This window comes from Podarcis pityusensis (assembly GCF_964106645.2).
Source record: "Podarcis pityusensis genome assembly, chromosome: 15".
Lineage (NCBI taxonomy): Eukaryota > Metazoa > Chordata > Lepidosauria > Squamata > Lacertidae > Podarcis > Podarcis pityusensis.
Genome location: NC_138040.1, coordinates 8,151,027 through 8,437,606, shown reverse-complemented (window position 1 = coordinate 8,437,606; position 286,580 = coordinate 8,151,027). Strand labels below are relative to the sequence as shown.

General features: G+C 44.6%; 7 protein-coding genes and 1 long non-coding RNA gene across 15 annotated transcripts in view; 3 read left to right on the top strand and 5 right to left on the bottom strand.

Annotated features, from left to right (window-relative positions):
- Positions 1–15,625: 15,625 nt before the first annotated feature.
- LOC308464221 lies at positions 15,626–19,219 on the bottom strand. Its single transcript, XR_013979947.1, has 3 exons — positions 18,743–19,219; positions 16,187–18,692; positions 15,626–16,142 (listed from the first exon to the last, which is right to left on the bottom strand). It is a non-coding gene; the product is annotated as an uncharacterized lncRNA (long non-coding RNA).
- A 5,249-nt stretch (positions 19,220–24,468) lies between these two features.
- Positions 24,469–49,096, bottom strand: WSB1 (WD repeat and SOCS box containing 1). Its single transcript, XM_080983134.1, has 9 exons — positions 48,933–49,096; positions 44,628–44,796; positions 42,557–42,825; positions 40,563–40,694; positions 39,001–39,101; positions 35,850–36,022; positions 34,633–34,746; positions 26,435–26,542; positions 24,469–25,609 (listed from the first exon to the last, which is right to left on the bottom strand). The coding sequence occupies exons 1-9, from the start codon at positions 48,970–48,972 to the stop codon at positions 25,450–25,452; spliced, it is 1,266 nt and encodes a 421-aa protein (XP_080839260.1). The 5' UTR covers positions 48,973–49,096; the 3' UTR covers positions 24,469–25,449.
- An 18,738-nt stretch (positions 49,097–67,834) lies between these two features.
- NF1 (neurofibromin 1) lies at positions 67,835–223,279 on the top strand. 3 transcript variants are annotated; one of them, XM_080983306.1, is made up of 59 exons: positions 67,835–68,129; positions 75,706–75,849; positions 77,869–77,952; positions 80,427–80,617; positions 83,565–83,671; positions 85,673–85,740; positions 86,363–86,438; positions 87,868–88,025; positions 89,125–89,298; positions 90,493–90,615; positions 91,532–91,606; positions 93,144–93,275; positions 99,464–99,598; positions 101,114–101,227; positions 101,642–101,721; positions 103,070–103,193; positions 103,476–103,631; positions 104,255–104,501; positions 105,088–105,161; positions 105,791–105,874; positions 106,686–107,126; positions 109,824–109,963; positions 110,735–110,857; positions 112,329–112,412; positions 113,226–113,342; positions 114,024–114,205; positions 114,294–114,505; positions 114,990–115,151; positions 115,772–115,875; positions 117,015–117,150; positions 122,263–122,325; positions 125,942–126,100; positions 126,747–126,844; positions 128,280–128,426; positions 129,774–129,920; positions 130,236–130,346; positions 182,272–182,704; positions 183,412–183,752; positions 186,086–186,288; positions 187,933–188,126; positions 189,393–189,533; positions 190,857–191,136; positions 193,315–193,529; positions 194,482–194,543; positions 194,712–194,826; positions 197,880–197,981; positions 199,182–199,322; positions 200,427–200,553; positions 202,800–202,931; positions 204,071–204,206; positions 204,948–205,105; positions 205,499–205,618; positions 205,924–206,051; positions 207,061–207,161; positions 208,140–208,282; positions 210,874–210,920; positions 211,587–211,803; positions 214,928–214,978; positions 222,920–223,279. In XM_080983306.1, the coding sequence occupies exons 1-59, from the start codon at positions 68,070–68,072 to the stop codon at positions 223,060–223,062; spliced, it is 8,562 nt and encodes a 2,853-aa protein (XP_080839432.1). In that variant the 5' UTR covers positions 67,835–68,069; the 3' UTR covers positions 223,063–223,279. The 3 variants fall into 3 exon arrangements, with proteins under 3 accessions (XP_080839432.1, XP_080839433.1, XP_080839434.1); XM_080983307.1 differs by lacking the exon at positions 214,928–214,978 and having other exon boundaries at positions 67,836–68,129; XM_080983308.1 differs by lacking the exons at positions 122,263–122,325; positions 214,928–214,978 and having other exon boundaries at positions 67,836–68,129.
- EVI2A (ecotropic viral integration site 2A) lies at positions 133,832–179,808 on the bottom strand. Of its 2 annotated transcripts, XR_013979853.1 has the most exons (4): positions 179,452–179,808; positions 175,265–176,649; positions 137,124–137,655; positions 133,832–134,642 (listed from the first exon to the last, which is right to left on the bottom strand). XR_013979853.1 is itself a non-coding variant. In XM_080983214.1 (2 exons), the coding sequence occupies exon 2, from the start codon at positions 176,626–176,628 to the stop codon at positions 175,822–175,824; it is 807 nt and encodes a 268-aa protein (XP_080839340.1). In that variant the 5' UTR covers positions 176,629–176,649; positions 179,452–179,808; the 3' UTR covers positions 174,355–175,821. The 2 variants fall into 2 exon arrangements, 1 of the variants encoding a protein (XP_080839340.1); XM_080983214.1 differs by lacking the exons at positions 133,832–134,642; positions 137,124–137,655 and having other exon boundaries at positions 174,355–176,649.
- On the bottom strand, positions 145,008–149,511 carry LOC308464524 (uncharacterized protein). Its single transcript, XM_080983880.1, has 2 exons — positions 149,405–149,511; positions 145,008–148,255 (listed from the first exon to the last, which is right to left on the bottom strand). The coding sequence occupies exon 2, from the start codon at positions 148,238–148,240 to the stop codon at positions 147,512–147,514; it is 729 nt and encodes a 242-aa protein (XP_080840006.1). The 5' UTR covers positions 148,241–148,255; positions 149,405–149,511; the 3' UTR covers positions 145,008–147,511.
- On the bottom strand, positions 154,474–157,767 carry OMG (oligodendrocyte myelin glycoprotein). Of its 2 annotated transcripts, none has more exons than XM_080983128.1 (2): positions 157,164–157,767; positions 154,474–156,300 (listed from the first exon to the last, which is right to left on the bottom strand). In XM_080983128.1, exon 2 carries the CDS (start codon positions 156,292–156,294, stop codon positions 154,966–154,968), a length of 1,329 nt encoding a protein of 442 aa, XP_080839254.1. In that variant the 5' UTR covers positions 156,295–156,300; positions 157,164–157,767; the 3' UTR covers positions 154,474–154,965. The 2 variants fall into 2 exon arrangements, with proteins under 2 accessions (XP_080839254.1, XP_080839255.1); XM_080983129.1 differs by lacking the exon at positions 157,164–157,767 and adding an exon at positions 156,435–156,549.
- A 17,973-nt stretch (positions 223,280–241,252) lies between the features above and the next one.
- Positions 241,253–283,668, top strand: AKAP1 (A-kinase anchoring protein 1). Of its 4 annotated transcripts, none has more exons than XM_080982885.1 (12): positions 241,253–241,522; positions 243,108–243,235; positions 267,775–269,440; positions 271,575–271,708; positions 272,638–272,764; positions 273,996–274,123; positions 275,428–275,605; positions 277,830–277,980; positions 278,248–278,315; positions 279,637–279,710; positions 280,337–280,402; positions 281,194–283,668. In XM_080982885.1, the coding sequence occupies exons 3-12, from the start codon at positions 267,799–267,801 to the stop codon at positions 281,254–281,256; spliced, it is 2,631 nt and encodes an 876-aa protein (XP_080839011.1). In that variant the 5' UTR covers positions 241,253–241,522; positions 243,108–243,235; positions 267,775–267,798; the 3' UTR covers positions 281,257–283,668. The 4 variants fall into 4 exon arrangements, with proteins under 4 accessions (XP_080839011.1, XP_080839010.1, XP_080839009.1 ...); XM_080982884.1 differs by lacking the exons at positions 241,253–241,522; positions 243,108–243,235 and adding exons at positions 244,822–244,986; positions 245,944–246,045; XM_080982883.1 differs by lacking the exons at positions 241,253–241,522; positions 243,108–243,235 and adding an exon at positions 244,823–244,986.
- Positions 283,669–286,507: 2,839 nt separating this feature from the next.
- The window catches only part of MSI2 (musashi RNA binding protein 2), a 448,144-nt gene continuing 448,071 nt past the window's right edge, over positions 286,508–286,580 (top strand). The window contains exon 1 of the mRNA XM_080983060.1: positions 286,508–286,580. This exon is cut by the window's right edge and continues 342 nt beyond it. The gene's annotated coding sequence lies outside the window, so the exon portion shown is untranslated.

The window sequence follows — 286,580 nt, the reverse complement described above, 5'->3', positions numbered from 1 at the left end:
GCTGTACATGATTCCTCCTCCGGGGTTTGAGAACTTGAGGCAGGGTGTTGTGTGGAGATTGCACAAATCCATCTATGGATTACGTCAATCTGCTAGAAACTGGAACATGTGCCTGAAAGAAGCCTTAGAAGAGCTAGGTTTCAGAAGAAGTGTTGCTGATAGTTGCCTTTATTTGAGAGGACCAGGTGCAACACAAGAGTATTTGCAGATTTGGGTTGATGATTTGTTATACTTCTCAGAGACAGATAAACAGGCAGAGAAGTTTGCCAGAGAGCTAGGTAAACGGTTCAAGCTTAAGCAGCTTGGTGCTGTCAAAACCTATCTAGGTGTCAATGTTGAGCGTGCACAGGATGGAAGCTTCTTGCTCAGCCAGAAAGACAAAATTGAGCAATTGCTTCAGAAGTTCAGGATGAGTGATTGTGCAGGAGTGAGAAGTCCTATGGAGACTAGTTTTGTGAAGGACAGCCAGCAAGTAGAACGCGCTGCGTTCGAAAATGCTGAAGTGTTTCAGTCAGCCCTAGGGAGTTTGTTGTACCTGTCCCAGTGGAGCAGACCTGATATAGCGTTTGCTGTCAATCTGCTCAGCAGGGAAGCTTCAAACCCTAGTGTGCAAGCCTGGAATGGCATCAAGAGAGTTCTGAGGTATTTGCAGGAAACCAAAGACTTTTGTCTTAGGTTACCAGCACAAGGAGAAGTCAAACTGACTTGTTTTGTGGATTCGGATTGGGCTAATCTTGAGGATCGCAAGTCTGTGTCTGGCCTAGTGGTGAAGTTTGGAAACTCAGTAATTGGATGGAGGTCCAAGAACAAAGTCTTATAGCGCTCTCATCCACTGAGGCTGAGTTCAGTGCTCTTTCAGAGGTATGCAGAGAAGTAGAGTTCTATGCCCAGTTCTCTAATCTGTCAAGGTCGTTTTGAAGTGTGATCCTGTCCTCTGGGGTGTTAGCCACCCCTCCCAGTTTGGTGTCATCTGCAAATTTGATCAGGATGCCCTTGATCATCTGCAAATTTGATCAGGATGCCCTTGAGTCCATCATCCAAGTCGTTGATAAAGATGTGGACCGGGCCCAAGACAGAACCCTGTGGCACCCCACTAGTCACTCTTCTCCAGGATGAAGAGGAACCATTGATGAGCACCCTTTGGGTTCGGTCAGTCAGCCAGTTACAAATCCACTGAGTGGTAGCATAGTCAAGACCGCATTTTACCAGCTTCTTTACAAGAATATCATGAGGCACCTTGTCAAATGCCTTGCTGAAATCAAGGTAGGCTACATCCACTGCATTCCCTTCATCTACCAGGCTTGTAATTCTGTCAAAAAACGAGATCAGGTTAGTCTGACATGACTTATTTTTCAGAAATCCATGCTGACTATTGGTGATCACAGCATTCCTTTCGAGGTGCTCACAGACTGTTTGCTTAATGATCTGCTCCAGAATCTTCCCTGGTATTGATGTCAGACTGACTGGGCGGTAATTATTTGGGTCCTCTCTTTTCCCCTTTTTGAAAATAGGGACAACATTTGCCCTCCTCCAGTCTGCCGGGACTTCGCCTGTTCTCCAGGAATTCTCAAAGATGACTGCCAGTGGTTCTGAGATCACATCTGCCAGTTCTTTTAATACTCTTGGATGCAGTTCATCTGGCCCTGGAGACTTGAATACATCTAAACTAGCCAAGTATTCTTGTACTATCTCTTTAGTTATTCTGGGCTGTGTTTCCTCTGCTGAATCATTTGCTCCAAATTCTTCAAGTCAGGCATTGTTTTCTTTATCGGAGAAGACTGAGGCAAAGAAGGCATTGAGGAGTTCAGCCCTTTCTGTGTCCCCTGTTTGCATTTCACCATCTTCTCCTCTGAGTGACCCCACTGTTTCTTTGTTCTTCCTTTTTCTATGAACATACCCATAAAAGCCTTTTTTGTTGCTTTTAACCTCTCTAGCAAGCCTGAGTTCATTCTGTGCTTTAGCTTCTCTGACTTTGTGTCTACATGTGCTGGCTATTTGTTTGAATTCCTCTTTGGTGGTTTCCCCCCTTTTCCATTTTTTGTACACATCCTTTTTTAATCTTAACTCAGTTAAAAGTTATTTAGATAGCCACCCTGGCTTCTTTAGGCACCTTCCATGTTTCTGTCTCATTGGTATTGCCTGAAGTTGTGCTTTTACTATCTCCCTCTTAACAAACTCCCAGCCATCATGAACTCCCTTTCCTTTTAGTATTACTGACCATGGGATCTCACCCAGCACTTCCCTAAGTTTTATGAAGTCGGCTTTCTTAAAGTCAAGAAATTGAGTCCTAGTATGCTTGGCTGCTCCTTTCCGCTGTATAGTAAACTTCAGAAGAGCATGATCACTCGCGCCTAATGATCCTTCCACTTCTACCCCACTAACCAGGTCATCAACATTGGTTAGGACCAGATCTAAAATGGCTGTTCCTCTTGTTGCTTCTCCCACTTTCTGGACAATGAAGTTGTCTGCAAGGCCAGTGAGGAATCTGTTTGACCTTATGCTCTTGGCTGAGTTTGACATCCAACAAATATCCGGGTAATTGAAGTCCCCCATTACTACTATCTCCCTTCCTTTTGCATGCTTGGCCATCTGTTCCAGGAAGGCATCATCTATGTCCTCCGTTTGGCTTGGGGATCTATAGTAAACTCCCACAATGAGGTCACTGTTATTCTTCTCTCCCTTAATTTTGACCCAAATGCTCTCACTTTGGCTTTGAGGTTCTAAATCTTGGATCTCTTCACAGGTATACACATCCCTGACATATAACGCCACTCCTCCTCCTTTCTTGTCTGGTCTGTTTCTCTGAAATAGATTGTATCCCTCCATTATTACATTCCAATCGTGGAACTTATCCCACCAGGTTCAGTGATGCCTATTATGTCATATTTAGTTTGCTGTACCAAGAGCTCAAGCTCATCTTGTTTATTTCCCATGCTTTGCGCATTAGTGTACAGACATTGAAGTCCATTAATCATTCCCCCGCGACTCTTATTTAAGGATTTTTTCCTCCCACCACTAGGTCTGCGTGCTGTTTGTTCCATTTGCTCTATCTTTTGGATGATCATCTTCATCAATTGATAGACTCCTACCTTCAGGAGCACTGTCTCCCTCCCCCACATTAGTCAGTTTAAAGCCCTCCTGATGAGGTTTCTGAGATTTTTGGCAAAAACATTCCTCCCAACCATTGTGAGGTGCAGCCCATCGCTTGCCAGAAGTCCATCTTCAAGAAACTGCAGTCCGTGATCTAAGAATCCAAACCGTTCCTGTTTACACCATTTGCGAAGCCAGCTGTTCACTTCCACTATTTTCCCCTCTCTCCCTGGGCCACGTCGTTCAACTGGGAGGACAGATGAGATGACAATTTGTGCATTTAATTGCTTCAATTTCCTGCCCAGAGCCTCGTAGTCTCTTTTGATCTTCTGGAGGCTATTGCTTGCGGTGTCATTGGTTCCCACATGAACCAAGAGGAAGGGGTATTTGTCAGTGGGTTTTATGATTCCTTGCAGTCGTTCAGTTACATCTTGGATCTTAGCCCCAGGGAGACAGCACACTTCCCGAGACATCTTGTCAGGCCCACAGATCACTGCTTCTGTTCCCCTCAGTAGGGAATCCCCTATCACCACTACACGCCTCCTCTTAGGTTTGCTCGGGGTTCTTCCGTGAGCTGTCCGTTCCAAGGTCACCTGCACATTCCCTGAGGACTGACTTTGCTGCTTGTCTTCATATACCTGATCGACTGTAATGAGGGAGAGATCCTCAAATGGAGTCTGCTCTTCGTCTTCCATGCTAGGGGAGAGGACATCAAAGCGATTGTGTATTTCTAAACAATCAGAGCGAACCCTGGGCCTCCTACTTCTTTGAGTCACGTTTCTCCATATATCTGGCTCCTGTGCTGGTGAACTAGCCTCCTTCTCAGGGGAGTCCCCTGTCTCCTCCTTGGTGGAGACGGTGTGCTCTGTTGCTTCCAAGAAGAGCTCCAGCTCTCTAATTCTTTGGAGCGTAGCTACACGTTTCTCCAGTAGCTGGACTTTGTCTTCTAAGAGGGCAATCAACATGCAATTGCTGCAGGTAAAGCTCCCTGCAACCTTTGGCAAGATGGCAAACATTGCGCAGGAACCGCAGGCGATTGCAGCTGTTCCCTCCCCCTCCATCTTGAGAACGTGTCGTTGGAGGTGGCTACAGATGAATTTTAACAGGGAGAAATGTAAAGTATTGCACTTGGGCAAGAAAAATGAGAGGCACAAATACAAGATGGGGGACACCTGGCTTGAGAGCAGTACATGTGAAAAGGATTTAGGAGTCTTGGTTGACCACAAACTTGACATGAGCCAAGCAGCTAAAAAAGCCAATGCAATTCTGGGCTGCATCAATAGGAGTATAGTATCTAGATCAAGGGAAGTAATAGTGCCACTGTAGTCTGCTCTGGTCAGATCTCACCTGGAGTACTGTGTCCAGTTCTGGGCACCACAGTTCAAGAAGTACACTGACAAACTGGACCGTGTCCAGAGGAGGGCAACCAAAATGGTCCAAGGCCTGGAAACGATGCCTTATGAGGAACAGCTAAGGGAGCTGGGCATGTTTAGCCTGGAGAAGAGGAGGTTAAGGGGTGATATGATAGCTATGTTCAAATATATAAAAGGATGTCACATAGAGGAGGGAGAAAGGTTGTTTTCTGCTGCTCCAGAGAAACGGACACGGAGCAATGGATCCCAACTACAAGAAAGAAGATTCCACCTAAACATTAGGAAGAACTTCCTGACAGTAAGAGCTGTTCGACAGTGGAATTTGCTGCCAAGGAGTGTGGTGGAGTCTCCTTCTTTGGAGGTCTTTAAGCAGAGGCTTGACAACCATATGTCAGGAGTGCTCTGATGGTGTTTCCTGCTTGGCAGGGGGTTGGACTCGATGGCCCTTGTGGTCTCTTCCAACTCTATGATTCTATGATTCTATGATTCTAGCTTGCTTAGTGCAGGAACTCTGCGAAGTGGATTGTCTGCCGACACGTGTTTTCGAGGACAATCAACCATGCCTTCGTTTGGCCGAAACGGGTCAATTCAAGGCCAGAACTAAACACCTAGACATTTGCTTTCAGAATGTGTGCCAGAGTGTTCAGGAGGGATTAGTTGCGCTGAGGTACTGTCCCTCTGCCAAGAACCTAGCTGATGGGTTCACGAAGCCACTCTCCTTCCAAAGACATGGAGAGTTTTGCGAAGGTCTGGGTTTGGGACGACCAAGGGTCGATTCTCCCCTCAGGCGCGAGACAAGAGGGGGTGTTGGGTGTAGTGAAGGGTTAACCTTCTATGCCTCGAACCTGAGAGGTGGGGCTTACAAGGGAAGTAAGCCAGGACTTGACGAAAGCAGCTTTGTATGCTGTGAGCTGAGTGGAAATCGAAAGCAGTCTGTTCAGATGCTGCAAGCAGAGAAAGAAGATGCAGCTTAACTCGGATGGCTGTTGGAGATTGTAAATACGTTATTTTGTTCCAATAAAGAGATATTAGGACAGAAGCAACGTTTGGGACTGATTTACTGCTCTTTCGACACATGACCGCTGTGCAACTTTGCTAATTGCTAATTGCTTTACGACCTGCAGAGGCTCGCAGGGGGAAGCGTGCTGGACGCCGAACAATAAAGCAATAAACTATCCAATATAGCTTAAGGGTGCTGGGAATTGTAGCTCTGTGAGGGAGAAAGCACAGTTAAAACAAATCCACTTCTATAAACAACAATGGGCTTTTTGCAGTTTGGAAAGTTACAGGGAAAAGCATTGAAAAGTGCGGGGTGAGTAGTTGGCCCAACAAGAAGATGTGTAAATACCCCGTAAGTAAATCAGGCTGAATGCTTTCCATACTCTATAAATAAATCAGAATGGCTGCTGAATAAAAACCGGACATAGTCTCACCACTGTGTAAGCCTTGCACAAGCAAACCAGGATAAACACGGGCATAAGCAGGTGATATGGAGATGCCCTAAATTGCTTGTTGTCTTGCAGAACAGCTGCATTCGGGTTGAGTTGGGTGTTGCTGCTGAGATCTTGCTAAGTTCCTCCCTCCCAGTAATACATAATGTTCTTTGTGAAAAAGAAGGAAAGAAAGAAAGAAATCTATTTAGGAAATAACATGTGGCTTGAGTGCACTTTACGTGGAGCTCGGCAAAACACCCACGATACCTTTTAGCAGAGAGTTACCTTGTGGTGAAATCATAATATTTAACGTGCAATTACTCAACTTGATCTGTTTTAACACAGGTAACGGAAATGCTCCTTTGAGCAGCTTTAGAGCACCGGGATTTGGAGAGCTGGGACGCTAATTGTTTTCAGAGGAAGAAAGCTTTTTATTATCGATGATTTCCCCTCAAAGGCTGCCTCCCACACACCTACAGAGTGCCTTTTTTTCGGTCTGTGGTACATAATACCATGAGACAGAGCAGCAGGTCTGGTGCCGTGATGTGATTATATGGAGAAATTAGTTGTGAACGGAGATTTAATAATGGGATTTGAACCCAAACCTGCCCAGCCTAGCTGCTATGCCCCGGTGGGTCCCCAGCCTTATGCATGAGATGGACAAATATTTTCTTGGCTGCCTCTCCTGTGACTGCAACAGCAGCATTTTTATTTACTTTACCATGATAGTATCTACTATGCTAGAAAGCTGTGTTATGCCAAGTCAGGCCATTGGTGCATCTTGGTTTGCAGACCTTTTCCAATGCAGACCTTTACCAATGCAGGCCATTGGTACTGCCTGCACTGACTGGCAGCAGCTCTCCAGGGTTTCAGGCAAGGGCCTTATGTCCTCTGAAATGTGTTCATGGGAGTGGTGCTCCTGGATTGATTCTGTTTTATTATGTGTTTTGTGCTCTCATGTTGTATTTTTATGTCGTGAACCGCCCTCGGATCAAAGGCGGTACTGTAGTACCTTGGTTCTCAAACGTAATCTGTTCCGGAAGTCCGTTCCAAAACCAAGGCTCGCTTTCCTATAGAAAGTAATGCAAAATGGATTAATCCGTTCTAGACTTTTGAAAACAACCCCTAAAACAGCAATTTAACATGTGTTTTTTACTATCTAATAAACAATGTACTGCAGTCACACAATCAAATCAATCAGTAGCTGAACTGGGTTCCACACAGTCAAAACAAAAAGAGCTGCGAAAACAAAAACGCAAAATAAATAGCAAAAACAGACAGACCTCAGCGTAACACTCGAAACAGAAGCGTAACACTCAAAACAGAGCACATTAGGCTTCCGAGAAAAGGTCTGCAAACCAGAACACTTACTTCCGGGTTTGCAGTGCTTGCAGGTAAGTTGTTTGAGTACCAAGGTGTTTGAGAACCAAGGTGCCACTGTATACACATTTCATAAATAAAAATAAAACGGGCCACTGTCTTGACCCTTGTGTATAATCCCAGGCACAGAACAGGCGTTTTGGAGGATGAAGGGACACAGGCAGTTCGTTTCTCCATCTGTTTTTGGAAGCTCCAAAACCACCACAAAGGGCAGGGGAAGAAGCATGTTCTGCTCGGCGTCTGTTCCCGCAGTCTGGATTTCATGCTTCGTGTGCAATCTGGGCTTCCTTGGTACAGTACGGGGGGGGGGGGGGGAGAGATGCCTCATTAGAGCAAAATAGCTCATTTGCAGCCAACTAGACAGCCTACGTGGGCAGCAGCACTTTAAAGCCTTTTGTTCGCTCTGGATGGGGCGTGAGTAACTGGGATGGTCACATGGAGTTCCCCGCCACCATCTCCCCCTTCCTCCTCCTTCCCACCCGTTCTGCAAAAAGTTCTAGACAAGCTTTCAAGAAACAGCTGCCACCCAGTCACAGAGACTTTTGAACTCGTATTTGTTCGGAACATTTATACCTTGCTCTTCAGCCAGGAAAGGCTACCGCAGCACCTCACGCAGAGCCATAAAAGCTCAGTCTCTGCCCCTCGGGCTTTCAATAAAGAAGGGCAGGGAACAAAAGAGAAACGGGGCGAGGAAGGAAGAGAAGAGATGGGAAAGGCAAACTCAGACACCACATGATTGATGTCAAGGCCGGGTTTGGTACTCTTGAGGCATGCACGAGATCTCCTGGAAGCTGCAGGGAAAAGGGGAGCTGTGCACTTCTGTTTGGAATAATCTGGAGATTTTTAGCTTTTGTTGTTGTTGTTGTTTAGTCGTTTAGTTGTGCCCGACTCTTCGCGACTCCATGGACCAGAGCACGCCAGGCACTCCTGTCTTCCACTGCCTCCCGCAGCTTAGTCAAACTCATGCTGGTAGCTTCGAGAACACTGTCCAACCATCCCGTCCTCTGTCGTCCCCGTTTCCTTGTGCCCTCCATCTTTCCCAACAGCAGGGGCTTTTCCAGGGAGTCTTCTCTTCTCATGAGGTGGCCAAAGTATTGGAGCCTCAGCTTCAGGATCTGTCCTTCCAGTGAGCACTCAGGGCTGATTTCCTTCAGAATGGATCGGTTTGATCTTCTTGCAGTCCATGGGACTCTCAAGAGTCTCCTCCAGCACCATAATTCAAAAGCATCAATTCTTCGGCGATCAGCCTTCTTTATGGTCCATCTCTCACTTCCATACATCACTACTGGGAAAACCATAGCTTTAACTATACGGACCTTATTTTTTTAAACTTTTTTTTAGCTTTGCCTTCCTCTAAACCAGATGTGGCCGGACTCTGGTTCCCATCATCCGTGACCACTGCCCATGCCGACTGGAAGTGATGGGAACACCTGGAGGGCCACAGGGTTTGCCACCCTGGTTCTAAAGTGGTGTGCTCAGTAGTTTGGCAATAATACTGTTACAGAAGTTGGGTGCCACCTCCATTGTCTGCCGAGTGGTAGCAAGATTGCAAGGGGTTCCAGGTGGTGGGCAGTGAAAATTTTCGTAGGGGAACAGTTAGGGTCAGAGGCGCCAGCTTCCGAGTGTGATTGGGGGAGCCAACATTGCGATGCCTCTCCCTAACCCACCCCCTTGGCCATCCTCTGTCCAAGGGTTCCTCTGTTATGGGCCCTCAACACTTCTTGTCATGTTAACATCTCTTTCCCAGGTGAAGTCCTAGCTTTGAAAGGAAGCTTAGCCAGTATTTTTACACTGGCCTGCAATCTTCTCTTTAACATATTCCAAGGAAGGAAGGAAGGAAGGAAGGAAGGAAGGAAGGAAGGAAGATGTATTAAACAAGATTACATACAAAAATGTGTTAATTGAGGAAAAATTGCACTACAATGAGGATTGGTGGATTTTGTTTGTTTGTTTGTTTGTTTGTTTGTTTAATTACAAACTGGTGTGGAAACATGGAGAACTGAATTTAAGACTGGACAAATGAGAAACTGAAATGGATTTGCCTGTCTCTACGGACTGTCACAAGTTGGCAGGGCATTAAATGGTCATTTCATACCGACTCTTCCCACCCACCTAAAAAAGGAGGTTTTGATGACGAGGCAGGAGGGGATTTAAGCTGAGGGGAGATTACAATTGGCATTTCTTCCCAGTGTCCCCTTTAAGTGTATGCGGTAGCTAAACTTTGCTGAAATTTAAAGACTAAGTGTTCACCTAGGATTAAGAGGTCAGCTCCCCTGCCGTGCTTAAGCCACTTACAAGGGCCATGAACTTGCAGGTTAAAAAAGGCATGTTGGACAGACTGGAAGGTAGAAAGTGAGGAGATGATGAAAGGAAATAGATGCCTCTGGGGTCAGCCTAAGAGAAGCATTACGTCCCTGCTTTCAGCTTCAGTATCCTTGTGGAGAAAGAAAAGTACTTGCATTGATACTGTAAAAGACAGAGCTTTTCCCTCGCATTATTTTCAAGTTTTGTTATCAGTTTCACTTGTGCAGCAAAAGGCTAGATATGCTGAAAATCTGGTGGTGATATACACACTGAAGCACTAGAAGGGAAGAAGACACACAGGTTTCCAGTCAAAGTAATTGGGCACCCATGCTCCTACTCTCAGTCCCTCTTTGCACCTGCACAAGTTCCAGAGCAGACATTCTGCTGTGTTTTAAATCAATGTGTAGAATCATAGAATTGGAAGGAGCCACAAAAGGTCATTTAGTCCAACCGCTTCAATGCGGGAATCTTTTGTCCAACACAGGGCTCGAACCCACAACCCTGAGATCAAGAGTCTCATGCTCTACCAACTGAGCTATTGCAGCAGCTCCTGCAGCTTCCTGCTAAAACGCTGCAACGTTTCATGCATCAGATGGTGGGCTCTGCTTCGTTAGAGGTTTTTATATAGAGGTTGGATGGGCACCTGCCAATAATCAGTTAGCTATCATTCTTGCTGTCAGCCCCAGGGGGTTGGGCGAGATGACCCTTGGAGTCCCTTCCTGTCCTGTAGTTCTATGACTAGATGAAACATTCCACAGTTGGTTTTGTGTGGTGGTTGCAAAGGTGCGCATCTTTCAAAATGTGCACATTATCCAAATTTTGCAGTTCTCAAACCCAGTTTTGTGCATGCACCAGGGGAAAGTATTCCTATAAAAGTGAACAGTAAAAGATATAACGCAAACATGCATTGTATTAAGGGAAATTGCTTTGCAAAAATGGGTCTGTTAGGCAAGACTGTAGAGGAGGGTTAGAATGTCAGACTGGGGCCTGGGAAAACAGAGTTCCAATCCTCACTCTGCCCTGAAGCTCTCAACTGGGTGACCTTGGGCCAGTCACACTGCCTGCCAGCCTCACAGGGTTCTTGTGGGGGTTAAGCGCGTGGAGGATGACCATGTACGTGCCGTGTTGAGATCCTTGGAGGAAAAGGTGGAGACATACATGCAATAAATAAGTAGACAGATAAATACTAAAAAAAATTGCACCAAAATGCTGTTACATTTTCATGAGAGCCAGTGTGGTGTAGTGGTTAAGAGCGGTAGACTCGTAATCTGGTGAACCAGGTTCGATTCCCCGCTCCTCCACATGCAGCTGCTGGGTGACCTTGGGCCAGTTACACTTCTCTGAAGTCTCTCAGCCCCACTCACCTCACAGAGTGTTTGTTGTGGGGGAGGAAGGGAAAGGAGATTGTTAGCCGCTTTGAGACTCCTTCGGGTAGTGATAAAGCGGGATATCAAATCCAAACTTTTCTTCTTCTTCTTCATGAGGACTTAAAAAAAATAATACTGCAAGCTGATGTGGAAATGTGGAGAGAAGACCTTAAGAGTGGAACAATGGGAAAGTGAGAGAAAGCAAAGTTGGCAGATTCGCTCATCCCGAGCTGAACTGAACTCCCATCATCCCTGACTGTTGGGCCAAGCTGGGGGTGGCGAGAGTCTGTTCCCCAACCCTCGTCTGGGGCGGGAATACCCAGAAGCCACCTTTCCAAGAAGGCTAGCCAGGTGCTAGAGTTTCCCCTTTAACAAGGTGACAAGTTTATATTTCCTTTTCAATCTGATGCAGATTTTGTTGTGTCTCCCACTCTTGCTGCTGCTCCCTGATTTCCTTCTGGAATTAATTACAGTGCTTTGGGGTTGGGGGAGAGAGAGCATTGTCCGTCCCCTTCACGGCATGCTAGATATTTTTTTTCCCATGGGAAAGTTGAAAGTAGGATAAAACCTTTAAGGCTGAGCGACATTAAAAAACAACAGAAGATTCCACGGGATAAATTTCGATTATGCTGCAGCCGGCCTGGGCGGTTCTACCCTGAGGGCCTGCTCAGCCAGGCATTCCACAACCTTTTTTAGACATAATGGTCAGCAGGATTTTTCTTCTTTGGAGGCGGCTGTTGCTGCTGAAGGGAAGAAAGGTTTGTTCTTCTTCGAGCAAGGAGGGAGCCAGCCAGCTGAAGGCAACCCTGGTGGGGAAAGTGGGCCTGAAACGCAGCCCTGGCTTGCCCTGATGACCTGATCACCTGGCGCCATGCCATAAACCGCAGGCCAGTTTTGGCTCCTTTCCCGGACCAATCTCCTTGAGTTGGAGCTCCCGCTTCTGCCGGCGACAATGCAAAGCCTGTCATGAGAACAGAAGGAGAGCTCTGCAGGATGAGGCCAAAGGCCCATCTAGTCCAGCCCTCTGTGGTCAACCAGACGTCCATGTGAAACTCACAAGTGGGACATGGGAGCGACAACCGAATATCCACTTGTGGTTCAGCTGGTACAGAGCCACTGATAGCTCAAGGGGCAAAGACATTTGAGGACTTTATCTCACCCACTTCAGCCCTGAGAACAGAATTGTAGAGTTGGAAGGGACCCTGAGAGTCATCTAGTCCAACCCCCGCAATCCTGCCCACAGCCGTCCCTGGGAGGGTTCAAATCACCAACCTTCTAATTAAGAGCCTGATCCCTCCTGTTGCCCTTTCTCTTCCACAACCATTTCTGTTCCTCTTGCCCATTCACATGTGCCTCCAATTTCTCCTGCTGTCCCTCTTCTCCTGTCATTTCCACAGACACCGATTCCTCTTGCTCATGCAGGCAGACCTCTTTCATCTCCTCCTGCACCTTCTGGCACACAGGGAGTGAAGAGATCTCGAAGCAGCAGCTTTTCATCTCCATCCTTCGGTTTGTTTTCCTCTGAGGCACGTTCCTCATGCGCCCTGTCTTCCACAGTAGGCTCCCAGGGAGAGGGAAAATCAGTTGGCAGCAGCTCCTCAGTGCTTTTAGGAAACCCGCATTCCCCTCCCAGAGCTACAGTTTCTTTAGCGAAAGAACAATCAGTCCCTTTTCACAGGGAACTCTGGGAATTATAGCTCTGGAAGGAGAATAAGGATCTTCTAGCAGTGGTCTAAACTACAGAGCCTAGGGCTTGCTGATCAGAAGGTCGGCGGTTTGAATCTCCGCGACGGGGTGAGCTCCCATTGCTCGGTCCCAGCTCCTGCCAACCTAGCAGTTCGAAAGCACATCAAAGTGCAAGTAGATAAAAAGGAACCATTCCGGTGGGAAGGTAAACGGCGTTTCCGTGCGCTTAGTCATGCTGGCCACATGACCTGGAAGCTGTACGCCGGCTCCCTCAGCCAATAAAACGAGATGAGCGCCGCAACCCCAGAGTTGTCCACGACTGGACCTAATGGTCAGGGGCCCCTTTACCTTTACCTAGCAATACCCTTAACAAACTACGACGCACCCTACTGGCCCAGGTTTAGCCTTTCCATAAAATATGCAAAACACTTTGTACAAAATATTTGATTATGCTATTGGCAATGGCAGCCAGACTAAAAGTTGCACACCATTGGAGATCATCTCATACCAATTTTTCTCCGGCTGGATGCTAGAACAAGGTTGACAAATGGCAGTGGTTGAGAAACTTATAGAACGTAGCAGACAAATTGGGGGACTTAAATGTAAGCCATACTTTTCAGTCACATTTACGGAATTTGTCTTATGTCCACAAGGAGCCTCCCTCCCTCCTGAATCCCATCGTCCTTTGTGATCTGACATTTTTCCCAAACACGTTTGTCCTTTAGAATGAGCTTCTTAAACGCTTAGGTTCTAAGCCACTACCTAAACATCATTACTCGCCTCTTCCCTAAGGTGACACTTTACCTCCCTCCCTGAATCTTAGAATCATAGAACCATGGAATTGTACAGTTGGAAGAAACCACGGGGGGGGGGTCATTTAGTCCAATCCCCTACAATGCAGATTTTTTTGCCAAACATGAGGCTCAAACTCAGGACCCTGAGATTGAGTCTCATGGCTTACCGACTGAACTCTTTCCTTATCATGCCTATCAAGAAAAAGAAGCAGGCAACCTTCATTTATCCGTAGTTATTATTTTGCTCCATCCTGTTTAATTTCAATGGTGTAATGTTGGAAAGTGTCAATCACTTCTCCTACCTGGGCAGTTATTTTTCCACAAGGGCTGACACAGATGCCGAAATCCAGCATCGCCTGAGCTCTGCAAGTGCAGCTTTATCCCAATTGAAGTGCAAGATATTTGAGGACCGGGACATTCGCAGGGAAACCAAAATACTTGTTTACGAAGCTATTGTACTACCAACCTTTCTGTGTGCTTGTGAAACAGGAGTGCTTATAAACGCCATCTCCAACTCTTCGAAAGATTCCATCAACAGTGTCTCCAAAAAGGTTTACACATCACTGGGAAGACAAGTACCAGAGTACTGGAAGAAGCAAAGATCACCAGTGTTGAAGCAATGATTCTTCAACATCAACTTTGTTGGACTGATCATGTTATGCGGATGCCTGATTATCGTCTTCCAAAGCGACTACACTATTCCTAACTTAAAAATGGAAAGCGTAATGCTGGTGGTCAACAAAAGAGGTTCAAAGACTCTCTCAAGGCAAATCTGAAAAAATGTAGTATAAACACCGACAACTGGGAAACTGAAGACGCTCGAACTCAGGATGAAAGGGAGAAATGAACTAAGAGGAAGGCACGCTTGGCAAACCCTCACCATGATCAACTCCCATCCAGAAACCTATGTCCCCACTGTGGAAGGACATGTAGATCCAGAATTGGCCTCTAGAGTAAAGTCATTTACAGACTCACTGTTGAAACCATGTTCATGGAACATCTTACTCGGCTACAAGTGATCACCAAAAAAGAAGAAGAAGATTTTGCTCCATGCTGTTTAATATCCTCAAAAAAATTCTCAGTAAAAATTAAATAACAGAACAAACTATAACTCCCAGAACTCTTTGGGGGAAGCTGTGCCTGTTTAAAATGGTATCACGGTGCTTTAAACATATGGTGTGAATGTGGCTTAAATAAGCACTTACAGCAGGGTCTCCAGCTGGTTTTGGACTACAACTCCCATCATCCCTAGCTAGCAGGACCAGTGGTCAGGGATGATGGGAATTGTAGTCCAAAAACAGCTGGAGACCCAAGTCTGGGAAACCCTGATTTATATGATTGCAGTCAGGTTGCAAGGTGGCCTTTGCCGATCTGTTTCGGAGGGTGGCTTCCCACCAGCCCCAGCCAGGAGTTGTTGTCCTAAACATCTGGAAGGCACCAGCCTTGTGAGGGTTGCTTGTAGGGCTAGACTGGACCTGGAAGGAAATTCATTCTGATCCTCTGGCACCACCTACAGGCAGCAGTTTTTGGCAGAAGAGTCTTCATAAACAGGAGAGGCGGAACAGACACCCTTCTCTTGATAGCTTCGGGGCAGCCATTCCAGAGGCAGAGCTGTGTCACTGCCGGGACAGGAAATGAGCTGCTGTGTTCACTGAGAGGCAGCTCACAGCGGAACAGAAATCGGAGACAATGGCCGGAAATTGGGGTGGAAGGGGGTGGGTCAGTCTTGAAAGGAGGGCCCTTGCTATTGTCATCAAAGACCTGTTTCAAGCAAAGCAGGTCACATCATCCACTGTGCTTGCATACCCCCCAACATTCCTCAGGTGAAAATAGGGACATTTATCACTCCCCCCCAACTGACACTCCTCGACCTCCCATAACCCCCCCTCCCTGAAGCATTTCCTAACAGAAGAAGGGCGAGTGCCGCTGCTACTATACCAGCGGGACACAGCAAACATGCCCTCCACCATCTGGGGGAAAACCCAACAGTTCCAAGTTTAGTTTGTTGTTTGATACCTTTTACAAAAAGACCACACACACACACACACACACACATACACACACACCAATAAATAAATTTGAGAAAGGGGCAAGATTAGATGCAGACGCACAGAGTGATTTTTTAAAATCAAGACTCCTTTATTTTTATTTTTCAAATAAAGCTTTATTAAAACTTTTTGCATTACAATTCAAATAATAATAATAATAATAATAATAATAATAATAATAATAATAATAATACAGTGGTACCTCGGGTTAAGTACTTAATTCGTTCCGGAGGTCTGTTCTTAACCTGAAACTGTTCTTAACCTGAAGCACCACTTTAGCTAATGGGGCCTCTTGCTACCGCCATGCCACTGGAACACGATTTCTGTTCTTATCCTGAAGCAAAGTTCTTAACCTGAAGCACTATTTCTGGGTTAGCAGAGTCTGTAACCTGAAGCATATGTAACCCGAGGTACCACTGTAATAATAATAATAATAAACTAAAAATAAAAGAGAAAAGAAGAAAAGTGCTAAAATAAAACAGAGTCATCTCCTGCAATTATAGCCTAGGTTTTACAGAGGGATGGGTTACAGGTATACGGATGCATCGCATACAGAGAAGGATGTACTCTCCCATCTCTCACCTGAATTTGCCTCTTCTGCCAGCCTCTCACCCTGAGAGATCTCCGCTTCCCTGCCTCTCAGACAGGGTCTTTTTAATCAAGACTCCTTGCCCTCTGCTCTGCTCCCCCTTGCTTCCCACCCAGGGTGGCCTTGCCCTCTGCCTGCCCCTCAAAGCTGGTCCATTACACAGGGCTGGGCCTCAGTGGACAAGTGCTGGCTCATCCTCATCTCCGAGTTTGGCAGCAGCAGCGCTGGCAGGGGGGAAAGGGACATTGCGGGATCAAGTCAGAAGCCTCGGGTGGCTTTGGTAATTCCAGGACTGTCCTTGGAAAATAGGGATACTTTGAGGTTACATGTTTGGGTCTTCTTCCGGTGGACCTCCTGAAAGATAAATGTTGCAAGGCTGCGTTGCAATCATTAAACGCCAAACATCAGTGGTTCTTCATCCCTCCACCTCCCCCCAAAACTACCCAGATATAGAGCTGGTGTGGGGCAATGGTTAGAGTGTTGCACCAGAACCGGGGAGACCAGGGTTCGAATCTCTACTTGGCCAGGAAGCTCAGTCTGTGTCCACTGCCCCTCGGCCTAACCTGCCACATAGTGGGGGTTAAATGAGGAAAATCCACCTCCCTTCTTATCCTCCTTCCTCTCCAGGATCCAATGAGGCAAGGTGCCGGCCTACCCGTGAGGCAAGGTGAGTTTAATCGCCTCAGGTGGCAGGATACACTGGAGCAGCAGATCCCAATGTCAACCTCTCACACACATACCCCACTCCCTGTTCCTGAGGCAAATCTTCCCTCACCCTTTCTTCCATGGCACAATTTGGGGGTCCACTTCAAAATGTCTTGGGCTGGCCCTGACTGGGTGTCAAAAGTCAGCCTAGGGCCTGAAAGCACTGAGTACCTGCCACCTGCAATTCAGGGGCTTGCCACATAGGGGAGCATGCATATCTATGCCTGGGCACACTCAGACACAATGATCTTGTGGCGATTTTCTGCTGTCACAGTATTTCTAAATACATTATTACACCAATTAGTATTACACACTAAGGACAGAGCCAGTGTGGTGTAGTGGTTAGAGCAGCTTTTCTCAACCATGGGTCCCCAGATTTGGCTGGACTACAAATCCCATCATCCCTGGCTGTTGGGACTTTTCACTAGGAATGATGGGAGTTGTAGTCCAACAACGTTGGGCAATCCAAAATTGAGAAAGGCTCGGCTAGAGTGTTAGACTAGGACCTGGGAGACCACTGCGTACAAATCTCTGCTGGGCTATGAAACTTGCAGGTAGCTTGGGCCAGTCACAGCCTTTCAGTTGAATCTTCCTCACAGGACTTTTGTGAGATTGGAGAGAACCACCTTGAGTTCCTTGGATGAAAGAGGGGTCTCCTAACAACTCTCAGAGCCCTTAACAAACTTCAGGTCCCAGGATTATTTAGATGGAAGACACAGCTAGTTAAAGGGGCAGTGCAGATGGGGCTCTGGCAACTTTAGGAGCAGCAATAATAGTTTCGGTAGCTGGAATTGGGGCCCCTCCTTTGCCAGCCTGCTGGGAACAGGCCAGCAAAGCGGGGAACAGGTCTTGAAGGACTTGCTGGTGAGAGGGTCTCCGGCTGGGACCAATGGGAGTTGGAGTCCAGCAATACCCGGAGGTCCACAGATGGTCCCAATCCCTGTCCTGGTCATAATACTAAGCCAAACCTTAGCTTAGTTCTAGGTAGCACAGCAGCAGCAGGGCTGAGGGAAGCACCTGCATGGTTTGCTCACTTGCACTAAGCCATTTTTTTTACTTAGCACAGGTGTGGGAAACCCGATGTTGCTGAACTACAACTCCCATTGGCCATGCTTGCTGCAGTTGAAGAGAACTGTAGTTCGGCAACATCTGGAAGGCCCAATGGTTCCCCCACACCTGGCTTATCATTATGGGATGCCTGGGCCTTTGTAAATAACAAACTGCTACAATTATACTTTCTTTGCCAAGTAGCTTCAGGTAATATTTTGTCAACATAGGTTTACCTTTTTATAAAGAGGGGAAGGCTCTACCCAGCCAATGGTTGCACAACACACAGTTGTGGTTTTGATTGAGTAACTTCCAGTGGTGAATTTAGCAACAGCAAACCCACAGGGGGAGGGAGGATAATTTGCACATGGATGGGTTGTGTTGATTTCCTGCTTTTGCTTCCCTCGGTCCCACTAACGAGCTAACCACAAATTGACAAAAACATCCTGGGTTTTATTTTTGTTTGTTTATTTCGATCTCCCCCGGAAGTGTCCCAAATCCTCTCCAATTGGGACACAGCCCCTTTCTCTGCTCCACAGTTGGAGGCAGCAACACTGAATACCGGTCACTGCGAACCACAGGACAGGAGAGTGCTCTCATGCTCGGATCCTGCTTGCAGGTTTCTCACAAGCACTTTGTTGGCCATTGTGAGACCCGGATGCTGGGCTCTAGATGGGCCACTGGCCTGATCTAATGGCCTCGCCTTGTTTGGCACATTATTAAAACTGTGGAATTAACTGCCACAAGACGCAGCGACGGCAGCCGATTTGGGTGGCTTTAAAAGAGCATTCAACAAACTCACAGAGGCTCTTCTCATGCCCCTACATGTTTTGATAGGGTGGCTGGGACACCATAACCCACCAAACTCGGCCTGTCCTCTGACAGCTGCCTTGCTTGCCTTCATCTAGACCAGAGGGTGGCCCTACCTGGGTCAGTTTCCTTCTTTTCCCAAGTCTTGGCACTCTCCTCACAGACCTCAGCAGGGAGGAAGAAGATGGGGGGCAAACCAGAGTTCATAGAAACATAGGATGATAGAGTTGGAAGGGACCCGAGGGTCATCTAGTCCAACCCCCTGCAATGCGGGAATCGAACCCACGACCCTGAGATCAAGAGTCTCGTGCTCTACCTCCTGAGCTGTCCCAGGGGTTAGTTGGCTCCTCTTGTCATGGGCTCTGCCTCCTGTGTGGTCTTATTGACTTCTGCCACACCCTTCCCAATGGGTGCCAGCCACCGCAGGTCAAATGTGATAAAATGAAGCAGCAGAGCGGCTCGTGTTGGACCTCAAGACCAAAGTCCAGGGCTCCACAGCCAGCAGGGCCCAAGCAAGTGGCTACCCAGAGAGCAGCAGGTGCTGCAGACAGTTGCAAACAGGCCCCTTGTTAGCAGCCTCGATCATCAGGGATGTGCTGGTCTCCCAAAGCTATTGAGGCATCAGATCAAGACCTGTATTTTAAAATGAGCTTAAAAAATATATTTGTAAATGTTTGTATCTTTCATGCCAGGCAGAAACCAGCTGGCTAAGTACTTTAGCAGATGTTTATCTTCTTAAACAGGGCCCCTCTGATTTATAGCATTAGCAGGAGACGAGTACCTCAAAGTTGTAAAAGGAAATTACAGGCTGGGAGCAAAGGTTACAGTGACCCTACATATTACAGAATACAATCAAGCTGCAAAAACACTAATTAAGAGTTGGTAAATAGTAAGTTTTATTGTTTAACAGAAGACTCGAGCCATATTTTCCTAAGGTTAAAGGGCAAGAGCTAATGGGGAAAGCAGCTGGCTAGGAAAGGGAGTTGTAAATTGAAGAGGTTGCTTTTGAAACTGTTTTTACTAAGTTCCTTTTTTTCTAAAAATCTGTCTATGTTATGTATGAAATATATTGGCTTAATGTAATTATGCAAAGGATTTAGAAAGTAAGAAATGTTAGATTCTTATGTTAGATTCTTATTCCATTGATGGTGTGTGAGAATGTGAACCCAAGATCTCTGTTTAGACAAAATTTAATACCATGAGCCATCTGTTTTAGCCATTTGTTTTGGAATAAAGGGGCAGCAGGGGCCAAAGGTGATCTGGTTATTACGGTGCCTTGTCAAGGCAAATGTAAGGTATATGGCTACTTGTCTGCCATTTATGGATAGAAGGAAATATAGCTCTTTGTCTCCCATAAAAGGTAATAGGAAATGGGTGTATCTTTTATGATTGGTTCTAGCAAACAGCCAATAGGAATTTCAACCAGGCTGATTGGACAGAAGCAGCCAAAGGAGGAGCAAGGGGGCTGGGCTGAGGAAATATAAGTGCTGGCCATCAGGGCTGGAGTGGGCAGAGCTTTGGTAACCATATACCACTGTGTCTCTCATTTATTTGTCTGACAAATAAATTATTATTTTAATTTCTCTATTGCTGCGTTGAATATTTCATTCCAGCTAAGCGTTAACCACAAGCAGGGTGCTACACTATTGCTCATTTCCAGAGCATATTCCTGCCCCTCATTCCCTCTTTCTTTTCTGCACACCAGCAGCTTTTGAGGTGACCTTTTAAACCATAATAAATGCTGTTCATCACCTCGAAATGTTGATGTGGCAGGGGGAGAAGTAGGAATCTGTTAACAATGCAAATATGGCATTCTGCTCATGAGAAACTAATGCAGGCTAAGGCTTTCAGTGATGCATAGATGGACAGCTGTTGTGAGGGGAGGGGGATATCTGCCCTCTTAAACAAATGCCTCCAAACTTCCTCAGTTGTTCCCAGATTTCAAACTTCACACCAGCATTTCAAAATGGCCTCCGTTATCACCACTTACATTCCAGTGGTTAGACAAGGCCAGCCTTGCTGATAACATTTCCATGGCCTCTCAGTGAGGTCCTGATTACTTATCTAAAGGTAAATGTAAATGAGCCCGCCAGTCTGGGAGGTATAGGAAGACTGCCTAACTAAACCCACTGTCAAAACTATCTGCTGACGGGGTCTGCAGGGATTTAACCAGGATTCATGAGTGCAGGCTGGGACCTGGCATAGTAAGCTAGCAACCAGCAACTTTTGGCTTCTCTCCAATTTCCCATTTTTGCTATTCACTACAGCTTCTCCGAAATTAAAAATTGGTGTGTGCGAGCTTGCTTTTTTCCTCCTCTCTCCCAGCACGTTTTCCTTTTGTGTCATGTCTCTTAGATTATGAGCTTGAGGGCACAGCAATTTTTGGCTCCTCTCCATGCCTACTGTTCATTCCAGCTACCTCCTTGACTCTCATGATAAGCAAACTCATATATTGTGGGTTTGATCTGCTTCTCTCTGGGTACAGAATCTGGGTTGCTTTGCTGCATAAAGTTAACATCCTGCCCCTTTCTTCAAGTTTAGGCAGCCCTGATGATGATGACATCGCTCCTCAAGGAGTCATCCCAGGTCAAGTCACTTTAGGCTGTGTATACACCATATATTTAAAGTGCATTCCTTCCATCCACCCCAAGAATACTGGGAACTGTAGTTTAAGGGCGCCAGGGACTGTAGCTCTGGGTTTTATTTGGTTTTATTCAGAGCCGATGCACTGGAATTAATGCACCCAAGTTAATCCTGCCCATTGTTCACTATGGGTGTGATCTGAGTAGGACTAATATCGGGGGAACCCTTTGTAAGGTGTAAACTACAATTCCCAGGATTGTTTGTGCCAAGTGGTTCCTATCCTGTGCTTAATTTCTAAAGTGACAATCCCATTACTTTGGATGTCTAAGGGCTCCGTCTGTGGTGATCACTTGAGCTCTGTACATGGCCAGTGACAGTCTCACTTATTATCATTGTGCCACATGTTCCAGAGCTAAGCTTTGCTGGGGGGGGGGTAAATAAATCAAATCTGGCTTTTTAACTATGAAAAACCCTTGCCAGAGAGAACCTGCTTGTCAAAGAGAGCAGAAAGAGCAGGAAAGGAGGGGACATTAAACACGATGTCCCCAGATGCTCCTTTGCTAACTCCTTGTCATTCCTTTCAGAGCTGAATCAGATTTTATTTTCTCCCTCCTGATTTTTCCTTTTTTCCCTTTTTTATTGCATGTTTCCGCACACTTTGCAGATGGTAAAAATAACCCCACATTTGGAACATGGGTTTTGGCTAAGCTCAAAGGCACTCCCAGGACCACTCAGCACTGCAGAGGGCAAACAAACAAAAAGCCTGGCATATATTTTGCAGACTTAGCAATGCAGAGCCACTCCATGCAGAAACACACACAGGCAATTTCCACTCCGATCCGAATACACCAGCCGCTTCAGTCCAGTCCTCTGAGCAAAGCAAGATAAAAACCCAACATCTCCAAGGACAGCCTGAATTCTTCTTTGAGCTAGTTAACTCGGCTTCTTCAGAGTCTATTGTACTGGCACAGTGGGTTGCAATTGTTGCTCCAATAATAAATAATAATAATAATCAGTGCTTTTTTCTGGGGGCACTCAAGGGTACGTAGTACAGGCACCTCTTTTCTAAAAAGCGCTGGTAAGAGTCTAGGCCAGCCTTTCTCAACCTTGGGTACCCAGATTTTGTTGAACTACAACTCCCATCACCCCTAGCTAGCAAGGCCAGAGCTGAGGGATGATGGGAGTTGTAGTCCAACATCATCTGGGGACCCAAGGTTGAGAAAGGCTGGTCTAGGCCTTTTCCCCCAGGAGTCTATTCCATAGCTCTACCCTTGGGAAGTGAAATGGAGGGTGGGGGGCAACCCATTCTTCCCAGCAGGCTAACTTTCTATTGCATTTCAGCCTTCAGCAACCTGGTGCCCTCATGTTCTGGACTACAACTCCCATCATGCCCTAGTGCACATGCTCTTGCAGTGTGCTACTTGCCAACATGCTGCAGCCCTTCTTGCCTTACGCCATCTTAGGGTCCTGCTCACTTCCTATTGACAGCAAAGCTAGTCCCCCAGGCATCTGGGCACTGGCAAACCTGAAAAGCCTTGTGACCTTGTCACTCTCCCAGCACAAATGCAAAACTGGCTGTGCTCTAGTGCCCCCCACCCAGCCATTGCCTCTGAATCCAGTGTCTAGCTCCCAAATTAACTGCTTCATTAAACTTAACACCAGCTGCTTCGTAATGGGCACTGCGCCCCATGCATTTTGGAGGGAGTTTTGCAAGTAGGCCAGCTCATTGAAGTTTATAATCATTGTTTTGACTGCTTGTACTGCAACAGCTTCCAGCCACTGTTCTCAAGAAACTCGAGCAGTTGGGTCTCTTGATAGCTGGCAGGGATGCAAAGGGATAGAAATCTACCTCTACCTCCTCCCCGCCCCCCAAGCAAAGGATTGTTTTCACCCTCGCACTCAGGCTGCCATGGTTCTCCCTTCAGCGTGATTCGTGCTTCACAGCTCTGAAGTTCCCGTTTTGCAGCCAGTTCCTGTTAACCGGATGCAGCTGCTTCATCTCCTCTTCCACGAGAATAAAGGGAAGTAACAGGCAGATTGCAGAGACAATCCCAAGAGCTGGGCTCAAAGGCCTTCCTAGATATCACGGCACCCTCCCAGCTCACCAGCAATCTATTATACAGAACTTTGGCGAGATCATACTTTGAATAATGTTGTGTTGTATTCCATTGCTTCAACTAAAATGGCAGTGCAGAACTGGAAAAGGTGCCCGAAATGATAAAAGAGTTGGAGCTAAACATTTAGAAAGGCAAGTAAACTGAGATAGGATTATGGGGTGGTGAAATGGGGATATAGTGAGATGCTTTTCTTCCTTGCTCATACCTCTAGAATTTGGGGAGATCCAGTGAACCAGTGTTAGGAAGATTCACGCGACAAAAGAAATTCATGTCTACTAGCCATGATGCCGACTGTCTCCCCAGAGTGCAGCATGCTCTAGTTATCTCCCGCTTGGACTACTGCAATGCGCTCTACGTGGGGCTACCTTTGAAGGTGACCCGGAAACTGCAACTAACCCAGAATGTGGCAGCTACACTGGTGACTGGGGGCAGCCGCCGAGACCACACAACACCGGTCTTGAAAGACCTACATTGGCTCCCAATACGTTTCTGAGCACAATTCAAAGTGTTGGTGCTGACCTTTAAAGCCCTAAACAGCCTCAGCCCAGTATACCTGAAGGAGCGTCTCCACTCCCATCGTTCTGCCCGGACGCCGAGGTCCAGCGCTGAGGGCCTTCTGGCGGTTCCCTCATTGCGAGAAGCAAAGCTACAGGGAACCAGGCAGAGGGCCTTCTCGGTAATGGTGCCCACCCCATCAGATGTCAAAGAGATAAACAACTACCTGACATTCAGAAGACATCTTAAGGCAGCCCTGTTCAGGGAAGTTTTTAATGTGTGACATCTTAGTGTATTTTTGGTCTTTGTGGAAGCTGCCCAGAGTTGCTGGGGAAACCCAGCCAGATGGGCGGGGTACAAATAATAAATTATTATTATTATGACAGCTACTGTTTCTCTTCACTGTTGGGAGCCAGAAATGTTAGGCAACAGCCCTCCTAACATTTCAATGGCCAGTTGGGAGTTGTCGGTTCAGCAAAGGTTCCCCCACACCAGATTTAGATGGAAAAGGAAGTCAGCAAACATATTCCTTCGCTTTCTTCTCTGTCATTCCCATTTTCAAACTCAAGATGCAGCTCACACGAAACAAACAAACAAACAAACAAACAAACAAACAAACCAGCTTTTCAAAACTCTGTAGGGTGGTGTTTTTTTTTGTAACAACTTTTTAATACAAAAAAAAGAAGAAATATATATAATCAGGCATTTTATGCAATGCATACATTCTTTGTATCTGCAAGTCCAGATGAACAGAAGGCAAAAGCATATGAAAACAAGAATGGTTTCATGTCTTTGGTAGTTCACCCAGTTATCACCCCCTTTAAATGACAAAGGTTGACTGAAGTGTTGGGGGGGGGTGGAGGGTGGGAACCCTGAGCCTGTGAAGAAGTCACATCTGATAGAGAAGTTGCCAGGATTTAATACAGTAGCTGGATTTCAAAGGTTTAAGGACCCCCAAGCGATCCTGGACACTCACCATTCAATTTGTGGCAAAATTAAGGCCTCCCTGAAGATGACACGTGTCTGGTAAATCAAGCTTTCTTCCTCTCCCGTGCTGTGGGCCTCAAGGAAATTCACTCCTTCTGCTACACAAGATGTACACAACCCAGGGCCCCATTTTGAGAGCCCCCTGCCAAAAATGCACAACATACAGAAGCCACTAAATTTTGTTTTCCTATCCCTGAGCCACAAACACCACTCTATACACAGCACCAATACAGCTTGTGGCTCCAGAATCTATATATATATATCTGTGTGTGTTTGTGTGCACGCGTATATATGTATCATACACACACAAACACACATGCCTATATACATGCTATATTCTACATTAAAAAAGCAATCACAAATGATATACACGGGTAATACATAGCAGCTAACATCTAATTATTTACAGATTTTCACAGTTAGAATTTCTTTAGAAAAGTCTGGTGCTTTCAGAAACACCTCTACTGATCTTCTCTATAAATACCGTCTTTAAGGAAACTCCCCTTCTTTATTCTTAAGGAAAAATAACGACCGAAACATGTGAAGTGTTCAGCTCAAAAAGGCTTACAAAAAGCTTGAGGTTCTCTTTCGCCCACGTGCCAGACAGACTGCTCTCCTCCTCCCCTTTTCCAATTTACTTTCTAAATCCGGTAGGAAAGGAAAGCCACAATTGTGGGAGGGACAGGCAGATTCTGCACCTGGCTGGTGGGCATCACTCGCCGGATGGCCATGCGGCACAAGTGCTGGAGGCTGGCAACACGCCTGGGAGTGGCCCAGAAGTACACACTTCCGTCTTGCGTCCTGCAGGCAAAAGCAAAATAAAACATGGAAGTCGGTTAGGCTCCCCCAACGCCCCATGTGATTCAATCCTCATCATCCCTGGCTAGCAGGACAAGTGGTTAGAGATGAGGGAAACGGCAGTTCAAAAACAGCTGAAGTTTGGGAAACACTGGTCTAGAACCAGCCCTGCCAACCTGCTGACCCATGTCCAACAACATACGTAGGCAAACTAAGGCCCGGGGGCCGGATCCAGCCCAATTGCCTTCTGAATCCGGACCGTGGACGTTCCAGGAATCAGCGTGTTTTTACATGAGTAGAATGTGTGCTTTTATTTTAAAATGCATCCCTGGGTTATTTGTGGGGCATAGGAATTCATTCCCCCCAAAAAAAATATAGTCCGGCCCCCCACAAGGGAGAGTGGACCGGCCCCCTGCTGAAAAAGTTTGCTGGCCCCTGTCCAACAACATCTGGATGGTGTGCCAGATTGACAATAGCTGTAGACAATTTGAGTGGGGTCAAAAGGTTCTCTTCCTTCAACAGAAAAAAAAGCCCTTCCTTCAGAAGGAGGAAACTTTCCAGATCAAAACCATTTACTGCCATCAAAGGCTCACACATTTCTTTACTCGAGGATTATCTATCAAGCAGCATTGATGGCGACTGCTTTAAGTAGTTACTTCCAAGCAGCAACTAGAGAAACAGGCCCCAGTGCATATATTTATATATAAATAACACCAGAGAGGTTTTCTTTTAAAATATCCACTTGGCTTTTAAGAAACTGCCTTGCCAGTGGAGTATGCATGTTTTGCAGTTGTTATTATTATTATTATTACTTTGAGGTTTGCTTACCCAGCAGCTAGAACACTGCCATCAGTAGAAAAGGCACAGCAAAGCCCATTGTTCAGAGGTGCAACCTGGACAGGGTGGTCTTCGTCAATTCTCCAGAACCGCACCATCCTAAAAAGAGAGCAAACAGGTTAAGTTGACAGCCTCTATTTTATCATCACTGCTAAACTTTATGCTTAATTTGTTTTTGTTTTTTTAAAGCAATTTATTAAATTTTACAATAAAAATAAACATAATAAACAATGTAACATTGATCTTAACATATTTTCACATTTTCTTTGGACTTCCTCACATCTCCCGCTCCCACTTTCATCGTTGTAACATTTTGTCAGCAATTTATCATCTTATTTAAATTCTTATATCCCTTCTATATTTCATAATCTTATAATTCTCAGAAGGAGCTAAATTTCACAGTCTTACTTATTTTCTTAAAAAACTTCTAAATTTAGTGGTGCTCAGTTATTTTGATCTAGCATCTTGTTTAGCATTCACTCAAATTGCAATACTTTTGTAAATAGTTCTTAAATTTCTTCCAGTCCTCCTCAATCCTCTCTTCTCCCAGGTCACGGATTCTGCCGGTCATTTCAGCCAGTTCCATGTAGTCTATCAGTTGTATCTGCCATTCTTCCAGTGTGGGTAGATCTTGAGTTTTCCAATGTTTTGCGAGAAGTATCCTTGCTGCTGTTGTTGCATACATAAAGAATGTCTGGTCCTTCTTTGCCACCCCTTGGCCGACAATACCCAAAAGGAAGGCCTCTGGTTTCTTAGTGAAGGTATATTTAAATACCTTTTTCAGTTCATTATAAATCATTTCCCAGAACGCCTTCACTTTAGGGCAAGTCCACCAGAGGTGGAAGAACGTTCCCTCACACTCTTTGCATTTCCAACACTTATTATCAGACAGGTGGTAGATTTTGGCAAGTTTGACTGGGGTCATATACCATCTATAAATCATTTTCATTACATTTTCTTTCAGAGCGTTACATGCAGTAAATTTCAATCCATTGCTCCACAACCTCTCCCAGTCCTCAAACATGATATTATGCCCAATGTCCTGTGCCCACCTTCTCATAGCCGATTTAACCGTTTCATCTTGTGTATTCCATTTCAACAGCAAGTTATACATCCTTGAAAGTACCTTAATCTTTGGTTCTAACAATTCTGTTTCTAATTTCGATTTCTCCACCTGGAACCCTAGTTTCTTATCATTTTTAAAAACTTCTTTAATCTGAGCGTAATGTAACCAATCTCGCACTTTGTCTTTCATTTTCTCCAAACTCTGCAATTTCCAATTGTCTCCATCCTTTTCTAGTATTTCCCAATTTCCGGGGGCGGCGCGAACGGCAATGGCGGTCCTCTTCTGAACGGGAGAGGAGGCTCCGCAGGCAACGGGTCGTCCGCTACGGCGAAGCGGAGACCCACTCTGGAAAACCCCAGGCGGCAAGAGCCTGGGGTCTTGAGGCTCGGTGGGCGCCTTGAGCGACCCTCCAAGTGCAGAAGGAACCCCGTAAGGGGCTCCGGAGCGCGGAGGGGGGTTGCGGCGCTGTGAGCTGTTTCACAGCCTGAGGAGCGAAGCCGCGCTGCTACTGTCGGTGAGCGCTGATCCCTTTTCCTGCTAAATTACGGATTCGGATGAAAAAGCAACTAACTTGTGAGTAAAAGACTGAGTCACTTGAATTTGAGATTTTGAAAGAAAAACTTAAATTGGCTTGAACTTGGCTGAAAGCGGAGAGACGTGGAAGCAGGAAGTCCGTCTTCCGCAGCCATTGAACTTGAAAAAAGCAATCAGCTGGAGGAGTGGAGGCTGAAAGAAAGACTCTAAGTTTTACAGATCTAAGCATCTATTGAACTTGTATTTTAAAGTAAAGACTTTAAGCTAAAGATTTGGGATTTTTATTTGCACTTGACTTTCCTCCTTTTATTGGATTACAAATTAGAAGGTGAAACCCAGAGTCAGGAGCTGCCTGAGCACTAAGGGAGCTGTCAGCACTGCAGATTTGGATACTGTATATTGGAACTTGAAACAATCTGAGGGTATTGAGACCTTTTAAATTTGAAACATTCTTTTTGGAGATAAATAAGCACTGTCTGCAACAAAGTGACTATTTACAAACTCTGCTAAACAGTTGTATTTGAAGGTTCTTGGACATTAAATTAGACTCTGAAAGACAGATTAAGCTCCCTCTAGAGGATTGGATTAAAACAGTGACTTTACATGTACTTTTTACTTTCGATTCCCTTGCTGTTTGCTTGCTCTGGACCTTTCCATTCCCATGGGAATAACTCAGTGTGACCTTGACTGATAGATAACGTTGGAATGAGTGGCACAAGAAAAAGAGGGAGAGCTAAACAAACAACTTTAACAACTCTAACCTCAGCCTCACAGACACGTAGATCATCTGTGCCTACTTTGCCCTCAGAAGTGGAGGGAGAGGGTGAAGTAGAGCAGTTACAATTGGAAGATATGGCCTCAGGAGCATCTGTTTCTGTTCTAGACAAAATTTTTGAAAAATTGGAAGCTTTGGACAAGAAAGCAGATGCGCAATCAGCAAAGATTGATAAAAACACAGAATGTCTAAATAAATTAACCACACAAGTGGCACAGAATGCACTAGCAATTGGACAGTTAACGGAGGCCTCAGCAGAAAATCGGAAATTGACTGAGGACACCAGACAAAAATTTGAAAATTTAGAGCAAGAGGTAAGACCACTCACTAAACAAGTCGGGGAACACCAGATTTATATCTCTATGATAGAACTGCGAAACCGTGAGAACAACTTAAGGATTAGATCACTACAAGAGGCAGAAGAAGGACATCTAACTGAGTTTTTGACCAAAGAATTCTCCAAGTTCTGGAACTTGGAAGAAAAGGACTTTAAAATTGTGTCAGCTTTCAGACTTGGAAGATTTATAAAGAAGGAGAGGCCCAGAGACTGTTTGATAACATTGAGATCAAAGGAGGAAAGGGATAAGATTTTGGGACTACATTTTGTAAAATCACTGGAGGTTTTGGATAGAAGAATTGAAATTTATAAAGATATCCCAAGACTACTGCTTGATCTTAGAGCCGCCTATTCTGAACTTGTTAAACTACTAAGGAGCAACGCAATTCCATTCAGGTGGGAATTTCCCCAAGGAATATCTTTTACCTTTAGAGGGAGAAAGGTTAAAGTGAGAACACTGGAAGAGAGAGACAAATTCTTGTCTACATACGGAGAGGACCTTCAAAAAGGAATTGAACTACCTTCTGGGCCTGAGGCAACGCCAGTACCAACATCAGCATCTGTGGAACCTGAAGACCTTGAGAAGATACCACCCCTTGAAAAATAACCAGATAGTTCAGGATGTCTCTGCAACTGTTGAGCTGGAATATTAATGGTTGTAACATTCCGGAAAAAAGGAAGAAAATATTTCATATATTAAAAAAAGAACAATTGGACATTATTTGTTTACAAGAAACACATGTGACGAGGCTCCACAGAAAAGTGTTAATAAATAAAAGATTGGGCCAGGAATTTGCATCGTCCGACAAAGTTAAGAAGAGAGGTGTGGTGATATATGCAAAAGAGAGCCTGTCACCTAAATTCCTATTTAAAGATGAACATGGAAGAATTTTGGCTATTGAGATACAACATCAAGGAGAGAAACTGCTGATATTAGGAATCTATGCACCTAATGAAGGGAAATCGGAATTCTACAAGAAGTTGCAGGAGACAATGCTGGACTACCTAGACTATAACAACATCATAATGATGGGAGATATGAATGGGGTTGTATCAACTAACATGGACAAGTCACAAAGTCAAAATGTTACAAAAGACGGCAGACTACCTAAAACCTTTTTTGAAATGACTGACAATATGGATTTGATTGACATTTGGAGGACAAAGAACCCACTAGGAAGAGAGGGAACATTCTTTTCTGAAGCCCAACTGACCTGGACAAGAATCGACCAAATATGGATTTCCAGAGGCCTGGCACCTAAGGTCAGAAAAGTGGAAATCTGCCCAAAGACCTGCTCCGACCATAATGCAGTAAAGATGGATATGACATTATTACCAACTGGATCCTTTAGATGGAAGATGAATGACAATTTGTTTAGAGATCAGGAAATTACCAAGAAGGCCCAAAAAGTTCTGAAGGACTATTTTGAGATAAATATGAATAACATGGTGGAAAAAAGAATAATCTGGGACGCAAGTAAAGCTGTAATGAGGGGATTCTTGATACAACAGAATGCAGTAAAGAAAAGAACACAAAACGAGAAAAAAGATAAGATCTTGGAAAAAATAAAAGAATTAGAGAAGAAATTAAGAGTGAATCCGAAGTCACAGCCAACTCTGAGAGAAATTAAACTTTATCAAACACAATATTCTAAATTGATAAATCAGGAAATTGAATGGAAGGTTAAATTAATGAAACAAAAAACGTTTGAGTCGGCGAATAAATGTGGAAAACTGCTAGCTTGGCAGTTGAAGAGAAGACAAAGATTAAATACTGTTACAAACCTAGAGGTTGATGGAAAAAACATCCAGAATCCAGTGGACATTAGAAAGTGTTTCCAGAGATATTTCAAAAAATTATACACCCAAGGGCCGCAAGATGATGCTGAGATTAAACAATTTTTGGTAAAAAACGGACTATCTAAATTGTCACAAGAAAATAGGACAATCCTGAATTCTAAAATAACACGACAAGAGATCGAACAAGCTATCCAGAACATGCAACTTGGCAAATCTCCAGGACCAGATGGGCTGACCTCCAAGTACTATAAGACATTAAAAGACTATTTGATACAACCTTTGATGGAGGTCAGCAATGAAATTATGGAGGGGAAGAGGGCACCGGAGTCGTGGAAGGAAGCGTTTATCACATTAATACCAAAGTCGGAAGCTGAAAAGACACAACTTAAGAACTACCGTCCCATCTCTCTTTTAAATGTGGATTACAAAATATTTGCAGACATTCTGGCAATTAGATTTAAAAAAGTTTTAAATGAAGTAATTCATAAGGACCAGGCCGGCTTTCTCCCAGGAAGACATCTGTTTGCTAATACAAGGAACATTATTGATATCTTGGAACTTTTGCAAACAGACATAAATACAAAAGCAGTCCTAATTTTTATAGACGCGGAGAAGGCCTTTGACAATATCTCCTGGAAATTTATGATGGGAAATTTAAAAGAGATGGGAGTGGGACGGGGTTTTGAGAATGGGATTGGGGCGATATATTCAGAACAGAAAGCTAAACTGATAGTTAATAATGTGGTTACAGAAGAGTTTAAAATTGAAAAAGGGACACGACAAGGTTGCCCTATTTCCCCTTTGTTATTTATTTCGGTTCTGGAAGTGCTATTAAACATGATTAGAGAGGATCGGTTGGTGGAAGGAATTCAGGTCGGTCAGAAACAATATAAATTAAAAGCTTTTGCAGATGACCTGGTTTTGACCCTGCAGAAGCCAGAGCCCAGTACGAAAAGAGTATTACAACTGATTAATGATTTTGGTCGGGTGGCTGGATTTAAACTAAATAAACAGAAAACTAAGGTTTTGGGGAAAAATTTGACTGATACAGAGTCAGAACGGTTTCAGAATGAGACGGAACTTAATGTGGTTAAAAAAGTAAAATACCTAGGGGTAAACATAACAGCAAAAAATCTAAGTCTATTTAAGGACAATTATGAAAAATGCTGGACAGAAATTAAGAGAGACCTAGATAGTTGGTCAAAATTGAAACTTTCTTTGTTAGGCCGAATTGCTGCTATCAAGATGAATGTATTGCCAAGGATGTTGTTTTTATTTCAAACACTTCAGGTCTTGGACAAAACGGGGTGCTTTCAGAAGTGGCAGAGAGACATTTCTAAGTTTGTCTGGCAGGGCAAAAAGCCCAGAATTAAGTTTAAGATATTAACTGATGCAAAACAAAGAGGGGGCTTTGCCCTGCCAGACTTAAAGTTGTATTATGAAGCCGCAGCGTTCTGCTGGCTAAAAGACTGGCTACTTCTTGAAGACACTGATGTGCTAGATTTGGAAGGGTTTAACAATGCCTTTGGATGGCATGCATACTTATGGTATGACAAGGTTAAAGCAAATAAGGCCTTTAAGAACCATATTGTCAGAAAATCATTGTTTAATGTCTGGACAAAATATAAAGACTTGCTGGAAAATAAAACACCAAGGTGGCTTTCACCTTTGGAAGCCAAGGCCCGAAAAAGACCCAATATGGAGGCTAAACTTTATGCTTAATTTGAGCAACAGCTGGAAGCTGATGCAGCTCCGTTGGTTGCTGAAGACATCTAGGGAGGAAGGGAGGGACGATGAAGATGAGCAAATTAACAAAGCCGTCTCACTGCAGCGCCAGCAAGAGGAGCAGGGACTGGTGCGAGGCCTAAGGCGACATGCACATTCTAGCCGTTGGTCCAAAATAAATCCAGGGCATTCTGGACTGAAAACTGAAGGTCCTGGTGGTTTGCAAGTGCCGCAGCAAAGAGCTGATGCAGCACTGTTGGCTGACAGCCCGAGCAGTTAGCTGGGAACCGTACAGGCCCTTCAATCATATGTGATGCAGGCAATACAAAACTGGATCACTTTCCCCCACCTTTTTAATCTTTTAAATGGCGGGATTTTGATCTGGGAAAATGGGCGTTTCAAGTTTTCCTCTCCCCACTCCCAGTCCTCCTCCGGTTTTCTTGACCTCCTGTCAAGCTGCTGAAAGACCAGGAAAATATTGTGCCAATACTGGGGAGGAAGGGTGGGGGGTGCGTGCTGCAGCTTGGAGACCTAAAGCTTGAAATAGCAACAGGGAAGAGGTTAGACACCCCAGCCTCTGCACAACAGCTGGAATTGAAGTTGAAGCTGCCTGTAGTTTAAAGGGGGAGAAAATGCACTTGGGAGATCCAGCCAGGCCTCCCGCGTTGGGTGTGCTTGGACTCAACCCAAGCATGACCTCACTGGCAGGGCCTTAGGAAAGCCACAAAGTTTAGGATGCCTTCAATCCATTTCTAAGGAAGAATAGTTAATCCCTGGCCTAGGGGATGGATAAGCACCCCTGTATCCACCCAACCTGCTGATTTTGGCACCAGTGAGGAAAAGGAATGGGGGAGGTAAGATTTTCCTCCTCCTTGATCCTCACCAATTATGTGTGAAGAGGTGGGTTGGGGATGATGACACCCACCCCCTGGATCTGCATGGATCAGGTGAGGAAGAACTGTGTGTCCTGAGTGACTGAATCCACTGCAAGTGAGCAAGCCCATGGTTAATGTCATATAACGGAAGGCAATGTAGGGATCCCCTAAATGCAGTCTGAAATGGTATATACCACGATACAGCCCCGGTATTCTTCCTCCTCATTCTGCCACGTGTCAGAGCAATACTCTCCCTCCCCGTTGCTCAAGGAAATTCAGACCAAAGGTCTAAATACCTCAATGATAAAATGTGTCAGGTCTCCAGGAATGTTGCAGAAGGGTTTTAGAAGGAAGCTTTCTTGCGCAAGTGAGCCCACTCCTGCGTCTTGTGACAGGGCACGTTTCAGCAACCCCTCGACAAAGGTGCCAGAAAGCCACATGCCCAGCTGTCAGATTGTCTCCTATTGCATAATGACTGTTTACATAGGAGCAGGTTCTAACATGCCAGACTGTTCAATATTGAGAAACTGCTCAATTAACTTCAGATGAAGTCGTGACTCTAGCTTCTGCCCCAGTTTCTTTCTTGCTGCGGGCTTTATGTGGCTGAGCAAACAATCTGAGGTTCCATGGCTCTTATTTATCTGCCCACGAGTTATTACAGACACCACTCTACCCAATTTGTGACCTCCAGGTATTCTGAGCTGCTACTTCCATTACCCTGATCACTGGGCCAAGTCAGCTGAGGATTCTATAATCACCAGCAAGGCAACACCACCTAATCATTCTAATTTGAGTTTAAAGTTTCATCTTCTCTCCTGCTGACTGTGCTGTTTCATTGTGCAGCTCATCTGATTATTGCATTCAACTGCGTTTTAAAATTGTGTGCTTGTGGGGCGCTTTGAAGACCCTTGGGTTGCGTAGGTAAATAATTCTGGCCGATTTCCCCTTATCTGCCTAATTCAAGCGCCGGTCATCCGCGAGGGGGAAAGCTTCCCTCACCCTCAAGGACACTGCACAAAAGTTCATTTCCCAGCCAGCAAGAACCAGCGGAACCAAGTCGTGCTTTGCCATACTTACTTATCATCGGCAAGACTCGCAATATGCAGTCCGTCGTGGCTAAAAGATACAGATCTGACCCAGCGGTCATTTGCTCCCCCAGCAAATATTGGAGTCGGTGCGGGAAACAGATGCCTGAGGATGAAATTAAGAACTTTGGTTCACGGGACATTTGCTCTGCGTTTAATCATTAACCAAAAGCCACTCAACAGGGCTTGCCAGGACTAAGGCTGTGTACGCTCCACGTATTTAAGGCACAAAGAATTATGGGAATTGTAGTTGGCTAAGAGTGCTGGGAATTCTTACTCTGTGAGGGGATAAACTACAGCTCCCAGGATTCTTTGAGGGAAGCCATGCATTTGGAATGGAAGGCGGGCACACACAGCCTTCGTACATTAATGGATCTAAGTTTGAAGTTAACAGATCTAAGTTACTCATGTCCTTTAATTTCAATGTGTCTGCTCCCAAGAAAGTGCTCTGTTGGCCACAAACTGACCATAAGCTAGCTGACTGGGGTGGGTTTGAATATACAAACAAGCCATAGTTAAGCCAAGAGAACCATGGCTTGCGCATGCATACACACACACACACACACACACACACGGGCATGAAGGTATGTCAACTGCTTTGAGGAGTTAAAACACACACACAAAAACCAATCAAGCAGTGCGTAACTTTTATGAAATAAAAACAGTTACCAGCTTTACCCAACCTGGTGCCCTCTAGATGTTGCTGAACGTCCGACTCCCATCGTCCCTGATTTGTTGGTCATGCTGGCTGGGGCCGATGGGAGTCGAAGCGTCTGGTGGGCACCAGTTGGTGAATCTTCAGTGATTAGCCGTGGTCTCTGGGGCCTCCAAGCAGAAGAGTCTTTCAAGCCTTGTACCCCGCCTGACACTCCATTCTTAATGTGTGCCAGCAGAGCGTGTTCTCTACTAGTGAACTGGGGTCCCCAAGTTTCTATTTTGCTATTCACTAATCCCTATTTCACACCTGGAGAACTGGAGTCGCTTCTCTAAAGTAAGCCACTGAACGCATTTCTGGCTGAGGTGGGACCTGAACCCAGTCCTCCCTCCCAGCCGAGAGCTGTCCGATGAACAACACCGGCTCCTGGCTTCGTCCGATTCTTCTTAACCCGGTACAAATCTAAGCAGAGGCTACCCTTGTAAAATAAAGAATGCCAAAGGTGGGCAAGTTTTTAAGATTATTCCTGTGCCCACCCCACCCAACTCACTCACCCAAACTCCATCAGAACAGCTCCAGTGTGCGGGTCCCAGACACAAACGCGGGTGTCATGAGATGCCGTAGCCAGTAAAGCTCCGTCAGGAGAAAACTCGCAGGCTACAACATCGTTGTGGTGCCCTTCCAGTTTTCGGATGAGAGTGTACTTATCCATATCCCAAAGCAACACCTGCAATCAAAACAAGCTCATGTTATAGCGATGCCCAGGCACAGAGGGGACATTTCATCAACATGTTCCCACCACCCCGCTCCCTGCAAAACTACGTTTTCTGCTAGTTTTACTGAGGATTACAACTAAAGCCAAGCATTAAGAATTACTACAATTACGGAAAATGCTCAGTGCCATACTCAGAATTATTTAAATTAAAGCAAACATGCATATTAAGTGTTATTTATAAAAATAAGCCAAAAAATTAAAACGTTTACATCAACAGTGGTGGTTTTACTGAATCCCATGTTATTACTTTAACTGTTTTAAGTAAAAGAATATATAGATATGTATACAGTAGCTGGGTTAAGTACTAACATCCGCCCCCCCCCCCTTTCCAATTAACTAACAAAATTTTAAGAAATATACAGACAGAAAAAAAAGTAAGGTTAACATATGGTTACTCCCGTGGAATCCCCTGTGAGTTTAAGATCACTTGTTTACAATAGGCTTGGATCACCAACGTCAGCCTAGGAAGAGAAACAGATACTGCAAGCAAAAAAGGAATTGTCACAGCCAAACGACATGACTTTGGCAAAAAAACCCAGAAATTAAACCAAGTTTATTATATTACACATTTTAAGCTTAATTTTTTTTAAGAAAAAGAACAAAAATAAAAATCAAGCACTGCTATTTGCCAAGATATTTTTTTTTAAAAAAATAATAATTTAAAAAGGTCTCAGTAATTAGCAGTTTACACAAACAGGCACGGCTTAGCACACTTCACATGCAGTTGTATACTTAATAGTCAGTAAGTTTAAGCATGTGCAGGAAAATTTAGATCTTAAAATTGCACTACAAAGTTCAGTGTAATACAATCAACAAGCTAGCAAAGGTTTGTGGCTACAAAAACAGGTTGGCATATAATTTTTAGCCTTTTTACAGAATAGAATATTTTTTCGTTTTTTAAATAAATATATTATGTATGTATGCAAAATTGTTGAACCACCCTGAACTTTAGGAACAGGCAGAGATAATAAACATAAAACTGGTCCAGGGGGTGGGGAACTAAGGCAGGGTGTAAATAAATATATTAATTAGTGACGCCACTGCTGTACTGTACTGAAACTTCGTTACTAAGTCCGTCACAGTAAGCGACGAGGGACCGGCTCAGTTTTATTAAGAGACTCCGGAATTCCATAGGAATTGGAAATATCTATTGTTAAAATTTTAAGAGGAGCCAGAGGATCTCTTTACCAACGTTAAAATAAAATAAAAAGGAAAAGAAAGGGGGAGGGGGAAGCAGAAAGTGGACATCAACCAGCACCTGCGTACGTACAGTACACCCTGCAGTCGAATGCAAGGTTACTTCGTCCTATGGTAAAGTTCGCCTCCAGCCTGGTGGCCAGAGATGCCACTGTTTCTGCCCAGCTAACACCAATGTGCGCTTGTCTGAGTGGTGCCAGCTTACCCTCAATCACACCAATATTGCTGCCACCACCTGTGACAGGGAAAGCAAGAAGCTTATGGAAAACACACAGCCTAAAAAAAAGTTCAATGCATACATCTACATCTGTTCTATTTTAAAGGGCTTTACTGATAAGTCTTTCTTATCTAGGCTTCCTTTTTTAAAATAATAATAATAGTAATAATAATAATAATCACAATAGGCTTTTCTTTATATTTCTTTTTCAAATGACACTATCTCTCTGCTAACCTTCAAGCTGCTAACTTTGAAAGCCACAATTTTTACTAGCCCGGAGGATGGACAACTTGTTCGACCCCGAAGGCCGTCTCAGGGGTGGGTAGTTGATAAAGAGACGCAGCACCGGCATTTTAATCCATGTGACAAAACATTACAATTGGCAGCTGGTGAATTTATTCTGTGACATTTGATTTCGCAACTGGTGGCTCTGGGTTGTAATAAGTCAACTCAGGCCTAACTTCTGAAAAAAACGTAAATTTTATACTTTCAGAATTTCTGCCCAACATGTGGACTAGAAACTTAACTCCTAAAATGGGATTTAAGGGTTCCAGATTCTAACAAAACTCCAGTCCTCACACTTCAGGCAATACAAGTTGTCCACCCTTCTATTACCCCTACCTGGAGTTTTCTAATATTAAACTGAACAGAAGATACACAACTCAAATCCCAGCATGCTTATTCGAAAGTAATTCAGTGCAGGCTTGCTCTCAAATAAGCATGTCTTGGACTGCAACTTTATAGACTTAGCACTATTCTAGACTTTTATATCAGGGATGGGAACCTTCAGCCTCCCAAATGTTGTTGGGCTCTCGCCCTTAGCAGCATTGGCCATTCCTTATCCCCTCCCCCCCAAGACCAGTGGTTGGGGATGATGGGAGCTATAGCCCCACAACACCTGGGGGGGCGACAGGTGCCTTGTTCCTGCTTTATACAAAGAAGCAGCTCACTCTATGGTCTTTGACTGCCCTGTGTTGCATTTTGCAAGTACGGCAGCACAACGCAGTTTGATGCAAAACTCACTGCTCATCCTTTCCAAAGCACTGAGAGCTCAAGGGCAGTTTGTTGGAAACTGTCCAAGAATGACATTTTACTGTCAAGTAAGATCAGCAGCCCAGGCTTTGGAAAAGTAATCTTTCAAATGAGCGTGACAGCAGAATATCAGGAGTCACAAAGTATTACTCTAAAACTATTCCTTTCTTAAGCAAAAGGTTTGTGCCCTCTCTCTCTCTTTTAAGTCATGGAACAGATGGAGATATGCATGGCTACTTTGCAGGATTCCTCAACTTTATTGAGACTAAAAGCAATAAAAAGTTCAGCTCAGTAAATGATAACCGAACGAAAGCCTGGTGCCAATTGACTACAAATGTTTTTGTCATGCAATTCCTTAAATCATCATCATCATCATCATCATCAGCATGACACAGAGCACAAGCTGGCTATATTCTTAAGATTCAAGATAATTCTTTGCTCACAATCAAAGACAGGTTGAAGAACATGAAACTTTGATACTTACTGCTTTACTGGCCCCCACAGAGCAGAGAATGGAAGAATCTGGAGAGAAAGCACAGCTATAGACCCAGTTTGGGTGCCCTCTTAATACTTTCATCATATTTCCTGGAAAATGGAAGGGAAGGGAATAAAGCCAGTTTAGTATCAAACACTCATATTTCACTTGAAATAATTTGAGGTGCTTCCAAGAGCTACAGCCTCACAAAGCAAAGTACAAAGGAAGCCACTGGTCCATCAAGCTCAGTGTTGTCTACATTAACACGCCAACGTTTGAGGCTGGGGACACCCCCAGCCCTACCTGTAGATCGAGCCTTGGACATTCTGCACTCAAAGCAGATGCTCTAACCATGGTCCTTCCCCCAATAGGTACAGAAGGAAGTGCAGAAGGAAAAGAGTCACAGCAGAACACATGTACAGGTTAGTTTTGGAGATGCAAGCTTCTTTCGGAATCAGGGAAAGGCTGCCACAAAGAGGAAGATCTTCAAGGTCTGCCTAAATGCAAGAGCTGAAGACACAAGGCCACTGAAGGGAAGTCTACTGTTTTGGGAGCCACCACCAAGAAGGCTTGGTCTCTTATGCATGCCAGCCTAGCTGATCTGGCCCTTGCGGTAGAGCTAAGCTTGAAGGCAGGATTGGATGAAGGCTTCAGAGAACCTGCCAAAGCCCTAAACAGCTTGAGTCCATGATTTATCTGTGCTGCTGCTGTTGACATCTGTCTGTCTCAAGAGACAATGGAGGAGAGTGCCTTTGGGAGTGAAGTCAAAATGCTGGAGAGTATCTGTGCTCTATACATACACACACACACACACACACACACACACACACACTACTTAACAAAAATAAAAGCTGCTCTATCCAAAATGAGAAACTCTAAAACCCCAGCTAGAATTCTGGTTTGCAAACAAGGATCAAGGTGTGGTTCGCAAGCCTAATTTCTAGTCAAGAATTTAGATCTAATGTGTGCATGCTTATCTGCAAGGAGAATTTTGGAAGGCTGGCAGATATTATAGACAGACAAATCTGGGACACTGGGAACATCTCTACAAATACCATTTGAACTTGCTGTATATAAAGAAAACAATCTCAAAACATCAAAAAAAATTTTTTTACTAATGCATCATAGCTTTCCATTAAAGGTAAAGGTACCCCTGCCTGTACGGGCCAGTCTTGACAGACTCTAGGGTTGTGCGCTCATCTCATTCTAGAGGCCGGGAGCCAGCGCTGTCAGCAGACACTTCCGGGTCACGTGGCCAGCGTGACAAAGCTGTTCCGGCGAACCGGCACCAGAGCAGCACACGGAAACGCCGTTTACCTTCCCGCTATAAAGCGGTACCTATTTACCTACTTGCACTTAAGGGTGCTTTCGAACTGCTAGGTGGGCAGGAGCTGGGACCGAAAGACGGGAGCTCACCCCGCCGCGGGGATTCGAACCGCCGACCATGCGATCGGCAAGTCCTAGGCACTGAGGTTTTACCCACAGCGCCACCCGCGTCCCTTTCCATTGCTAGACAGTAAATCATGTCCCTGTTGTTTGTTACGCCACGCAAAACGTTCCTGATAACATACCATCATCCTTCAGGTCCCATACTCTTAGTGTTTTGTCTCGTGAAGCAGACACTAGTATCAGGCTGCCATCAGGGGCAAAGGTTAAGTCTCTGACAACTTCTGTATGGTCCATTAAATTAAGGAGGAGCTTTCCTGTTGGAATAAAATATTTTAAAATTAAACCTGGAAAGTCAGGAACAAAGGGAAAAAAGGCTTCTTTTCTTACTGCAACTCTTGGAGGAAAGGTCGGCATTCTTCCTTCTGTATTAACATTTTAAACACTTACTATTGTTAAAAACAAACAAAAGCCTTGATGTGTTACAAGGGCTACATACACAACACACATTTTTAAAAACCCACCCCCAAGAACCATGGGAACTGTAGTTTGTTAAGGACACTAGAAATTGCATATAGCACTTTGATGGGAAAACTACAGTTCCCAAGCCTTGGGGGGTGTGTGCTTTAAATGTGCAGGGTGTACTGCAGCAGATGTGTACTCTGCAAGTAACAGGGTGCTATTTTACATTTATTAACGTTTAGGGCTGTTGGGAAACAAATTACATGCAGGTAAGCAGGTTTAAACAAATCCACTTTGGAGTGGAAGGGCAGGATACATATCCTTTGATAAATCAAATATTGTGCCAGTCTTGTAAGTAACAGTTACCAGCCTGGAAGTATGTTTTTACTTGCTTGCTGGCAGAGGAAGGATGGTGTAATCCATCTCTTCTCCACCCACCCACAGGCCTTCTATCAAATTCCTTGTTGTCTATGGCTACCAGGCCAGTGCTTAAATGCAAGGCTGTCTTACACAGTACTTTTAATACGTTATTTGTTGATCCCAAACATATTTCAGTTAAACCAATATGCTTGCGTTATCTGTTGGATAAGCTTTTAGACTTCTTGCCAGGAAAGCTTATCTTCTAAGCAGTGCAAAGATTTACTTTGAAACTCAAGGAACTTAGCAGTCTGCTTGACATTTAAACACTGTCCTACGCAGTGCATCGTTACAATTTCCGTTCTAAAGGTACAGATTTTTCACCCAGACCAGAAGCTAACTGGGTGAAAACTGCCACTGTAAAGACAGTCTCCAGCGATCAGAGAAATTCATATAAAAGGGAACAGAGAGGACAACAACTAATAAAAAAGCAACCGCAACCACAAACCCCCAAATTATCTCGCTAATGACTGGTGCAAAATGTGTGCAACGTTAAGACAAAGAATTTGTCTAGCTCAACACTTAAGCCCGTCATTTTTCGACTCTATGGATCAGATAATTATCAAGACTTTGACAGCAGAATGGGGACACACCGAAATCAGGACTTCAAAGCACCTGCAAGGTGCTGCGAAAACAGTTTTCTTCCTCTGTTTTAGTTACTTTTGATGCAATCCATTTTTCATGGGATCCTGCCAAACTGAGCATGACTTATCCCCCCCCCCCCATCATCTGCTCAGTTGGGCTGTGCATCCATTCTCTGCTGGGGACAGGTGCACACAGCCAAGGCAGGATTTTGCCACATCCTCCCACTCATCAGATGATGGAACAGCATCGTGGGCTGTCAATTTGGATCCCCCAGCCGGCCAAGAGTGGCTTACGGGCCAATACTTCCCCAGCCTAATTCAAGGAAAGTTCAGAGTCATTGGGGATGAGCACAACCACAGACCTGTAGGCCAGTTGTGCCAGGCCACTCCATCAGTCCTGTGCCTTCTCCGCCTGTGTGGCTATTAGGCTAGGAGGGGGAAATCCTTCTGATGAAATCAAAAGGGAGGTTTTATGTCATCATGGCAGCAACCTGCCCCTTCATTTCTCAGATCCAGCATGACTCCAAACCCGGAAGTTCTATTTATCTGCCGCAACCCAAAGCTGTTGACAGATCCACGCTCCATGAATTTGGAAATTGTCCGCAGGGAAAACTGGAGCCCTTTCAGGCATCAGAATCACATTTTAAGGTACCCTTCCCTGGTTCTTAGAAAGAAAGCAAACTGAATTTATTTTCTACAACCAGGGTGCTCCTTACCTGTATAGACATCCCATATTTTGATACGACCATTGGATAAGCCCGTTGCCAGGAGAAGCTGGTCTTGGCCGAATTTGAACCGGTGCCATTCTATATTCACACACCGGCTCTGCTTTTCAGGCACGGAAGATCCAAAGGCCAAACTCCAGACAATGTCGCCGCAATCTATGACGTGCTCACTGGGCTTGTTTTTCTGGTCTCCATTGCTGTTCTGCCTCGAAAGTTTGGAATGGCTTAAATTGGTGAAAGTCTTTACGCCATGCAATGAACTGGGAGGGAAAAACAAACCAACCTTTTAGAAGGAAGAACTCTCCAAGCCATTGTAGACACAAACAGCAACGTTGATAAAATCAGTCGACATGCAGCACGCTTTCCCAAGCTAATGCTTTACAGATACTTTGGACTGCAACTTCCAGCATCCCTGACCATTGAGCTGACACCAGCTGTAGCTCAAACTATCGTTCGTGTGGGGGGGGGGGGCTATAGATAATATTCTTTCCATGCAGAGTAGGCCAACCTACTAATGAAAACTTGTTCAATATATGGGGGAAACTGACAAATTCCAACAGTAAAGGTTTTACTATTTCCCCATTAACTTTATGAATTAGGTCACTGCTACTGCAAGAACCAAAGCAGAGAGAGCACTGAACATGGAGGTGGAATGAACCCAGACCTCTGTCCACTAGACCACGTTAGCTTTTATGGAGCACAAATTGTGGAACTCCCTTCCACAGGAGGTAGTGCTGGCCACCAACTGGGTGGCTTTAAGACAAATTCATGGAGGAGGAGAGGGCTATCGATTGGCTACTAACCACGATGGCCATGCTCTCATGTTCTGCCTCAACACTGAGAGGCAGCAATGCTTCTGGATTCACAGAATCATAGAAGAGACCCCAGGGTCATCTAATCCAACCCCCACCCCCCTTACCATCAAATGAAGTATGGTTTGTACAGTCTCTACCATGGACACCTCCCTTCCTAAGGCTGGCATGGTATGCACATTTAGTGGCCTGAGAGTAGATCCCATGGAACTTAAGAGTTAATCTGCAAAGGACTGCTCTGAAAACATGGGTTTTTGAAATGACACGTGAAAAGCCTGCTTTTAAATTGTATACTGGCATGGAATATGCATTTGTCAGTGCATTTCCCCATAAAACACACACTTTGCACGTAAAATATTGCGCGTGCAACTTCTGAGTACAGAAACCGCACAGCAAAATCTGAAGATGTGCACAGTTCAACTGGGAGTTGCGTTCCAACTTGCAAGCAACTTAAATAGCACTGATTGGGTCGTTCCTCCTAAAAAGCAGACTGAACAAATTGTTTTGACACCTCTGGTTTGCATTCTATGCTTACACATGGCACGCTAAACCATGATTGAGTTGCAGCAAGCTTTAGGCTCATGCGCTCTGCCTATCCATCTGCACTGCTGAAATTACGCATCCAGAAGCTTCCACTTTTGGCCAGCTTCAGAAACCACAATTTGAAGCTGTCTGGTTGGAAATTAATCTGTTTGTTATATCCGATGGCATGACAAATCACGATTAAGGGAAAACAAAAGCTTTCTCCCAGTTGCATGAGCAGGGAGGGCATGTATACACATATCACACTAAGCCATGGCTTAGCACAGGGTAATCAACCTGTGGTTTTCTCGCTACTACACCCATCATCCTTGATGATCAGCTGTGCTAACTGGGTTCATGAGGGTTGGAGAGTTGAAATTCTACCTCCCCTGTTGGATAATGAATGTCTGTCCATTGCAATTGGAGAGGGTGCGGATGCTTTCAGGCTTCCCAGAGGGAGCTGGTTGGCCACTGTGAGAACAGCATGCTAGACTAGATGGGCAGTTGGCCTGATCTTGCAGGCTCTTTTCCTTATAGAGTTCAGCACCATCTGGAGGACCACAGACTTGCAAAACCAATTATTTTGAAATGACACAATTTGTTTTCGAGTAGGAAGACCGCCTGTTAACTTTAAAAATCTGCTTTCGACACAAACTGTTTTCAGAGATTTTTGTAAAGAACACACGACGAACAGAAACAAAGCTATTTTCAAAACAGGCTGTACTCACAAATTATTCAGGCACTGAGACCAAGGAACAAGTTTTACTATGCGATGGCCTTGTGACCAAGCGAAGTAGGAGCCATCTGGAGCAAAGGCAACCGTCCAGTTTTCACGCCCACACTTTTTGTCGAAAGGAGAAGCTGGGGCTAAAAGTTCTCCCACTGTCCGTGATCTTCCTAAAAAGAGAACGCACCATTTGTAAGCATGAACCAGAAATTCAACATGTTTCCAACTCCACTCTTTTGAACCCTTGCTACTGAATAATCGCATCAGTAGTCAACAGTGAATACGTTTTGATTTTTGATTTTTACTATTGATTGATCAACACAGCATTCATCTGAATGGAATTTAAGGATGACAGAGGGAGGTGACTTGTTAAAAGTCAGGAATGAAGTGCTGCTGGTTTAGTGAAAGGAAAAAAGTCAATTGAAATGAAAGGAATCATAGCATCCTAGGAGTGTGAAGGTAATCTAAACTAATCACAACTGTAGCATCTCTATAGAATAAGGATGGGAAATGTGCAGTCCTCTAGAAGTTGTTGAACTACAACTCCCATAATTCTTAACCCACTAGCCATGCTGGTGGGGGTTGATGGGAGTTGGAGTCCAACATCTGGAGAGCCACAGGTCTCCATTCCTGCTCTTGATCATACCAAGCCCCCACCCAGGAACACATTAGGACCCACACTTTGAGAAGTGGTGCTTTGTAAGAGAGTTCTTGCTGGTATTTTCGACACACACACACAAAATATCAAGTCTGTCTTGACGTAGCCTAGATTTTTAAAAAGCACTTCCTGTCTTTATATGCCTGCAGATGACAAATGGAGAAGCATGTGCAGAACCTGTGTCTACACACAAGCACAAACTTCACAATAGTATTTACTAAAGGAAGCCTAGCTCTGATTCAAGAGGGTTTACACCTGACCCTTTTCAGTAAACCAAAGAAAGGGTGGCTCCACTTACACCCACTTTAGTCTAAAAGCATTGAATTCTCTTACTATCCCTAAGCCTGAGTTTCTGTGCAGGCCAATCCTATAAACCTTTGCTCAGAAGTAATCCCCACTGTTCAAGTGAGGCTTCCTACAGCACTTGACTTTGGGGGGGATCACCCCCCCCCAGAGCACAAAACTGACTAGGTATCTATTTAGCATTCTTGAATTATGTCTAATCTGATTTACCATTCACTCATGCTATCCCATTTACAAATAGATTTGTTTCAGAGAGGGGCTGATAAATACTCAGCCGCTTGGGGAGGGGGAAAGCTAATTACAAAAATAGAAACTGCCTTCATCTGACTGGCATTTTACTTCTTTAAAGTATTTCTGCTGCCAAAAAAGGGGGGGGGGTCCCAAAGCAGGTTAGTTACATATGTCAATGAAAAGACTGACCTCCAGCTTACACATCTAAAAAAGACAAGAGGGGGAAAAGATTGGGAGTGAGGAGGAGAAAAGTAAACTCACGCTCTATTTCTTAGTTACAAGAAATAAAACAGAAAATCATAAATAAAATGTATATAGAATAAGAAATAACTTTTCCGGTTAACATCTTGTTTCCCAATTTTACAAAACAATGCATTTGCAGAAATGGAAGTCACCACTGGAAAAAACTGTAGTGGAATTATTCCCCTGCCTTACATCATTATCCAAGTATGCACAGCCTTCACTGGTTCCACAGACATTTTAAAAAGATGACACTAAAAGTAACCTATCATTTATTTTCCTCCACTAAATGTGTACTCCCCCTGTGGACACACAGAAGTTTCTTTCACTGCAACAAGGGAGGAGGAGCTTGAGAATCCAAGTTTGCTTCTCTTTCAACCCAAATACCGCACTACAAACAGAACATAAAACAGATGAGAATCAAGATAGAAGGGAGCTTGTTTTCAGTTAATACAGGGTCAGTAATCCCTTAGCGCAGGGTAAATGAACATTACAGGCAGGGTAACTCATTCCCCACTGAGCTCCACTTGCATATGTAAATGGAGGAGGGGGAGAGGGGGCTGTGTACATGAGAAACTCAGCATACATAATGGCAGCAGTGCTAGCCATGCCCAAAAAGGCAATATGCAAACAAACCCTAAAGCTGAAAACCTACCCTTATTTGGTGACCCGTAGGTCTCTTTAAAAAAAAGGAGGGAAAGACGACATGGTAAAAAAAATAATCCACATTTTAAGTGCATTGCAAATTAGCAAGTGAGATAATTTGGGTGTCTTGTATTACCAGCAAGAATTTCTCCTCCATTTCTTTCACTTATTTGGGATGAGTGAAGGGGTGGAAGGTTCCAGGCTGACACCCCACCCCCAAAAAAGGAGGGAAAAGCAGGGAAGGGAGAAGAAAAAATTCACCTGACACGCAGCAGTTCTGACTCAGTTCTGACTTGTAACACAACTTCCAATCAGAGTCACTCACACTGCAAGCCCGTGCAGATGTACAACTAACTGCAAAAGAATTTCAATGCGGAACAGACTTGTTCCTCTTTTGGGCATTGAAATACTCCCCTAACTCCTCGGTCAAACCAGAAGGAAATTGCATGCAAACAATTTACATTACAGTCCTGCTCTCTATGCTTTATTTAAAAAAATCATTTTGCAACTTTCTGTACTCTCACAACCACTGAAATCATTGAAGGAATTGTTTAAAATCTCTATAACCAGATTCCACCGCCCCCCCCAAGTCACCACTAGATCCTTCCTCAGTGTCTCACAAAAAAGCACCTCTCATTCTGAGGAAACAAGAGCTTCCTTGAGGTTATCCCACGAGCCAAAATGTGTGCGCTGTTTTATTCCTCGTTATCAGAGATGATTATCACAGGCTACACCCAGTATATCGTTTTATAATCTTCTGGAAAGTTTTGAGCAGTCTACACACAAAACATGCACCCGGATAAAACGCAATGGCATCTCCCTAAGCTGGAGACCTTACAATGTCTCTCCTGCACACCAGGAAGTGGGGAACCTGAAGCCCAACAAAAGGTGAGGGGCTCCCAACTCCCCTCAGCCCTAGAGATAAGAGAAGTTGGGGCTGGGCTACAGGATCCCCACTCCTGATTATAAATCTAGTCACTTGCCCACAGCCAGCTTTTGTCTCAGATTTAGCAACACTTGTTTTTCTATTTTGCCTGTCACCCTCCTGCTCTCCTAAAGTTCTTTAGGCTGCTCTATCACCACCACCCAGCCCCAACCACACCCAACCGGATCCACTTTATAATCTACTTCTCCAGTGCTATGTCAAATGCTTCTATGCTGCCTCCAAATGCAACAGCCATACCCACCACACAACTCTCAAATTACAGAGGAGTGAAAAGGTTGAGGGGAAACCCAGCACCCTTAAGCTACTGTTTTTAGAAGGCTGTAGGAAGGAGGTGGTCACAAGTAATTAAAATTGGAACATGCCACGGGGGGGGGGGGGGGCGCTGAGGCTTATGGATTTCATTGGGCTCTGTCCAATTCAGTTCTACTCAGAAGAGACCCATTGAAATCAAGTCAGTCATGCCCATTAACTTAAATGAGTCTACTCTTACGTAGGACTAACAAAGCAGCCTGCGAGAGCCTGCCCTGTAACTGTCTCCCCTATAATTTCGTTAATGGCATTCATAACTTGCTAAGCCCGTCCCAAAAGACACAACAAAAGCAAGGTGTGCGTAATTTAGCACACCAAATCACACTGCTATTAATAGCACACCGCCATGATTACGTACATCCCCAACAACCAAGATGCTCTCCTTCAACCCCACTTTTTTTTCCAGCAGCCCTCATTTCCTCCTATATTGGGCCTATTCCAAGCTTAAGCCACATATGCAAAACTGTACACGAGCGGGCATAAGCAACTTCCAACGAATTGTGCAGAAAGGCAACAGGAACGACGTGCTCGTTTTATTTTGTATAAGGAAAATCATTTGCTCGCAAGCCAGTTTTATGCATGTTCCCGTACCCTCCCTTTACTAATGTTTTACTTGATCCCTTGCAAACCTGGGATTGCAGCCAACGTTAGCCTTACTCGCCGCAGATCCCTCGAAACCAAGTGACCCGATTCTGACATGCCCATTCATTTCAATGGGTCTACTCCGAGTAAGGAATCGCGCTGGATGCAACCCACTTAAGAGCAGTCCTATAGCATCTTTCAAAGCAAGCCCTGCAATTCGGCTGCCAACGAGCGTTTTCACGACGCACGAGGCATAGCCAACGCCTCTGAGCCATCTTCCTCCCCTCCTTTGCCACCTTTTCGATCCTATTATTATTATGAGCATTATTAATAAACATAATCAGCAATAAGCAATCCCTTTTCCCTTCTCCGCGGAAGGGGGCGCCTCTCACCAATGAGCTTCTCGTTAACACTCGGGGGAAAGCTGGCCATCTACGGAGCCGCCCTTCAGACCGGCTCTGAACAAAGAATGAAAAAAGGAGCAAAGGCAACGAAAGACTCCGAATGCTTCCCAGTCACCTTCCGCTGCGCCGCAAGAGCTAAAGACTGAGACAAAATGGCCGCTGCGGGAAGGTTTATAAAGGAGGGGCGTGGCCTTGAAGGCCCCCGCGGCCACGCCCCTTACGTGAGAGTCGCGGATTGGGTGAGGGAAAGGGAGGGAATCCGTATTGAGGTCTGTTCTTCCGAAATAGAACGGGCCCGTCTCAATGGAATAAGCAAGCTCTTGGGCGAGACCATTCTGCGGAAGGGGGCAAACGTAACTTGGAAAAAGGAACTGTTAAAAGTTGAGGTGGCTCATGTTAGAGCTAGTTGTTCCAAAACTCGTGTGTGTGTGTGTGTGTGTGTGTGTGTGTATGTGTGTGTAAATATATATATGTACTATAATAATAATAATAATAATAATAATAATTAATATTTTCTGGCACTTAAAAGAATTTGGGGAGCTCCCTGATTCTTTTAAGTGCCAGAAAATAATAATAATAATACAGTAATAATAACAATAATTTATTCCCCAGCCACTCTGGGCTGCTCCCAGCAGAATATGAAAAACATCAAAGATTAAAAATGTGCAGTTCCTCCACCTGTAAATGTTTAAGGATTAAGAGCATAAGGGCAGCCGTGTTGGGTCAGGCCAAAGGCCTAAGTTGAGCATCCTGCTAGCTGCAGTGGCCAACCCTGGAGAAATGCAGAAGCAGAAGGCACCCTCCCATGTTGTTAATCTTAAGAAAATGGTGTGCAATGGTACAGTGCCAATGAACAGAGAGTTTCCATAAAGCCATCAAGATCCTGTTAATAACTCCCTTTTGAAGGAATCTAGGACTTGTCCACCTTGCTCTTGTCCTGTGTATAAAAAGCACAGGTCTGAATAATTTTCCCCTTGCCCCGCTCCTTCCCAAGGGAAAACCTGCTCTTTGGCACTAAATTGGAACAAATGGCAATCCGTGGAAAAACCTGAATTGCTGTTTACTCCTATTGAGCACTAAATAATGTTTTTTTTCGCTCTGGGGGCAGGACAGGAGGAAGTGTGGATAAAGTCTTATGTCAGTGGCTATCAAGACATTGTGTGGCAATTCACAGAGTGTTCCTTGGGTCCCTTGTTCCTTTGGGTCCACCTCAAAAAAGAAAAAGGCGAAATTACAGCAATATCCACATTAGAAATCACTACATTTTACAAGTAGTCAAAGGGACCAAAGTGAGGGCGAGGGTGAGGAAGACGTTTGGGGAAAAATTGCACACCTTTGTGCCACAGTGCAAGAAAGGTGATCTTTGTTTCCAACCCCTAGGTACGCCTCTGGCAATTCATTACATTGGGTTGTATCCAATGTCAGTCCTACTGAGAGTAGACCCACTGAAATTAATGGAATTGAATCATATCCATCAATTTCAATAAGCCTAGTCTGAGTAGGGCTCACATGGGATGCGACCCATTATTTGCTGAGTGAATAAGTCCTTCTGTTTGTGTCTGCCTGGCATACACATTCACACACACCTGATGCCAAGAATCCTGTGAATTGAAATTTACTTCTCACATAGCTACAATTCCCAGCACCCTTAATAAAATACAGTTCTCAGGATCCTTCTTCAGGCAGGAGTGGAATGCGCTTTCAATGTGTACATAGCCCTACTGCCAATCAGTTTTGACAGATGACCCCATGTTATAGTGTTGTTATAAGTTTTGGGGAAAATAAATGAACGTCAGGATCTATCTGGCTAATATTTGGAATACTGAAGGGCAGATTCCAGGCCTGTGGAAAAATACACGCTCAGCTTCCTTTCCAAGCCAAGGCCTCACCTTCCTATAATATGCCGAGAACTGGTGTGTTGTTGTTGTTGTTTAGTCGTGTCCGACTCTTCGTGACCCCATGAACCAGAGCACGCCAGGCACTCCTGTCTTCCACTGCCTCCCGCAGTTTGGTCAGACTCATGTTTGTAGCTTCGAGAACACCGTCCAACCATCTTGTCCTCTGTCGTCCCCTTCTCCTTGTGCCCTCCATCTTTCCCGACATCAGGGTATTTTCCAGGGAGTCTTCTCTTCTCATGAGGTGGCCAAAGTATTGGAGCCTCAGCTTCACAATCTGTCCTTCCAGTGAGCACTCAGGGCTGATTTCCTTAAGAATGGATACGTTTGATCTTTTTGCAGTCCATGGGACTCTCAAGAGTCTCCTCCAGCACCATAATTCAAAAGCATCAATTCGGCGATCAGCCTTCTTTATGGTCAGCTCTCACTTCCATACATCACTACTGATGTGTGATGTATGGCCGTGGCGAAGGGGCTTGAATAACTCAGAGAAGCTATGAGCTATGCTGTGCAGGGCCACCCAAGATGGACAGGTCATAGTGGAGAGTTTGACCAAACGTGATCCACCTGGAGCAGGAACCGGCAAGCCACTCCAGTATCCCTGCCAAGAAAACTCCATGGACGATGGACAAGGACAAGGACAAAGACAACTGGTGTGTTGGCTAATACCAAAACCAGAGGTTCTCAAAAACTTGTAAAAATAAGGCCTGGAATTCTCAAAGGAGAATCGGGAAAAACACCATTCAACTCCCATATCGTATCGGCACCCGCTGCCAAGTTTTGTAGTGCCTTCGGGCAAAAAGCCCTCATTTGCCCTTTTCCTCTAGGCCCAAACCACACAGCTTCCCCCAGGGAGAGTACAAAGGTGCTGTTCTGTCCTCTTACTGCATGAGGGAGGTGAGATGGGTCTCTCCCAGATGGTTGCCTGCTGTGCTGGTTCTCTATTTGCAGATAAGGGCTTTCTTTTGTTTTTAACATAGGGGAACATTCCTAAATGTTATCTCCCACCTTGATCCTCTATAATCTCATTCAGCTGCATGTGGGAACCAGGGGCTGTAGATTCAGAAAGATGCCACCTGCAACGCTCTACCCATTTATACTTAGATGTAAAGTAAAGGTAAAGGGACCCCTGACCATTAGGTTCAGTCGTGACCGACTCTGGGGTTGCGGCGCTCATCTCGCTTTATTGGCCAAGGGAGCCAGCGTACAGCTTCCGGGTCATGTGGCCAGCATGACTAAGCCGCTTCTGGCGAACCAGAGCAGCGCACAGAAACGCCGTTTACCTTCCCGCCGGAGCGGTACCTTTTTATCTACTTGCACTTTGACGTGCTTTTGAACTGCTAGGTTGGCAGGAGCTGGGACCAAGCAACGGGAGCTCACCCCGTCGCGGGGATTCGAACCACCGACCTTCTGATCGGCAAGTCCTAGGCTCTGTGGTTTAACCCACAGCGCCACCCGCGTTCCTCTACTTAGATGTAGCCCCATTTAACTCCGTGGCACTTATTACTGAGATGTTTAGGATTTGAGCTGGCAGACACAGCTCACCCCCCACCCCAGTGGTTATTTTTCTGTTTTCTCAGCGCTGTGCTTTTTGCCACAACTTATTCCAACGACAGCAACTGGGAGAGATGCCTTTGCGTCCTCAAATAACACTCTATATGATGCCAAGATATTCGTGCCACCTCACCCTTAAATCTCCCATCTCTTGGCATTTGTTGGACATGATAAATAAGTTTAATAGTCGTGGTCTGGAAACCCCTTCAATATGTCTCTGTTCCTGGGTTATTGATGTCAAAATGTGTTCCAAATGCATTCTCTCATCCTTTGAGGTTGTTGCAGCAACAGATGTGCCCTTGACTGCCCAAATAAACTCTGAAGAAGTTGAAGGGGAATTGGTGGCGGGATTTTTTTGTTTTTGTTTTTACAAAAGAACTAGATCTGAAAAATCAAAACGTGCCTTCAGTCATTCAGCTCACAAAGTCAAGCCATTATGACAGGGAACACACAATTGCACATTCCAATAATGTCGCAAATTGCTAAACCACACAATTGGTTTAACGCAGCAGATGCACGGCTTATTTACTAAACTGAGTGCCAATCTGATTGAGGGCTCCTCAAGTTTAAAATGGGTTGTTGTGGAATGGGGAAGTGAAAACAATTATCACTTGATGAAGTGGCCAGCATCTGCCTCAGAAACAATGGCTGCATACATACCATATAGTTCAAGTCCATTTCAAATTCATAGCTTCCTTCAAAGAATCCTGGAGACTGTAGTTTGTTAAGGGTGCTGGAAATTGTAGATCTGTGAGGTGAATTACAGTTCCCAGTATTCTGGGGGTGGGTAGACCCAGACTCTCCCAGTGTCCTTATTTTCCAGGGACATCCCAGATTTAGAGAAGCCATCTCAGTTTCTGATTTGATCCCGAAATGTCCCGCTTTTCCTTAGGACATCCCTGTTTTCATCAGAGAAATGTTGGAGGATATGGAGTTATCCACTCACCAGCAAGCCATTTGAAGGCAATCCTGTACTGTATAGGGAAGGGGTTTTTTTAATGGTTAATATCTTATTATGTTTTTATGTATGTTGGAAGCTGCCCAGAGTGGCTGGGGCAACCCAGTGAGATGTGTGGGGTATAAATGGTAAAATTATAATTATGGAATAGGACATCCATATTTTCATCAGATAAATGTTGGAGGGTATGGGAGATCATGTGCTTTAAATGTATTGTGTGAATGCAGCTAGTATTCGTTGATTTCAGAACACTGGACAGCAAAACCTTATGTGGAAACTGGCAAGTGGTGCCATCAGAGCAAGATTTTGAGGCAGAAGTTCAGGGCCCCTTTCATCATAATGACCTAGAACAGTCCTGTAACACAGCAGGGCTGGTTTGCCACAGTTTTAATTAAGCAAAGTCGTACATCTTGTCATTTAAAGAGGAAGCTGCCTGTAAGACCATGAAGTCCAGAGTCTAAAACTGCCTAAATGAACCACTGGAACTGTGACTCCCAATATTGCCACAATCTATTATCCCACTTTCCTATCACAGCTTAAGGACTGGTGTGTTGGTTCATGCCAAAAGGTTCTCAAAGTTTGTCCCTTAGCTGTTTTTGTTTTTAAAAGACTTTAGATTCCCAAAGAGCAAAAGCAATAGCTGATATGCATATTGATAACAACCTCTGAATTAACCTTTAATTTGACAAATTCAGAGGGGGAATCAGAGGTCAAAATGAAAAGAAAGTGAATCAATAACTCTTAAGATTACACATACATTGCTCCTGTGTTTTCCACTTGATCTGCAGACATTATGTGGAGAGAAAACTTCTGTTTGAGAGAGTTAGCTAATCACGATCCTTTTTAAAGCAAAACCAATAAGGCTTGAACCTGGGATCTTCTATGTGCAAAAACAGAGACTTGTCCACTGAGTCACAACAGTCTTTTTCCTTGTTTTAGTAGATGACAAGGGATTGCACATTGCAGAGTAATGGATTTTCATCCATCACAGCTGAAATATCATGTGAAACCTTTATGAGTACGTGTATAAAGCCTCACTCCTTTTGATGGAGTCATCTTCCACATGATGCTTTTTGGAGTAACTCTGCAAGCAGTTCAGCTGGAGTGAGTCACATTGCAAGCCTGTTTGGACAGAGACAATCAAGGCCGTTGATAAAAACCACTGTTTGGTTAACCTTGTTGCAAGGCTCAGAAATTGAGAACAGCATAGGAGACAAGCAAGGCACGTCCTCTTTTTGAAGCAGTGCTGGTGGCCCTGCAGTACTTGACTGCCACAAAGAGCTTTAGAGAACAGCAAGGAAGCGCTGGGACTCCACAGATTCATAGAAAATGTTTGATGTCAAAGGAACAAATGAGTGCCATGGCAGTAAAGAGACATCAGAAGGGCTCAGGGGTGTAGTTTGCCTCACATTTATAATTGCTTTACAAATTTATAATCTGCACTTCCATAAAAATATAGCAATACACAGAGTGCAAAATAAAAGGATAGAGATGACAAAAGATCCATGAAAACATCAATAAAATGAAATAAATACTCATTAGTTAATACTGTGTCCTTGAACTCTGGTAATTCCTCTTTCTTGCCTGAATAGATGCAGAGGCGGGTGGTTGTGTAAATTAGCATATTGTACAGTGGTAAAATATGAAATTGTTGCTCTTTCCACTTTAACCTCTTGCACTAAATGCCACTGGAAGATTCCCCAGAAGGGTGAAAAGCTTTTCCCACCCCTGTGTTAGAGCCTCACTGCTATGTCCCCCTGGTTTTGTGCTTTTTTATATAATCATAGAATTGTAAGGGACAACGAGGACCATCTAGTCCACCCCCTGCAAAATGCAGGAATATTTTGCCCAACCAAGGACTCGAACCCATGACCCTAACTAAGAGTATCTTTTCAGACTTGGAAATAGCTAACAGACTAAGGATTACTTTCAGGCAAGCAGGAAGGTGTCCAAAATGTGGCAAGGAGTGGAAGTGTGAAGGTAAAAAAACCACCTCATTAATTGGAGTTCTAAATGACCTGTCAGTGTGGCAGATCTAGGCAAGTGATTCAGAGCCTTCCTACAGGCTTTGTGTGTGTGTTTGTTGAACGCTTTTTGTTGGCATGCAGCAACGTGGCTTCCCTTTCCTCTGCCAGCTCTTGCATGAAATTGTTTGACCATGAAGAACAAGGAGGTCGAGTATCATGTTACTGTGGCACACTTTGCCAAAACAAAAACAAGTTTCCGGGTACGATGATATGTCATTAGCGAAAGAATAGCATATCCTGGAAGACGAGAGTTCAAACAGGGATTGACTGTGATCTTTCATAATCCTCCTCATACACAGACAAAAGATGCAGTTTTTTACTTTAAATAATTATCCCAGGGCAAGTTACAACAGTTTTAAATTCAACACAGTATTAAAAACAGGGTGTGTTAAAAACTGTGTTCCTACTTCTTTAAACTGTTATGGCTTTCCCCAAAGAATTCTGGGAATAGTAGTTTGTTAAGGGTGATGAGAGCTGCAGTACTAGGAGACCCCTCTTTACAGAGCTCTCCAATTCCCAGAGTTCCCTTGGGAAAGCGGTATTGCTTGTTAAACCATTCAGGATTTGTAGTTCTGTAAGGGGAATAAGGGTCCCCTACTAACTCTCAGCAACCTTAACTAACTACAGTTCCCAGAATTCTCTGGGGGAAGCCATGGCCATGTAAATTGGTAAAGGTAAAGGGACCCCTGACCATTAGGTCCAGTCATGGCCGACTCTGGGGTTGCGGCGCTCATCTCGCTTTATTGGCTGAGGGAGCCGGTGTACAGCTTCCGGGTCATGTGGCCAGCATGACTAAGCCACTTCTGGTGAACCAGAGCTGTGCACGGAAACGCCGTTTACCTTCCTGCCGGAGTGGTACCTATTTATCTACTTGCGCTTTGACTGTTTTCGAACTGCTAGGTTGGCAGGAGCAGGGACCGAGCAATGGGAGCTCACCCCATCGCGGGGATTCGAACCGCCGACCTTCTGATCGGAAGTCCTTGGCTCTGTGGTTTAAGCCACAGCACCACTTGTGCTACAGTACTGCTTCAAACCTATTGCGCAGATGGTGCTCCTGTGCTGAATGGGGCTCTCCAGGCCAGGTGCAGCTCAGTTTGGCTGCTTGACTGGCCCGAATAACTATTGTGCAGCTGCATAACTCAAATAATGCATGAGTTAACAAAGTCAGACTTTGGCACCAAAAATCTGAATTGCAACAAAGCAGTGATAAAAGCAGGTGAGTGAGGAAACAGGGGGCAAGGGTTACTCCAAGGGTGGCAGCAGAGAAGCCCTCGTGGCACTTGGAAGGAAGGTGTTGTGCGTGTTTAAAAAACGAGCATGTTTGGTTTATGATTAAAGCTGTTAATGGTTAATGAGTTTTTGTTTGCTTTGATGGGAGATGCTGAGAAGGTTTGCGAAGAGGGCAAAGGAGTGTTGCAGGTGCCGAAGAGGCGTGGGGATGATGGCAGCCCCTCTTTATGATACGAGGACCAGCTCAATGATTGAGTGACATTTAGCGTTATCCCTGTAACATCAAAAGTAACTACAGTCAAAAGTAAGAATGGTGATTTCAAGCCAATACGCGAACTTTCCTCACCCACATGACTCCAGGCTTGGTGGGCTTCCCTTCTCTGGACACATCGACACTGTACATTTAAAGCAGTATTGTACAATTTTAAGCAGTCATGGCTTCCTCCAGAGCAACCTGTAGTTAATCCAGGTGCTGAGAGTTGTTAGGATGTCCCTACGAGCAACACTTATTGGAGTGGTTTGTCCTTCAATCCCTCTTCTCAGTGAAATCTGGGAACTGTAGGTTCTGTGAGGGGAATTGGGGAGGGGGGACTGAATTTCTGTTAGTTTTTTTTGTTTTTTGAAGGATGGGTAGCATGGCTAGAATGAAAACAAGAACAGAAATCACACCAACATTTGTGCCAGCTCTAGAAATATAATCGTCACTTACTTATGTCTATAAATAAGCAATGTTTTGCAAAATAGACCAGATGGAATTAGGGATGAGTCTCTCGATGTTTGTTCTCTTGGTTTCTCTCCCCCCCCCCCCAGACTTACAAGCTAGGCACCTTTCCTGGTCGCCAAGGTGAGCTCAGTGTTTGTTCTGTAGCACCCTGCTTGTGGTTAACGCTTAGCTGGAATGAAATATTCAACGCAGCAATAGAGAAATTAAAATAATAATTTATTTGTCAGACAAATAAATGAGAGGCACAGTGGTATATGGTTCCCAAGCTCTGGCCTGGTCTCCTGCCATTATGGCCAGCACTTATATTCCCTCAGCCCAGCCCCCTTGCTCCTCCTTTGGCTGCCTCTGTCCAATCAGCCTGGTTGAATTTCCTATTGGCTGATTGCTATAACCAATCCTAAAAGATACACCCATTTCCTATTGCCTTTTATGGGATACAAAAAGCTATATATTCTTCTATCTATAAATGACAAATAAGCAGTCATATATCTTACATTTGTCTCAACAAGGAACCTTAATTATCAGCTCACCTCTTGCCCTCCTTGCCCTCCAAAACAGATGGTTAATAGTTTTAAATTTTTATCTTAAACAGATGTCAGAGATCTTGGGTTCACATTCTCATGCATCATCAATGAAAGATCTCCTTTTTGAAGGTCTTTAAACAAAGGCCTGACAACCATATGTCAGGAGTGCTCGATGGCGTCTCCTGTCTGGCAGGGGGCTGGGCTCGTTTGCCCCTCTGGTCTCCTACAGCAATATGACTCTATGAAATAAGAATTTAACATTTCTTTCTTTCTAGATCCTTTGCATAATTACATTTAAGCCAGTATATTTCATACATTATCATAGATAGCTTTTTAGAAGAATAAACCTTCTCAAAGTGAAAGGAAGGAATAGTTTACAGCCTCAAAATAAAATAGGAAAAAAGCTTCTTCTTCTGTTTACACTTCTCCAGCCAGTTGCTTTCTTTTCCATTTGCTCTTGGCCTTTAACCTTAGGAAGATATGTCTCAAATTTAATGGGAGGCACTATTTACCAACTCTTAATTATGTAGGGTCAGTGTAACCTTGCTCTCAACTTGTAATTCCCTTTTTACGACTTTGAGAATTGTTTTCTGCTATAAATCAGGGGCCCCCCTTGTCCAGGAGGATAAACATCTTGCCAAAGTACTTAGGCAGCTGGTCTTCTGCCTGGCATAAAACATTTGAAAATCTTTAAGCTCATTTTAAAATACAGACCCTAATCAAACTATAAGCCTTGATAAAAATGCAGGCTATGATTAGATGCCTCAGTTCAGTGCAGTGACCTGAGGTAAAATCCAACCAAGTCCTACTCAGAGTAGGCCCATTTTTAATTAAAGGACCAAACTTAGTCTCATTTATTGATTTCAGTGGGTTTACTCAGAGTCGGGCTAGCATGGGTACAACCTATTGAGAGGTGTTCGGTGACTTTGCTGAAGCCTGGGAGACAGCAAGGCCTGCTCTACTACAAGGTTTTGCAACAGCTACACAATTTGGAAAGACTGTAAAAATGAGGGAGGGCTACAGGCCGCTCCAGCCGCTCCTGTTATGAACAGAATGGAAAGTCATTTAATCAATTTCCCCCCTTTGCCCCAAATCTATCATCTCAACAAGTAATTTATTAACACCAATAAACGATGGCATGTTGCAAAACTCTCCCTTTCTTCCAATTAACCCTGTGGGTTTTGTTGCTGTTGCTCTTGTTCCTATGGTATATTTCACATCTGGGAAGGGGAGGAGTTGATCTCTGACATGGACTGAAAAACAAAAATACAAAAACACTGAACCTCAAAAATATTGTGAGCCATGTTATTCCAACTGCTTTGTGCAAACAAGAAAGCAAATATTGAGCTTCCCCTTTTCTGATTTACTGCTGTTAATTCCCCCACTCTTCCTGTGTTGACTGATAAACCGGTGCATCGGAGCTGTAAGCAGATCTTATCAGCACAGCCTTATGATTGCTTTCAACTGGTCAAATGATCGTTGCTGATTAACCACCTGCTTGTTAACCAAGTAATTAATGAAATGAAATGGCACATTATCAAAACCTCAATTGTAGGAAGGTTCGTAGAATCATAGTTAGAAGGGACCCCAAGGGTCATTGAGCACAAATGAGGTTAATGCAGGAATCTCAGCCAAAGCATCCATGACAGCATCCAACCTCAGCTTAAAAACCTCCAAGGAAGGAGAGTCCACGACTGTCAAAGCTCTTCCTGATATTTAGTAGGAATTTCCTTGTAATTTGAGGCCATTGGTTCGAGTCCTACCCTCCACAGCAGGAGAAATCTGGCTTGCTCCATCTTCCAAGTGACAGCCCTTAAGTTATTTGAACTTTCTAGTATAGACCATTTCTCGTATTTTATTTTTATTCCATTTTATGGTACTATCCACGGTGACCCAAAACTGAGCTAGATAGACCAACCACCTCCTGAGCTCACAGCTCTATTGAACAACAACCCTGACAGCATGAACTTTTGAGTGATAGCCTTCAAATTAAGAGTGGCCAGATGCGCAGGAAAACAGGGCTCCCTTCCGCACCAACCATTAACACTGGCGTAAAAGACGGGATTTCAGCAAGTCTAGCTTGTTATGCAGGGCAACACCTACTGAAATTACCTCATCTGCACCAGGTGCAGGGAACCTTTGGTCCTCCAGGTGTTGATGAACGGCTGTTCCCACCATCCCTGCAATCGACCATACCTAAGGAACATATGTCAAACCTAGTGGATCAAGCCAGTGGCCCATCTAGGCCAGCATCCTGTTCTTACAGCAGCCAACCAGATGCCTCAATGGGAAACCTGCAAGCCAAGGTGGTTGGGAGTTGTTGTTCAGCAACAGCCAGAGAGTCAAAGCTTTTAATCGCAGGTGTTTATTTTAATGTGTTGATGGGATTGTTTTACTGTATTTTTTAAAATCTAGGAGCGTTTACGTTTCTGTAATTGGTTGTATACAGTGGTACCTTGGTAGTCGAACGGCTTGGCTCCCAAACAAATCGGCTCCCGAATGCCGAAAACCTGGAAGTGAGTGTTCTGGTTTGCAAACGTTTTTCGGAAGCTGAACGTCTGATGCGACTTCCGATGGAGTGCAGAAAGCTCCTGCAGCTAATCAGAAGCGGTGTCTTGGTTTCTGAACCATTTTGAGAGTCGAACGGACTCCTGGAATGGATTAAATTCAAGAACCAAGGTACCGCTGTATTTGTAAATGGCTTGGAAGCCAACTTTGGCATGTCATATGTCCTCTTTTTCATGATGAAAGTCGCCATAGAGATCCATAGTTAAAAGCATAAGTCGGCAAATGTGTCCTCTTTTTTGCTCTTCAAAATATGCCAACCCTAGATAATGAGGGTGACGCGTACGATTATAGGACAGCTGTGGTGTGTTTTGCATCTGGTCGCCCTGCTTGAAACTGGGAAGGTGACATAGGACAGCCTAGGTGCAATGACGTCCAGGGTCTCTCCCTTTCTCTCTCTCGATTTAATGTAATGTAAGGCATCTCACCATTTTACCCTATAAAACAATAACCATATTTGGCCTCTCTCTAGGAAAGCAGCTTTTAAAGTGGTTAATGATTAAAATGCCTCGTCAAAACAACCTCAGAAGTAGCTATTTGAAACACTTGAGCTCCTGGAAAAAGGGTTTCAGCTGCCTATGTGGGAGCTTGTCACCTACCTCCGTTAAAGGATTATAGCTTCCCAGCTGAGATAAAGTTGCCAGGTTGCAGCCAGGAGTTTGTGGAAGGGAAAGGGCCATAGCTCCAGGGGCGAGCAGATGATGATTTGCATGCAATCAGGTCCCAGGTTCAATCGCTGTGGCGGAGCGAACAGTCTGGTTGGCCCATTCAGGAGCCAGGCTATGGAACCATGTAGCGCTCCATGGGGGTGTGACCTCATTGCCATTCATTCTGAAGGAGCGTCTCCACCCCCATTGTTCAGCCTGGACACTGAGATCCAGCGCCGAGGGCCTTCTGGCAGTTCCCTCATTGCGAGAAGGGAGGTTACAGGGAACCAGACAGAGGGCCTTTTCGGTAGTGGTGCCCGCCCTGTGGAACGCCCTGCCTTCAGATGTGAAGGAAATAAGCAGCTATCTTATCTTTAAAAGCCATCTGAAGGCAGCCCTGTTTAGGGAAGTTTTTAATATTTAATGCTGTATTGTTTTTAACACTCGATTGGGAGCCGCCCCAGAGTGGCTGGGGAAACTCAGCCAGATGGGAGGGGTATAAATAATAAATTATTATTATTAAATTATTATTATTCATTGGTTCCTTCCATGTGCAATGGTGGCACCACCTATCCCTGAATGGTGACCCTCAGCGCCATTTTATAGGCACGTAGGAAGCTTGGTGGTGGAGCTGGGGAAGAGTCTCATGTGGCGAAAACAATGTCTGGGCACGTCATGTGGTAGAAGCGACAAGGCATCCATCCGTCTTGGGAGACTATGGAAGACTGTGCAGAGTTACAGTGGCTGCAGAGACCTATATGGGAGAGACATGTTTTGTTGCAGCTGGGGCAGATGGAGGAATCCACTTTCGCAGCACCAAGGTGTTTCTTCTATCTATGCTCCTCCCAGCAGTCCTTTCTCCTCTGGTCGCTGCTGTGGGTAGGCGAACCATCACTAAGCCCTTTAGACGCAGAGTAATATGTCGATTGGATGTGGTTAACTCGAATAAGCTGCTGGGCAGGCAAAGATTCCAATCCTCTGACTCAACTATGGGACATAACACAGATATTGTGTGCAGAGGCCAACCATTCCACGGGTTTGAGAGAGGCCCTTCTTCTCCAGTTCCATCCCCACCCCTTGCAAAGGGAAGTTTGGCTCTTGAGACGCCATTTGGCCTGCTTCCTTCTGTCAGCGCAACTGCTCTTGAGAGCCAAATGCATTTTCCACAGTTGTTTGGCTATGAACAACTCTGCCTTTATCCTATATCTGCCTTGCTTTGTTCAGGCGTCTCCTCCTGTTGGCTACCCTAAGAAAAAGACCCGGACGCTTAACATTTGTCTTTTGGCTTCAGAGCATGGACAAGATCTGAGTTTGAGGACGCATTGTTCCAAAGAGGACTTCAAAGGAGCTCTGCTTTGCGGTTTGATAGCACTGTTCTGCTGTGGTTGCAAAACAAGATGATAACCTTTATTGGGCAGTTTATTTTTCTTTCTATATTTTTTCAACATTTTAATAATAATAAAGCAATAAGAGATTTTATATCTACAATATACACAGAACCAAACATGACAAGATATTTACCGTATTTTTCTGTGTATAAGACAGTGTTCCCTCCCAAATTTTTTAAGTTTAAAATTGGGGGTTGTCTTATCCACAGAATGGTTTCTATCATTCCGGGATGTCCTGCCCAAATCAGGACAGTTGATGACTATGTGTTTACTTGCCTGTTCCTGAGGATCCAGCTGCTTGCCATGTTAAGAGCTGTGCCCCCCCCCCGTCCCCGGTCTTTGAAAGGAAGATGCAGGGGGTGTGCTACTTGTTGGATTAATATCTTAGCTAGTGCTCAGCCATGCACCTAGGCCTTTTTTCTACCTGCAATACCTTGTAACCAGTGCTTTGCCTATGTACTGATCCGATTTATGCAATAAAGATTTGGGCAGAAACAGAACCAAGAGGTTGAGTTCTTTGCCCAGCAGTAAGAGCCAAGGCAATATGGTTTACATAAAACTTACGACGTTTGCTTTCAGGGAAAGGCCATATTATATAATCGCAGAGCTATTAATTTCATTACCTGCATCTTGGCACAAAGATCAATGCTTCCAGTTTATGTAGCAACCCTGTAATTACAGTATGTGCTCCATTGCCCTGCCTGGATTTAAGGTTAAAGAGAATCTCAAGGGTTGCAGCAGAAGATGTGCAAGGGAAAGTCATGTCTGGCACTCCCCAGATCTGAGTTGGCACACCCTCTACTATTTGTTTTGCCTCATTCATTTTAAAGTGTCACAATCTTGGTACTTTGCAGAATTACATCAGAGTACATTCTTTTGCCTTGCACGGAGTTAAGACACAGTGCCGTATGACAGTACTGCAGTCACGTCCACAACATGCGCTTAAAGCACAAGGCTTCCCTCAAATAATAATGGGAACTCTAGTTTGTTAAGGGTGCTGGGAATTGTAGCGCTGTGAGAGGTAAATTATGGTTCCCATGATTTTGTGGGGGGGAACCATGTGCATTAAATGTACTTTAAATGTATGGCACAGATGTGACCTGTCCTGGTAAACTAGTGCATCCAAATCTATTAAAAGGCAAATTATTTATAATGAAAGGATATCAAGCATTCCACTTAGGATTCTTAAGTGCGTTCCTTTGTACTTAGAAGCCCCCTTGCGTTCATTCAGGTTTACTTCCCTGTACATTTGCATAGGGTTGCAACCTTAATAATGGCAACCTTAATAAAGGGTGTCAAAAGCCTTCTTAAAAATATATATTTACTGTAGCCTACTGACTGGTTGGCAGCAAGAAGACGGGTGAAACAGAGGGAAGAGGGAGGGCATCTCCCTGAAACAAGTTGTCTAGACTCAGGAAAATCAGTAAGTCTGAAAGTCTTTAAAGTGCTTTCAATAGTGATGGAGAATCCTGGGAACTGTAGTTTGTTAAGGGTGCTGGGAACTGTAGCTCTGTGAGGTCAGCACCTTAAACCACAGTTCCCAGGATTCTTCATGACCATTGATGTGGCACAATAGCACTTTAAGGCTATATCTAAAGCACACCCCCACTTCCAGAGCGTCCTGGGAACTGTAGTTTGTAAAGGGTGCTGGGCATTGCAGCTTAGTGAAGGGTCAACTACAGCAAGGGAGAGAAAAACTTGAAGTCTAATAATTGGAGGAATTAGGTCTCTTAAAGCATGTGATGCCATAAAGCAAACTTTGTACACCCTTTCCACGGGGGCTGTCACATGGTAACCTAGATTCACGAATTTCAGGAAAAGCAGCCCATTTTCTTTTCTGCCACTCCCTGTGCTTAATGCATTGCAAAGGAGGATCCCGTGACAGTTGTCATCTCTGATCTCTCCTCTCAGTATAAAGCAGACCTGCCTGGAGGCAGAAGCAGATCCTGGCAGAGAATCAACCACTCCTTCCACTGGAATGCCGCTGGATCCTAAAGTACATTCAGCACAAACAAACTTAATATGCAGACAGGTGTGGTTGGAAGAAGACTCTCAGGTCTGCTCAGTGTTCCAAGAGCACCTTTTGCAGTACATACAAACTGGAAAAATGAGGCTCAAACAAGGCCAAAGCGGATTTCTCAGGGCAGCTGTTAGGAACATCTGGTGTTGTTTTAGACTTGAACTCAGGTTTTGACCAATCTCATGCCAACGCTCTGTGTTCCCATGGAAAGAAAGTGAAGAAACTAATGCAATGGATTTATGAGGATTAGCCAAGTGCGTTGCGACTAGCAAGACCAGGTTTCAAGTTCTCCTTCAGTCTTAAAGCTCACTGGGTGACCTTGGGCCAGTCACCATCACTTAGCCTACCTCGCAGGCCTGTTGCAAGGACAAAACTGGGGCAGGAGGAGAAGGCTGTATATAACATAACCCAAAGGTGGGGAACTTCAGGCCTATGTCGCAGGGTAGGAGAGCTGAAAATAATGCTAATATATTTCACATCTGGAAACCAATGTCCCCCTTTGGTTTCAGATAGTACATGAGTTAGAGAAGTCTGAAAAGCCTGGGACACAAATTTTCACAGCCTTCTAGCAATTATGGTGGCTCATTTACCAGAAGTACAGTGGTACCTCGGGTTACATACGCTTCAGGTTACAGATTCCACTAACCCAGAAATATTACCTCGGGTTAAGAACTTTGCTTCAGGATGAGAACAGAACTCGTCCTCCAGCGGCCCAGCGGCAGCGGGAGGACCCGTTAGCTAAAGTAGTGCTTCAGGTTAAGAACAGTTTCGGGTTAAGTACGGACCTCTGGAATGAATTAAGTACTTAACCTGAGGTCCCACTGTAATGTATTTAGCGTTAACTCTGCAAATGTATACTCAATTCTGACCAAACTAAGCCTTCTAGAGCAAAATATACATCAGGATTCTACCGTAGGGGTGCATGCATGTGCAGCAATATATATATATATATATTTAAAAGCCGAGGAATAGGTGAGATTTATATGTTGGCAGGCCTGGATATTCTGCTAGTCTCGCAGGCTTTGACTCTCACTCTTTACAAACAGGACTTTTGGCCTGATGCCCTGCAGCTTGACATAGTTTTCGCCTGTTTCATTTCCTTCCTGTAGCGTAAAAACAGAAAGTTCACCCAGTTGTTTGGTCTTTGCTATGTTCAGGTTACAGATCAGAATAATGGAGTTCCCTCATTACCCTGATGCCATGACATCATATAAGGTGGTGGCTGTATCCCGAGTTCATGATACAATGACAGGGTCACAAGACTCACCGAGCATCAGACCTGGTTGTTTTTTCAGTGAAATGGGCCTGAGGCAACAAGCGTTCATCTCTCTGTCATTAGTTTTAGCTAGGCACATGTGACTACTTCTGATCTGCAGGGTTTTACCCAACAGACACACAACAGTCGCCTCTCTCTAATCCTGGTATTTCTCCTCTTTATTGGGGTGTGTGGGATAACTGAGAGTGTGCAGTGAGTCTTTGTTAACATCAGTGCTGGAATAAGCAGTAAAAACACCTGCATTAGGGTCAGCCAAGATGTCACTAAGTTGTGAGCTAGAACTCCTCATCGGGCTCAACGCTGAACAAAAAATGTGGCCAGACAGCAGTGTCTCCAGCAATGTGATCCTGCAAAGGGAACTGGATCCAGGGTGGGGACACACCTTAATGATATGCAATGGTAGCACAGAGCATCGTAGCACTATTGTCATGATGAAGACAGAAGGAGCAAAGACTAGGCCTGCAATGAAAGCTTTATTGAACAGAGAGCTGTGTCCAGAAAGGCAAGGAGTTGCATGCGAAGAACAGCTTCTGTGCCATAAACCTGCTCTCCTCAACATCTGTTCCATTCAACCTTTTTTTTTAAAAAAAAGCTATATTTATTAATGTTCACAAAACAGGAAAAAAAACAAACAAGAAGGCATATGGAAAGGGGAGAGTTGCTGCTGTTGGTTTTTTGTATCTTTTATTTTTTTTGCAATTTATGTGGGAATTGTTCTGTTTGGTTTTGTATTTTTAATGATTAAGTTACTGTTTCAGTCTTCTTTTGTTGTGTTGCAGTTATGTATTTTTGCATGTTGTAAGCAACTCTGTAAATTGTAGCTCGGTGCGGGGGGGGGCGGACTTTTCAGCTTAAAGTCTCAATGACAGTGAAGAAATATGGGAACAGAGAATTGCTGAATAAATAAAAGCAAAGTACGCTCTGGTTTTCTCTTGTCTCTGCTCCACCCCTTAACCGTACGCACCAAATGTTTTCGCGTCAAGCGAGTGACCTCTAGTGGACAAGCTGGCAAAAAATAAACTTTGCAAAACTGGTAGCGTAAGTATCAGGGTCATGCAGGAATGTAAGACCCGTAAACAGACTCAACATTGGTGGGAAGAGCCCCATTTGTCCTAATAAACTAGCTCAGGAAACTAGGAAGTCTATCACCATCATCATCATTGTATGCCGTCCATCTGACTCGTCAAAAGTAATAGCTAGAGAGCTAGATGGCATGTTGAGATTCCTGCATTGCAGGGGGTTGGACTAGAGGACCCTTGGAGTCCCTTTCAACTCTACAATTCTTTGTTGTTAGAGGAATCAAGAGTTATAGAATTCAGCCTGTAATTTTATCGGGAGAAGTTGTTTGTTGTTTTAACAGTTGTTTACCCCAAATGTATCCTCTGTACCATGGAAAACAAAACATAATTTTTTTAAAAGGAGTTATAGGAATGCTGCATTTAATGCCTTCCTGTTCGGGCTGTTTTGTCCATTAATTAAACAAACGTTTAAATTTCGAGATCTGGTTTCGGTGGGTTCCAATGTTTTTTGTTTTTTAAAAAATATCTCATCCTATAGCTTCATTATTTACGTACAAAAAAAAATAATACCGAGCAGTTAAGCTAAAATCATTAAGGAAAGCATAATAAAAACAGCCCCAGTAAAGTCAGCGTTGATTTTAAAAAACCGGCAATATATCAACCCAGCTACCTTCTTCCAATCCAACCTATCCTCTTCGCCGCGCCTGCGCAGTAGTGCTTCCCTTCGCTCGCTGGTCGGCTTTCCCACTCAGTTTTCTCCTCCAACTCTGCCGCACATTTCCGCGCCGCGCCTGCGCCTTTCCCACGCCCCTCCCCGCCTCCCGCGCGCATGCGCCCTTATCCCCACCCACCGCGCCTGCGCCGCGCTGCCTCGGCTTTCTCCCACCCTCTCCCCATGCGTGCGCCGCTGCCCTTTGGCTTCCGAGCTCTTTCCCCCCTCAACCCAACCCACCGCGAGCGCGCGCATGCGTCGCGGCCCGAGCTCCCTCCGCCCGTCGCGCATGCGCTTTGCCTTGGTTCCCTCCTCTCTCGCTCGCTCTCCCCCCCACCCCCGCCCCACTTGTCGCTCCCCCCCGCTTCCCTCTCTCTCCCGGCGTCCGGGGCTGGCGTTGGGGGCGGACTCTGGTCCCCGCTTCCGGTGTGGTGTCATGGTGGCTCGTAGGCTGTGATGGCTGAGGAGGAGGAGGGGAGCTGAGAGCGCGGCGGCGGCGGCGGCCGGATCGAGCCGAGGGGGAAGAAGGGGCGGGGGCGTCGAGACCCTCCTCCTCCTCCTCCCCCGCCTGGCTGGGCGGCGGGACATGGCGGCCCACAAGCCGGTGGAGTGGGTGCAGGCCGTGGTCAGCCGCTTCGATGAGCAGGTAACGGCCCTGTGGGATGCAGGATATGTGGGGGGGGGGAGAGGCGGCATAGGGTGGGGGGCCCTTTCGGGAAAGGGCTGGAAGGCCCTTTCGGGGGGGGGGCTTTCCAAGCAGGGACGAATACATACATATTTATATACGTGTGTGTGTCTTTTCTGAGGGGGCCCGTTCCCCTCACGACTTCACAGAGCCGAAGTGTCGTCGAATTGTACAGTTGGAAGGGGTCCCCTCAGGGTCCGCTAGTCCAACCCCCTGCTATGCAGGAATCTCGACTAAAGCATCACTTGACAGATGCTTAGAAACCTCTAAGGAAGGAGAGCCCACAACCTCTTAGGAAGGATGCCTTTGCGAGGTAACTCCCTCTGCTCCTTTCAAAGGATGCCGTGATTTTTTTTTGGGGGGGGGGTGGCTGGGTGGGAAGGCAAAGCTTCCTGGGGAAAAGATTGAGGAGTTGGGGTGCCATGCAAGGGAAAAGTGTGTGTGCGTTTTCCTCACTCTCTCTGGTCTTCTTCAGGGAGAGGAGATGGGGACCCTTTAGGGATGTGCTAGTGCCTTTTAGTCAGTGTGTGTCTGTTTATGGATGCAAAGCATCCTTGCAGATCTCCCAGACAATACACACCCATACTGGTTAAGGGGGGGGGGGGAGTCCCATCTCTCTCTATACAAGAACATAAAGAGTGTGGAACATGCACATTTGTGGTGGGCCTGAATCCATCTTTCCACTCCCCCCCATCAAGTTTGCACTGGAATTGTATATATGGTTGTTGCTTACTGTGGTCTTGGGGTCTTTGAGGGATGAGAGTTGGTGTTGGCCACACCCTGCTTTGAGTTGTGCGGATGATGTGCTAAAGCTCATTTCTAGTGGGGTGAGCCCACTTTCCCCTCTGCCCCGCCAAAGATGCACTGGAGTTGTGTGTTGTTGTTCTTTTGAGTAACAGCTGTAGTAGGGCATCCTGGAGATGAGTTGAAGAGCAGTAGCTGATCTAGTTGGGTGTCACTTTATCAGTGGTACCGAAGGGCTGTGTCACTTTTGAGGGGAGATGAGAAACAGCTGTTGTTATGCCTTTGCATTTTATCTCTAGGTTTGCAATAAAATAAACTTATGACACCTCAAATACTTAAAACATTTGTTGTGGCAGAAGCTTTCATGGTCTAGAGGTGGTTGTGCATATGACAAAAGTGGGCTGTGGTCCTTGAAAGCTTCTGTCTCAATAAACCTGCCAGTTTGCAAGGTACCAGAGTACTTTTCGTCAGTCTTGTGGGATGGAGTTTATTGGCCCTTTCTAAGGTTGTGCTGGATTCCTTTTCTTTGGAAATGGCACGGGATAGAGTTGGAAGGGATGCTGAGGATCATCTAGTCCTTCCCCCTGTCATGCAGGAACATGCAGCTGTCCCTTAAGGCCATCAAATTTGCAACATTATAGCACCATGCTCTAACCAACTGAGCTGGATTCTGGCGACTGTACCAATTGAGTTCTACTCTGTGAGGGCTGGATGTGTATGTTTAAGTCAAGAGAGAACTGGAAAATGGGTCTTCCTTGAATGGAATAAAGAAGTAGCTGGATGCAGTACAGCTTATTCCTCTTAAAGGAAGAAAGATGTGGCTTATCTGGATATTTTTCCAAAAAAATGGTAATTTGCGTAGGATACTTTGCATGAGGAAGCATTCATTGTCAAAGGGTTAGCCAGTTTAACATTTTTATTTTACCTGTATTTAGTAAAGAAAGCTAAATGCATTGATAATGTTAAGTTTGCCTAATATTGCATTTGCAGTTGGCATCAATTTGTTGCTCCTAATGAACTTACAAAATGGAACATTTTCCACTGAAAAAATGTAGCGCTGGAAAACTGTGCACCCCACATTGCTGAAGAACTGTCCCTTCTAGGGTTCTTTCAAGAGAAAAAATGTAGAAGAAATTGGGCTCAATCTTTGGGTTTTGGGAAGGTATGATTCTGGGATTTGTAAAAGTTGGGGGGGGGTCTTTGAGGGAAAAAGGAGAGGAAGCAGCTTGGCTCATTGGAACTCTTTTCTTGCTGGATGTGGGAACTGGGAGCTCTGTGGAATGAAGGATGCAGTAATAGATGTAGTCAGACTTCATCCTTGTTCCATGTGAAAGGGGGTGCTTATGTATGGAAAATGGGGCACAGATGGTTTGCAGTAGGATTGAAAGAACAGGTGGGCATACTATAGATCATTGAAAGGGTCTTCTGGGCCCAGTGAAGGCCCAGTTATGCAGCATGGGAATAGGGGGTACTACTGTGAGTGGGTGTACCACTCACATCAGTTGAAGCTTTTGAACAAATTGGGACTTGCTGCTTTTGAGTTGAACTTGGGAGGAGGAAAATAAGGGGATATACTGACTTGAGATAATTATGGAACTGCCCTTCTGAGCGGCCTGCTAGATCCATTTTAAAGCAAGCCATTCCAAGAGAGCTTTGTTTTGTGACATTCTGGGCAGAAGAGTCCTGCTGGATCTGGCCAAACAGGTGCCCCTTGGAAGTCCCTAAGCAATCATGAGCACAGTAGGTCTCCCCCTACTCAAAATTCTCAGCAACTGGTATTCAGAGGCATACTGCTTCTAATCCTAGGCAGCACATTGTGACTAATAGCCATTTATCTTCCATGAATCTGTCTAATCCTCTTTTGAAGCAGTTCTAGTTGGAGGCCATCACTTCATCTTGCGGCATTGAATTCCATAGGTTAACTGTCCACTGCATGAAGAAGTCTTTCCCTTGGTCTGTCCTGAATTTTCCAATATTCAGCATCTAGCATTTTGAGAGAGAAAGAAAACCTTTATGTCCACTTTCTCCCCACAGTACATAATTTTACGCACCTCTATCATGTTGTTGTTACTTACTCCCTTTTTTACTAAGCCAAAGGCCCAAATGTTGTTGTCTTTCCTCATATGAGAGCTGTTCTATCTCCTTGATAATTTAGTGAACCTTCTCCAGCTCTGCTGTGTTCTTTCTGAGCAGCGGAAAACAACCAGAGCTATACACACCACACCATAGATTTGTACTGTGGCATCACAATATTGGCAGTTTTATTTTAACTTCCTTTCCTAATGAATCTCTAACACTAAGTTCACATTTTTCACAGTTTCTGCACACAATATCAGCATTTTCTTTGAGCTGCCCCCTACAACCCTAAGGATACAAAAATTGGTTAGTGCCAGTTCTGGCCCCATAATTTTACCCCATCATGCATCACTTTTTACTTGCTTCCATTCAGCTAGATGGGTATTAACATGGCAGACTTCATCCTTGTTCCATGTGAAAGGGGGCAGTAATGGATGGAAAATGGGGCATACTGCTTGTGTGAAACACCATAAGATTTGTCCTTTTCCTTGTAGAATTGAGCTGGCTAACACAATAGGAGTTATGGACTTAAAATGTTCAAAGACTTTCCTGTAGCTGCTATGCTATCTTTAAAGAAAGAGATATTGAGGGAGTTATTTCCTACTTTGGAAGAATGACACTTTCTAATGATGAGCTAATTTCTCATGCTAGTAAATTCCCCCCAAAGTATTTTATTTATTTAAGGCATTAACTAGCTACTCTTCAGCCAAAGCTCTCAAAGTGATCTACAAAAGATGTGATTTCCCTTGCAAAGGGAAGTTGCTGGAAATTACTGTCCTAGTAGGATCTTGCACTTCATCCTACTTTGCTTTCTTGGAAGTAAATTCAGTTGCTTTTTAAATGGGACTTTCTGGGCTATTGCTGTGGACAGAAGGAGATGATCTCTTTTGATCAAACTTATAAAATTAGGCTTTCCCCCCTTTTTCATTGGCATATGTCATGTTTCTAGCTAGAATGCACCACCAGATTATTGTGAGATGCATTGTTTTTCTTTGGTGTGTATTTCTATTATAAGGTGCCCTGTGATACTCGGATGAAGGACAATATAGAAATTATATTTAAAAATATAAAAGCAAGTTTTAAATTGCACTGGAACCCTAACCAAAGGTGGGTTAAAAAAGAAATCTTCAGAGGAGGGAGCCCCTCACAAACATATCTCCAGGGAGAGGGAGTTGAAAAGGTGAGGGGGTCACTGCTGTAAAGGCCCTGTTGTGTTCCTGACAAACCTGATCATATAGGAGAGAGAGATACAGTACTGATAAACAGGCAGAAATTGGCAACAGTCCTTGATTGTGCCTTCATAGCTGCTTAGTGGTTGCTCATCTGGGAAGTAGTCTTGAGTTGCAGCTTTTTAAAAACACAACATAAACAAACCATTGTCATATATAATCTGAAATGAAGTGTGCATTATGCAAGTTTAGATTATGGTTCCTGGGAGCCACCTCTCTGCTTTGCAAAATAAAATGAATCACGTGAAGAGGTAATGGAATTTTCAGATCCTGGCATTCCATCTCATATGTGGCTTACACACTGGCTCTTTTTGCGAGGTAAACTGTAGTTTATGCTCTCGTGTTTTCCTAGTTAGGTATGCAAATATACAATATTCAGAATTGTCTAATCAGTGTAACTGGGACTAAGTGCTCACCAAATTTTAGCTTTAAGCTGGCCTGTGGCTTGAGTATTGGGTGGGTATTACACTTCTTTGCTCCCTTCCATTTTAAAGAGATTTACAAAAGCATCCTTTGGGACAATTTTAGTAACCATTGTGTTGTGGGACTAGGTAAATTTCAGGTTCTTTGGAAGTTCTTTAACATTTTGGGTGTACACTCTCCCCTTTCTAGGAAGAGTTGTAGAAATGTCCCCCTTCATTTAAAAAAGTAAGTAGATAAGCATTTCTTGGTGACAGGTTTCCTCAAGAAAAGTCAGAATAAGCATGGTATAAAGTTATGTAATATATACAGGTGAACTAATTTTCATGGGTCTTGAACCTTGGAAACTACTCTGACCAAGACTTAGCAATCTGGTGAGAAGCATTTTTATTCTGATCCGTCTATCTGGCTTCGTGGAGAAAGTGGACTAGTAGACAGAAATTAGGCTGCAACTCCATATATTTCAGTCCCACATGTATGCTCATGTGTCAGGGAATAGCAGCTGTGGGAATTATATTCTAGCAGAGGAGTACATTAAGAGTGGCTGAAACTTACCCAGTGCACTACTAAGTTTGCAGCTGGTGATAATAGTAGATGCTGATAAAGGAAGTGGTTCCTCACAGCGATTCAGCTGGAGGTCTCCAGTGTTCAGAGGTTTTAATAGAAAGCAAACGAAAACAATTTCAGTACGTTTTTGCTGATTAACCATCCCCACTTTGTGTGAAATACTTTTGTCTGTTGTGTGCTGCTTCCATCAAAAAGCTGTTGGCTTTGATCAAAAGTAAAACTTCCTCAAAGTGGGGTTTTCTGCAAGGTTTTGTTCAACAATTGAGACCAATTGACTGGTAAATGACGCATGAGGGAAATGATTGGTCTATGACCTTTTGAAGAATTTATGGATGCAGCTTAAAACAAAGTGTCTAGTGTTCACGGAGCAGGATTAATATCTTGGATTTGTGGAGTCATTTCAAGTCTTATCTGTGCTGCTGCTGGGACTTCCGAACTTTTGAGTTTTAACTGATACAGTTCAGAGAGAAGCTAAACATTGGTAGAAACACATTTTGCCCAATCCCTCTGCAGTAGGTTACAAAAGACAGGTAGTGACATGCAACTCAAAGCTACTCTTTGATTCTAATTTCAATGATGAAGTGCATCTGACAATAGCTAGTTCCTGTATGGGATATCTCAGGCCACAGCAGCTGCATTTGGACCATGGTCTAGCATGACAGAAGTGATCCACAGCAAGCCTTGGGCTCATGTGCTCCTCCACCCCTGCATCTCCTCTGGCGCAACCATGAGGAGGAGCTCAGAGGCTTTCGCTTCCATTTTTGTTTATAATGTCATCTGATCCAACAAACTGTGGTTAATGCGAACTATGCTTGCTGGTTGGAAACAAGCCAGTTCCAAACTGGTGGCGAAGGCAGGCCCCATTTGCTAAGGAATAACGGGGAGCGCATTTTAAGGCTCCCAGCTGTTCCTTTCCAGCTCCATTTTGGACTCAGCCCTGTTTGTATTGGCTGTGGTCTTTGGAACCTAGCAAGGTGGGTCGCATCAGCACTGCCACCATTTTCGTTTTCTTTGGTCTCCTCTCCCCCAGTCATAAGTAGGCAGGAAACGGGGAGAAAATGAATTGCTTTATTCAATGAGTTTATAGCATAAATTACTAAAACGAGTTCCTGTGGTGAACTCAGAGCAGCTTAGCTATGGTTCCCAGGTGGTCTCCCATCCAGGCAACTGTCAGGATCAAATCTGATTAGCTTCCCCAGAAGAACTGTTTCATGTTCTTTCAAATTGTTCTCAGGGTGGAGGGGAGGAGAAAGATAGGCATGGATGGTGAAAGGAAGGAAGAGCGCAGTTCGTTTTTTTTCAGGGTGGGTGGGGTTCAGGGTGCACCTAGGGTCTGAGAAAGTTGAACATATGTGTTATCCTGTTGTGGACAATCTCACATGGCTGGGGCTTGTCCCATTCACAGAAGCTCATGGTGCTTTTGCCATGGCAGGTTAAAATTAAGGTGCCTGGTGGTAAACACAACTTATTTTAGAAGGCCATGCTTTAATTGTACATGCTGTATAAATATGTCAGAAGTTATTTTCAATAACTAGAAGTAATTGAACAGTAAAGCACATTTAGGCTGCATGCACACACACTATACTTTAAAGCAATGTCCCCCCCCCCCCCAAGAGTTCTGGGCATTGTAGTTTGCCCTCACACAGTTACGATTCGCAGCAACTCTTAACAAACTACAGTGCCCATAATTCTTTGAGGGGGAAACTGCTTCAAATGTGCTTTAAAGTTATAGAGTGTACGCAGCCTTAGACTGCAATCTTATATTGTCAGTGTGGGGAACCTTTGGCCATTGAGATGTTGCTGAACTACAACTCTCATCATGCCTGGGCATGGACCATGCTTACTGAGGCTGATAGGAGATGGAGCTCAGCAACATCTGGAGGGCCAAAACTCGTCCGCACCTGTTATACACACTTAATTTGGCGTACGTCCCATTGAACTCAGGGTGGCTTAGTAGAAATGCATAGGATTGCACTATCCATGTGCTTTAAATGTTTTACTGGAGAACTGCTTCATTGAATACTTGTAAATATTTTAAGATGGGAAAATTCAGTGGCTTTGTTCAGATGCAACATTAAATTGTGATTTAGCACTATGTGAATGAGCCTGACCTCCCCTCTGATTTGTTCCCTCTCATCCTCTCAAGAGGGCAAATTTGGATCTTTTAGTTAAAGCAAAAGTAAAAGCTTCTACGCATCTCCTCCTGCTACTGTGGTAGGAGCAGAGGAAAGTGAGAGAGCATGCAAGCTCAGGAGAAATTTAGGCTCGTTCATGGTTTAGTGTTGTATCTGGACACGAACATTCGCGTACACTTCCCATGCTTGTTTAAATGGGGGTGGTGGGGAAGAGCTGGAAAATGCCACCATGTTGGTTTTTGGCATACCCAAAGAGCTCTTGCATGAAACGTTAAAGGAAAAAGCCTTCAGTGTAACAGACTGGAGCTCTGGGAGTTTTCTTCTAAGTGAATGCTTACTGTTTTTCTTTCTCCTCCTCACCTGCAGCTACCAATCAAAGCTAGTCAACAGAATACCCACACCAAAGTCAGCACGGAACATAACAAGGAATGTCTCATCAATATCTCAAAGTACAAGTTTTCCTTGGTCATCAGTGGCCTCACCAATATATTAAAAAATGTTAACAATATGGTAAGTGCTATCCTCTTGCCCTTAATAGGCTTACTGTAGGCGGGGAAAGCAGAAGATGAAGGAACCTTAGGTTGGGAAGGGAATATGTGTGTTTGCTTGCCCAGTTACCAGTGGATATTGGATGCCAGTAGTTCCATTGGTATTTGGTAAACACACTGATATATTGATTTCCTATGTGCAATGCTGTTGATTAAAAATGCTCCCCTCCCTTGTTCGAAATAACAAGCTTCTTTAAAACAAGATCAAACTAGATAAGTCCTATCTTATGTGTAACCAGGACAAATGATATTGGCCCAGATTGGACAATTGCAGCTTATGAAGCCAAGATCTGCACAGACATGGGAACCCTTTGCATGAGCTGTGGTTAAAACAGGAAGCCTCTAACTAGCCATGCATTCCCATTACATTGGAACAAACCAGGTTTTTAGACCATGGTCTGAAATTGATTATTTTAGGTAATTCTGAAACTGGTGACCATAGTTTACAGTATGGACAAAACAGGAAATTGTGGTTAATTAGAGACATCCTGATTCACTTGCAGATTGCAGTGGCTTTTGGGACGGGGTAAAAAGCCAAGCATAGCCATTGTTTGCTATTGTTTATGTGAAGGAGCAAGCTATGGCACACATTAAGGGGTTTAGTGAACATGGTGAGGCCTGAATAATAGGATGCCATTCATCTTTCCATGTTCAGTTTTGTATCTGTTGGGAGTTAGCTCAAAGTTTTAACATCATTCAACTTCCCTATCACCCACCCACTGTCTAGTCCTGAAGGATATGCCCTTTAATTTTAACTGAAAAGCAGGGATCATTATAGATGCTCTCTGGCGTTGACCATGCTTGCTGGGGCTGATAGGAGATGTAGTTCAGCAACATCTGGAGGGCTGGATGTTGCACTAGGGAACGGATGCCTCCCCGTTTTATCTCTCTTCTGAATGTTGTGGGTTTGACTGGTTTGCACACCCCAAAGTCCAAGTTCTGTTCCCAAGGTAATCTAAATCCTGTGTTTGGAATAAAACCTGTATGCATAGGGTTTTCATGTGCTTTAGGATGGTTTTACAGAGAACATGACTGGGTCAGGAGAGGAAAGGGAATGAGGAAGGTATAGAGAAGACCTGTGTTTAAGCTGTGAAGCCCTGTTCGATTTCTGTGCCTTCCACAAATGTAGCTCTCCACCTCCCCCCCCCCCCACTCAATGAGGGGAAGTGGTAGCACAGTGGATAAGGCCTTTCTGGTGCTGGCATCCTGATTCTGCAGTGTCCTCCCCAGGGAGGATTGTCTTGCCCCCCGCCTACAATATTTTTTGCTAACCACTTCTCTCCTGATTTTTTGTCAATTATATTTGCTGACTTGGTGCAGATTTTTATATTCTAGTACAGGTAGTGACCATGTTGGGTGGGGGTTCTGTTCCTCGCCCCTGCATGTGCACCCTGTCCCCCACATTCTGCCCTCTTCTGGGTCCAAAATCACCCACGCGTCAGTGGCCATGCATCAATTGGACACACACAAAATGGTCGCTGCCTGAATACAAATACTATTTGTCAATTTTGCAGTTGTATTTTCTGATTCTAAGTTTGCAACTGTCCAGCGACCTTGGTTGATGGGTGGTATAGCAATGTCTCAATTGAATAAATTAACCTCAAGGGCTCCAGATCTTGCTGAAGTTCTCAAGAAACAAAATAATTTACTGGTCTCCTGATGCTCATCTGGGAAGCTTGGATTGTATCCAGCTAATTTATTCTCAGAGTAGGCCCCCTGAAATTTATAGGCCTACATTAGTCATGCACATTAATTTAAATGGGTCTACTCTGAGTAGGACTAACACTGAATGCAACCTGTTGGGTGGTATTCAGCTATGTTTTACTCAGAGTAGACCCACTGAATTCAATGGCCATGACTAAGTTAATTTCAGTGGGTCTACTTAGCTGAATACCACCCACTGTGTGGGATGATGGGAAGCAAATCCATTTTTGTAATGAGAACTTAATTGGTTTCCTGTGTTCTACCTCCCCCACCCCAGAGAATATTTGGAGAAGCTGCTGAAAAGAATTTGTATCTTTCTCAGCTGATTATATTGGATACACTGGAAAAATGTCTTGCTGGGGTGAGTAGTCTTTGCAAATTCTACATAGACAATCTAACTGTGAAGATGTGTGAAATGTCTGTCTTCTGAAAAAGTCATGTTCTTGATGATAATATGTCAGATTTGTAGAAAGTCACTCCCCTGTTACGCTTGAGAAGTTGTATCCAAATGCACTTGAACTATGGTGTGTTTCACCGTATTTTTCACCCTATATGACGCACTTTTTCCCCTCCAAAAATGAAGGGGAAATGTGTGTGCGTCCTATGGGGCGAATGCAGGCTTTTCGCTGAAGCCTGGAGAGCGAGAGGGATCGGTGCGCACTGACCCCTCTCGCTCTCCAGGCTTCAGGAAGCTATCCGCAAACCTTGGGAGCCCGCGGGAGTTCCCGCTGGGCTCCCAAGGCTTGCGGATAGCAGCCTGTTCTGGGGGCTGGGGTCGGGGGAAGCTCGGGCTTCCCCCGCCCCAGCCCCGCACCTGGGGGGGAAATAATTTTTTCCCCTTTGATTTCCCCCCCAAAAAACTAGGTGCGCCCTATGGGCCGGTGCGCCCTATGGGGCGTAAAATACGACAATTTCTTTATGTGTTGATCTACATACCAAATAATTTTAATAAAAATAATATAGAAGTGACTTCCAGGCAATCAGGGATTTTTTTGTAAACGGATGGTTTCTAACTGTTGTAATGCTACAAACAACTGTCTAGAAAATGTAGACAAGTGGGCTAATTTGCAGCAATTTGCAGGGTAGAGAGCCAGGTCCTGCAGCTGATTGCTGATATTTGTTTGCCTTTTTGCTGAATGCATCAGGAAATGGATGCAACTTTCCTTGTAACTAATTCCTGTATGCATGTGCTTTTTTTTTAATGTGACTAATTCTGGAAAGGAAAATAATGTTGGACTTGAAAAGCAAACTTAAAGATTTTGGTATCATTGGCTCTAAATATTGCATCGAAAAAGGGTGTTGATGCAGCTTGATATACGAAAAAGAAAAAAGAAGGAACTTTTGTGTTTACTTGTGGCTCAGCCAGTGCAAAGAGATAAGACTTTTTCACTTTAAAAGTTAAATTTTTTAAACATAAGTCCACCTGAGATCTCCTGTGGTTTTCTTTCAATTTGGCTTAGTTTTGTACACAGATAATGGAGCTTACTCTCTGGCTGCTAAAGATGACTTTTGCAGGTGCTTCCTAGTTTACATTAGTTAACTTTGTCTAAACCTCCAGTGGGAATGCAGTCCTGAGGTTTCCAGAAAAGTGATCCTATTTTCACTTAACTTTCTTCCTGGAGTCTCTCTGCTTTTTTTCTCTTTTGCAACCTTGGGAATGCAGTTAGTGGTTTAGCTCTTTCTGCAAAGCTGTAAAGCCAAACTTGGGCTCTGGTGAAATCTAAGAGTCTTTGTTTATTCCTGAGGGTTTCCTTCACACAGTTCCAAGCTTAGTGTAATGAGATCATCTGTAAGCTGCTTGTGATTCCCCATACTGGTTTTAAAAGATCGCTTTCCAAGCCATTGCAGACGGAATAGTTCATGGTTTGTCATTTGACACCTGTGTAAACATACTTGCAGACAATCTATAAATGTAGTCATGAGACCCACAGCGTGTTCCTATGCTTCTCTGAGCAGCAGAGCATTGGATCGAGCACATGACTCCCCTTCTCTGGACTGTGTGCAAGCCTCATCCATTAGGCAAGGTGATCTCTTTGCCTCAGGTAGTGGATCGGTCTTGTGTGCTCTCCTTCCCACTGCCCCCCCTCTATAGCCTCTGCTGGCCTGCAGAGGCTGTCTGGGTCAATGGCTATGACTGTTGCAGAGGTACTTGTTAAGGACCGTTCAGGCCACTTTCCTATGCCTCCATCTGAAGAAGGGTCCTTGCTCACAGCAAGGTGTGATGGGCAAGATGGAGCTGCAGGACATCTATTTAAAATTGCATAGTTTTACAACAGGGGAAAAAATAAAACCACTAAACAATAACAAAGTACAGTTAAAATCGATAGAAAACATTAAACTATGGAGCTAAAATCACTTTAAAAGTCTTTAGCTTGGCATCTCAACTAAGATATAGGGGTGCTACCACTGAAAAGACCCTTTTCCTGGTTGCTCCCCACTGTTAATTGCTGATAGGCAGAAAGGGGTTTCTGATGCAGATTTTGAGGCACAGGCAGCTTCAAGAGGAGAAAGGCGGCCAAGGAAAAGGATAGAGAGCTGCTTCTGCAGGGACATAACAAAAGGATAGCAGCAACCTTTTCCCCAGCCACATTAAGGGTTCCTCAGGGGTCATTATAACACCCTGCTGTAAGTTATTGTGACAGATCTGGCTGGTTCATGTGCAGCATTTCCCCACAGCCTGGCGAGATGTGTCTCATGAGTTCAAACACACACATCTTGTTTACAAAATACTGTGATAGCTTGGGAGCGGAGCAGATTTCCTGGGTTACTAACAATGGGGGAAGAGAACTGTGAAAACGCTTCAGGCAGGCAGTCACTTACAAACTGTCCTCCTAGCAACCAAAGGACACTATGAGGCTCGATGAGACGATGCTGGTCAAGCAGTTGTTGCCGGAGATCTGTCACTTTATCCACACCTACCGCGAAGGGAATCAACACGCAGCAGAGCTTCGCAATTCTGCCTCTGGAGTTCTCTTTTCTCTCAGCTGCAACAATTTCAACGCCGTCTTCAGCCGCATCTCCACCAGGTGAGTGAGTGAAAGATGCTACTTTCCCCATTGTTCCTAGAAGGCCCAATTAATAATTATAATAATAATGTTATTATTTATACCCCGCCCACTGACTGGGTTTCCCCAGCCACTCCCCATTTAAAATATTGTCAAATTTTTCTGACCCCAGTCAGCCTCTATCATGTATAAATATCAATACAGCTCAAGGAAGGTTAAAAATCAGTGTGGTTGATTGAGCTTCTGAGTGTCAAGTCTCTTCTGACATAGTATAGTCTATTTCTACTTTCTCCTTCTATTTGTGGGCTGTTGGGTCATCTCTTTGAACGCAGGTGTATGTTAATACAGTGGTACCTCAGGTTACAAATGCTTCAGGTTAGAAACTTCGCTAACCTGGAAGAGTTATCTCGAGTTGAGAACTTTGCTCCAGGATGAGAATGGAAATTGTGTGCTGGCGGCGCAGCGGCAGCAAGAGGCACCATTAGCGAAAGCACGCCTCTAGTTAAGAACAGTTTCAGGTTAAGAACAGACCTCCGGAACGAATTAAGTTCGTAACTAGAGGTACCACTGTAATTTTGATTCATTTAGAAGGCTTTGCCTTCAAGTCAGACCTAAAGAATTGGAAACCAAACAAGCTGAAGATGGATATTTCATTAGTCATCTTCTTTCTTTATCACTCATAGCTGAGTAAGATTGTCTTCCATAAACACAGTTTTAACAATGAGTCCATAAGTGACTGTGGAGGCCAATTCTGGATCCACACGTCCTTCCACAGTGGGGATTTGGTTTCCGGACTGGAGTTGATCACGGTGTGGATTTGTCAAGCATGTCTTCCTCTTAGCACGTTTCTCCCTTGCGTCTTGAGTACGAGTGTCTTCAAAGCCCATGACACCTTTGGTAAAGGCTGTTCTCCAACTGGAGCGCTTGCAGGCCAGTGTTTCCCAATTGTTGGTGTTTATACTGCATTTTTAAAAATTTGCCTTGAGACAGTCTTTAAACCTCTTTTGTTGACCACCAGCATTACGCTTTCCATTTTTAAGTTTGGAATAGAGTAGTTGCTTTGGAAGATGATCATCAGGCATCCGCACAACATGACCAGTCCAACGAAGTTGATGTTGAAGAGCCATTGCTTCAACACTTGTGATCTTTGCTTCTTCCAGTACACTGGTATTAGTTTGCCTGTCTTCCCAAGTGATGTAATGTTTCATAGGGGGACAAATTAGAGCTCTGTGGTAGCATGGTTCAAGCCCGGACATAAGAGAATTTTCCTGCTCAAGACCCTCAAGAATTTAAGGTATAAGGCAGCTTCCTGTGTTCCCCTATGTGAATTTTGGATCCAGAAGTGGAGAGCATAGGAGCAACATCAGTCTCTGGTGAACAGGTAGAAAGTCCTGCAGTTAAAGGGTACCTCAACTAAATTTTAAGGGCCTTTTCATAACCTCTGTTCCAAGGAGTTGTTCTTGGCAGCCAGCTCTGGAGGATGTGGGTTTTCTCTTTTTTGCTAAATGGCTTGATGGAGAGTAGTTGCATACAGAACGGGAGACACTGCATTTCCTTTATGGGGACTAGTCAGAAACAATTAAATAAAAACCTCTCCTTGAACTAACTTCAGAGTGTTGTTCGGTCTCATATTTCCTGTTCTTGGCTGCATGGACCTGGGAGGGGATCATGAAAGAGAGAAATCGTTTCAAATTATGTTCTTGCTCAGAAATTAATTTAAACATTTGGCCATTCATTGCTTGTCCCCATGGGTTATTTTGCCGGGGGGGGGGTGTTCAGTGGTGCAGGCAGTTAGCATTGTGGGTCCTGTGACCCATTCCTTTGAATTCCTGGCACATTCCCATGTCATGCCAGAGTTAAGTCTTTCTCCACATAGATGAAATGAAGAGCTCCCTTGCTGGTTGGCGCTGGAAGTTACGTATCATGTCGCGCGCACACATCTGTAGATTTAAGACCGAGCAAAGCAGTTTCTCAGCTTGCGCTCAACACATGATTTAGATATTAGTTGCATGTGGGCCAAAGTGCTGAATCACCAAGTGTGTGGTGTGGGTGGGAGAAGAATCTGTGAGATGCACTTAAGACTTCATGGCTAATTGAATTCATTAGGGTCAAGGCAAAGGAGGGCAGTGAGGCGCCATGGGGTTGGTTTGTTTTTTGACAGAATGGGCTGAGAAGCTGCGAATAACTTCACAATCAGCTCAGATCTATGCTCATGTGAAGTCCTCAAGCATATTGAGGTGGACTTCAAATGCACATGGACACGTGGCCCCCTCAGGCTCCCCTAATTAGTAACACAATTTGGGAAATTAATAACATGATTTGGAGATTAGCTAGCACAGACTTGCCTATTCTGCTTTTGTCCCCTGGCCCCATAAAATGAAAGCCTGTTTCAGGCACTTAATGCACTGGTGATTTTTTTTGCATGGCCAAGGGAGTGGGTATGTGCTCCCACATGTTTAATGTTAGATGTAAACCCTACCTGTGGAGACATATCTTTCATGATTTTGGCACCTTAAGAAGGGGGCAAGGGAGGCGACAGGAATCTGGATTTAAGTGTGTAAGCAGCACCTTCCTCACATCATGCAATATCCGTGGTGAATAACCATCTCAACCGGACCATGTCAATGTCAAAGGGGGGGGGGAATCAAAATAGTTCTGTGGAATCCCCGTACTTTTAACATGGTTTTATTTCTTGTGGGCCGCTCTGAGAACTCTGCTCTCAGGTAAACTATAAATCCTATCAAACAGCTAAGGAAATAAAATTAATGGTCAGTGTGGAAATTGAATGAAAAGGAAGTGTTGGCAAGTTCTGAATCTTTAAAATCCAAAGCATGGCTGTGTCGCCTTTGTGCATTTGACCAATTTTGGCTGTCCTAAACATCTGAGTGCATTATCATTTCACGTTCTCCCCTCTCCCTTCATTATGTCAAAAGTCCATCCATTTTGAGAAGCTGCTTGTTTTTTGCAGATTGCAGGAATTGACTGTGTGCTCTGAAGACAATGCTGATGTTCATGACATTGAACTCTTACAGTACATCAGTGTCGACTGTGCTAAACTAAAGCGTATACTGCAAGGTAAGTGACGAACCTTTTGATAGTTCCTGGTGAGAGGGGTGATTCCGTCCTCGCATATCTAAAAGGACATCCTGTTGAAATCAGTAGGTCTTGCTCCTAAGTATGTATCCTTAAGGACAGGGTGCTACAGTTCCTCCTATTGATCTAGCTCAGTGATGGCCAAACTTGGCCCTCCAGCTGTTTTGGGACTACAATTCCCATCACCCCTGACCAATGGTACTGTTAGCTAGGGATGAAGGGAGTTGTAGTCCCAAAACAGCTGGAGGGCCATGTTTGGCCATCACCGATCTAGCTTGACTAAGAATTGCCTGTGCATAAGCATTGTCCAAATGTTGTTTGTGATTTGTTGAAATATGAGCTGTGCCAAAGCACCAAGGCAATTTACAATTAAAATACACAAACAAATGTTGCGAGATATTCTCAGGCCTGTTTCAGCAGCTGTTGGTACTATCACCTTGGCTTTTAGTCACCCTGGCTGCTGCCTTCCTTCAGGTCACACAGTTTTTCGTTTCTAGTACCTGGCAGTGGGGATGTTTGTTGTATGCTAAGTGGTTTGCAGAAACCTAAAAGTGGTTTACAAATAATCTATGCTAGCCTCCCTATAGCTGCTGTTTGCACATGAGGGAGAAAATTTGCAGGTAACTATGATACCTGCAAATTTGTCTGTGCTGGGTAGGTAGTGGTTTTGAGGATGCATCAAGAATATGGCACAAAGGCAAGTGCCATGATTCCAGTATAATCTGCATATTCTCTCTCTTTTGCCACCTCCTGGCTCCTCATGATTTCAGTTTTTACTTTTTCAGTCAGTTTGGCCCTGATTTTTACTTTTTAAAGTTGATGGGTATGTTAGTAGTATTACCCTCCTATTAACAGCTGGCTGGAGTTGGGGAGATTCTTGGACTGAGATGAAAAAGAAGTCTACTCCTGGCTGAGGTGCAGTTCAGGAGTTTCCTGGCTGCTGCTTTTGTTATTAAAGTTTATTACTCCCCCCCCCCACCTTTTCATTTTTAGTGCTCAAGGTGGCTTGCAGCAAATTAAAATATCAATAAAATAAATCTCAAACACAGAGGAATAAAACAATGGATAAAACACATGTTTAAGGAAATTAAAAACTAGTTGATTTTAAGGACCTCATGTTTGCAAACGAACAAACAAAACACCCACGAACTTCACATAGAGATGGAAGGCCATCATAAGTGGGAGGAGGAGAGAGGGTTTTGCAGCAATACCAGTTCCATAACTGAGGCACCATCACAACCCCCCCAAACCCCACTCAAATACATTTCAGATATTGGAGGGATGTGAAGGAGTCTGTCCAGGAGATCTTAATGTACAAACATTGACCCCACCACCGCAATGGTCTCCATAAGAATAGTCAAGTACTGTAATTTCTTTCAGTAGTTCAAGATACTGATTTGAAGCAGTGTTAGAAACTGGGATACAAAAGCTAGGAGCCAAATAGCTCCAGGGTTGTGGGCGCCAAAACAGAATGTCTAGTCGCCATTTGGGGGGGGTCAGCAACACTTTTTATTTATTATTTTGATAAGCATGAACTAATACACAATACACATTGTTATTATCACATTTTAACAGAAATTGTTAATACATGTTTAACTTGGGGCATACAATAAAAATATTTGTACCATACTTCAGTTTTCTAACCACGCTACTCTTTATTGTTACACTCCTTAACATATTGTCTATCCATAACATATACTTCAAGGCTTCTAAGCACATACATTTCAGTAATCCTTGAGTGTCAGCCAGGTGCAAAATATTGCACCTAGACCTTTTGAGGTGCTCGCAAATGGAGAATCTTTAGGTGCAAAATGTGCCTGGTGCTCTGCTAATTCTGAACCCTGATTGGAAGTGTAGAAAGAATGGGCCATGATGCAGCAGTTGCTACTTGGGTGGCGGTTTAGGTAATTATCAGACAGTTTTTGTAGCATTATTGTCGTCTTGCACATTGTACGAGTGGATTTTCCCCCCTTGTTTTCACAGAAACGGCCTTTAAATTTAAAGCCCTTAAGAAAGTAGCACAACTGGCGGTTATCAACAGTCTTGAAAAGGCAAGTTTCCTCCTGGCTTGTAAGTCTTCAGAAGCTGCAAGAGTGTAGGTGTCTGCTCATAGGTTGTTGTGGGTTTTTGTGGTACTGGAGTGCATACCCAGTACTCTTTCTGCTGGAAGGGGAGAGCCTTGCAAAACTATCGAAAAACGTTCGCTTTTTGTTTCTCAGAAGAGCATCCCCGCAGCTGGATCACATTAAGGACTCTCCTAGTCTCTTTTCCTCTTTGTCCACAATAATCATCCAAATACCTCTTCAGGGAAGCCCACAAGGAGGGCATGGACATAATAGTCTTCTCCTGGTATTATTCCCTAAACAACTGGTATTCAGAAGCATAGAGTCTCTTATCTTGGAGTTAGCATACAGCCATTGTGGCTAGTAGGCATTGATAGCCATATTCCCCACGAATTTTGTCTGCAGCTCAGTTTCAGAGCATCTGCTTTGCATGCAGGTACACTCCCCAGCATCTCCAGGTAGGGCCGCACAAGACCATGTGGTCTGTAGCGAGTGAAGTGGCTCTGAGAGCTTTGCCAGATGAAACTGGAAAGGTGACGACTATCGCTCGTCATTGTTGCTCCTGAACAAAATTAATTCCCTGAACTAACTGTGCTTCTATATTCCACAGGCATTTTGGAACTGGGTGGAGAACTATCCGGATGAGTTTACTAAGCTGTACCAGACACCGCAGACAGATCTGGCAGGTAAGGCATCAACAGAAGTTGGATTGTATACCTTATAAACTGGTGTGGGGTCTCTCCAGTTAACCACTGTTTGCCTCAACTGTTGCCTGATTTCAGAGGTCACCCACTTCAGTACGGAGGAGAAGTTGAACTCCTCCTTTTTCCACTCCAGCAGATTGAGGGCAGGCCTATATTGCTGGCAAACTTCAGTGGTCGACTTATTTCCTGCAAAATCCCATTTGAGTCCAAGGGTTCTTCCCGTAGCAGAAAATGTCTGTATAGGCAGAAAGCTAATATATGAAAGGGAATAGGTATTCTTGATATGTAGCTTGATATTCGGGGAGTTCCTTATGAGGAGAGCATTCAAGTGTGCTTTTGTGATCTGAAGCTTGAAATGTCCAAGGAGAGTTGTACCATGTGTTTGGTTAAATATCTAGCCTGCCCATGATAGAACATGGTCAAATACTCGTTTCTGTATTAAAAACATTGCTGAAATGAACTCCTACATTTGACAATGAATAAGCACATAAGAAGAGCCTCCTGGGTCAGGCAAATGGCCCATCTAGACCAGCGTCCTCTTCTCACAGTGGTCAGGTGCCTGTGGGAAACCTTTCAAGCAGGACCTGAGCGCCACAACCCTGTCCCCACTTGCATTTCCCAGCTACAGTGGTACCTCTGGTTAAGAACTTACTGTATTTTTTGCACCATAACACTCACTTTTTTCCTCCTAGAAAGTAAGGGGAAATGTCTGTGCGTGTTATGGAGCGAATGCCTGCGGTTGGCGGGGGGGATCTGCTGCAGTTGTGAGCAGAGGATCCATGGTTCCCCTTCCTTCCCTCCTCCGTGGTTACAAAGCATGGATCCACATGGATCCTCAGGATTTTTGCATTGGGCTACTCCAAACTCACTGTCAGATCACATGTCTGTGGCCACAGCATGAACCACAAAAATCATATATCCACTATTTCGTTTAGAATATTTTTTTTTCTTGTTTTCCTCCTCTAAAAACTACGTGCGTGTTATGGTCTGGTGCGTGTTATAGAGCGAAAAATACGGTAATTCGTCCGGAGGTCTGTTCTTAACCTGAAACCGTTCTTAACCTGAGGTACCACTTTAGCTAATGGGGCCTCCTGCTGTTGCTGCGCTGCCGACGCACAATTTCTGTTCTCATCCTGAGGTAAATTTTTTAATCCAAGATACTACTTCCGGGTTAGCGGAGTCTGTAACCTGAAGTGTCTGTAACCCAAGGTGTCTGTAACCCGAGGTACCACTGTACTGGTATTGAGAAGCATACTGCCTCCAACTTGGGGTGTTTTCCATTTCAACAGCAGTGTTATCGCAGTGCTATGAAATACCATGCCTGTGGTAAACATGGGAGGTATTTCAGCTTTTGCACCTCGACCTACCCGGAAGTAACTGCATGTGTTGTCTCCTCCTCCCTCCGTCGCAGATTGCGCAGAGAAGCTGTTTGATTTGGTGGATGGATTTGCCGAAAGCACAAAACGCAAGGCGGCTGTTTGGCCCTTGCAAATAATCCTCCTCGTCCTGTGTCCAGAAATCATCCAAAACATTAACAAGGATGGGGTGGAAGAGAACAAAATAAACAAGGTAAAGGGAGCTGCAATACCATCTCTGGCTGGTGCCAGTCTGGCTTTCATATATGCAAATAGATGATTTATAAACAAATAAATAAGCAAGCATGTTGATTAAGAGGCTAGACTGGAACTTCTCTTTCTCTCTCGTTACATTCAAAGAATTTGCATATGATTCTTCCTTGAATCTAAGAGCTTGAATACTTTAAAGCCTTTTGCTTCATTATTCTCCCTTTTTAAATTTTCCTGCAATTAGGAAAAATATCCCACTGCTGATCTAGTACTGGTGTCTGAGAGACCCCAGTTGAGTCACGGTTTTTAAAATCTAATGAGATGCTTTAAAATCTTTGTTGGGACTGCTGTCTCTTCCTAATGGAAAGAGTCCTCCCCCAAAGAAGAAAATTTCCTAGCGCGTAGCAAAGTAGCACATGGGAGAGAATGCTAGGCTAGAAACCTTTGCTCTGACATTCTAGTTTTCTGTGTGCAGGGAACGTTCTGCATGAAGGGGCATTCTGCCCTCAGCCTTCTGAAGTGGGTAAAGTCCAGACACAGATTGACTCTCCCGGTGAGAACTAGGTTGTAGACAGTGGTGTCAGTTTTGTGTGTGCTTAAAATTTTTTTGTTAAGGATTATTCTTTCTAGTACTGTGGTATAATAATATAAAGATGGTTCTAGGCATTGGCTATGGCCTTAATATGATAAAGCACAGACTACACAAAAACTAATGCTGGTTCTCATCATATTCATTTATATGCTGCTTTTCCACATAATGCTCGAAGTGGCTGACAAAACCTACAAGCAAATCAGCATGCAAGTGCAAGAGAAGCAACAATCATTTCACAATGTAATATGCAAATCCACATTAGCAACCAGCATAGGAAAAGTGTTCTAGGTGCCTTCCGCAGCAGGAGCAGCCTTTGCAGGAAGGAGTCAGCCAAGGCCCTGGTCTCTGAGGCCAGGTGGAAGGAAGCCAGACAGAGAAGCAGGAACCGACTCTTGCAGTACTGTCCTCAAGGCAGATCAGTGTCTGATCTGGAATTTGAGCCCTGGTATCTCAGGATGGAGTTTTAAGTTCTTTTCTCTTTCTGACCGATTTTGTGTTTTGAATCCTGCAGAAGCTATTTTTGGACAACCTCAGGAAGGCACTTTCAGGCCACAGTGGAAGCAGACAATTGACAGAGAGTGCTGCCATTGCTTGCGTTAAGTTGTGCAAAGCATCGACCTACATCAGCTGGGAAGACAACTCTGTCATTTTCCTTCTAGTTCAATCCATGGTGGTAGATCTGAAGGTAAAAAGATTTTGTAGTGCTGTGTGTGTGTATTTCATCTTAGGATTTTGAACTTTTAAGTGAAACTTTCATAGCTCATCATTGCAAAGAGTAGTTAAGAGAAGCTTCGCCATGGCTTTGTGTGAGGTCTGAATTCACAACTCCTATTTAACAGAAACTGTTTCCCCTCCCGGGGCTGCTGCACCTGGAAATGGAAGTGAGCTTGAAGCTGTGGGAAGAAACAGAAGCAGAGCCATAATTTACTTATTGGACACCTAGAAACTCAAACCATGGTGTGGGTTCTAAATTAGAGTTGGCACAGACTGTTGCTTGATGTGATGACAGAATTGAGCTACAGTTTGATTGGTCAGGGTGTGCTATTTTGTGCATATACAGGATTTTTGTAAAATAAAATCTAGGCAAAGAATGCTGCCCTACTGATAAAATCAAAAGTTGGTGGGGGGGGGGACAGGACTGAGAGTTGGCCATAGACCGAAACTCTCACTTTAGCATAGAGCAGGCTTGACCAAACTCTTCCAGCTACATAAACATCTCTCTTGCTGGACACCATGTGTATGGTGGTGTAGGGGAGATAACGGGTGGTATTCAACTAAATTTTACTCACAATAAACATATTGAAATTAGTGAACATGACTAAGTTACATAGAATAGTTTCAAAGGATCTCTTCTGAGTGAAACCTAGTTAAATGCCACCCAATAACACTGGGAGGCCTCCTGTGTCTTTTACCAGATGGTCTAAGGAGAAAACTGCATAGAAATCCTTAAAAATCTTGCAGGGGGTTGTGCTCTTGCTTGCTTAACAGTGACAACTGAGACTTATGACAGGGCCCTCCAGATGTTGGGATAATGGGAGTTGGAGTCCCACAACATCTGGAGGGCCAAAAGTTCCCTATTTCTGGCTCAAGCCACTCAGTGGCATCAGTTGATGTCTGCTTCAAAGAGCAGACCCATTGACTTGACTTCCTTGGCCAATGTACACCTCCCTCCGTTGCAAGGCATGCTTTTTTCATAAAAGGTTCACTGGTTCCCAAAAGCTTTCTGCTTCTGTTCTTATTGGAGGACAAAAATACTTCCTCAAATAGCCACTTATCCTTTAGAAAACATGGGCTACTTTGCTCTTCTCATTCTCTGAAGAGTAGCCCCGTGGCACATGCCGACCAAAATAACTGTGGCACATGTTTGTTGGTTTTTCAGAACCTGCTCTTCAATCCTAGCAAGCCATTCTCAAGAGGCAACCAGAATGCAGACATAGACCTCATGATCGACTGCTTAGTGTCTTGCTTCCGCATCAACCCACACAATAACCAGCACTTCAAGGTGAGGCTTGTGGCTCTGCAGGCACATGCTCTCTAGCCTGAGGCTATTTTTGAGCCGCTGGATATGAAGGATGGATGGGTCAACAGCGGTTGGGGAGTCATGAATAATAGAGAATTCTGTTTTTCAGCAATTACAGTTTGAGTGTTTTCTAGAAATCTATTTTTAGGTAGCTAGCTTTCAGGATACCTTTCCTGCTGCTCTTTAGTGACTTTCAAGTTTTGAATCGACTGAAGAAGCCCTAGTAATCTTTTATTTTCTTGGGACCCAGTCCACCAAGAACCCCTCCCTTGAAAACCCAACAACATGGGACCACTGTGAGACCAGGCTACCTGAAAGGCTGCCTGCCTCTGTATAGACCTATAAGATAACTTGGAACATCTGGGGGAAATCTACTAGTAGTCCCATGCCTTTCAGAGTATCATTGGGTGGTGACCCCAAAGCCGGCATTTTCTGCTGTTGCTTCTGTACTGTGGAATGCCATTATAAAGCAGCCACTACCAGTTGCTTCAGGTGTTCTGTGAAGATGTATCTTTTTGTTCAGATTTTTCCTAACCTGTAAGGTTTGACCCCGCTTTACATGTTTGAATCCTCTGTACTTCTGTTTCTATTTGTTTCCATACATTTTTGTGGGTTTTGATATTGCTTTGTTGGATTTAGGTTGGATTTTTGTTTCAGTTATATGTTTTGTTTTCACATGGCTTAGATTTTTTAAAAATCTTAAGTACTTTATTGAATGCTTTTAACTAAATAAATAGGTTGCACGGGGAAAGGTGTTCACTTCATTCTTGCAGAAAAGTGTCCTTTAACAAGTCCTGCTCATTTTGATGGAGCTTGTGTTGCAGAGTTTTGTAACCCTTTGACTTCTGGGTTCATTGCAGAAGGAAACCTTATAAATGTTTCCCTTCCTCTTTTCCAGACTTGCCTGGCACAGAATTCCCCATCAACATTTCATTATGTGCTGGTAAATTCACTCCACCGTATAATCACAAATGTAAGTTACTGAGTTATCAAAAAGACTTGGTAATTTGTTCAGAAATGGTAATGATTTGATTAGAAGTGGAGAAGGAGAATGGGACTGGGGGAAGGTGGAGAGCTTACCTCTTGAAGTTACGTGGGCAATTGCATTTCAAGGGTGGAGTATACCCCAAACCAGCAGACACTTTCTAGACATCAGAATCCCATTTGTAATGCCCATCTATTGATACGTTGGCATTCCATCAGCAACTGTAGATGCCAAATGTACGTGATAAGTAGTATCATTGAAAATTGTAAACTGTATATAATAACTTGGGAAAGCCACTGTCCTTTCACTAACCTGCCTCACAGGGTTGTTATGAGGATAAAATGGGAAGTGAGTGAATCGTGTCTGCCACCGTGAGTTTCTTGGAAGGAAGGTGGGATATAAAAGTAATAATATAAATAAATAGTAGACACTTAGCATGGATGGGAAGGTCAGGATTTGGCCCTGAAATTGCATGCTTCCTTCAGATGTGCAGACACCTCCAATGTTCTTTATCTTGATTTCACATTTATGTCTGCATGGATATAAACCGGTTAAGGCAAGCCAGGTGAGGGCCTGACATTTCAAGCTAGCTTCAGAATTAGAGTTTCAAATCCTCCTTCAAAGAAGGCTTCCTGGTTTTCATTAGCCATCTTTAACATCCATGCAGACACAATGGCAAAATGATGGTCAAGCAATTTGGGGAGAATTCGCCCGAGAGGGAAGGGCCTAGAGAAGGCTGGATGCAATTCCTGCAGTTTGTTCCCGGTCCCTTAACCGTAGCTGAGGATTGGCTAGCATTGTGTCCACTGGCCTTCACCAGGCCTCCCTCCACAGCAGCAAGAATGGCTTCCAGATGTTATGTATGGGATTACCACCTGGAAGGGTGCTGCATTGCTCAGCACCACTGATTCATCCCCACTGGGAAGGAGGGCGGCAAGGATTCCTAATAGCTACTTCTAGAAACAGCATGAAAACAAAAACTTAACAACTGGAGACAATTGCTACCAAAGCTGTGTTTCTTTAAGCTGCCAATCCGATCAGGGCTTCTTTCCTACTGAAACTGGAAGCGCCCTTCTGCAGGAGACTTTTGCTCATGGTTATTAACGGCCGTTGCTTCCCCACTCCTCCGTTTTTCTGAGTTCTGAGAGGCAGACAAAAGCTTTAGGTTCAGCTGTCCGCTCAGCCATGAAAGCCTGCTGGGTGACTGTGGGCCAGTCACTACTTCACAGCCTAACCTACCTCATAGGGTGGTTGTGAGGATAAAATGGAGACGGGCAGAAAAGTGTACACCCCCTCGAGCTTCCTTGAGAAAAAGTGGGATATAAATGTAATAGTAACATAAAGAAGAAAATGGGATCTTCCATGGAGGCTTTCAAGGGATCGCTGAACATGAGTCGGGGATGCTTTAGGGATGCGATTCGCAGGATCAGGCTCCTGGGCCTGTGTGCCCCATTGAAATATTTTCTAGGTTTCATTTTGTGATCTCTCTTGGTATTCTCTCTCCCCACCCCCGGCGTTACCTTAGTCTGCACTTGACTGGTGGCCCAAGATTGACGCTGTATACTGTCATTCAGTGGAACTCCGCAGCATGTTTAGTGAAACCCTCCATAAAGCTCTACAAGGTTCTGGCGTGCACACCCCAATTCGCATGACACCGGTAAGGCCCTGCTCCTCATTTATTCAGTTGTCAGATTTTGTTGCTGTTAAAAAAAGGAAGTGTGTTCATTACTTCTCCTTGATGTTCTGTTATATCATAGAAGGTGGTACAAAGGCCGCAGTCCTTAAAAGCAGAAGTTCTAACTCTTTCCCCAATGATATTTCTTGCGTCCCAAGCAAATCCCAGGCTTAGATTTGTCCCAAGTCAACCAAGAAGAGAGTTTGGCTAGTGATACTCTTTACTTCCAAGACCATAGGAAGAAAAGTCAAAACACGAGTAGACTTGGCTACTGGAGTGCCTGGGCTTTGGATCCAATGCCATTCCAGAAATATTTGAAGGGTGAAATTTACATGGGACAGGTGGGTCAAAGGAGTACTGCCCACACCAACATTGCCTCCCCCTGCCCTCCCCCCCCCCATTTGTTTGAGTCTTCTGACCCAGACATAGATAGTGACATGAATATGAAGTGCATTGAAATGTGTAAAATATACATATAAATGTAGATCATGGAAGTGATCCACTGAATGAAAAAAGTTGAATTGGGCCCGGAAACGAATCGGCAGCCAGCTCAGTCAAGCCAGGATGGGTGTAATATGCTGAAACTGTCTTGCCCCAGTGAGCAACCTGGCTGCCAAATTCTGCACCAGCTGAAATTTCCCAGCTGTCTTCAGAGGCAGGCCAAGTGTAACAGGTTGCAGTAATCTAACCTAGAGGCTTACTAACGTATAGACAACAATAGTTAGGGTGCCCCTGTCGAGATAGGGGCACAGCTGGGCCGCTGGCTGAAGCTGATGGAAGTTGTCTCACTGGCAGCTGCTCTCCAAGGTCTCAGACAGGGGACCTGCTATGTTAGGTCATTTAACTTGGGGGTTGGGAAACTTGTGACCCTGTAGACATTGCTGGACTCCCAACTCTCCTCATCCCCAGCCTGCATGGCCCAATGGTCAAGGGATTATGGGAGTTGAAGTCCAGCAACCTTTGGAGGACCACAGGTTCTCTCATGCTTTCTTTTCAATAAGAAATGCTGGCAAATTAAACCTAGGGCCTTCTACATGCTTTGCATGTGCTCTACCGCCAAGCTGTTGCTTTTCCAGCTTTGTCAGCAAATTACAGAGATTTTTTTCATGGAAGTTTCTTGTGCTGTCAGCTGTTTTGTTGCTCCATATTACAGCATGTTGGCAGTTCAGATAAGTGATAATGTAGGAGTGTGGAAGGAGAATTGGGTTGGGGAATTATGTATACTATATGCAGAGTGTTTTCTGTGAACAGTGTAGGCTTGTGGTCTCAGGCTTTGCAGGCATTTGCCTCTGTAGTTCATGCTGGTTCCAATGCCTTGCAGCTTCTTGAATCTCTTTGTATTGTGATAGTAACACCTGTCTCTCAGAAAAAGTAACTTCATAGGAAGCTGACACAATGGTCCATCCCAGACCAGTATTGTCAACGCTGACAGGCAGCCGCTGTCCTTGATTTCAGGCAGGGGTCTTTTCCAGACTTATCTGAAGATGTCAGGGATTGCCTCTGGGACTTTCTGCATGCAAAGCAGTCATTGAGCTACAGCCCTTCCCCAAATAGTGTTCTGTTATCTTCTCTGCTGTTGATCAAAGAAACCCATTCCGCTCTTGCATATGGCTCTCCATAGTCTCCTCTCCCAAAGTTCACTCTTGCTTCTAGAGAGCTGCAGCATCTGGTGGTCCCAGACGGTTTGCCATAGGGGGATTGTGTAGAATTACATTCAGACAATTAGGGCTGCCTTGGCCTTCTTTATTTCAATGAATTCTGCATCTCTGTTGCTACTTGGTAGCTTCACATTGCATCTTTGCTTCTTAATTTGCTACGCACACTTTTTAAAAAATGGTGTTGTTATACATAGATATAGCTACACACACACACACACACACACACACACACACACTCATTCTCACAGCAGCCTTGAGAGTTTGGTTCAGGTGAGGGAATGTGATGTCCCAAGCTGAGTTAAAGGGCCCTTGAGCTGTCAAGCTGTGTTGTCAGTTGCAAAGACATACCCATAAAACCCACCCACTTTGCAGCTGAAACTGTTCCTCACGACTCAGCCATGGCACTGATAGAGGAAAGAATAAGACTGATTTCTTTGGAAATTTAAGGATCTATGTGTTCATATATGGGGAGGAAAAGAACGAACAATTGTGCATTGCAGCTCTGACACTGATTGGCGGCACTTTGTCTTCTGCTTCTTATTTTCTGTTCATATTGGCTGCTGTCGCTCACATGATCAGATGCCAACCAGTCACTGCTATGCATTGCAGTGGGCTTCTGTTGCTGTAAGTATATGACCCATTGTTAACTACCACAGAAAAGCTTTCCCTTATTTCCCCCCGTGACTTTTCTGTGTATAGTTACCACTACAGTCATGTCACTTCATTTCAGTGATTGATTATGTAGCATGCTTTCACCTGTTGGCTGTAATGAAACAATTAAAACCCATTTCACAGACCAGGTGACATGAGCGGTTTTATTCTCTCCATTATTCCCCTGCCCTCGCATCCCTTAATTTATCACAACTTGTTTTCTTAAACATGAAGTGATGCCCTCCTTCAGTATAAACTGCTAGTTCTTTATTTTTTGTTCTTTGACAAATGGGTTAACAGCAAAGATTTTTCCTGGGGCTGGTGTAAGTATAACCATGGTTAGGAGATTGGGAGCCAACCATAGGGCTGTATATTCTCCCTCTTTCAGGAGGAAATTCCTCTTTCCCTGCTTCAACCATGTTTAAAGGATACATCAGCACCGACCTTCACCTTGTTTGTGACAAACTAGGGTTTCAGCATGCAGTTTAATGTCGGTTTCAAATCCTGGGTAGTCCTGACCATGGTTAAGATAAATGCTGAAGTCAGCAGTCAGTGCCTTGACTGCAGTTAAGATGTGAGTAGGGAATTGCCTTCTGAAAGCGGAACTGGATGCACTCCCTTTTCTTGTTCAGAGGGAAGCACTATTAAATCTGTACTCTCATTAGATTTCTTTGTGAAAATAGTGTGCAGTTGTAACATCAGCTATCAAATACTAGATTTGAGAACAAATTCATAAACTTTTTTATTTTTGAGTAACTAAATCCATTGTTATTTTTAAAAAGTTTTCAGTTTCACCAAGATGGTTTAGAGGGTTTACCCTCAAAGAATGATCAACTCATTCTCTCTGCCCACCTCCCACCTTCATTTAGATAATTTGTTTTTAGTATGTTAATGCATATGATTTTGGTCCTGCTGTTGGGTGTCTTGTGTGTGTAGAAATAGAAAACAATTCATTAACATGAAAACATATTTTGTATTTTATCGCCATTAATATGCATACATTGTTGTGTGCAGATTGGGTTAGGACTGTGTCTGCTTAGTTATCAGTATCATTCTCTGCTAGGAATGAGAATAACTGTGCTTGTATTTGTGCATTTCTGCTCCTAAGGTTCAGGACTGCCAAGAATTTCTAATCTTATGGCAAGGGTTGATGTGGTCATGGATTGGAGGGGAGTTTGTAAAGAGAAAGAACCTTGCCACTCGAAGGCCCTCTTGGAAACCTCCTCTGGTTCATAATACCCTGCTTGCCTGAGGCCTAGAAGCTTTATTCCTAAGTAAACTTGGATTCTTAGAGTGACCACTGATTTCATATTTTATGTTCTGCTTTTCCTGGTGATTGTCTAGTTTACATGCAGCCCTGAGTTCCACAGCCTTTGGTCAATTGCACACAACCAAGGGAAATACTTTTTAAAAATGTCCAGATTTGGATTGAAGCAGCCCATATGTTTGTTTGGTTAGCAAAAACATTCATAGATTTATTTACTTACTTACTTTTTAAAAGAGAGATCAGCCACAATTTTAAATGGTCAGTGGTGTTTTTCTACATTTAGTTCTTTAAGTTTTATTTGCTGTTTTTTAAATATGTGGCAGGGAGGGAATCAATGTTGAGATGGTTGGGATGCAGTGCCAAACTGTGGTTTGGTATAGCATCTGAACTGGCAGCCTTCAGCAAATCATGGTTTTTAAGAGACTGCCAAACCAGGATCTGTTTTTTTGGAATGTGTAAGATGGGGAGAGCAGTTTCTCCTTGATTCCATGCTCCTATTTGCCATATTTTGGACATTCAACAGCAAATACGAAAGTCACCCACACAAGACGGAAAAAGTTTCAGTGTGAAGCTGCTGAGTAGGGCTTCATTTTTTTATTTGTCACTATCTTGAATTGGGGTAAACTGAGACTGGGAGTTGCACGTTCAATGGGGAAAGCAATTGCTCCTCTGTGTACATGAGCAGCATTCATCTGCTTTGCCAGTTCATTATTTACTAGTTTGGAATAAGGCCACCCCGACTTGTATCCTTAACCACCGTGTCCTTGGACCGTACTTCAATTTTGATTCTGCATAGTGTGCTAGGTCTACAAAAATCTTCTAGCTGTGTTGCGTACATGGAAGCTCCATGTTCAGGGGCAGCTAGCCACTAAAGGCCACTTTCTTGAGAGCAACATGTCATGGACTGACTGGATGCAGAGGAACGGTGGGAGACAGCAGCCGGGGAACCCCCAAGGTGCACCCCAGGGGAAGAAGCATCAGAGCCAAGGGATTGGTGGTGGGATGATGATCAGTGGTCAGAGAGAGAAGAGGGAGCAGACTGGGAGGAGCGGATGTTGGAAGCTGAAGGGGCCACAGAGTTTAGTAGGCAGGATGTGGCTGGGGCAGAAAACAGTCCAGGTTCAGGAGCAGAAGCGGAGGCTGGAGAGAGGGTTGGTTGATGAGACAGGCTGCTGAAGAATCCAGGGAGTCTCCCCCTCCTGCTGCAACCAGCTCCCCTCCTGCCTGATCTCCTAGAACACACACAGAGAGGGAAAAGAGCAGAGAGTGGTTATAATAATAATAATAATAATAATAATAATAATAATAATAATAATTTATTATTTGTACCCCGCCCATCTGGCTTGGTTTCCCCAGCCACTCTGGGCGGCTTCCATAGAAACAAAAAATACAGTAAAATATCACAGATTAAAAGCTTCCCTGAACAGGGCTGCCTTAAGATGTCTTCTAAATGTCAGGTAGTTATTTATCGCTTTGACATCTGATGGGAGGGCGTTCCACAGGGCGGGCGCCACTACCGAGAAGGCCCTCTGCCTGGTTCCCTGTAGCTTTGCTTCTCGCAATGAGGGAACCGCCAGAAGGCCCTCGGCGCTGGACTATGAGCAAGCTTAGTCTACAACTGCTTGGGGGAAATCCTGGAGAGGAGGGTACTTAGGCAGCTGTGGGAAGGCAGGGACCTTCAGTCCTCACATCTGCCTCCTTGGAGCAAGAGTTACTGGGAAGAGTTGCTGGGATCACTAAGCCTGCACTGAGTTTAATTTTAACCTATTTTTATTTACGTGTTCTCTATTCCTGTATATGTCCATGTCTCTGGTCTGTGACCGTAATAAATCGATTCTGATAGGCCTGGACTGTTTTGGTTGCTTTGAATAAAGCGTTAATTCACTGACATAGCATTTTAATTTATTGCTGGCCTGCACCGGACTCCAGCTCCAGACACAACAGCAGGGGAGGACTGTTGCCTTCATGACTTGCTTGTGGGCTTCTCAGAGTCGTGCTCTTCTTGCAGAATACAGCACACTGGACTAGACGGACCTTCGCCCTTTTCCCGCAGAGTTTATCATAATGGAACACAAATGTCTCTTGTGCTGTTCAGCCTCCTGGCCTCCCCTTGTTCTTGCTACTACTTCCAGTTCTGCGACATTCTGCTTAAGATGGAGCAACTAGAATTCTGCCCAGTATTCCAAGTGCAACTACAAAATAGGCAGCCAGTTCTGTTTTCAGTCTTGTTCCTAATGATTCCAACACTCAGTTTGCTTTTTAAAAAACTTATACTGCAGACCAAATTTATGTTTTCAGTGAGCTTGTCCCTCCTGGGCTCTTCTTTCCTGGGTCGTCACAGTGGTAGATTCAGCATTGTCTAAAAGTTCTCAGGAAATAAATATTGGGATCTTTTTGAAGGTTCCATGGCAATGTCATCTCAGCTAACAAGAAGAGGTTGAATGATAAAACCCGGCTATTCTACTCATTTTCCGTTACTATGCTATATGACATTAATTGTATAAGTATTACTTTTTAAAAGAGTGGGGAGTTACATATTTGGAGTAATCAGTGCCTTGTTGACAGTCATATCATGTTTTCTTCCCCACCCTTAGAGTCTTACATTTAAAGAGAAAATGACGAGCCTTAAGTTTAAAGAAAAGCCTACAGATGTTGAAACCAGAAGTTACAAGGTCTTGTTGTTATCTATGGTAAAGCTGATCCATGCTGATCCTAAACTTTTGCTCTGTGTAAGTAAAAGTTCTTTTTTAAAAACAAAATGAAATGAAATGAAATACCAACTCTTGGGGTTTCTTTTACAGTCTTTGAACCAAAAAAACAAGGCATTGACTTTCCAAAAATTTCCCTGTATTAAACTTCCTTAGGAAAGTTTAGTATTGATAGCAGTTTCCATTCCAATGGCATAGAACACATGATTTGGAATGGAAAAAAGAATTAGTAACCCTTATTAGTAAGCTAAAGGTAAAGGGACCCCTGACCATTAGGTCTAGTAGTGGCCGACTCTGGGGTTGCGGCACTCATCTTGCTTTATTGGCTGAGGGAGCCGGTGTACAGCTTCCGGGTCATGTGGCCAGCATGACTAAGCTGCTTCTGGCAAACCAGAGCCACGCACGGAAACGCCGTTTACCTTCCCGCCGGAGCGGTACCTATTGCACTTTGACGTGCTTTCGAACTGCTAGGTTGGCAGGAGCAGGGACCGAGCAACAGGAGCTCACCCCGTTGCAGGGATTCAAACCGCCAATCTTCTGATCGGCAAGTCCTAGGCTCCACAGCGCCACCCACATCCCTTAACCCTTATTAGTAGGTTGGCATAATTTTGTGGATGCTATTATCTAAAATGACCACCCTCCTGCATCACCTGTCTCATGAACCTACGTTCATACAATTTATAACGTACAGAATATGGCATGATTAAGTGAAAGCAGAAGAAGGAGCAGTTGTTTATGATTACTTTTGTTATCATGTAGTTATGTATTTTTCATGTAAGCCACCTTGAGCATGGTTTGAACTGTGGAAAGGCAACATACAAATAAAATTATGTATTTATGCATGTATGCAACCCTATGATTGGTGTGCAGACAACCCTTTTTTGGGGGGAGTAAGATAGTTTCATTGCTGCATGCTTTGGTTCGTTGAGCCTAGAAAAGGAAGGCGCGCAGCATTCCTGACCCTTAGGACAAACTAAATGCCCAATCCTAGTAGAATTTTTCAGTCTAAAGTTATGAAGAAGCCTGGAGTCACTTAATATGCCCAGAAGAATCAAGTTGTTGAACGTTTCCAGGACGGTACTGCTATGCAATACAGGTAGAGGAATTGTCTGTTTAAATCCTCCATCTTAAAAACAAAAAAATGTTTATTGGGTGTTGATATCAACTGGATTGTATATTTCCAAACATGCAGAATCAAGCATTGCCTGTTCCTTCTTCCTAGCAGCCCGGGGTGTGACCTGAAACCTACATAGTACCTAACAGAGCCTCAGGTTGGCTCCCTATGTTAATGAAAGGCTGTTTCCAGTGGTGGCAGGGAGTGTGAGCTCCCCCTCTAGTGAAGAAATATGCAAAAGTCTTTCAGAATACACAAAGGTTTTCCCCAAGGATGTCCTGCAGGGCAAGAGCTGACTTGGAGGATCAGGGGTCTACTTCTCTGCAATATTTTTTTTAAGTGTACAGGGAAATTATACCAGTGAATTTGGAATATGAATGTCAGTGAACCCGCACCTTATCGTTTTGTACTTTCCTTTACAGAATCCAAGGAAACAAGGTCCTGAGACTCAGGGCAGCACCGCTGAACTCATAACAGGCCTTGTCCAGCTGGTGCCACAATCCAGCATGCCTGAAATAGCACAAGAAGCCATGGAGGTCAGGAGCTAAGTGACATGCAAGCCCATTACTGTATTGTTTGCAGATCTGAATGTGTGTCCCCGTGCCCTGCTTCAAAGTGAGCCACTCTTCTTTTAAAAAACGACAGTGTGTCACAGTCTGAAGTCCTGGTTTTAAAATGGGCTCTCGCCCATTTCATAACAAGGCAGATTATTGCTTTGTTTTTGTTATTATTTTTATTATGCATTTTGTGTTTTTTATATTGTAATTTTATGCTGTGAAACTCCCTGAGATCTACAGATGAAGAGCAGTATAACAACAACAACAACAACAACAACAACAACACAATATAATATAATATAATATAATATAATATAATATAATATAATATAATAATATATTATGCAGAGCATTAAGTTAATTTAGTGGTTTCTCCATTTTTGGTCCCTTCAGGCCTTGCTTGTGCTCCATCAGTTAGACAGCATTGACTTGTGGAATCCAGACGCACCCATCGAAACATTCTGGGAGATCAGGTGAGTACATTGCTTGTTTTGGGCTTGGTAAGAATTGTCTGTCTCCTGACTCAAGTTTCCTGCGCTACACACCATAACTATAAATGATCAGAAAGTATATATAAACAATGCCGCTCTGAGGCGAGACTGAATTGCCTATTCTTTTCAATACAGTGGGGCACTCTGTATGTTTTGGGTTTCCCTTTCCAAAGATCGGTGAAACGGTTGTGCTTAATCCAGTGGAGTGCTTTTAATTTAGATTTATTTGAGGAAATACCGTACAGTGAAAAAATGTCCACAATTGCAAAAAATAAAAAATAAATAAATGATCCATGCACAGGAGATGAAACAATAGAATGTAAAATTGAAACTACATAAGCCTGGTGAAAATGTCAACCAATCACTCAGTGCCCCATGATGAAAGAATGTGCTCATGAAAAGATGTCGGGGAAGGACACAGGTGTAGAAAATTCAGAGCCCCCAGCTGCCCAACGTGGCTTGCCCAGGAGTAGGGAGATAAGCATCTGGTCTGCTGGCCAGAAAAGATTCCATACCCCATCTTACATGATTTATCCTGTGTGATCTTCCTTGCTGAGATGTGCTAGTTGGGGGTTGGAGTTGGGAATAATGAGGTGCCCCTATTGTTTATGTTGAGGCTCACATAGACTCTCTTTGCCAATTGTAGAGGCCCTAAGATGCCCTTCAAACACTCTAGCCCTTCAGCAGATCCATTTTTAGTGTTGTGTCCGTCCGTCCCCCACACGGAGAGCATCCACAGTTGCCTATCAGGACAGCCAAGGCAGCCCTGGGTATACAATAGAGGGTTACTAGTGTAGTGCCTGCAGGCCCCCATGTGCTCGCAAAGACTTTTCTAGATGCCTGCAGGATCCCTGCCTCCCTCCCCCCCCCCTTCTGAAAATAGACGTTCTGCTGTAGCCAGTTAGGTTGTGGTGGGTGCCTGGTTGCAGATTGTGTGTGGTGCCTATAACAGCTGCTCTGGTTTTCAGATGTGCTCATGGGTCAAAAAAGTGAATGAATGAAATAGCTCAGTTTATTCTAGTTCTCTCACCCAAACTGCCCCCCAACCCCTATTTATCTCTTAGGCTATGTTGTGCTCAGAATTCTTGATACAAATACTGTAGCCCTGCAAAAGGGTTTTAGCATACTAGTTAGGAAACTGTCAAAAGGAGAGGGTGTTGGTGTGGGGAGAAGGCAGGTGTCCACTGGGATCCCCTGCAGGGGATTGAGTATGTGTACCTCTTGTCATCACAGCTTTTGTAATGTGCTGCTTATTGTAAATATTGCCGCTGAAGTTACGGAAAACACTTTAATAAGTGGCTATTGATTGGCACTTTCCTAATTCTTGCAGCTCACAAATGCTGTTTTGTATATGCAAGCGGCTAACAAGCAATCAGATTCTCAGCAGCACAGAAATCCTCAAGTGGCTGCGAGAGATTTTGATCTGCAGGAACACATTTCTTCTGAAAAACAAAGTAAGTGAGCACTTTGAAACTTGAAAAGCATTTCAAAAGGGGCTTGCTGCTTCTGACTTGCTCCAGCTCTTGGCTTATTGGATAGTTATTGGATGGGAAGGAAATTTGGCTAGCTTTCCCGCTCAGAAAGGGAAGTGAAATTGTGTTTTGTTTTCTCCTTTCATAGATAAAGCCCCAGTAAATACATCTCTCTCTCCTGTGTATGTGTGTGCGTGTCTCATTTCCTTTACCTTCTACAAAAGCAGAGTGACTTATTTATTTTTCCTCTCTTTCTCCCCATAGCAATCAGATAGGAGTTCCTGTCCCTTTCTCTTCCTTTATGGGGTAGGATGCGATGTCTCTGGGGGTGGAGCTAATCAAATTTCTCTTGACCATGAAGAGATGATGCGTTGTATCCCAGGAGCTACGCTTAGGAAAGGAAAAGGGAGCTTTTGCATGGTACGTGACCATAACGCAAGTGCTGTCATACAGAGCACTGCTGCTGCTGCTATTACTGCTACAGTAGTTAGAGGTGCTATTTCAGACCTTAGTCAATTCTGATATCTCACCACGCAGAGCAGCCACACAGAACCAAGACGTTCCTTGTTCTGTATCCCATCAGCTGCTGAAAGCTAGGAAGAACATGAAAACACATCAGGGATAGAATTAGGGTCACTTAGAAATGTACTTGCTGAAGCAAGAATAGCCAATGGTGTGCCCACTAGAGATACTGAACTACAGCAATGAACACTCATTATCTCTAACCACTGGCCATGCTGGCTGAGGCTAGTGAGATTTGCAGTCCAAAACATCTGGAAGGCATTTCCTTGGCTGCCGCGTGCTTGAAACACCCTTCGCTGAACATCAAGGCCCCCGTTCCCATCAGCTGCAACAGTCCAGGGGGGTGACAGTTGCAATCACAACAATGTCTGCAGGGCTGCAGGTTCCCCACTACTGATCTAGCTCAATAGAGAGCTGTATTCATTTGTACTCTGCAGACGTCCTTTAAAACGCTATGGCTTGTCTTGACTGTTTGTGGAGAGCAGCAATGATTAACGTGGCCCGTTGTTCTTTTTCCCAAGGAAAGTGCTGCAGGCTGCAGCGGGACGCCGATATGCCGCCAAGCGCAGACCAAATTGGAGGTGGCCCTGTATATGTCCCTCTGGAGCCCCGACACTGAGGCAGTGCTTGTTGCGATGTCCTGTTTCCGACATCTTTGCGAGGAAGCGGATATCAGATGTGGCGTAGATGAGGTGTCGGTTCACAACTTTTTGCCCAATTACAACACCTTTATGGAGTTTGCTTCCGTGAGCAACATGATGTCAACAGGTGAGAAGAGGGAGAGAAGGTGTCTTGTCAGTTGAGCTTGGGAAAATTGAACAAGAAAAGTGGAGGGTGGAGTGCACTTTTAGGTTGGTGTTTCAAGCTGGAAATTTTGCTTTAAAAATAATAAATGATTTAAAAATGATACAGTGGAACCTTTGTTCTCAAACTTAATCCTTTCCGGAAATCTGTTTGACTCCCAAAATGTTTGAAAACCAAGGCACGGCTTCCAATTGGCGCAGGCACCCCAGAAACAAAAGCCGACAGCGGCAACAGACGTTCGGCTTCCAAAAGACGTTCGAAAACCAGAACACTTACTTCTGGGTTTTCGGCGTTTGGGAGCCAATTTGTTCATCAACTAAGCCATTTGAGAACCAAGGTTCCACTGTACATTAAATCCCATTAACCAAAAATGTCTCTGTGAAAACTAAAGGGCAATTGTTTATTCAGAGGCAAGCATTAATGCAGATATGTCTTGTCAGTCTTTTTTGATTAAGGATGTTTATTGGTAGAGGAAACTTCCATAAAGTTTTCAACAAAGCAACCTTTTAAAAGTTGAAAATGTACTGAATTTCTGACCACATGCCTTTAGGAAGAGCAGCTCTCCAGAAAAGAGTGATGGCATTGCTAAGGCGAATTGAACATCCGACGGCAGGTAACACTGAGGTACATTATTTCAGTTTTCTTGGGCAAAAGTATTCTTCCCTGGCAGTCGGATAACACTGGATAAGCACTTCCTAACAAATGTTTCCATGGCAGCATTAAATTAAGGTATCAGAAAACAGATTAAATAGTAAATATATACACAGAAATATGAAAACAAACCTTAATTCAGTGCATGAATTCAGTGCACATTGTATAATGGCCAAGTCACACTTCATGGAAGGCACTCTTTAAAATACAAATTTTCAGCAGCCACTTAAAAGCAAAAATACTGGTTCCCATATCTATTATTTCAGTTGTAAGCTGATTATTATTATTATTATTATTATTGTTGTTGTTGTTGTTGTTGTTGTTTCATTTTGTTTTATTAAATTTATATATCGCCCCTTCATCCAATTACAGAGAGCTGGGACCAGAACACTTATTTAATTAATTAAGCACTTAATGCCATAGTCTCTAAGCTGGGTATGATAAGGTTAAAATGCTGCAATAAAGATAAAAATCAGTTTACAATAAAATCGTAAAACCTGCTTACTTGAAATGCCTGCTGGGGAAAAAGGTCTTCACCAAGTGCCATCTGGTATTTTCTAGAAGGTATTTAGAACAGTTCTTTTTCTTTTGTCGTGTTGCAGGCTTGGGAAGCCACACATTTAAAATGGGAGACGGCTACAAATTTGATCCTCAACTTTCCAAAGGCTAAAATGGAAGATGGCCAGGTAAGGCCTTTCATAAATACCTTGCAGGCCTTTTTCTCTGCTTCTCTTTAGCATCTAATGCACAGGAGTGGGGATCCTTTGGCCATCCGGTTTTTGCTGTACTACTACTCCCATCGGCCCTAGCAGGCACAGCCACAGTCAGGGATGATGGGAGTTGTAGTTCAGCAGCATCTGGAGGGCCAGAAGTTCCCCACCCCTGGTCTAATCTAGCTTTATATGGATCTTCTCATCTTGCTGGCCCATACAGCCAAGATCTATTGTCCTCTTCTTAATGCTCTTTCTGGTTTGCTAACTTATAATGCTTAGGGAAAGCCAAGTAGTTGATTTTTTCTTCAGACCCGTCTCTGGTTGCCACTCCCTCAGCCATAGCACATCTTGTGCCATCCACCAAGCCATCTTTTGAGAAGGAGGTGGCAGTTTGCTTTGGGAAACTGCTTTTCAATAAAATTCCTAGATCAGTTTACAGGGAAAAACAGGAAACCAGAGAAGCTAATGTTACAGTAGCACGGCGGAAGCATCTAGAAACAAATCCCATTTCTGATGGTGCCATTGTGGGTTGGATATTGGATTAAAAGTCTGGTTTCAAATTGCTGCTTGGGGATGAGCTGCTTTTGAAAGCACGGGCAAGTCTGTTTCAGCCTCGGTTCCTTTCTGTAAATGGGGACTTACGATGTCCTGGGGTCGTTTTGGTGCAATTCCCAGAAAGCACCGTGCTCCGAAAGGAATATCCAAATAACAGGTGAGCGTTCTGAATTTGCATCACTGCATTTCTCTCTCCCCACCTCCCGCCATGATGTGCAACTCTTTCCAGGTCGCGGAAAGCCTCCACAAGACCATCGTCAAGAGGCGAATGTCCCATGTCAGCGGGGGAGGCTCTATAGACCTTTCGGACACAGATTCTCTGCAGGAGTGGATCAACATGACCGGCTTCCTGTGCGCGTTGGGCGGGGTGTGCCTGCAGCATCGCAGCAGCGCCGGGTTCGCGACCTACAGCCCCCCCATGGCCCCCGTGAACGAGCGCAAAGGCTCCATGATATCCATGCTGTCGACCGAGGGCAACACGGAGACCCCCGTGAGCAAGTTCATGGACCGCTTGCTGTCGCTCATGGTCTGCACCCACGAGAAAGTGGGCCTGCAGATACGGACCAACATTAAAGATCTCATGGGCCTGGAACTGAGCCCGGCGCTTTACCCCATGCTTTTCAACAAACTGAAGAACAACATCAGCAAGTTCTTTGACTCTCAAGGGCAGGTAAAGGGGTTTGCTTTAATGCAGAGATGGGTAGTATTTTGGGGGCTGCATTCCCCGGGGAAAGTGGTCAGGGGCTCTCTACCTACATACAGTGGAGGCTGCCAAGCCTACCCATTTCCTTCCTAACAGCCAGTCCAGAGGGTGGCCTTGGCTGTCGAGTTCCTCCTCCTCCATCCCAGTTTTGCCCTTGTAGAACTCAGGAGGGTGGGGGCAAAACCAGAATTAGTTGGCTCTGCCTGCCATTGGCTCTGGCTCCACTCATTGGGTGGGCTTCCTGCCTTCTGCTCTGGCAATCCCAATGGGCACCAGCCAACGCTGCCTACTTTGTGATGTTCTGGAGCCAAATCCAAAAGTGGGCAGTCAGATGAGGGTCACGTGTTTGTTTTTTTTTTTTTTACATTTCTGATCTGCCCCTTTCTTCTGGGAAGTCTTGTGTGAATTAGCCAAAGTGGCAGGCTGCAAAGGTAGAGTGTAGAAGGGAAGTGATAGTTAGAAATGAGATTGGTGGAGAGGGACATTCCAGAGATGGCTGAAAGTGTCATCCTTGAGGACCAGACACAGCTTCACACTTCTCTTTGAAGTCCAAGGCCCTGCCCCCAAATATCTTTCTGACATGCTGGAGTTGTACTGCCTGGCAGTGCAAGGAAATGTTTGACTGATGCTCCCCCCCTCCCCCTCTTGATATATATTCTATTCCATCCCTTGGGCTCATAGCATTCCCTCCCCCCATCCAATGTTAATAACCCTGCCCTAAGAAGTTTGTATTAAATGGAAATCATTTGATTTGTGAGGCGAAAGAGACCACATGGGAAAAAATGACAATGGCAACATAAAATCCATTATAAAAATCTAAAAATGTCCACTGCGCACCAAAACCAGCTGTTCCAAAGGGGCAGCTTTTGGGGATAGTTTCATTTTTCAATGCCTGCTTATTATGGGGGTGCTTTAAAGTTTGCTGTGCTGGGTAGGGTTCAGAGTTCAGTTCAAGGTGTGATGGTTGCCTCTGCAACTCTGCCTAGGAGGTCAGTGGCATAGGATACTTTGGTTCTTTAAGGAATTTAACGTGTGATCAGTGAGCGGTATATTGGCTACACACTTGCCTGACACTGGATGCAGTCTCACCTGTTTTATTTGGCTAATCATCCAGGTTTCCCTGTGAGTATTTCAAGGGTTTTTGAACAAAGGGGGGGAGAGTGTAAACAACTATTTATTTTTATCCTGCTTTTCAGACAACTATTGTCTCCAAAAAATGACTCCAGGCAACAAAAACTAGAGACAGGCCCTGCCGTCAGGCTTGCAAACTTTAAAAGAGCAGACACAATAAAGGAAAGGGTGAGTGGAGGGAAAAGGTAGAGGAGAAGGGGAGCTCAGTCCTTCCAAGGCCAAAACAAAATGGTGAGCTCTAAGTGGGTGTGCTGATCCAGTTTGAGCCAGGCTAATATCCCTTTGCTTAATGTGCTTGCTTGAATAGCAGTTGGTGACTCTTGGTCCTTTGTCCGGTGGATGGTGGTTTTTCCCCCTTCCCTTTGCAGTCCCAAGGCAACAGGTAGCTTTTGGAGGAAAGCATTTTTTTCTGGCTGAGAGCTGGCAAGCGAGCTCCCCACAGCTCCTCCTCCTCCTTTGGGCAATGGGTGAGGCCAGGTGGGTCTCCCTTTCAACACAGTCTTCTTTCTACCTGGAAGGCCCAAGCAGCATCCCTGTTGATCCTGCCCTCTGACCTTGGGCAGAAGCCAGAATGCGTGTTCCTTCCCAATAGCCCAATGGCTATTGTCAGTCTATTCCGGGGTGTGGGCTGGAGCAGGGAATTCCATAACCTAAATGAATACATTGGTGTGCAGCTAAAAGCAATTGGATATCTTGGTCTACTGGTTACTAGTTTCAATTGAACCCATTTATTAGAATTTAAAAAGTGTTAAATTCACCTGGCTTTTAAAAAAGTGAATACAGTATGTAAGAGATAAGCGAAGCCCCTAGAACACTTTTAGACTGGGAGTTTATGCCCAGCTTACCCCTAAATTTCAGCCCAAACACTAGTTTGCATTTTTGCATCAACATAGCTGACTGGGGGGGGGGGGGCGTCACTTGAGGGGGTTTCCATCCAGGCAGTGAGCTGACCCAGACCTGATTAGTTTCAGCACCCAATTTCCTATATTGGGTGGCTCCCAAATTTTGCAGCATTTTAGTGAGACTAGCCAAATGTCAATAGCTCAGGGGTATTCACAGATGTGCACAGTGCCTATTATTAGCCCCTCCCAGCAATAGGTTTGATTGCATTTCTGTACCACCATTCTGCCAATGCGCTCAAGGCCATGTTTTTATTTAGTACTTTTGTAGCGTGAAAAGATAAAAGAATACAACAGAATTTCCTTAGGCTGTTGGTAGTCCCAGAACTTTCTCCTTGCCTCCTGCCTTCCCCTTCAGGGCTTTTTAGCAGCCACTGGGAAGCTGTAGGAGGGATTTCCCCAATTCAGTGCGGAATATGTCTTCTTTCAGAGGCAGCCAGAGGTAGCAAATTTGTGTGCCTGTTTCTCATCACAGATATAGAGGTCATTAAGCGAATAATTATACTCGTGTCCCTTTTATGAACTCAGCTTGGTTTAGCACCACTGGGTATTACAATTTTAATCTAGGCTTATGAGTTTCGTTGGCATGCCGGCCAGAAAACTCAAACTACTGCACAGTTTGCTTCTGTTACAGGTCTTGTTGAATGACAGCAACACCCAGTTTGTGGAGCAGACCATTGCAATTATGAAGAACCTGCTTGATAATCATACAGAAGGGAGTTCAGAACACCTGGGACAAGCCAGCATTGAGACCATGATGCTGAACCTTGTCAGGCAAGTTGTTGTTACTGTTAATACCACTGCAGTTACTGCTACATTATGTTACCGGCCCTTTACCCTAAGGTCCCAGAATGGCTTCCAACAATTGAAACACAACATAACTATTAAAATACAGTATTACACAATATTGAAAGCAGTTTAAAACCACTTTAAAAAGTTAGCCTATTCTTACTAGTTGCCTACAGGAGATTGAAGTGGTGAGGGGCAGGCCTGGGACTCCTGTGAACCCCTCCCTCCCTCGCTATTGGACTCCAGCTTCCATCAGCTGCCTGCCTGCCAGCCAGCATGGCCAATGGATCAGGGATGATGGGAATTGTAGTCTAAAAACCTTTGGAGGACTACAGGTGGCCCACCCTGATGTACTGGTTCTTTGGACTCCTTCGGGAGGTTGTGGACTCTCCTTCCTTGGAGGTTTCTAAGCAGAGGTTGGATGGCCCTCTGTCATGAATGCTGCAGTTGAGATTCCTGCATTCCTCCCCCAGGCTGAATTCCTCACCTGACACCACCTAGTTCAGGTACCATTTTAAGTAAGTCTTGACTCTCTTTTTCTTTTTTGACATCGTGCTCTATGGCCTATATTTTTACAATCGTAGTAAGATGGCTCACTCCCAGCATTTAATAGAGGCCTGTGTGTTTATCAGAAAAATACCTCTCAGACTGTTGTTGTTGTTTTGACATGTATTTGCTTTGAAGGTGCCCCCCAGATGCTCGAGTCCTTAGAAGGAGGTTTAACCTAAACTCAGGCTTGGGCCTGTTTTTCCACAGATATGTACGTGTCCTGGGGAATCTGGTCCATGCCATTCAGATAAAAACTAAACTCTGTCAGCTTGTGAAGGTAATGATGGAGAGGCGTGATGATCTTTCCTTCTGTCAAGAGATGAAATTCAGGTGAGGGTTGGTGTTGCCTAAGTGAAGAATACTGTGCCAATCTTCCTGTTTTTCTTGGAAATAGTTGATTGAGGTGGACTGTTTCTTGCCACAATTATTATCCCTATACCTAGTTATGTCTGTGTCTGTCTTTCTGTCTGATGGCTATATATCAGGGGTCAGCAAACTTTTTCAGCTGTGGGCCGTTCCACTGTCCCTCAGACCTTGTGGGGGGCCGGACTATATTGTGGGGGGGGGGGAATGAACGAATTCCTATGCCCCACAAATAACCCAGAGATGCATTTTAAATAAAAGCACACATTCCACTCATGTAAAAACACCAGGCAGGCCCTACAAATAACCCAGAGGTGCATTTTAAATAAAAAGACACATTCTACTCATGTAAAAACACACTGATTCCTGGACCGTCCAGAGGCCAGATTTAGAAGGCAATTGAGCTGGATCTGGCCTCTGGGCCTTAGTTTGCCTACCCATGCTATATATATTTAAAGCCGAAATCAATGTGAGGTTGGCTCCAGGTTTGAGTGGGTCCTGGGCAAAGTATCCTCTGATGGTTGGGCTTTCCTCTCCATCAGTGGGCTTTGGCAGGATTACTTGGCTTTGGTAACAGAGATCCAGGTAGTGATGGTGATAGATATGCTTTGTAGGCTCCAGAGCAACACTGGGTCAGAGGCATTGTGGGAAATTGAAAGGATGACTAGATCCAACTGCCTACATGGCTGAAGAATGCCAGGTCAGGGGGGGAAATTAAGACATTTTTCATCTGAACACAAGACCGTTCTCATCTATCATTTTTTGGATGGCTCTTCAGTAGCCACAATACAAGAATACCTTTGCTATTAGTGCCTGCAGCCATTCTAGTTTCCGCCACTTGGACCACTTTGCACAATCGCTCAAAACGATATGAAGAACGCTTGAGCCTAAATCTTCCTGTGGTAAGAATTCGCCTCTACACCTGTTCATTACCCAGGTGAAGAACAACCACCTTTTGAATAAACCACAGAACCAAGGACACTATTTTCAAGTCCAGCATCCAGATATAATAATAATAATAATAATAATAATAATAATAATAATAATAATAATTTTTATTTATACCCGCCCTCCGCAGCCAAGGCCGGGCTCAGAGCGGCTTACAAGCAATTTAGAGAGCCAGTGTTTATTATAGCTGTTGCAATAGAACAGAGCTCACTCAACTCTGTGCCAGTTGAGAAGGTCTACCCTGAGGAATTTCAAAACAAAAGCTTATATAGTAGTTCAAACACAGCAAACAAAGAGTCATACGATGGGAACTGAGAGGTGTTCAGCTAGTGACGAAATGACAAATCAAGAGGGGGCTTTGGGTTGAGCTCTGTGTGTGTAGATGTTTGGTGGAAGGTATCTTTTTAGCATTTTAAAAATACACTGCCATGTTTTTGTTTTAATTTAGTAGAACTTTGTTTTTTGAATCTTCTGTAATATGCAATTTTAGGAACAAGATGGTGGAATATCTGACAGATTGGGTTATGGGAACATCCAACCAGGCAACAGATGAGGATGTGAAGTGTCTGACAAGGTGAGAGAGGCTTAAGAGGCCACTTTAGAATCTTACAATGCTTATCTTTTGCAGAAACAGGACAACAGAGATTTCTTTTTGACGGGTGCTTTGTTAATAGCAAGTGGGAACTAGCTGCTGTATAGGAGTCTGTTTTCCGCTCACTATAGGGCGGGGGAAAGAAAGAAAGAAAGAGCTGATCCAAGATCATAACACCTGCATATTGAATTACATGAGTGTTTGCATCACTTGGCCTAGGCTGTGGGTCCAGCCTTCCCATTTCTAGTGGCCTGTGTAAATTAGCAGAGGAGACAACAAACAAACACATGAGCAAGTATGCACTTGGGAGTCCCAGATTCTTCCATACTGACCTCCTGGTGGTCCTGCCTCATTATGAGATAGTTGTGTGAGAAAAGTGTCTTTTCGGGTGATGGCTTCTCATAGACACAACTCCCTGCCTGGCTGTGTCTCTGTAGTTTTAGGCTGTTGGTTAAGAAGCATCTTTTTCAGTGAGTGTTCAGAGGAGAGATCAGATTGCTAGTGCTTCTGCTATTACTAATTGTTAGTGATTTGTTATGTGTTTTCGAAGGATTGTGGTGTTTTTGCATGTTCTTATCTATTTGCCTTGTAAACTGTCCTGTGGCTTGTGTCAAGGCCGGATTATGAAACATTTTAATAAAAACAACACCCACAGGCACAATGGGGAAGATGTGACCAGTTGTTTCTGTGTAGCACGGCAAAGGGCAGGAGCAAAGCTCTGGCCCATTTTCAGAATATGTGAAGGGGGTTGCACATTCCCCATTCTAACGATGGTCTATTTCCTGCTTTGTTCAGAGATTTGGACCAAGCAAGCATGGAAGCTGTGGTGTCTCTTCTTGCGGGACTTCCGTTACAGCCTGAAGAAGGAGATGGAGTTGAATTGATGGAAGCTAAATCCCAGTTGTTCCTTAAGTAAAGGCCCTTTACCTTATTTTATTTAGTACCTGGTTGACTAAAACAGCTAGAATTTTATTACCACTTGGGCATTGCTGACACACCAGCCTTGTGGAAGGGCAGCAGGTTTTAGTCTGTAGGACATACAAGCATAACTGAATCCTGAAAGGACAGCGCTGTTATGTCCAACTTCTCAAATCCAGGAAGTAGGACATTGGCCTGTTCTGGATGGTGTTGCACTCCAGTGGGAGCACGTTCGTAGCTTGGGGGTTAATCCTAGATCCAACATTGTTGTAGATGGCCCAAGTGGCCTTGCTGGGTAGAAGTTCCTGTTTCCAGCTTTGGCTGGTTCACTGGCTACTCTTCAGTGATAACTGGCTACTCTTCAGTGATAACTATTTTCAGAGTGGATTCCCAGTAAAACAATAAAATACATAGGAGGGAGAGCAATTAAAACGACAACAGAAGGGCCAAATATAAGGTTAAAAGACTTGGGGAAACTACAATGGGCTTTTCCTTGTTCCAGAAAGTGATGAGATTAAAGCCAGGTGAATTCCTTGGGGTCAGAGTTCTGTAAATGGGGCATAGACACGTACCCTTTGGGAAATGTTGGTTTTCTGTAGGAGAGATGGAGTCCTCATATTAGGGCAGGGGGACTGTTTCTCCAGAGAGATGCAAGCCACTGTGTCTCGCTTTTAGGTACTTTACCCTGTTTATGAACCTCCTCAATGACTGCAGCGAAGTCGAAGACGAAAGCGCGCAAACAGGCGGCAGAAAACGAGGGATGTCCCGAAGGCTGGCTTCGTTACGACACTGCACAGTCCTGGCCATGTCAAACTTGCTCAACGCAAATGTGGATAGTGGCCTTATGCACTCAATAGGTAAAACAGGGGAACTTCATTGTAGCTATGTGAAGCGCAGCAAAGTGCAGGGCTTCATCGTCTAAACATTTCTGTTGTCTGCTGGCAGGGTTGGGCTATCACAAAGATCTTCAGACAAGAGCGACGTTCATGGAGGTCCTCACCAAAATTCTGCAGCAGGGCACAGAGTTTGATACCCTGGCAGAAACTGTCTTGGCAGACCGGTTCGAGAGATTGGTGGAGTTGGTCACCATGATGGGTGACCAAGGAGAGCTACCCATTGCTATGGCTTTGGCAAACGTAGTGCCTTGTTCACAGTGGGTAAGATGCTTTTGGTTATTCATGAATGTTCTTTAGCATTGGTGAGTGCTGGGTGCAAGCAACTCAGCAGGTCATGTGCAACCCTCAAGGCTTGTTTGTGGCCACTGATATGAAATGTATGGTTGCTGATTAAAATTACTTGCTTCTTTTCAGGCTGCACTGAAAGATGCACACAGGGAATATTGTACAGTTTAAACTGGAGTTTATTGCCATCAGAGCTTCACAAGATGATTTACTGATAGAATATATTTCTATTTCTGAATGTAGGAAGCTGCCTTTCCCGAGTCAGACTGTTAGTCCTTCTAGCCTGGTAGCACCCACTCGGACTGGCAGCAGCTTTCCATAGAAAGCTTTTTCCAGGCACTGTTTCCTTATATCCTTTTTAATTGGAGATGGGAACCCACCATCCTGACCTGGCATTGTTCTTGTTTGCCACATAGAAAATAATACTTAGGACTGGGTTTATGTGCTTTGTTTTTGAAAGGATGAACTGGCTCGTGTCCTGGTCACCCTCTTTGACTCCAGACACTTGCTCTACCAGCTGCTTTGGAACATGTTTTCTAAAGAGGTTGAGCTGGCAGACTCGATGCAGACGCTCTTCAGGGGAAACAGTCTGGCTAGCAAAATAATGACGTTCTGTTTTAAGGTACGTTTGATCTTAATAAATTCAAAAGAGGCACAGAGAGAGAGAGAGCTGGGGCGGAAGGCTCACCCAGAACATGAAATCAGATGGATTAAAAAAAATTTCGGCATCTAGGTGCACCACTGCAGTTGTGCTGTTGTCAGATTAAAATCACTTCAGTGCAGACTGTGTCTTAAATTCCATAGCTGTAATCCAGCAAAGTGGTTACTTGGTTAATTCATTTTTAAAGCCATCAACTCTAAAACGTGGGATTAGTTTAAACCGTGTCCTGATTTTACTTAGGGCAGCACATTTAACTTCTTTAAAAAAACAAATAAGTGCATATTCCAAGCAGGCTACAGCATTGTGGCATAAACCTTTATGAGCTAGAGTCCACTTCATTAGATGCATGAAGTGTGATCCTTAGTTGGCAGAGAGCTGTCAGTGGTGTGGAGCTAGGCAAAATACAAAGCAAAATATTGCAATGCCTGAACATGATGGAGATGTCATTTTCATTGACTCTCTGAAGCCTTACTGACTTCTTAAAGCAGCGCAGCACAAAAAGGCACAGCGCTGCTCTTTTTTTTTTTTTTTTAACTTCCACAAATTTGAAATCGCCAACCGGATTATTCTCTCTCCTGCAGGTTTATGGGGCAACCTACCTCCAGAAGCTTTTGGAGCCCTTATTAAGGGCAGTAATTACATCAAATGAATGGCAGCATGTCAGCTTTGAGGTGGACCCTACAAGGTTTGAATCTGGGTGGGTGGGAAGGAAGTAGAGGGAGGAGGAGGAAGTCTGCAATATTCTGCCTGCTTTCCCCTTAACACACTGCAGCCCAGCCACCCTCCACCGGCAAGCCCCATTGCTTGAGGCCCTGATCCTAACTCTAAGCAGGGAATGTAGGGTGCAGGAGATTGGCCCTGAGCGATGCTTCACATTCAGCAACACCTGGAGAGCGAAAGGTTCCCCACAGCTGCCTTGTACCAAAGTCAGACAATGTGATAGCCTCCAAGGTGTTGTTGGACTGCAACTCCCATCAGCCCCCACTAGCGTGGATAATGGGAATTGTAGCCTAGCAATAACTGGCAGACACCATGTTGGCTGCCCCTGCCTTATAGGGAGAGGTCAAGAGTCACAGCTGGCATATTGTAGTCACAGCGCCCATTCTGGTTTCCCTTTGGGTAGATTTGGAGCTCGCTGGATGCTTTCCCCTGCTTCCGGATTAGCAGGGAACACCGCCAACTCTCTTGCTCCCATCTCTCGTCTCATTAATCTATCATAACCTGCCTTCAAGTTACAAATCTGACTCCTCAGATAACGGCCAGCTGTGCATGACTGATACGACATTATCGTTGTTCAGGGCTCGTTTATTTTATTTGTGTTCTGCTTTTTAGCTTGGCTGCCAGAGTAGATTACAATTAAAATCTGGTGCAGTAGAATTAGGGATATGTTGCTCTCTCTGTGTTATGTAGACGAAGCTCCAGGCTCTTCACTGCAGACAGGAGGGGGCAGAAATCTGCAGATGGTCTCAGACTAAAGCTGGCTGATGCTAAGGAGGCCAGCCCACAAAAGCAGCCCTTTCTGCATTTTGATACCATCCAGATGCCAGGCTTGGGGGATAAACTTGCAGACCAGTCCCATCTGCTGCTTGGAAGCTCTCCAGCATTGTAGCTAGCGATAGGCAGAAGGAAACAAAGCTGTAGTTTGTGCTGGAGAAATCATAGAACTGCAGAGTTGGAAGGCACCCAGAGGACCATCTAGTCCAGCCCGCCTGCAGTGCAGGAATATGCAATTGTCCCATACGGGCATCAAACCTGCAGCCTTGGTGTTAGCAGCACCAATAAAGCTAGGGAGCCTGGCAAAGCCTTGACAGACCTGTCTTACAGGTTGGAATCCGCAGAAAGCCTTGATGATAACCAGCGGAGCCTTCTCCAGATGACAGAGAAATTCTTCCATGCCATTATCAACTCCTCTGCAGAGTTTCCACCTCAGCTTCGAAGCGTGTGCCATTGTCTCTATCAGGTATGCCTGAATCTGGCAACACTAGGTTGTACATTTCGTTGGACAGTGTTGGGAAAAGGGTGGAGAGGCTGTGCCCCTCCAGACATTGTTGGACTACAACTCCCATCATCGCTGACTGCCATCATGCTGGATAGGGCTGATGGGAGTTGGGAGTCCAGCCACCTCTGGAGAAGCACTACTTCCCCCTATCTGTGCCATGAAGGTGAGGGTCCCTTCTGTTGCAGCTGCATTGGGCCTATTGCCTGAGGAAAAGTTAAAGAGGCATTCTCAGTGGTTGAAGGAAATGGGCAACTGGCTCAGAGAGATGTGAGCCACTCTCTCTTCTCCTTGAATTCTTTGTCTGTCTGTCTGATCAATGCAATGCCGTGTGGTCTGTGTTTCTTCCCCAGGTTATTGACTGACAGGGCTGAGGGCTGATGGGCTCCCTGGCCTTGATTCAACAAGAAAGAGCCTTTTAAACCATTTCAGATCACCCTCCAAGGGCACTGCTACTGATTTATTTATTTTTGAAATCTTGCGTTTGCTTCTGCTGGACTGGGGAAATTCATGCACAATAAATTACACCTTGGTTGTTACCAGGGCCAACCTTTTGCCTTTGCTGAGGTTTTGATGCATCACCTACTGTTGCAGTGATTTACAGAGTTCCACCTGTGTGCTGCTATATGCACTGTGTGGGGCACATGAGTTGTGTCCGCTGTCTGTACTTGAAAGGCTAGTTATATGCTTGAGAGATGAGCTTGCACATTAATGAAAATCTCTTTATTCTCCTGGGACTGCCCATTTGAGGATGCAGATGGGTGTGTGTGTGTGTCATCCTCTACATGAAAAGCTTCTTGCATGTTTAAAAGCAGTAGTTTAAGGAAAAAGCAGGTAGACTACAACAGCCCTGGTAATAAACTCTAAACTTTTTTAGTAGCTTGCAAATATAAAAATTAAAATACTTGCCTGCTAAGTTGCATCCAGTGCTAGTCCTAGATCCATTGAAATAAATGGATGCTAACTTAGGCACATTTATTTCAGTGGGTCTCCTCCGAGTAGGAACTAGATGGATAAAGACATCTCTTACTATGATGGTTGAAATGCTAGACACTAGGCAGGGTGGTTAAAAAAAATGTTCTTTTACTAAACAATCTGATAGAGGAGAAAGAGAGAGAGAGAGCTTTCCATCTTCTGTGACCAGTGTAGAAACCAAGAAAACTGGCAGAGGAGAAATGAAGGGATCCCATCTCTTCTCTGCCAGCTCATACACTCACCTGCATGGAATTCCTGGTTACCTAGAGCGAGAAGGTGAGTTGTTCAATGCAAGGAGGGTTTAGGTTTGTTCCCCCTCCCCTTGGGTGGTGAATTTAGTTGTGCATTCTAAAGTAGTCCTGTTTCAGGCAGCATCACACAATATTTCTGAACTGGATGGAGCCCTGACAAAGAGGAAGGAAGAGAAGCTGGCTTGATAAAGGAGTAAATCTGGATTTTGAACTGAGTGGGTAGGGAGCCTTTTTCTGGGGACATGTGCCAGTGGTGGGTGGGGCCGGAGGCAAAAGTGGGTGGAGCAGGAGATGGTGGCTCTTGCCTTTTGCACAGCAGCCTGCATTCCAGGCTATGAGCAAGCAAGAAGCATTGTCATCACATTTCAAGGTCACGCTTGAGGGTGTGGGGCAAGGCTGGTGAGCGAGGGCATGTGTGGCCTAGGGAGAGTCCCAAGCGCCTGAAGGGATGCATTCAATCCCTGGGCCTGGTATTCCTCACTCCTGCAAGCAGCTGTTGAGTTTCTGCATAGGAGAGATGGCAGGAAGGGTCATAAAAGAAGATGGAGGTCCGTTTGAAGCAACGTAGTCCTTTCTGCTTTGCTGGGCAGGAATAATCGGTTTGCCTCCAAACATCTTCCTCTCTTACCATCTGTTCTCTTTCCCCAAAGCTTTGCGCTATCAGCAATATCAGTTAACTTGCTCCTCTCCCCATCCAACTGAGAAGCCAATTCTGTAGGGACAGCGGTGAAATGAGATTGATGTTTGTATCCCTGTTCTTTATATTAAAGCTGCTCGGGAAGAATGAAGTGCCTTTTAGAGAAGGATCATGGTGAAATCCTTCCCAAGAGCTTTCCCTCTGGAAATGACAACTAACTGAGTGGGGAAATAGGTGTGACTGCTTCTCACTGTCACTCAGCATGAAATTCCCAGGGTTAGGGAAGAGCGTTCTGTGATTATGTCCACACCTCTCGTTTACTGGAGACGTGTCACATGTGGGCCTTGCAAAGTAAAGGAAGGGAACTTGGACCAAATGCCCTTGCTTGCTAGTCTCATTCTTTGGGTATAGAACGTAGGTGCTCTCCTTTGCCAAGTAAAAACTGGTTCTGTCCAGCCCCCAATAGAACAGTGTACAGGACAATAGCTGAGTCTGCAGCTTCTGTTTCAGATGCAGATCTGCAGCCAACTCTTTGAGCGTGCAATGAATTTTGTTAATGGAGTTTATGGTGTAGTGACTGTAAAGTTCGAGATGCTATGGAAAGTATTAAGCATTCAAGGTTACTTCTCCATTGGAGAGAGGCTGTTAGAGAACTGCTGTGAAGATGATTCAGTTTCTCCCTTATTTAATGGATCGAGTATCTACTTACTTACATCCTCATGAGGCATAAACAATATTTTCCCTAAAGGTTGCGTTGTGGGATGTGGGATACCTGTTGTTGTAAATAACTTTATCGGTAGTGACTGAGCACATTCTGAATCAGCTCGTAACTGAGGTTTGGGCCTGGCTTGTGTTGAATTTGCTGCCAGCCTTCCCCACCAGTTGTTCTCTTCCCCTCCCCCCAGAAAACTTGCTCTTGTGTAAAGGGGGAGCTGATAATGTGGGGGGTTGACCAGAGACCCAAAGAGGCCTCTAGGCATCATCTTTAAAACCTGGATGCTGCTGAGCATGCACTGAAGCATCGTTTTCTTCCGGGGGGAAGGGGATTTGCAGTTTCCTCTGCCTAACTGATGGAATTGGAGGCACCCTAGGCAGGAAATTATGCTCCAGCTCGTGATTGGGAGGATCCAAGCCGTCAGGGTGAGGTCCACAGGCTTCTCTTCCCAGCCTCTCATCCCCCTACGTTTCTCCCAAGTGTATGCATGCATGGAAATGGGGAAGAACTGCCAAAGCGAGGGCCAAGAGCAAGCTCCTCAAATGACTCTGTTAACTGGGCTGCATTTGCTGTTCTAGGTGAAAAGCGGTGAAGATCTGTGTGTCGGTTTTAAGGCAAGGATGTGCATTCCCTGAGGCTGGGTTTCCTCTCCACCCCACCCCACCCTCTGCCTCAGATATGCCATCTGCTTGACCCAGTGGTGGCCAAACTTGGCCCTCCAGCTGTTTTGGGACTACAGTTCCCATCATCCCTGACTACTGGTCCTGTTAGCTAGGGATGATGGGAGTTGTAGTCCAAAAACAGCTGGAGGGCCAAGTTTGGCCATCACTGGTTAACCCTTACAAGTTGTTCCTGCCCCATTCCTCTTGGATAGGAGGAAGCCCTGATGCAACTTCCTCTGACAACTCAGTGCTGCATGTGGGTGGGGAGAAGCATCCTTAATTACAATCGATTCCTACCAGAAGTTGCTTGGGCGTCTAATCTCACTGGGTGGCTGCTAGCTTGAAACATGTATGTTCCAGCCTCTGGTGGGAGAAAACAGATTGTTTCTTGTGGCTGGCTTGGCACTTGGTCTCAATAGGCTTGCCAGTCCATTGCGGGAGTCTTGGATCCCAAGCTCTGAGAGATTGTGGGAAGGGGAACACAATTGTTCCCTTATCTCTAGAGTTGGGGAGCATGTATATACACCCACACCGCTTAATTTAAAAAAAATCTCTAAATGCTGTAAATAAATCATTGTCAATGTATGCAAATAGAAGCATTTTTTTAAACAACAAAAGCTGCCTAACTAAATTACATGCAACCTGTATTTTTATATTATATTGGAAGATGCCCAGAGTGGCTGGGGCGACCCAGTCAGATGCATAGCTGTCAACTTTTCCCTTTTTTAAAGGGATATTCCCTTATTCCTAACAGGATTCCTAGCAAGAAAAGGGAAAAGTTGATAGCTGTGGTCAAGATGGGCATGGTATAAGTAATATATTATTATTCCAGTAATGCATAGGTTGGCTAATTCTCCCCCCCCCCCCCGTGAATAAGAAACCAATTATCCCAGGGACCCAGACCTTCCGGACCAATTCTGTCATGAGGGACTAGTAAATACCTCGAGAATACTTTGCTCGCTTTCTAACAGGGCAGAGAGTTTAATCATTAATGTTTCATTTGCTTTGCCTGCTAGGCAGCAGGTGCACCATGTCACAGAGCCATGTGTGGGGTAAGGATAGAATGAATTATACAGCTGCAGTTCTTGGGGTAACAGTTGACCTGGAATATCCTGCAAGCATTGCTGGATAAGGGTATTTAGCCTGTGCCCAATGCATGAGTGGATTGGGAGAAGCTGACCTGCCGCAGTTGCCAAATATTTACTCAGCTGAAGCAGATGCACATATTTCTTCTAAAGCCTGAACTGGTCAAATAAGGTTGCGAAGTTTCCCTCTGTGCATTGCAAAAGGTTTTGTGTGGGTAGCGGGGAGAAAAGAAGCACTACTGCAATCCTTTGCAAGAATGGGGACCTGAATATTTTTATCTTTGGTGTCATATTCTACATGGTATACTAAAAAAAAAAGTTCATATTTATGGGCTTGGTGTTGATTTTTTTTTTAAACCGTTTACAAGTTCTGGTACAATGCTGATTATGCATCTAACTTCGGGACTGGGAAGAATTGATTTGGACCCTCTCAAAGCAAATATTCTGGACAATACATGCAATAACACACAACAGATTAGCAAATAAATACTCTTTAGAAATTCTCAACCTAGCCAGAAATAGTAGAAATGATTGGAACCTGACATTTGCTTGCTTTCGTATTTGTGGACAAATTGTGGTCACTCACATGAAACACAAACTCCATCCAACATGAGTGTGTAATTTCATTTTCTGTTCTGTTTTTGTTACATTTGATCTGTAATTTTGTGTACCGGTGGACATTGGGGGTTTCTTTTGTTGCTGTGTATGTGGTTGGTGCTGTGACTTGTTTGTGCTCATCTCTGTTCTGTAGGCAACTTGCCACTCTCTCCTGAATAAAGCTACCGTAAAAGAAAAAAAGGAAAACAAAAAATCAGTAAGTTTTGGAGAAGTTTTATTAGCCATTTCTTTCAAAGCACACAGAACACCCCTTTTCTTGATTTCTGTTTTTTTTTTGCTCTCTCTGTTCCAAAAGCTCTTCACTTTCAAGCCTCTACTTGACTTTCATTGTAAAAATCATTCTACTAATTCTGGCACCAAAGAGCTTTCATTTCAATTAACACTGGACTTTGAAGTCACATCTGTTGTTGTTTTTTTACAAAAAAAATAAAAATAAATCTTGAATGTGCCTCTTTCAATTTCCGTTTCGGAAGGGTACCTCTGCAGCTGTGCACCATCATTCTGATGAACCTCTCTTTGTCGTCACTTGCAATGCTAAATAAGAAGGGGAAAGTCAGAAAATAAGGGTGAGGCATATGTGTGCACTGGTATTTGCAGGGACCTCCAGGAAAAAAAGAAGGCATTCCTCAAGAGAAGTAGGTGGACCTTTCTGATGAGAACTGGAAGCAACACCAGTTGGTAGATAGCATTAAAGTATGAGCAACAGCAAGCAAGGAAGTAGATGTGGATTGCAAGATGCATGAGGCTCTTCATTCAATTACTATATGCATGATGGGCTGAGTTAAGTGTATGCCCTTGGCAACCCTCTTTTTATGAAAACAAGTTCCAAAACTGGTCGGGATGGGGAAAATGCCCCAATAACATACTCTAAATATTTCAGTTGTTCACCTATACCTGGTTAGGGTGGAGTAAAATACGTGTACACAAATGGATTGGCCTTACTTTCTGACTTTCCCTCCAAAGTGTGAAAGAGAAGTGAACCTGGGAACCTTAACGAAAGGTGCTGGGTGTCCTTTGTGTCAAACTTTCCAAAAGTGTTTCCTAACCAAAATGCTACTATGGGGGCACATGGATAGAAGGTTCAGTATTTTATCTACTTTGCTCATGTTTTTGTTTTTAAAACACAAGACTTTCCTGATGCTTAATGACATTTGGCCATTTGCCTACCTTTCAGAGAACAAATCTCTTCGGGTGACCTTCTGTTCAGTTAGAACTTCTTTTTTTTTAATAAAAAAAAGGGTGTTGTTGACTGGTCCACAAGATGGGAGCAGATTGTTTACTTCCACTTGCTATGAGGGTGGAAGTTGAATTTGTGTTTTCCTCCATGGATGTGCTTCTTCTCTTCTAATCTTGCCCGCTGCACAATGACAGAACTTCAGAGCTCTTACTCCAATTGGATTTCTGGGGAGGGGGGTTCCTGGGTGCTCCTGCCCGTCTCAAAGATGAAATGGGCACTGGCCCAACTCTCTCGGCCTGTTCTGACATGTTCTGTGGCTGTAGCCATGCACACAACTTGCTCGAAGACACCAGCCATGTCTTGAGGCATTGTTCCCTCTGCAGCCACCCTTCTCATAAACCACTAATCCAAGTGCCACTCCAGGAGACTATCTTTATAAAATGCTGGATTGGCAGTCTGGTATATGTGGGATTTGGGACCCAGCAGCTACCATCTGCAAGTTGCTAATATGAACAGCTTTTGGAAAAATACCCAGTTCTTAGAAACCAGTATCCATTTTAAGGATCTGGTGCCAGTTCTTTTGTCCTTCCCTTTAAAGAACAACACAGTGTTCTGAGTTAAATTAGTCATTGAAATTCCAAGTGTGCTGCAATTGTTAATGTCTAGTGTTGTATAGCCAATTTATCTTGGCTTTGCTTATTCTACGAATTGGCATGAATTGGCCTATGTGTGTGTTCAGTAGCTTTGCTGAACCTCAGCAGTTCTGGGCCTCGCCAGTGCCTCAGTGGGAGACTGGGAAACACTCAGGTATTCCTCCTTGAATCTCATCATAGGAGGAAAGTGGGATATGTATGGATATGAATGTGTTCGTTATTATGCGCTGGGAAATTGTGATTGCAGCTGGCTTGGCCTGCTCACCTTCCCTCTTGAGTTTGCCTAATGCCCTTGTGTTGGATGGCAGATTTGGGGTTTCACATCCAAGATCCTTTGCAGATGGGCATTGTCTGTGTGCGCTTACAGGCCAGCATGATTCTGAACCTCCTTGCCACCCAACCCAGGAAGAGCTACCTAGAAATCAGTATTGTGAACTGTGATCCAATCTTTGGCAAGCTCCAAGAGGTTGTACTCATTCACGCTCCAGCAAATTGTGGTTTGTTAGGGTAGCCCTGTTACATCTAAACTGGGCCGGAACGTTCAAAGATTACTGGCAGAAAAGCATATGAACAATTTAATTCTGGAGTTTTTTTCGCCTTTAGAGGAAATAAGCAGTGTTCTGCATGTTGCCCCCAGAGTTAATATTGCAAACACTCCATTACTTTCTCACATGCAACATACACAGGAGTGCTTTTTGCAATTTCTTGGCAGAGACTGGTCCAGTTCACACAATACGTTAAGCCGTGGTTTAAAACAAACCAGGGTTTATTGTGATTGCGTGCTGCTCTGGTGCACATGCTTTGTTCCCAGCCCCCACCTCCCAAGCAGTCCCCAAGTGGCAACCTCATGATTTGTTTGCAAAGAGACAAACGGGAACCTGGGTTCAGACAGCCCAGTAAACTTGTTCATCCAGTGGTGTGGCAGGAGAGGCAGAGGAGTGCTGTGGGAACTTAAGAGCAATGTTGAAACAATGGTTTAATGCAGTGTTACCCAAACTTGGGTCTCCAGCTGTTTTTGGACTACAATTCCCATCATCCCTGACCACTGGTCCAGCTAACTAGGGATGGTGGGAGTTGTAGTCCAAAAACAGCTGGAGACCCTAGTTTGGGAAACACTGGTTTAATGTGACGTGTGAATCAGGAATTTAATGAATGGGCTATTTCTATTCATGACTTTTATTTATATATTATTACATTTATATACCACCATTCCGCTAAAGAGCTCAAGGTGGTATGCATGCTCCTGCCCCACTCTTTGTTATCCTCATGGCAGCCCAATGAGGGAGGTTAGGCTGAGAGGTGACTGGGCGCAGGTCACGCAGTGAGTTTCATGGCTAAGTGGGAATTGGGCCCCTTTTCTTCCTGGTCCTAGTCAGGCTTTCTAACCTCTACACCTTGCTGACTTCCCTGTTTTGTTGAGAGTTCCCTGCTGATGGGTGTACTGAAGCAAAACTTTTCTTTTTCTTTCTGGTTTTTTTTTTTTTTTAGTTTGATAAATGAGCATTTTGGTTTCATTGGCAAAGTTGTCATTCCACACCTCAAGGTTTGTGCATAAACAATTCAAGTACAAAGAAACTCTTGCCTTCCTTTTAAATTAGCATACTCCAAAATGGCTTTTTAGTTTTTGGCCTTGCTCATATGGATTTGCTCATACATGGGCTTCACCACAAGACGGAGTGTGAATATATTTGTGTGAGAGAGAGAGATAGCGGGGGGAGGTGGGAAAATCATGCTGTAAAATTGTGCCTTGTCTGTACTGTTATCAGTAACTCTTTTCTTCTTCCTTAACTTCTAATGATCTGACCTGTTTAACGAGAGAGGTCCAGTTTGGCACCCTATTCTGTTTATCCTGTACAGTAACACATGTGGAAGCTTTGGCAACGAATAGGGAGCTGAAAAGGCCTCTCATTTTTCTTTTCCGTACTCATTCCAGCCCTTCATTTAAGTTGTGTCCTTATCAAACTCCAACTTGTGCTATTTAGGTTGTCAGCCAGCGGTTCCCTCAGAACAGCATTGGAGCCGTTGGGAGTGCCATGTTCCTGAGGTTCATCAACCCTGCCATCGTCTCGCCATATGAGGCTGGGATATTGGATAAGAAGCCGCCGCCAAGAATTGAAAGGGGCTTGAAGTTAATGTCAAAGGTAAAGAACTGCAATTCTTGCATGTGTGGGTTTTTTTGGTCTTTGAGTGAGGTGCAGAGTGAAACAATAGGCAAATTATTGCTGTGAGGGGTTTGAAATGGACCTAAGGCGCACATGGAAAGCTTTGGCCCTCTGCTTAATGTTGTGCGGCCCTTTGCATGACTTGCAAAGCACTCTGCAAGTTCAGACCTCTGATGAGAGTGATGCGTCCCTCTCCTTGAAGCATAATCCACCCATCACTGACTTCAGCACTGCCCGCTGCCAGTATACAGCACATTACCCTGGCAGGACTGTGGTATTCCATAGGAATAAAAGGTTGCCTGCCACAGATTGAGTTTTTGTTTGTTTGTTTCGTGGGTTTGGGGGGGGAGCGTTCAAAAAATGTCACCCCTTCTTACAGCCTGCTAGTATAGCATACATTGTTCATTTATTTATGTAAAGCATTTGTGATCTGCTTTTTGAGAACCATGCTCCACAAAGTGGCCCTTTGTCCTCTGGACTAGACCAGAGCATGCCTGCAAATGTTCAGTTGTCTTGGATTAAAGCGAATCCCTTGTAATGCAGAAATAACGTTTAGAAGAGAATGCCATGGCACAGCTTGCCACGGCACGATTGGTTGCTTCACCCGTTCTTTTTATTAACCTAGGTACTGCAGAGCATTGCCAACCACGTCTTGTTTACAAAGGAGGAGCACATGCGGCCTTTTAATGATTTTGTGAAGAGCAACTTTGATGCAGCACGAAGGTAAAGTAGTTGCAATGCTTAGTTTAAAAGAGCTTTGCTTTTATAAGTCTGTAAAGGCCAAGAGGGGTCGGATCTGCAGGCTCTGTTAGTTGGAAAGCCCAAATAGCGTGGTCCAGAGCAAGCAAGTATGCATGCATGCATAAATTAATAAATTATTTTTTTATTTGTATCCCACCCTCCCCGGCCAAAGCCAGGCTCAGAGCAGCTAACATCATGTAAATAAGACAATATGCACAATACAATATACAATATGCAAATAAAATAACATTCATTAAAATAATATAGAATAATATTAAATATCAGCATTTCAAGATTAAACAGAAATCCACTCTGAACAGTTACAATAAGTGATTTCTATACTCCAATAAAACAACAGCAAGCCACAGTGCACAATACAAAATGAGAAGCAGAGACTGGAGGCACAGCTTCCTTATGAGGAGTCCCAGTACCGGGGGGGGGGGGGCAAGGCAGGTGGAAAGTGGCCTTGCCTGATGGAGTCTCTCCAGCATGGGTTGGGTTTCCAGAGGGTGCAGTCAAACAGGCCAGAGGCTCGCAAATGACTAAATCCAAGTATGGCAACCATTAAGTCCCAAGGACCAAAGACAGGAGAAGTGATCCAGCATAGGCAGATCAGGCAGGCACAGACCATGCATGGAACTGGTCCACAAAGTCTTTCAGCTTTAAGGGGATTGGACTAATTCATGGAAGAGGATAGCCATGATATCTGGGCTTACTCAGTTCAGAGGCAGTGTACCCCTGAGCACAAGATGCTGGTAAGCAGCAAGGTGGAGTGGGTGGCTCTCACCTTCTTGCCGTACTCGTGGGCTTCCTGGAGGCATCTGGTTGTCCACTGGGTGAAACAGGATGCTGGGATGGTCGGATCTTTTTGGTCTGTTCCAGCACAGCTTCTCTTTTTCTTTCTTTCTAAAAATACATTGGGGGTGGGAAGTGTGGGGTGGTTAGCTCATATCACGTTTGCCTTTACTCTTGTGGCAAAACAGATCTCCCAGAAATAAAAGAGGCAGAAATGTGCAGAGATCAATGTCAGCGTTGCATACATTGTGGATTCCAAGAATATTCCTTTTGCTGTTACGCAGCTCCTGGTCATGGTGTGTGCTGTGTTGCGCTGGACAAGGGCCAGGAAAGTCTGGAAGTGCCTCATGCCCTCCATTAAGTTTTTTGTCAGAGTGTATATGACTGCCAAGACTGATTGTTTTAACTGTAGTGCTGTAGCCACCTTATCCCTAGCAACAAGCATACTTTCCCTGGGGAAATTTAGGTGTACCTGCTTGTAATTTTAATAATTTTGCTTTGAACACCGTACTATTCAACCACAATGTGTGTGCCTTGAAAAGCAAACCCAACACCCCATTGGTTGTAGAGAGAAGCTGTGAGATCCTTGCTAAAGAGAGCAACGGTTTTCCTTTCTCTGTAGGTTTTTCCTTGACATTGCATCAGATTGTCCAGCCAGCGACACGGTCAATCACAGCCTCTCTTTCATCAGTGATGGCAACGTCCTTGCTTTGCACCGGCTCCTCTGGAACAATCAGGAGAAGATTGGCCAGTACCTTTCCAGCAACAGGTAGAAGTAGCTTGACCAATGGCCAAGAATCGTTGGCTTTGTCAGAGTTGAAGGAGAAAGCGAGGAGCATACTGTAGGGCAGCAGTTGTCATCTTTCTGGGGCCAGTAGACATGTCTTGAGTTTTGAGAATGTGCTGGGGGTACTAGTCACTAAATATTTGCCATGGAGTGTGTGGCATAACACAACATGGCTACCATAAGGCGCTTGGCATGACACAACATTAGAGAAAGAGAGAGCCAACTTTGTGTACCATGAGAAGTCAGCTATATCCTTCTAGTCCTGGTGATGTTGCTATCTAATAGCAACAGGGAGCATTACCTGGGAAAACAAACTACTCATTCTTCATAGAAATCACTTAGAAGGTACCTGTATATTTTGGCCCATCATGTTATTTCTAAGACGGCTAGAAACTTACCGTATTTTTTGCTCTATAAGACTCACTTTTCCCCTCCTAAAAAGTAAGGGGAAATGTGTGTGCGTCTTATGGAGCGAATGCAGGCTGCGCAGCTTTCCCAGAAGCCAGAACAGCAAGAGGGATTGCTGCTTTCACTGCGTAGCGATCCCTCTTGCTGTTCTGGCTTCTGAGATTCAGAATATTTTTTTTCTTGTTTTCCTCCTCCAAAAGCTAGGTGCGTCTTGTGGTCTGGTGCGTCTTATAGAGCGAAAAATACGGTAATTCTTTTCTTAAATGAAAGCTGAGAGTCTGGGGTACCTGCCCATGGGCATTCAGGAAAACCTCCCCAAGTGCCGGATTGGTGACCCTCTACTCTGATGACTGCTGTGGGTGATTTTGCTTTTTATTAGTATGGATGCTGGGATAGTCATGGTTGTAAGTTCTACTCAAAGTGCACCCATTGAAATGAATCAGCCTGTGTTAGTCTTGTCCTTTAATTTCAGTGGATCTGCTCTGAGTATGACTACCATTGGATACAGCTTAAAGTCTGCCTCATTATAACATCCAGTGCTGCAGCACAGAGCAAGCCAAGCACAGATAGGATGGGTGGAGCATGGGTTGTAGGAGGAATTGCAGTGATTATCGGGAACAGAAATCTGAACATGGGATGGGACTCATCGGTTTACACACTTTATTAAACCTTGGAGAGTGGGAGGAGGGTTGGCGTTGGAAGCCAGTGATGCTTGCAGAAAGCAACCTGGGTTCTGTAGTGTATTTTATCTGCGTAAATAGCGCAGGGTATTTTCCACACTAAATGTTTGTCTGATTTCCTTACTAATGCATGCAGGATGATGCATGTTGTACTGAAACAGAAGAGAAGGAAATCTAAAAACACCGGTTGTTACAAATGTTGTTGTTGGGTTTTGTTGATAACATGCAGTTGTTTCTCTAGGGACCACAAAGCTGTTGGAAGACGGCCATTTGACAAGATGGCGACTCTGCTGGCATACCTTGGTCCTCCTGAGCACAAGCCAGTGGCAGACACGCAGTGGTCCAGTATCAATCTCACCAGTTCCAAGTTTGAAGAATTTATGACTAGGTAGTGGATCTGTGAATGTCTGTTGTTAGCAGTAGCTTTTAGCGTTAATCTGTTGCCATGGGGCCAGTGCAAATACAATGCTGTCCATGGTTCTTTTCCCACACATTCTCCCATGCTCCTAGATTCCAGGATTATTATTATTTTTGCTTGCATGTTCTGCCATGCCAAAGGAGCATTTTTGTGAAAGTTGCAACATGTGATTCAAGGGTTTTGAATAAGCCTGAAAAAGATGGCAGTCAGCTTTTGGTTGGGGGTGGGATGTAGACACTCAAGCTTAACTTGAGATTTTCATTGTGCTTATGTTTGCCTCCTTAGGCACCAGGTGCACGAAAAGGAGGAGTTCAAGGCCCTGAAAACACTAAATATTTTCTACCAAGCTGGGACATCCAAGGCTGGCAACCCTGTTTTCTACTACATTGCTCGCCGGTAAGACCACTTCTCTTTGTTCCTTATTATTTACTATTAAGAACTGTGAAGTCCATATGAAGGAGCAAACTCATTCATTTTCTTGCTTCCCAAGCAACAGCGATGCCTCCGTCATTTCAAATGTTTTTGTTGTGTTCTGAACACATTAGCAAAGTGAGTTTTATTTGTGTGTGCAAAATACGCCACAAGTGCTTCTAGCGCTGGTTCGCTTTTTAAGAGGAGTGAGGATTTTTGCCATCTTCGAGCTGTTCCTTTGCTCAGGCAAGTGCTCTGTGGCCACTGGGCTTGCTTGCAGGCTTCTCAGAGTTGCGGAAAGCTCCATGACCTTCATAGATAGGCCCTATCTGCACAACTCTTGTGTGCACATTGGATTGTGTTTCAGTATTTTATGTGGAAGGCTGCACGCACTCCTATGAGAGAGCAAATTTATTGCTCTTGTTGAGTTCTGTGGGTTTGGTTTTTTTAAAAATAGGTTTTCTCAACAGATGCAAAAACAAACTTGAATCTTTACCATCCTGAACCTCAGCTAATAACTTTTGCCATTGTTTTGTGTGCCTATATGGCATAGATTGTCTGCACTGTGCAGACTTGTTGCTGTGCCTGTTTTGGACTACCAATTCATTATAAATATCTGTGCTTGAGCTAAATGAGGCTTGTGCAGCAAAGGGTATCCTTGACAAAACAGTTAAAGGGTAAAGGGGACCCCTGACCATTAGGTCCAGTCGTGGCCGACTCTGGGGTTGCGGCGCTCATCCACTGGATGTGGTGCGGTTTGCATGTGCCCCACAAGCTGCCTGCTGGGCAGGACTGGCCCAAGACATTTTGCTCCCCGAGATGAAGCAGCAATTCCCCACCCACCAAACCCTGCCCTGCCAAGTCAAGGTGTGTCGTACCCAAGGCCAGTGAAGTTATTGAGGCACTTGGAAGTACTGTATTTTTCGCTCTATAAGACGCACCAGACCACAAGACGCACCAAGTTTTTGGAGGAGGAAAACAAGAAAAAAAATATTCTGAATCTCAGAAGGCAGAACAGCAAGACAGATCGCTGCGCAGTGAAAGCAGCAATCCCTCTTGCTGTTCTGGCTTCTGGGATAGCTGCTACATTCGCTCCATAAGACGCACACACATTTCCCCTTACTTTTAGGAGGGAAAAAGTGAGTCTTATAGAGCAAAAAATACAGTAAATCAGTTGCTGCCTGTCACTGTAGACTGCTGCTTTGGAAGAAGGCATTTTTATGTGTTCATGTGCAGCGAGGATGTTCATCGTGTATGCCATGCATCAAGGGGACTGGAAGGACACAAGGCGATGGCTCTTTCGACATGGGAGGGAAATTTGGGTTGAATTGAGGTGTGAAACCACACTTGCACATTGTTATGCTGTAGCCATATGTACGTTTCCTTCTGACTCTCTTCTTTCAAGCGGCTTCCCATTGGAGTTAATTTTTGCTTCTTTTTCTACTCCGTTTCATGTTTACTGCGGTATACGTGCCACATGTCAGTAGGCATAAAAACACTGTTGTTTTCAAACAACTACCGCCATTGTTAGTTATGACGCCAGCTTAATCCTTTGTCCATAAAACGGCCATGCACTTTGTCCATAAAATTACTGACAAATAGTAAGCGGAGTTTGACTCTACAGGCATCACTAAGGCATGCTGGGTGCTTGCGTGTGACAATATATTATTTTTGTGTTCTGGTTGTGGTGGAACAATGTGCTTGAAATTTGTGACATGTGCAGGAGGAGGGGGAGTTTTAAATAACCTTTGCCACAAACAGTCTTATCTGGCTGAACCATAGCCATTATGGCCGGATCATTAAAAATACACTCCACTTCAAACAACCAATCTCCTTTATTGACATAGAGAAAGTGCATCATATACATGGATTAGAACATGACACAGTGAACAAAACAGTAGGAGATACTTTAGGATAAAACTGTCCAGACATTGTGAGGTACAAAAACGGCTCTTGGGACCTATGGTAACGTAATTTCACTGCGTCGCTTAAAAATCTTGCCACATTCTCCACAACATCGTTCCTACAATTGTTCAGCAGATAAGACACCCTAGAAGAGTCAGTGCGATAAATCCCCTCCTTTAATAAGGCGGCCAAATACTTATCATATATTTTTACATTAAATGGGCAAGAAAATAAAACGTGTGTCATGGATTCGACCTGTTTTGTGCCACAAGGGTGGTATCTTTCAGAGAACGGGATTTTTGAAAATCTACCTTGCAAAACTGCAGACGGTAAGACATTAAATCTTGTGAGGGAAAGAGCTCTGCGTAGGTGGGGATCACAAAGGTGATGTAAATATGGGGTGTCCTGGCCAAATGAGGGGGGAGCCTACAAACCACTTGTGCCCTGATCTGTTAACCAAGTTGCAAATGCCTTGTAACTGTTAGCAGAGTTGAACCCCTGTATAGAAATTGTGATTTTCATGGAACAGAGTATGTGTGGGGAGAGGCAAGAGCTCATGCTTTGCATGCAGAAGACCCCCAGCCTCAGTTTCTGGCATCTCCTGACAAAAGGATCAGGTGATGGGGAAAGTCCTTTCTATCCGAGACCTTGGATAGCTGCTGCCAGTCAGAGTAGACAATAGTGGGCTGGATGGACAAACAGTCCAATTTGTTCTAAGCCAGCTTCCGACGTTTTCCATGTATCATTCAGGTAGATGAATGGCCAGAATCGCACTGGCTCTGGGCAATATGCTTGGGAAGTGTGAACTGCCAACTGTGTGGCGGCTCCTGACCATTGGAACTGGTAGGGCCGAGGACAGGGAGCCTAATAATAATAATAATAATACTAATAATAATAATAATAATAATTTATACCCCGCCCATCTGGCTGGGTTTCCCCAGCCACTCTGGGTGGCTTCCAACAGAATATTAAAATACAGTAGTCCGTCAAACATTAAAAGCTTCCCTAAACAGGGCTGCCTTCAGATGTCTTCTAAAAGTCTGGTAGTAGTTGTTCTCTTTGACATCTGGTGGGAGGGTGTTCCACAGGGCGGGTGCCACTACCGAGAAGGCCCTCTGCCTGGTTCCCTGTAACTTGGCTTCTCACAGTGAGGGAACTGCCAGAAGGCCCTCAGCGCTGGACCTCAGTGTCCAGGCAGAACGATGAGCCAATGAAAGTCAATCAACTCATTTTAGTTTTACCCTTGCTGGAGGTTCTACCGGGGCAACACTGGGACCAAGCAGGAGGAAACTGGCAGGTGGTGTCACCCCCTGGACTGGTTGCAAGTAGAAAGGCAGGCATGTGTGGGGCTGGCCGAGGGCAGACGGAGGTTGATGGGGCAGTACGCCATCTGCCTCCACTACCCCAACCTCTTCAGTGACTTGCAGAATTGGGGTTAGTAGGCTAACATAATATGACCTGCCTTTCTGGATTTAGCATGCTGCTGACTTTCCTGAGGTTGTACATGCATACCACAGTGCAAGCAGAGGCTTATTTCCTTAAAAATAATTCTTGCGAGAGACGCATTTACCGTAATGACATTATTTATTAAGATCTCCAAACATTCATGACTAATTGAATTTTTCATTTGAATACAAGGTGTTCAACTTTGCTTCTAGATCTGTTCCTCAGCTCTTTTTCCCCTGGAATTGTCCACCCATCCCTTATTTCCTTATGGTTTTAAAATGTTGTATTGCGCTCCGTAGTTCAGTTGCCATGCCACCAGCTTCCATTTTTCATTTTGCTGTATAACATCTCTCTTCAACACAGAAACTTCCTCACGTGAATTGAAGTTAAGAATATTTCCCATCATTGACAACCAACTTCGCTTGCATTAGAAGTGCTGCGATTCATGTGTATCTTGAGCAGCGAAAGGACTCACATATCTCTTTGAGAAATGTAACACCACAAAGGGGAGGGGATGGCAAAATTAATTGAAACGTTTATACTTGGTAACTGGATTTGCTAGCAGAATGCGTGCTCGCCAGAAAACACACCAGGACTCACAGAATTGGATTGGATTGAATTTTCCTGAATTTTACGTACAATTTTAAGTGATTAACTGGATAACTTAACGCTTACATTAGCAGAGAAAGACTAGTCACAAGGATCAAGCAGGTGAAGAGAAGTGGCGTTGCCATCACAGGGATCCTGCTGTTGAAGGGAGCAGAATTGGTGGGCGTCACTGTTAAGGGGGTTGTCATCTTGTGTAGTGTGCTGGTTTCCACTGTGGTATTTTGAGCAGTCGTAGTAGAGTGTGATGCGGAAACCAAGTCAGGTTTGCACAAAACTACAACCACCAGGGCAGGCCAGAGCCATTTCAACAGCCTCTTCATTCTGCATATTCAACAGTGAACATTAGTTAACAATTCACACATTTCCAGAAGACTTGACTTTTGTCATGAGGATGGTGAGGATTTGGCTACATAGGAATCCACACGCTGAGAGAGTTCACTCTTGGTGTGTGCGTTTGCACATAAAAATGTTTTCATACAAGTGGGCCAAATGTAGTGGGGGAAATGACTTGGAATTTAGGTCACAAAAGCACCATTTCTGGACCTCAACGAGAGAATGAAAGCATGACCAATCCCAAACACTAAAATGAACAAAATCAAGAAACGTGGCTTGTGTCCAGTAATAGTCTTACTTAAAGTAGACCCATTGGAAGTAATGAAAATGCCTCACTTGGTCCCACTGGTTTCAGTGGGTCTACTCTGAGTAAAAATCAGAACACCTTGTTTGTATATTTTTGGAAAACCCATGAGGTTTTGAAATTTATTATTTTATTAAAATATTGGTATTCTGTCTTGGAGTCAAATATTCCAGAGGCAATTGCCTTGTACCTGAGCATTTCTCTATTTAATTAGTTATAAAAAATATTTGTATCTGCTAGTCAGCTCTTAAAAGCATCCCAAGGCACGTTTGTTAGGTTAGAATTGTGCAATACAAAACTAAACATGGAGACTATTAAAAAACCCAAATCCCTTTTGGGGACAAGAATTCAAGAGGTAAAAGGGCTTATTTATTGCCAACCCAAAAGGCTGAATGGACAGGACTCTCCTGGGCAGGAATTCCAGAGCCAGGGAGCAACAGCCAAGATTACAACACTATTTCACACATGTGATCTTGTGTTAATCCTTACAACAATCCTGTAAGGGAGGGTCAGTATCATTGTCCCCAGCGGGGGCCTGAGGCTGAAGCAAGTTTGACTTGCCTGTGGTCACTTTGTGGAATTAATGGCAGAAAAGAGATTCAAATGGGAAGGGCGGGGTGGGGGAGCTTTCCAAGTCATAGCTCATTCTCTCTTCTTTGCCAGAAATGAGGATTTGTGCATTGTTCTGAAGCCCGGTTTATGATTATAGGCTTAACGGTGCAATCCTATACATGTCTATTCAGAAATAAGCCCCAGTGACTTGGATGGGTCTTGCTGCCAGGTTAATGTGTGTAGGAATGCAGCCCAGGATTTTGTTCTTAGAACCAAATTCTACATCAGCTGCAGTTAAAAAAACAACAGCCAATTAAAAAAAAAACATTCCCAGGGCAGAACTGAACAAAAATACATCAGTTCCAGGTCTGTCTCTCTGCCTGAAGCTGGGTGCTCAACAGGCTTTAGGTTTCCTTTTTTTTATGCTGTCATGATTTGGTTTATTTGTCGTTATGGAAGGAGGCTTGATATTCTCAAGACGGAGGGACAATGACAGTAACAGATTGCAAAGGGAGATGGGGACCGCTAAGGAGAGGATCTGAGAACTTTACAGAGAGGGACGCGCCTCCAGTAATTACTGAAAGCCCCAGCCCAGGCCTTCGTTGCTTAACACTTAATAATCAAAACTTGGGACAGGTACTAGAGGGTTGTAAAGACTGCAGAGAGAATAATTGGGTGCACTCTTCCCACCTTAGATCAAATCTATGTTGTCTGGTGCCATAAGAAAGCGGCAGAGATAGCGCGGGATAGTATGCACCCTGGAAATGTTCTCTTTCAGCTTCTGCCTTCTGGAAGAAGGTATAGGGTTATAAAGGCCAGGACTAGCCGCCTGAGAAACAGTTTCTACGCAAATGCAATTCTGGTTCTAAACGCAGCATAAGGGGTCTCTATAGTATAGTGTATGTTAAAATGGGGTTTCAGAGTTTTTAGGGGTTTTTGAATGTTTTATGTAGTTTTTCAATTTCATTGTTCTGCATGGGACAATGACAATAAATAAAGATATCGTATATCGTATACCTTCCTACATTTTCCAGTGGTGATTCTAAATCCCTTGCATCATCTGTAGTGTGTTGGAATCAGCCCTCCATGGCAGGCACCCTCTGCCAACAAACTCACTGTTTGATTTCACTCCTTCTCATTAATCATGAGGGCTAGGAACATTAATCGCAAGGGGTAGGGATGTGGTTTTTAAATTTTTTTCCCCAAGTTTAGATTTTGTTCTTTTTACTCCCTGACTTCTTTTTTATTTTAAACATTCGTTTTATTTTTCTGTTATCTGCCATAAGAGGTTTAACCTCAAAGGCAGGATTTAAATGTATTTATTTTATTTATTTAACACAGGCAGTTAGTATTCTGCAAGAGCTAACTAGTTCCATGCTACATGTCATATTTTACAGCAGGCTCTGTGATTCAAATCTTAACAGGTTACTTAAGCCATAACTGCTCCAAGATCACACAAGAAATTTGCAGGTTGGGTTGCTAGTTTTCTTCCAGTATGCACACACGTTTCAAGATAAAAATATCTCCTCTTAGTTTGACGCATCAGCATATCAGGCAGGGGCAATTAATCACCCTTTAAAAATTTGTAATTAATTTTACCATTTGTTCCGTACCTGTTCCGAGTTTCAGATGCTTATGATGAGAGTAAAATACAGAAGCCTCCGAGGAGCTCTCTTGCATGCAGCCGGTAGATGTGTCGGCTCATTCTGCCATTTAAATATAATTTCAGGATGATTATGCAACCACAAGCCTCATAATGATTGGCTCCTGTGGCTTGCAAATGTCACTTTTTTTCCAAGGCAACGGATGCAAACATGAAACACTTTCCACCCAGCAATTTGATGGAGGAAGTAAGAGGAGTTAGAAATCATGGTGTGGGCTTCTCCCTCCAGCTTTATGCTTTTTTTCAAAGAAGAGAGCAGGAAAGAGAATATAGTGGTACCTCAGGTTAAGAACTGAATTCGTTCCGGAGGTCCGTTCTTAACCTGAAACTGTTCTTAACCTGAGGTACCACTTCAGCTAATGGGGCCTCCTGCTGCTGCCGTGCCGCCAGAGCACGATTTCTGTTCTCATCCTGAAGCAAAGTTCTTAACCTGAAGCACTATTTCTGGGTTAGCAGAGTCTGTAACCTGAAGCGTATGTAACCTGAAGTGTCTGTAACCCAAGGTACACTGTATTTCATATCTGAATAAAGGACTGCCAGACAACATACAGCGCAGGAAGAATTCTTTCCAAGATTGTTGGGATTCCTGGTCTCCTTAAAAAAAGTGTAGCTTTATGATTGCAGAAAATTAAGACTGCAGAATTTCAACTGCAGAATGTAGCATGAAAAAGGAGCAATTTAAAGACATCCTAATTTTATTATGTTCTTCTCCAATGGCTTGGAAGTCTGTTTAAAGTTTTAAGCTTAGACTCAGTTGGGCTACAGAGGCAGCGTGTACACCTACAGGGGAATGGGGTGGTAGTGAGAACTGTACCATTTCACACGGCGGGGGTGTGTGTGTGCTATTTTTTGAATATTTCCCACACATTATAAAAATGCTTGCAAATCGGAAAGCAGCTCATGAGGAAGTTGGATTTCTTTTCAGTCTACGTAACACAAAATGGTGGCCTCATTTAAACTAAGAAACTAATGTTGGCTTGCAATATCCGTGGAGTAAGGCAACTTGCCCCCCTTCCCTTCTCCTTTTACTGGTTGAAACATACAAGTGGGCACCCAATTTATGCTCCTGATTGGAGTTGGGTTTTCACACAGTTTTCTGGACACTTCCTGGGAGTGGGGATAGGATGGAACTGACACACTTCTCTCGGTGGTACCACCTCCTCCTTTGGAAGCCATTTGCTAAGTAAAATGGAGCATGACCGTCACTCCACATGCACACATAGGACTCCATCTTTTCTGAAAGCTCCTGATTTAAAACAACTTTAAAAGGAGATTAGACCAGTGGCTCCCAAACTTTGGTCTCCATGGATCACTTGAAAATTGCTAGACCACATACTGATTTTTCTGCCTGTTGTAACAATTATAATGAGTTGTGCTATATGATTTTTAATTGTATTTTTAAAGCCACACCCTGAACCACATGATTGTACAGTCATACCTCATGTTACGTCCGCTTCATGTTACGTTCTTTCAGGTTACGTCCCGCGGTGACCCGGAAGTACCGGAAAGGGTTACTTCCAGGTTTTGCTGTTCGCGCATGCGCAGAAGTGCAAAATGACATCACGCACAGCAGTGACGAATCACAACCCGCGCGTGCACAGACACGCCGCTGCAGGTTGCGCTCTTTGCATGTTGCGAACAGGCCTCTGGAACGGATCCCGTTCGCAACCAGAGGTACCACTGTGTCTCGTCAGCCACTGGTGGGCCATGGGCCACAGTTTGGGAACCCCTAAATTGTAAAATTTATGGGAGGACAAAGCCATCAATGGCTCCTACTCAGGATGCCTATATTTTACCTCTGGGATTAGAGGCAGGATGCGTGTGAATGCTGGCCGCTGGGGAACCATAGCGAGAGAAAGCTATCGCTGTCACATCCCGATTTTGGTCTTTTCCCATTCAGGCACCTGAATGGCCATGGTGAAAAAGAGGATGCTTGACTAGAAAGGTCTTTGGTCTAGTCCAGCAGGGTTGCTTTTAGGTGTAGTGGACAGAGGCAAGTTTTTTCTCTCTCTCTCGTAATGCTATAGAACTCTGATTCATTCAGTGAACCTGGTCGACGGAAGATTTAGGACGGTCAGGACTTTGCACAAAATGCACAACTGATTTAGGGAATTCACTTCCGCAAGATATGGACAGCCGCTGGCTCAGATGGCTTCAAAAGTGGATTTGACAAATTTATGGGGCAGGCCACTTATGGAGCAGTGACTATTACTCATGGTGGCAATAATAGTAATAATAATATTTCTTTGTACCCCATCTTTTCCTGGGAATCAAGGCAGAAAATATAAAAAGATAAAAACACAGAAAAGACAAAAGTCCTAGAAGACCTGCTCCCTGCCTTGCAGGCCTTTTCCCACCTGGCATGGGAGGGTGGGTCCCGGACTGACTCCAGCTGCAGAAACTGAGGTTGCTGAACAGACTTGGGCTGGGGTATTGTTTAGGGCAGGGTTTCCCAAACTTGGGCTTCTGGCTGGTTTTGGACTACAACTCCCATCATCCCTAGCTAGCAGGAACCAGTGGTCAGGGATGATGGCAAATGTAGTCCAAAAACTGCTAGAGACCCAAGTTTGGGAAACACTGGCTTAGAGTTTTGTTGAGGGCAGGGTCGTTGCTGTTACTGATGTTAATTATTTTGTATTTCTATTTTAGATGTTATATTTTATGTGCTTTTTGGTCTTATATTTACTGTTTCTGACTACTGTTGCATTACGGTTTTCTTAATATATTGTAAGCTGCCTTGAGCATGGTTCTAACTATGGAAAGGCAGCATACTAAAATAATTTAAAAGAAGCCTCCATGTTGTTAGGGACCAGCACTTGGAGGGAAGCTATTGCCTTTGTGCCTGATTGGCTCACATGGCAAATAGGATGCTGGGCTGGATGTACTCTTGCTCTGATCCAGCATGGCTGCTCTCATGTTCTCAAAGTCGTTGTTACAGAGCAATATTATTGTTAATATTTTCATTTGCCAGTAGCAACGACACTGTGTGCATCTTCATTTCCTGATACGTGTGCTTGCCGGAGGTGACTTTTTTTCTGGAATGACTTTCTTCTTAAAAGGGCACAATAGTGCTGTAATTCTATCCCTTCCTGGAGTGGAACAGATAGTCTGAAACACAAATGTGTTTTGAGCTTTGTGGCTTCACTGTTAAGAGGAGAAAGCATCTCTTTCTTTTTCTTTTCAAAAGCACCAGTAGCTATGGTATCGCTTGCCTCTGAGTCAGTTGAACACTTGTCGTGAAACCCGCCTGTAGTACAATGCTATGCCACCTTCTTTCATTTTTGTTTCTTGCAAGAGAATCCTTCAGTTTCATCTTCTTCTAAAAGGCAACTGCAGCTTAACACCCGTTTCTGAGCAGTTCACATTGCTGATCAGATAACAAGTCAGTGAATAGAACAGTTTCTGAACCTTCATGATAGAGAACCGCACTAAGTCAACAAAAAAGAGTCGGAACTTGTGGAATAACCAAGAGTTCATCATCATGTACAAGTTGGATTCCTGGTACATAGAATTGTAGAGTTGGAAGGGATTCTGAGGATCATTTAGTTCAACCCCCTGCAATGCAGGAATGTACAGCTGTCCCATGTGGGGATCAAACCTGCAACCATGGCGTTATCAGCACCATGCTGTAACCAACTGAGCTATCCACATTTACTTGCTGCACAGGTGTTTTGTATCTGCTAATGTTGTGTGTACAAGGTGCCTCAGCCTGAATTATAGAGGTGTGATTCTTCTGAATGGAGACCTGTGTGGTAAGGCTCTTTAAAACACCTGGTGCTACATTTAAATAAGACTATGATTAGCAGGTATTCAGAAGTGTGATCAACTCTTACATCTACTGCCTTACCACTTTTCCTTACTTTCCCCCTGTTTTTGGAAACTTCTGCCCCAATTTTAACATTCTGTCTCCTTCCTTAGCAGTGGGTCCCTACTTCTTAAGTAATGTCCTGAATTAATGTGGATGTGGTTTGGTAGGTCAGAATCTATTTTTCCTAAACTACAACTTGTTATATATATGAATTGTAGGCAGACAGGGTCAGAAATGGCCAGAAAGAACATAAAGGAAAGTACATACCTTTCATTCAATCTTTGCAGCTTGAATGGATGGTTGGAGCATGGCCTGTGAAAAGTTTTGGCAGGATTTTGTTAGGCCATCCTGTCTCATTCCAAATAACATAGATGGTCTATCTTGATCAGTTGCTCACCTAAGGATAAATACTTTATGAAGTGGTCTCTGACCTACAAAACTTATGCCACAGTGCATTTGCTAGTTTCCAAGGTACCACTGGACATTTCTTACCACCTATTTAAATCCAGGTATAATTTGAGGAATGTTGAACCTGGGATAATTAATTCTCAGGTATAGGTGTTTTGCGTCTACAAAAACTGAAGCAAATTATTGTCACATTGGTGGGATTTCTCTGAACAGGTTTTGATCCCTTTCCTATTCGTTACCAGGTTTCCTGGACCTAAACCTGTCCAGAAAGGGGAAGCACGGTTTTTATTTAGAGCAATGTGACACTTTGGTTGCTGCAGCAAACACACAAAGCACGTTCTGTGCACAGTTTTAAACACCACTGTTCATGAACCTCAGAAACTTGATCCGAGAAACCTGGCCTGTCTTTGCTGATGTTGGAAGGTGCAAATGTACTTATTTGTGATTTCCTCACGTTATATGTTCCCTGAAGCAGTCAGAATGTGTGGAGCTGCCAGCAGATGTAGCTTCAGCTTGTTCTGAAGGGCTGTAGCTCAGTTTTGGAGTTTGCATGCAGAAGGCCCCAGGTTCAATCATGGCCATTGCCAGATAGGGCTGAGAGATACTGCTTACCTGAAACCCTGGAGAGCTGCTGCCAATCAGTGTAGACAATACTGAGCTAGATGGGCCAGTGGGTCTGATGCAGTTTCTGTTTTCAGGTAACCTTACCCAAGCGTTTTTGTGTATTCTGAACAAGAGTGCGGTTGTTTCAGTGTATATGATCTAGGTACCATGTGCTGTTTCCCACCTACCCAGGAGATGCAGGGCAGGTAGCAACATCCCTGATATCCTCTCCTTACATAAAGCTCTTGTACTGCTTTTGAAATACACTCAGTATGGCAGGGGGCAGGCACCAGAAAGGTAGGATGTACACAAATATGTATGGCCTTTATCAAACCTTGTGCATAAGGTTCATCTTGGAAATTGTTTAGTTTTCCAAAGAGCTCTTTTGCAAATAGTAGCAGCAGAAGGGGAGGGAGAATAAGAGGGAGGGAGAATTTATCAAGCCAGAACTTCAGTGCTGAAAATCTAAACCTAGGTGAACAGCATCCACAAGTGTTTTTTGCATCTCTGAAGAGCTTACTGTACTTGCATTTTTTATGTTGTGTGATATGGCCACAAGAGGGAGCACCCACCTAAAACCTCACCTCTCTTCAGTTGGAATAAAGATCTTAACTTTAAAATCGCAGCACCCTGAAACCTCCTCCTCCAACTCTCAACCTCAGAGGCCTTCCAGCTAGCTGCTTCTGCTATGCCACCCAAGCTCTTCAGTAAATCTCTCTTTTTATTTTATTTGTTTATTTGCAGCAACAGTTCATAAAGCTTTTGCTGGAATTGATTGAAATACTGCATTGGATCTTTTGAGATCTGTGCATTGGCAGATCTGCAAAGAAACTAAATGCCTTTGAATAGTTAGTGAAATAGCAGGGTTCAGTAGCTGCCCAGTACTCTGTGGGTTCATCCTGGACAGCCAATGAAATCCAGACCTTGAACAACTTCATGGAGTTGGCGAGTGAACTTTCCCTTGTTCATTCTTGCCCCTCAAAATTGAACAGAGGACAGCTTCTTCCCTGCGAGATACAGATAGACTCCCAGCATAGATTCTGACAAGTGAAAATGCATATCTGATGGTTTTCTAATATGTATGTATGTATGTATGTATGTATGTATGTTTTGGGGCATGTGTTTTCACACAATGCACTTGTTTACAATCTTCCACATATTCATTCTTTAATGAATTCATTCATTCATTTTCACGCATGCATTTGAAACTCCTGAGCTGTCCCTCCAAAACATAAAAGTAGGATCATAGAGTTGTAGAGCTGGAACGGACCACGAGGGTCATATAGTCCAACCCCCTTCAATGTGGGAATCTTTTCCCCAATGTTGGGCTTGAACCCACAACCCCGAGATTAAGAGTCTCATGCTTTTGGTTGCCTGACTACATGGGATACATTCCCAAAATTATTAAGGAACTGGAGTGTTTTAAAGATCTCTCTACAGATGCGCTCGCAACCCCTCTTCCCACAGTAGGGCTTCCACATGCAAGTGTTTGAGGTGTAAGGCCGCTGCTTTGCATGCAACAATTAAGTTCTATTTCTGCCTTTCAGCCGTTCTTGTGGGCGTATAATTTCCTCAGCCGGGAGGGGCTGCTTTCTTTCTTAAGGTCTACGTGCAACTTTCACTTGGGGTGTAGGCGGAAGCCTTGTTTTGTTTTATTGGTGCTATGGTCACTGCTTTGGAGAACTTCCTGCCATTGTTGAAACGCTGGAACTTGCTCACAAATCCTGCATCCTCCCATCTACAGGCCAGATAATGTTATCATGCTCTGGTCCACTGGTTTGGATTGGCTTCAGTTAAAAGTTGAGCATGGTGGGTGCTTTCCTGGAACACTGCTTTAAATCACGCCTCCCATTTCTACATGTCAAGTAGTGTGGTATTTGGATCCGCATTTGGCAAGGAAAACTTTTTGTGTGTGCTAATCAGCCAATTAGCTTGTAGTGTTTTGCATATTATTGAAATGATGACTTGAAATGTTGGGTTTTATGGACCAGAGCTAGCACTCATTGTAGACTATGACAAGAGGATATCACTGTGGACTGGAATAATGTACATATTTAGCATGAACGCTTACCCCTGCCTCATAAGCCTAATTCCTTTCTGGTTTTTCCACACATAAATTGCTGCCTTCCTCCCATCAGACCAAGTTAGAATCATAGAATTGTAGAGTTGGAAGGGACCCCATGGGCCATCTACTGTAGTTCAACCCCCTGCAATGCAGGAATCTGGACTAAAGCATCCATAACAGATGGCCATCCAGTTGTTGGGGGTTTGGGGGAAGCTCCTCCCACTGAAGGGGACCAAGCACAGAGGAATCAGCATAGCCCAGCCTGGTGCCCTTCAGATGTTTTAGACCATAGGTAGGCAAACTAAGGCCCGGGGGCCGGGGCCAGCCCAATTGCCTTCTCAATCCGGCGCTCGGACAGTCTGGGAATCAGCGTGTTTTTACATGAGTAGAATGTGCCCTTTTATTTAAAATGCATCTCTGGGTTCTTTGTGGGGCATAGGAATTCATTCATTTTTTTGTCCAAAATATAGTCTGGCCCCCCACAAGGTCTGATGGACAGTGGACCGGCCCCCTGCTGAAAAAGTTTGCTGACCCCTGTTTTAGACCATAACTGCCATCATCCCTGAACATTGGTCGTGCAGGCTGAGGCCGGTGGGAATTGTAGTCCAAAACATCCACCATATTGGGGCCCTTCCCCTGAATCAAGTAGGACTTCTGGATAACATGTATCAATGGAAGAGACTGAACATTCACAGTTAAATGCGGTTGGTGTAAGCATCACTTTAGTCTCTAGCAAGGGAGAAAATGCTGTTTTAGCGAGGTCTAGTGTACAAGGAAAGGAGAGAAGGGTCAGTGATTTGATCGCTGCTCTCCTTTCAAGAGTACAGGTCCAATGTTTCTTCTCAAGAGAATTTTTTGTACGTCATCAGTTGTGAAGCAAAGCCCAAAAGGTGGTTTGCCTTGTGGTTACATGGATGTGGAAGCTTAAGTCAATGACAGAAGAAAATAAATCCGCTTTGGCCATGTTTAATGCAAGCAAATACAGTCCGACACGGCATATTTGTTGTTTCTGCCAGTTAAAAGAAACATGTAGAAAGTCATTACAGGCAGTGCTATAGCATAGAAATTCTCCTATCCATCTCTTGCCTATAGATGTCACCGCTATCAATTGCCACACCTGCCAGGTGCAACTTGAGCTGCTGCTTGTAAAAAGGAGTGGCACAGCCTCCATTTCACAGTGGCAGCAAAAAAACCATATGCTAAATTCTGCACATCACCCACTCTTTCCCCATGAACGTCCCTTATGCTCCATGCCCAGCTTGTCTGCTCTCTTTTCTCCAGGGATCAACAGTGAGGAATGCTATCCCTGTTGACTTTTCATGTTATTCATTTGGGACTGATCCACCAGCTGTTTCCCTTTCATTGAATGGAGCGTTTTGTTAGGCAGGTTGCTTTTATATCTGTCTTACACATGGCTTCATCCCCTCTTGATTCCCCAGTATAACACATTGATCTAATTGCTAATAAATAAATAACATATATGCCCCTAATTCAAAAAGGAGGTCTGGATCTTCGCCCCACCTTTCTCTGGAGTTAATCTTTTTAACTTTCTAGTCCACCACTGTTATGATCCTGAATAGTGTTTGACATGTCCTCTGATATCTGGTGCGATTTGAATTAGTTGCTGTCACATCATAACCAGCCACCCCAATCTCCCCTAATTCAGATTAATAAAACACAGCATTATAAAACAAGGAGAGGGATTCTGTGGCCCTCCAGATAGTCAGACTCCCATGAGCTTCAGCCGGCATTGCTCTTGACTAGGGATGATGCGGACTGGAGAGCCACAGGTTCTCTGTGCTTATGGTAGGACATCGTAGAGACTGTTTTAAATATAAGTACACTTGCAAGAATGTTATTTGCTAAATTATTGAAGTGTAATCAAAACCCAAATTGATTTTAAAAAAATGGGATCAGTTGGAAATGCTTAAACTTAAAGCTTTGCATGGTATGCTCAAAATAACACAGTGGTGATTTGTATATCAGAAATGAATTGGGTAGAATTGGGGAATCGTAATTTGTGTTTGTTAATGTTTGTATTTTGTGTAAATATGTTTCTGTGTGTTTTTAGAATTAATAAAACTGTAAAAAAAAAAAAGGCGAGCAGACAAAACACCCCTCTACAGAACAAGCTAACAACAGAAGCAATCAAAATACATTAAATTTCCAACCTGAGGTCTTGGAAGTTCTTGATTTGCTGAAGTAAAACAAAAGAGAACTTCTTGAGGCCTTTGATCCATGCAGGACTGTTTCTGTATTGCTGGCCTGTACATTCCTGATGCAGTGGGGTCTTTGAGACACATTTTGTTCTCTTCCCCCTTCCTTCACATGGTCCATGCAGGATGGTCCATGCAAGGGCTGCAGACCATTTGCAGAGACCAGCAGAGATGTCACAGTCTTCATGATAGGCTTTTGTCAATAAATTTGGTGGAATCCTGGGGGAACAGCTACCTGTCCATTTCCATAGGATGCTTCACTGTCTTCCTTCTGGTTGGGCGCTGTAAGCAACTGTTGCGAGAAACTGCTGGCTGGGCATGCCTAGAGATAGAACAAGGTTGTCTTGGCAGTGACTCTTCTAGATCCGATCATAGGGTTAGTTGGGTAAAACAAAAATGTAGAGAGGCAGATTGCATAGATGTGCAGTAGGCTTCAAGTGTGCCAAGGGAAGGAGGCCCAGGGACCACTTCCATTGCCCCCCAAATCAACACAGCAAATGATACACCTCAAGTCTCCCATGCACCACGAGATAGATAGAAGGGAAGCCAGCTTAGTTCTTGCCTCCTGTTGCTCCATCACAAAATTAAGGAAGATTGAAGGGAGTGTTTGGAAGGCACTAGCTCTTTTGCTAGGAGCAGAGAGTATTTTCTCACAGCTCATTATTTGCTCACTATTATTTGCTCACATTGGCCTTGATTGCATATCATAGTTAAAAGCATCTCGCCCACTTTTAGCATGTGGGAGAAAAGCTACAATCCTTGACCTAGCATAATGGCCAAAACCGGGATTGCTCAAAACCACGACTTGAAGTAAAGAACAAACCTTGACATCACAATCATGGTTTGCTTGGAATGAAACTGATCATGATCCTCAGTTTGGGGAGCAAAGCTAGGAATTGTGGTCTGGACCATTGAAAACCCATGGCTGCAAGTGAGCTGTTGTTCACATACCCAGCAATGTAAATAAATTGTAATTCCAGCCTCCCCAGAGCTTACATAGTTTATGAATATGTGCCATGATTAGATAAAAGCTGCCCTGTCCCCACCTCAGTCTCACAATCCACTAGCTTCAGTGTTGGATTTGCTCGATCTTTCAGTGAAAGATTGGGGTACTTGTAGAATATTTCAAATAGGAGGTGAAACCTCTCAAAGAACCGACTCCCAGACCAGTTAACAGTGGAAAGAGGAAAGCCTTGTTTCCCTCCAAGGATGGCAGTGTACAACAGAGAAATACTTCCTTACAGGCAGAGTACGGAAATGGCAAGCAATGCAAATCCCAAAAAGGAAGAAGTTGGGAATACAGCAATATTGGTTGTTTTCTTTTGAGAAGCGCTTGTAGTGCCATTGTCCTGGCTGGCTGTGGTCTTGGTGGCTTGGCCAGGAGAAGATGAAGTGGCGTTGGTTTGATCTTTTGTGACTTTGGCTGTGTTGGTGGCTTGACCAGAAGAAGATGAGGTAGTGTTGGTTTGACCTTGAGTGACTTTGGCTGTGTTGGTGGCTTGGCCAGGAGAAGATGAAGTGGCGTTGGTTTGATCTTTTGTGACTTTGGCTGCGTTGGTGGCTTGACCAGAAGAAGATGAGGTGGTGTTGGTTTGACCTTGAGTGACTTTGGCTGCGTTGGTGGCTTGGCCAGGAGAAGATGAAGTGGCGTTGGTTTGACCTTGAGTGACTTTGGCTGTGTTGGTGGCTTGGGCAGGAGTAGAAGCGATAGCATTGTTAGCTGGCGACATAGTGGCATTGCTGGTTAGCTCTTTAGTGGACGTGCTGGTGGTGTTGGCTGGTGATGTGGCCATGTTGCTGACTGGGCCAGGAGTAGAAGGGGTAGAGGGGGTGTTGGCTGAGCCAGGACTGGATGTGCTGTTGGTGCTTTGGAAGGTAGTGGGTGAGTCTTTTGCCATTGGCTCACAGCTAATGAAGTGAAGCCCACTGAGCATTAGGATAAAGATGGAGTGTGGACCGAACTGCATCCTGCACCTGGGGTTCTGGTAGAGAACAACAATACAATACAATTAATATATAACTCACAGTTGTCTTTGTAAATGGCTTGCTGGCTGCTCAAACTAAGCCATCCAACTGTGCCTCCTTCACAAAGTCACCTTCAGGGCTCATGAGATCTTGTTTTTGGACTTTGCCAAGCATGTGGTGCACCTTTACCACTGAGATGTCTATCCTATGTGACTTTTTAAAAAGTGATGTAAATTGGCCCTTGGATATAGCGATATCAAAGCAGAGATTCGTTGTTTTGCATGCCACACAACATCATAAGAAAAAAACGAGATCTAAGCGGGCCAAATCTTGTTGCTTTTGATGCTGTCTTTTAGTACACTTTATTGAAGTTTTTGACCCAAGCCCAGCCCCTGCTTTCCTCTAAGTATGCTTTATTTCCTGGGCCCCCAACTTAGAATGAGAGCCAAATAACTACATAATTAGAAGAGGGAGTCTCACAAGTCCCTATTGTTGTTGTTGTTGTTGTTGTTGTTGTTGTTGTTGTTGTTGTTGTTTGTTTGTTTGTTGTTATACCCCAGCCATATGACTGGGTTGCCCCAGCCATTCTGGCTGGCTTTCAACAAAATATAAAAACACAGTAAAACATCAAACATTAAAAAATTGCCTATACTGGACTGCCTTCAGATTTATTCTGAATGCTGTATAGCTGTTTATCTACTTGACATCTGATGGGAGGGTGTTCCACAGGGTGGGCGCCACTACCGAGAAGGCCCTCCAGTTCCTTCAGTGACTTTTTGGATTCTTTAGAATTTAGATTCTTTAGAATTTCAGCTTTTATTATAGACTCACTCAGTTGTTAAAATAAAAAAGGAGATGCAGAAGCATTCATTATTTCTGGGCACTATGCAATAAATCAAAATCTCACCCCAAATCTTATTACAGTTGCAACATCAGGCAGATAACAAGTAAAAAAATTAAGTGGTCCACCAGGACCCTCAACAATGTTCAAGTGGTCTGTGGAGAATAAACTTTGGGAACCACTGATCTAATGCACCAGTACCAGTGTTGTGATTATTGTGCCCTTGGAAGAAAGTTGAAAAGCAGACAAAAAATAAATAAATCAAAGGAGCAGGTACTATCATGTTCAAAATGAGGCAATTATATCACAGTGTCAAATTCCATACCTCTCTCTTTTCCCCTTTGGATCCTCGTCCTGGGAGATCAAATGCACCTCCTTGGCTTATCCACCTCTCAGTCTTAGAAACAGCTGGGCAGGAATATTGGGGACTGCAATTTATGTTGAGCTTAAGAATGATGTAACCATGCAGCTAACAAAAGGTTCGTTTCCTTGTTTGCAAAGCATAATCCAAACTAAATATTGTTTTTAATAAAAATAGACCTCATGGAGCATTCAGGAAGCATAATAGAAATGCTGAAAGCATTTTCAACCTTGAATGTTTGCAGCAGTATATTTTGAAATCTAGAGCTGCAGTGTTTTCTTGATCAATTGTCTAGATAGGTATGGTCTGAAGGCACCTTGTTGAACTTTAGCAGACCTTAGTCTGATGAGCTTCTTGGAAGAAAGGAGGGATATAAATGTAAGAAAATAAATGCATCAATAAAAACAATCTATTCTGCTAACCACCTTTTGAGTAAAACTATAGAAAGTTGCCCCAGTCAATCAGAATACTTTTTTAAAGACTCTTAACTCATTTCAGTAGAAATGCTAATAAAATCAGCATTCCCCCATGTGTAGGAGGAAAATAGCACATCTAAGGTAGTGGCAGGTGGATGCATCATCTCAAAACAGTGTGTGGTTTTATATTGCAAAAAGCAATGTTTTGCTCTAATGTAAATTTACAGATTTAATCAAATCAGTTTAAAGCCACTGGCATTTCATTAACCTGTTGACGGCTCCATTTGCCTTATACCTTTTATTATTATAATTGGGTTTTATAAACAATAATAATCTTATAGAAATAAGTATTCAGTGGTACCTCGGGTTACAGACGCTTCAGGTTACCGACTCCGCTAACCCAGAAATAGTACCTTGGGTTAAGAACTTTGCTTCAGGATGAGAACAAAAATCGCGCGACGGCAGCAGGAGTGGTACCTCAGGTTAAGAACAGTTTCAGGTTAAGAATGGACCTCCAGAACGAATTAAGTTCTTAACCCGAGGTACCACTGTACCAAGTTTTCTCATGTCATATGTATATCACAAAAATAACATAATAAATGTGGAAAAATATCTACAGCATATGTTTCAAGCATGATGATGTGAAGATAAGCTGGTCTGTCATTCAGAAAGGCACGCTTTGTCTTAGGCTGTGAATATTTTGTGCACGTGCCTTTTTACTGTGGGTAAGGCCTGGTGAAATCTCAAAACCCAGTGGTATGGCTATGAACAAGCTTCTGGGGCAGCTAAGCTTGCAGGCTTCCAGATGCTCCAAAAGAAGAACTACATCTGGGTGCTGCACGATGCTTTGACAGCTGAGGCATTTGGCCACCCGGAGACCTCAAAGCAGCAAAAGGCTATAAGCACATTCCGTGTTTCTTGCACATCTTATGTAGAAAGATGGATCACTGAGCAGCACTGTTCTAATCAGAAATTGCATCAATCAGAAATTGGGTGGCGTGCGTGAGATGAGAAGGGTAAGCAAGTGGCTTTCAGGGTGTATCCTGGAGAAACCTGCCTTTGCTAAGAAGCTTGTCAGATACCCTCAGTGAGAAGATTAGCAATGGAAGATGAGCTTCCCTGAGATCACCATGACCAGTCTTCACCTGAGATGCTTTGCTACAGGGCAAGGCTGCTGTGTTTGAAGGCAGAGGTGGGAAGAAGCTAGGGATCTGCTGGCAATCTTTGAATGGATAGATTGGCAAGATTTCTCTCTCTCTACTTTCTCCACACCTAATGGGGCTGAGAGGCCAAAGCACTTGCCCTATCTCCTGTTATTATACCACACTGCCAGCATCCTCACATCCACTTTGGGAGCCCTGTTAGGCTGAGAATGCAGGGCAGAAATGCAAGCAATAATTAAAAGCGACAACGCACATTTGGCTGAGATGGAGGGCCCCTGGTCAGGCAGGGTTAACTGCTAGCATAGCAGGTTCTGCCTCTTCTGTGTGTCTGGGAATTCACCCTCCCATCTCTCTCGAAACCAGCTATGAGGAAGCTGTCTGAATGCACTGGTTCATTTGGCCCTAGAGTAGTGTAGGTGAGTAATAGGCCCATTTTTAGCACCTCTGGGATACTGCCACTTCACCTTTTCTTCAGTTATGAGATGAGCATATTAATCCTAGTTCTCGCTTTGTTTTTCGGTTCTGATTTCCTTGAACCACGGTGGGGGAAAGCAACTCTGTGGTTTGGGGTTTTTTTTTAAAATAATGTAGAACTGGTCTCCCTTTCTGAATCCTCTGCTTCTGGTAACCATGGAAATGGCTGCTGCAATATGTAACCTGTTGTGGGAGCTGCAAAGCAAGGATCTGGCACGTGTCAGGCTTTCGCTGCCAGTTCTGCCCCTCTCTACCTTAGCATCTCGCAAAGGAATATTTGCATTCCAAACAGAGTCGTGGTTTTCCGCAGCCTCTCACAAGGACACTGGCCTGGGTTTATTTCCAGAGTTCACTCCTCCAAGCCTAGACAGCCTCTGACTTTTATTACTGAGGTAACTAAAGGCATGAATTTACTGGTCTCTCTTTTGGATTAGTACCCAACCTTTCCTCCCCCCCAAAACCAACTAACTAGAATATGCTGCTCCTGCTGCTTTAGGTCAGCTTAATCATTCAGCCACCGCCTATTCCTGCTTTTTGTGTGCACCCAGTTCCTACAAAGCAGATACTTTGCCCATAGCTCTCATTTCCAGGGAAACCAGGCTTCTGCATGGCTGTCGTCAGTACATCCGTTCAGATAATTGGTTTTTTGATGGAGTTTCCTGATCGCTTCTAGTGAAAGCTCCATGTTGGACAGTGCAGAAAGCTGCCTTCTGTCTGATTATTTGTCCACCTAGCCCAGCATTTTCTACTCTGACTGGCAGCTGCAGCTACAGAGCAGTCTCTTTCCCACGCCCTGCAGCTTGATCCCTTTTTAAAGCTAGAGATAGTGGGGATTGAATTTTGGACCTTTTACATGCAAAGCAGGTGTCCTACCTCTGAGCTGCATGGGGATGCTGCCTCCCCCCCAATCTTTGTGGGTTCTTAGGATCGCATTATCCTCATCAAACTTTCTGTCATTTCTGGATACAAACAGAAGGTTACTCAGACAAGACTTGAGCCCTGTGCATGGAAGGGCTGTAGCTCAGGGCAATTTCTTTGCACACAGACGGTCAAAGGTTCAACCCCCAATGGCATCTCCGGGCAGTGCTAGGAGACTCTTCCTGTTTGAAACCCTGCAGACCTACTGCCAGTCAGTGTGCAGTGGTGCCTCGGGTTCCATACGCTTCAGGTTCCATACGCTTCAGATTACAGACTCCGCTCACCCAAAAATATTACCTTGGGTTAAGAACTTTGCTTCAGGATGAGAACAAAAATTGTTCCCCAACAGCGCAGCAGCAGCAGGAGGCCCCATTAGCTAAAGTGGTGCTTCAGGTTAAGAACAGTTTCAGGTTAAGAACGGACCTTCGGAACGAATTAAGTACTTAACCTGAGGTACCACTGTATTCCCTTACTGGGCTAGATGGACCAGTGGTCTTGCTCAGTAGAAGGCAGCTTCCTGTGTTCAAGCAGCATGTTGTAACGGGATTGGGATCAAGCTGTCCCACCCTGCCTTATCCAGTTACAACTTGCAGGTGTTGGTCTTCTATCTACAAACAACTTTTTGTAAAAGTGCTGGTCAAACAGATGGGGATAGAGGAGCAGCCTCTCTGGAGCCCTGTGGGAGATTAGGGACCAGTGCACACCAGATTAAAAGATACGGCCACCCAGTGAGCATATTTTTTTGTTCTGAAGAAATGGCCAGATTTTTCACTATGAACTCTTGTGTTGTGATGTATTGTGTGCCCCATCTGAATCGCCCCCTAAAGATACAAAAGGGCTATCTCTGAACTAAACCAACCTTCCTGTTAGTTTCTAGAGAACTGGATGCTAAGGCTGCATACATGCATTAATGCTTAACCATGGTTTGTTTTCCTTAACTTTGGCTGTGCTAGATTATGGCACTTTAAACCATGGCTATGCATTGAGCGCAAACCATGGCGTAAAGTCGTGATATGAAAGGGGTTTGCAGAACACTTGTTTGGTTTTAGCCACAGTTGACTGTTTCATCTGCCTTGAGCAATGCAGCTTCCTGTTCCCTCTACTGGTCTTGCCACTGTCTCCCTATACCCTCTGCAGAGGCAGGGCTTAACTCAGCAAACTGAAGTAATGACTTTATTGTATGCTTGGGAGGAGAATGTGAATTAAGGCAACCAGCTGCAGTGAGTGGTAAGCCTAGCCAACAGTGCAATCCTAACCATGTCTACTCAAAAATAGATCCTGTTGAGTTCAGTGGGGCTTATTACCTGGTTGATGGGGTTAAAAAATAAGAAGAAGAACTTGCTGCATAAGGCCAAGTGCCTAACTGGTCTAGCATCCTGTTCTCACAGTGGCCAGCTGGATGCCTGTGGGAAACCTACAAGCAGCACCCGAGCACAGGATCCCTCTCCCCTCCTGTGGTTTCCAGCAGCTAGGATTCAGCAACATCGCTGCCTCCAGCTGCAGAGGCAGAGCATAGCCATCATGGCTAGTAGCCACCAATAGCCTTCTCCTCCATTAATTAATCTAATTGTCTTTTGAAGCCATCCAAGTTGGTAGCCGTTCCTGCCTTCTGTGAGACTGAGTTCCACCTATGTGCTGCATGGACTTTTATCTTTCTTTTATCTTTCCTGAATCTCCTAGCATTCAGCTTCAGTGAGTGGCCCCAATGTCTCGCTTTATGAGAGAGGGAGAAAAACTTCTCTCTCCACTTTCTCCATCCCATAATCACTTATGTCACTTCTTACTCGCTTTGTCCCTTAAACTAAAAAGTCCCAAAGCTGCAACCTTTTGTCATAGGAGAGTCATTCCATCCCCTTGATAATTGTGGTTGCCCTTTGCTGAACATTTTCCAACTCAACAATATCCTTTTTTTAGGTGAGGCAACTCAGATTGCAGCCCAAGTGTTCTAATGCACACACTGTAGTAGATATTAAAATGATTCTGTTACAGCATTACATTAATTTAACTTTTACACATGCCTATGCGCGGATGCACCAGCCATGTGCCTCAAAATAAGAAACAGTTAAGTTTTAGATGACTTTATTTCCTCCCTTTTGCACGTCACCTTTTATAAAGGACCAGCACTGTTATATTACAAGACTTTCTGGCAAGTCAAGCAAGACAATACATATATAATATAGGCCTTTCATTGTTTTTTTCTTTTCTTTTCCAGATGTTTAATGACAAAACTATTCATAATCAATACATAAAATACTGACATTTTTCATATTTTTTGTGTGAAGAAAATTAAAAATGTAAATACAAAATAAGCACATTTCATAAAAACGATTATATTTGATAGAATTAGGCTTCCTCTGTTTAATTTCAGTAAGACATAGTTAAAGTAAGTAGCAGCTTGGTTATCAAGACATAATTTTGTGCAGTCTTCTCGTTTACCAGTCGTATTTCAGAATCTAAACGGGCATTTCTTCTTGGCATTTGAATCGTTGCGGGACATGAGCGTTTTCCCCCCCTTTGACCATTTTATTAATATGGGATAAATGAAGCAATTCATTCACTTAAGCACAAATCCATAGCCAGACTGCAGGGCCACTGTGGTAAGCATTACGATGAAGGCCAAACACCCCTTGGGAATATTTGCCTTGGAGGGTGCGCGAGGGTTGATTTTTGTGGTCGTCTCCTCTCTCTTTACAGTAACAGCTGTGCTCTGTGGTCTCTTTGAGTAGTTTGTAGGCATCCCACTGGTGATGCTTAAGGTCATGGGAGTGGTGGACGGTCCTACCAAGCCCATTGTGCTTGAATTCACAGAGGTCGTCTCTTGCATGTAGATGCCGTTTGTGGCTGCTGCTGCTTCGTAAGAGCTGAGTTTCTCTGTGCTCAGGTCTTCCGGGTAGAGGACCAGTGGCCTGTCCGTGCTCGTGAAGGCGATGGTTTGGCCAGCGGTGGCGCTCAGGCCAACCTCCTTCATTCTAAACTGTTGGTGCACTTGTCCGGTTTGCTCCGTTGCCACCGGAGACCCAGCTGCGTCCGCCGCCTTCATTGCTTTAACAAGGAGGTGGCTCTCTGCAGCTGTTGAGAATGGCGTGGCAGCCTTCCAAGGGGTGGTGGCCTCATCTGAGCATGGCGACCCTACGACGGTAGCCCTCGTCTCTCCTATCCATTTCTGCAAATAGGAGAGGTCCTGCTTGTTATCCTCGCATGACCAGGGGTTGTTGTAAAGCGTGACGAGCTGCAGCTGAGCAAGCTGGTCGAAAGCCTCATCAGGAATATAAGCAAACTTGTTGTTGTGCAGGTAAAGTTTGGAAAGATGTGCCAGCCTCGCCAGTGTGCCGGGGAGTATCTGTGTCAAGAAGTTGTTGGATAGATCCACTGTCTCGGTGTTGTAAGGAATATTGGTGGGCACCGTCCACAGTTTGTTGCTACTAAGGTTGAGGGACTTGAGGCTGATCATGGTGTTGTTAATCAGAACAGCCCTTTCCACCATATTCCCAGACACGTCAAGGACTTTAAGGTTCCACTGGTAAGCTGTGTCCAGCTTCTGAAGGACCTTGATGTTGTTGTGTGCAGCATATATTTCCCACAGCGACCTGGGCAGATAAGCTGGGAGGCTCTGGAGCCAATTGTGGGAAATGTCCAGGGTCCTCAGATTGGCAAACCGAGTGAGCTGGTGGTTGAGGTCAGCAAAGTGGTTATAAGACAGGTTTAAATAGGTAATGTTGTCCTGAAGTCCATGTGGCAGCATGGTCAGGTTTCTGCTGGAGCAGTCCACGTTTCTATCATTTCCTGAGCACAAGCACGCCAAAGGGCAGATACCCTGGACAGCTGGTATGAAGAAGAGAAGCGCCAGGACGCAGGGCGATGCCTTCAAGACCCGGTTCTCCATTGTTGCCTGGAAACAAATACATGCCAAAATAGCCAGTTTATTGCACAGACTATGAATACAATTCAGAAGGTGGTGTTTTTTTTTTTAAAAAAAACACTGGTTCCTTTCCAGTTGCATTTCAAGAAAAAGACCACACATACCTACATCGCTGTGGCATAGACCTCGTTGGTGTAAAAAACACAGCTATTTACAAAGGATCTCTTCATCCTACTGTCTTGCTGTCTGGCAGAAAGAGGCTCATCTATTTCCATCTCCCTCCTTTTTCTCTCCCCCCCCCCCATCCTCCTCCAGCTCCCAATGGTAGCATTCTTCCTAAACTGCTCGTCTCTTCCAAATGTTATACAATGTCTGCTTTCTGTTTTCAGCCCTTTGAATTTCATGTTTATCTATGGGGTTTTCTCCCTTCTTTATTTTACAATGGATTATTTTATAAGGAAGGGACAGGATCACTGGCTACAGAATAGTCTTAAAATCCCTGCAGCTATACATCAGTTGTTATCTGCTGTAAATAAGATAATTTGATTAAATGGCATTTTCAGTTCAGACATGCATTCGGAACCGTGCAAGCTTAAGCTCAGACTGCTAATTGTGTTTCCCCCCTTCCTTTGCCATAATATTAATCAAATTTTTCCCAAGCTTGGCAAGGTGTCCATTTTCAAACCGGGGTTTAATGTTAGGATGAGATTCTGTAGCTGTCACTGCAGTAGGCATCTGGTCTAAGAAGCTGCCGAGTTATACTATTTAGTAATATTCTCTCTCTCTCTCTCTCTCTCTCTCACACACACACACACACACACACACGTACGTTGTGGCAGCATTTGGCCTTAAAAGCAAATGAGAGGAGGAAAGAGCAAAAGAAGCAAACTTACCTTAGTCCCTGCTGCAGTATCAGTGCATCGTTTCCCTGAAAGACCGAAACGCAAAGGTCGGCTCACTCTCCAGGGTAGCCACAGTTTGTCTGTGGGTTGTGCTTTGCCTCCTCAGCTGCATCGTACTGCCGTTTCCAGGGGCTCTGCAACCACCTGATCAGTGCTCCATCGGAGGACTGCAGAGCTGTCGTTTTGGTGCTGACTCAAATTTATTGCAAGGGGTTGCATACTCAACAAAATGGACAGTCTTTTCTTTCTTTAAAAAAAAAAGCAAAAGCCCAAGTTTCCAAACTTCTCTCCGCATGTTCCTTCCCTCCGCCCTCCCCCTGGGATGTGTCTCAGTGCATTAGGATACGACATGCATACTTTAACTGTGCAAATAGCATCCAGTCTCGATTTTTGGTATTTGTGCTAGTCATAAGCTTGCTTCAGCATTTGACTGTTCCCGGCTGCTCCCTGCTTTTACTTTTAACCAGCTTTTGTCTTGCTGGGATTCTCTGTGTGCCTTAAACGCAGCTCTAGAAATATCTTTGTGCGGGGGAGGGTGGTTTTAAATATAATTGGTTTCACAGCACTTCAGGGAAAGCCAAATATCACCTAGTCCAGCCCCCTGCTTTAGGGTGAGGCACTTCTTCTGTTGACCCGTATCTAAGAGCGTAAGGAGAGCCCTGCTGGATCAGGCCAGTGGCCCATCAAGTCCAGCATCCTGTTCTCGCAGAGGCCAAGCAGATGCCTCCACGGGAAGCCTGCAAATGGGACCTGAGGCACAACACAACTCTCCTTCCCTGTGGTTTCCAGCAACTGGTATTCAGAAGCAGGCTGCCTTCATCAGTGGGGGGAAAATATAGTCATCACAGATACAGTGGTACCTCGGGTTACATACGTTTCAGGTTACAGACTTCGCTAACCCAGAAATAGTGCTTCAGGTTAAGAACTTTGCTTCGGGATGAGAACAGAAATCGTGCTCCGGCAGCGTGGCAGCAGCAGGAGGCCCCATTAGCTAAAGTGGTACCTCAGGTTTAGTACGGACCTCCGGAACGAATTAAGTACTTAACCCGAGGTACCACTTTAGTCACAAGGAGAAGGGGACGGCAGAGGACGAGATGGTTGGACAGTGTTCTAGAAGCTACAAACATGAGTCTGACCAAACTGCGGGAGGCAGTGGAAGACAGGAGTGCCTGGCGTGCTCTGGTCCATGGGGTCACGAAGAGTCAGACACGACTAAACAACAACACCACCACTGTAGTAGCCATTGATAGCCTCCATGAATTTGTCTAATCCTCTTTTAAAGCCTTCCAGTTAGTTGGCCATCGCTGCCTTTGTGTGGGAGCGAATTCCAGTTCATTATTTTATTTTGTCTTCCTGAATCTTCCTACATTCAGCTTCATTGGATGACCTGGAGTTACAGTGTTATTGGGGGGGGGGGGAATCTTTTCTCTATTCACTTCCTCCATTCCATGCATCATTTTATACATACCAATGTCACCTCTTACTCACCTTTTCTCGAAACCCAAACACTCCAGATGTTTTAGCCTTTCCTCATAGGTGAGCTTCTTCACCCCCTCGGTCATTTGGGCTGCCCTTTTCTGAACCTTTTCCAACTCTACAGCATTATTTTTGAGGTGAGGCAGTGAAAACTCCGCACGCTACTCCACAAATTTGGCCGTGCCTTAGATTTGTATAATGGCATTATGATATTGGTGGTTTTATTTTCAGTTCCTTTCCGAACAAGCTCTGGCATGGAATTTGCCGTTTTCACAGCTGCTGCACACTGGGTTGACATCTTCATGTCATCTTCACCCACCTAACAGATTAACCCCCATTGACCCAAACGCTAACAGAGAGACCCTATGCCGAAATTGCCTGTCTGATTTAAGCAACTACCGAGTAAAGCCCGTTATTCGCAGCGCTGCAGTTGGTTTTAATGACTTGCCAGCTGCACTATAATATAGCCACACTGAGAATTAGTGGTGCACGTGACTAATAAAAAGGTAACAGCGTGTGCTGAAAAATAAAACTGAAACTTTTTTTTCTTACTATGTCTTTTTTTTTATAACCAACTAATTCCAAGAGCAGCTTTGAAAAGCCCCCATCCCTCTGTAACGCCTTGTCCTTCACCCGTCTTTTCAGAGTCCCCCACATTTTTGTCTATTTTGAGTTGGCACTATTCCTTACAATGGTTGAATAGTCTTTTCCACAGTTCTATCTGGAGACTAGACTAGGAATATAAGAAGAGTTCCGGTGGGTCAGACCTTTCGTGGCCATTTCATCCACCATCTTTTTCCCCGCAGCAGCTTCCAGGAATCCCACATGCAGGAAATAAAACAACAGCTCTCCCATTGGGTTTCACATTCATACTCAAAGGCAACTGATAGTGAGAGGGAGTCTGCCTCTGATCATGGAGGTTATAATGAGAATTTGACTTCTTCAGTGCTGCTTCCTTGTTCAGCTGCCTGGCTAAGTTCAGGGTGCTGGTTTTGGTCTACAAAGCCTGATATAGCTTGGGACCAGAATACTTGAAAAGATAGTCTCACTCCCTATATTCCTAATCGATCACTGTGTTCTGCAGCTGAGGGTCTCCTGCAGATACCATCTTATCAGGAAGTCCATTCTTCACAATGTATGTGTCAGGCCTTTAGTGCTATGGCACCTACCCATTGGAATTCCCTCCCCTTGAATATTAGATGGAGGGCATCACTGTTGCCTGTTTGACACCTGCTGAAGACCTTCCTCTTTCAACAAACCTTTTAAGTTGAGATCTTTTCCTGACTGCATGTGTATTGGAATTGTGTTCAGATGTTTTGATTGCTTTATCACCTGTACATTTGCTGCCCTGGGCTGTTCGGGGAGGAAAGGTGGCGCATAAATTTTAATAATAAATAATATCAACAACCACAATTTCAATGCTAGAGCATTTGGCCAACAGCCATTTTGTTTTGTGCTCTGTCTCGCAAACTAGGTGACTTGTTTCCCCAACACTCCTAACAATCTGCTGCTAATTACTTTTACTGTTTCAACTGTATGACTTTTCCTTGCTCCATACGTAAGCCCATTTGGACTAGGACTCTGTCACCTGCATTGCATTCCAGTACAGCGGGTAGTTAGGAAGCTGCCTTTATGCGCAGTCCGATCCATCTAGCTCAGTGTTTTGTTTATAGACTGACGGCGTCAAAGTGCCTCCAGAGCTGAGGGTTGCCTGGTTAGAGCCCCAGCTTCCTGTTTGAAGATTGCTTCTTAAGACAGGCATTTGGAGTTCAGGGACAATATTTTTGTAGGCTGGTAGCGGTTGGTGTTTTTTATTGAATTTGTTGGTAGATCTTGTGGGTTTTTATTTTCGTTTCGTAAACAGCCTTGTTTTGCAATTTCATGCCAAGAAAAGGAGATGGCGGGGTGCATCAGTGGGCTTTCCTTCTAAGCAAATATGATCAGGAACAGCAACTAAGCCTCATTCTCCACCCAAAGGCATCATCACTCAGCCCAAAGATGCTGGGCTTCACTATTCCTCAGCCCGGCAGTGTATGTGCACAGAGGGTTTCCAGCCTGCTCTTGCCCTTTTGCCGGTTGGCTCAGCTGACAGGCGTGTCAGACAAAGTGTGGGCTCTGCAAGGTGCACAGACTGCTCCAGGGAATACTGGGCTTCCACACAGCTGCTTCCTTTACCAGTGCGAAGCACACATTTTGCATGCAAAAGGTCTCCATTTCAATCCCCAGCATGTCCAGGTAGGGCTGGGGGGAGAGCCACTGTAAGTCCATGCCAACTGCACCAAGCTAGATGGACCAACTTTCTGCCTTTTTTTCTTAACCGGTGGCCTGCAGGCTGTTTCTGGTCCACAAGATGTGTGATCCTACTATTTACTGAAAGATCCTGTGTGAATACACCTGCAACAAAATGCTGCAGTGTGGAGTGCCCCTGTTAGCCGACTCCATTCCATGCCCCCTTCCAGTTGGTTTCCAATTACTCTCCCCTCATAATCAGCCAGCATTCCATGGTCGCCAAGCATGCTCAAGCTTTCAATGGACTGTTTGGGGAGTTACCCTTCAGCAAGTTTTCTTTTTCTTCTGCAAACCTTGGAATTCACCCAAGGCTGCTGTTAGCTCCCCTCTCTTGTGTGTGGGTGATGCCATCTTGGCTGCATAAGTCGTGGCACTCATGCCTGAACATCAGAAATAGAAGGAAGGATACTGCCTTCTGTTACTGCCAAGGAATGCCTTTTTCAATCAATCATGTTATCCAGAGGTAACTAAGGACAGACTTGGGATTGCGACTGGAGGCTGATTAGCTATTTTATTGAGACTCTATACGCCAGAATAGATTTCAGCAAGATCTCAGCACTGCAGAGCCAACAGCAGCCAAGAAGAGTAAAATGAGTAGTACCTTTAACACTGCACGGGTAAAATGATATACACTGGAATATACAAACTGCACGTGGGGTGGGGGTGGGGGAGATTTTGCTGGCTGAACCAGGCGGAATGATGTCCTTTAAAAAGGACACAAACTCCCACCCTTTAAAATAAGACCCCTGCTGAAAGTTGGGTGTTTAAGAGCTTATAAAACCAAATACGCTCACGTGCATTAAGTATGAACATGAAAAGGTAGCTAAAAAGGTATTAGCATCAGATTCCAAAAAAAATATTACCAACTGCCTTAATAGGGAACATTGTGGATATTTTCAGTGGCCCCAGCTGAGATGATGCTTCATTTGTGCAGATATGAAATGTTATATTTTCTGAAGTGGTTCACAGGTGAGCAGATGTCCTTAGCAGGATGCTTAGTGTTATTTCATATTTTTATTGCACTGGAAGCCTGGTAGGCATGGTGCAATATATGTTTTAAAAAAGATGGCGAGAAGGGCTGCACTCACAGATAAACCTATGGGAAATTTGCCATGGATTTCAAGTGGGAGGTACTGCAGCACATCCAAGGTGATCTCAATTCACTCTGCCAGGTTTGATCGGTGTGGGAACATGCTCACTTTCCCATTATACTTCAGCTTGCCAATTCATGCACCAAAATCAATCAGTCAATCGTTTTATTTGTCTGCCACCTTTCCAAAGTTAAAACCATGCTAATGGTGGTTTACAGCTTATAAAAACAATTACAGAACTACACACATAGCAATAGTAGTCATAAACAATAAACAAAACATCAAAAAAGTGCACAACCAAATCAATTTCCACATCAGTCGTAAGATCCAAAATAAACAGCAACAACCCTCGCCCCCAACAAAACTCCCTAAACCATACCCTGGCTCAAGATTCTGTCCAGCAGCCTCAGCTTTTGCAGCTGGAGTCATTCAGGGCCCTGCCTTTCCAGGCCAGGTGGGAAAAGTCCTGCAAGGCAGGGAGCAGGTCTTCCAGGATTCACAGCCAAGATGGTCAGATAATTTATCTGTAAGTGTCAATCCATGTATCCAGAAGTGGTTGCTTTCATGATGTTACAAATTTGGGTATGACTGACTGATGGCTGCCACCCATACATCCTAACCCAATAGTCTTCTACTTTTCAGACCCAGGATCCACCCTTCACCCCCAGCTTGCAAAATGGGACCCATCTATTTTCTTGATAACATCTATTACAACTGATGTGTGATGCAGCATCAGCACACTGAGAATTTCCCTGTCCTTCAAAACAGCAGCCAATGGAATGGGTGTAAGGAAACCTGGAGTCTGATGATGTCAGGACACACATTTTGTAACTACCTATTTCCCCAGGAGAGAAGGAGGTGAACTAGGCTGCTTTTTCCCCATGGCAGACATACATCAGCAATAACACCCAGTTCTGGCCTGAGTTGGTATAGTGAAATGAATAGTGTGACCCTTGGCAATATAGCTTTGTGTGGATATGGAGGAGTTAAGATCTCAAAGCCTAATTATCTCATAGGCTGCGGGAACGAAACCTGTACATTTTCATGAGCCCTTTAGAATGGAGGCAGGAAAAAATCTAAATATAGAATGGGCTATTTCATGACTTGTAACTTCATGACAAGGCTCTGGTAGACTGTCACATCCGCTTATGCTAACGATTAGCAAATCTTGGTGCATCTCACCACTTAACCAATGTATAAAAAAAGAAACAAAAGACCAGGATGCTGAAGTTGCAGTAACTTTTTTTTGTGTGTTTTTTTTTAAGTGTTGAAGAGTACAAAGTTTAGCATTAGAATCAAGAGTTGATTTCCCCAAGGTCCACCCAATCAGCTCCGGCCAGATTCCAAAGCGAGTGTTCTTGCTTGCAGCAGAGCTTTTAATTCTCATGGATGCACTTTGCAGTAGAACTTTGAACAAGGAAACGAAAGCATCGTCTAGGGATCTCTTCTGCGTACATAAGATCCCCTTGATCAAAACTGGCAGCAGTTTACTCCACTGGCTCAAATGTGCAAGTGAAAGAAATCCGAGTCACGTCTGTGTTGTAGAATTATTGGAGAGGTTCTTGCTTCCAGGGGAGGTGAAAGCGATTGGATATTGCAGAATTTGGTCCCTGGGAAAACCGGGCATGGGGCTGAGGGTGGCTGAATAGAGGTGAGTTCACCATCCTGCTTCCCCTTGTTCTGGGATTTATATTCCCAGGACGCATTTCTCTTCGTCCAAAAAAAAGAGCGGAGTTCACCACCACCTCCCATTGAGCCCCAGCACCAAGATAGGGTCTCCCACCCTATCTTCAACAACATAGGGCGCTGCCTTATGCTGAGTCAGACACCTGCTCATCTAGCTCAGTTCTGTCCACACTGACTGACAGTGGCTCTCCAGGAGTTCAGACAGGGATTGAACATGGGACCTTCTGCATGTGGAGCAGATGCTACCACTGAGCTATGTTCCTTTCCCCAGAGTTCCCATCCCATAATCCCCTGGGGCTTACTGTACCTGCCAAACCCTCTGAGCTTCTGGAGCTTGGTGGAACTGCTGCCTCACTTGCGTCAAATTGGTTGGCACTAAAGATGTGCTCAATGGGTTCCCGCGTTTCATTTTGTATAGCCATGTTGTGGTTACTTCTGTATAGTACTGCAGTGACGTGGGTGCGAAAGTGCTTCTGTTGCATATGATATATCTGAACCTGCAATCATGAGTTCTGATAAAATTTGCTTTGCGCTCATAACAATAGCAAACAAAAATTGGGGTGGGGTGGGGTGGGGGTGGTTTGCCTTTAGATTTAAAAAAGGGAAAATTTGTAGAGGGGGGGAAATGCTATTATTTAACAAGTTATAAAAGAGCCTGTTGGAAAGGAGGCTTAATACTTAGTGGTGCCCAGGAACCAGGGCAAGACACAGATGTTGTTGATCGGCTTGGAAACAGTGACCATAGTGCTGTAAAATTCAACATAAATGCAAGTGGTTCCCAGGAAGTCCAGCAAGGTCACATTTTCAGTGTCAAAAAGATGGCTTCTTAAAAGAGAAGGCATTGCTTAAAAGGAAGCTGCAAAGGAAGTGCCAGAAGGTTCAAATCTCTTCCGGACACTTGGAGATTATGTAAGACCAATGTAGTAGAACCGCAAGTAAAAAGGATGCCATGGGTTCGTAAAGGGTACAAACAAATGGAAAGGTATTCTGATGCGATCAACTGCTGCCCAAATGAGGGCAAATAAAAAGGAGCAGAAATTCATGGAGGAAATGTTTTATCATTGCATCCCATTTGCAAAGGTTGTGTACCTCTGAAGGCCAGTTGTTTCCTTCATGCACAGCTTGTTATCTTTCTGGAAGCTTCTGGTTGATCACAGTGGGGAACATTGATACCCTAGAAGCAGCCGGACAGTTGCTCTTGTGTTCTTATGTGGAAAAGGCAATGGCGCTCCCTTTTGCTCACAAAAAAACCTAGAGACTAACAGCATTTGATAGGTTTTCGGCCTTTTTCTTTGATTGGTTTGTTTCCCTAAACATTTTCCTCCTTTAAATCAGTTAGATAACAAGTCTTCTGGAGGAGGTGGTAGTAGCAGTTCTTCGCCTGGAATTTGATGGGAGAGAACTAGGGATCCAGAACCCTGGATCTCTGCAATTGGTTCAAGTGAGAGGGACTCTGTCTGCTTTGGACAGAGATCCTCATTAGCTCCATCAAGCCAGTTTGGCGGTGGAGGCAAATCAAGTGGCTCTGGACTATCAGACTGGAGTGGAACATCTATCAAGCTGCATGGTTCTTCAGAAATGGGAGTTTGCATGCTTGCAGAAGAAGCTGTTGCTGTGGAGCTTGACTGCAAGCCACTCTCTTCAGCACCACATATAGGGGGAACATCTGGGCCTTGGCTTGATTCAGACAACTGTCCCTGCGCATTTTCCAATAGCTGTGTATCCTTGTTGAATTTCCAAGGCAAGAAGGAGAGAACTGAAGTCCGCCTCGTGTCTTGAATAGGTTCTTTATCCGCAGTCATATCTGGTACTTCTCCATCTGCAAATGGGGAACGGCCTGCCCAGTGCGGGACAGGTGTAGCGGACCTTCTCCATCGCCTCCATAGGAAGATGCCAACAATAATTACAATCATGACAGTCAGGATGACCCCAATTACTACTGCTGCTATGAAGTGTCCACCATCGTGAGATTTGGGATCTTCTGCTGCAGGAACCTGGGGCTGTGTGGTGGATGTTTGCTGGTTGAATTTCGCAGGGTCTCCAGGTTCGCTTGTTTCGTATGAATGTATGGGGTTTTTTCCACCAGTGCCAACTACTGCAGTGGTAGTGATTGGAAGTGTAGTTGATACGTTCCACCACAGCTGCCCGTAGAAGAAAACAAGCACAATGGCTCTGGAGTCCATAGTTGCGTCAGTGCTGATAAACGCTTCTGTGGCACAAAGGGAATAAAAGGCAGTAAATTATCAAAACCTAGAGCAGGCACCCCCAAACTCGGCCCTCCAGATGTTTTGGGACTACAACTCCCATCATCCCTAGCTAACAGGACCAGTGGTCAGGGATGATGGGAATTGTAGTTCCAAAACATCTGGAGGGCCGAGTTTGGGGCTGCCTGACCTAGAGGGTTGTATCCAACTTTGTTGTACTCAAAATAGACCCATTGGAGTTAATGAACCCAAGGAAGTCATATCCATTGTTTTCAGCGGGTCTGTTCTGTGTGGCATTGGATACAACTGAGTATCTTTGATTTTTAAAATAAGTAGTGTTGTTTGTAACACAAGTGTACTGACTCGTGCTATGATGGCCAGGATTCCTAGAGAAACAAAAGTTAAAACTTTTACATGGGCTTGACTTCCCTTACTGGGAAGTGGGAGAGTGTGAGAATTAAGTGGCCTCAGAGTTAGGTACATTTGAAGAATCGGATCTTTGTACATTCCAATGTGACTAGCATGCAGAGTAAAACATGCAGATTAAAAATGCATATTTTGGTGGGAAATACTTTAGAAACATGTATTTTGTGAGAAAACATGTTCAAAAGTACTTATTTAAATGCAAATTTTGGGGTAGATTTTTTTTTTCATTGCAGGTTAATGCAGAACTTACTTACTTACTTACTTACTTACACCTAACCATTTTCCCTGATGGGACTCAAGGCGACTTACATATAAAAATAAAAACCACTAAAAACATAGAAAGAAATGGAAGAGAACGAACTTATGCGTGAACACATCCAAAATCGATTCAGACCAGAAATTTGTGGTTCTGTTCATTCCTAACGTCTGAAGAGCACTTCCCATTCCTGTATGTATTTGTATCCCTGTTTGGAGTGTGAGTTACTCACTGGAAAGAGGCAGGCCTGGAGCAGTAACTCCCACAGAAACAGAGTAGGTAGCCTGCATCTTTAAATGGGGGATGATTGATCCGTTCACAGCCGATACAAAGACACGAAAGAATTCCCCTTCCCCTAACTGGGCCTGACTGAAAGGAGACTAGCCCAGAGCAAAAACAACAAAGTTTTGTGGCACTTGGTTTAACGAAGGGACATGCAGGAAGGGCTCCAGGTTTGAGGGGGCCCAGGGCAAAATGCCCTCTGGCAAGCCCCCCTCATCCATCGGTAGGTGGTGAGCAGCAGTAGCATGGCAAGTGGCTCTGGGTGACTGGGTCAAGCTACCATTTAAATTTCCCACAGTGCTCCTGGAGAGAAGCTGCATTGTGAGAAATTAAAATGACAGTGCGATGCAGCTGCTGAGAATGCTTAGAGCACCAGGTCAGAATTATTTTTAAGGGCAGGGGGTGCAAGGAAGGCACCAGCAGTGGGTCCTGCTGGGGTGCTGAGGAACCCTATGAGTGGGAACTCTGGGCTTGGGGCAGGCCTTCTGAAGGCAATCTTAATAGCAGCTGTCCTCAGTAAAATGTTTTCAAGGTCTGTGCATCCATTTTAAAGGATAACATTTTAAAAATGCAAACCTGAAGGGATGGAACTAGAAATCTTAACAGTACAGGGATTTGTTTTTCTTGCCCCAGATTGGATCCTGCAAATGTAAACCCCGCCCCGCCCCCTCTTTTGGGGGAATCTTAAGAATGAGCGGTAGCATGGAATCTTTAAAGTGGAACACTATTTTGCAACAGTTCAAATTATCTATATATGTCAATAGCTTATATTAGCAGCCCTGAACTACACATTCTGTTGTGAAATCCTATACAAACGTGTGAGTAAGCCTCACTGAACTAAGTAGGGCTTACTTCAAAGTAAACAGTGTTGTGCCATGAGCCTTTTTACTTTTTTATGCTATCATGAATTACTCCTGTGATGAAGGTCACTGAACTTAACTTGCTTTCATTGCAGCTCAAATTCAATTGTTGCAGCCAATTGCCCTTTAACTCCAATATACACACATATATATTTACAGAGAAACACATAGATACTCCTTTTTTCCACCTTTGTGTTTACTTACATAAATTTGTTGGTACTTAAGATGCCCCAAAAGTATGTGGATTTTTTGTTGTGATATGACTGTTGCTTGCAGAAATTACATCCAGAGATTTTACTAAAGATAACAAAGTTGCAAGCAAGAAAAAAAGAATTCATGCATTTGTTGTTATAATCCCAGTAGTGAGTAAAAATAAAGAATAAAATGAAGGGAGTATTTTCAGAACCTATAAGGCTTCCCTCAGACAATAAAAACTTGAGGCACGACCACCTTAATGTTCCAATTTTCTCTTTATATTTGTTCATTTCAAAGAGAGGTCTGTTCTCACCCCCCCCCAACCTCCAAGTTGAGTTGGTACCCAGATCTGATTGGTGTTCCAGTGGCAATCACTCTTTGGGGGACAGTCCAGGTCACTGGTGCTTTTTTTTTTTTTGCTTTTTTTTTGGTATAATGTATATATCTCTTTTGGAAGAAAAAATCCTCACTTAATATAACATTAGCCTCGCATGTGATAGGGAATGCAAAACTTTTTTTAAAAAAAAAGAACATTCCAAAAAGTAAAGCACACATTCCTAAGATATTCAATTCCAGTTTTACTGTTATAGAGATGTTTTTTATCCAAAGAAGTATAATTGTGTCTTACCTGTTCGATATCGTTTCTTGTTCTAACCAGGTTCTCGTTTTTAAGTTCACATTTTAATGGTTCAAGAGCAGAGAAAAGGAAGCACAACACAACAAAGTGTTTCTAAATGGCTGGTGGTTTACACGTTGCAAAATGATCCTATTTTCACTTAAAGAGGAAGTTTATCAACACTTTTTGCAGGAAGCCCCAAGAACTGAGAAGTGATTAAGTGTGTGGACATTTTTCTCTGCAAAGGCTGTACTCTGGGCAGCTTTCTCTGTGGAAGTATTTTTCAGTGTCTAACCAAATTTTAATGGTAGCAGATGGAAATTAGAGAGTTTTTGTGCCTGTGAAGAGAAAACACAGCCAATCAAATGTTGATGTTGTTAAATTATGTGACATTTACATTGACACAAATATAGGTGCTTCTGTTGCTTTTTCTTGGAAGGCCAAGGAAATAATTGCTCAGAGGGTGCTTACATACATTCAAAGCACATTCGCCCCTCCCTGCAAAAAGAATACTGGGAACTGTAGAATATCCAACAGCTACAGTTCTCAGCACCCTTAATGAACTAGAGTTCTTTGGATTCTTTGAGGAACTTGTGTATTTTAAATACGTTATATGTTCACTTGCTGGTCCAGCATAGATGTAACACATCTATTTCTTTTAAACATGGTTAAAAAATTAGGAGCAGGCTGTAAGAGTATGTTCTTCCTCCCCAAACCCTTCCATCCTCCATGTGACTCTCCTAAGGGTGTCTTCACCCTTATTTCAAAATCAAGATGCGAACCTAGTGGGATGTAGTTGTGGGAGTTTCTGAGCTGGTCAATGCATGTTCAGGTTGCCAGTCTCCGCATCTTGTGGCCGTCCGGAGCCCAGTACAATACATAGCTCAGTTTGCTAAGCCTGTGCCTGCTCAGAGAGCCAGGTGCCTGTGCAGGGCTTGCTTTTCCTTCCCCATTCTCAGCTGCTAAACAGCATTAAGGAGCAAGCTGAAGGTCCACACCAAGCATTTGCCCGGATGCGTTTCCATATGAGCAAGTTCCGTAGTGACTGTTGACAACTGAGGCAACTGTGAACAGGAAGCGCTGTGTTCCTTTGTGGTTGCAAGTGGGTGTTGTGTAGCTCGGAGTTCTTCCTCCTTCTCTTTGCTTAGCTAAGCTGCTGTTTTTGCTTCCAAGGGGAATTTTCTTCTCTGCTTGCTTGGCTCCTTGTTGAAGGAGCGGTTGCCAGGCTTCTTGGTGTTTTCAAGAATGGCTAGGCTTCTGTTTGGATGTTCTCACTAGGTTTTGAGTAGCTGGGTACATGGAGGAGAAGTCTTCTGTTCTCCCTGCCCAAACTCTCAGCTTGAGTAGCCCTGCACGGGGAAGTTGCTGAGGTTCAAAATGACTCAGTTAGGAATGCAAATTTCTCCAGCCCATAATGCTTCATTGCACCTGTGCATTCTTGCACTTTGGACTGCAGATCTAAGCATGTTCTTGTGGTTCTTGACATGGAAGGTGGCATTTCATTTTTGGCAAGCCTCTGTAGTCCTGTTGTCCACATTGGCACCTATTACTATATGTGTTTCTGAGTATACATGCACATGCATGTTCACAGGGGCCAGGGATCGTTCCAGAAGCATCCATTAAACTGCCTATTGAAAATAAGGTTGCTGATCATAAAACTCTCTAACTGGATATGGTCATGCTTTGGTTAAGTATATATCAGTTAGTAGGTTCCAGTGATCAGCTGATGGACACAGTGAATTGTCTTGTTTAAGGTGCTGGGTCAATGAGTCTCTTCTCTTTGTAGATGGTCTTATTTTCTTTAGGCAGGCTGGACTTTGTTTACCGTATACAGTGGTACCTCAGGTTCCATACACTTCAGGTTACATACGCTTCAGGTTACAGACTCCGCTAACCCAGAAATAGTACCTTGGGTTAAGAACTTTGCTTCAGGATGAGAACAGAAATCGTGCTCCGGCGGCACGGCCGCAGCAGGAGGCCCCTTTAGCTAAAGTGGTGCTTCAGGTTAAGAACAGTTTCAAGTTAAGAACGGACCTCTGGAACGAATTAAGTACTTAACCCGAGGTATCACTGTATACTTGAGTATAAGCCGACCTGAATTAAAGCCGAGGCACCTAATTTTAGCACAAAAAACTGGGAAAACTTATTGAGTATAAGCCGGTTCACCACACCACAAACCTGCCTCTCCCAACCACGGCTCCTATGTCTGCCCTTGAGAGAGGCAGGCGGCGGGACCAGCAGCGAGAAAGGGCTCCTTTTGGGCTGCTTGTCCCGCCGCTGCCGCCCGCCTTACTCGAGTATAAGCCAAGGGGGGCTTTTTCAGCATTAAAAAATGTGCTGAAAATGTCGGCTTATACTCAAGTATATACGGTACTTTAATTTACTTTACTTTAATTATTTATATTCTGCCCGTGTGGCTGGGTTGTCCCAGCCACTCTTGCTACAAGCATCTTAGCTCAGCTCGGGTCCTACCTGCCTTCTTAACTTCCTCCTTTTCTCCTCACCTGGGTTTTGAGGTGTGTATTGGGTTGTGGATGGTGTTGTGCTCTCCCTCCCCACAATATTAACCCCAGATTTGCCCCCCAGCTTCCCTCAGCTTTTACTTAGCAGTCCCTGGATAGGAGCTGGCATTAACAGTCAATATGCTTGCTCACTTTCTACCCTTCCCACGTAAGAAGTTGACTTATACTGAATCTGGCCCTTGGTCCATTTAACTGAGTATTATCTGGTAGTGGTTCTCAATGGTTCTGGGTAGGGGTCTTTCCCAGCCTTACTTGGAGATGCTGGAATTCAGTCTGCAGTCTTCTGCATGCAAATGGTGTACTTTACTGCTGAGCTGCAGCCAATTCCCTTAGCTTGTGTTGGGTTTGGGGTAGGTGGGCTTGATAAATTTATATTTCCTGCACATCAGCTGTATGATGTTGGCTAGAGCTTCAAGCCTATGTTCACTAACAACTTTGGAAGTTTGATACTAATATATAGATATTTATTTCCCGAACCAAAATCATACGTATCTTGGGTGGGGAGAGGAAGAGATCACATCATCTGCTCATTGGGGAATAAGCTGAGTCACTTGGCAGTATGATCATTTTTTAAATCCCATTGAATACTTTTATTTCCTGGGGGTGGATGGGTGGAGGGAGAGACATGCCTAACATGGAACCACCTGCTGTAAGTCTTGACTAAAAATGATTTGGCTCAAATGCACGGCAGTGCAAAAAGTCTCATGCTGTGCCAAGCACATTCAGGAGATGGATTAATCACTAGGCTAAGTATGCAGCAGCAGAAAGTCCCAGACAGATTATGAGGTTTTTCTATGGTGTCATAATCCATATGTCTTCCCCTGCCCAGCATAGGAGCTCACCCCCCACATACTTGAGTTAAATTTTTCTTTTTTGAAAATTTCACGTAGTGGAGATTGGGGCAGGACTTTGCATTTGACATCCCCACCCCCCCAGCATAGCTTTTGATCTTAAGGGCCTCCTCTTGCCTCAAGCAGTGTTCATCATGTGTGATGAAGGGGAATGTCTTTGCATTGGGGACCGAGGGGGTTAAAAGGACACAGCCTCCAAATCTGCTTGTGTGGGAGTGAGTCACCGAACAGAGCCAGTTATTGCCGAACCTCCCATGCTTTCTTCTTTCAAAATATAGCTTTCAGCTAGGGAATAGCAGCTGCACACTTCTTATTATAGGGAACAAGTGACCAAGCTGCAGGAAAATCTTCAAAGTTGAGAAAGCGGTCAGCTGGAAGGACTACTTCATAGACTGCACAATATTTAAGGGGTGGGACAGGAAGAAGCAGATGGGAGTGAGGCAATGTGTGTTTGGGTGGGTCTCCTCTAGTGCACGAATGCTGGCAGGGCAGAATGCATGCTTGCGTGTGTGACCTGTGGACCCCCTGCCTCCAAATATTGTTCTAAATAAAGTTCCCCTCTGCCTTTTGACTCAGATTTATCCTTGATTTTATCTCGGTGTGCTCAGCTTTCTGTTCTGATTTGGCCAGTTGGTTTTATTGCTTGCTGGTGGTTTCTTTTTCTTTGTCTTTTAAGCCGTTCTGGGAATCCCTTTTCGGACTGAAAAGTTTCTCTGAAATACTAGCAGCTGCGATCATCCAGTGAAACTGAATGTTGGAAGATTTTTGGGCAGACCCCCCAAAAAAGTACTTCTTCACACATTGCAGGGTGAAACGGTGGAATTTGCTACCACAGGATATAGTGATGGCAAAGGTTTCTCAGGTTCCCTTCTGGCCTTGTATGTTGTTCAAGCAGGATATCTTGAAAATACGGTCTTCTGTGATATGTATTGCCTATATGTATGGTAGTCTGGTTCATAGAGTAATGGGCCTGATTCATACAGTATCCCTAAGGGAAACAAGGCAGCATTTATGTAGGAACAATACATACTCTTGACTCCACTCCAAATGATTCTCTACTGAGAAATTACTAAATTGGAATGACAAAAACGCTGGAGAAGTAGAGGTTTCTATCCTGCTGTGGTAATGTATGAATTGAAGCAAAGGCACCCGATAAACAGGAAAATATTGTATTGCTCAGTAAAGGGATTAAGTGTCCATTGATGTGCCATGTCGAGTATACTGTATACCAGAGATGGGAACCTGTGGCCATTCAGATGTGCAGGGTGGTGCGCTCTACACTAAAGAACCCCCCCACACAAAATAACCCCCAACTCAAAAAACTGATGGGAGGAGGAATTTTACAGCCTCTACAGAGCCACAGGTTAGCCATCCCTGTTTTTTTCCTGCCTTTCCTCCAAGGAGCTCACGGTACGTAAATTGTTCCCTTCACTCAGCATATATTAACCTATCTGCAAAATGGGAAGAGTGGTCAACCTCACACAGCATGGAAAAGTCTATGAAGTTATTTTGCAAATGAAGGATAAGGGAGGAGGTTTTTTTGTGCCTAATGTAAACAACTTCAAGCTGCTAAATGGACCATTAACGCATCATCGTCTTCTATCCAAAACTGGGTGTGTTCTTAGATACTTAATTTTGTGCCAAGAAAGCTGAGCTCTACAACCTAAACAAATTATGCCATGTTACATAATTTTGCTAGTCATTGAGAGGTTCAAGGTACTGAATTCCTGATCCTCTCTGTTGGAAATACTGGCCACTCCTTTCCTGTTCTGCTGCTTGCTTTCAGCAGGCGTTGTTCCCAATTCTGTGTTGCCACATAAGGGGATTAAACATAAGAAGAACCCTACTGGATCAGGCCAGCGGCCCATCTAGTCTAGCTTCCTGTTCTCGCAGCAGTTAACCAGTTAACCTGAGCACCAGAATGCTCGCCCCTCCTGCAATTTCCAGCAACTGGTATTCAGAATAATAACTGTCTCCATCAACACCTTCTCATACCCCAAGATTCACCAGTTGGAGCCAGCTGTAAAACAAGAGCTGCAAAACTGTGGTTTGGAGAGATCAGCTAATGGCACTCCATCAGCCGTATGCTTCGATCTGCATATGCAGTTGGGATTCTGAAACCCTGGTCAATCTACTGCAGATCACCCAGTGATTCACCATGTATCCCATCTTAACCTTCTGCCAATATCAGCTTTTAAAGAAAGGATTTCCCTTAAAAATAAATAAAAGATAAACGAAAGCAGGAAATTCCTTATCCAATCTCACCATTCCTTATCCAGTCTCACTGATGCCCTCTAATTTGAGCCAGAACAAAGTTTGGAAGGATGTGTTCTAAGGCTCATCAGTCTTGGGGACGATGGCTTTTGAAATTGAGTTCATATACTCAGCTCTCCCAGGTTCCAAATAATAATTACTGGTGACTTTGGGATTGTGTGCGGTGAATTTATTGCTCAGCTGTTATACTTCGTATATGTCAGGAAATTGAGGTTTCATCTTCAGGCTCATGCATAAAGAAATCCAGGAAAGGCAAAAACCTCTACTCTGAACAAACTGAGTATTCTGCAAGAACATTGCATTTAGCAATCTAGTATGTATTGACATCGGCTGTTCCACAATCTCCTGCAAACATTTTATTGCTGAAAACTTAACTGTGGCCCTGTTTTAAAAGGAAACAACACCCCACTCCCCACTTCCGTAAAAGGAAACCCCAAGAAGCCTGCTTTATTTTTCATTACTTACAAGGAACAATATTACAGAAGCTGAGAACAGACCTTGATTGTAATCAGGTCGTTTAAATCAACCTAACAGAGGAGAATTCTTGGTATATTGGCTCCCGCATTAAAGGATGGGGACAGGAAGTACGACGTAGACATTCTGCCACAAGCAAGAAACTTGGCATTTTGCTAGCCCTGATCAGGTTCCTCCCAAGCACTTGACTGAACAAAGGAGGGGTGATTGATCTGGGATTTTTTCCTTGTCTCTCTCTTGTTGGTACACAGGTATTAAATAAAGATCAACACAGAGAATTGGGAGGGAGGTGGAGCTCATGTAGTTGCACAGAATCAGAGGCTTGGGGGATGAGGAGTTACACAAGCCTCTTGCAGTCTTAGACATGAACAGCTGGTGGAGGCATTCTGCTGTACAGTGGTACCTCAGGTTAAGTACTTAATTCGTTCTGGAGGTCTGTACTTAACCTGAAACTGTTCTTAACCTGAAGCACCACTTTAGCTAATGGGGCCTCCTGCTGCTGCCGCGCCACCGGAGCACGATTTCTGTTCTCATCCTGAAGCAAAGTTCTTAACCTGAAGCACTATTTCTGGGTTAGCGGAGTCTGTAACCTGAAGCGTATGTAACCTGAAGTGTATGTAACCCAAGGTACCACTGTATTAGTCCAGTCAGGACGCACCCAGGTAGCTTGGGACAGGGGGAGGAAGCAAGCAGGTAAGAGCTTGCAACACCTCCGTGGCATTGCTTTCCTGCGCTGAGACCCAGTGTTCTAATGTAAGGGAAACGAGCAGGGATATGATGCATACATTTGTGGAAGGCTTTCCTCGCAAAGACTGGCTCCGCCTCTCAGCCATCCTTGTTGTTCTGTGTGGGTGGCAAGGGGACATTTCCCCTTCCAGCCTCGCATCTGCTCTGTTTTTCACCTGCCTCCTTGCGTGTGTAGCATTTGAATTTTCTTAAAACAAGTCGCCCACATTTCAGGAGCTGTGGACTGCTTGATTTCTGAAGCATCGTGGACAATTACCTCTCTGGTAATAGCTCGCTATGGCATTCCAACCTGGAAAGTTCATTACCGCCCGGAAATCCATTGCCTCTGCAGTGGTGGCGCATAGCCTTCAAGTTCTCTCCCCCCCACAACCTTTTTTGGGTGTCCGCATGATGCTTGAATCTAAATGATGGTTGTGGTGCTGCTGGGTGGCTTTGCCGACACCTCCTTGAGCTTCTGCCTGTCTGACAGTTCACCCGCTAGTTTCTTGCTGGCTTCTTCGCCAGTTTTCCCTTGTCCCGCTTTTGTTCTCTCCGACCCTGTTCTTTGTGCCATCAGCTCTGCTGCTGCTGCCTCGTTGGTCATCCTCTGCAACGTTTCTAATCCAGCTGGCCACAAGCTATTTGTGGTGAGGAAATCGCCGTTGCTCCTGAGGGGGCGCTTGCTTGCCTGCCTTTTCTTCATATAGGAGAGTTTGTTTGCCATTGCAACAGTAGCCACGAGTAGACATACACAAATGAAGATAAGCACCCCGATGATGATGAGGCAAATCAGTATTAGCCTTTTGCTGTTCTCTTCGCAGAGTTCAGCTTTCATTTGATCCTGACTAGGAGTTGCAAGTTCTTGATCTGGACCAGTAATGGTGTAGGGAGATGGGGGCACTTCTGGTGCAAGCGTCGAGGGCATTTGCGGGGCAGTTGAAGTCTCTGATGAGGATTGAGAGGTAGATGTCCAACTAAAGGTAGTTGGCTGCATTGTGGATGTCGATTCAAAGGTGCTTATCTGTGTTGTATAAGTAGACGTCTCCCCCAAAGGCAATGTTGTAAGATCCCCACTGGTGTGTGTTGGGGTTTGAGTTGTAGGGACGGTGGGAGTTTCTGTTGTCGTCAAAAGAGCTGTGGTAGTGTCCGCTCTTACTTGTATGTGAAATAGCAAGATGGCCCACCAGAGGAAACCCAAATCCATGTGAGAGTTGCCCATCAGTTTCATGTTTATGGGGACGTTTGCTGCCTGCAAGAATAATAAAGTGACAGGGTTGAGTTTGTTTTGCACCCACAGAAACACTTGTTTCAGTTGTCAGAGAGGCTTCTCCTAAAGGAGAACTTAAATATTATAATGTTTGAATTGTGTTGTGGCATGGTTTGCTTATTCGTTTCTAATTACCACATCCCTAGGTTTTAAAGCAGATAAACACCACACTATAAAAGCATAATAAAAATCAACAAGCCCCGTATAGCTTGTTATTATGGATTAAAGCTTAATCTGACTTTGGGTCTAAGGTATAATGGCTTTCATCTTATAAACTAAACACAGATTGAAGGTTGATTGCTCATAATTCATGTTCTTTCTTCTCAAGCCTCATAGATATTAAGAAAAATATAGTTTCTCTTTTGGTTATTTATAGCATCTTCTGTTCTGTTAAAATTGGAAGGGATAAATGTCATGGCTGTTTTCCCATCTGTGCTGAAACTTAAACTCCTTCTGCGAAAGATTCTTCCACAAGCCACCAGTGCCTTGCAGAAAAGTAATAGAGGAGGTTTTAGTTATACAGTACAACCAGAATGTGTCATTTTTTCATGAAAAAGCCCTTCAGAAGGTAGACTCTTTGAGAAGTTTTTTTACTGCCTTTGCTATATCTCTGGTAACCTTCAGATACACCAGTGCTTTCCAGCAAAACAAAAGGACAACGCCCTCATGTTCCTGTGATCATGAACAAAGAGCCCCAGGCAATCTGTACATATAAAGAAGAGCACAAAAGCAACTCTACAGCAGTTCATTTTGAGAGCTACATTACTCATCTAATATAACATGTTCCTTCGGCAGTCAGTGAAGGGGCATCCTATTGTTTTGATGCCTGCATGGTGCTTCCTTTGTATGAAATGTTTTGGGGAGAGGGGGCTGTGTGCATCCTGTAGATCTGTAGGTGCCCAATTCAAAAACTGGACATCCACCGTGGAATTGGGTGTCCCATGAGTCCATAAAGCCAGTTCACATGTAAAAAAGGACACATCATATAACAATAGATTGCAGATCTAACCCACATTGGGAGAGTTTTCCTTCCATGCACCTTGTGCTAACTTTGCATGTTGCAGGAAGATAATTTTAGTGAGAGATCCCATTGAAAACTGCAACCCTCCTCCAGCTGAAGTGGTAAGGTAAAGGTAAAGGGACCCCTGACCATTAGGTCCAGTTGTGGCTGCGTCTGGGGTTGCAGCGCTCATCTCTCTTTATTGGCCAAGGGAACCGGCGTACAGGTTCCAGGCCAGCATGACTAAGCCGCTTCTGGTGAACCAGAGCAGCGCACGGAAACACCGTTTACCTTCCCACCGGAGCGGTACCTATTTATCTACTTGCACTTTGACGTGCTTTCGAACTGCTAGGTTGGCAGGAGCTGGGACCGAGCAACGGGAGCTCACCCCGTCGCGGGGATTCGAACCGCTGACCTTCTGATTGGCAAGTCCAAGGCTCTGTGGTTTAACCCATAGCGCCACTCGCGTCCCCTATACCTGAAGTGGTACCGTCCTGCAAATATCAACAATTTTGGGGGGAAATTGTTAAAAAAAAAAAAGTGCAACAACTTGGTCGGCCCTCACGCATGTTCACTTCATCAAATCTGGCCCTCTTTGAAAAAAGTTTGGGCACCCCTGATCTAGCCCAAGCATTGTTTACCTTGCCTGGCAGTGACCCTCCAAGGGTTCAGGTGGAGGCTTTTCCTAGCCCTGCTTCCCAAATTCCTTCTACTGGACATGCCAGGAACTAACCCTGGGACCTTGTGCACACAGAGTCCGTGGTGTCCTGCTGAACTACAGCATCTCCTATGTATGAGCATCAAATGATGAAGCTGTCTTCTACCAACTCCAGTCCGTGTTGATCTCTAGCCCTCTGTTGTTTGCTTGACCAGCTCTTTCTGCACTCTCTGGCTGTGTGTTGAACCAGACACAAGCTAGGAGCCAATGACCCATGTAGTCTAATATCCTGTTCCCACAGTGGCTGACCAGATGCCTGGGGGAAACCTGCAAGCAGGACCCAAGCCCAGGAACACTCTCTACTCCTTTGGTTTCTGGAAACTGGTATTTAGAGGCGTTACTGCTTCAATCTTTGTTATTCCCTCCCACAAAGGGAGGGCAGGGACTCCAGATTAAAAATTTACAATAGATGTACATCCGCCCCTTTTATTCCTTGTGCAAAACTTGGGTTTTTGTTTTTCATGCCCAGAGTACACATGACGCCGGTGGTACTTGAGGCTTCCTTCCCTGCCCCCAACCTTTCAGATATTCTTGTTGTTTTTAGATTGTCCTGCCTGGATGGTGCCAGTCATACCAAACTGAAAGCATCCTCGGATGCCCACCATTGCCACACCGCGCTGACTACAATGCTGCCTTATGTGCCTCCACTGCCGGCACAAAGCACTCACTGTTAATTGTAGTAGCTGATGGTTCGTGTTAAGGATTTCACTTAAACAGACAAGAGCAAAGGAACTGACCATTAAGGGCTCTTTCTCCACCTAAGCTCACTCTGGCAAAGTGGCTGTTTTGTTAGAAAACAGTGTGTTGGGCTTTCCTTAAGCACCTTGACAGGTTTCTAATTGTCTTTCTCTCCTACAAGAATGCCTTCCCTCCTCTGTTACATAAATAACATTTGCGGTTCAGTTAGCACCAGGCCCTCGCTTTCTTCAGTAAGTTTCCTGCTTTGCTGCCTAAGGCTCATCGGAACAAGTTAGTTTTACTTCTTGGTACTGGAAACCTCAATCTGGGACCTGCTGCGAGGAAAGATAGAAACAGAACCAAGTATAAAAGGTAGACATACACTTACCTGGAGGAGAGGTCAGCGAAGGGTGTGACTTGGGAGGTCTGTGATTCGCTAGCTAACGGCACCTCAATATTTGTCTGCCTTACAGTGGCAAACTCTAGATTCTGGAGTCTAGAAGGTGGGGATGTTTTTATGCATTGAAAGTGAATGTGCCTCTGAAACATGGTGTTTAGTTCTCCATTTAGAGAACTAAACCACAGAGATGACACATTTCCTTTCTGGTGTAAGTACCCCGTGACGTGTTAAGAGGGAGGGAGGGAGAACCACCATCTTGCCTAAATTAGACCTCCAGATTGACGGATAAAGCATTTGCTTTAAGGCAAGCCTGTTTCTCCAAGCAGCTGAGTACACTGCCACGGTCATCTTTTTCCCTTTTCTTTTTATGTAAATCAATTTGGTGGGGAAGTTGATTTATTGCAGGCTCCTAGAGCCTGTGTGTTGAGTCAACTCTTGAGTATGGAGGCAAAGATTCGCTGTACAGTTTATTGAGATCTGTCTGACACTCAGGCTTCCATGTAAATTATCGGTGTGTGTTTCTTTCCAGGGCTGCTTTCACATTTATTTTAATTGCCTGTAGGGTAATTACTTTTTTTAGCTGGCTAAATCTGGTGGGAGGTTTGGCCAAGCAACACCTGGAGGGCCACAATTTCCTCATTATATTTCGTAAAACTACAGAGAGTTCATCCTTTGGGCTAAGCGCTTCATTCTAGCCGTTTGTACACAGGACAGTTGAACAAATAATGGTGGTGATCTTCCACTACTTCAGGATTAGTGTACCTGTTACGCCTCCCTAAGGAATTAGATTCATTGAGTAATATCTGCAGCATATACATCTATCGCGCTCGGCATTTTAAGACGTTCTCTGCTGGAACGACTTTTCCTCCTGAAACAACAGCAAAGCTTTTAATTAAGTGTACGACTGCTTTACATGGGCTTGTTTGGTGTCCTGAAAGCATCTAAATGCCTCCACTCCTGTCCCTTCATCTCCTGCTATTCATTTGAGCGCTCTTAGACACATCCAATTAAGCAGCAGGATGCCACGTTTCAGCTCTTGGCAAATGAAACATCTGAATTATAATCCCATCAAATGGCGGGCTTGTAATGGAAATGCCAGTACTTGCTTAATTAGGGCAGCACTGCTCTAATAAATGACCTCGTTTTCGTGTTTCAGCGCGGGCGTAATTTGAAAGTTTAGGGAAAGCAAATAAATCGGGGTTTGATGAAGAATCCTTGCTGAGATATGGTTGCTGGTTTGTTTTTATAGAGGAAAAGTTTAAGAGTGCCTTTAAGTGGGAAGGCCAATTTCAAAGTAATTGATGTGCTATTACTCCCTTTTGCAGCTTTTCCAGTTGAGAGGTTTGGAAATTTATCTGTCACTGTGCTTTTGGAAAGGAATGTTTTTGGAGTTGGGGAAGGTCCTATGGGGCAGTTCCAGATGTTTGTGCACCATAGGCTTCTCATAGTGATGGTGTTCAAGGACCAAAAAGCGACTCACATTTATGAGCAAGGGTGGGAGACCTGTGGTCCTCCAGATGTTGTTGGCTTTCAACTCTGATCAGCCCCAGACAGCATGGCCCGGTGGTCAGGGATGATGGGAATTGTAATCCAGCAAAATGCAGTGCCAGATGAGGAGACTTTTTCAGACTGAGAGCCACCATGCCTTATGGGCAGCCTTCTGGTTGCCGGTGATGATGGAGCAGAGGGGAAAGTGAGTGGAGCAGTAGATGTGATTCTTACCATCATTCAGCCACTCAAGAGCCAGAGGTTTCTTCACCCTCACAACTATCATAGGTCAGGGACACATTCCAGCCAGGCTAAAGCACCCAAGGGGCCTCAGAGCAGGACCAGTGAGGGGGGTGGCCTTGGGAGAGTCCCAAGGGCCAGATAGAGAAACCTTGAGGGCCACACTTGTACCGTGGACTTGAGGTTCTCCATCCCTGATGAAAAGCATAGATGTGTGTATTTTCTGCAACAAGGTGCATGCAATGTGGAAGACTATAATGAAGGTCATCAGTATTTTTGCATGTCATGTGCGCTGTTTCAACAGTTCCTGCCTCATTTGAATGTCTGAATCAGTCCTCAAGGCTGAGCCATACAGTGCGTGATTGCAAACTTTGGTTTAATCAGACTACAGTTTCCTACAAGGAGCTGCACGCAATCACAACTCTGACGAAATACATCCATGTGAAATGTCTGTTTCCAAACACCGGTGATTCACGTTCATATATTAAAGCCTTCCCCAACCTGGTGCCCTCCAGGTGTTGTAGGGCCACAGTGCCCAACAGCCCACAAACAACATGGGCAGTTGTTGTCTACAACATCTGGAGGGCACAACTCCTGCTCCACAGGACGACATCTTCAGATCTCATATGGTCACATTTTTTCTCCTTCCCGGCCCCTAGTAGAAGGAGCCCCCCCCCCCAAAAAAAATTCAGATATGTGGTGAAATAATTATGGCCCTCCTGGGCCATCCACATCTCTCCAGATTTGCCTTTAGTATAGCACCCCTCTGTCTATAATAATTGCATTTATTGTGGCCTCTTCCTCAAGAGGAGATGAAAATTTCAGTGTTATTTCTTCCGTTCTTTAAAATTCCTTCTTGTCTCTAACATGACAGATGAGCAAAGACTAAATTCTAATCACTGCTGTTTGTCCCTTGCCAGCAAAGTCACCCTGGAGCTAATTCTACTGTGTTCCTGTTTTCCATTAGGGGAAAGGGGTAATCTCTCTCTCACACTCTTTTTTTATTGCTGTTGCTGAAGACGCAAGCCAAGCTGCACCCTAACATTTCCCCCCTCTCAGCTATTTATTTTTCCTTTCTAGGTTCAAGACCGGCCAGATAAATGGTGATCTGCTGATATACCACGTCTTGCTAACTTTGAAGCCATACTACGCTAAGCCATATGAGATTGTGGTGGACCTCACTCACGCCGGCCCCAGCAATCGGTTCAAAACGGACTTCCTCTCCAAGTGGTTTGTTGTTTTCCCGGGACTCGCTTACGAAAACGTCACCGCTGTTTTCATCTATAACTGCAACTCGTGGGTGAGGGAGTACACAAAATACCACGAGAGGCTTCTGACAGGCCTCAAAGGCAGCAAGAGACTCATCTTCATTGACTCGCCTGGGAAGCTGGCTGAACATATAGAGCATGAGCAGCAGAAGCTCCCGGCGGCCACTTTGGCCTTGGAAGAAGACCTGAAGGTTTTCCACAATGCGCTCAAGCTGGCCCACAAAGACACCAAAGTTTCTATTAAAGTGAGTCTCATGCAACTCTGTGGTCTTTGCCCTTAGGGAATTGTGCCATATATACATTTAGGGCAGTGTGGATTCTCCATTTAAAACGAGCAAGTGCAGAGCATTGCATGGCCCTCCAGATGTTGTGGGACATCTACTTCCATCATCCCTGACCACTGGTTGTGCTGGCTGGGGCTGATGGGAGTTGGGGTTTATTAAGCTTAGCTGTACAATTGTATGCAGTTGTAAACAAATTCTGCTTTATTGAAAGCTTTATTCATACACAGCCACGCACAAGACTGCTTGCCTTGCTGTGACCAAGATTTCCTGATCAATAACAGATTTTATCTCTGTCTCTCACCATCTCTCCCAAAGTGACTGACCACTTGCTAGAAGTCAACCAGGAGAAATGTTAGCTTGCTAGTCAACCATTTTCTGTTCCAAAGTAACCAGTTCATACAGCTTTCTCCTGCTAAATAGCTTGACTCCTTGAGAAGAACCCAATTTCAGAGTGGTTAGGATTCTTGTACCTAATTAATACACATACTCCCATAGAGATTGGTTGCCATCCTTTTTGGAAATAGCACATAAAGAATAAATTGATCTTACTGTTAACTAATGAAATCCCTTACTCTTTTTAAAAGGAGGTAACATAACTGGGTTTTTTTTTGGGGGGGGGGAGTGCGTTGACCATGTTTTCCTCGTACAAACTAAATACCTTCCCATAGGTTGGTTCTACAGCTGTCCAAGTAACTTCAGCGGAGCGCACAAGGGTCCTGGGACAGACGGTGTTTTTGAATGACATTTACTATGCCTCTGAAATAGAAGAAATCTGCCTTGTGGATGAAAACCAGTTCACCTTAACCATCGCCAACCAAGGCACGCCTCTCACTTTCATGCACCAGGAGTGTGATGCCATCGTCCAGTCCATCATTCACATACGGACGCGGTGGGAGCTATCGCAGCCCGACTCCATACCGCAGCATACAAAAATCCGCCCAAAGGATGTGCCTGGGACACTGCTGAATATCGCGTTGCTCAATCTAGGGAGCTCAGACCCAAGCTTACGGTATGGATCTCTTAATTTCAAGTGAAACTTTGTAACAGGCACCAGTTTCTTTAAGGGTGTTATTGGCCTTTTCTCCTTACATCCTGCTTTGAAGCATACCGGCTACAATTTAGCCGGTGTGTTGTATATGCAGCCAGGGTTCTCCCCTTGTGTATTGTGGATCACCTTTACATTCAGAACTCTTTGCTTGCCTTGGTTTGTGTTGAAGCCCGATTGTCTCAGTTGCGACCGTTATGTAAAAGTAAGTGCTTTTGAGGTTACTGAAGCTTAATGCTATACAGTACAAATGTTTAGGATTCATATATACACTTATATCATTTTTTAAGCCATTGAGGTGTCGACCCATTGACTTGTGAAGCATTTTAATAGACTAAGAAGAAGTTCTTGATTCATTGGTTGGCGTCTTTTAAACATTTCTTAATTGCAAGTACTTCTGAAAACTGTGTGTGGCAAGCACCATCTTGGAAGAGGCATTCCCCATTCTCTCTCGTTCATTCACAGGGGGGAAGGCCTCTTTTAAGGACATGCCCAAGGCAACCCATACACTATCTAGAAACAAAATGTGCTCTCTTCTTTAATTGTGTTCTCTGGAGGTCCCCAGGCAGACTAATCTTCAACGGATTAGAAATCTATTCTCCGGTAACCAAACAGGGTTAACAGGAAAGGATACCATGTGGAAAACAGCTTGAACTGGGGTTTACTTCATTTTTTCATCAACACGCCCCCTCCCCCCAAAAAATACCCCAGCAGCCTCAGAACCACTCTGGATTTAAAGTGGCTGAACCAGCGCATGAAGGGATACTCACTCATGATGGAAACACTAGAGTTGATCCTGGAAGCCATGAATAAAGGCAACTTCATGTTGTCAACATAGCTGACCTTTCCTTTGCCTGTCGCATATTTACCAAGCTCTTGGTGAAAGTGATGGTGCATCTCCACCCACAGTGGTATGGACAGTCTCATTTTTCCCTAACTTAGACATCGTTGCAATCAAATCCCCCACTTCCTTCAAGGAAGAAAGGATGTGGAACAAACATCCTTATAGCTTTATAATCAGGGTTCCATGAGCTTATCTTGATGCAGCGGATTCCACATCTGGGGTCTGGACATTGTATCATCAAGGACAGAGCATTCCTGTCAAGTGAATGACAACCAAAGCTGGTGAACATTCCTACCACCCTGTCACAAGCTGGCCCATTGTAGCGGGGAGATAGTGACAAAGCACACCAGTTTTGTTTGTTTTAAACTGTTCTTAATATCACATTTTTAAGTTTCTGTAACCTGCCCTGGAATCTTGTGGCGAAGAGCAGATAAGAAATTGAAACCGTAATCCTGTTTTCTGCAGGGATTTGGTGTATGAGGGAGCTCCCGTTCCCCATCCAAGAAGGATTGAACTCTCTGCACATCAACTGGTGTGTGTTTGTTCATTCCTGCTGCCTGTAGAGATTGGCTGTGTGCACTACTTTTCTAAGGGCGGAACTGTGCATGCAGGTGAACCAAGCAGGATTGAACCTCCAACCATCAGGTGATGTCATTTGACAGCCAGCAAGTGGGAAATGGCCTTGTAGGCCAAATTGGAACCCCCAGTAGGCCAGTATTGGCTCACAAACCAGAGGTCCCGTCCCCCCCGCTACCCCTGTTTTAGGGATAGGCTAGTTCAGGCATAGGCAACCTCGGCCCTCCATATGTTTTGGGACTACCACTCCCATGATCCCTAGCTAACAGGCCAGTGGTCAGGGATGATGGGAATTGTAGTCCCAAAACATCTGGAGGGCCGAGGTTGCCTATGCCTGGGTTAGTTTTTTATTTGATTTCTTATGAGTTAGGGTCAGTGAACTGCTTCCATAGTCTGGACTCTCTCCAGGGCTAGAGGAGAAGTACTTCCCCATACGGCATCATTTCCTGCTGGCCCTGTCTGGTGATCAGAGGAAGTCCGAACAGTCAAAGACTTTTATGCCCTAGAATATCTAAGAAAGGAATTACACAAAGTGTAGATCTCCCTTTTTCTCGTATGCCAGTTTTTGTAGAGTTAATTAGTTGATTCACCAACAGATTCACATATAACTGATCAACAAATATTTATTTTAATTGAGTTCTCCCCCCCCCCCAAACACACACACACACACAAACAGAGAGGGGGGAGAGATTTCCTTGGGATTTCAATTTGGGGGTTTTGCACTGATTAATCTTACATGGTAGATGGAGCCGGTGCTATAGTCCAGAGAGCAACCCTGGTTTCAGTGTTATGAAATTGTGTTTTTGAGTAAAGCCTTTTCAGTCCCCATTGATGAAAGATTCTTTTTTTTAACTGCTTCCCTTATTCTTTGTTGCAGGTCTGCGGCCTATAATCTTCTCTGTGCCTTAACCTGTACCTTTAATTTAAAGATTGAAGGCCAGTTACTGGAAACTTCAGGTCTGTGTATCCCTGCCAACAACACCCTTTTTATTGTCTCTATTAGTAAGACTCTGGCAGCTAATGAGCCCCACCTCACCTTAGAGTTTTTGGAGGAATGCATTTCCGGATTTAGCAAATCTAGTAAGTAGAGACACTTTCCTTCTGCTCTTGTTCTGACAATGGAAAGGTGTTGGGTTTGGGTTTATTACCAAAGTCATAAATGGAAGTGTTTCCTGGTTAGTGTTTTTCTGATCAAGTTCCTCCTTTGCACAACCCATAGCAAATCCATTGGTGCCCATTTCCAAATGTAACAGACTTATCTCTGTCCTAATCTGGTGCCAGGCAGTGTTATGATACAGACTGCAGTCCGTGAGTGCCAAGGACGACGCCAAGCCAAGTTTATTCTATTTGAGTAATCAACCATGTCTTCCTGGTTTCTTGCTTACAGGGAAAATGCAACTCCCCCCCGCCCCCGAAGATTGAACCAATTTTGTAAAATAAACTTTGCTGTCCAACATTAAAGTGTGTTTTTAAAAACGGCTCTGTCTTTACGCTAGCGGTCTGCTGCCTCTTCTGAAATTAAGCAGAGGGCTGTGAATTGTATCTGACAATTAGCCCTATTCAGAGTAGATCCATTGAAATGAATGGAGAGAGCTAACTTAATGCCATTCATTTCAATGGTCTACCCTGAATAGAATTCAGTTGGATACAACCCAGTGTTACCAGGACACATGTTGCGGAATTCAAGTGAGCTTCTTTTTACTTGCCAAAATAAGATGTTTATTTATCAAGGGCATAGATTATGACATCAAAGGGATACAGTGTTAGACTGCAAGCTTTCGTGCTGGTTGGATGTTCCTGAGCCCATGGATGTTGGCCTTGCTTGTGTATGAATGACCATGTGTAGATTGAAGTCTATTGTCTCCAGCCCCGTAACCCTCTTTTGAAGGGCTGCCTTTGAGTGCATTATATTATTGTTGTTGTTGTTGTTGTTGTTGTTGTTTGTTTGTTTGTTTACATTTTTCTATCACTTTATTACAACAGAAAAAGCCTCAAAGTGACTTTACAAGATAAAATACACCAATTAAGAGTAATTTAAAACAATGAACAATGCAAAATACGTCGAACGGGCATCCAATAATATATCAATAGGGACAAGTCCTACCCATCCCACTAATAAATGAAGACTACCGTAGGAGGCAACTTAATTACAAGAGGCCTGAGTAAACAAAAAGGTCTGGTACTTAAAAGACTTGGCAATGATGGCTCTAGAGCATTTCATGGGATTGGGGGGGGGGGGTAGGACTAAATAGACCAGTTCTCATGTGGTTGCCCTTCACATGAAATGTAATATATGTTTAGGCCTTCTGGTCCCAGTCCATACGTTGTGGTATGTATGCCCCTGTTTTTCCAGAGGGTTAGTCCGCACTTCCAAGGGGTCTGTTTGCCCCAGCAGAATTGCCAGCTTTCTTCAGTGCCACATCTCAAACTGCTATTGAAAACTCCCTCCATTTTAAAGTTAGTTTGCCATGCAGCATGGGAAGATGCACTTCAAGAAATACCCATCCTAAGTCACCTTTGGCAGCGTGCAGAAGAACTATTTGCTCTCTTTTGGATCCCAGATGTCGTTCCTTCTTTCTAGTAATCTTCATTGGACAATGTTATAGGATAATAACCTTGAAAACTTTTGCACAGAATTCTGCCTATTCTAAGGGAGAAACGCCCTCTCTCAGACCTCCACACGTACTACAATATGTATGTATATATGTATGCATTTTATTTCAGGTATTGAACTGAAACACCTCTGTCTGGAATACATGACCCCCTGGTTGTTGAATCTGGTCCGCTTCTGCAAACACAATGACGATGCCAAACGCCAGCGAGTCACTGCTATTCTCGATAAGCTCATCACAATGACCATAAATGAGAAGCAGATGTACCCTTCCATTCAAGCCAAGATATGGGGGAGCTTGGGCCAGGTATTGCCTTTTTTTATGTTGCATATCTTCTCTTGTTTATGGGAGAAACGATGTCCTTGACAGTCGCTTAAGTATTAATTACAAGAAGGTTTGCTTCCAGTCTTGCTAGAGTCACAAATAAAGATAAATTTATGTCTACCTTAAGTGTTCGCAATTCATGTTAAATATCCAACTCTTGTTATCTTTGAACCATCTCTGCAACATCTGTTGTTATTTTTTGCTGGACCTTGGAAGGAAAGGGGCTCAAAATGTCATATTCAGAATCTTCCAAAAAAGTAAGCATCTAGTTTGAAACTGTTGAGGGAGATCTGTTGAATCAGTTGATTTTTTACGGTTTCCGTGTTTGATTCTGGCTTAGGTATGGAAATGTGGCTGGTCTTGAGAAAGCCATTTATTTTAATAGTGTAATAAATTGTAATATTACTTCCGTTTGGCCAGCAGGACTAGTAGAATGGGTTTAGGCTCCACCTTCTGGTCAAGGCAGGAACAAACTCTTTGGAAGTAGGCTACTCCCATGATCCTCTCATTTGCTTCTTGCCTTCATCAAATTCAGTGGATTGCTTAAGTTCCCTTAATATTTCTCCTCAGGCTAGTCCTTTGCTCTGTTTCTTCCCTCTTAGCTCAGCTCTCCTTGTTCCTAACAATTTGCTGCTGTTGGTGTTCCCTTGTGTCTCTGGATTGCTTCAGGTCCCTCCCCCCCCCTTGTTTTTTTTTAATTATTATTTATATCCCACTCTTTGTCCCAAAGGATCCCATGGTGGCAATATGCTAAGCATTCCCAACTTGGGGGTAGGAAAAGCTATGAGATCACCTGTTGGTTGGTTTGACAAAATTTGTATCTTACCATTAAAAGTCTTGCATTTCCAGGTCACCTGATAAGTAGTAAATGCAAAAGTACCATTTAAAAATAAATAAATGGATTATTAAAATGAAGCAAACTAACTAACACAGCACACGCAAAGAGCAGCAGCTTGCTTGCACAGGTAGATAGTCAAAGAAGACTGCTCTAAGTAAAAATGCCAGCATGAGACTTTTTTAAAAAAGTATGGGAAGTGCCCTTACCTGGAGTCTGATAGCTGCAAAGGCACCCAGCAGCCTTCTCCAGGGAGAGCAATCAAAATACAAGAACCCATCACGGGAAAAGGGCTCTCTCCAGTCGAAGATTGCGGTGGATGGATGGCAAATAGTTTGTGGAGAGCCTCCTGTGAGGTTCAGCTGAAGTTCTTATGTTAACGGATGCAAATGATTTATTGTATTTTACAACAGATTACTGACCTGCTTGACGTAGTGCTGGACAGTTTCATCAAAACCAGTGCCACAGGGGGATTGGGATCCATCAAAGCGGAGGTTATGGCAGACACAGCTGTAGCTCTGGCATCTGGAAACGTGAAATTGGTTTCCAGTAAAGTAAGTTCTTCTCTTCATTAACCAGTTTAAAACTAGTGAACTGTTTTGACACTGTCTCTCCACATCTGAAAAGAAACGGTATGGTCGTGTGAAGTCATCACTCCCTGCCCTCCATCCTTCCTTATATTAATCTTCAGGGGAAAGCTGCAAACCATAAGGGAGGTAGTTCCTAAAGAAGGAAAGGGTTAGCTCCCTTCTCTGTCCTGCTTTGTTGGGGCAGCAGGCAGAGCGCAGGATAATTCAAACAGAGGCAGCACAACACTGTTGGCTGTGTGGTAGTCAGTTCATGTTGGTCGATAGGGCACTAAAACATTAAAATATAAGATGAGACCTGCTAGTTCAAACCAGAGATCTATTTAGTCCTGTCTGTTGTCAGCCAGATGTTCTGGGAAGAGCACAAGCATGACTCTGAAGGCAACAATCCTTCCTAGCTGTAGGCTTTGTTACAGTTGTGAATTGACACTAATTTCAGTGGTGAGTCCACTTGTAGAAGCTTAAGGTGCTATTTATTTATTTAAATCTACGTGTTCTGTGCTGCTTGTCATCCCAAATAAATTTCAAAGCAGTTTACAAAGACAAAATAATAATTAAAAGCATGTCAATTTAAAAAAAACATAAAGTGTCACAAATACCAACAATAGTGTAGAGCATTCAGATTCTATTTTTCCCTTTGAGTACAGCAATGGTTGGTTGGCCCTAACATTGGTCATAAAGCCATCCATCAGAACAGTTTTTAAAGTATTTTTTCATGAAGTGAAGAAAGGCTTTTCCATAGCCCTGAACAAACCTTGGTGCCATTTAGAGCAGATGTTTTGTGGGGTGAGAAATCAGAGCAAAGCAGATAGCCTGCCTGAAGCATTTGGGCGAGGGGGCGGAAAAGCCGGAACAACTCTTGATTTGGCCACTGTGCATGTCAGTTGAGGAAGGAAAATGTGGGGTTGCAGGGAAGAACTAGTCCTGCAGCTATAAAGTCTGCATCTGTTCCTCGTTGCAGGTACACCTGTACATGCCTTAACAGGTTAAGCCCAAAGGCTTGCTGGAAGAGGTGTGTTTCAAGGAGGAACTTGAAAAGAATCCTATGTAGGATTAACAGTGGAAAAGAAACCTAAATGTCAGGATACGCACCAACAGCTGTTGACAAGCACAATGTCTCTTTCTTTGGGAGTCTCGGATTCTGTTCCCCTGTCCCTTTCCCCTCTTGACGGTTCTTTCAAGTGCCCCTCGGGAACACCTTGTCCCTCAGGCGAACTGTGATGCTACCTTTTGTTGTTGTTCTGAACGTAGAGCGCTCCTTACTAAAAGTGACTGGTTGCTCCCTTTCAGGTAATTGGAAGGATGTGCAAAATAATCGACAAGACCTGTCTGTCTCCAACTCCTACATTAGAGCAGCACCTGATGTGGGATGATATTGCCATTCTAGCCCGTTACATGCTGATGCTGTCCTTTAACAATTCACTCGATGTGGCTGCACACCTCCCCTACCTCTTCCATGTAGTTACTCTGTTGGTGGCCACCGGTCCTCTTTCCCTTAGAGCTTCCACCCATGGCCTGGTCATCAACATCATTCATTCTCTGTGCACTTGTTCACAACTCCACTTTAGTGGTAAGTCCTTTACGAGATGGTTTTATTGACTGAGTTGATCTCTCCTTTACACTTGTACTTTGTTTCCTAGCAGCTGACCTTGGGGCAGATTTAAAGGGTCAGCAGGGTCCAGTATAAATTTTGAGTACGTCAAATGTCTGTATCAGTGATGAGCAGCTACCTGCTGCCTTTTTCCGTCCCGTCTCTGTTGTCCCTACATTTCTCTCTCTGCTACTTGCAGGAATTGTGAGTGCCTCCCTCCTAAACACTGTGCTTTCTTCTCCTGCTGTGCAGCTGTGCTCATGAGCCTGCCTGCCTGCACATAATAATCGGGACCGGGATTTTCTAGGAGCCATCAAAGTAGGGACAGTCCTGACAGCAAGGAAGGGGAAAGGCTTTGAGAAGCCTTATCTGGGTCGCAAGATACCTGTTGAGGAACAAAGATCTAGGCTAGTGCACATAAATTATTTGAAGAATCAGGTGCGATTATACAATATATCCAGTGAGTGTGACACTCACTGCATTAAACGGAACATAGGAAGGCAACTCAGTAGTGATGGGTTGATTTTAGAGTTGTCTCATCAGCTGCTGAGCCATAAAGGTGCTTGAACACATTCCTAATAATTGTTGGAGAAATGAGTTAGATACCACAGACCTTCCCTTGCTTAAAAATCTAATACAAGTAAGTGATGTTGCATAAGCCCTTTGAATTATAGCCAGTATGGTAGATCAAACTTTGATGTACAGTGTTGTGAAACTGTTTAAGGTAAGCAAAAACCAAACAAAACCCTGCACTCTCTATTTTAAATACATTATATATCAAGAGAGCTAATGGAACCTGTGCTCCATATTTGCTGACCGTGCTATGTATGACCTCTAGCTCTTCCCCTGTAGCCCTCCTTTATCTTCTCCTCTCTCATTTTCCATGTAGTCACACTATACAAAGCTGCAATTTAGACTTGGGGGCTATATATTTTGTGTTTTAATAGAGTGAGGTTTTAGTGTTGCATTTAAAATCACACTGTGAGGTCTAAGGAATGCTAAGATCAGTTCGCTCCCGCTGAAGGCTCTACAAGCATCGTAAGGTAGAACAAAATTGACTGCCTGTCATGACCGTAAATTAGGGATGCATGTAGTGTTGCCATTGGGTTTAAAAATAAATTGTAGGGCAACCTTTTGCTTTTGTGATTAAAGAAGAATACACTGTAGAGATCAATAGCTGGAGGGAAATGTGGAGCATTTAGGCAATTCTCAATCTCCCGTGGTGGGTAAAGCGGTCTCCACATAAGAGGCAGTGCCACTTTGTGATGAAATAGAATTCCTCTGCCCAGGATAAGATGCTTCCCTGCTCTATTTACTCTTACCTTTGCTGATCTGAAGTCACCCAAAGTTTTCCACTTTGAGCTCCTACCTTCCCTCCTCTTCTCAAGCATCCAGTGTGAATTTTATTTATTTATTTGGCTCTCTGATTCAGTTACAAGCGCATACCTGCCTTAAAGCAGGTCAGACTATTTCAGCCCTGTGTTTAATAACTCACCTGGTAGCCAGAGGTGAGAAGGAATTATGTGTAGGCACACAAGTGGGCTGCCTGGAATCTGGCTGCCTGGTTTCTGTATTGGTGGAAGAGCAGTCCCTCAACTTCCCTCTGCCAGCACACATGGTAGGATGCTTTTTTTTTTTTACTAGTTTACTAAGAGGCTGGTATTCAGGGGTTTCTGTACTAGGCACTTTGGGAGGGGAGAGTGTCCTCTCCTGTGGCCAGCATGAAAATGCAGAATGCTAGCTTCTTATCCAAGTGAGTAAAAAATGTTATTTGCAGGCTAGTAACTTTTGTCTACTTATTTACAAGGCTGGGCTGTTTGTCCCATCTAACCCCAGTATTGTCTGCTCCAACCCTCCCCAGTCTGGTGTCCTCCAGGGGTAGTTGGAACTACAACTTGGGCAGGTGGGTTGTGCATTTGGAATCTTACTGGTTGTTGACATCACCCAGAGCTGGGCAAGTAAAATGAGGAGAACCATCAGAGGCATGACCATTATGGAAGGACATTGTTAATGGTTTTACTTTATTTCAGGCCAGGTCCTAAAACAGGCACTTACCATAATATGTACGTTGTAGTGGCATGTGTGTGTGTATGTTAGCAATTCAATCTAAACAGATGGAATGAGATTTGAAGTACCTGTTTTTACTTCCTTCAACAGAGGAGACCAAACAAGTGTTGAGACTGAGCTTAACAGAGTTCTCACTCCCCAAGTTCTACTTGCTGTTTGGAATAAGCAAGGTGAAGTCGGCAGCTGTCATTGCATTCCGATCCAGTTACCGGGACCGGTCGTTCTCTCCCGGCTCCTATGAGAGGGAGACATTTGCACTGACTTCTCTGGAAACGGTGACAGAAGCTCTGCTGGAGATTATGGAGGTATGATATGTGCAAGGCAAACCATGAATGTGCCATCATCTGTGGTTTGAATTCAGGGTTGTAGTTGGTACTCAGTTAAAACTTTGGTTGGTTGTTTCTGGGCAGGAAAAATTTTAATCAGTGATGCCAAGAGTTAGTGCATGGGCTTGTATTTGGAGGGAGCAAGAAAGAAAATGTTTCAAATGACCTTGCTGACAGTGAATGGCAGCTCTTGGCTTAGTCAACACATGTAGCAGACTCAGGTGGTAGTGGATTGTACCACTCCCATAATCTTTGACATAGGCCATGCTGGCTAAGGTTATGGAAGTTGGTGACCGCCAACATTTGAAGGGCACAGGTTCCCCTTCCCTGCCTTGTACCTTAAAAAGGTAAAGGTACCCCTGCCCATACGGGCCAGTCATGTCCGACTCTAGGGTTGTGCGCCCATCTCACTTAAGAGCCGGGGGCCAGCGCTGTCCGGAGACACTTCCGGGTCACGTGGCCAGCCTTGTACCTTAGTATCTCACAAAGGACACCTTTGCTGCATGTGTGGATAACACCAAAAGGTGTCTGTTAACTTAGCAGTTAAAGACAGCAGGCAATGTATCCATAGGGAGAAAGCTGTTGTTTACTGATTACTGGTATGGGATCATAGAATAATATAGTTTGAAGAGACCATGTGGGTCATCTAGTCTAACCCCCTGCAATGCAGGAATTTTTTACCCAGGTGGGACTCGAACCCAAAACCCTGAGATTAAGAGTCGAGCTCTACCAACAGCTAATTATATGTCTTATATATATATACATATAAGGCAATTATACGTATGTAATGTTGCATTTATTTTGGCTTTATTTAAAAAAACAAAAAGCAAGCATCATAAAGAGAAAGCGAGCACACGCCTGAAATTTAATATTGCTTTTACCTTAACGTTATTTGCTCAGACACTGTTGCTTTTGCCTTTCTCCTCCGTAGGCATGTATGAGAGATATTCCGACCTGCAAGTGGCTTGACCAGTGGACGGAACTAGCTCAGAAGTAGGTCATTTTGCCCCCGACCCCAAGCTTTGGTGGTACCCCTGTGTTTGGTGGTACCCCTGTGTCACATTTTCTATTCCTTCAGCCATCTCCCACCCCCACCCGATTTCACTGTTGGCCTTATTCTAGTCCGTGGCCTGCTTGATAGCTGCTTTCCCTCCTGCACAGGTTTGCATTCCAATATAATCCGTCCCTCCAGCCAAGAGCCCTGGTTGTCTTTGGCTGCATTAGCAAACGGGTGTCACACGGACAGATAAAGCAGATCATCCGGATTCTTAGCAAGGTATGTACCCTCCTTTCCTGTCCGCTGTTGCTTTTCTTTTCATGTAGCTCTTATTTCCAGGCTAAGGCACTTCAGCCCATTGAAACGCATATTGTCTGGAATGCAAGCAAGCATTCAACTCCTGTGAAACATTTCGGTACTGTGCAGTACGCTGCAGTCACAGAAGGCTTGAAGTCTTCTTTTCCCCCAAAATGTTTTTATTCATTTTATAACACAAATAAACAACACAAACAGAAAAACAAACAATACAAACAAATTCTTGTCTTGTCCTTATTTTTTCTAAGCATCGTTAGGTGGGCTTCCCCAAATCCCCATCTGATTTTCATTTTACCTCATCTTTAGCAGTTACATATATCATGATTTCTAACCATTTTTTTTACCTCATCTTTAGCAGTTACATATATCATGATTTCTAACCATTTTTTTTATCACGCTTACTTTAACCATAAAAAGCTTCACATTTTATTACGTACAGATAATACTATTTTAAAATACACTATCTTCTACTTCTAACCCTACAGCCTATATCCACTTCCAAAGCTATTCTAAGATTTAAATATTAACATAATTTTTCAAATATTCCTTAAACTTCTTCCAATCTTCTTCCACCATCTCTTCTCTCTGGTCTCGGAGTCTCCTGGTCAGTTCAGCAAGTTCCATATAGTCCATCATCTTCATCTGCCATTCTTCGATAGTTGGTAAATCTTGTTTCTTCCAATTCTTCGCTAGTAATAATCTCACAACTGTTGTGGCATATAGAAAAGAAGGCTTGAAGTCTTGTGGCCTTTTCGTTGCACTGTCTGAGGAGTTATGGTGGTTCAAGAGACCCCCAAAAGTTTAGGGGTGCTTGTCTGCCCCCTCACACTTGGATGTGCTTCTCCTGGGCCTGGTACTACTACATAGAATGCTTGGACTTGTGGTATCTGCCATGTTTTGTGGCAGTGGGCATTTTTCCCATCACATTGTACTTTAGCTGTCAATAAGTTCGCCATTCTGGTTGCCCAGGATTACACAGTGCTTAGCTCACAACCCAACTCTGAAAAACAACCCTGGATCCAACCCTATTGATGACACTTTTGAAACAAGCCCGTAAATGAGAAACTGACAATCTGTGGAGGGGGAAGCAGGGCTTTCAGGCTATGTGAGGAACACTCCTCTCAGCCGATTCAGTTTTCTCCTGGAGCCCTTAAAGGATACATCTCACAGGTTGGATCTGTCACTGTGTGAATGGAGGCAGAATGTGAAAGTAGTGATCCAGCTGCTATATATTGCATATTCCAGCAGGAGGCCAGTCTGCTATCCTATTGCTTTACAGCTTGTGTTGTAATGATAGGCACCCTTACCTCAGAGTAAGACCCATTGAAGGCAGTGTAGATATGCTTAGGATTCTGCTGCTTGTCCATTGGTAACATATTAGATCTTGTAATGCAAAAGTGGGCCTAAAAAGATTGATGAGGGCATTCTCAGGATACTGCCAAAGAGAACAGCTAGCTGTGAATTACAAGAAAACTGAAGTCATGGTGTTTTCAAGAAACTATAGGTCCCATAGATTGTATAATACAGACATGCTTTCATTTTCACAATATTGAATATACTGCCTTCAGCTGTACTTGTGGGTCGATTTAAAAAAAAATCCACTGGGGAAATGGTTATGTCTCTGTGGAGCTGGCAGTATTGAGTCAGTGGCTCATGTGCTTCTGGCTTGCACTCTTTATAAAGATTTGAGGAGTGAGGTTATTACCCTTCTATTATTGTCCATGCCGGGTCGCTCAACCATTGCTACCGTGTCCTTTCTTTTAGCAGATCAAGATGATCAGGTGACAGCAAAAACTGCAAAAAAATAAAAATAAAACAGCAGGGGCAATTAGAATAAGATCTATTATTTGATTATTGATTTAAACCTCCAGAACGTATTTTGTATAGTTAAGTTTTTGCCTCTGTCTTCAGTACATTGGTTTTTTAAAAATTGCTATGGCTAGTGGCTGATGCAAATACAGATTCTTCTTCTGATCTTGTAATGGGTTTACTTGTATATCCAGCTGGTTTTCTGCTTAAATCTTTCAACTGGGAGGTACCTTTGTTGCTTCTTTGTTCCCAGAAGGGGAAGTGCCACAGCTCACTGGCAGAGCACTTGCCTTGCATGCAGAAGGCCTAAGGTTCAATCCCCAGCATCTCCTGGGAGAGGCTGCTGTCTGAAATCCTGAAGAGCTGCTGCCTGTCAATGTAGACAGTACTAGGCTAGATGGAGCAATGGTCTAAGGCATCTTCCTGCGTTCCATATTTAGGCTAGAGCTGCATGCTACTGGTACAGCAGAGAGAGGCTGTGGTTGGTCCTGAATGGGACCGTAGAACAAATGAGTCCAAAGCAAAGTGTTGTCATCACAGGACTCAATCTTCTGCACAAATAGGGGGAAATTGTGGCATAAAGAATAGAAAGAGCAGAGGGGAACAGATAGACTTTTCGCTCAGCTGTGAAAGGGATCGATAAAGGGAAAAGATGGGAGTAATTTGTAGACTAACAGCTTGATGCTAGAATGAAAATAAACATGAAATCATTTTTGAGGGAGTGATGCCATAGTGACACGGGGGTGAGAGAGGTTCACTTTAACAGAGGCATTTGTGATTAACAGAAGCGGGAAGTGGTTGGAGAGTAAGAATGCAAAAGGAAAGACAGAGCCTCTGCCTCGTATTTCAGTGGTTATTTTTACTATATTTACATAGCTGCCCACCAAAGCATATTCTGCAATATAAAATATGAAAGAAAAAAAAAAACTAAAAGCACAGATTTTAAAGCTAAGAGGATGACTCCACGAAACATACGTTATTGAAAATGCCTGGGGGAGCAACAAGGTCTTCATGTGAACTTCTGTAGGAAGACTGATCCATATAACTAGGGTGCCACCACTGAATAAGTCCTCCTCTCCCTAGTGATAACCCACCTTGTGTTATTGGGCAGGGGCAATGCAAATCAGCTTTTAAAATCTGGAGCAAAGAGAAGGGGAGCCATGCCTTGCAATCACAAGCCAATCCTCTTTTCCCTTTCTTGATTACAGGGTCTCGAGAGCTGCTTGAAAGGCCCCGATAACTACAATAGCCAGGTTCTAATAGAAGCCACGGTCATAGCACTGACCAAGCTGCAGCCACTTCTCAATAAGGTAAGCTGCCTCAGTGCTCAGCAGCCTGTTCTGCAAATACAAGGTGGTTCGAATGAGGAGGCTCTGGTAGCTCAAGCACAGATCTTCCACCCGTCTTTCCTCTCTGAACATCTTCTTTGCTGAAGAGGAATTTTTAAATGTTGCTGCTGTACATATTTGGCAGGTGGAACTTAGTATGGCCTGGCTTAAGACACTGTGGCCTGATGTCATTAGGACCATTCCTTGGGCTTGCACATTCTCTCCCTCGCACATTCTACTTCTTCGCCTTACTTCTTGGTTCTCAGCAAACCATGTTTTCTGTTCTGTTTGAGAGGCAAACTATGGTTTGCGCTAATGGTAGTTTACTTGACTTGGTCATAATCAGGAAGTTAGGGAGGGAATCGGAGCACCCACAGGCGGGGGTGTAGAGGGGGTGTTTGAGTCTGAGGTGTGGCACCAACAGCTAAATGCTGGTGATTTTGAGTTGGTTGTTTAGCTAGTAAGTGCCTGGCATTTTTTCAGTCTCTGCCAGCCCAAGCCCAGGATACTGAAGCACAGTTTGAAGTGGAATTTAGGATTCCATCTTTTCTCAGAGCTGGTAATTGTGGCTTCTTTGTTTCGATGAAATTGGAAACTGTGGTTAATTAGAGACTTCCTGAAGAGAGTAGCTGTATGTGTGGTCAAAAGGCTGTTTGATCACATAGAATTGTAGCATTGGAAAGGTCCAACTCTCTGCAATGCAATTATCTCAGCTAAAGCATCCATGACAGATGGCCACCCAACTTCTGCTTATAAACTTCAAATGAAGGAGAATCCACCGCCTGAGAGAGCCCATTCCACTGTCCAACAGCCCTTGCCATCATTAAGTTCTTCCTAAGGCTTAGTCAGTATCTCCTTTCTTGTGATTTGAGTCCATTGATTTGGGCCCCAACCTCTGGAACAGTAGAAAACAAGCTAGCTCCATCTTGCATCTTTACATATTGTGGCTTACTGAGCCGCAGCATATTATCCAAACCAAGCCAACAGGTACACAAATGTGATTCTCCCCAATTTGCATATATTATACCAGTTATAGGCCCCCTTCGGCTGCTAGGGTTGTTTACATTGCAAAATGAATCCAGTGTACGTGATGAATGCAGCGTGTGACTTTCTGCTTTGGCTGTTCATCACAGAAGTGAGTTTTGCATTTCAACCTGGTGGCTTTTTCCTTCCCCTGTCCAGGACTCGCCTATGCACAAGGCCCTCTTCTGGGTGGCCATGGCTGTTCTGCAGCTGGACGAAGTCAGTCTGTATTCAGCAGGCACAGCTCTCCTCGAGCAGAATCTCCATACCCTGGACAACCTTCGAGTATTCAATGACAAAGTAAGTCAGCCACTTGTCAGGAAGCATCAACACACACACACACCTGAATACTCTTTAGTCGTGCCGGCAATTGGAGGTGAAACTTGCTTGAAAAACGGTGCTGCTTTCCTTTTGAGTGATAACTTGAGTGTTGAGAATGGAAGCAATTCCCCCACTCTACTTCAGGTTATTTAACATAGTAATGGAGAAAATAATAATTAAAATGACAACAACAACAACAACAACAAAACAACAACAACTAATAATAATAGTAATAGTAATAATAATAGAAGATGATGTGTATGGGAATTGTCCAGTTGTGCTGCAGGCTTCATTAAAACACTGGAGCCAGAGGAACTGCAGGTTGTCTGGGAAGCCTGCAAAGTACCGTATTTTTCGCTCTATAAGACAAACTTTTCCCCTCCTAAAAAGTAAGGGGAAATGTGTGTGCGTCTTATGGAGTGAATGCAGGCTGCACAGCTATCCCAGAAGCCAGAACAGCAAGAGGGATCGCTGCTTTCGCTGTGCAGCGATCCCTCTTGCTGTTCTGACTTCGCTTCGCTGGAGAGGCGCTGTGCAGAGAGGGAGAGCTGTGCAGCGCTCCTTCAGCAAAGCGGGAGGAGAAACAGAGCCCCTTCCATTTCTCCTCCCGCTTTGCTGGAGAGGCGCTGCGCAGAGAGGGGGAGCTTATAGAGCGAAAAATATGGTAAGCTCCTTTCCCATGGATGTTCTTTTGGACCACAAGAGTCCACCGTGGTTCCTATCTCGGGTTTTGGTGGTGTGACTTTATTAGATAAAAGAGTTGGCTAATTTGCCAGGTAGTCTTGGGAATGGTTCCCAAGAGTCCTGGCTGCCATGGCTTCAGGAGCTCCTGAGAACCCCACCCTTATTATAATCAGTTTTGTGCAAATATATAAAATAATACCAGACGAAACAAAATAGAAAACCGTAGCAATAAAATTTGTAATAAGTGAGCCCTGCCAAATACGTAATAATTTTAGCAGACTTATAGTTTTGTTTTATATGCCTGGCGCTTTATAGTATTAGACATTCATGAGCACGGTGGACCAGCATCTCCCCCCCCCCCCGATGATTGTGATAGTCTGTACTTTGGCTTCCCAACAGAGCCCTGAAGAAGTTTTCATGGAGATCAGGAGGCCTCTGGAGTGGCACTGCAAGCAGATGGACCATTTTGTGGGACTCAATTTCAACTCCAATTTCAACTTTGCCTTGGTGGGGCATCTGCTAAAAGGTAGGCACGTAGCCCAGGTGGACCTGCTTCCTTTGTCTCAGACCATGTCAGTTGAAGGTACACGTCCCACTGTTTACAGACACTCACTGAAACATTTTCCCATCAGGTTTTATGGAGGCAGTTTCATTGGTCAGTCTGCCAGGTAATTGACATTTAAAGCACACTTAAAGCACACCATTCAGCCCACCACAAAAATCCTGGAACTGTACCCTTCACAGAGTGACACTTCCAAGCGCCGTTAAGGAACTAGAGTTCATAGGATTCTTTCAGGGGAAGTGCTTTGAATGTGCTTTAAATACATAGTATGCACACAGCCTCTGTTTGTTTGGCAGACTCAGAGGGGGGCATGATCAGATTGGCAGCTGGCTTCAGATTAGCTGCAGCCCCCAACACAGCCAGTATTTTGACTGCTTGTGCTGTAGACGACAGATTGTGTGTGTTGTCTTTCTGCTGACATTCTGTGAAGGAGGATGCATTTATTGATATGTTTTCCGCTTGCTTTTTCACATCTTATTTATGATGTGAATCTTACATACCTGTAAAGCTTTGTTCTCTGTTAATACATAAAAGGAAACTCTTAGTCTCCTGTTCCCTAGGATTCCCAAGGGGCCGCCTTTATTCACTGCCATTAGAGCGGCAGTGGAGAATACAGAACACCTCCGAATCAACGGAATGGAGGGCAAGGGGAGGGAGGGCTGGGAAGGACAAGTCAGTTGGCGGCACTTGGAGGGAGAGAAGGAGCTGAGGAGAGAGACCTGTGGGGAGGAGGAAGTGGAGGAGAAAGCAAATGGACAAGACCTCAGAGAGCAGGAGAAGAGTGAACACAAGCAGCAGAGCCAGTAGGCTGAAAGATGTTTTTATGATGCAAACTGAGAGGTATTCCATAATGTTTCTAGATACAGATAATCCTTGTTTTGCACATGTTCAAAGCCAAATGTGCGGGCCATTTTCGGGCCCGGAAAAGGGCAGGGCTCTGTTGTACGCTCTGCCAAATCAGGGGTTGCCTGTATCCATTGCTGAAAACCACAGGAAGGGAGAGGGCTCTTGTGCTCAGGTCCTGCTTGCATCTGCTTGGCTGCTATGAGAACAGGTTGCTGGACTAGATGGGCCATTGGCCTGGTTCAGCAGTCTCTTCTTATGTTCTTATTCAGCTAGGAACATAGGAAGCTGCCTTGTACTGAGACAGGCCATTGGTCCACCAGGCTCAGCATCGTCAACAGACACATAGTCAAGTGGTAAATTTGGGTTGGGCTGTGTGTGCACATTGGGAGGGGGGTGTGGGTGGGTGCGTCTTTTCCTCATTTAAATGTGTGTGCTTATACAATAAATAAATCTTCATATTCATTAGACTCCAGAGTGATTACCCGTTTGCCTTTCCTCAGCTGTGGTTGAGAACCGTGTGCATTACTTTAGGATGCAGAGAAGGTAGATGAACTGAACACTTTTGGGCACCAGGAAGCAGTTCCTGGAGTGCTCTCCTATGGGAAATTATCTGTGCAGGTAGAGAAACAGCACAACAGGGAGTAGGCTGGATTAGAACTCTTCTTCCTGAGATGCTAGTTTTCTTCTTGCGGGGAGTGGTTACAGTGTTGGGAATGGCACCTTGCACCTGGCAGGTTCAGGTGATCTAGTCTGTACTATAGGTCCCCCCCCCCCCCCCAATGTGCAGACAGAGCCCAACAGAACCCTATTCAGGCATTCTTGTAATTGGGAAATTCCACAACGTGATCAAGGGGCAGCAGAGAGGAGTTCACTAGCTCTGCTCTCCTCTGTTCTTGTCTCCCTCTGTGATCTGAAGGGCAACTGCCTGGAGAGGTGAGCCTGCTTCTGCTTTTGAAAGTTCTGGGCTGTGTAGACCCCTGAATTTCCAGGAGTGCAGGAGGCTTCCTGCTTCAAACAGTTGCCCTTCAACATGTGGAGGGCAACAGCAAGAGAAGGCAATGTGCTTGTCCATCCCCCGCCAAACATACACACACACACACACACGAATTTTCCTTATTAGAACACCTGAATTTGGTTAGCGAGATGGGCAGCTACTCCTGACCAACTCACAGTTGTCATTGCATCCTTAATCAGATTATAACTTCATTGAATTTCAGTCCCTGTGAATGGTGCCTATCTCTGTCCTCACTAAAGACCCTGAAATACATTGTGTGACACACACACACCCATCCATAAAATACTTTGCAACCATCTCCCTGCCCCTGTAGATAATTGACTGCTTAATGCATTTTTTACCTGTTTAGGCTATCGGCATCCTTCTCCAACCATCGTGGCAAGGACAGTCAGAATTCTACACACGCTCCTCGCTCTGGTGAACAAACATAGGAACTGTGACAAGTTTGAGGTGAATACCCAGAGTGTGGCTTACCTTGCAGGTAAAAAAACCCAACTCTATTAGGCTTGTATCCAATCCAATTCTAGCATCCAATCTGACCGTTCTTCTCTTTGCTATTAACAAAATGTAAACAACAAAGGAGAGAGCTGGTGTGGTGCAGTGATTGTAGCACTAGATTACGGCAGAATCCTCCCCCAGCCATGAAGTTCACTGGGTGATTGGGGGTCCCTTAGTCTGTCTCAGTCTAACCTATCTCAGAGGGTTGTTGTGAGGATGAAGTTGGATGGGGAGAGAAATGAGTGTAGTGCTTTGAGCTCCTTGGAAGAACATACAATAAAGGAAGAACTACGTTGTATGTGTTGTTTTCCCTTTCCCACCCCTGAAGAGCTGGCTTTATAAAAGCAAAGCCTCTCCCAGCTCAATAGGGTGGTTTCTGGAGTGTTTTCATCAGTACGGATCTGTAGAGCGACTCCTCATTTTATATTGCAAATTTGTTTGTTTGTTTCTATTAAGCCAATCACTGAAGCTTTTTTGTTTGATTTTGGAATTTGTATCCCGCTCTTTGTCCCTAGACCTCAGTTAAAAAGTTTTTAAAATGTTTTATTGAATTTCTATTCTGTGGAGCTCAACACAGCATACGTGGAGCTTCCCCAGCAGCCTCCCATCCAGGCACTGACCAAACCCAGGCCTGCTTAGCTTCAGCAAGGAGGCAGCATCATGTGCCTCTGGACTGTGCCCTGGGGCCCCCTGTGGAATTTGGCAACCTGTAAAAATGATGCCAATCAAGCGCATTGGAGTGCATTGTGCTTATTTTCTGCAACTGATTCTGTTTCTGCCTGTCGTGGAAAATAGACAAGTGCCATGCAAGGCACCAAAGTCCCATTTTGACGCCACTGGGACTCTGCTCAACCTGAACCCCTTCTTCCGAGTACTTGCCAATATGTTTTTGTAGCCTTCTTTTGGAGTCCTAAGAGCTGGATTCCCACCTGCCCCACCTTGAAGAAGGCTTGGAATACTGAATTCTTTATGCAATAGCAGCTTCTGGACCTGTACTGAGTAATAAGAGAGCAGCTACATCCTGCCTTGCTTTACATATCACGACGGTGCTGTTAGGCTTTGGGAGATTCTGTGGCGAAGTATATACTTTGGACACCTGTTTCCTTCCTTTTATCATTTAAGCTTTACTCACTGTGTCCGAGGAGGTTCGAAGTCGGTGCAGCCTAAAGCATAGGAAGTCTCTCCTCCTGACAGACGTTTCGATGGAAAATGTTCCAATGGAGACATATCACATACATCACAGCGATGGCAGCTTCAGGTCAGGGGTCCTCCTAAACTTTTTATAGGATGGTGCATTTTAACTCGGGATCAAGGAGGTTGTCTGGGGAAGGACATAGCTCACATGCTTTGCTTTCAAAGGTCCTGGGCTCTGTTACTGGCATCTTCAGGTTGGTGAAGGAAACCAGCTTGAAGCCCTGCAGAGAAACTGCTGCCAGCCAGTGTAGACAGTATTGAGCTTCCTGTGTTCACGGCACAATTTAAAACGGACAGGCGACCTGCGGCCCTCCAGCTCCCCTTGACCCCAGCCCAGTGGTCAGGCATGATGGGAGTTGTGGTTCAGCAGCATCTGGAGGGCCGCAGGTTGCCCGTCCCTGATTTCAAACCATAGGTTCAAAATCTGCAAAAGGCAAAGTGGACAGGAAGGGAAGCGTGTGTGATGCTTTAAGTTGAAGGCACATGATAGAGGAAGGAAAGGGAAGACCATGTGGGAGTTGGTCCCAGCCAGATTAATTGACGGCACCTCATTGCCTCCCCTCTCGCTTGGAGGCAGGCAGCTGGAACGGCCACTGAGTCGCAGCTCTTACCAGTTTGGGCCCACAACTTGAATTTCAGGGGCAGGGGGAGCTGTGAACTGCATGCATGGCAGAGAGTGTTTTGAGAGAGTCAGGGGCTGGCTGCTTTTGAAGGAGGAGGGAGGGTTTGATGTCGGTCTTACTCTGCTCTTTTAACAATAAGCGGTGTGTTGTTTTCTGAACATTTGGTTTGTCCCCTCTTTCAGGACACTAAGGGAAAACCAGCCATGGTCTTCTCCCAAGGGCTCAGACAGACATCTCGCTGCCAGTTACCCAACGGTGGGGCAGATCAGCCCACGCACAAGGAAGTCCATGAGTTTGGATATGGGGCAGCCTTCTCAAGCCAACACTAAAAAGCTACTAGGTTAGTGGGGAGTTTCCCTCCTCTCTTTGTCACTAGGTTAGAGGCATGTGTGAGGAAGGCAGACCTGCAAACCTGCGCCTAAGAGACCCTGGGCTAATCGCTTTTTTATTTTTCTCTCTTAGCTGTGGGAGGGTAGGGGATAAACATTTTTGGTTGTCGTCTGCCACTCAAGAAAATGTGTACCCTTTAACAGCTCTATTAAAGTAAGCCATCTCTACTTACTTGCCAGCATACCTTGGATGTACGACTAATTTTTTCAGCCACAAATACCAAAGCATTATTGTTCAGGCAGGATACAGAGTGGATGTGAGTGCATGCCGATTTACTGTTTCCATTTCCTGATCTGTTTCCCACGCCCCGCTCTTTGATTTTGATTTTTAAATATATATATAGGTACAAGAAAGAGTTTTGACCATTTGATGCCTGACACAAAAGCGCCTAAAAGACAAGAAATGGAATCTGGGATCACCACACCTCCCAAAATGAGAAGGGTAGCAGAAAATTATGAAATGGGTAAGGAACAAAGCTATTGGACCCAGCTACTTAGTTAACATGTCCTCGCAATATGAAGGATTGCAAATATAGCAGGGGAGTGGGGAACCCAGCTGATCTTAGGGCATTGATCATTTGCCTGAGGCCACATGGCAATCATGGTTGAGACGGGAACTGAAGCCTGGTCTCCCAGGTACAATATTGGCTTTCTCTCAAGTGAGACACACTTGCTCTCGTGCTAGTGATTTCCATCTGTTCTGATGGCACAATAAATAGATCTGTCCGTTCTTGCTTTCCTTATTAAATACGTTGCTCTCTTCCTGCAGAAACTCAAAGGATATCGCCGCAGCAGCACCCTCATCTCCAGAAAGTATCAGTGTCAGAGTCCAATGTCCTCCTGGATGAAGAAGTCCTCACAGATCCCAAAATCCAAGCCCTGTTGCTGACCATCCTGGTACTTGCACTTTTTATCTCATTCTTGGCGTCTTCAGGAGTGTGGTTAGATTCCCACCATGGGCAGTTCGCAAGTATTTCTTGCTTTGCGTGTGAAAGGTCCCAAGTTTCACCCCTGGTGCCTCCAAGTAGAGCTGGGAATTTTATGGAGGAAGTTGGTGCTTTGCTGAATTCTGAGGCAAGAAACACCATCCTAGTTCTCACCAAAATCCTACAGTGCAAGGCAGAGTCGCTCCAGATGACCTGGGGCTTGGAAATGTGATACATTGTCAGGCATCCAGCCCACTTGATGTTCTTCTGCTATTAGTAACGTCAAAACGACCTGATTCAGGAGGCAGTTTTGTCCAGCTCAAAACACCCATCCTGTATTTTTATTGTAGAATTTACACAGAAAGTACTCATAGAACCTGCTATCCATGCCTTAGTAAATGACACCCCTAAATATTAGCCTCTTAACTGTTTTCAGTTTTCTTTCTGTAAAGAGAAAAGCACCCAGGACATAAAACATCCCAAGAAATCCATTTTCTTGCCTTGGGGTGCTTATTTGGCCAAACCAATGTACCAAAGCAGTCCTGTGGGGCTTTTGAAGTAAAACTGATCCAGGGAAGCAGATTTAAGTGCCTTGGAGGGATAAAAGACTCATAGCTTTGTTTGGGGAACTACTCCAAGGTAAATTGGGATTTGACCCAATTTTGTTTGTGTAAAGTTTTTGTTGTATTGGGTTAAATTATGTGCACATTTGGTCAGTGTTCATAAGATATCTTCCCATTCCCACCCGCACAGATCACAACAGATTTAAATGGTTGCCCCTGTGGAAGTGATTGAAAAACTGGGTTTTCTAGTTCTCTGCTGCAGTGAATAGATTCATAATCTAATCAGTTGCTTGCATTGTGTTTCCTCCAGCATGTCTTAGAAGCACAGTAGTCAAGGCAAGTAGCTCACCAGGACTTAGATATTGACCTTTTTCTTTCTTTCTGTCCCCTCCCCCGCTTTCTTTTTTTTTTTGACAGGCAACACTAGTAAAATATACAGCAGATGAGTTTGACCAGAGAATCCTGTATGAGTATTTAGCAGAAGCCAGTGTGGTGTTCCCAAAGGTCTTTCCTGTTGTGTAAGTGTTCACATCTTCTCACAACATATCTGCTTCCCGCTCGAAGGTTTTTAATGATGAATTGATATACAAATTCTGCTAAATGAAAGGAAATTTACATTCATCTAATGGGGGTTCAAACCTTAGGAACTAGTCTACCAATAGAGGCTGGTCCACTGGGTTAAACGAGGCACTGCCCTACCAATTTCACTCTTTCCTCAGCCAGCCTCCATTTGCTTACCTTCTCATTTATAACCGTTCCAGGGCTGGTCCTCCTTAGGTCTCAGTGCTCAGCAAGGAAGAGGATTGGGACAAAACTATAATTAGTTGTATGTGCTTGTCATTGGCTCTGGCTTTACCTACTGTTGGCCTCCAAACGTTCGCTCTACGTGTCCCAATAGGCACCTGACTCCACTTTTTGCTGATATCTCTTTCTTCCAGCTGAGTGGAGTGATGAAAAAAGCACCATAGTGAGGATAAGTGGTAGATAACTCCTTACAGAGTTTCCATTCAAGGTTGATATTTGTTCAGAGGAGTGGCTCCACTTGCCAGTGCATCTCTGGGAATGAGTTCCCCAAGCCTAGAACCATAGAGATGTGCAGCTTGCTGTGTATACTGTTTAAGAGCAGGCTCATAGTTGGACAGCTATTACAGTCAAAATGAACTGGAGCCAGCTGTCGTCAGCTGTTAGGAAGTGCATGTTTATCTTGAGTTTATCTGCCATGCCTGTGCACCCAAAGAATCTCAAAAAATGTAGTTTGGAAAGGTGCTGATAATGCTCTGTTAGAGATCCCTAGCCAGCCTTATAGAAATACAGTTCCCTTGCAAAAGGGAACAACTGTTGATGTCTGTCTCTCTGTAATGCACATATGCCCTCTATTGCAAGCCACATGTTGTTAGGATAGATTGGTTGACTAAAATAGGCTGTACAGTCCACCTTGCTCACTGTGATGAAAACTTAACAAATGATAAACTGACATGGTGTGTTTTGTTGCCTAGGCACAATTTATTGGACTTCAAGATAAATACCCTGTTGTCGCAGTGTCAGGATCCCAATTTATTGAATCCAATTCATGGCATTGTGCAGAGCGTGGTTTACCATGAAGAATCTCCGCCACAGTACCAAACTTCTTATCTACAAAGTAGGTATCTTGCATCTCATTTGAAAAAAAGGTCTCAGATGCTCAGGTATAGAATAAAGGCTAACGCTTAAACCCCACAAGCATGGTTGTTTCTAATTCTATATACTTTGCTTTTCTCCAAAAGACAAATTGGATTGCCTTTCAACAGAAAACTGTTAACAAAGTGGCTTACCATTTTAAAATGACCAAGTGTTGCTTCTGTGGGCGTGTGTCCCATCAAGCCCCGCTCCCCCAAGTGCATCTGTTCCCTCCCTCCGGAGACAAAAGCCTGGAATCTGGTCTGTTTCATTACTAGTTGCCAGGGAACCAGAAGAGAAGCTTGACCTCACAAGCTGTATTGTATATTCCATCCTTTACGCCAGAAAAGGTCTTGCTCCTGGTAGATGCCATCCTTTCTTTCCTGAAGGAAGGCACCAAGAGCAGAATTTCACCGGTGGATCATCTTGAGGCCTTGGTGTTTCATTCAGGATAAGGTCCTTCCTGGGAGTAGCAGTGCTCAAAGCTCCTCCCCTAACCACCCTCGGCTGCATTTGCTTTTGCTTTAGCAGACCCTTTGGTGTCACTTGGTAGCTGTCAGTCAGAGATGAGGAACCTGTGGCCCTCTAGATCATCTTAGATTCAAAGTCAGCCAGCACAGCCAGTGGTCAGCTATGATTAGAGGTGTAATTCAAGAATACCTGGAGGTTCCCCATCCCTAAGAACATAAGATGGAGCCTGCTAGATTAAGCCAGTGGCCCATCCAGTCCAATATCTTGTTTTCACAGTGGCCAGCCAGATGCCTGTGGGAAACCAGGAAGCAGGACTTGAGTGCAACAGTGCTCTTTCCACTTGTGAGTCCCAGCAACTAGTATTTAGAGACGTATTGCCTCCAGCAGTAGAGGCAGAACCATTGTGACTAGGAGCCATTGATAGCCTTATCTTCTAAGGACTGAGCAGATTGAACAAATAATAGTGGGTCCAGTGGTCAAGAAGGCGGTCTCTGCATGTGCTGTAGAGGGAAGTGAGGGACGGATGGGGGTTGTCAACCTGGTAAGGTAACCCATCTAGGAGAAGGAAAACTGGTCTTCAACACCTGCTGCCTTGCAGGATGTCTTTGGGAGAAGAAAAGTCTAAGGAGTAAACCCTACACAGATCTGGAGTCCCTAAAACGGTTGGATGGCACCTTGCAATACCTCCTTCCGGCAGCTGCAGCCAAGCTGGTGCCAAACCTATTGCTCTGCTTTCCTTTGGACCACATCAGCGAGGCCAAGAGAGGGGTCTTGTCATCTAGGCAGCTCAGGACCTCCATACACTCTGTCCAGGCTTGCACCCTGGGGAGGTCACTTTGGTGCTGCTAATGCAGTGGTTTGACTTCACCCCAGGAAGCACACTCCATTGTCTGTCTCTCTTGAGACAGACGAATGCCAAAAACAACAACTTTTAAAGCTATCCAATCTGGTAGCCATCACTCCTCATTTTTTGTTCATCATTTCTTAAGAAGGTCAGAAAGACCACCTTAGATTCTTTAGGACGATTTCTGAAACTTCCCTTTGATACATCTTCTTCTCCTCCTCCTGTTTTCCCTTGAGAGACAGGAAAATGTGTTTAAATGGCTTTTATGCCGCACTATTGCATTTTATTATTTTAATGGAAGCAGCCCCGAGCAACGGATTATTTTATTGTGTACTACATCAGATGCTAATATGCGAGTGATAGGAGAATATTATCAAAACAATGAGCTGTATCCAGTGTACTCCATACTCAGAGTAGACCCTTTGGAATTAACGGACCTGTTAGTGGCAATAAATGGGTCAACTGTGGGGCGATTAAAATGTTAAATGTTGCACTACACTGATTTGGGCTCATGTGTATGACATCTCTTGGTTTTTCCACACTGAATTACTTGGCAGCGAAATGTGTGAATGGATACCCTTGCAAAGCAAGTGCATTTGAGGGGAAATGAAAGTGTGTGTAAAAGGAAACAGAAAATGTATAACAAGATACTCTACCAGTAAATCCTAGTAATAGTCCTTTTTGTAGCCTAAAAGCAATGTGTTCTGTCATATGACAGAGAAATGGTAACATATTTCCTAGCCACTGCTTGACTGACAGTTACTACTGGAGGAAACAAAATGCCACCCACATTAGATAGAAAAGTTTGGGAGAAGGTTGAAAAATGTATCAGTTCAACGAAATACAGTACAGGAGAATGTTAAACCACAACTATAATTGGGAAATTTGTAAAAATGTTTTGTTTTTCTATTTATCTGCATTTTTGTTTCTACAGTTAAAAAAAACCCAAAAGTTGAATATTTTGTCATTACTTCTACGTTGTATTTGTCCTTGTATTTACTTTTACAGTTTTTTTGAGAATTTAAAAAGTGGTGTTGTTTTTCTATTTAAAAAAAATTGTGGTTTCTTCTGATGGCCCATTGAACAGTTATCATAGGATGCTGATGTTGTCAAGTGATGTTTATGCATTTGCAAACATTTGTTTTTGATGAGCAAAGTATGAGGAAGTTCTTGCGAATGTACTTCTTTGAATCTTACCCCATCTTTCTTACTAAAGGCGCACATTCATGTTTTGCTTTTGCTTTTTTTGCTGGTTGCAGGTTTTGGATTTAATGGCTTGTGGAGGTTTGCGGGACCATTTTCTAAGGTGAGCAGTTGGGGCCTCTTTCAGCTGAAACCTTACATGGCATTTGTAGTAATGCTTCAGTGGACAATTGAAGTCCCTGCTGGAGGTTAATAAAACTTGCACACACTTTTTTGTTGTTGGTTAATTGATTTAATTATTCCCCACCACTAATAGGCTAAATAGGCTAAATAGTTGTTCATGACTTATTAGTCAGCAGCTTTAAAAAAATGTATTGTCTCCTGGATGATGTCCCAAACCTTTGAGAGTAGACCCTCATCTCCTGGGCAGCAGACAGGGCCAGTCAAGAGGATTCTTTCCAGGAGAGGAGCCGCCGTGCCCTCCTGGACTGGCCCTTTCTGCGGCAGTGCCACTGGACTTTTTGGTGAGATCCCTCAGGCTCATAACTTCAAAACATTTAAAAACTTGTTGGGTTTGTTTTGTGCAGCTTCCCCATTGGCCTCCCTGCCCCATCTAGCTGGAGGCACAAGGAGGAGAAACAGCACTCCACCAGTCTTTCCCTTCTGAATGTGTAGGACCTGTTCATTGGTGGGAACCTCACATCCTAGTAACAGTGGGGCAGCAGGAAGCTTATTCAGACGCACACACTAGATTGTAAGCCAAAGGCTTTTTTCCCCCAATGAGAACTAACAGGTAGAGATGGAGCTGATCTGTTTCTCATTTTTCCAGCAAACACAAATCCCAGACTATGCTGAGCTCATAGTAAAGTTCCTTGATGCCTTGATCGACACCTACTTACCTGGGATTGATGAGGAAACCAGCGAGGAATCCCTGCTGACGCCAACTTCTCCTTACCCTCCTGCCGTGCAGAGTCAGCTTAGTATTACGGCAAACCTAAACCTCTCCAATTCCATGACCTCACTTGCAACTTCCCAGCATTCCCCAGGTCAGTTCGCCATGCTTTTCCATTGCTTACATCAAGGGGGAAGGATTTGTTAAAACACCTTTGAGGGCACTGCTCCCTTTTTGGGTGTCGGGCTCTTTCACTGGGGCAGCTTATCTTCACCCCTGGTTGAGCCTCAAGGCTCTGTTCTTCGTTAGACTTATTCTCATAAACGTTTCTTGCACTGAATTTGTGGGGGGCAGAGGTGGGGTGAATTTCCACTCACCTGTTCCTGAAGTTGGCACAAATCAAGATGAGATAATATATGCAATGAAGTAGTCCAGCTTCATGGACAACAATATGGGATCAGATCTTTTCTCAGCCCGGTGGCTTCCTAACTGCTTTGGATAAAGCATACTTAGACTTGGTTTGTCCCCAAATGGCAGTGTTGATACTAATGTACAAGTGCAGAATTTGTTCTTGGGGGCAGAATGAAATGTCCCAAGAAGCTTAAAAATAAACACCCTTTGGGTTCAGTTGCTAGGGTACATAGGAAGCTTCCCTAAACTGTATCGGAGACTTAGCATTGTCTCCACACTGACTGGCAGTGGCCCGTCAAGGTTTTCAGACAGCAGGTATATATCCAGCCCACCTCCAGATGCCACTGAGAATTGAACCAGGGACCTGTTGCATGCAAAGCGGGTGCTCTGCTGCTGAGCTAGAGCCCTTCCCCACGTTACCCAGAGGCAAACATGCATTTGCCGAAATCTGCACTCTTGCTTTCATTCACAGCTCTTTGGTGAGCGAACCTCTCTGCAACTGTGAGTTTGCTACATTGACTTGTTAGGTCTGCGCCTAAAAGCATGTTGGGCGTATAAGTAAAAGGATATTGTTAAGTAAAAAACAAACAAACCCCAAACACACAAATCTCTATTGGATCAGGCTAAAGGTTTAATCTAGTCCAGCATCTTGCTTCCTGTAGTGACCAGCCAGATGCCTCTGGGAAACTAACAAGCAGGATGTCATGGGAAGACCCCCCCCCCCCTGTTCTTTGCTCCCTAGCATCTGATACTCAGAGAGACATTGTTCCTTAAAGTCATCAAGGCCCTGGGAACTGCTGTTCTCCATGAATTTGCACAATTATCCTTTAAAGCTATGTAAGCTTTAGACCATCCTCACTATACCTTGTGGCAGTGCCCAGCCTTTGAAAGTCCTTGCCACTGCTATAAAGCTATAAAACTAGGTCTGGAGGGGTGGGTTAGGGGCTCATTATTTCCTCTGAGAAACTTTCAGGGGCTGATGGGAGTTGTATTTCAGCAGCCTCTGGTGAGCCAAAGATTCCCCGCCCTAGGTGTAAAGCAATGCTGATGGGTGGGATGTGACAGTAAGGGGAACCTTTGAAAGGTACCGGAGTCAGACTGTAGCATTAGTAACGGAAATGGAAGTAGTAAGTACAAGCTCCCATTTCGTCCCGTAACATGCAATGTAGCTGTATGAGGTTGCCTCCACTCCATAGAGGCCTAGATATATCCATTCCTAAGCAATGTATATTGGTTTGCTATTACACGTTTTAAAAAGATGCAGATTTGCGAAAGTCCCTGGGTCATTTTAAGATGTATTTCCATCTATCGTATCCCGCAAAGCTGTCCTTCCTTCTGTAGTTGAGAAGGCTCCAGGCCCTAAGAGCTTGGTCAGTAAGACTTTTTGCCTCCCTAGGCTAAAGAACAGGGGGAGCAGCCCTTTACAAAGCCAGATCCTTAGTCCTTCTAGCTTAGTGTTGCTGATCTATGACTGCAATAAGTAAGGCTAATGGCCAGGGGTGATGGGAGCTGTAGTTCAGCCAAAGGCTCCTCCGCACCTGCTGTGGACAAATCTAGTATTTTTATAGTATTACTAGTGTCTGAAAAGCAAATGTTTGAAAACTCTCTATGTGGCCGGGACGGGGGGTGGAGAGGAATGGGAATTCACTTTTTGTACTCGAGCTATTTTAACTGAAAGTGAGGTGCTAGGGGCTGTGGCTAACATGTTATCCTACACGTCTCTAGGTTAGAGCCCCCACCTCTACCCCCCCCCAGATATTCATATGGAGGGCTCCAGAAATGCTTTCTGACTTGGACCAGTGCTACCGAAAGGGAGCGTCTTTCAACCCTAATCCTTTCCTGGCTTTTGTAGCTATACCTTAGCTTCTTATATCGAAACACGGTTTTCTTTCTTGAATTGAGAAGTGTTTTGTTGTCTTGTGCTAAGAGTCACGTCCTTAGCAATGAGCAAAGAGTAACCACATAATCCTGTTCTTGCTGCTGCTTTCACTGTCTCCCACCGGAAACTAGGAGGAGGAACGTGTACCGCAAGCTAGCGTGGAATTGTTAAGAAACAGACCTCTCTGGCTCTAGGTCATTGTGTGCCCTGTGGGTCATAGAACTGTTGAAAAGCAGCTCTTGCCATCCAAAGGGGGGGACGGGACCAAAAACTTTTTCAGCATGGGGCAGGTGGGACTCCTGTGTTCAGTTCCTAAGACCCATGTGCTAATTTAAGGCTTCCCATCCATGAATGCTTCTTCAGCTGTGTTCCTGACCTGTAGGGCATCCACCCTCCAGTTCTGATTTTGCACAGCAGGTTGTGACATTGGCTATATCTGCGCTACACATGTAAAGCAGTCTCCTACCACTTTAAACAGTCATGGATTTCCCCCAAAGAGCCCTAGGGAACTGTAGTTTGTTAAGGGTGAAGAGAGTTGTGAGGAAAACCCTGTTCCCTCACATAGCTACTATTTCCAGTGTTCCCTAGGAAGAGAGAAATATTGTTAAATGACTGAGAATTGCAGCTGTACTGTCGGGGGTGGTGAGAGACTTAGTTCAACAATATTTCAATTTAAAAGAAACCTAAACTTTGGTTTTTTGGGGGGGTGTTTTTCTCCTTGATTGCCACCCTGGGCTCTTTTGGGAGGAAGGGTGGGATAAAATCAACATATAAATAAATTTATTTGATGGTGAAATAAAAAATTATGTAAGGCTTTATTTTAAAAGATATTTAAGGATGGAGTGAAAATCAATTCATTAATTAACCTGGAGAGGTGCAGGTTTCCCTTCCCTGTCCATAAATCACTGTCCTGTAAATGTTTTCTGTCTGTCTTCCAATCATGAATGTTGATCGCTCATCTTTTCTCTTTCATTCTGTGTCTGTGAAGCTTCTCTGCCTTGCTCTAAATCTGCAGTTTTCATGCAACTTCCTCATCCAGGTACTCTCTCTAATTTTCATTCTACTTGCACGAGCTACTGCTTTGATCTGTGCCAGAGCTGGGGCTCATGACAGGAAGAGGAGTTTTATTTTTATTTTGCAAACAGAGATCCCAAAACCTAGGCCAGAACAGGGGCAGGGAGTGGGCCTTTAGCGCGCAACTGTAGTGCTTCTGCTGCTGGGCATTTTGGGAGGCTGGCTGTTCCAGGGCACAGAGCAGTGAATTTGGACCTGTGTTGAAACCCTGCATCAACCCTAGGATTCTTGGCTGGGTTGGAAAATGGAAATATTAATAATCTCTCAACGCACTTTGCATACTAATGTGCTGTAGAGACGACAGTTATGTGCCCAACTACATTTTGTAAGGGCATATGAAAAGCACCCTGCTGGATCCAGCACCTTTTCCCCTGTATTGGCACGGCTAAATGCCTCCCAGCAAACCCATCAGGAGGGTATGAAGGAAAAAACCCCTCTCCCATTGTTTTTTGCCCCCCCCCATGTTGTTTTTACCTGCCATAGATAATAATAGACAGCGATAAACCTCTGCAAATTTGCCTTCTCCCTTTTTATGTCTGCCAGCCACCATTGCCACATTTTGTAACTTTGCTCTCAAAGAATTGTCCTTTTAGCAGCAAAATGGGTGGAGCCATCAGGTGAGAATCTCCTCTGCAACTGCCCCAACCATATAGAAAAGTACTTAGAGTTTCCCCTTCAGCCCAAACCCGTTAAGTATTCCTCACACATTTAATCTATGAAGCTGCATTTTACTGACATTGTTACTGAGAGACGCAATTTGTTTCTTTCAGAAGTGGCAAGATAGCTTTGTAAAAAACACACCACACACACCAAAGTCGACAGTAAACGTGAAGTAGCACTCCTAGTGGTTATATATCGCAGCACATCTGTCTCTCATTCTTCTCTGCCTGGAAGAAGGAACATTGAAGAGTAATAGGAAACTAGTTCCTTTTGACACTTCTCATTGTGTAGGTGTTTCCACATTGTGTGGTTTTTCTGTGTTGCTGAGAAACAGAAAAATGAAATAACCCACAGAAACTGAGCTTAACAAAGTCTAATTAGACATGTCTGTTGTTGTATACTTTGAAGTCTAAATTGGTTGGACATGTATCACACGGCACATTTTTGTCACGAATGAGTTACAAGGTCAATTCAGGGTTTCTTAGTTGTTTCGCTAAACTACCCCTTAGCAAAAACCCTCAAGTTTTGTCCAAAAAGGCTGATTCACACAATACAAAAGGGCCAGCATGTTTTGATTAAATAAATAAATACCTTGAGAATCAAAGTGCTTAAATTCCTGTTAGTATTTTTACTTGCATTCCCCCTCCATAGGACTGAGGGGGACATAGGTGGTCCCTCCCATTTTATCCTCACAACCATCCTGTGCGGTAGGCTGGATTGAGAGAGAGAGAGAGAGAGAGAGAGAGAGAGAGAGAGAGAGAGAGACTGGCCCAATATCACCTAATGAACTCTGTGGCAAATGGGCAGATTCAAACCCAGTGCTTCCTAGTCTAAGCTCAGCATTCTGACTACTGTACATCGCTGGCTGCCTTATTGGTGAAATGACACTCTCAGGATCCTCTCTCTTCTTCTGCTTCTGCCCTGTGCATTTCAGTGTCTCACCTTGCAAAACTTGCTGTACTGCCAGGGTGGGGGAAGACTTGTGCCTTGTTTTCCTAACAGCAGCTCCCATCCATGTGCAAATGAAGATTGCGCCCAAGTCCCATTTGCAAGAGTTCAGGGGACACTGGGGCGCATGCTCAGTTTACTCAAGAGGCTTACTATGCTGGAAAGGAAACACGGGCACCTCTTGAATTATGCTGTTCCATGTAGCAGTCTAGTTTTGAGTTTTGCCTTCTCTCTTGGTCTTCCTCGTTGCCTCTCTGCAGGCTTCATTTGCATGCAGAACAATGGCTAAATAACACAGTTGCTGCAGAAAGAAATGATATGGCGTGCACATGTTCATTTTGATGCTGCAGGAATACCAAAGAGGCCAAAGCACCAGGTAACTGGCTGAGACATTGTTGGTTGGGCTGTTCGTTCAGGCTAGTTGTGCGGCAACTCCATGCTGCGACTTGACTGCAGCAGCTCCTCCACTCTCCTTTCACCTCTCTCTCTCTCTCTCTCCCTCTCTCTCTGAACAATAGATGCAACACTGATTGACTCAAGGTTGCTTTTACTCAGCATGGCGAGAACCAACCTTGCAAACCAAGGAAGCCTACCTTCTGCTCCACCACCTGACCAGAATTAGCATACCTATTTCTGCTAGTCATAGGCGGGCTGAGGTGGAGCTGTGCAGGGCACAGAAGCTCCGCCCCCCTGCTCATCCACATGGCCCCAACCCCAAAGATTTCTTTAAAGTGTGGGCCACACACTTCCAAGGCAGGTTTTGCAGCCACAAAAGGACGTAAGCAGGCAAGCATCTGCACAGAAATTTATTCCACTGAGGGCTTCATCTGCAAAAAGTGTTCCTGGTGGGGGAGTAGTTTGGACCAAAGGTCCCCTCTTGTCCATCACCCTTTTAAAAAAAATCACTGGCTAGCTAGGTACCCTTGAGAGGCCCAGAATTGGGGCACAGGAAGTAACAGCCTTCCCCTACAGTTCCCTTCTCCCCTCCCCATTCCAGACTGCCTCTGAACGTGGGAGTTGCAGTAGTAATGGTAAATGATACCCTTTGGCAAGTCTGGTCATCTCCCCCGAATCCTTCTCCTTTCAAAAGCCATCCAAGCCAGCGGCTTTTCTCCACATCTTTGGATAGCGAGTTGAATGACGCACCATGTGAAGTTGCACATTCTTCTGCCTGTCCTACATCTACCGCCAATCAAATTTCACATTTGTTTCTTTAAAACTTTTAAAAAACAAAACAAAACAAACCCTTCAGCTGAAAAAGCCTGCCAGAGTGACTTGCACAGGCTTAGTAGCAAACAAGACAATCCCTGCCTGCAGGCTTAGTCTGAGAGACATGGGACACAAGAAAGAAGGGGAAAAAGATGATTTGGGAATAGCAGTAGGAGCAGCAAACAGGCACCAGTTACACTTTTCCCACCCTGTGCATAAGTTTTCTACATGGCTGCCAGGCCCCTTGTGTGCCCCCACCCCTTCTGTATTAAGGATCCCTCGGGGCTCTAGCCTTTCTACCTGTGATATTTCTATTGCCCTTTTGACTTGTGCCTGTTTTTCTGCCATCCCACTTCTTCATTCATAATTCCGTTCGTTTTGTTTTTTTAAAACCACTCAGATAATGGGTTTGGAATAAAGGATGCAAACTCAGCAGGTTGTTGGCAGAGTGAGCACATCTGCCTGGTTGTCAGCATTGTGCATCATTCTGTTAACACAAAACACAGCTTTCCTAGGTGGAGAAGATACAAGGGAAAGCTGGGTGCCAAGCGCTCACATTTTGCCTAATGTGGCTAGCCCACATTTAGTTAGGGCTTGCTGTCAGCCTCCTCGGCGGCACGAGTCTCAGGAAGGCATTGCACACGGGAGCCACACAGACCTTTTTACCCCATGGCTCCTTCGGGGTGACTTCAAAAACATTCCTTTTTCATTTGACCCGAGTCTCGACTGCATGTAGTGGCACATCCAGAATTTATGAATAGCAAATCCATGCTGCTAGTTTGTGGTGTTTTTCTGGTCTGATGCTGAAGCTGCCGCAGGGTGGGAGGCAAGGCGGGTCAGGAGTTGCAGGACCACAGACAGTTCCAAGTGAGCAATTAGATGGACAAAGGGTGGGAGCCTCTGCAACCCACCCACCCCTCTCCCAGGCTCCACCCACCTCTCCCAGGCTCCACCCCCTTGTGGATCACTTTAGATTCTTAAAGGGCCAATCCCTTGGCCTGCAGACCAACTCTCCCTCTGTTCCACAGCCTCCCACCTGGTGTGCTCCTTGTGCCACTTGGCCAGTGAGATGCTGTGGGAGGCATTAGGTTCCTCAGGAGAAGTAAAGGGCCTGACTCTAGCTGTACCAGCCCTCAGGGTATGGGAGCTTCTTCCGAGGGCTCCTGCCTGAGAATCTTAGGCTCAGGGTGGAGTCTCCCCATCTTTAGCAGCAGGCTCCAGCTCCTTAGGTGTAGACTTTGCAGCCTCTGACTGACTCTTGCCTGCTGCTGGACTCAGGGGGCCGTACACATGTAGATGTTGCTACCTGTGGGGACTACAACATTGCAGGACCGCCTCAGCTCCCTGCAGGACTTTTGCAACTGCTTATAAAAATGTGTGAACCCCATCCCTGCCCAGGTGTTACTGTCTGCTGTGTGCCCCAACTTTACCGACCAACCATGTTTCTGCCTTGTTCAGTTTTCTGTTCTGCCTCATGCAACTGACCATGTGCCCACCTATACATACCTCCTTGCCTCTCAGTGTGAGAAAGGTTTTGAGAATGTTTGGGATAACTTTCAGTCTAGGGTGGCAAGCAGGAAGTGGGGCATGCCTCATTTATTTGGGGGGAGGAGTTGGGGGTTCCCCATGTAAAATCCATGAGCTCCGACACCACACACACACACGTACATCCCCCATATTAGTCAAATCATGCCCCCACCTTCCAACAACCATTGTTAAGAGAACCTTCACAAGAGGCAAAAGATTGGGCCTTTTCTGACCCCTACTAATTCAAACCCAAAGGAAAAGGTTTTGTGCTCCTCAACTGTGCAAATGGCATCAACCTTTTGGCAGCAGATTTCCAAGATTTGCCAACCATTCTGAACCCATTGACCCACTTGCAATTCTGAGAGTGCCATGGCCCCTGACCTGTCTGGCTGCTTCTCCCCCAGGTCTCACTCATGAACACACAAACACCGACAGACAAACAGAGAAAAGGCACACACCCACCCCAAAACATTGTTTTCCCAAGGAGTCTGGGTGAAGGTTGGCTCAAGTAGAATTAAAAGAGATCCTCTTGAATTTGCATGAATTTACCCTGCAGCCCCATGTAATTGAATTATAAAGCATACAGTAGCAGACTGAACAGCAAAAACCACAGATCCAGTGCTTGCCAGCAGCACAGGAGCATTAATCTAAAGCAAAGATGCTCAGAGACCTCTATGATTTTTATTCAGGATGGTGACAAAAACACCAGCAAACCACATCTATGAACTCAGGTGAACTCGCTGATCTATAAGGATCAGTGCCTCAGATCCAGCTTTTTGTGGCATAGTGTTGCTGGATCTGTGATCTTTATGCCTCAGTCAATGGAGATAGATGTGTTCTGTGATTTGATGGTGGTTGTAGGCGAAACAAGTAACAAAAATGTGCCATTTCAGGAGGATGCTTTGTGAGCATTTGTGTATGTGTGCATATTCCCTCTGACTCCTGTGGCACCCCACTTTCTCCCTGCCGGCCGCTCCATTTCCCTTACAGATCATTCTCCTTTCGAGCTCTGGCTTGAAAAGCACACCAAGCTGGAAGAGGACATGGGAGGGAATCTCTTCCCCTTTTGCCTTGATAACCCCCCCCCCCAAGTGTCAACATGAGCCTTGAAAAATGAATAGAACTGAAAGAGTAAGTAGGAAAGTGTGGCTCTTTCAACTTTCTCCTTGAGCTCCAGGTGCTTTTTTTTGCCAGGGTGGGGTGGAAGTAACTACCCCAACTACCTCATGATGAAGGAAGCAGTGAGCAAAATGGACCGAGAGAGTTTGCAGGTGCCAGAAGCAGCCCCACAGGGTGGCATCATGCCAAGCAGACAACCCCAGAGTTAGGCAGTCAACAGCAGCACACCGTTGAGCTGGAGAAAGCTTCAGCCTAAGGAAGCCGCATGGGCCCATTCTTGCCCCTTCTCCTTTATGTGCAGCTCTTTGAACAGGCTCCAAAGTGACTGGAAGCAACGCTGTGTGACTGGGAACTTGTTCTCATACCCAAATAATGGCAGTGAGAAGTGGACTGGGGAAGAATAGTTAGCAGAACATGCAAAAGCTCTGTGGAAAGAAGTGCCTGCAAGCCAGTCTTGTTGTTTTCCTGTCCTGAGAAATACTCTGTTTGTGCATGAGGGAGCACCCACTGAGGCAGAAATTGGAGTGCTTTCTGCATGGTGAGTTTGAATTGAGGTGATGTCAGGCACCCGTGGCACATCCTGCCCTCCTCCCTCATTGTTTGCCAGCGAAAAATGCCGGCAGTTGCACATCCAGCAGCCTCGTCGATGCCAGGGAAATTTCATTGGGTGGGCTCTCTTCAGCCTCAGCTTGCATGATAAATGGTTGGAGTGATGGGAGCCAAAAGTCCATTGACATCTGATGGAACACAGTCTCCCCATCCATGCACTCAGTGGAGGAGGATTTGCAGAGGAGAAAAGGGTGTGGGTGTGTGGGTGTTTCTATTCCCTTCTACACTTACAAGATGCTGCTGCAGAGCTTGGCACTAGCATGGTCAGTGCTAGTGCCCAAGATCCAGGAATTCAGAGTGGTACTCATTCTCAAGTGCCAATGGGGGGAATGGCCTACCTTGGAGGGGTGTTATGAGGCTGAAGGTATATTGCTGAGCAGAACTCTAGGGAACATTTTTAGCAACAAGGCTTCAAGAATGAAGAAATCTAGTCATTTGGACTACATGTGTCTAGCTTCATTGCCTGTCTTACCTCCCTCCATATCCCGCCTTTGTTTTAGTGTGATCTGTTACTGGGAGGGTTCTTTGTGAGGCCTCCGTAATAGATCAAGGAAAAGCATAAAAATGTATATATTGCTCTGCTTCCCCTGGAAGTGCTGAACCATCTGAATGGTGGGTAGCATTCCTGGCAACTGTGAAATGCTTAGGGAATAATAGACCTTAAAGGCAGGAGCCTAAAGACTCTCCAGTGGTTCATTTTGAGCTCTAAAATTGTACCCTTGTGCTATCAGAACAATACAAACGGCATGAGAGGGTGGGCTAAGTCACACCCTACGAGGAGAAGTAACCACCACGACCTCTTCCGTTACTAGCAAATCTGAGGGTGTGCTTGCAGGGCCTTGGATCATTCTTGATGCAAATATGGCAAGGGTCATGTGGTTGCAAGTCTAGCTCAAACAAAAACACAATGAAAATCTGCCTTGCTTATACATGAAGATATTTGGGCGTCGAAGCCTCTGGCCATGATTAGCTGAGAGACCGCTGATGTCACAGAGGAGACAGGCCAAGATCCTCTGGCACAGCTGACCAGACCATAAGCATTGCTGACCCTTAGCCCCGCTGGCTGGGAGAGATGGGAGATGCCAGCCCTCAGTATCTGGAGCTGTTGGGGGATGGCTCTCCCAGAGCAAAAGCGACTTACGCAGCAGGCCAAGTGGCTTGAGCAGCTGGGAGGAGGCTGGAGCAGCCGAGGAGAAAGAGAAAGGCCAAGAGCTGCAGATGTGATTATTAGACCATGGGCCTGCAGGTTACTTCGGTTCTGTCTAAATAAACAGTCAGGAACATCTTGTAACCGAGGCTAGCATCACAAGTTCCACTTTTGCTTTAGTGAAGTTGATTGCTCCCTAAATGGCAGTGCGTTCCCCAGCAACCCAGCAGTGGCCACCTGGGGGTCAGATGTGCATTAGAAAAAAACTCTTAGAACTGCCCTGGAATCCCATTAAGCTCTATCTCTGCTTCTTGCTTCACCAGCAGCTTTCCCCTTCCTTCCCAGCGCCCATGGCATAACCTTGGCACAAAAGAGAATGCCTCCTGCCTCTCTCTCTCCCCCCGCCACCCATTTTGGATGCTTCTTTGATCTTAACTGCAGGCAGAGCTCCTCCTTGCATGATAATAACAGGGTGGGGAACCTGTATGGCCCTCCAGAGGTGGCTGGGCTCCCATCAGCCTGGACCACTGGCCACGTTGGGAGTCCTGCTGGAGGGCCACGGACCCTCCCCGACCCTGAGTTGGCCATTTCAGATGGAGTCGTCCGGCGGAAGCTTCCACATTACCTTTCCCGCTCATGGTACTTCCCTTTTTAATTATCTTTCTTTTACTCCCACCACCACCTTAGGAATCGATAAGGAGAACGTGGAGCTCTCCCCGACCACAGCACACTCCAGCAGTGGGAGGACGCGCCACGGCTCCGCCAGCCAGGTGCAGAAGCAGCGCAGCACTGGCAGCTTCAAGCGCCACAGCATCAAAAAGATTGTCTGAAGCCTTCTCCTTTCCCCTTTGTTTTTCCTTCCTTCCATCCTTGGTTTTCTAATGTGGCGTAAGTACTTCCTGCCCCACCTCCACAAGTGGTCGTGCTGCACTTAATTTCAAACCCTCCTGCCCACTCGCCCTGTCAGCCGTGGTGCCAGATGATCAACTCTTGAAACATTTTGTCTGAATTTATTTTGGATTTTCATTTCTGTTTTTTGCCGCCTTTTTTTAAAAAAAACAGCAGCAACAGCAGCAGCAGCAACAACAACTCTTCTTTCTTTTTCTTGTTTTTAAGCTGGTAATAGCCAAACTGTGATGAACAGAACCACTTTTAAGAATCTGAAGAAAGCAGGGAAATGACCGTAGGTTGTGTCGAAAGGCAGAAATCATGTCTCTCGCATTTCAGACACGTTTTTGTTACCTTATTTGGGGGGAGCTTGTTTGTTTCTTTATGGCTTGTTTTGTATCCAAAGGGGGGGAGAGTGTTAATATTCAATCCTGTTTGCACATTAGAGGTTTTGATGGCCAGTGGACACAGTCAGTATCCTGGTTTCCATCCCACATCCCTGTAGCTGTGGACATCCTTTTCCTGAGCTTAAATGGCCTCTGAGCACAAGTACAGTGCAATGAGTTTAACCAAGGGGTGAGAGTTTTTGCCCTGTCAAGGTGTATCTTTATTTAATGATCTACGCATTTCAGAGTGCAGGGTGTCTCTCTTGATACTCCAGAAAACAGCCTCCTGGGGGCACATGAACCAGACTGGAAGAAGCTGGCTGTATTTGTCGAGTTTTCCTTTGGTGAATTTAGACTGCTTTCTTTTATATATAGATTTTAAAAAATAGATCAGCAGCACTTCCATCTTGGGAGAGAGAGAGAGAGAGGAGGAATGCATGCATCTGTGGGGAGGGGCACTTTATTGTAGAGTTGGAAGGGCCCACAAGCGTCATCCATTCCAACCCCTTGCAATTCAGGAATATTTTGCCCGATGTGGGGCTCAAACCTACGACCCTGAGATTAAGAGTCTCATACTCTACCAACTGAGCTATCCTAGCTATTTCAATGTTCCGTCCCACTCCACAGCATGGCTAGGGTGAATGTTGTGATTGTGTGGGCCTTTCCTGCTCATTTGCCCTACCCAGCTGAGGTTCTGTGTGGACTTGATTCATTCCACAGCATCTCCTGTGTGGAAGCTCCACTGCAGCCATTTGTGTTTGTGTCATCTTGGGCTGTCACTCCCACAAAGATTGTTACTGCCACTTCTCATGTGATAACTCTCCCCCACCTTCCTTGCACCACATTGACATAACTCATTGATGTTCCCAGTTAAGGAAATGTACCACTAACAATTCCCAAGCTCCCTAGACTTTTATTTGGCTCTTACCCCCTTTTCCAAAATATCCACATTGCTCCTACTCAAAATTTTACTTACTTTTAAAGGAGCAACTGCTGCTCTCAAACCCACAGTGGCCCAAATATCCTTTTCTGATAGTGTGGATGTTTTGGGTTGTATCCAGCTTTAGCCGTACTTAGAGCAGACCTATTGAAATTAATGGGCGAGGCTAACAGATTTTAATTCCGTTGGGTCTACTCTTGAGTAGAATGTAGTTGGATTCAAGGCATACAGTCAAACTTTGCCCAGAGGGCTTATTTTAAAAAAGCTTTAATTGGCCAGTAATCCTTGCCAACAGAAGCATGTTTCAACTTTAGGAACCACAGACTGAAACAGCTTTCAGCCACCATGAAAGGCCTTGTCAAAATGCTATAGCGGCAATAGATGTCTCTTCTGAAAAACCCATGTGGAATAAGGGCTGAGTTGTTGGGCTAGGATCAGAGAGATGGGGATTGAAATTCCCACTCTTCCATGAAACTCGCTGGGTGACCCTTGACCCCCCCCTCCCTCTCCCTCTCCTCTCTCTCATAGCCTAACCGTACTTCATAGGCAGTATTGTGAGGCTATATTAATAGGGGGGAAACATGTTTGCTGATTGGGGAGAATGGATGGGCCAAAGTCAGGCACTGAACTTTGTGGCCGAGTTGGGGTTTTGAATCTGGGTCTCTCTGGTTCTCTGGTTCTTGTCTGACACTCGGCCACTAGACTCCTGTGACTTTGTGTTGAGATTACCAGAGTCCCCAGCAGCAACATGGATGATGAACGTGCTGCTTTGACTGGCTGTCCAAAAGTGTGCAGCTTGCCTAGATTTTGGAAGCACAAATTCTCAACTTCTAAAAAAGCATGTCAGTCAGAAATGAAATGAAATGAAATGTATGTATTGCTGACATAATTGGTTATTCAGTGGCTTCAAAGGGAATAATATACATACAATTGAAAATGTACAGTGAAATTTTAATGCTGACTTTAGGTAAATCAAATTCCACAGCATTAGACAGAGGATGCAAATGAATGGTCCATTAACAAGCTATTAACATTCATTTAAAATGTCATGGGTTTTATGTGTATAAAACAACTGCTTTTGGTGTATTGATTCAGAGAGGAACTATTTTATTTTGTTCCACTCCTGGAACACAGTCTTAAGGTGCCAACAACAGTCTGCCAAACCAAGAAAAGTTTTGTTGGTTTTTTTTGAGGTAGAGAAAGGAAACACTCTCTTGATCATGTTGGAATTTCAGCTGAAAGAGATTTGAATCAAATGGGAAGGGTTAAAGTAGGATCGATGAAACTGTCGCAGGTTAGAATCCTTAAGGTTTCTTCCCAGTTCTGTGATCAGAGGAAAGACTGCCTATTGTACCAGGTCACACCTGAATTGGGAGCTTTCCTGTTCTCATTGCAGTGTGTTGGAGTGTCAGATCATAAGTCTGGGAGAAAAATAGCACAATGTAGTCCTCAAGAGTCCTGTGCTGTGCTAACATCTCTCACTGGGACATGTGTAGACGTTGCACCCCCAAGCCAAGGTCAGGAGATGTGCAGCTTGTGGTGCCAGAGGACTGGACACTGTGGGTGAACCCTTTGGCTTCCCAAAGGGAGTCCTGCGCAGAAGCCCCTTTAATCTTTCCCCCCTCTGATGTATTCCTTTGTCTCCATCGCATACCTTGAGGGCTTACCCAAAGCTTGAGCCAGTAGGACCTCTCATGGCAGATGTGACAGAAACAGGGAGTGGCGGAGTGTAAGCTCTGAATAGGCACAGCTAATCTCTGCCCAGAGGATCACAGCCCGCCAGCCCATTCACAGCGATGGTCAGAATTCCAAGCACAACCACCAGGTTTCCTTATGATAACGCCCCTGTTTTAGGCGTGTGGCAGCTGGGGTTTGCACAGGCAGTCACTGTGAACAGCCGAGAGAACTCTTGAGGGCAGGGGGATACAGGGGAGGAGGAGGAGAAGCATTAACAGCAGTTTAGTAGGTCTGGATGTAGCCTCTAGGCTGCGTCATCAAATCATGGGTTTGGCAAAACAGGCCAGCGAACCCAAAGTGGGGTTGGCAAGGGAAGTAATTTCGTTCTCTCTCTCTCTCTTCTCCCACCAGCCTGCCAAACATCAGAATCTCCAGACAATCTGACTTTCCTGGTTTCTAAAATTAGGCTGTATTATGTAAGCACTCAGTTTTAGAACTTCCTTCAGCTGTATTACTTTCAAGAGGTACAAATCAAGAGAGTTGGTGTGAGGTCACTCTAGCCCCGCACCCCACCATTTTTAGTCTCAGTTTTGACACTGCTTTTTCTTGCTGCCAACATGCATCTTCCCTGGAGGAGGGAGGCTAGTGGGATATTTTCAGATGGGTGTTCGGCACCCTTCTCAAAGTTAGCCTTTAAAAAGGGGGGTAGGAATTGTTCAAATTCTAGAGAAACTGGTGAATTATGCACTCAAGGAATTGAACTAGAGCCCACATTGTCAGGTGCATAAAGTGTCGTCTTCACAACACACATATTTATATTATATGTGCCAGTTGATGCACCAGTGAAGTCAGCTTTAGTCCATGAAAGCTGATGTATGTTAAAAGCCTGTAAGAAGCTACATGCACAATTCGAGGTTATTTGGATGTAGTAATCGGCATGGGTCAGTTGGCCAAAGACCACGGGGACCTAGTACTGTACACAGTGATAGTAAGTGAATCTGTTGCGTTCTTCGGCCATCCAAACTATGCATATTTCGAAAGAAATCAGACTCTGCACCCTGGAGAGAAACCACTACAGGGCAGCAGAAACTCATCTGGGCAGACTTCCTAGAATCAAAAAGCTTACTTTACAAGATGTGCTTTAGCAGAGCTGATTTCTGGACTGAGGTGTCTTAACGGGATAAGGGAGCAGCAATTCAGAGATGCTTCTTTCCAACGCAGAGAAGGTGGGTGCAGAGGGTGGCTTTGATGGCTTTGTCCCTGAACAAAACCCATTTAGTGGCTGATTTGCTCAGTGCCTTAAGTGTTTCTCTCATCCACTTGGTGAAAAATGTCCTCTCCTTAGCCACTGCAGCTGATTTGCCCTTCCACCAGCTGTTGCTGTCTTCACCCTTTCTTTTTCGGATATCGGCTACACAACCCAGCGAACGATTCCGTGCTGTTGCTTTAAAAGAACACCTTCTCACGGTTAGGTCCTGGGCCATTGGGGGCCATCTCATGTTCTCCAGGCCCAGAAAGCAGCAGAATACACTTCCCTGCTCTGGAGGCTGTGCTGCTTGCTGAGCTGCTTGTGGGCTGGTGGCATCCATGTGCCTTTAAAACAAAGTAGATCCATGAATAAATTCCTGCGTTAGCATGTTTAGACAAGAGAGGGACCTCTGGGAGTGTTTTCCTTTGCTTCTTTTTATTTTAATGGAACACAGGAAAGAGGTTCTCAACCAGAGGTGCCCCAGCAGGCTTTGGCAGAGGGCTAGCAATTTGATTGTTGTGTTTAAATTTGAACCTTCTCCTAGAGGATTTCAATATCATGTCGAGAACCAAGTAACTTTGACCTGCAGCGTAAGGTTGCTGCAGGCTGTGCAGCAGGGGCTATTCACCTGTGGCCCCGCAGATGTCACTGGGCTTAGCGCTCCTACTGTCCCTGACCATTGCCCATGCTGGCTGGGGCTGAAGGGGAAGGTGGAGTGCGGTGGCGTCTGCAGGGTCAACCTTTCCCCACTCTCACACTAAATAAAAGGAAACCAGTTTGACACTCCTCGTTTTCAAGCACAGGCTCCATGTGCACTATTAAGTACTGTAAAGTTGTTTTGCATTGTTCTCTTTTTGTATTTTTAAAAATCTTTCCCCCAATTTTGAAGTTTAAGCCTGATGCATTTTCCTTGCGCGTAAAGAAGAATCCCTGTTAAATTCGCCAGTCTGTTACGCTTCCATTCGCATGCACTTGTTTTCGATAACCAAGAAACATTTCAAAGTCAACATTTTACGGGACTGAGCACTGAAGATTGTGGCTGGTGCTCTTTTCCTGATGGGTTTGTGGGGTTTTAGGGCTTCTTCTCCCCCTTCCTCCTGCTTTGTTTCTAGTTTTAATTTCCCCCACGATGTATTAAAGCACGTCTTAATGTTATGCAAGAGACTCTTATCCACAGAAGTCACTTTTTTTGCATTGGCCACACACTTTTTTTTAATGCAGTATATTCACCCTGTAAATAGTTTTGTGTAAAATTTGACAGAAAAAAGTATATTTACTACACTGTAAATACATGTGACAATATATTGTATTATTTTGCTTTTTTGTAAAGCAGTTAGTTGCTGTACATGTATAACATAATGACATTTGAATATCTTTTAGTGTTTAGTAACTGTTAACGTGCTTCTTTCCCCCCCTGCTGTTGCGTTCTGTCATTGAAAGGAAGTGATGCTGTGTACTATAAACCTAACGCCATGTATTATAGAACTTGCTACTTCCCGTTGGGGCCTCAACCTTGAAGACTGGTTCCCTCTCCTCCTCTGTCTACAATCCTGTTAATATTTGTAAGTGCTTGTGCAAGGCGTTGGGCGTGAGCTCCGCAGACTTGCACACTTATGGGTGGGTAATTGGAGGTATATATATAAATATATAAATATATATTAAAATTAAAATAAACCTGTAGAGATCATGGTTTCAAGCAATTGTTGTTTACCCCCCACTTTCCCTCATGTATGTACTTCCCTTTTTTTGAAGTAAAAAATGTAAATTCAACCTGCTTTTGACTTGTTGGAGTAATTATTTGCTTGTGTGTCTTTAATGATTCTAAACCCATTTTCAACACTTGATTTGGGTCATGGCTTAGTCCTGAATCTAATCTGTAAAGGCTTCACCTGGGGTGTGTGAAATACTAATGGCAGAGCAGCCATTTCCCAAAAGCAATTGATCACATCTCAGAATTAGAGGCTATCTGTATACCAGGATGCCTCAAAGCTGTAGAAAAAGTACAGAATATGGGTTGGGTGTGTCGTTGAAAATCTACTCAATATGATCCAGAGTAGATTCCAATGTATAGTTAGCAGAGTAAAAACTTGCACATGTTGCAGGATTCCCAAAAATAGACCAGAGGCAATATTTCATCCAGCAGAGCTTTACTGCTACTGAAGGCAAATGAACATAATGGTCACAAATCCAATACATTCAGAACTGGCACTGTCCATGAATAATCCAGTTACAGCAGACTTAACCTTACACTTACAATAACTTATAATAAATCTAAAACCTTAGCAGTATGCTTACTTTGTACAGAACACCACAAAGAGGGAAAAGAGATAAAAAAAGAGAAAGTGAAATTCAGGCTCATTCTGGCCCTACTTTTATAGTCAGTATAACCTTGATTGAAAGAGATAAGAGAACCAGTTCAAACCAGCTGTACTTAGCTTCTCTGAAAGTATAACCCAAACAGTCATGAACCTTCTGCTTGTTTCTCACACAGATAAGCTTCCAGAACCCTCCCAAATTAAGTAGAATAGGAAAAATATCTACACATCAGATCAATACTTTCTGCACTAAGAAATGCAAACTGACAGGATGCACAGTCCAGGTTTCAACGATTCTGAGTTTTTCTTTATGCTCTTCAAAGTTTCTAACCCTTATGAGCGGCAAAGACAGCTTTGAAAGGTGGATGGGTCAGTGTATGGGATAATCTCAGAAGCCAGAGGAAGTAGGCAGGAATAAAATGTCAAAGGTTAAGGGCTTCTTCCCCTCCCCTTTGGATTAGCAAAACCAAAATGAATCATTCAAAGCAGTGAAGGTTTCACAGTAAATTATGTACAGTACTCTGGTTGGAGACTTCATGTGCTTTTGCTTACATGGCACAGAACATGGCCAATCGTTTTTTTTAAATAACCACTCCCCAAAGACACATACTAATAGGGGCTTCCAAAAGAGGCTTCTATGTGGCCTTGAGCTGAGTGCCTTACACGAATGACTTCTGCTTCATACTTTATAGTACTTTTCATAAAACTGAAATGCTGGTGGTAGTTCCTGCCCAACTTTGCCAAGTGTTCTTGATTGGCAATGGATCTCCAAAGCCTCAGATGAAAGCTACCTAGCTTTTTTTCTAATGTGGAGGAACCAGGAACTGAGCTTGGGACCTTGTGCATCCACAGTATGAAATTCCAGGTAGCAGAAAATTTCTCCCATGGTTCCCTCTCTCCTCCCCTCCCAGTTCTGCCATTGGTTTATGAGGGGGGAAATTGCATTTGAAAATTATCAGAGGGGTGGATTGAGTTATGGGTGAGGTGCAGGTGGCTACAAGATGTCCTTTTATTCTACAAATCCATCTCAGTACAGTGGTACCTCAGGTTACATACGCTTCAGCTTACAGACTCTGCTAACCCAGAAATATTACCTTGGGTTAAGAACTTTGCTTCAGAATAAGAACAGAAATTGTGCAGCTGCGGCGCAGCAGCAGGAGGCCCTATTAGCTAAAGTGGTGCTTCAGGTTAAAAACAGTTTCAGGTTAAGAACAGACCTCTAGAACGAATTAAGTTCTTAACCTGAGGTACCACTGTACTGCAGCCTTCTTGGGTGCTCAGGCTTCAGTTAAAGTCCAGGAAAAGACGTCCCAAGACAACTCATGTGAAACTGACGGACAGCAGAGCCAGAGCACAGTCGGGGGATGCAGTGCCTCAGAATTCCACCAGGGGGCTGGAACCTCTCTGATTAACTAACTACCAAGACAGCTAACCAGAAGGGGGTGGAGCCAGCACTTTCGGAGGGAAAATAAAAGGAGCCATTTCTGAGAGAATGTTCAGATAGGGTTTAGTTTGAGAGGGGAGAGAGTTGGTTCTGGGTTGAAACAGCCACTCTGAGAAACATATCCAAAGCTAGAGAAAGGAGTCTCTGAGCTTAGTGTGAAGGACGGTGTGTGGTATTAGGCCAGGAGTTAACTGGGAGGCTGAGCCAGAAGAAGTAGAAGCTAAAAGGATACAGTCTACTTAGGTCTCGTTCTAGTCAGGAGGGGAGAGATTCTTCTAGAAAGAGAAGACTCCCAAATCAGTTAAGAGGGGTGTGGTGATCCCCTGGGTCTGTTACTTGGAGTACCTCAGGAGTGGGGTTGTCAAAGGGCTGGGTAACTGACAGAAAGTACCACCTTGTTTAAGAACCAAAGTATTAAGCTGCAACACCTGTTCAACAACTGAGTTAAAGAACTGAAGTGAAATAACTGGAAATAAGCTGAGCATTTGCCATCTAGTCTAGAAACATCTACCTGAAGTGAAGTAACTGAACATAAGCAACTGAAGTTTAAAAGAAGCTGCGCTTGATTAAAAGCCCGTAACATCCGTTAGATTCAGTATAAATACTATTAGGTGAACAGTTTCCTGAAATAGCATTATATCCTGATGTATCCTTTGTTTTATCCACGTTCTGTTAAACAAATCTTTCTTACTTGTTCCAACTTCTGCATTAGTCTCCCAAGTACCAAAGTTTTCCCTCACACAAAATCCAAAAAGATAACCTGTGGTGGTTATTATAGAGTGTGTGTGCAGTTTGGATCTGCTGCAATTGGTATATAAGCGGTGGGATCTGTTATAGAAGCTTTTTCAAATCAGAGGTGCTGCAGAGCTCAGGAAAGTTTACTGAGGGAGAAAGCAACACACGTCCCTTATCCACCTTGCAATAAAGTTCAGAACGCCATGCCCTGCCAATTCTGAAGTGCCCTGAGGATGAAGGAGGAAAATGGAAAATGCCTTTTGTGGGAGAAAGTGTTTGAGAACCTGCTGGACAGAGTTTGGCACAGCTGTAATTCTGAGCGAGGTAGAAATTTGGGAGCCGGACTGTGCAAGTTAAACACAAGCAGTCCTGGAGCTCCCTCTGCTGACTACCAGATATCATTTCCACCTCACCCAGCAGGTGAGGGTGCCATTCCCTCACAGAGAGAAGCATTCACCACCCCACGAAGCCCATCGCCCAGCCCTTCCCGGCAATAATAATAATAATAATAATAATAATTTATTATTTATACCCCGCCCATCTGGCTGGGCTTCCCCAGCCTCTCTGGGCTGCTTCCAAAAAAATATTAAAATACTGTAATACATCAAACATTAAAAGCTTCCCTAGATTTTATAAGACAGGATGGGCAAGGATCAATGGACAGGAAAGTGTCCATAGGTTTTGCAGCTTAAATGTTGAGTTCAATGGTTCAACATCGATACATATCAGATACAGTGCAGGGTTAGCAAAATAATTACAACCCCAGGGCTGGGGGCAGGGAGAGACACAATATACATGCATACAGATTTTGTCTTTTTAACTAGGAGAATAACAAAACCCACAGTCAAAAACAGCCTTAAAATGCAGACAACTTTGACTCATCACTCCTTTAACAAATTTTGATGCCCTCAGGGATGACCTATTTTTTTCTGTAGTCTTAAGGTTGCAGTCTTCAATTAAGATTTAAACATGAAATTAATCTAAGTTCCCCAAGTGTAAAGAAAGCACCTGAGAGATAAATCAGGATGTGTATCCCATAAAAATTGCAGTCCTGAACAATGGTTGCAAACCTTCCCCCCACCCTACCCTCCATGGACCACTTGAAAATTGCTGATGGCCATGTTGGACCACTTAGTGATTTTTCTGCCTGCTGTAGCAATTGTAATATGCTGTATTGCAATTCCTTCCTTTAATTTTATTATATTACAATCTGAATTCCATATAATTCAAACTGTGAGACGATAGAATGCAATATAAGAAATCTATCTTGTCCTTACCAACCAGATGCCCCAATGGGAAGTCTGCAAGCAAGACCTGAGAGCAAGCCTTCTACATTTATTTATTTGAACAAATCATATACTTGCAGGACATCTTCAGGAGAAGAAACGGCTAAGAAGTAAACCCTACACGAATCTGGAGCAGAGTCCCTAAGACGGTTGGATGGCACCTTATATACCTCCTTCCTGCAACTCCTGCAGCCAATCTGGTGCCAAATATCTTGCTCAGTGGTTAGAACATCTACTTTGCATGCAGAAGGTCCCGGGTTCCATCCCTGGCAGTTCCAAGTAGGGTTGGGCAATGCTTTTATTCTAGAAAAAAAGGTGCCTGTGCTCACCATGAAGTTGTTTCAGTAAGTGCCATACCTTCTACCAGTGCTTTTCTTATTGGGGGGAAAAGGTGTCTGTACTGTGTACTCTTGAGTACCCCCAGGGGGGGAAAGCACTAGGGTTGGGAAAGACTCCTACCTGGAATCCTGGAGAGCCATTGCTTCCAGTCTGTGCAGACAATGCTGAACTAGATGGACCAATAGAATGAGTCAACTTTTGCAATACCTCAAGGACCACCTCTCTCCATATGAACCTATCCAGACTCTGGGATCATCTTCTGAGACCCTTCTTTGTGTGCTCCCTCCACGATAGATTTGGAGGCTGGCAACACAATAATTGGCATTTTCAGTGGTGACTCGCTGTGGAATGCTCTCCCTCAGGAGTTTGGCTGGAGTCTTCATTATACATCTTTAGGCACCAGGAGAAAACGTTCTTCTTTAACTAAGCCTTTGGCTGATTGACATCGAAGGGCCTTTTAAAGTGTGTTGTGGAAGGTGGATTTTTGGGTTGTCTTTGTTTTCATTTTCATTTTTATTATGTATTTTGTGTTTTTTATATTGTGATTTTCATGTTCCACCCTGAGAGCTACAAGTATAGGGCGGTATACAAATTTAAATAATAATAAAAATTAATAGATCTCTCATTAACCCCACCCAGCATGGCCAGTGGTCAGGGATGCTGGGAATTCCTACCCAACAATACTCAAAGGGCCACAGATTTCCCAGCCCTACCAGGGAGCATTCTTATTCAAAACAGGGCCACACTTTATAGATGTTGAGCGGGTGTAGGTAGGTTCAGCTGGTTTGTCAGGCAGTGAATCCCATGCCCTGCGGGATAAGCTTCTCTGGCTGTGCAAGAGAGTTACCTCCTGCCTTTTCTGCTGTGGCCTGTTTCAGCAGGCAAGATTGCTGGTTTTGTCTTCCAAAAAGGCCTGAGATGGAAGGTTGCTGACTTAAAAAAAATAAAAAATAAATCAAGGGTGTGTGCCAGTATTATGGAAAGAAGGCAGGCGAGCACATGATATAAGAACACTCCTTTTGAAATATTAAGTACAATTTGTGGCACAGACAGGAGCATTGGCTGTGATGGTTTAGGTCAGGGGTCAGCAAACTTTTTCAGCAGGGGGCCGGTCCACTGTCCCTCAGACCTTGTGGGGGCCCAGACTATAATTTTTGGGGGGGGGGGGGAAGTGAACTAATTCCTATGCCCCACAAATAACCCAGAGATGCATTTTAAATAAAAGCACACATTCTACTCATGTAAAAACACGCTGATTCCCAGACTGTTCGCAGGCCGGATTTAGAAGGCAATTGGGCTGGATCTAGCCCCCAGGCCTTCGTTTGCCTACCCATGGTTTAGGTCACATTTTTAGTGATCTGAGACAGGTTGAGTCAGCGACTTCCGGGGTGGCGCCATTGGCAATGGCAGACTCCCTCTGAATTGGAGGGACTAGCTCTGCACGAAACGGGTCTTTTCCGCTACGGCGAAGCGGGGACCCTCTTAAAAATCACAGGCGGATGAAGCCTGTGACCATGGGACTCGGCGGGCACCCTTAGCGCCCCCCCAACCCGCAAAGGAACCCACTAACGGGCTCCAAAGCGAAGAGGGGGAAGTGGCGCGGTGCTGTGAGTCAACTGCTATTTCCGTGGAGCGAAGCCGCACAGCCGTTGCCGGAGAGCGCTGCCTTTTTCCTGGGACAATTTGGCTTCTAAAATAAGCCCCCGTGAGTACTTAAACTTTGAACAATTGGACTTTAAATAAGGACTTGCGACCAGAAAGGAATTGGACTTAAAAATTTTATTTCAATTTGGTACTGAAACGGGAAGGTCTAAACAGGAAGTCAGCCTTCCGTTTCTTTGTAGACAGAATAAAGCAAAGACAACGTAAACTAGAGCTCAGAAAATCGCTTTTAAAGGATTGGCTTTCATCATTTAAAATTGTTGAACCCCCCTTCGGCAGCAGGAGAAGAAGGGGGATCTTTTCTGGACTGTTTAAACCTGCAGAAGTGAGTTTAAAGTAAAGTAACTTTCCATTGTCCTGACCCTGGAGCGGGGTGTCAGGACTGACGTTTGAAGCTCATTGACCAGAGACAAACGCTTTTGACAGATAGCTAAAAGAAGAGAAACATAGTGATTCCATTGTTTCCTTTCGCACCTTAAAGGAACAAATATTGACAAAATATCTGAAAAAAGGAAACTCTGTTGCTAGACTTGTCTTTAAAAGAAAGATTAAATAGAAGCTTTCCCCCTAGAGGGAGACTGTGAAACTGTAACCAACTCCTGGGAGCTGGCAGCTGTTACAGATTACAATCGTGGGAATAGACATCTGACCTTCAGGACAATGTATTCAGAAGCTCTGTTGTGTGCTTTCTATAAAACAAATGCCCTACTGGAACAGCTACATGAGAAGACGAATTTGATGGCTGATTCGATTAGAAATTTTGAACAGGCAGTGGGAAATTTTGAACAGGCAGTGGGAAAATATGTGGAGCCCACCCAGGAATTAAATCAGGAGTGTGTCCTGACAGAACAGGCCCAACAGGAATATGAACTTTCGGATTTGACAAATGAACTTGGAAAAAGCCAGATTTGGAAAGAAAAAGTTTGGTTTGGTTTGGAAATGGGGGGTTGGATAGACCCTCCTATGCAGGGATGTTTGGACTTTTCAAGTCTGGCAATGGGCCGTGAGATGTTTGGGATTGTGGGGGCTCTTAATTTTGGAGGGATTTTGAAACATGTTTTTAAATACCCCATGGAATTTAGTGTTGATTATGGAAAAGGGGCTGATCTGTCGAGAAGGGTCAAAAATATTGCTAAGCTGGAGTTCCCACGAGTGAAACGAGCAGGAGACAAGGGAAAATACAGTTACAAATATGAAGAAGAGCTGCGGAAGGGACATGGAAGAGACTTAAGGGCCTCGAATATTAGGATACCAGGTTAATGTGTCAGATCGATGGGATAACAAGGACTGACAAAACCCGGGACCAGGAGGAAGGGACGCTGGATGAAGATTGGATTTGTTTTTATTTCTCTTTTTCACTACTAGGACTGTTTTACAAAATTGATGAATGTTAGAAAAATGTTGGAATGAAATTACTTGGCTTTAGTAAAAATGTTTAAAGAATTATGCAAGAATATTATGGTTATGAGAAGTTGTAAAAATAAGATTTAAGTTTTAAGTTTCAAGGTTTTTTATAGTAAGATAAGATTAAAATAGTTTAAGGTAATGTAATGACAGAATATTATGAAATATGGAAAGGATTTGCTGTGACAATTAACAACCAGGATACAAGGAAGGGGAGGAGGAGAAGGTCAAGGAAAGAGGGTAATGATAGTTGAGGAGTTGAGAATAATGGATTTGTTTTTAAATGTTTTTAAATGTTTGTGGTGTATTTTTGTTTTTTGTTTTTCTCTCTTATTTTGAATTTGTATATGTATGGTTGGAAGTGGCTTGTTTTTCTCTTTTTCTACTTTGTTTTTCTTTTGTAACTTTAAAAAAGTTTTTTTCCAATAAATATCATTTAAAAAAAAAAAAGAGACAGGTTGAGTCAATTCCAAATTTGTGGACTTATTAAGAGAGATCAGAGTTCCTCCACCCAAAAAAAATTAATTTACAGTAGGCTTTCTTCTGATGTCAGAATCACAAAATCACCAGTTATGCAAAATGGGAGATCAAGCCCTGTGTTGCTTTGGGTACAATCCTATAGGGAACCTCCTATTGAATGTTCTGGTGGGAATCATAAGTGAGATACCCACGCAGTAGAATTTGCTCCCAGTATCAGCTGCCATGTAGAAGTAGACAAATGTTAAGATAGTTTGCTGTTGTAGAAGATAAGGCTCAGCAAAACAATTCTGGATGTAGATATGTACAGCTTGTAGGCTTTTGCAAACCCAGATATAAACAGATACACACAAGTACAAAGTATCTCTGCTGCTCTAAATAAATTCAGCAATTCAAGACACAACATTGGACTAACAGACAGACTGCAGACTAACAGACTATTTTGCTGACGTGCATTAATCACAGATACAGTTGGGGTACTGGGCTGTTACCATAGCAACCGTCTTGGATGACCTTGCACCTGTGATTAGCTCATTCATGGGATGATTTATGCTCATGAAGGAAATTAACCCTTTCTCGGAGATATGAATGGGGTCGTATCAACTAACATGGACAAGTCACAAAGTCAAAATGTTACAAAAGACGGCAGACTGCCTAAAACCTTTTTTGAAATGACTGACAATATGGATTTGATTGACATTTGGAGGACAAAGAACCCACTAGGAAGAGAGGGAACATTCTTTTCTGAAGCCCAACTGACCTGGACAAGAATCGACCAAATATGGATTTCTAGAGGCCTGGCACCTAAGGTCAGAAAAGTGGAAATCTGCCCAAAGACCTGTTCCGACCATAATGCAGTAAAGATGGATATGACACTACTACCAACTGGATCCTTTAGATGGAAGATGAATGACAATTTGTTCAGAGATCAGGAAATTACCAAGAAGGCCCAAAAAGTTTTGAAGGATTACTTTGAGATAAATATGAATAATATGGTGGAAAAAAGAATAGTCTGGGACGCAAGTAAAGCTGTAATGAGGGGATTCTTGATACAACAGAATGCAGTAAAGAAAAGAACACAAAATGAGAAAAAAGATAAGATCTTGGATAAAATAAAAGAATTAGAGAAGAAATTAAGAGTGAATCCGAAGTCACAGCCAACTCTGAGAGAAATTAAACTTTATCAAACACAATATTCTAAATTGATAAATCAGGAAATTGAATGGAAGGTTAAATTAATGAAACAAAAAACGTTTGAGTCGGCGAATAAATGTGGAAAACTGCTAGCTTGGCAGTTGAAGAGAAGACAAAGATTAAATACTGTTACAAACTTAGAGGCTGATGGAAAAAACATTCAGAATCCAGTGGACATTAGAAAGTGTTTCCAGAGATATTTCAAAAAATTATACACCCAAGGGCCGCAAGACAATGTTGAGATTAAACAATTTTTGGCAAAAAATGGACTATCTAAATTGTCACAAGAAAATAGGACAATCCTGAATTCTAAAATAACACGACAGGAGATTGAACAAGCCATCCAGAACATGCAACTCGGCAAATCTCCAGGACCAGATGGGCTGACCTCCAAGTACTATAAGACATTAAAAGATTATTTGATACAACCCTTGATGGAGGTCAGCAATGAAATTATGGAGGGGAAGAGGGCACCGGAGTCGTGGAAGGAAGCGTTCATCACATTAATACCAAAGTCGGAAGCTGAAAAGACACAACTTAAGAACTACCGTCCCATCTCTCTTTTAAATGTGGATTACAAAATATTTGCAGACATTTTGGCAAATAGATTTAAAAAAGTTTTAAATGAAGTAATTCATAAGGACCAGGCCGGCTTTCTCCCAGGTAGACATCTGTTTGCTAATACAAGGAACATTATTGACATTTTGGAACTTTTGCAAACAGATATAAATACAAAAGCAGTTTTAATTTTTATAGACGCGGAGAAGGCCTTTGACAATATCTCCTGGAAATTTATGATGGGAAATTTAGAAGAGATGGGAGTGGGACGGGGTTTTGAGAATGGGATTGAGGCGATATATTCAGAACAGAAAGCTAAATTGATAGTTAATAATGTGGTTACAGAAGAGTTCAAAATTGAAAAAGGGACACGACAAGGTTGCCCTATTTCCCCTTTGTTATTCATTTCGGTTCTGGAAGTGCTATTGAACATGATTAGAGGGGATCGGTTGGTGGAAGGAATTCAGGTCGGTCAGAAACAATATAAATTAAAAGTTTTCGCAGATGACCTGGTTTTGACCCTGCAGAAGCCAGAGCCCAGTACGAAAAGAGTATTACAACTGATTAATGACTTTGGTCGGGTGGCTGGATTTAAACTAAATAAACAGAAAACTAAGGTTTTGGGGAAAAATTTGACTGATACAGAGTCAGAACGGTTTCAGAATGAGACGGAACTTAATGTGGTTAAAAAAGTAAAATACCTAGGGGTAAACATAACAGCAAAAAATCTAAGTCTATTTAAGGACAATTATGAAAAATGCTGGACAGAAATTAAGAGAGACTTAGATAGTTGGTCAAAATTGAAACTTTCTTTGTTAGGCCGAATTGCTGCTATCAAGATGAATGTATTGCCAAGGATGTTGTTTTTATTTCAAACACTTCAGGTTTTGGACAAAACGGAGTGCTTTCAGAAGTGGCAGAGAGACATTTCTAAGTTTGTCTGGCAGGGCAAAAAGCCCAGAATTAAGTTTAAGATATTAACCGATGCAAAACAAAGAGGGGGCTTTGCCCTGCCAGACTTAAAGTTGTATTATGAAGCCGCAGCGTTCTGCTGGCTAAAAGACTGGCTACTTCTTGAAGACACTGATGTGTTAGATTTGGAAGGGTTTAACAATGCTTTTGGATGGCATGCATATTTATGGTATGACAAGGTTAAAGCAAATAAGGCCTTTAAGAACCATATTGTCAGAAAATCACTGTTTAATGTCTGGACAAAATATAAAGACTTGCTGGAAAATAAAACACCAAGGTGGCTTTCACCTCTGGAAGCTAAGGCCCGAAAAAGACCCAATATGGAGGCTAAATGGCCAAAATATTGGGAAATACTAGAAAAGGATGGAGACAATTGGAAATTGCAGAGTTTGGAGAAAATGAAAGACAAAGTGCGAGATTGGTTACATTACGCTCAGATTAAAGAAGTTTTTAAAAATGATAAGAAACTAGGGTTCCAGGTGGAGAAATCGAAACTAGAAACAGAATTGTTAGAACCAAAGATTAAGGTACTTTCAAGGATGTATAACTTGCTGTTGAAATGGAATACACAAGATGAAACGGTTAAATCGGCTATGATAAGGTGGGCACAGGACATTGGGTATAATATCATGTTTGAGGACTGGGAGAGGTTGTGGAGTAATGGATTGAAATTTACTGCATGTAACGCTCTGAAAGAAAATGTAATGAAAATGATTTATAGATGGTATATGACCCCAGTCAAACTCGCAAAAATTTACCACCTGTCTGATAATAAGTGTTGGAAATGTAAAGAGTGTGAGGGAACGTTCTTCCACCTCTGGTGGACTTGCCCTAAAGTGAAGGCGTTCTGGGAAATGATTTATAATGAATTGAAAAAGGTATTTAAATATACCTTCACTAAGAAACCAGAGGCTTTCCTTTTGGGTATTGTCGGCCAAGGGGTGGCAAAGAAGGACCAGACATTTTTTATGTATGCAACAACAGCAGCAAGGATACTTCTCGCAAAACACTGGAAAACTCAAGATCTACCTACACTGGAAGAATGGCAGATGCAACTGATAGACTACATGGAACTGGCTGAAATGACCGGCAGAATTCGTGACCTGGGAGAAGAGAGGATTGAGGAGGATTGGAAGAAATTTAAGAATTATTTACAAAAGCATTGTAATTTGAGTGAATGCTAAATAAGATGCTAGACTAAAAGAACTGAGCACCACTAAATTTAGAAGTTTTTAAGAAAATAAGTAAGACTGTGAAAATTTAACTCCTTTCGAGAATTATAAGATTATGAAATATAGAAGGGATATAAGAATTTAAATAAGATGATAAATTGCTGACAAAATGGTACAACGATGAAAGTGGGAGCGGGAGATGTGAGGAAGTCCAAAGAAAATGTGAAATTATGTTAAGACAAATGTTATATTGTTTATTATGTTTACTTTTATTGTAAAACCCAATAAATTGCTTTAAAAAAAAAAAAAAAGGAAATTAACCCTTTCTCATGTCCAGTTACTCCAGCATGCTCTACCAAGGGAGGTTCCACCTGTATTCCAGTTGACTGACTACTGCTTCGTAGGGTGCGATCAACTTGTATGCATTGTGTGGTGATCATGTCAAGAGAGTGGTTTTTATTAATAATTTTGTATTTTACTGATGTGGTCATTGGAATGGAATGCTTTATTGTGTTGCATATGGTTGAATTTTTATATGCCTTTATTATTATATTGTAGATTGCCTAGAGATGACCAGTATTAGATGATCAAGGTAAGATAGAGCCATAATTTGGTAGCTACATTTAGTCAACCAACCAACCACTTGATTGTTCTGTCCAAAGACCATGACAGGTTGCATGTAATCTCAATAGTGCCACTACACAATGCAGAGCTTTTGGTGTCTCTGAAAAACAACCATACCCAAATCTCCACCCTCTGTTGGCCCACCCACATGTCTCCCTGATACTTCTTAGAATTCTTCTTTGTTATATTCTGTTGCCCATTCTGCCTGCTCATTGAGAAGAGCCAATGCCTATTGGAAAGCCTTAGTCATGCATATGGGTAAAAAAAGCAGAGGATTAGTTGGGAACATTTGCAGCCCTCCAGAGGTTGTTGGACGCCAACATGGACTCAGGGATGTGGGGAGTTATAGTCCTGCAACATCCCTCATCCCTGATTTAAGACCAAAGGAAAATCAACAGGGTTAAAATAAGGAGAGACTATATCTCAGAGGTGGGGTGCATGCCTTGCAGGCAGAAGATCCCACATTCATTCCCTAGTATCTCCAGTTAAAAGAATCAGATAGTACATATTGGAGAAAGCCTCATGTCTTCTTGAAACCGTAGAGGGACCAGTTTGTATGCCTAATTCATTTACTCTATGATTGCCTATCTTCTGATGATTTAAATGCAAAGAAAGTGCGTGTTCTTTTGGTTAAAGATAAACTAAGGGAGGAACATAATTGCCCAGCCATGTCAGTAGTTGAAAGCTTGCCCCAGAAGCGGCAGTGTGCACATTGGCAGGCTCCATGGTGCCTTAATCTTCACGCACATTCATTGACCCTAGGGATTATGCACCCACTCTCCAGAGCAGAGCAGTGGCCCTCCATAGGTTGCTGAAATACTGCTGACTGGGACTGATGCAGTCCAACAATGTCTGGAGGACCACAGGTTCTCCATTGCTGCTCCATGGGCCCTGTGAACGGGAGCTGGTCCCTGACAAAGGACAATGGGGAAGGATACAACCCCAGTGAAAAAGCACAGAGTTTGCATGCAGAAAGTTTCACATCCAATGCCTAGTGTCTCTAGTTTAAGAAAACCAGGAAGCAGATGATGGAATAATCCATGTCTGCAACCCTGGAGAGCCGCTGCCAGTCAGAGTAGACAATACCGAACTAGGTGGATGATAGGCAGTGCTTCCTGTGTTCTTATTCCTCTCTCACACGCTATGAAAAGAGTATCCTGGGGAACGTGCAGAGTGCATTTCTCCCACTGAGTCCCTGCAGCTGACTCTTCTCCCGTCCTCTCCCACTTACATACAGCTGGAATCAGCTCCTCTGCTATATTGGTTGGAGCATCAACTACCACACCCCTCACCCCCAAATCAAGTGCAAATATATTTCATTAGGAAATAAGTTGACAAGACCTGCTCAAGCGCTGAAAGGAAACCTACCTTAATCCAGATCCTAGTGGCTTCTGCTGAACAAACCCACCTCATAAAAAGAGTGGGGTTGGTGGAACTTGAATTTGTGTGCATATTTCCCTGGCACAAAGGGCAACAGCTGGGCACAGCAGGAGTTTCATTCTCAGACAAATAATCCATCTGACCTGCTTTTTGCTCTCTGTTCTCACTCTTAGAAACCACACTCCGGCTTCGATTCTGCTATAGCAGTGGGTTTGGGGTCACCTGGTGCATCCCTTCAAAGCATTTAAATGACGAAATCAGCAGCCATGCACCCTGGGCTTTTGAAGATTGATAGTGCCAGGTGAGCAATCTTTCCCAGCAATGGGCAATCCACAAGAATGAATGAATGAATGAATGAATCTTTATTTACGTCAGCCATCGGCTATAGCAATAAAACAACAATACAATATACAGTGGTACCTCGGGTTAAGTACTTAATTCGTTCCGGAGGTCTGTTCTTAACCTGAAACTGTTCTTAACCTGAAGCACCACTTTAGCTAATGGGGCCTCCTGCTGCTGCTGTGCCGCTGGAGCCCAATTTCTGTTCTTATCCTGAAGCAAAGTTCTTAACCTGAAGCACTATTTCTGGGTTAGCGGAGTGTGTAACCTGAAGCGTATGTAACCAGAGGTACCACTGCACAAAGAATAGGGATTGGGGTGGTGCTCTGCGTGATTGTGATCCCCCTAATATTCTTAAGAATCCTTTGGAGTGTACGGGCATTCTTTGGCGAACAGGCAAACCAGGTGGAAAGGGTTCGGGGCAGGGGGAATTTGGAAACCAGAGGGACAGACACTCTGTGGAAGAAGCTTATTTATTTGCATCCCACCTAAAGCCTTGATTTAGCATTTTTGCAGCCTGATCCCAAGCACATTTACTAAGACATGAACCCCAGATTTAAAGAGAGTTATTTGCAAGCTGAGTATGCCTATGATTGCAACATTAGCTCTCACAAACGCTCTGTAAAATAGGATAGACTGGCAGTGTTTTGCCCCAAAACCTCCAACAGCCCTGCAAGGGAGGCCAGCTGTGACTTCATAGCTGACAACGGATACTTTTAAGAGAACCCTGAAAACAATAATAATAATTAACTACAAGGCTGACAAAAAAATATTTTCAATATCAGTGCTGGAACATTCACCAATCAATAACATTAATAAATTGACAACCTTAAAAATGTCTGCCCAATTACCGTAACTGGGCAGATTTATTTTAAAACTATAATTAATACTAATGTGGGGTAGGCACCATCTCCGTCACGATGCCTCTTGCATCCTCTAATAACACAGAAAGGACTGCTACTCTGAGCTTTTATATTCTACTGATGCAAATGTTTGCATGTTTAATGGATGACTATCATTCCATCAAAATTTTCCTGCATCGTTACTTAGAAGCAAGCCCGTCTTCGGGGCCTGATCCCAAGCAAGGGTGCCTGATGGTGCGATCTATGCACGTTTACTTGGGCGGTAGGCCTTTTAGGGAAAGTGGGACTTGCTTCAGAGTAAATGCGCACAGAGCCTTACTCTGCAAGGTCTCTTTAAGCGACTGACAGCCTCAACGAGGGTCAAACACACCCTGTCAGAACTAACCCCGCCTCTTATTTCCTTGCATGGGGAGGGAGGGGGCTGTGGAGAGAGAGAGAGCGAGAGAAAGCATGCTGGGGGTGCGCATGCGCACACTTTGCCCCTTCCCCACGCTCCATGTTCTCGTTCTCTCTTGCCCTCTGACTCACGAGCCCAGTCTGGGGAAGGAGGGGGCGTGGCTTCCCCCTCGCCGTCTCGCGCGAGCTGCGGCCGAGAAGGGGGTAAGCGGGAGGGGCGGGGCGAGCGGGACGTTGAGGGAGCGGTGGGCGGGGCGAGCGGAACGTTGTGTATATCGGTCGAATGTCTCAGCGTTCCGAAAGGCCCGGTCGGGCAGCACGTGGGGGGACGACCGAGGAGCCCGCGGCGGGTGGAGGGGCCGGGCGCGGCGGCAGCGCACGGGGGCTTGGCACCGGCACCGGGGGTGGGACGGCCAGGAGGAGACGGAGGAGGGCGAGCATCACCGGGCGGATCGTGAGTAGCGGCTTTAACTGGAGGGTTAAGGCGCCAGTCCTCATGGGGGAGGGCTTCTTTATGATCAAACACGCGCTTTGCTTTTTGTGGGAAGACAGAGCGGCAGTTCGGGGCCTCCGCTGGATTAAACGAACGGTTGCTCCTTCCCAAGTAGCGATTTTTTAATTGCATTTGTTGGGTGTTTTTTGCCGTTTTCTCTCCCCTCCCTCCCGCAACAACTTCCCGACTCGCCCCTGCAGCTGTGCCCCTTTAAGGGTCTTCTGGTCTGCGGCAGTTAGCAGGTGAGAGAGCGCTCAGCTTCGCCGGCCGGCGGCATTTTGCACCGAGAAGCACCAGGAGCAGGCCTCGGTAACCTCTCCTCCTTCGCCTGCTCCGCGTTGGCGTTTCGCCCACCCAGCCCGTGGCACGTGGTTCGGCCCTTCCTCGTTATGGGCCGCTCTCCACCCCACATGCACTCTCCCACCCACCCTAGATTCGTAAAGCGGCGGCTTCTTAGGGGATCCCTTCGCTCGAGCCCAGGCTGGAGATTAACCCTTGTTAAAGCGCGGCTCTTCCGCGGTGCTCTCGCCGACTTTGTCTTGTGCATTAAACAAAAAGAAAGCGTTTTATAGTGTCCTTCGAAATTTCAGAAAAGTTTTGCACCCGTGATTTTGTTGAACGTGGAGCCACTCCTCCTTGGCCCCAGTGCACTGTCATTAGCCTGCCCTTGGGAGCTCCTCTTTGCGGTGTGGCACTGAAATGTGTATCTTCCTTTTCATGTCTCTGTACTAGCATTTCTGCCCCACCTTGGGGGGGGGGGAGATAAGGAGACAAACTGTTCCTTAATTCTCTCCTCTTCTCTGCTCTCTGGGTCCTCCATTCCCCCTTATGAACTTTGAACAGCTAAGCACTATGGCGCTATATCACCTTAAGTAGGAAACCTGGGACCTCTGGTAAGATTCTCCCTCGTTGTTGCAGGTGGTGTTGTGGCTTCTCTGAGCCCTTGGCTTGTGGAAAGTGTTCATGGCTTGGAGGAACAGGTGCTAGGCCTGCCTGGAGTCTGCCAATGAAGACTCACAGGTCTGTGTCACCTCTCTTCTCATCCCGTGAAGATGCCACTGGATTGAGCCTGTGTGATTTGCTCTGGTTGCTGCTTTTAAACTCATAGGCTGAGAAAACATTAGGTGTAGACTCTCTTGTGCACACACACACACACACACAATGCACATGTAGGCAACATGCACACCATACATTTAAAGCATACAGCTTCCTGCAAAGAATCCTGGGAACTGTCGTTTCACCCCTCACAGTTCCTAGTACTCTTAACGAACTGATTGTTTGGGTAAAGCCGTGTGGTTTAAATATACAGTGTGGATATTTCCCTTGTGTTAAGTTCTGGTACAACAGCATGCTGAGCAAAATCTACTTTTCTGGGTAGCTTTGGTCAAGTTGCCTTTTTCTCCACTATATCTGCAGCCGAGGCCTACCTCACAGGGTTGTTGAGTTGCTCTGTGCTTGTAAGGGAAATGTTGTGTTAAACCTAGCATTATTGAGTGGCAGGTGGTGTTTGGTGAAGCAAGAGGCTGCTGTTGGCTGTTAACAAGAGGTTTGCATTGTAGGACTTTCACACAATGGGTGAGAGTTTGGATGGCTGTTGAGTTAGGTTAAGATACTTGTTCAGGTGTGAAACTCATTAGCACCCCCCTGCCAAAAAACAACCAAACCCTCTTATGCTGCAAGGAGTAATATGAGTGTCTTACTGAAACAGTGAGGTCCTCTCTGACCTTTACCCCTCCACCCCAAATACAAGACACAGAGCTGGCTTGGGTGTGTTCTGTGAGTGTTTGGCATTTGTTTCGGCTACATGGACTGTGATAATTCCTCTAGAGTAATTGCCACACCTTGTGTCTGCCTTTTCAATTACTTCATGTGCCTTTGCTTTTACACACATACACAGGCAAACACTTTGACAATTATTGGGAAATAATTTGATTGTAAACACATTTTTTTGTGTGTGTGAAAAATTTCTGGTGTAACGCAACTACATGCTCTTGGCCCTGACGTTATTCCAATGGGAGATGGGGCTCTGGCTCAGTGGGTGGAGCTTCTGTTTTGTGTGTAGAAGGTCTCTGGCTCAGACCCCAGAGGCATCTCTAGCTACAGCCAAGAGAAGCTCCCTTCGTGAATCCCTGGAGTGCTCTGCCAGTCAGTGTACACTATACTGAGGTACATGGGCCCAATGGTCTGACTCAGGAGAAGGCCGTTTTCCGTTTTCCCTAAGCAGGTGAATCACCAATTGGACCGATGTGCTTTTTTGGTACTTTTTAATTTATTGCATTTACATCCCTTCTTTTTCCTCAAGGAGCTCAAGGTGGCCTACATGGTTTCCCCCCTCCTCGTTTAATCCCCACACAACCCTGTGAGGCAGGTTAGGCTGAGAGGTAGTGACCGTCCCCCAGGATCACCCAGTGAGCTTAATGGAGATTTGAACCCAGATCCCCCAGGTTCTGCTCTGACACTGTTAAGTCAGTGCTTCCCAAACTTGGGGTCTCTAGCTGTTTTTGAACTACAATTCCCATCATCTCTGACCACTGGCCCTGCTAACTAAGGACAATGGGAGTTGTAGTCCAAAAACAGCTGGAGACCCAAGTTTGGGAAACACTGCTCTAACCACTAGACTGCAGTTTAATTTGCATTGTGATGCACAAATAGGACACCGGCAGATTTGAGAAGAGGGTGCCTTGTGCCTGAGGACATCTTTTAGGATCTGTTGATCTCTCTGTAGTGGTGACCCTGGCCTTTGCCCTTTGACTGTGCCCTCTGTCACCTTCCTGAGTCTGGCAGATGAGGAGGGAGAAGGAAAATAAGTTTCAATGGGACAAGTTCTCCAGCTTCCCTTGTTTGCTTTCATCCTGTCTGAGGTGAGCAAGTTCCTGGTGCCCGGATCCCCAAGCAAGGCCTATGTAGCAGGCTAGTGAGCTCCCTTGCCTTCTGAGAGGAATTGCCCTACTGGCGCTTCCTGGCGTAAGAGGCTGCTGGAGGTCACCCTCCCTGCACTGCTCTCTCCTTCCCTCCCTGGAGGGGGCTAGTGTTGAATGGTAACTTGAGAAATGTCACTCACTCTTTCCTCCTCCAGTCCCTCCTCCACTGGAGTCGGTCTTCTCCCATTGGCTGCTGGTGATGCCTTCCTCTTGCAAGCGGGGGAATGATTAAGCAAAGTTGGAAGGTTTTTTGGGGGGAATGGAAGGAGTCCAAAAGCCTCACTTTTCTGCTGAAGCAGAGACCTCAGTCCCCCAACGCTTAGGCGGATTCCTGAAGGTACAGCTGTTTTAAATGGAAGCCTTAAAAAAAAAAAATCATTTATGAGTGGCTGCCATTGATATGTGGTAGAGCTAGCCATGTGGTCACATTGAAAGCAAGCGTCCTGGGACCGTTTGGATGGAGGCAGAGGGTGTTATTCTGGAATATTGTGTGTCCTGGGACGGCAACTCCCAAGAGGCAGTGTTGTGTAGTGGTTAGAGTGCTGGACTTGGACCTGGGAGACAAGGGTTCGATTTCTGTCATGGAGCTCACTGGGTAGTCTGGGGACAGTTGCGCTCTCTCTTGCTCGTCCTAACTTACCTCACAGGGTTGTTGTGAGGATAAAACGGAAAGAGGGAGAAGGGTCGGCACCACTTTTGAGTTTATAGGAGAAAAGGTGGGTTATAAATGTAATAATAAGTTATCCCTGATGCTGAGCTGCTGTTTTTACTGTTGTTGCTCCCCATCATATTATTGCTGCGGGGGCACATAGTCTGGTACAGTAGTACCTTGGGTTACAAGCACCTCAAGTTACAAATACTTCAGGTTACGGACTCCGCTCACCCGGAAGTAGTACCTCGGGTTAAGAACTTTACTTCAGAATGAGAACAGAAATTGCGCACTGGCAGCAGCGGGAGGCCCTATTAGCTAAAGTGGTACCTCAGCTTAAGAATGGACTTCCGGAACGAATTAAGTTCGTAACCAAAGGTACCACTGTATTTTTTGTTTGTTTGCAGTAAAACAAAACATCATTTATATCTCTCATTTCAGGATACAAATTCTTCTAATGCGCATAAAGCTACAATGATAATCATGATGACCATGTTGAAATATTGCAATTAATCAGTATCTGTCCCTGTTGGGTCGCGGGTGGCGCTGTGGGTAAAACCTCAGCACCTAGGACTTGCCGATCGTCAGGTCGGTAGTTCGAATCCCCGTGGCGGGGTGCACTCCCGTTGCTCGGTCCCAGCACCTGCCAACCTAGCAGTTCGAAAGCACCCTCAGGTGCAAGTAGATAAATAGGGACCGCTTACTAGCGGGAAGGTAAACGGCGTTTCCCTGTGCTGCGCTGGCTCGCCAGATGCAGCTTGTCACGCTGGCCATGTGACCCGGAAGTGTCTTCGGACAGCGCTGGCCCCCGGCCTCTTAAGCGAGATGGGCGCGCAACCCCAGAGTTGGACACGACTGGCCCGTACGGGCAGGGGTACCTTTACCTTTACCTTGTCCCTGTTGGGTAGTTGGCTGTAGATGATCTTTGGAGGGGTAGGAACAGTCCACTTTGAACAGGAGCGCAGGTACAGCCATGGACGGCTCTCTTTTCCCTCCCCCCAAAATGGCCTAACCATCCTTTGTAAAGCAACTGGGCATTGTGGACTCTTGTAGCAATGAGTTCCGTAGGCTAATTGTGTGTCACGTGACGAAATGTCGCTGAGTAATGCCGCTCCCAGATGTAGGGCAGAGGTCTTTCAGTATTGGTCCCATCACCTGGCATTCAGAGGTATGCTCAATAGGAGTTGGAGAAATTTCCCCCCTCTTGGTTGTTGCTGAACTGTAACTCCTGTCAGCGCCAGCAAGCATGGCCAATGGCCAGGGGTGGTGGGAGGCGTAGTTCAGCAAAATCTGAAGGGCCACAGGTTCCCCACACCTGCTGTATAAATAAATAGCCATCCTGCTAGCTCCCAATAGTGTTACCCTCTGTGAATACCTTTAATCCCCATTTGGTGCCATCTGAGTTGGTGGCTGCGCCTGCATCTTGTGGGAAGAGGTTCCACAGTTTCACTCTGCTGTGAAAAAGTGCTTCCTCATTGTCCATCCCAAATCTCTTACTGGGTGGCCCCTAGAGGGTTCTAGTATTAGGAGACAGGGAGGAATAACTTTCAGCCCTATTATAGGGGGCTACATTAGTGCTGTAGCATGCTGAGTGCTCTGGGTAAGGAAATATGAATGCATTTCGGCAGGTTTTAGGGATTTGTCCTTTAGCAGATTCCTAGACTGTCTTAAAAGTTGCCCAATGCCGTCTTAAGCATTGCAGCCTTAAATACTGCTCAGATACCATTCCCTGAGGCAGTGGTGTCTTAACAGGCTGTGTTGTCTTTGGCCTGCTTTGCTGCTTATTCATTACCCAAAGCGACTTATAGTGATCCAAACATTAAAACCGAGTATAAAAAACCCCAGAACAAACCTAAAAACACATCCATACACTTAGAAAAAGGCAAGTCGTAACACATCCCACTCCAGAGGCCACAGATACCTAAAAATTCTCCCAAGTTAAGGTGAAAAGAAATATTTTTGCCTGGTGCCTAAACCTAAAAAATAGGTAATGATGGCACCAGGGGTGCCTCACCTAAGACAGCATCTCGTAAGTGGGGAGCCACCACTGAAAAGGCCTCGTGCTGCCCCTCAATACTTGCTAGGAAGAAGTCATTTTTTAAAAATAAAGCATGTTTTTTTGTTTTTTTTAATCCAGCTGCTGAAATTAGAAACCCTACCGAAAGAAAGCTAAATATAAAAATACGGCACAGTTCGTAGACCAGGAGTAGGAAACCTATACTAGACTCCAACTTCCATCATACCTTGCTGGCTGGGGCTGATAGAAGCTGGAGTCCATCAGCAACTGGAGGGAAGCAGGTCCCGTCCCCCCCCATTCTTGGATAATGACTGGACGATTTTGTATTTTGGCAAGTCAGCACTGGGAAGGAGTTCCACACTTGACAGGCAATGATTCCAGTGTTGACTTGGTGCGTACTTAAAGAAGGTACACTTCTTCAATGTTGTGTGACTATAGCAACACGCAGAGGTGGCCTTTGATTAAAGTGCGTCTCACCTGAGAGGTCATAACTGGCACACAGGAATTACATTTTTAAAAATGACTTTTGTCCTGCCCTTTCTCCTTGACACTTGAAATGGGGCACATGGCTCCCGCCCTCCCCATTTGTCTTTCCAATACACTGAGAAAGAGGCTGGGTGTGTACATTTAAAGCCCGTGACTTACCCTCACACCAAATGATTCTGGGAACCGTAGTTTGTTAAGGGTGCTGGGAACTGTAGTACCACCTCTCACAAAGCTACAGTTCCCAGCACCCAGTTCTTTGAGGGGGCGAGTCATGTGCTTTAAATCTGTGGTGTGCATGCAGCCGTAGGGAGTTGCCCAAAGGCCAGTTGGTGGGTATCATGGCTTGTTCTCCACATTCCTGTCCTAACACTTGGATTAGTGCAGACCTCAGACACTAAAACTGAAGTCGCCTCCTGTGCTTTCAGCTCACAAGGTGTTTGGTGATTCAAAGCGTTTGGTCAATTCTCCACCTGGAGAGGGTTGTGTTCTGCTTCAAAGTCCGTAGGTGGGAGACCTTCAAGGATTTTTCTTCTCTTTTTTTCGTGATGCAGACAATAATTGCAGCTTGCTGAACAGAATCATAAAATCAGAGTTGGAAGAGACCTCCCAGGGTCATCTAGTCCAACCTCCTGCAATGCAGGAATCTTTCTGCTCAACGTGGGGCTCAAACCTGCAACCTTAAGACCAAGAGTCTTTTGCTCTACTGACTGAGCTATATTGTTGCTTTTAATGTCTGCATCCCTCTCTGCCTTAAACGCTCATTGTTCCCATTTTAAAGATTGTTCTTTATTAAATTGTTATACCACCCTTCACCCGAAGATTGCAACATAAAAGTACAAAATGAAGACGTAAAATGCATAATAAATGAAAACAAACCATTAACCGCCTTCCCACTGTCACATTTAAAAGACCAGAGAATGGTAATTAGCCAAATAAAAGGCACTGAGGACAAAATATAGCCATTTGGTTGCAGGGCAGGCAGCTTAAGTGCTCTGGGACCCAACCTGCAGTATTCCTTTAATGCAATATTGGGCTGCGGCCATGGCTTCCCTTAGTGAATCTGGGAACTGTAGTTTGTGAAGGGTGCTGAGGGTTTCTAGGGAGAGCCCTGTTCCCTTCACAGAGCTACAATTCCCAGAGTTCCCTGGAAGGAGGCATTGATTGTTAAACCATCATCTGAAGCCCTCAGTTGTTCCCGAGCCTCTGAAGTCAGAATCCCTGCTGCCCCAAAGCAGTTGGCTGTGGCTCAAGTCTTGCAGCAGCCCTATGTGATGTCAGAGCAGCCAGACTAATCAAAGCTGTGAAGTTTAGGCCTTCTGTTGGCTCAGAGGAACCTGTAACAGCACCTGTTGCCCATCACACTTGATTAGTTCGTGATCTCTCTCTCTCTCTCTCTCTCTCTCTCTCTCTCTCTCTCCCTCTCTCCCTCTCAACACTTTGCATTCAGTGACCTTGGTTCACCCAGAAGCCGAGACTTCTAACTGCCCCAGGGATAGGTTCTGTGTAGCTCAGAAGCCTGTAGAGTCTTGCATCCAAAATAAATTGATCCCATAAGAGTTCCCCTTTAGCTGATTTTTGTTGCTTTGACTCTCTCTCCCCCCTCCCCCCTTGCAAATCTGCAACTTGACTAGTGGTAGCAAAGGGAAAGCGTGCCCCTCCCTCCTCATAAACATAAAAAAACCGGAGTGAAAGAACTTCAAAGCTGAGAGGGGTGTGTCTGATAGAGCAGCTCTGCCTAGTCTGGAATTGCTTTAATGATGCGCTTGCTCTCCGTAGGAAGAGGGGAAAGTTTTTAGTTTGCTATCTGTGTTTGAACTAAGTCCTTGGCTGAGTTGTTACGTGTGTAACGTCGTGTTTAAATTTTTGTTTTGTTTTTGAAAGATAAATCCTGTACTAAGTTACCGTATTTTTCGCTCTATAACACGCACCCGACCATAACACGCACGTAGTTTTTAGAGGAGGAAAATCCGTAGGCATGCCACCTTTAGGCGTTCCCTCCATAACACGCACAGACATTTCCCTTTACTTTCTAGGAGGAAAAAAGTGAGTGTTATGGTGCAAAAAATACGGGAATTGAGTGAGCAGCGAATCTGGATTCTCTGCAGTGCAGTAAATGGGCAGACTTCTCATAGATCTCTCACTTGACGCCTTCTGCTGGTTGATAACAAGGAGCTTTTGTGGGGTGTGGAACCCCAGTCTCTGACTCAAGGGTGTGTTTGCAATAAGTTTGAGGGTGTGACACAAAAGGCCCTGGGTGCCATAAACATTATATCTACCCTACCTGACTTGCTGGGGTCTTATCTCTGCCACCTGAAGTTTTCCCCAGGACATCCTCAGGCTTGTAAATGGTTTTTTTTAAAAGAAAATCAATGAGGCCTAGAAGCTTGCTCAAAGGAATATTTAGTAAAATTTACTTTTTGTGGCATCTATATATAATTTTTCTCTTCCTTTCTCTCTGCACTCCAGTGAAATCGTGTCATTTTCTCACTGGTGCGTACTCTAGGTTATCAAAATGAATTATTTATTTGGATTGTTATGTTTGGCAGTATTCAGTTAAGTTTTACTTGGAGTAGATCCATTGAAATTAATAGACCTAACACGTTCATTCTTTTCAGTGGTTCTACTCTGAGTAAAACCCGTTCTGTTTTGACATGAATCAGCATTTCGGCTGCATATGCAATATAATTTTAAAGCACATTTGAATCACATTATCTCCCACAAAGAAGCAATCCCATGAACTGTAATTTCCCTCTCACAGGGCTACAATATCCAGCAGCCCTGAAAAAAAATTGCAGTTCCCAGGATGCTTTGGGAGAAATAATGTGCTCCAAATGTAGTTCAAATGTTTACTATTGGGGAATGCATGTCGCTGCCCAGTAATTTGTAGAAACAACAACAACAACAAATAATTATTTTAAAAGGGATAGTGCAGTAGGTGAATTTGGACCTGCCATGCCAAAAATTAGGTGAAGTCACACCAAAGTCACAATTGGGTTCGCCATCTGGATTCAAATTGGCAGCTGGTATCCAAACATTGACAACGACTGCTGCCCCTGGTTCAGGAACCCCTGTGCCAGGTTTGGTGAAGACATCTTGAGAGGCGGCCTATAGAAAACAGAAAGACAAACTAGTTTCCAAAATGAGCCACATTGGAAGCACTGATGTGGGGGGAAGTGACATACAAAACGAAATCATAAATTAAAATTTCTGTTTATCACCCCACTTCCCCCGGCTGCAAAAATTGTATTATCCTAGTAGGGGCCCCTATTATATAGAGCCTAGGAAGCTGGACAATTTGGTTTTGTAGACTAGGGTTGCCCATTCTGATTGTCTGCCACTCTTGACTGAAGGTCTTGGGCAGCTGATCTTTTTAATTGGAGAGCGAAGGGGGTTGAACCCGGGATCTTGTGCATGCAGCCAGGTGCTATTCCAATGTGTTCGGTCCTCCCAGTTTATTTTCCTTTCTTGTTTCCAAAAAAGTTGGTTTTCCCCTCCCAATTTTCCTATTCCCTTCCCCACCAAGCCTTCACATCTTTAGAACCACCCACCCTTGGAGAATATATGGGGTATGAAGTGATACTGATGTTGGCAGGAGGGGAATTAAACACATTTCAACACTTTTCAGCCTGATGGGTGTATGCCTTTCCTGCATTTGAATTTCTAAACAGGTTGATCAAAGGGTTATCTACCTGGAACTACTGAAGAAATAGTTATTTATTAACCTTGCGTTAGTGAAGAAAGTGCCGGTCAGTCAGTCCGTTGTCTTGGCAGGTGTTCTGTGCTGCTCACAAGCTTGCATACTTATCAGCACAAACAAACAGAGAGTGGTGGTAGAGGTGATCTTTTGTTGGCTGCCTTAAAGCTAAACAGGAGTCCTTGGGTACGAGACAGTCTGTGATGTGTGGTGGAACACGTTTTTCTAAACAAATGATCCAGATTCGTTTCCCCTGTTGCAATACTTCTGATTCTCTCTTTTATTCTCTAATTTTAGAAATGCAGGCTTTTAGAAAATTAGTGGCGAAATAAAACAAGTGCAATACTAATCAAACTGGGCAACTAGAATGGAAAATAGCCATAGCCAAATTTGACAGGAAAGTGTTTTTACCATTTTTTCCCCCTCTAGGAAGAACCCGCTTCTCCTGTGCCTCAAGCTTGCTAAAATTAGGCCTGCCAAAATGGTCTACGTTACTTTCCATTTTTCCCCCTTAAGCTCTATATTAAGACAAGTGGGTAGCATTGAGTTGCCATGTCTTAAAATATTTACAAGTCCTCCAATAAAAGGAACTTGAATCGGAATATAACATTTAGACCTCACTGGCAGCGCAATCCTGTGGCTGTTTATTTTGAAGACACTGCGGCTTATTTATGTGCCAATTATTCCCAGATAAGCGTGTGTAGGACTGAGGTTTAAGTGCACTCTGCATGGAAGGCTTCCTAATGGAATCTGTTGATTTATCTACCTCTGGCTAATTGGCAAAACATTTTGAGATTCAGATAGCACCAAGTGTGAAAAGTCTGCTGTTAGTTTTGCTTACGAAATATAAGTTGAACTTGGTTCATTCTTAAGAGTCGGCAAAAAAACTTCCCAGTTCTAAATTTCCCGGGAAGTCCACATCCCTGGGGGTAGTCCGTTCCTCAAATGCAGCAAACGCCTTATGCAGCGTCTGTTTTATGCCAACTCTGTGTGAGTGCTAACTTACGTGGGGTTTGTGGGTCCCAGCACAGGGGCGTTCCTGTTTTCCATGATGGTCTGAATCCTAGGATGTAAAAGGGAAGGTGGCATGACCTCTGTGAAGAACTCTGCCACAAAGTATGTCCCACCTATTGGGAGATACAGGACAGGTAAAGGGAAGTACTGCTTAGCACCGTGTGTGGTTGGCGCATTTTGCACTTGGCTCTTGGCCATTTGCAGGTGAAGATGCCTGGGTCACAGGATGGCGCCTGACACCTCCACCTCTGGAGGTGCATGCCTGGGAATCATTGGATCGCGACTGTTTTCCACACACTAATACCCTCTCCTGTAGAATTATGTGTCCCCCATTTTATCTGCATAATCAGAATGAATTTCAGGAACCAAAACGCTTTTTTTGTGCAGCTTGCGCAGGAGCAGCGAACAACATTATAGTTCACTGTTGTCACTTGTCTTCACTTGCCCCCACCTCACAGTTGTGAAGAATATTCTTACATTATGAATGGTCTGTGTCACTATTAAGCAAAATAGTATAAGAAAAAAAATACATTAAGACTGTCCCTGGATAAAGTGACTTTTAAGTTCTAAACATTCTTAACACAGCTCAAGGTTGTCATCTTGAACTAGCCAGATGTTTAGCTAAAAATCTATCGCAGTCAGTCCATCATTTGAATAAGAAGACTTTAGAGCCGTCTTGCCCCAAAATGGTGTTCCTTTTTGGGCGACTGCAACCTTGGTTTAAGGAGCCATTTGGCCCCCAGCTTGTATATCTGAGTTTCTAATACTGGAAGTTTCAGAATTTGCTCCCATAGGGTGTAGTAATGGAGACCAATTTGGATGGCTTCAAAGGGGGTTAGGCAAATGTGTGGAGGATTGTTCTGATGCACTCGCTGTGTGCTACTCCACTGTTGGAGGCAGAACAGTCCTGGGTACCAGTTGCTCACAGTCACAAGTGGGGGGGGGTGCTGTTGCACTCGGATCCTGGTTGTGGGCTTCTCTTTGGGGCATATGGTTGGGCCACTTTGAGAAGAGTGGATTAAATGGATCTCTGGATCCATCAGGACTCTTGATATGTTTGTATTGAAATGGGGGACCTGTTGCAGGACTCCCATCTCGCACCAACCTCGACTGTTGACCATGTTGACAGGGGCCGATGGGAGTTCAGCAACATTTAGAAGGCCACAAGGTTCCCCCCACTCCTTGTTGCAACGCTTTGCCCAAAAAGAGACCGAAAAAGGCTGATACCCACCTGGAATCTTATTATCCCATTTCCCGTAGGGAGACTTCCTTCTGGACAAGTGAGAACACGATCCTCTGCTTGGCTCCTCTCCCCCCAATGCACGGGAAGGGCATGTAAATCATTGACTGTGCCTAGACTCGCAAATATTTCTAGAATTTTTGCAAATTGCCATTTTTGTCTTGTCGGGTGCCACATGGCCTGCTTGAATTTGCCCTTGCTCCATTTGTGCAAGGACAGAGAACTGTCTGCTGTCCGGAGTGCCTCTCCCCACTTGCCCCCCCCCCGGCAAGAATGTGATTTTTTTTTTACGTGCTTATAAAAAGCAATGGGTATGTTGGGCTTGGTGAGCAGGGTTGGTGGGGTAGCTACAGGAAGTGAGCGGTCTCAGGAACCAACTGGACAGATAAGTGATGGGAACACAGGAAGCTGCCTTCTACTGAGTCCTTGGTCCATCTGTTGTTGACATTGCCTGGTAGCAGCTTTCCAGGATTTCAGGCAAGGGGCTGTTCCCAGCCCTACCTGAAGATGCCTGTGATTGAACCTAAGACCTTTTGCATGCAAAGCAGAGGCTCTTCCACTGAGCCAGATCCCTTCCCACACATTGCCCAAGGCTTTTGATGTGCTCATGCTCTTATGTTTTTACTAGTCTTCTGGTAGTGATTGTGTTTGGCTTTTTGTAGCGCTCTTATATTTTCAGTAAGTTTCTTTTTTTAATATATTATTTGTTTCCATGTTTGTCTCGCTGTAAGGTTTGTTGAGGCGCAGTTTCATGGAAAAGCAGTATTAAGAGTCTATTCCTTCTGTCTTTAGACAGCTTTGCTTGGTTGCCTGGTGCAGTTTTCTTACTCAGCTTTGGCGACTGCGTGCTCACAGTCTTCCTATGAAACCCTTGGCATTGTGGGAAGGATGCTTCTAAGTCATGGCAAGGGCTTAGCTTGGTTGCTGTAGCCTTGCCTATTTCTGGTGTAGTGTGGGATGTATTTTGAGACAAATCTGGCAGTGTGTATCAAAAACAACTGAGACCATGAGGATGGTGAGTGGTGGTGACTTCCTAAGCAGGGCTGCAGGGGAAAGGTCAATCAGACATCTACGCTTATTTTATGCCCTAGCTGGAGAAGCTTGAGGTGGAGGTGTGGTAGACTGTTGCTGGGTTCTGAAGCTCCATCTCCCTTTGATACAGCTTATTCAACTTTGCAGCTCATGGTTGAAGTTGTTAGCCCAGCAGCATCTGAACACAGCCACAAGTTCTCCATTATCAGATGGAACTTTGGTCTGAGCCAGCTGGGTCCTTATTATGTACGTCTCCTAATTTTTCCACCCATCCCCTAGCTCTAGTTTCTTTCGAATACATGAATGAAGTCAATTGTGAGCATTGGGATTTCATGGTTCATTTAGCTGCTCGAGATGCATTAAGGACTTAAATCAGTTGTCTTGAGCTTGTCCTTCTGGGTTGGTGAAGAAAGCTGCTTTAAAAAAAATAAAATGCTCTGACTCACTTCAACTTCATCAAAGCTGTCGACAGCTCAGGGAACCCTGCATTGTGTTCTGTGTTCAGATGGCTGGTCCCAGATCAACAGAGGCTCATGCCTTGCCAGAAACACTTTTGGGCTTCATCTCTAGTGAAAATAAAAGTGTTAAATTGTCATCATCATCCTTTTTTTTATTGCCTTCTAAGCAACCTTCTCAAGGCGATTTACACCTAAGATTATTGAAATAGTTAAAATTACAAAACCAGATATATTTAAAGCAAGACTGAAACCCTAACAAGTAGATGCTCGTGGCAAAGCCCCCTTTATCCACCTGAGAAAGCTTGTCAGAACACAAATGCCTTCCGTTGTTTCCAGAATAAACTTGGCACTTGATTTGTTTGCTTTGTGTGTGCCTCCTCTCACAGTCTTGTGAGTGCAGATAGGATCACCGAAAAATCTAAACTTCCTCATTCTGGTTGCCTCCACTAATCACCGCAAGTCTTCCACTGATATAACAATCTTTCCCAAACTCTGGTTTCTTGAGATATTTGAAGATGGAGATACGGTAGCCATCTTCAAATATCTCAAGGGCTGTCACATGGAAGAGGGAACAAGCTTGTTTTCTCCTGCTCTGGAGGGTAGGACTCGAACCAGTGGCTTCAGATTACAAGGAGATTCAGACTAATCATCGGGAAGAGCTTTCTAACAGTAAGGGCTGTTCGGCAGTGGAATGGTCTCCCTCTGGAGGTTGTGAACTCTCCTTCCTTGGAGGTTTTTAAGCAGAGCTTGGATGACCATATGTCATGGATGCTTTAGTTGAGATTCCTGCATTGCAGAGGATTGGAGTCGAAGACCTTCGGGGTCCCTTCCAACTTGACAAATCTATGATTCTAGTGTGTGAACAACGTAAGAGCCCTGCTGGATCAGGTCCACCTAGTCCAGCAGTTGACTTGCCACAGTGACCAGCCAATTGTCTCTAGACAGCCTGCAGGCAAGGCTTGAATATGGCAGCCCTCTCCTGAACACGGCTTTCCAGCAGGCGACCATCAGAAATGTCCTTGATGTGAATATGGAAGTTCTATCTCACCACTGTAGCTGATAAATCCATCGGTGGCTCTCCCCCTCCCTCTACCGAGTCATACCATTGGTGCATCAAGCCCAGTATTGTCTACACACTGAGATCTTCTGCTGACTGATTAAGTGATTTGCGCTTGTCCCTCCTAGCTATGTTTGGGCATCTAATGGTGGTTTTCTGACTGAAGTAGGTGGTCAGCCTTGAGGTAATGGAGCCCCACCCTTGTTTCAATAGAGATACCCTTCCCTTTACTTTCCAAGGTGTAGAAGGATGAGCATGTTGAACTTTTTTTTCCTACCAGCCCAATTTCTGTGGAGGTTTCTGTTTAAATTGCAGTAAATGCAACAGTCTCGTGGTACCCTTTTAAAGGCAAACGGGTTTGCCGCAGCCTCGGCTGCCGTGTTTGCTGTCCTCCATTGCTGTCTTGGGTGCTTCTCCTTGTTTGCTTTAATGCCAGAGTGCTTTTATTTGTATAATTCGGGGCAAAGTACACCTGACTCTCGGTTTAGTCCCCAAATAATGCTGTTGTTGGGCACGGCCTGAGGCTCACACAGTCGGTAGCAGGGTACAAGTTCAGTGGCAAGAGTCTGGCTTTTTTTAATTTAAAAAACCCAAATAATTCTTCCGCTGTCCTCCATTTTACAACCCCGTGGCATGGGCGCAGTGGCAGCATCCTACTGTCCTGGGCAGCAGCTGAGCCTTTCTCTCACCTGCTTCACCCCTAATAGTGTCTCTCCCACCATGTTTTTCTGCCACAATTTGTCTCTTCCTCCCCCTCAATCCATCTACTAATATGTGCTAAGACCTATTTTATGTGAGAGGAGCTCAAAAGGTGTTATTTTGTTTTAGTTGCCATTTTGCTGAGCTGTTGTAATTCTGGATTTGAGTTCCTGTTTTGCGTGCCTCCTTGTGATAATTTTTAAATGAAAATACGTGGTTCGTAAACATTTAAATAGAAGTAAAATCCGTGCCTCTGAACTTTTGAGGGCAAGGGCTCCATTTGTAACACAATCCCCACTTCAGAAGCGGAGCCCAACTAATTTCTCCCTGCCTCCCTTTTGCTTCTCCCCTTAATGTTGTCAAAGCGGCTGAAGTTAGCTGTGCTTCGTGCTGGTTCGACTGCATGCAGATGATTCTCCAGCTGCCCAAGTAGAAACCCTAGAGAAAGACCGGACTCTGTTCTCTGACCTTGCAAGTTATTTGTAGCTGCCTTGTTCCAAAATATGGATTCACCTGAGAAATGGGAAGTCCGCTTCCCCCCAAAAACATAACAAAAGCTAGCGTACCAAGTTAGCTTTATCTCTTCTGGAATCTCCAGCTTCTGTGTGGGCTTATAAGGCAGCTCATATGCCCTTTGGCTATTTTTAGCGTGGAAAAAATTTCCCGGCCCCTGTGACTTCAGTTTTTAATGCAACCGGGTCCTATCCGGCATGCCTCTTCACCCTGGTGGCTGCATTCCCTGACACTGTGTCGCACATCCTTCTAATTCCACTGCATTACACAATTATATCGTTATGTGATTAGGGGGAGAAGGCTGTGAAATTTTAAAGGTGCTTCCTATTGAGAATCTTCTCTACGCCCACTATGTTGACCTCTTACTTCCTTCCGGGCTTTTTCTTTTTTGCTCCTCTGGCTATCTCGGTTCGATCTACCATCTCACCACTGAGGACTAGAAACTTGGTGTTTTATGCAATTAAATGCAGAGTGCAAATAGCCTTAATCCAGGGAGGGGAAAGAATACGAGCTTGTTAATATTGCACTGTTGTCTTGGCACTTTGTGGTACAAATGCAGTCTTCTGGCATCCTTCTCTCATCTCCCATTCCAAAGCCCATGAGCTGTCACGGCTCAGCAAGGACTGGTTTCTTGGATATTTTCACCTCCCAGTTCCAGAAAATACGTAAGTCCCTTTCTCTCAAACTCCTGCCAAAGTTTCTTGGAAACTTAACGGTGGTGTGGATAATCATTTTTGTCTGCGGACTGTGTGAATGAGAGCCAGACAGTGTATGCAAAATTCATGATACTGATCTCCTTAGTTCAGGGGTTGCCAAAGGCTCATGGACAAATTTGGGTTTTGAAGCAAGTGTTGTGGGTACTTGCTCCCTCTGGTCACATCTTTCACCTTTTCCCCAGATCAGTCCTCCCCACTGACAGAGGGAAGGATTGCACACAAACATACAAATTTTGCATTTCTGCATGTTCTGTGTGACAGTCAGAATGAATAGAATTTCCGAGCCCTGATAAGCCTGTAGAGCTGAAAGAGGAGGAGGGAAAGAGCCTTGCTCTCCCAGCTTCCTCCCTTTTTGTGTAATTTTTATGGGAGAAAAAAGTAACCACCAAAGGAGCAGCAAGTTTTGAGGGGAGGCAGAGCTTAGAAGCTTTTGGAGCCCTCAAGGACACTGTTGTGACTGCAGAACGCGACGCTGGTGCCTCCTGTCTCCTAGTGTTTGGGTTTTAATTTAAAAGCACTTTGATGGGTCTGACCTGAATCTGGGGAAGGTTTCAACCCTTTCACCCCAGGAGATAATGCACCAGCAAATGGGTGTTCCATGCATTTGTGCACTTGCCAAGTGCAGAATCCTTGAGTCTACTGACGAAACTGGAATCCCATCCCAGGCTTGGGAACGATGCCAGCATGTGCAACACAGCAGCTTGCCATGTATGTGTGTGCTGAAGTGAACACCAGCCAACTTCTTCCCTTCTCAGATCTTAGGCAGAGCTGCTCTGTCCGCCCCTTAAAAACCCTGCGCCACTAGTTCGCTTCGGCCCTTATATGGATCCGCTTACTGCAGGGTTTCTCCGTTCCGGAGGGGAGCTGTGCTTATTGATTCTGCAGCACGTAAAGGAGGAATTTGGGGGAGGAAAAAAACCAACTTCCAAAGAGAGCTGGTGCTATTGTGCCCACCAAACCCCATTTAGTAGATGTGAGCCAGGTGTTCAATGTTTAGCGGACACATTTTTTTTCCCAGGCAGAAGCTGCAAGCATCACAGGAAGAATGTATTTCTAGAAGGGTGTGTCTGAATCTGACCCAGTGTGCAATTTCAGCTCATTGCCTCAGGTGGGCATAGGGAACAAGTGGCTTCCAGATGTTTCTGAACTACAACTCCCATCATACTCGCTGGCACTGATGGTTCAGCAACATCTGGAGAGCCACGAGTTCCCAACACCAGACCTAAGGGAATTTCCTACTGGAGGAGGGAGCAGGGGACTGTTCAAGTTCTCATTGAGGTGGTAAATCTGTATCTCATAGAATCATAGAGTTGGAAGAGACCACAAGGGCCATCGAGTCCAACCCCCTGCCAAGCAAGAAACACCATCAGAGCACTCCTGACATATGGTTGTCAAGCCTCTGCTTAAAGACCTCCAAAGAAGGAGACTCCACCACACTCCTTGGCAGCAAATTCCACTGTCGAACAGCTCTTACTGTCAGGAAGTTCTTCCTAATGTTTAGGTGGAATCTTCTTTCTTGTAGTTTGGATCCATTGCTCCGTGTCCGCTTCTCTGGAGCAGCAGAAAACAACCTTTCTCCCTCCTCTATGTGACATCCTTTTATATATTTGAACATGGCTATCATCTCACCCCTTAACCTCCTCTTCTCCAGGCTAAACATGCCCAGCTCCCTTAGCCGTTCCTCATAAGGCATCGTTTCCAGGCCTTTGACCATTTTGGTTGCCCTCCTCTGGACACGTTCCAGTTTGTCAGTGTCCTTCTTGAACTGTGGTGCCCAGAACTGGACACAGTACTCCAGGTGAGGTCTGACCAGAGCAGACTACAGTGGCACTATTACTTCCCTTGATGTAGAATGCTATACTCCTATTGATGAGGCCCAGAATTGCATTGGCTTTTTTAGCTGCCGCTAGAAGAAGCATTTCCACCCTTGCTTTCTACATGCAGGGATATATATATTTGCTGCCTTAGAGAGGAGTATTTCTACACACTCCCTTGACCACTGTGATTTAAACTTGGACACAGGTTTTCCTTCTCCCGGTGCTATATTTAGTTCATTCGCCTGGGTAGGTGGGAACCTGTTGTTGTACTTCAGCTCCCATCAGCCCCAGCCACTAAGATCTGTGATCAGGGATGATGGGAACTGTGGTCCAACCACATCAAAGGCCCACAGGTAGAATCCTAAATTGTAGAGTTGGAAGGGATCCCGAGGGTCAACTATTCCAACCCTGCAATGCAGGATGCTGTTAATGCACTCTTGAGTATCATTGCATGCCAATTATACCTGACACTTGGAATTTTAAATTCCCTTGTAAGCAAGGGTGTTTGGAAGGTAGGGAGAGAAGCAGCACAAGAGGGGAAGAGCAGAGGCTGGTGCAGGGCAACATAGCTATTTCTTGGGGAATCGCAGCACCTTTTGCATGCATATAGAATCCCACCCCACTGCCCCATGCCAAGTTTCTAGTTCTGTTGTGGGTGATTTCTAGTGAAGTTTCCAGAAAGGTGGCTGAATAGTGAACTGGGGAAGTGTCATGAGTGTCTCCGTTCCTTGCTCACCTCCATTAATTAGAAACAGAGCATATGCAGTGTAAGTTTTCGTAAGAGCAGGGTTGATGAATCTGTGGCCCTCCAGAGTTTGTTGGACTCCGTCAGCCCCGGCCAGCATGGGAGTTGTCGTTCTAGCAGCATCTGGAGAGCAAGTGGTTCCCTACCCCTGTCCTAAATGCCTTGGCACTCTTTTATTTTTGAATAGCTGCTGCCTTTTCTGTCCTCTTGCAGTCCTGAATGCAAATCTATGCTGTGCAGAATCGAATGTTATTAGTGCCCAATCTTTTATTATTAGAGATTTGTTTCATGCTGCTGGCCATCGTGATTAATGGAACCTACATGTTCAGTGGCAGAATATCTCCGAAACTCAGAAGATGGGGGGGGGGACAGCAATGGGAGAGGGCTGTCATCTATCTTCTTCTCTTGTTGTGTGCTTCCTGGAGGCATGAGATAGCTCAGTTGGCAGAGCATGAGGCTCTCTTAATCTCAGGGCCGTGGGTTCAAGCCCCACTTAGGGCAAAACATTCCTGCATTGCAGGGGGTTGGACTAGATGACCCTTGTGGTCCCTTCCAGCTCTACAATGCTATGATTCTGTTATATCTGGCTGACCTATGGGAGAGAACTGATGATGAACTAGAAGGACGTCTGTCTGATCCTGCTGGGCTCCTTTCATGTTCATGCGCTGTGATGCACTCTCAAGCCTTCAGCTGCAGATGGTTTATAAACTTAAAGCTGCTTTAGCTCTTCTTCTTTTGGTTGCTCAGTTTTATTCCCAGCATCTCCAAAGGGGGATGGGTAAGTGGGTTGCTTTGCTCTTGAATGCTTCATCACACATAAGGGGAGAGCCTGCCTTTGGCTTCTGAGAACCTGAGTCCTGACAAAATTGCTGGAAAAAGCCCAACTTTGGTGGATGATTCATAAATGAGAGGCTCTTGTGTCTTGGGAATCACCAGTCCTCATGGCTCAATAATAATAATAATAATAATAATAATAATAATAATAATAATAATAAAAATAATAAACTGGAATGTTACAAGCAATTTTTAATTTATTTTTTAAAGCCCAGATTGTTCCTCCAGCAGCTCAGATCAGGGCTTCGCACCTGCTTTGTCTCAATGCAGCCTTCTTCCCTTGCCCTCCTCGCATGCTTCGAATGTCTCTCACTCAGCTTACCTTCTTCTTTCTTACTTCTGGAAAGTGTCCTGGGTTCCCCTTGGGGAGCCCTCAAGATGCCATCATCATTAAATGGCGGTAGAAGAAATCCCTGCAGATTTTCCTCTGCATGAGAGAGAGAGAATCTTTTTAGAAAACTCCATAAGCACATTGTCATCATAGCCTAGTTCCCAGTGAAGTGGGGCAAGCCTGTGTCTGTGCTGTACCCCTCCAGACTTTTGGGTTGGGGAGGGCTCTTCCATAGAGCAACAAAGACCTCGCCCTCTGCATGCAGAAAAAGAGCGGGTCAGGCTCTTTCCCCACATGCAGGCTTTTTGCATGCAGGGAGTGTATTTAGTTTGTATGGAAGATCGTTCTGACACGTAAGCCTTCCCGCTCCAAGTCTGAGGGGTACAGCCGGGACACAGGCTTGCCCCACTTCTCTGAGAACTAGACCTTGGAGCTGATATTCCTGGTTCTACACTTCCAACCTTGGGAGGACGAGTCCGTGCCCTTGGAGACACCCAAACTCTGCTGGCTGCCAATGTAAACTGTGAGAGTGTTCTGCAGCAAGCAGCTCTCTGAATGGGCAGCTGTTTACCCCTGACATTCCAGCCACAAGGCCCGCAGATTCTCCTCTGTTAAGGAAAGGAATGCCAGCCTTGTCTTTTTATAACTTGAGGGGAGCTCTTGCTCAAGTAACAGGTTGAGCAGAATACAATGTGAACCTCAATTTTTGTCACTTATCTTGACTGTGGAATATTCCTGTTAGGGGTAGATCCACTGAAATTAATGGGCATGAGTAAATTGGGTCCATTAATTCCATTGAGTCTCCTCTGAGTAGGATTTAGCCCTGATTCTCATGAAGGCAGGGATTTCCAAATTTATTTTAGATGGCAACTGATGCACAACAGATAGACCACATCCCCCGTTGTTCAGCCTTTCTTGTGCCGTACAGTTTGTTGTACAACATTCAGTGCAACAAAAAGCACTGTGTGTGTGTGTGTTGTTCTGTTCTGTTGTGGATCTATGACGAACATCTCTGATGCATGTTGCTGTATTTGAGATCCTTATCTGCAACTATAAACATTTTTGCTCCTGTAAACCAAAAGCGAATAATCATCATGTGATCTTTATGGTCTTGAGGTCAAAATGAAGATCAGGGGCTACTGGGCAGAACATGGGGGGGGGGGCACTTGAGAAGGAAGATTATGGAAAAGTGACCAGCATAGTATATCGAACCAGGTGTTTGCAGCACAGATTTTCTTCTGGTGGGTGATTTCCTGTGCTTGCATATGTTGATGGTGCATATTTCATGGTCAAAGGTGGGGATGCATGTTGTCTTTGATTTGAAAGTAGTAGTCCAAGCATTCAGCAGGGCTCAGTTATGCGGGGAGGCAGAGGGTTCCTTAATACAGCGGTGCCCTCCAGAAGCCGTTGGACTACAATTCCCAACATCTCTGGCCTTTGGCCATGCTAGCTGGGGCTGATGGGAGTTATAGTCCATTCACCTCCATGGTTGGAGGCAGTATTCTTCTGGATAATACTGGTTGCTGGGAATCGCAGGTGGGGAGAGGGCTCTTGCACTTGGGTTTGTGCTTGTGGGCTCCCCCTTGGGGCATCTGGTTGGCCACTGTGACAATAGGATGCTGGACCATTGGCCTAACCCAGCAGACTCTTCCTATATTACGTAGGCCAGTATGTTGGCTGTTTCTGCTTTAATACCCAACATTCCCCACTTTTAGGCAAAATATGCCTCCTAGATCCTTCAAAGCCTAGCAGCTAAACCGACTGGGCCACTCTGACCCATTGCAACCCATTTTTATTTCCATTGTTATTTTGTAGGCCTCTATCATGTTGCTTACTACTTGTTAGGATTTTTTTTTTTTAAGTATTGATCATGTGGCTTATTTTGTATGCGAGGAGCTGCCTTTGAACTCTTTCTAGGGAAGAATCTTAAATGCTTAGAATATTCACAGCCAAGTCTTCATAGAAGGTTCTGCATAGTTGTAAATCAAAACACGCTCCCTTCCCAATTCCTAAAAAACCTGCTTTGCGCCCCCAGAGGTACCTCTGAAATGTTAGCAGGCATCGCCCCCCCCCCTCTAAGGGTGTTTTCGTAGCCCTTGAGGACTAGAAACTTTATTTTTTAAAAAAATCTTGAGCTATTCAAGATGGAGAAACTAGACTTCTGAGCTTCTGCGGCTTGGATGTCTGATTGCAGGCTAGTCTTGAGTGTTTCTGAGCACTGTTGGTGTGATCCTGGCTACACAGCCTCTCATAATGGCAAGGCCACAAGGTTTTGGTGGCGTTTTGGTGAATGCTGGGCAAGCTCAGCCGCTCAGTTGTTAATGTTGCCAAAGCTAATCCTTTGCCAACTTGGCACTTCCTGGATGTTGTCCTTCCCATCATCTCCAGCCAGAGTGGCCAATAGTCAGCGATGGCGGTCAAGGAATGCTGGAGCATGCCAGCTGGCTTAGATGTTCTCAGAACAGTGCGAGGAAAACTGAAGCCTTTAACGTGACGCTCTGTGTTTTTGTTTCTTTTTGTCTCTAGGTGTAATCGCTGAGGATCTGCAAAATGGCGCTCCGCTTCCGCACCTTGCTGCCCTTTGCCATCCCTGGAGTGCTGGCACTCATCGGGTGGTGGTGGTTTTCTTCACGCAAAAAGGAGCGTGCGAGCAATCACGACAGGCGAGACTTGGCCAACATAGAAGAACACAGGATAGGCTCCCCCAAGAAAGAGCCTTCCGCTAGAGAAGGGGTGCCATTGAACAGCCAGCCGCCCCTGCCCCCAGAAGCCAAGCAGCCTGCTGAACCAGCCTTTACCGTCGAGTCTTCGGCAAGCCTGCAGGCCCCTTTGGAAAGTGGCGCTCGGCGCTGGGACCCCCCAAGAGACCGGCCTGTCACGGTAAAAACAACCATTGAATCCAACAGGGTTCAGGACGACAGTGAAAAACTGGAAGTGACGGGGTGCCAAGATGTACCTAGATCCCCCGCACAGGAGCCTTCCCTTCCGGGCGCTCAGATAGCTGACGGTACCTGTGCTGGTGAAGCTTCTATCGAGAGGCCACTGGCAGCCACTCGAGTGGCAAACCGGGTGCCATCACCAGTCTCAACGGCAGCAGCTCTGCTAGAGAAGTCTTCTAGTTTAGAGAAGTCTGGGGATAGCGGTTTGGAGGAGGTGGTCCAGGATGATGCACCAGAGAAGCCTTTGAAAGAAGGCCTTTGTTCTGTAGCAGCCACCTCCTCAGATGCGGGTTCTTTGGCCGCCCCATGCTCCCAAGTGGCAGATGATGCGGTTTCTCAACCCTCTGTGGATGCCGCTGGAAAGGAAGAGATTGGTGGTGGCTGTGCCGGTGCAGCGGCCACAGAGATGATAGCGGAGGCTAAATGCGTCAAACCTGCTAGCGCAGAATTGGCCCAGAAAGAAGAGACGTCCAGTTCGAACGCTGGTAGTACGTTGAAGCGCCATGGATTTGGAGATGTTGGCTGTAAGGGGAGTTTGGAGAAAGCGAGGGTGGGAGGCATCAGCTTAGACAAAGAAGAAGTCGAGAAGATTGAGCAGGTTGCCATACATATAATTTCCAACGTCATCCAGGCAGCCACCGAGGAAGTGCTTTCTGGGTCGGTCAGCGACATGTCGGATAGGATCTCTCAGATGGCCAGCCGGGTTGAGAAGATCTCCGTGGCAGCTGCCGGCCAAGCAGAGTGCAGCAAGGGCCACGGCTGTGTCGCTGAGAAGGCGGCGGCCGTAGAGGTGACTCCCCTGCTGGAAGAGAACGTCAACCGCCACGCCATGTACTCAAGCCACTTGACGCACGGCCTCTTGGGAAACCCAAGCCACGGCCTCTCCAGGGACTCCAGAAGCGCTGAGCAGCCTGCCGGCGACCCAGCCGCAAACCACGAGGATGAGTTGGAAGACGCTCAGACGATGACAGAAGATTCCGGCTGCAGCGCCTGCACCTCGGAAGATGGGGCGAGTGCGGAGGACCTCTTGAAAAGCACCTCCTCTCCCGCTTTGGGGCAGCGCCTGGATTTGCTGAACATGCCCGCGCTCAAAGACTCGGAACACAAGCTGGCGTCCAGCAGAAAGCCTCCCTCCTCCCCTACGCTAGCGGAGAACAAAGTGCCGTACAGCAACGGAGTGCTGAAGGAAGACTGCCCCCATCGGAGGCACGACCAGCCGTGGTCGGCAGAAGCGGATGCAGACAACTCAGGGGGTAAGGATTCCTGTGTCCCGGTTTTCTTGCAAGTGTCCTGTTTCTTGTTTTTTCACCAAATTTATTTGCAGCATTAACTGCCCATCATCAAAAGATTCCAGGGTTGTGTAAATAAAACGGAGTCCTGCTTCCTTGGAGAGCTATGAGCATCTTACACTGGGCTGCTCTGGGTGTAAAAGTAAGGGTTTGCTTTCTCTCCTTCAAAATACATAAACGCTAGAATTTTGGGGTCACTCTAGAAATGTATTGGCAGCAGATTCGGGGCACACCCAAAAGTCCTGCTTTTCTCAGCTTGTCATGAATGTGTCAGGTTTGCTATTGTGAGATGTAGAGGCAGCTTAAATGGCTTTAAAATGGAGTTCGGCTCTTTCAGTTGTTATTCTTAGGCCCGATAACTTAAGTGGAACCAGTGTTGTCGGAGGAGCTGTCATGGTGCTTTCCTGATGTATGTATGCATGTTGACTCTATATCCCTTCTGAAGGAGCCCAGGACGGCAGACATGTCCACAATTTAAAAACAGAATGAAAGCATTCTAAAACTGTTAAAACACTCTTAAGCTTCTCTGGGGAGGGCACTTCACAACCAGGATGCTACCACCAAAAAGGCCCACCCCTCATTAGTCGCCTACATGCCTCAGGTTGGTATGGGCATATGGAGAAAGGCCTTTGAAGATGATATTGAAGTCTGGGCAGGTATATCTGGAGGGATATGATCCTTCAAGTAACCTGGCCCTGAGCTGTTCAGGGCTTTGAAACGTTAATACCAGCACTTTGAATTGGACCTGGAAATGGGCAGAAAGCCAGCACGGAGGGTGTAGCCATGCATGTTTTGATGATTTTTTTTTTCAGTAGCATATTTTAATGACATGGGTTTATTTTTTAATTTTCTGTGTGATTTGTTTTGTACTTATAAACTGCATAGAAGCTCCATTTGGCTTTTAAGCGGTATGTAAATTAATTGTTTTTATTATTATTGTTGTTGATGATGAGGATGATAACGTATTGTTAGGTGTTCCATCTCCCCTCATCTGCAAGATCTTTTGTAGAGGTCTGGACCCAGATATATTCTTAAAAGGTCCCCTTTTGCTGAATGGTGTTTATTTATATTTATAGACGGAACTGGCAGCTCAGGAGGCCCCGCAGAACTTGTTCACTCTGTTGTAAAGTATGTGTGTATGTTAGATTTACTAGAATTATCAAGGTGGGTTAGCGTGAACAGTCCTTAAACTCAAGATGACTTTAGAGGAGTTTTTTTTTGTGAACCAACGCAAACCCCTCACAATATTGCCTTTCTCTTAGACACAAGGGGCAGCTAGCCTGCAGCCTTCTTCTATCTATTGTTGGCCACCGAACTCCCATCAGCCCCAGCTGATGGGATTTGTAGTCCACAAGCATCAGGAAGGCAGTAGGGTCACATTATCTAAATGTGTGTAGAACTTCAGCCTTGGTTTCTAGTGTTTAATGCTGTATTGATGGCTGTGTTTGTTGAAGGCAATGAACACCCTGACTCAGGCTGTTTTGGGATGGGGGTCTTCCCCTCCATGACTCTATGCCAAATCATTCCTCACCTGAGTTTCTTTCAGTAGCAAAGTGGAAAATTTGTAAGGGCCCTATGGGTTCTTGAACATTCACTTTCAGGAGCATGCATGTGGGAAGACGCAGGCTATACATAAGCTATACATTTAAAGCACATTCCACCCCCTGCAAAGAATCCTGGGAGCTGTAGCTTACCTCTCGCAGAGGGTTGTATCCAGTGCTAGCCCCACTCAAGAGTAGACCCATTGAAATTAATGGACATGGCTAACCCAGGCCCATAAATTTCATTGGGTCTATTCTGAGTAGGCTTGTCTGCATACAACACAAGGAGACAATTCCCATAGTGTGTGTGTGTGTGTGTGTGTGTGTGTGTGTGTTGTAGAGGGGAGAGGTGCTTTAAATGTATGGTGTGCCATGAATGGAAAGACCCCCTTTCCCTCACCCTGCTTTGTAGAATAAGGAGGATCCTGTTTCAGAACTCCTGCTAGGTGTGCAGTTTCGCCCCGGCTCTTAATACTTCCTCATATTTCAAACTTATTTATTTATGTATAAGATTCTGTAACATGCCTCAGAGCTGCGGAACTTATCTCTCTTTGTAGGTTCGGATGTAAATAGCATGGATTCAGTGGACATTGGCTGTGCCCTCAGAAATAAGGACAGCTGCCAGAATTCGAAGACCGGAGCAGATTCTAATAAGACAGAGCTTGTTATCTGGGAGATAGAGGTACCAAAGGTAATGCCCCACATTTCTGGTAGAATCTGGTCTAACCAAAGTTTTGCTTCATACCTGAAAGTGTGTTGACTATATTTACACATGGCTGTATCAATGCAGAATCATTCAGACGTAATGGAAACATATAAGACATGCCAAGCAGGAATTGTTGAATACATCTTCATATTAATCCTGTCTCCCTGAGGACTTGTGGATGAGCACGCGTGTTTAGACATGGAGGCGTTTGTGCAAGCAACTGGGATTTTGGGGGAGCTTTCAGGGCCCATAAGAGAGCAGGTTGGAGGAGAAATCCTGGAGACAGTTTTGCTCAAGGGGTTTAAAAAGACAGAGAAGTAGATGGGTGGTAGTGAGGGGCTTCTTTGGGTGTCTTACTGCAGCCTGAAGAAGCTCATCCTGGAGGGGAGTGGCCTGGCTAGTGTAGAAGCTTGGAAGAGTAGCTGACTTGTTGTAAGAAGATGGTGCATGCAGCTAAGCATAAAGAGCATAAACACCATAAGCAACTTGAGAGAGCAAATGCTTGTCAAAATAATAAAAAGAGGATGAAAAAGTAACCCCTCTTGGCACAGAGCCCCCAGCAAGTCATTTCTCCTGACTTCAGAACTCAGAAGGGATCTGATCTGATCTAGCTCAGCGTTGTTGACATGGGCTTGGCAGCAGCTCTCCCAGCCGTCCCTGGAGATGCTGGAGAATGGACCTGGGACCAGAAAAGCTGATGCTCTGTCTGCTATGACTCTTCCTCAAACTCTTTTGAGATGGAGCTTCAGCCTGACAGGTGGTGCTCTCCAACGTCTGCTTGGAGACCTCCAGTGAGGGAGACCCCAAACAGGGCCCACTTCAAGAAGGTTTTCACAATGTTCAGCCAGGACCCACCGACTTCAGCTTCATTCTGTGTGCAGAACGTTCCTTCATGCTGTTTTTGTTCCCTGCAGCATTTAGTCGGACGGCTGATTGGGAAGCAGGGGAGGTACGTGAGCTTCTTGAAACAAACGTCCGGTGCCAAAATCTACATTTCCACACTACCTTACACCCAGGACTTCCAGATCTGCCATATAGAAGGTGAGTGGGTGGGATGGCAGATGGCCAAGCGAGTGGTTTGGCTGGGTCTCTAGCGGGGTGTCTAACCAAGAGATTGTGTCTAGGGAGCTGCCTTTCCATGGGTCCCCTGTTGGAGGAAGTATGCCTCTGCACACCAGTTGCAGGTGGAATCCCGGGTGCGGAGAGGCCTGCTGCGCTCAGGTTCTGCTTGTGGGGCTTCCCTTGAGGACAGCTAGGAACATAGAAAGCTGCCTTTTGGGCCATCGGTCCACTTAGCTCAACATTGTCTACACTGACTAGCAATTGCTCTTTAGGATTTCAGACAAGGATTTCCTCCCAGGTGTCATGGCCTGGTTGGATGCAGAGGAATGATGGGAGGAACCAGCTGGGGAACTCCCAAGGGAAGAAGGTTCAGGACTCAGGCAGTGGTGGTGGGACAACAATGAGTGGTCAGAGGGAGAAGACTGGGGGGAGGAGGAGGTGTCGGAAGCTAATGAGGTACCAGGGCTCAGTGAGTGAGGAGAGTTGGTGACAGAGAGAAGTCAAGAGGTAGAAGCTGAAGCTGGTGAGTGGGATGAGGGAGGCCAAAAGGCAGAGATGAGTCAGGCTGCTGAAGGGTCACAGGTGTCTCCCCGTCCTGCTGCGACAAGCTCCCTTCCCACCTGGTCTCCCAGAACCAGAAGAGGCATGAAGCAGGAGGAGGAAAGACGAGCACGCAGGGGCAGTCTTGGGTCGTTGGAAAAAACCCTGGAGAGGAGGAGGAGACATAGTCAGCTGTGGGGAGGCAGGGACCTTCAGTCTCATTGACTGGTCCAGGGGGGTAAGACCTACCAGGGATGAGTTCCTGTGTTCATTAGGCCTGACACTCCACCAGGTCTGTGCAGACCCTTTTCTTGCTAATAAGCAGTCATAGCTAATAAGTGTCATAGAGCTCTACCACTGATCTATGGCTCTTCCCCACCTGCTGGGCAATTGTGAGAACAGAGTGCTGAGCTAGATGGGCCTTTGGCCCAATGCACCAGGACTCCTCTTACACCCTTACATGTCACATGGTTGGTCCACCTAGCCTGGCAGAAGCTGTTCTGCTGTTATCTGTGCAGCCTTGAACAAGTCACTCTTGTTGTGGCGAGCATAGTTAATCACCCTGCCTCACAGAGATGCAGACAAGTTTGATCTCCTGCTTTGTCTCTGGAAACCTCCTAAGCATCTGCCTCTTTTTCTCTCCTTCACCCCCCCCCCCGCCCCCCAAAAGGCTCTCAGCAAAACGTCGACAAAGCCCTGAGCCTGATTGGCAAGAAGTTCAAGGACCTGAGCCTCACCAATATCTATGCTCCACCACCTCCCCCGCTGCCAGTCCATTCTCTCCCCATGACCTCCTGGGTAAGCGCAGGGTCTGTGGGATATCTTTGGGGCATAATAATAATAAGAATAATAATAATAATAATAATAATAATTTATTTGTATCCCGCCCTCCCTGGCCGAGGCCGGGCTCAGAGCAGCTAACATCATAAAAACAACACTATGCATAAAAACCGACATCAATTAATTAAAATACATCTTAAAATTAATTCAGACAAGTTAAAATCGGGGCAGGTGGCAATTATCAGGTTGGAATTGAGAGTGGTTAATACTTGCTGGGGCCAACTGTTTCCACTGATCATACAAAGACCTGTGAGCGGGTTGGGGGCCTCCTTTGGGCTTGTTTTATACAAAGGAAAGTAAGTCAAACTGCATCCTGCTCAAAGGTCTGGTGGAACAGCTCCGTCTTGCAGACCCTGCGGAAAGATAGATGGCAAATCCCTTAAAGAGCTGCATGAGACACCAGCTGCTGAAGGCGTCAGACTCACTGGTTGGTGGGCTGCAGCATCATGTGGGTCCCTTTTCGGCAGGTCTCTGTAGTTAAGACTCCTGGGCAGTGGCGTGCAGTGAATCTTTTTTGTAGTGGAACAATTAGGGCCAGAGGTGCCAGCTTGTGAGGGCGATGTAATGTGCACAAGCATTGCGCCTCCCTAAGCTGGGCAAAAGGTTCCCAGGTTTTGGGAAGGAGGCGCCAGACTTCTAACACTTCAGTGCTCTGATTTACCAGGAACATTTAGGGGACTAGCCTGGCGCCCCTTGTCCACTGACAAGGGTTCTCAAAATGTGTAATGTGTTCCCTCATATATAACAGGCTTTGTGTAGGTGTGGGTAGATCTGTACAGTTGTGTGGGTTTTTTTAAGGCACTTTTAAAATTTTATGTTTGGTTTGCAGTTGAAGGGCAGGAATGGAAGATATTTGCCCCCTAGGGCAGGAATGGGGGACCTGTGGCCCTCTCCCTGGCCACACACACATACACACAGAAATTCTGAGGATGGAGGGGCTATCATGAGGGCCCCCTTTGCCGATCTCAGCACCTGAGAGAGCCTGTAGGAACGGGGGCGGTCTTTCTGATATTGGGGGCCTGAGTCATTTAGGGATTTAAACATTAACGTGAACACATTGAATTGGGTTTGGGAATGAATGGGCAACCAGCGCCGCTGTTTTAAAATGGGGTTTTACGTGAGACCTAAGTGGGAAACCCAGCCATTAACATGGCGGCTGCATTGTGGAGCAACTGATGTTCCCTAGCCATCTTCAGGGGCGGTGCTCGTTGCAATAATCCAAGATGTTACCTGAGTGGAAAAACATGTTCTCTCTCTGACAGCTCATGCTTCCAGATGGGGTAACGGTGGAAGTGATCGTGGTCAACCAAATCAACGCGGGACACTTGTTTGTGCAGCAGCACACGCACCCCACTTACCACGTCCTCCGTAGTCTAGACCAACAGATGTACCTGTGCTATTCCCAGCCGGGTATTCCCACCATGCCGACACCGGTGGAGGGTGAGTGCTTCTCCTTTCGATGTCTCTGGGATGCCTTTGGTAGAATCTGCCTGACTTCCACCGTCGCTGGCTCTTAGCACAAGCCGCTTGCATTGGATGTGGAAAGGGATCCAGCAAACACAGCTCTTCCCATGTAGTTTCCCAGGCCTTTGATCAGCACAACATTGCTCCCCCCTGTGTCTTGCAGAATTTAAAAAAGCACCCAAGTTTGTTTTATTATTATTTATTTATATTCATTTTCCATATTACATCTATACAAATCATACCTTAGTCTTACACTTCGCGACTTACCTTCCATTTATCTTATTTCATATTTTTAATTTGCTACATCTCCTTTTATTTTCTCCCCCGTTTGTTGTTTTCCTTGTCTTTGTCTTGTCTGCTGCTGCCCATAGGCTTATTCCACTTGCCAGTTAACCTTAAGACCACTCTTCTTTAAATATTCTTCAAAATGCTCCCACTTGTCTCTTGTTTTCTTTCCATCTTAATTCCTCATTTTGGCTGTTAAGCTTGCTAACTAAAGCAACACAAGTTTAGTTCCTCCAGGCTGCTGCTGGTGTTGCATATACCGAACAAACAATTAACAGTCCTTAGGCTGGGGAATGCCTAAAATGTTCCTTGCCACAGCCCAGCTTGCTAAATCTCTCTATTCTAATCTCTCTGTCCTGACTCAGTTCTATTAGTTGAGCTGCTCTGATGTCAGAGGAGCAGGGTGCCAAGGGAGCAAACAGAAGTCTCTTTCTTTCTTTCTTTCTTTCTTTCTTTCTTTCTTTCTTTCTAAACTGAAATTACAGCCATAAGAAGCTGCTTTATATATTTCATTTAATTTTCCTTTTATTTGGTATACCACCTTTCTATATTGCTATACACAAGGAGGTTTTCACCAACAAAATATACAACACACACATAATAATCTGATCCAATTCAGAAAGTTATCTTATAGAATCAGACCTGTGGTCTATTTAGCTCTATGTTGATAAGCAGCAGCTCTCCAGGGTTTCAGGCAGAAGTCTCTTCCAGCCCTACATGGGAGATGCTAGGGATTGACTCTGGGACGTTCTGCATGCAAAGCACATGCTCTACACTGATGTTTCCCAAACTTGGGTCTCCAGATGTTTTTGGACTACAGTTCCCATCATGCCTGACCATTGGTCCCACTAGCTAGGGATGATGGGAGTTGTCCAAAAACAGCTGGATACTCAAGTTTGGGAAAACTTGCTCTACACCCTGAGCTAAGGCCCTTCCCAGAGTTCTAGAAGCCATTTCAGGTGAACTGAGCAGCATTTTGGATCACAAACAAGTCAGTCAGTTCTCTATAATATAGTCACCAGCCACTCAGAGATAAACCTGCCACTTATGGCCTATGATGGAATGAAGAATTGATAGTGGTTTTATTATTAAAGTGCCAGTGCTGTCAGAAGTGTATTCAGGCTGTCTCTTCAGGTGATGCAAACGTAGGAGAAAGTCAAACCAATGGCTAAGGTGCCAAGTTAATTTCAGTCTTCACTTTAGATTCTACCTTTAGCACCGAATAGCATGAGAGTCATTCTCCCAGTTTTCGGTTTGCTCCTAAAAGAGAGTAACAGCAACCTTATCTTTGAGTGCTTAAACTGTAAAGGTTCAAAGTGGGTGAGTGATTGCTGGGGAACATGATGAGGCTTTTGCACTGAACAGGAAGTTGGAAACTCTCAAAGACTTTTTGCATGAAAAAGAGAAATAATGACACTTAGATGCCATTATTGAAGATAATGCTTGTTTATAGAGAGTGGTGTTTTTGGGTGTTATATTGGAGTGGTTGAAGTGAATATTGTTTATATATAGTGGAAAAATGAAGAATTGGAAGTTCTTTAGTTTCTGAACTCTTTTCTTTCTCTCCCTTTTAATACCTTTTCTATATCCTGTTTTGTTATTTCTTTCTCCCCCGCCCCTCCGTTTATATCTTATTTAGATTAATGTCTTAAGGTAAAGGGACCCCTGACCATTAGGTCCAGTCGTGGCCGACTCTGGGGTTGCGGCGCTCATCTCGCTTTATTGGCCAAGGGAGCCGGTGTACAGCTTCCGGGTCATGTCATTAATGTCTTAGTTTGGATTAAAAAAAGATATCTGATATTAAGCCTTGTAGTTCTTTTTATAAACCCTAATATAGTTTATTCTCTATAAAAAAAGAAAAGCTGGTGTGTGATCTCACATTTGATCCTTTCTTTCCAACTCTTGTGCTTTGCAGTTGGTGTTGTCTGTGCTGCGCCAGGCATGGAAGGGGCCTGGTGGCGAGCGCAAGTAATTGGCTACTTCAAAGACACCACTGAAGTGGAGATCAGATACGTGGACTATGGTGGATACGAGAGAGTCAAGATTGACACACTCAGGCAGATCAGGTGAGCGGCCCAAGAACTGCCCTCAGAAATGGCAGGTAGCGGGTGCCTGTCCCTTCCCATCATTAAGGAGAGGGAAAAGTTGTCCTGTAAAAATGGGGATGAAGGTGTGATACACAGAGAAGGCGGCCCTTAGCTTTTCAACCTGTTCAGCACTCAAGTCCTCAAGCCACACACTTCTGTTGCTGCCCCTAACAAGCTGTGATAGTTTATTGGTTGAGTTCTTGTTTTCTGGCAATCTCTCACCTTGCTTTTTTTTTTTTTTTTAAGGTCTGACTTTGTAACACTACCTTTCCAAGGAGCAGAGGTCCTCTTGGACAACGTAGTGCCACTTCCAGGTAATGTCAGTCATTGGTGGCAGATTTTTCCTTTTACCTTTAGGACTTGTATTTGTGCCTGTGTAAGTGGCACGGTTCGTGTCTAGGGGTGTGAGATGAGGTGGAGGGTTTTTGGGGAGGACCCACCATTCAAACTGCGTAAGAACAGCAGTTAACAGCAAAACAGTAGAGCCTACTCAGGCTCTACTTCCAGCTCATGTTGCGTTCTTGCAGAGAGGGGGCTGTTTACGGAGGTTAAAGCCAGTAGGATTAGGCTGTGCCTTCAAAGTTAATCAGAGTCATGCCTTAGTAGTGTCTGTAATTGGGACCCTCTTCAGTGAAACCATGGGAGAATATTCCCAAGTTCTCCCTGGCCCCCCTTGCATGACCTGAACTCTTCCTGTGAAAGGTTAGGGACTGGATAGTGGCTGTTTTCAAACATAACTTGGTCTCTTCCATCATGCTGGATTACTGCATGTACAGCTGCAGTAGCAGACCAATTTTGCAAAAACAAAGGTGGGTGGAATGGCGCAGTCAAAGGTAGACTGCACCTTTTGAGGGGGAAGCACTACTCCTTCCATTTTGTGGAGAATTACCATATCTAAATATTTATACACTGTTGTTTCATTGTGTTTTTTTTCATGCACCAACATGGTTTACGGAGGTTGTACAATAGAAACCATGTAAAAAAAGTTGAAGTTGCAAATTGTCCACTAACTGTTACAGAAAGTTGTTTTCTTAATGGCCTGCATAACTTTGCTGGCATAGAAGTTTTCAGTTTTCATTTAAAAGTTACACCAGATTGTGTTCTGCTATTTGTGGGGCTGTGTGTGTGTGAGCACAAAGGCAAGAGGTAGATAGATCAAACTTGGCAATTCCGTGATGGGTTTGTGTGAAAACCAAAGTTCTTTGAAATCACATTAAGACAGGCCCACCAACCAAAATAGCGTCTCAGGCAGGCAGGTGTAATGTTAAGAATCAAGGAACAGGATGCCTCTTGACCATACAGTCAAGCCAGTAATTTTTTTATTTCCTTCTTATTACCAAAATTTAGATACTATATGTCCCGCATGTTAAGGTATCTGAAAGAAGAATTAAAGTACATGTTAATGATAGGAGTCCAGTGATGGAAGTGGGGGTGATATTGTTTGGGGAGGGGTTGTCCTCCTTCACCCCAATGTGGCACCTCCCATGCTGTGCTTTCATATTACATCACTGATGTGCTAGCTTTCTCCATGCAAGCAGGATCTCTTGTGTGTGTTGGAGCAGCTTTCAGATATACAGTAAAATGGTGCTACCTTAAGAGTAACACTCCTTCCTTCCTTTCCTTCTTTCCTGAAAGATGACGATCACTTTTCATCTGAGGCGGACACAGCTGTTAGTGAAATGACCAGAGGTACACCTTTGCTTGCACAGGTATGTGTCATGGCTGTGAGCTTTTATTGTTTAGTGCTGCCTTTTGTTGTGAGAAACTTGACACAAGGCTCTAGTCCTACCTGGGAGCCATCCCCTTGGAATGTAGTGGGGCTTACTTCTGAACAGCACTAAAAATCATGGCAGCAATGACCGTTTCTTAAAACAAGGTTAGACACTTTTCAGCTTAGTTAGGCTAAGTACTTACGCAGCTGCAATGCCTTACTCTCCTCATCTTTGCCAAGAAAACCAGAACAACTTGGCTCTGCCCATTTTTACCACCATGTGACCTTATCGGTCCCACTTACATGACCTCCTCGGCTACAGCCACCCCACCAGGGGCTGCCAGCCACTGCTGCTCATGCTCCATTCGGAGCCACAGAATAATGTTTGAAGACAAAAAGCATACTGAACTTGTAATACATTGGCCATTCCAAGCCAGGCAGATTTGTATACTGAGCCAGGTAATTGCAGATTTTGGTGACATTGCTAGTGTAAAACTGGAAAGATCACTTCCGCTGTCTTTAGGCATGTTGCAACGTACCAGAATATGTCTGGAGGATAATTGTGCACTCTCTGCTGCTACTGCTCCTGTCTTGCTAGGCATTAATAGACATCTCTGATTCCAGGTGACAAATTATGACAGTGCAACGGGCTTGCCCCTAATACAGCTGTGGAGCATGATGGGAGAAGAGGTATTTATGCTACTAAATAGAGCACCAGGACAGGATCTTTGGTGTATAAATGGGCCCAGGAATTAAAACTACTCCAGCAGAGCCAACATGGTGCCCTCCCGATGTTTCTCATCAGCCCCAGTCAGCGTAACCTGTGATTGGGGACGGTGGAGATTTCAGCTGAGCAACGTATTGAGGGCACCATGTTGGGTATCCCTGCTCAAATCCAATGCATTGCCATTTCATAGGCTAGGCGCAGGCATCCCCAAACTCAGCCCTCCAGCTGTTTTGGGACTGCAGTTGCCATCATCCCTGACCACTGGTCCTGTTAGGTAAGGATGGTGGAAGTTGTAGGCCAAAAACATCTGGAGGGCCAAGTTTGGGGGTGCCTGGGCTAGGGGATCAGAATAAAGGATGGATATTTCAGTAAATCTGCATGTGAACACGCCTTGTATTCAGAATGCTATGGTCAGCAGGCCAGCGCTAACCATGCCATGAAATGGGCCCATTGATGTTAATGGACAGGATTAACTTCAAGTTGTTAAATTTCACTGGGTCTACTCTGAGTTGGCTACAACCCTATGTTTTTCAGTTTCTTTGTTAACTTGTGGGGCTGGGGGGGGGAACGAACCTGTAGGTCCCTCCAGATGTTGCTGGACTCAACTCCCATCGTCCCAGACCACTGGCCATGCAGGCCTGGGGCTGATGGGAGTTGGAGTCCAGCAATGCCTGGCAGGCCTCGCAGGCTGCTTATCTCTGCCTTAGCACAGGACAGCAGAACTTCTAACACCTTTCATTTTCTCCTTTTCCAGTTGGTGTCTATAAACCGAACCTTGGTGGAAAGAGGGTTTGCGCAGTGGATCGAAAGCTACTAGGAGAGTTCTTGGCTGTCTTCTTGACTAATCTTTCCTCTCCCCATCCCTGACTTATCCCTTCCTCACCCTCTTTTTTTGGCACTGTTTCGGAATTGGGTTTGGCAATCTTTCCTCCTCCCCGCCCCAGCATATGTCACTTCTGCTTTAAGTCTGTTTTGATGTATTCATCCGACGGACACAGTTTATTTATCATACCTCATTTTGCAGAAAAGCAAGGAGTTGAACCATAAGCCATAAAAATACTGCAGCTTTAAAACGCAGCTCTTTATTCTGCCCCCCTCTACCCCACCCTGATCTGGGTCCAAAAGCGAAATTTAAACAAAACTTTAATGAAGGGGGAAAAGAAATGTCTGGGGAGGGTTGTATAACACTTGTCCTCAAAGGATTTAAGATGTGTGTTAAACACAACCCAGTTTTCTAAACTGGCTGCCTTAACATGAAGGCGACTCTATGTGGAAGTAAAATTGTTTTCAGACCTAGCCCCCTCACAGACACAAAAAGAGGGAAAAAAACCCTGTGGTGATTGATCTGAATTTTGGGCGCATGACATAGACCTGTGCTTCCAAACAGCAAAAGCAAGTCTTCTTCAGCTGTGCTTTGGGAGGCTGAAGGACTGAATGAACAGATAGCGCTCATTAACAGTACATTGTTGACTTTTTAAAATTACAGCTGTTTTCGCAAGAGATGGAAAACACTGCTTTGCAGACCTCCTTAAAAATCATGTGATTAAGTGAACCACTACAGCTGCAGCTGTCTTAAATCCCTAGATCATGTTTAACAACAACAAAATTGATTGCCAAGCCTGATTGTAATTCATAACTGTTTTTCTAGATGTGCAAAAACCTATGTAAATATATATAAAAAATCATTGTAATATTTTGTACAAGAGAAAAAAAAATACTGGAGAACTAAAAAGGGAACTTCAAAGAAAATCAGTTTTTTTTCCTTTTTTGCCACACCAAAATGTCCTCTGTAGGTAGAAAACGGTTTGGGGCGTGTTGTTGTTGGCAGCTAAGCATTAGAAGGTCTGAGGAGGATCCTTCATAGGCTCTTGTGTACAGGATGGCTTTTCTCTAGCTTGCTGTATGGTAGGAACAGTAATCAATGGACTCTGCTACTTTTTGCTGTACAGATCTGACGTAAAGGGGGGGAAAGTTAACATTTGGAATTAATATTGCAGTGGTGTGTCTCAATTTATTTCTTTTGCTCCTTTTTAGATTGGTTTCAAATGTGGAATTTAAAAAAAATCAAGTAATTTAAGCTAATTTAATACTATTAAAATATAAATGAATCTAAACATGGCCATTGAGTTGGGAGTTATTACTGGTGGGGGAAGATGCTTGGGACTACTTTTTGTATTTAAACCACCAACTACAGTTTTTCAGATTTGCCTTCTCATATAAAATATCCGGCACAATTCCTGTTCCTAAGATATTGTAGGGCACCTTGTATGTGAAAACAAGTTGATAACTTTCAACAATTAAATGCCTCCAAATGCAAGGAACTTGTATTGAATTGTTTTGGTAAGACGCTTGCCTATCTCTTCAAAGACTTGAGTCTGTATTCAAATGGTCACATTAGAAGCTGATTTTGGGCAGCTTCAGAGCTCCTCTAGGATGGGAGTAGGGAACATGTAGTCCTTCAGATGTTGCTCATCATCTAATTATTGGCCATGCTTGAGTTCAGCGACATTTGAAGGACTACAAGTTCCCCATCCCTGCTGTAGAAAGCTGTGTGTAATTATCTAGAAAAATGAGTGTTGGGTGTAGTTGCCTTTTGCAGGATCCAATCTATGTGGGCTTTAGGATTTGCTTTCTTTCTTAATAAAAGTTTAAGTGTGTTCAAGGGAAGCTTAGCTGCTAAATTTGCTTAAATTTGTTCAGAAGATCTAGAATACATTACCACCGTCACCCCTTGAATTATAGCATACTTTTTTGTTATTGTTAAGCACCTGGGGAAATAGTTCTAATATGCCTTCTTTTCCACACTTCCTTCTGCTCTGGATACAAATGGTATGAAAATGGGGATGCAAAAACAAAACAGTCCTGGGCTTTTTTCTTAGAATCATTAAATTTCAAGCCTTCATGAATGCAAAAGTACTCCGGCAGGCAAATGGACAAGTAACATTTTCGACTGGTTGTGGGTGCGTCTTCAATGCCTCAGTATATTAAAACTGGGATAAAAATATACAAAATAAAGAGCATGGAAACTCCCATAAAACTACACGGATTCAAAAATCTTCGATGCCGCTCTCTTCCCACCTGTTACCAGCAATGTGTTTTAAAGCCTGTTTGCAATTTTGATACAAGGTCAAGCATCAAAACTTCAGCTGTACAGAGTTCCTTGATCATTGAGAGAGCACTGTTGACAAGTGTTCGGATTTCTGCTTATAAAATCTTGTTGCTAAAAACATGATTCGTGTCAGCTGGTCTGTTGCGATTTCTTCACAATGTCTGGTTGTTGCAGTGGGCGGATGGTATAAGAACTACTGGCCCAACTCATGTTGCCTGGAGCCTACAGTATTACGGTTCGCCTTTTCAGAGTGGAATAATGGGATGTTCATAAACCTCACAATACATGACTGACGGATTGTGTTTATCCTGCTAGAGGCCACACAGGCCTGGTCAGTCAGATACATATCACCCAGACCACACTGTGACAAGGAGAGAGAGTGGTTGCATTGATGCGCCGGATGCAGGGAAGCAAATTACCCTATATCCTCTAGTAGACAGGTGGTGATATTGCTAGATTCCAGCACCCATCATCCCTTACTGCTGGGCATTGGATTCTAATAACATTGGGAGAGCCACAGATTGACCAATCTTGTTGTACAGTCTCTTCCTTTCTAACAGGGATGGGGAATCACGATAGACTTCAGTTCCCATCAGCCTTAGGTAGCTCGGCCAACTGTCAGGGCTGATGGGTGTTGAAGTCCAACAACAACTTGAAGACCACACAGGTTACCCCTCCCAGCTTTGAAGGTGTGAAATTAGCAATATACTTGGCGGTTAAGAAGTGCAATGCAGCCATGGTTACAAGGCATGCAGAATGTGGTACCCAGAGAGGGATATGTGAATGCATGTTCATCTCACTAAAGTAGCTTCCTGCTTCTCCATCTTGCTTGGTGTTAGCAACTTGCTGGCACCAGTTCTGCAGTGTCTTTCCTATCACTTTGCTTCCCTGATTCTAGAGTTGCCAGGCACCGAACTTTTTTTGCACTTTAAAAATGAGAACAGATCACCCATGTTTTCTAATGTCTCCACCCCACCCAAATGGCTGCAGGCCTAAGATGATAATTCTTAGGAATCAGACCGCTGTGCACACTAATCTGGGAGTAAGCTCAGTTGAACATGAGTGGTATTTCTGCATCTAGAACATGCAAGAATCTGGCCAGATTAAGATTGGTTGAAGCCTTGGAGATTACTAAATTGAGCTGGAGGAACAGAAAATTGGCATTGTATCCAACTCTGGCCCCAGCAGCACTATACATTTAAAGCAGTATCATACCACTTGAAACAGTCATGGCTTCCTGCAAAGAATCCTGGGAACTTGTTAAGGGTGCTGAGATTTGTTAGGGGACCCCTATTCACCTCAAAGAGCTTACAGTTCCCAAAGTTTTTCAGGAAGAGGGATTTATTGTTAAACTACTCAAGACCTGAAATTCTGAGAGGCAAATAAGGGACTTTTAGCAATTCTGCACCCTTAAGAAACTATACTCCCTAGGATTCTTTGGGGGAAGAAGTCATGACACTTCAAAGTAGTATAAATGTGTGGTTCAGATGAGGGTCTTAAGTTCTATGCAGAATGGACCCATTGAAATTGATAGGCCTGAGTTGGTCATGTCCATTAATTTAAATGAGTCTACACTCTGGGTAGGGACGCGGGTGGTGCTGTGAGTAAAACCTCACTGTCTAGGACTTGCCGATCGTCAGATCGGTGGTTCGAATCCCCACGGCGGGGTGCACTCCCGTTGCTCGGTCCCAGCGCCTGCCAACCTAGCAGTTCGAAAGCACCCTCGGGTGCAAGTAGATAAATAGGGACCGCTTACTAGCGGGAAGGTAAACGGCGTTTCCGTGTGCTGCGCTGGCTCGCCAGATGCAGCCTATCACGCTGGCCACGTGACCCAGAAGTGTCTTCGGACAGCGCTGGCCCCCGGCCTCTTAAGCGAGATGGGCGCGCAACCCCAGAGTCGGACACGACTGGCCCGTACGGGCAGGGGTACCTTTACCTTTACCTTTACACTCTGGGTAGGGCTAACAGCTACATCCCATGGTCCTTTTTCAGTGCAAAGATTCTGGTTAAAGGAACCAACATTGGATGCCTATGATATGAGGACGTGTCTCCACAACATCCATGTAAGGTAGGTTAGGATGAGAGCCAGTGACTGGCCTAAGGTGGGAAGCGAGGAAAAGTGAGCTGTGTGAGTCTAAAATGTGAAACTGCACAGGCTCAGAATATTTGCTTCATCTTAAGGTTGGCAAGAATGATGTTTGTTTGATTTCCTGCCAGTTGTGAAATGCCAGCCTCCATTGGCCCTGTATGTATGTGTGTGGGAGGGAAGAAACACTTGTCCCCCACCCCCAAAAGCGCACTCTCAGCAACCATTTTGTCCAACCATTTTGAACTCTGCACTTAATGGTTTTATGCTGCATTTGGAGGTTTATTTTGTGGCCTCATAGCGCCGAGGTGCTGCCTTCAAATCCAGCTCTTCTGACGCCACTTGATTTACTAAAATGCTTATTCTGATGTATGGAAATCAGGGAATTGAAGTTCCCGTTAGCAAGGACCCTAGAAAGATGGCTTCCAAACTTCTTAGCAAGGGAATAACAGGCTTCTGGTTCCAAAAAGGAAAAAACAACAACTCCTGGACCTAGAAACTCCTGAAAAAAGGAGGCCTGACTTGTCCAGTGTTCAGTACTGGCCCAATCCATGCTATTCTTTAAAAAAACCTATCTCACCACTTTTAACAGCCAAGGTTTCCCCCAAATGATCCTAAGAACTGGATTTTTTAAAGGGTGCTGAGAGATGCAGGGTAACCCCTATTTTCACTCACAGAGTGGTTTGACAATAAATCCCTCTTCCCAGTGAAATCTGGGAATTGCAGCTTGTGTGTGTGTGACAGCACTCACTGGTACAGAGTACCAGCACACCTTTCTTGTTTTGCTGCCTGTGGCAGCCATTTTGTACTCTGCATTTGAGTACTGGTGCCTCCTTTTTATATATATACCCAAAAACGCATTGCTCTTGACAACACTCAGCGCTCTTAGCGGACTACAGGTTCCCAGAATCCTTTGTGGAAAGGCATGGCAAAAGTGCATTGAATG

Coding starts and splice junctions, on each gene's coding strand:
- WSB1 (XM_080983134.1), bottom strand. CDS start 48,972: ATGGCCAGCTTTCCCCCGAGTGTTAACGAGAAGCTCATTG. Junction 36,023..39,000: donor CTGTGGGGGCCAGTAAAGCA/GTAAGTATCAAA, acceptor TTTTGATTGCAG/GTGTTGCTTTGGGATATGGA. Junction 34,747..35,849: donor GCTGTTCTGATGGAGTTTGG/GTGAGTGAGTTG, acceptor TTTCATCCTCAG/GCATCTGTTTCCCGCACCGA.
- LOC308464524 (XM_080983880.1), bottom strand. CDS start 148,240: ATGCAGTTCGGTCCACACTCCATCTTTATCCTAATGCTCAGTGGGCTT.
- EVI2A (XM_080983214.1), bottom strand. CDS start 176,628: ATGAAACTGATGGGCAACTCTCACATGGATTTGGGTTTCCTCTGGTGG.
- AKAP1 (XM_080982885.1), top strand. CDS start 267,799: ATGGCGCTCCGCTTCCGCACCTTGCTGCCCTTTGCCATCCCTGGAGTG. Junction 269,441..271,574: donor GGATGCAGACAACTCAGGGG/GTAAGGATTCCT, acceptor CTCTCTTTGTAG/GTTCGGATGTAAATAGCATG. Junction 277,981..278,247: donor GACACACTCAGGCAGATCAG/GTGAGCGGCCCA, acceptor TTTTTTTTTAAG/GTCTGACTTTGTAACACTAC.
- OMG (XM_080983128.1), bottom strand. CDS start 156,294: ATGGAGAACCGGGTCTTGAAGGCATCGCCCTGCGTCCTGGCGCTTCTC.
- NF1 (XM_080983306.1), top strand. CDS start 68,070: ATGGCGGCCCACAAGCCGGTGGAGTGGGTGCAGGCCGTGGTCAGCCGC. Junction 113,343..114,023: donor AAATCCCAGTTGTTCCTTAA/GTAAAGGCCCTT, acceptor TCTCGCTTTTAG/GTACTTTACCCTGTTTATGA. Junction 191,137..193,314: donor TTCACAACTCCACTTTAGTG/GTAAGTCCTTTA, acceptor TTCCTTCAACAG/AGGAGACCAAACAAGTGTTG.